This window comes from Mustela putorius, unplaced genomic scaffold (genome assembly GCF_011764305.1).
Source record: "Mustela putorius furo isolate JIRA1106 unplaced genomic scaffold, ASM1176430v1.1 tig00003845_pilon_pilon_pilon, whole genome shotgun sequence".
Classification (NCBI taxonomy): Eukaryota; Metazoa; Chordata; class Mammalia; order Carnivora; family Mustelidae; genus Mustela; species Mustela putorius.
In genome coordinates, this window is record NW_025421998.1 from 73,935,332 (window position 1) to 74,205,737 (window position 270,406).

Consider the following 270,406-nt stretch of genomic DNA (forward strand, 5'->3'; position numbering starts at 1 on the left):
CAATAACATATTAGCTAACATTAAAGACTTCAATTAACAGAGAGGAAAGATATTGACTAGGCCTCGTGCTAAGCATTTTCAGTAGACATCTCATCGAATCTTCCCAACAACCCCTTGTAATCGGTACAAGTGTAACCCATTGAGCAGGTGAAAAAACTGGCTCAGGAAAACTCAGTTGTAAAGAGTACCCAGGTAGTGAATAGCAGGATCAAGAATATAGTCCATCGGGGTGCCTGGGTGGCTCAGTCAGTGGGTTAAACCTCTGCCTTCAGCTCAGGTCATGATCCCAGAGTCCTGGGATAGAGCCCCACATCAGGCTCTCTGCTCAGCAGGGAGCCTGCTTTCCCCTCCTCTCCTCCTGCCTCTCTGCCTACTTGTGATCTCTCTCTGTCAAATAAATAAAACCTTAAAAAAAAAAAAAAATAGAGCCCATCATCATCTGGCTCCAATCCTATGCTCTAACAGCCTAGGTGCTTCCTGGTGCAGCATCTCAGGAAAGAGACTGAACTCTGGGATGCAGGAGGGAGCTGGTGTCACAAAGGAGGTGATTTTTTTTTTTTTAAGATTTTATTTGACAGAGAAAGAAAGAGGGAGAGAGCACAAGTGGTGGGTGGGGGGAGCAGCAGGCAGAGGGCAGGGAAAAGTAGGCTCCTGGCTGAGCAGGAAGACTGACATGTGGCTGGATCCCAGAACCCTGGGATCAGGAGCTGAGCTGAAGGCAGGCACGTAACCAACTGAGCCACCCAGGTGCCCCAAAGGAGGTGATATTTTAAGTGCATCTCTAAATAAGCGTTTTTCAGGCAATTGTGCCAGAGAAAGTTGGAGGGAAGTATATCACAGAAAAGTATACTATAGGCAAGTCCTGTGGAGCAGGTAGAAAGTCATGGATGAGGATAGCATATTCGCCAAAATGCTGGTGGTATGAAGAGTGCCTAGGGGGGCGTCTGGGTGGCTCAGTGAGTTAAGCCTCTCATGATCTCATGATCTCAGGGGCTTGGGATCAAGCCCCGCATCTGGCTCTCTGTTCAGTGGGGAGCCTGCTTCTCCTTCTCTCTTTGCCTGCCTCTCTGATTTCTCTGTTAAATAAATAAATAAAATCTTAAAAAAAAAAAAAAAAAAGAGTGCCTAGGATGGGAGATGGGGCTGTGTAAGTCGGTAGGACTGCCTTGAGTGCCATCTAGATTTTATCCTTTGGGGTGGTGTAGGAGTGGAGTAGATAGGGTCTTGAAGGATTTTTAAGCAGGAAAGGAGTTAGAAGATTTGTACTTTGGAAGGTAAGTCTGGCAGAGAAGTATGGAAGAAGGTGCTTTGAGCAGGGATGAGGGATGGTGGTGCTGGTGCTGGTGGTGGAGGAACTGGAGGTAGGGAGCCCACACCTTGTTCTCTGTGAGACATAACGAGGTTATGAGAAACTAAAGGCTATTGCAGGAGAATAGAGAGAAGTGACAGATCTGAGACAGGACCTTGAAGTTTTGATGCCCAATTGAATGTGGAGAGGAAAGGAGGTGAGTGAGAGGGACTCCCATCCCCGCTGGATGGGATAATGGTCAGATTTCTGAATGAGGGAGCTAGAAGTGTAGTGCTCATTCCCAGGACTCTAGGAGGAGGAGCAGTGGACGTGAGTTTTGGGTGTGATAAGCTTGGGGCAACTGTGGGCCATTTCACTGGGAAATGGTCAAGAGGAGGCTAGACCCATCTTGTCACTATTTCATGAGTGGTTCCACTCAAGAGCCGACCTTTACCTTTTATCATTATCCTGCCTATCCTATCAGTCACCAAGGCCTGTCAATTTTACCTTCTTAAATATTTCTTTCCTCCCTGCTTACATAGATCTCTAAATTGGTCATTTGGATTCATGTGTGCAGTGCCAAATAACAGTAAACTTTACCTTTGTGTTTCTAAAATGCCCTTCAAAATCAGACCTTCTTTGGCTTTATCTCTCTTGACACCATCCCACGGAGAGCCTGCCCTCCAGCCACACTGAAGCAGCCACACTTGCCAAAAGATCATGATTTCTCACTTCTGTGTCCAAGAACAAAGACCTGTCTCCAACTCCAACCAGCCCCCCTACCCCCTGGTTGCACACCAGCGGGAGACAATAATGAATAAGACGGTGCTGACCCTCCAAGAGCGCCTAGTGGATGATCAGAAAATTGTGGCTCTTCTGATTTATATTTATGTCCCTTCTTCAAGGTTCACTGACAGCAAAAAGCTAGGCTCCAGGATGTTCATTCAACTAAAGTGGGCAGTTTTACTGCAAAGAATCCGGTGGGGGTTTTTTTTTGTTTGTTTGTTTGCTTTGTTTTGTTTTGTTTTAGATTTATTTATTTGACACAGAGAGAGATCACAAGTAGGTGGAGAGAGCAGCAGGCAGAGAGAGAGGGGGAAGCAGGCTCCCTGCTGAGCAGAGATTCCCAACTCGGGCTTGATCCATGACCCTGGGATCATGACCTGAGCTGAAGGCAGAGACTTAACCCACTGAGCCACCCAGGCACCCCTCTGGTGGTTATTTAATCATAACATAAAATAGATGGTTCGTGCTGTTTAATTCTACTGGAATTAGTGAAAATGTGAGAGGAGTTCTATTATGCATGCCGTAAATATGTCCATGTAAAAAGTTAAAGGAGCTTGTTTTATTATGTTACAAGTAAGCAGATCTAAATTCATAATAAAATATTCTGCTGAATCTCAGAATTCTAAAAAATGTCTTGGCTGTAGATAGGATAACCTGCAATTACACTATATAGATAGTGAAATTATTTGTGGCCAGAAACAGACTTTCAACTTTCACTTGGTAAAGGCAACAAAAACACTTGTAATAATCTTGCTTAAAGTAGCCCATTCAGATTAAGCCAAAATTATCCCAGAGATTTAATATTAAAAATAGGCTGAGAGTTGTTTGAACTGTGATCACCTCCAAAAATGAGGGGATAAACATTCTTCTTGCTACATTTTTTTTTGGAAAATCCCTGTGCTGCTCTGAGGAAGACAAAACAAAGGTAAACAGCATGTGCAACCGAAATCTTGCTCAGCAGAGTGATTTATTTTCTGGCCTACTAACCAGTGACAGGAGCACATCTATCTTGTCCCAGTTGCCCTGGGTTTATGCATCCCTTTGAGCCGGAATTCTCAAAGCAAGGAGTGGAGTGTAGAGTTTGAAACCTTTATAGATGGATGTGTGGCATCCATCACACTGCAACTGAATTTTGGCTTGAAATTTAAGGTACACTATTCAATCGCTTTGTGCCTCGGTTTCCCTGTCTACACAATGGGGATTGTTGGAAGGGGTTAAATGTGATCATACAGAGCTTGGAACTGTGCCTGGCAAAGAGTAAACCCTCAACATATGTGAGTTATCATTACACGTCAAGAGTTCCCTTCAGCGACCCAGTCGGCTTGTCTTTCTAAATATTAGCACAATAAATATAAATGGCATCAGAACGTGAGGGGGCAGAGGCCACGTGATCCCTCCACGAAAGCCACATGTAGGGGCCTCCAGAGAGTTAGCAATAAGCCGGGAAAAGGAAAGGTAGGCGCGTCCGTGGCCCGCGCGATTTCCCGCCGCGCCCGCGTCCCGGGCGGCGGGCGGGCTCCGGGGGCGCCCGGGCCTCGGCGGCGTCGGCGTCGGCGTCGGCGGCGGCGGCGGCGGCGGCGGCGGCGGCGGCGGCGGCGGCGCGAGCGGCGCCTCTGGGCCGGTGAATCATCCCGGCAGACACCGAGAGCCGCGGCAGCAGAGAGCAGCGCTGAAAAATGGCTGAAGCGGGCACGGGCTTTCTGGAGCAGCTCAAGTCCTGCATAGTTTGGTCTTGGACTTATCTCTGGACCGTGTGGTTCTTCATCGTGCTCTTCCTGGTCTACATCCTGCGGGTGCCCTTGAAAATCAACGACAACTTGAGCACAGGTAAGGCCGGGGCCGCGGGGCCCGCGGCGCTCGCCCCTCCCCCGCCCCGGAAAGTTAGTGCAACTCGCGCGGGGCCGCGGCTGGCGGGGGCGGGAGGCCGGGCGCGCGCTCGGGGACGCGCCAGGGCCCGCGCACTGGACGCCCGCGGCCACCCGCCGAGGACGCGGCGCCTCAGGTGGCTGGGGCCGGGCTGCGGGGTCCGCGGGCCGCGTGGGGGCGGCCGGCCTTCCCGGCCCCGCCGCCCCGAGACCCTGCGGAGGTGGAGCCGCGCTGTGCACACGCCGCGAGGCGGGCCCGGCCGGCGGCTACGGCACCGCGGCCCGATGGGGCCGCCCTGCCGGGGGCCGGTCGCCGGGCGAAGAAGGGCAGGCGTCGGGAGCGAGGGAGTTCTGGCCGACTCCCCCTCGGGTGTGGGAGCGCGGACCCCGAGGTTTTCCTCAGAGTTAGACCGTGCCCTTCCTCACACCCTGTGGGCCGGGGCTTCCATCCTAAGTGCAGTCGGACCAGGCGTCTCTCCCCAGCTGGCGGCACTCGGCCGGCTGAGGGCGCCTCCGAGTCAGGGCTGCCCCGGGCTGCCCGGCGCTGAAGCCCCTCAGCCGGGGCCGCGTCCGACTCGGCCGAGTCCGACTGCCCCGGCGGTGCCTCGGGGGCCCGTATCTGAGCCCCTCGCGGCTGCGAGGGGAACGGCGTCGCTCGGATTTCCATGGGCCGAGGGCCACCTTGTTGGGGGTACGGATGACGTGTCGGGTGACCAAACGGAATGTCAGAGGGACAAAAGGAGAGACGGGAAATCGAATTCGTGATGGTTTTCAAGGATCTCTACGCTTCCCTCCACCCTCTCCCCGCCCGCAGCAGGCTCTGGTAACTAGCCCCGTCCGGTGTCTTTGAGAAAGCTCCGCAGGCTACGAAGGCAGCCCCGCATGTCTCCTCCTCACGGTCCTAAGTGCAGAAGGTAATGAGCCCAGGACCTTAATAAACTGGCAGCTGGCCGACCGAGTCCTTAAAAACAGCCACGAAGAAAATCCACACCAGCCGTAACACTCCAGAGACCATTGAGAAACACAAAGTAGATTTTGAAAAAGGGTTTACAGTTCTTCTTTGAAGTCTGGAAGTAGTTGTGGGACTCAAGTCAGACAGGTTTTTTTTTTTTTTTTTTTTTAAATTTGTAATTTTTAAGTTTCACAATACTTTCGAGGAAAATCCTTACAGTCCCGAATAGGTGTGCAATGTATATACTCCATCGGGCGTGTGATTTACATAGTCTGGGAGTCCAGGTTTGGTAACGCGTGGTCCTGTGTGGTGGTAACTGCACTAAAATAATTTTTTAGAACACTTGAGGTAATACGCTCATTTTGTTAGATACTAGTGCCTTTAAATTCTAAACTTTGGGTATCTTGATTACTCTTAACTTGAACTCCTGTTCATATTTACATTTGTTTCTTAGTGTCCCTGGGAGACAGGATTCTGCACCCTAGAATCCTGCCATTTTAAAAGGTGTTGCTCAGCCCTTAGATTTAGGCATCTCAAAGACCATGGCTTTCTGGCTGTTTTTCTTTGAGAGTGGCTGATTTTCACGTACTGTCTTCCTTGGTTTAGGCAAATATATCTCCAAGATACCTCTAGTCCCAAAGCCCTGTGATTTTAAGAAGTTATTTGAATATTTGTGGTAAGGGAATCCTATAGTTATTGATAAGCAGGTTTGATTTTTTTTCTCCCTGAAAATTTAATGTAGGATTTTAAAAAATGGGAATGTTTCTCATTTAATACACATTCAAAATTTCTATTTTGGAATACACACTTGCATACAACATTTTTAAAAAGTGGGTTAAATAATCATCCGTGTGTGTATATGTGTTCATGTGCCCATGAGTGGTCTGTGCTGAACAAGCAAGAAGCAGAAGACCTATTGGGAAACCATGTAGTTTTTAAGGAAGAAAATACTGTAGTTGGATGTTCTCCCTACAGCTTTAAATCTGGCATATCTTATAAATCCTTTTGTTAATTAGTATAGGATTGTTGCTTATTTGGGCTTATAAGAAGTAGAAAATACGAAGATGTACAAACCATCAGGGCTGGATGTCATCAGGTATAGTATGGAGGGGGTCTGAGGCTGTTTGTGCTAGTGAGTCTGGGCTTCTGTTTTCAGTGTGGTTTTATGCACATTTTAGTCATAAAGGAAGGTAAAAGGAGAAGCGTAGAGACAACTACCTCTTTGCTATTTTTTGTAGTAGTTCCTTACCATTCACTGGATGAGTGAATTTCCAAGTTGTGGTATATCCAGTGAGTTGGGATAGGAACAGTGAAATTGATCAAACATATTAGTGGGCATGTGCCTTACTTAAATTTTCAGCTTTAGATTGAGGTTGGAAACTGACATGAAACCTTTAATTCTGTGATGGGTCATATGCATGTAATCCATGGTGTTCTAGTTCGTGAACACATAAAAGGACAATTTTCTAATTAATGTCAGCTTTAAGTTTAGGATATATCCCAGACATTTTAGTTGCCCTTACCTATTTTTGGAGACACTTCTCTCAGCCATTAATGAAGCAATGTAAATGATACTTTTTTTCCTAGGCCCTCAGTTACTGTACATATACAGTGGTAGTTTTATATTCTTTAAGATTCTCTTTAGCTCTAGGATTCTGTTTCAGTGTCTTGGTATACATTTCATTGAGTGCAGAGTATAGAAATAAGCAAATAGGTGGGCTTAATATATGTGAATATATATACTTAGTGAATATATTTTTTTTCTAGTTTGTACTTGAATTCCTTTGAATACAACTTCAGATACAATGTGACTTCTGCCAGTGGCTTTCCTTCTCACTGAAAATAAAATCCAGATCTGTTCCCCTGGCTTACACAGTTTGATGATTTGATCCATTCCTACTTCTCCAATCTGAACTTCTACCATTCTTTCTTGAGGTTATTATCTTGCAAGACATTTTGTGATTCTTTATTATTCTTAAAGATTTATTTATTTGAGACAGAGGGAGGGCACAGATGGGCACAGGCTGAGGGGGTGGGCAGGGCATGGAGCCCCATGTGGCTCATCTGGCTCATCTCACAACCCTGAGGTCATGACCTGTGCGGAAATCAAGTGTTGGATGCCCAACCGACTGAGCCACTGAGGTACCCTTTTCTTTCTTATTCTTAAATATACCTCGCTTGTTCCTGCCTTGCAGCTTTACTAGCTGTGTGCTCCACCCAGAATGTTTTCCTATTTGATTTTTGCACAGTAGTCTTACTAGTCACATCTCTGCTTAAATTTGCTTCTTTTGAGAGGTTTTCGCTGATGACCCAATCTAAAATGACTATCCAGTTACTGTAATATCACCAGATTTGAATTCTCTGCACAGCATTTAGCACTGTTTGATGTAGTTCTTACTTGTTTGTTTATTGATGCATTGTCATAGTTGTACCCCATGTACTGTAAGCTCCATGGGAGTAGGGGTCTTGTTTTGTCTTACTGTATATTTCCAGGATCTTGAACAGTGACTGTTTGGGCCTAGTGCTTAGTATATATTTGCTGTATGAATGAAAAACTATCTCAGTTGGTTGTGGTGACTCAGCAGTAACACTCTTCTTTAGGAAATGATTTTGGAATCTATCATTTCTTATGAGATTGCGAATTGTGTTCACTGACTCTAAGTTATAAAGACTACCCTGAAATGTTTACTGCTGTCCCAAAATATTTACATGTTTTGATCCTTTCTTTAGGGGTAGAATATAAGGAAGGTTAGCCTTCTGGTTCATATTGTAAAGTATATGTAATATAAAGGATGTTAAGAGTAAAAAATTAATTACATTTTTGTGTAGTATAACCTGGAACTTCAAACATAGGATTTACTGAGTTAGGTACCTCATATCACCTGTAAGAAACACCAGCTATGATGAGTGAAAGGAGCATTGAATTTAGAAGATTTGAGTTTAAATCCCGGTTTGCCATCTGCTAGGTAGTGTTGGACAAATTACTTTGGAAGACTTTTTTCTCATTTATAAGATGAGGACAGTAATCTTCATTTCTTAGATTTATTTTGAACTTCAAATGAAATAACCTTTAGCACTGAACCCTGAGCATTGCTCATTAATAATATTAGCAACCATATACTGTATACCTAGTTGTCTCGTCCATTTCACTGACTCTGAACTGTGTTCATTTATTAGTTAATTCATTCATCCACTGGTTTTTTTAATTCATTCATTTGGGGAAGAGAGGCAGGTACCTGGAGATTGAAGTTGTATTATTCTTGTCAATTATGATTTGGACCTACAATCTCATGTCAGGTATATTCCTTCCAGTTTCCTCACTTGTTTTCTGTGCTGAAAAATTATCATTCTCTGATACATTGTCTTGTTTGCTAATGCTTCCTGGTATATTTTGCTCCCTATGAACAAGAGCCGTGCATGGTGCAGTCACATCTTAAAAATAGGATTGAATGTAAATCTGTTAATTCGACGTAGGAAGGGATGAGGAATCAACGCTTAATTGAGTTCTTACATGAGCCTAGCACTGCACTGCTTGCTGTGTCACTCTGGGCTTGTCCATGGAAGTCTGTGTAAACAGCTACATAAACAGCTACATGGCTCATACTCTCTTTGTACATGTAGAATAAAAACTGTCAAGATAAAATGACTGTAGTTACTATACTAGTTGTCCAATTAAAGGAAAAAGTACAGGTGAATACATTTAAGAATGTATTTTGATGGGAGAACAGCCTAATTTATGAGTGAAGATGAGAACTGGGTAGAGACCTTTGGATGGGTCTGTTCCCTTAGAATACTCAGAAGAGCTTGAGAGCAAGGGTTATGATATTTTTTTTAACTTTGTATTTCCATCATTTGCTTATCACTTAGTGAAGATACATGAAAAGGTAAATGAGTGAATATTTTTAAAGCTTTCCAAGATTAATGACACCAGTGGTACTTTTCTTTTTTTTTTCTTTTTTTTTTTTTTTTAGATTTTTTATTTATTTATTTGAGTAGATGGAGAGGCAGGCAGAGAGAGAGAGAGGGAAGCAGGCTCTCTGCTGAGCAGAGAGCCCGATGCGGGACTCGATCCCAGGACCTGAGATCATGACCTGAGCCGAAGGCAGCGGCTTAACCCACTGAGCCACCCAGGCGCCCCAGTGGTACTTTTCTTATTTCACTTCACCACCTAAGGTTTTTCCTTCCCTTGGTTCAGAGGGCTATTGCTAATACTTACCATTCAAGGCTGGACTTATTTGGCTCATAACCGAAACTCAGAGAGAGGATTTTTCTAAGGTAACTGGGGCAAAAGCTTGAAGACAAGGGAGGAAAAAGAGTGTTCTTGTGATTCAGAGGAGGTGTTTGTCCAAGGTGAAGTAATGGAAAAATTCAGAACTGGAAAACACTAAGGGGGAAAAGAGACAGCGAGGTGTAAATGTGACTAGTCAGTTGGGTCAAAACGATCAATGATTATCTAAATGTGGGGCTGCAGTGGGATTGACAGAAAGTGTGGAACTGGACAAATAAGACTATATGAGGCACAACTTTGGGCATTCTCTGAATATTGCTATGGTTGACATCAGTTGCCTTTGACTTACCAGCCTGGTGATAGAATTGGTTCCTTGACTGGAATGCAACTTCGTATGAGATAGTAAATTGAATGAGAAAGTGCTTTGTAGACTATAAACTGCCATTTAAATCCAAGGCATTACATAGGTTGTTTCTCCAGAAGTTTATATTCTATAGACTTTCATAATGACATGGCATGTTAAAATATATAATGGGATCTCATTTATCCTGGAGAATCTTTCTTAAGAATATCTAAGAGTTTGACTAAACAGAGTAATGACTTACTGGTTTGATTTTTTTTTTTTTTTTTTTTTTTTTTTTGAGTAGGGGCTTCTTCAACCCAGGGCTTGAACTCACAATCCTGAGATCAAGCCCCAAGCTGAGAACAGAGAATCAGACACTCAACTGAATGAGCTACTCAGGCACCCTTTATTGGATTGTTTTTAACCACATAGTAGTGAATGTCTGTTTGTTGTAAATATGAAACAAAATCTTCTGGCATGCTTATTGTGTTTGAGATGTCATTGTAAAGATATCTATAACAGGTTTTTATTTTCCCAGAAGAGAGAGAATACATAATGAAATTCATTTTTGGTGTTACAGTGGAGCAGGGCAGTTGCTCATGTGTTACTGTTACCAGTCCTTCAAATATAGCAGGCATTCTTGCACTACCTACTGTGCTAAAATAGGAAACTGACAGGCTCAGTTAGCTCCAATAGTATTTCATAGTAGTTGAAGCTGTGGCCATAGGAATCACTGTTTAATTCCAGTTACTAAATCACTCAGCAAAATAAGGTAACGTTTATCTGAGAGAGGATTTTTTTTCCTCTCTGAATTTTAAGAAACTGAAAGTATGCTAGCTATAAGCATACTTTGTGGAGAACCCTAATTTTGTTTCTTAAATTTTTTTTCAAGGTTTTTATTTATTTGTCAGAGAGAGAGGGTGAGAGGGCAGGGTGTACAAACTGAGGGAAAGGCAGGGAGGGAGGAGCAGGCTCCCAGCTGAGCAGGGAGCCTGATGTAGGACTGGAACCCAGGACCCTGTGATTGTCACCTGAACTGAAGGCAGGTACTTAACCGACTGAGCCACCCAGGTGCCCCTGTTTCTTAACTTTACTTGCAAATCTAATAAAGGATCTTGGTTAAGGTCAGTCTTTTTGAAAATTTGAACAAGTCTGTAGAGGACTTTGAAGAAATCTCTGAGGTTACTCACTGAGAAGGACTGTTTGTTTTGTTTTGTTGAAAAAAAGCTTAACAATTTAAAACAACACAAATAGTTGAAACACTCTGAGGCACAAAAGTCTTAAAAAAGGAAGTGGCTCTTCAGGCAGTTTGGATCTGTATTTATGTATGATCTACATTTAGAGGATTTTTTTGTTTGTTTTGTTACAAAGTCAATTGTAATACCAATATAAAGTGTTATTTGATTAGTACTAGGTAATAGTAGAATGCTTTCAGTCCTCTCTGGTAAGCTTTTCCAGTTTCTTTCTTTTGGGAATGAGAGAATGAAATTTACCTTTTTTGCCAAATTGATCTTTTTCATTTATTTGCTATGTACTATTTATCAAGTATTAATAATAGAATTAATAAAATAATGCTCTTAGGTGTGCATGTGTTACACTCACTTGACTCAACTGGTGTCCTTTCTGGGATATACATTCATATTCCTCTAGTGTCCCATAATCAGAACTGGTGTGATCTGGTTTTGTACTTTTCCCTCCAGCTTTGATGGAGAGGGAGGGGAATTCGTATCCTCTATCACTGATACCTTTTATTTAAAACAAAACAAAACAAAATAAGTAATACTTTTCTCAGTTCAGGCTTAGAGTATTTGACATTATGGTTTAGAGAGACAAGTTTTTCTTAAGTTTATTTGGCTCTTTTAACAAAGAGAATGTTTTAAATTGCACCCTTACATTTGTGAGATGAAGTGTGAGATGCTGAGTTATAATTTTTAAAGATTAGAAAGTTTATTCTCAATTTTTTTCTCTTAACTGAAAGTTGTATATGTGTTATTATCATTCAGTAAAAGTTTGAAAATCTAATATAAAAAAATCTAACGGTAAATCTAATCTGTTAGAGAAAGTCACTATCCTAAGAATAAACTTTTTTTTCTGTACATTATTTGAACAGTCATTCTCCGAGGGAAAGTACAGAAGCAATAACAATTAAGTTTGAACAAAGATATGCAGACATTAAGAAGTATCCCTAAAAATGTTTGATTTTATAAAAAGTTTTGTTTTGTTTTTGCTTACCTATAGAAAACAATGTAATAATTTCTGATAGATTTTAAAGGACAGTCAAAGGACCTATAATTCTTAAAAAACAAGCATTTTTAGGGGCGCCTGGGTGGCTCAGTTGTTAAGCATCTGCCTTTGGCTCAGGTCATGATTCCAGGATCCTGTGATAGAGCCCTACATCTGGCGCTCTGCTCAGCGGGAAGCCTGCTTCTCCCTCTCCCACTCCCCCTGCTTGTGTTCCCTCTCTTGCTGTGTCTTTCTCTGTCAAGTACATAAATAAAATCTCTAAAAAAAAGAGCATTTTAAGTTTTAACTGTGAGAATATATGGGACTGAGAAAGCAAGTAAGATACTTAGAAAAGATAAGAGCATTTACTATACAAATGGGAGGGAATCTAAATTCAAAGCTTGCATCAAAGCTGTCTAGCTGTGAAGAGAGAACCGAGATTTATTATTGCTCAGTCCAAAGGGAAAACTTAAATGATATTAGTTAAGTGTAGTGATTAGCAGACTGGGACTAGCCGGGGAAACAGATTTGTGTAACAGTGGGCACAGGTAAAGATTTTTCCCTAATGTGTCTTGAACATTATGGCTACCCATTGTTTCATGTCTAACTTATTGCTCTTTAGGAATAAACATGACTTAGAATATAAAGCCCTTTTTAATATATCTTCTATTTAGAATACTTGCAAAAACTAAAGGAGATATAAAAATATTTAGACATTAAGACAGTATTTTATTCATGGATTACACTCTGTTGCAGTCATTTATTATCTCAGTAAAACATTCTATTTCATTAAAGATATGCTATTGATATGTGAATACTGTTAATACTTAGCTTTATAGGAATCTCACTGACTAGCCAACCAGAAGATTGAAAAGTGGGGTGGGTGTGGAGGAATGGAAATATGACCAGGATGTGGGCCCTGTCTTCAAGATCCTTGGTGCAGAGAGGGAAAGAGAAACAGGCATACAAGCAACTCTCATCCAAAGTAAAATGTGTAGAGCAAAAAGGAGCAAACAAAAACTGAATATAAAGGATGAGAAAACTTGGAATTCATGTTGGTATTACTGAGCTGGACCTTGCTCTAGGAACCCCTATGCTAATGGAGCTGCATTAACAAGGAATATCTTACCACGTGGTGCCTTCAGAACACTACAAGTATGGCTGAGGGGGGATGACAAAGGGAAATAGAGAATCCATTGGGGTTAAACTGGAGTTCATTGTGAGGAATTAAAGTGGAAAAAGTTCTGATTACGATGTATTTTACCCATATAGAAAAGGATTGGAAATAATATAATAGGGTGACCCACAGCTCATATTTAAACATTATTTATGTCAGTATTTTGCCATAAGTATTCATATTGCTTTTTGTTTCTCTTTTTACTATAAATTTTATAAACTATATTTTGTAGAACACTTTTAGATTTATAATAAAAATTACGATGTTAGTATAGAGAGTTCCCATATGCCTCACATGCAATTTCTCCTATTACTAATATCTTACATTGGTATGGTCCATTTGTAACAATTAATGAATAATATTGATATATTATTATTAATCAAAGTCCATAGTTTATTCAGATTTCCCTAGTTTTTACTGAATGTCCTTTTATGGTCCAGGATTCCATCCAAGATACCATACTACAATTAGTAGTCATGTCTCTTTAGACTCCTCTTGGCTATGGCAGTTTTTCATACTTTTTTTTGTATTCAGTGACCTTGACAATTTTGAGGAGTACTGGTTAGGTAATTTATAGACTGTTGGGATTTGTTTGATATTTTTCTCATGATCTTTCTATGATTATGGGTTTTGGGGAGGAAAGCCACATAGGTAAATTGCCATGTTTATCACATATCAAGGGTACATACTATCAGTTTGACTTATCACTGTTGATGTTGACCTTGGTCACCTGGCTGAGGCAGTGTTAAGTTTGATACTGTAAAGTGCCTTCCTCAATATGTAGTCTTAGAATCAAAATCACTTGCATAGGCCATAAAAGAGTGAAGAGTTTTGCTCCCCCTTGTAGAAATGAACAAGGATCACCCAAATGAGAACAAGTAAAGGCTGTTTATTCAGTGCTTGCTATAGCCACCATCACTTGCTTTTGGCAGGGTCTCAAAGGCAAGCAGAGAAGTAGGAAAGCTCTGCAGTAGAAAAAGGAAAGGCTGCCAGTAGGCCCTGATTGGAGACTGCTAGCACAGAGAAGCCGAAGGGGGCTAACTAGAAGCAGAACGTCCTACATATTGGGTTTGGGAGGACATATTTGGCTTTTTTAGTTTGATCCTAAATTAGAAGTGGGGACAAAAATTAGAGAAACTATCACTTATTGGTCAAGTCCTGACTCTTTGGCTGAAGAGTACAGAAGTTGTGGTTTGGCTTTCAGGACTGGTGTTGCGGCTTCTGGATCAGAGTTCCATTTTTATATGTGGTCTGGTCACTGCCTTTTTGTATATTCAATCTTTCACCCACCTTGAGGTCAGAGTATTTACACCCGTAGTTGAAATTGTTCTCATTGGAGATTTGTCTGTTCTTATTCATTTATTTAATCAGTATGGACTCATGGATATTTATTTTATACTTTGGGTTATAATCCCATACTGTTTTATATCTTTTATTGCTCATATCATTGTAGTTTTGGCCACTGGAAGCTCTTTCAGATGACTCCTGTGTCCCTTTGACATACCCCTGTCATTATGGGATTTTTTTTTTTTTAAGCACTTTTCTTTATAGTGCTACAAGGTGCTCCTGGCTCATCTTGTATATTTCTTGTCCCATCTTTCTTTTTAAAAAATAAACTCTTATCAATCCTGGGAAAACTGCACCACATCCCTTTCTATTCCTTCCCTCTCAATTGGAACCACTTTCCTGAAGTTGGCATTATTTCCTTTTATTTAATGTATTCATAAACAATATATAGTAATTTTTGTGAGTTTAAAGTATTTATACAAATAAAGTAGTATAATATTTGTTTAATAGATTACACAAATAAGGTAATAAGAAGGGGATTGTACATACTTTCAGTAACTTGTTCTGTTATGTGACATAATGCTTGTGAAATTCTTACATGTTGTAGCTGTAGTTTGCTTGTTTAATTAATTAGTTAATTAATTAATTTAGTACCCGATGTGGAGTCCAGTGTGGGTCTTGAACTCATCACCCTGAGATCAAGACCTGAGCTGAGATCAAGAAGCTTAACTGACTGGGCCAGGTGCTCCTGTAGTTAATTTATTTTAACTGTATAGCATTCCATTGTATGAATGTACCATGACATACACATTATATTACAAATAGTGAATGCTGCATGGACCTCTTTGCACTTGTGTCTGATTTCCCTAGAGAAGGGATTATCAATAGTAATGTAACCGGGTAGGGAAAGTTTGGAAATTTGTGGGGGACCTTTTTAGTTATCACAATGATTGCCATTATAGTAATGCTTGATGACCTGCAATGGGTGTGTTTGCTTGTATTCCACATAATTTTTAAATATCTCCCATAAATATTCATATAGACAAAAAAATCTGTTTATCTGACTTGAGTGTTCATTCTGCATGTAATCCTAAAATATTTTTGAAATAGTTATATGCTCTTTTTAAGAATTCAGACTACGGTGTAAATTGACAAAGGATTTTACTTTGTTCAGAACTTCACCAAGAACTGTTTACCATTTTGAAAACTTATGACTGCAATAGCACTACAGTTTGTAGTGTCTGAGTCACTAATATGGCACACTTGTATCAGCCCGCATTGGTAGGTTTTGCGTTCCTGGCAAAACCAGGATGCTTTTGTAGTACAAGTGATGCTTTTGTAGTACAAGTATCTGTCTATTTCATTAAGACTCCTACAAAAGTCTTGAAAACTTTGCATTCTGAATACAATTAAACTATTTTAAAGAGGGTTGGGCTTGGGGTGAGGCAAGTGAGGTGCCTAGGTGCAGAATTAAAGGAGATATTCACTGTCAGAGTCCTGGAAGCGCAGCTCCAGCACTTGCACAACTTTGCTCCTCAAATTGCACACCCAAATCAGTGTGATTTCTAGAACTTTTGTGGCTCAGTTTTGGTTAATCATTCTTCCCATCTCTGCCATGCTCCTTTGTACCATTGTCTTCACATTGCTGCTAAGACAGGGCCGACATGCCTGCTTGGCGTGGTCTGACAGAGGTGATTTTAATCTGGAGTGCAGCTGACTAGAGCACCAAACCCTGAGTGTTAGTGGGGTTTTAATCTTGAAGGCATAGTTTTGGTAGATGGGTGGGCGATTCCAGGATTCTTTTTGATAAGCTAGTGGCTGGCAACTTGCTACATTCTTCAGTTTCAATTAATTTTATCCTATCAGGTAAGCAGGGAAAGGTGCCAAGAGCTTATCTGAGTCATTCCTTGTCTCCTTCTGGCCAGCCTCAGATTCTTTGGTAAAGCAGGTAAACTAACTGGCCATTGGCAGTCTTCAAAGAGAGAAACAATAGGTCAGGAATGCTGGGCCAGTATATGTGGAACAATGTGTCCTTTGCCGGGGAAGGGAGAGGCTGCTTCCTGATCTACAGTGTAAGCTTTTCTGATGTCTTCAGAACTCCTTTTCCCTGGAGACACCAGCTTCCACAGAATGAATGAGGATGAATCCCATTTCCAATGTCTTAGAATCCATCATCTTGAAAAGCAACAGAGGAGACCTAAAGTTGAATGGTCCAGTGGATCCTAGAAAAGGCTGTTGACTAGAACTTTGTGTGAGGATTTTTGAGTGGGGGAAATGAAATGCTTTGATATATGTCATGGAGATAATTATTGCTGGCAAAGATAAGCGCACTATGCCAGCAGGAAACAGGTCATACACTCAAATTGTTTATTGAGAAGAATTTAATAAAGGGACTAATTATGAAGATGTGGGCAGGATAATAATAAAGGATATTTTATTAGTAATAAAAGATAGTGTAATACCTTGGTGCTAGAAGCAGCAGGGAGCCATAACCATGTGTAGGTGTGAAGGGACATGGGGAAGCAGCAGTTCCTGGAACACAGATAGAGAGCAGTAGAAGAGCTGTGGTCATTGGTAGAGACATGGCCAGTCTGTGACTCTGAGTTGACTCTGTACATTGGGAACTAGGGAGAAAGGCCTGTCCCTGTCCTCCTCTCTCTTAATTCCTTTTTAGGGTCTCTGAGTGGTTGGCCCAGAAGTTAGAGGTCGGAGTGGGAAAAGTGGGAAGTAGACATGGAGGGGCAAATGGAAGATACCTAGCATAAAGCACTTTTCTCTGACTCCTTGGACCATTTTTTAAAGAAAACCTCTTTCTCAGGATTCTGTTTTCAGCACTTTTTTTTTCTTAAGCAGTACCCTCCAGTAGTCTCATACAGGTGTAAGTCAGCAGTTCTTTCCTGACCCTCTCCCAGCTTCCAGGTTTGCATTCTTAACAGCCTAACTAGCTCTCTTCATTTCCTGAATGAGCTGAAAATGGAGCTGAATTTTTCCGAAGGATCACACTGCTTTCGAAACACTTAACAGTCTTCATCTTTCCTTTCCCTTACATGTGTTAGTTGGTAGATCCTGTCAAATTGATAGTGCCTCATGCATCTCTCTTTAGTTTCTACTTCTGCCTTTATTTCAGCCTTTATAATCTTATTACAGTAGTCTCCCAATTGATCTTCCTGCCTCTAATCTCTCCTAATCTAATCTGCATACTGAAATTTGCTTTTAAATCCTTTAATGTTTTTCTGTTGCCTAGCAGATAAAATAGATACATCTAAGCCTAGTAATATTCTAGGCCCTCTTTCATTAGCTCCAGGGAGCGTTTCTAGCTTGATACTCAATACTAACCTTCATATTCCATGCTGTACTCAAAGTGTACTGTACTTCATGCAACATAATCATCTCCATGTTCATTAATTATCTTAAAAATTCCTCGCTTTTCATATAATGGAGGCCAGATGACTCATCTGCAAGTTGGATACCTCCAGTTACCTGAGTCCAAATGGTTACAAATACCCCAAATTCTAAGTGCCTCACATAACCAGTATATTCCATTATCTCCTTACTCTCCTATGTTTTCTGAGGAGCTTGACCTTTTCTTCCAGTCTTACTCCTACATCATAGTGCATCCAGGCCTGTCAGCTTGTGGACTCATAGGACTCTAGGTCTTCTCCCCGTCAATGCATGTTCCTCTGTAAGCCAAGCCCTTCTATGTGATGGCATTGGTCATAATGAACAATTGACAGTGTACATGGAGGCCTCTATGGCAGTCCTAATTAGTTTTTTTAAACTAAAATTTTTATTTAAAAGTAATCTCAAACTTACAGAGAAGTTGAAAATGTAATAATAGCCTAGTGTGAGTAGCAGCAGGGAGCCATTACTCATTTTTTTTTTTTCTTCCAGAACCATTGGAGAGTACACTGTTGATGTGATTCCCTTTACTTTAGGACGTAGTTCCTACAAACAAGGGTGTTCTCCTACCTAACCAGAAGAAGACCATAAAAACAAATTGATTTTGATAACTAATCAGTTTAATCAGAAATCAGTATAGTACAAATTAATCAATAACCAATAACTAGTTATGAGACCCTATTCAAGTCTCACCAGTGGTACCAATAATGTAATTTTATAGCAAAAGGATGTGGTTTTCAGTCATGTAATGCATTTAGTTGGAGTGCATTTATTTCAACCTTGTCTCTCTAATCTTCTTTAGTTTGGGATAGTTCTTTAGTTTTCTTTAGTTTAGTCTTTCTTTAGTTTAATTTGGGATAGTTCCTTAGTCTTACCTTGATTTTCATAACCTGAAATGATGTATTGATGAGTACATGCCAGTTATTTCTTAGGATGTCCTTCAATTTGGGTGTGCCCAGTGGTTCTTCATAATTAAGTTCAGACTATGTATGCTTCTTTGGCTGGAATGTCACAGTAGTGATGCTTTGTGTTTCTCGTTGCATCTATCAGATGTTACATGATTTTTATTTGTTATGTTAGTGATGATGCTCATTTTGATCACTTGATGAAGGTGATGTCTGTGGGGATTCAGTATTGTAATGTTATTCTTAGTTGTTTTGTAGTTAGTATTTTGTGAAGTGTCTGGAAACCATGTAAATTTTTCATCAGACTTTTAGTGTATTAATTACTTTCTTTCTTCTTTTTTATTTTTTTAAGTAGGCCCAGCATGGAGCCCAATGCAGGGCTTGAACTCATGACCCTGAGATCAAGACGTGAGTTGAGCTAAGAGACTATTAACCAACTGAGGCACCCAGGCACCCCTTAATTTAATTTCTTTATGCCAGCAGGGATTCCTGGTTTCCTGTTTTGTTCAGTGGACTATACTTTGTTGCTCTCATTATTATTTTGATGCTTAAACTGTCCCAGATTTGGCCTATGGGAGCCCCTTCAGACTGGCTCCTGTATTCTTTTGACATGTCCCTGTCATTCTTTGAGGACTTGATTACTTTCTAAGATACTCTAGTCACAACTTGTACTTTGCCTGCTCCAGTCTTGGAATCAGCAATTTCTCTAAGAAACCGTCTTTCCTTTTAGTGGAGAAACTCCTTCTGCCAAGGAGTTGTCTTCCTCACACTGCTCATCTCTGACACACACATGGGGCTGCTACCTGTTCTTATACCCTTCTTACTCTGCTCGGGCGCTGACACCCCAGGCAGGGCTGCTCTCTTGCACAGATGCTCTCTTCACCCTGTGCTGCTATCACCTCCCACTGCTGATGTGATTTCCTTTACTTTAGGACGTAGTTCCTACAAACAAGGGTGTTCTCCTACCTAACCAGAAGAAGACCATCAAAACAAATTGATTTTGATAACTAATCAGTTTAATCAGAAATGGGGTGTCACCACCCAGCATAGATACCTACCTACCTTACTTGGCCCTCCCTGTGAGTTGAGAAGTGAATTATTTAGGAAGAGAAGAGAAGAGGTGGACTCACCTTTAAGATTGTTCCCTATCCACCCTTACTTTAAAAAAAAAAAAAAAATCCTAATAATCTGTTGATTATTGCGGACTTGGAATCTCAATAGACCTGGCTTCCAAGTCTTGTCCTTTTTCGTTAAGCTATGCTATCATCTATTTGTTAAATCCTTCAATTCTTTTTTTTTTTTTTTTAAGATTTATTTATTTTGAGAAAGAGAGCTCAAGTGCACATGGAGGGAGGAGCAGAGGGAGAAGGAGAGAGAAACACAAACTGACTCATGCTGAGCTTGGAACCCAACCCAGGGCTTGATCCCATGATGGTGAGATCATGACCTGAGCCAAATCCAAGAGTCGGATTCTCAAACAACTATGCCACCCAGGCATCTCTAAATCCTTTAATTCTTTAAAATAAATTGGTCTACATCTTTATTTTTTAATTTTTTATCTTTTTTAAAAAATAATTTTAAAAATTATATCACGTTAGTCACCATACAGTACATTGTTAGTTTTTGATATAGTGTTCCATGATTCATTGTTTGCGTTTTAATACCCAGTGCTCCAGCAATACGTGTCCTCCTCAGTACCCATTATAGGGCTCAACCATTTCTCCGCCCCCCAAATTGGTCTAAATCTGTGAGGATGTAAGTACTTGAAGAATTAGACCCCATTGGAAAGAGCATGTCTTCTAGAAAGCAGAAGTTTTAATGCATGCTCCCATTTGCACATATTCATCTTAGCTGTGTGTGTGTGGTGGGGGGGACAAAGAGAAGAAAATTTTGAAAGTTAGTGCAAAGAATTTGTAAAGAGCGGTCTGTGACGAGGCCTTTTCTTTTCTTTTTTTTTTTTTTTTTTAAAGATTTTATTTATTTATTTGACAGAGAGAAATCACAAGTAGATGGAGAGGCAGGCAGAGAGAGAGAGAGAGAGAGGGAAGCAGGCTCCCTGCTGAGCAGAGAGCCCGATACGGGACTCGATCCCAGGACCCTGAGATCATGACCTGAGCCGAAGGCAGCGGCTTAACCCACTGAGCCACCCAGGCGCCCCCACAAGGCCTTTTCTTTACGCAGTTAAAAATTTCTAAGAAACTCCTTTTTGCCCCCAACCAGGTCCCAAATTTGTTATCTTTTGCCCTCCAACCAGGTCATTAAGTAGTCTCTCCCAGTGTGCCAGAAGGACCTGGTAATCTGTCATCTCTTCCACTAGACTGAAAGTTCTTCAAGGGCAGGACTGTGGACTCCGTGAGAGCAGGTTGTCTCTGCCACAGACACATTTGTGTCCCCCACTCCAGCACTGTGCTTATCTGCACAGGAGGTACTCGGTCAATACTAGTTTGCTAATTCTGCTTTGTAGTGAGGCCTGACACTAAAGTCCATGATCTTTCTAATACACTTACGTATGTTCAGGACTAAGAGGGGCTTTGTCTCCTTTCAGCTAGCAGTCTGATTAATCCCAAAGTCTAAGGGATTACTTGAGGGCTCACTAGCAGACGTATCTCCTGACCATGTTGGAGTCTGTTACGTATGATGCACAGTAAGTGCTCAGTCAGCTCACCTGTTGTAGTACTTGGTGTTCCCCAAAATCCCAGCAATAGATGAGCTGTCAATGGGGAGGAGACACCATCACTTCATGTTTGTATGATTTAAAGTATGTTACGTAGTTATCTGAGGTTCAGTTTCCTTATTTGTACCATGGGAATTTGAATAGCTTTCTTACTGAGTTGTTGGGGGTTAAAGGAGCTGTGACAACTTTGCAGGCGCGCAGTGCATGGCAGAGTAGCTGTGCTCAAGACTGGTGTTAGCTCATGTCTTTCCACTTCAAGTTTAAAAGGTTCATTCAAGAATGTTAGAATAGCTGAACCTACACTGTCTTAATAACACTTAGTCTTAAGCTTTATTTTAAAGCTAGCTTTACTTTTAATCGCCACATGGTTATTAAACATTTTAACAACATTTCTTAACAAATCTCCATGATTTAGATTTTGGTGGTTAATTTTAGATCTGTTTTTCTGGAGCACTTCCTTTACCCACTAGGTGGTGCTTGTCTATGCGTTTGTGTCGCTTTCCTTTATAAAGACGTTATTTGGAGGGAAAAACACATCTTGTTACCTTTGAGACTTACATATGGGTACTGATATTTATGCTTGACCTGTTGATTAGATATTTTAAGGATAAACTGGGAAGTAGGAGCAGGAATTACTGGGAAATTCTTTTAGATCATTCTGTTTATTCATGTAATTCTCAAGTTTAAACAGAAGACATTGATATAAAGAAGAATGAGATACCAGGAATGTGAGTAAACATGGTATTCTTATTTTTGAGATATACACAAAATTTAACCTATGCAAGTTAATGAATTAGGTAGAAATATCAGTGTAATAAAACACTTTGTAAAATACCCTCTTGATTTTTCAATATGGTTAGGAAGACTTAGCTGCTAATTCATATTCAGATATATTACTACTGACTAATCAACATCATATTTGACTCAGAGTGCATACCCTTTGAAGTATGGTGATTGTTTTAAAAATGTGAAGCATTTTCTGTATTACTTTCTGATAAAATTCAACAAACATTTATCAAGCCTGCCTCATATGAGGTACAGAGATGAGAAGACATTCCCTTTCATGAAATCAAGAGTAATTAATAGTGTTTGACTGAGGTTAGCTGCTATAAAGGAGACCGGATGGGATCAAAGGAAGGGATTCCCAGAATTTGTGGCACAGGACTGTTTTAGATGAACTTCAGGGAACATCCTCTGACAAATTTCTTATTCACTGTGCTTTCCACGAATAGCTGAACATAACTAATTTGGGACCAAATGCTTTTTTTTTTTTTTCCAAAGATTTTATTTATTTATTTGACAGAGATCACAGGTAGGTAGAGAGGCTGGCAGAGAGAGGGAGAGAGAGAGAGAGAGAGAGAGAGAAGCAGGCTCTCTGCCAAGCAGAGAGCCCGATGTGGGACTTGATCCCAGGACCCTGAGATCATGACCTGAGCCGAAGGCAGTGGCTTAACCCACTGAGCCACCCAGGCGCCCCCAAATGCTTTGATGAAAGATGATTTTAATCTTTTTAATTTCTCAGATAACATGCAGAAAACTTCTGGACATGTGTGATTAGGGCCTTTAATAATGGACTGCTTCTTCATCCTGACTATAATTGAAAGGGAGGCCAGAGGACAGGATTTAGTGGCAAACTGGGAGTCGGTGGTAGTAAAGTAGAGTTAGTAAACTGAAAGCTAGTGGTTATGTGGTGTAATGGGTTTTAGTTGCAAGGAATAGAAACTAACCATAGCCAATTGAAGGAAAAGTGAAAATTTTCAGAGTCAATTGAAAAGGTAAATTAGATTTCAGAAAAGACAAAATATCTCCAGCTACCTAAGTAGCAGGATCTGATGGATAGTTTTCTCAGATGCCACTGTCAGAATGAATGCATTCCAGCTACCTCAGTTTTTTTTAATTGCTAAATATCAGATTCTTTAGAGAGAACATCCATGTGGCCATCCCAGTTGGCATCAAATGAGATGGGGAAGTCTAGTTTCAGGGCAAGGAGGGGTAGGTTTTTGGGAAGACTAGTGTTGGTATGTTCGGTTGAGATATGTTCAGTTGACGATATTCAAACATTTAAATGGAGATGTCAGGTGGATAGCTGGATATTTGAGTCTGGAGATGGAGATAGCTTTGGACACATTTTATAAGTAGTATTAAAAGATACAAGGTTAGATAAGATTGCTAAAGGCGAGAGTATAGATAGGAAGAGAAGAAGCTCTAGATTGATTTCTGGGGCTTTCCAACTTGAAGAGGTTGGGAAGAAGAGCAAAGCAGACTGAGGATGATTAAGAACTTCTGCAGTATCAAAACAACAACAACAACAATAACAACACCCCAAACTTTTGCAGTTGAGTCTTTTACTGAGAATTGGTGTGGGCATTCTCATCCTCGGAGCCCTTTCAAATGGTCAGTCCATCCACATTCTCCAATCTTTCAACTTCCTAGCCATCAATCCTTTACTATTACTCCTTTCAGGTCCTTGATTATTCAGCAGAACATTAGCCACTGCCCAGGAATTTATGAAAGATTCCAAGTGTAGGCCTTCTTTTCTTGCAAAGTAAACAAATGTATTATTTGGAGTTCAGCCCTCCTAGAGAATTCTTCTTCATTACCCTCATAGTCACCCCAAAGAAGGGCTATAAGCTGTATATGAGCGGTAGCATGTTATGTGCAGCCATCTAAATGGGTTTGGTATTTTTGGATATTTTTCATCCTGAGACATTTAACTGGCTTCTAGGGGAGTCCCCATGAAGCCAGGATGTGTTTGAGGGATAGGAGGCCATTGGCAGAAGTGACTCACTGGGAGCAGGCATCCTGTCTTGCCCTCCTCAGGCTTTGGACTTGCTGTGGCATCATGGGCCTGGCTCTTTCAGGTTGCAGCAAGAACACTATGCCTTCTTGGATGCTCTATTCTTGTCACTGAAAATTGGCCTCTGCTTTGGGTTCTTGACTCGGCACCACCCGCTTGAAGTTTGTGTATATTATTTCCCGTAAGATTGCTCTTGGCACTCAGTTCTGCAGATTCATTACTGACCTTACTACTTGCTTAGACCTCACAGGAAGCCTGTCACCCAGGGGCTTCTCTTGTTCCTACTTCTGGAGTCAGTCTCTATCCGGTACTGGGAATCACCTACCATAACCACACTCCTCTTTTCTTATTTTCCAAAAATTTCCTAGCTAGTCCTAATACCATGAATTATTTTTCCCCTTTGCTGGTTTAGGGCTACTGGCTTTTTAAGCCCTGTTCTGCTCTGTAAAAATCCAAAGTGCTTGAGACATTTTTAGAATTCCGTAGAAGGACTCATAAGTATTTTCCTGAATTAGTCCCTATCCCAATGTTATGAGTTACTTTGATCAATCTGGTAGAGTGTTTATTTGGGTATATTGGAAGTGATATTGGTAGGAAATTACATTGCCAGTTTGTTCATTTTAATAAAATGGAATATTAATATTTAAAAAATGAGGCTGAAGGGTATTTTCAACTTCCTTTCATTAAACTGGTTCAGTTGAAACCAATATTTTAGCTACCTGCAACATTAGGTTTTTACTACATTTTTCTGAGTCTTGTAACATACCGTTGTGTGCAGATTTCATAGTTAATTTTCCTAAAGCAAACAATCTTTGTGGACAAATGTATTCTAATAATATGAGCACTAGAGGGCAGGCTCTAAAAGATAAGGTGGTAGATTTCTTCATTCCTTAGTTTCAGAAGTCTCTGTGATGACAGCTACTGAAATAATTGAGGCTAGTGATTAAAATGAATATTGTACTAATAGAATGTGTGAGGGGGGTAAGTTGTGATCTATGAAGTATACCAAAAATACTTTTAAATAATCAGTAGAAGGTAAGAATAGGCAATTCAGGTTACTTGAATTGACTGTCTGCTTGCCTCAGGGTGGGTGCACTTCCAAAATGGACTCTCAAAATGACATAGTTGGAAACTAGTGCTGTGAAAACATTCATTCATTATTTATTTATTTAGCAAATACTTACTGAAGGTCTACTATGATTTAGGCTCCCTGGAGAACACAAAAATTATTTAGATACAGCCTTTGTCTTCAAATGCACTTACTATCTAGTGTGGTACTATTCAATAAAAATGTGATATATAAGCCCACTTGAGCAACATATGAAATTTAAAATTTTTTAGAAACCACATTAAAAAGGTAAAAAGAAACATATGAAATTAATTTTGTTAACATATTTTATGTAACCCAGTATACTCAAATTCTGTCATTTCAACATGTACTGAATGTATAAAATTATTAATGAGATAATTTTAATTTTTTTTGTACTAAGAAATTCAATGTGTACTTTATACTAATAGCACATCTCAACTTGGACTGGCCACAGTTCAGGTGCTCAGTAGACACATGTAGCTAAGGCTAGCTTTTTGCAGCTCTCCTCAGCACACTCATCAGGCCATATCCTGGCAGTTGAGGTCATGGCCTCACTATCTTTATTGAATATCATTTTTAGACTGGGAAATTCATCCATTCATCAATTCATCCATTGAATTGTATAGTTCTGTCACCCCTTACTTAAAAATAGCATCTTTTTGCCCCCCAAACATATGTTTTATATATTTATATGCTAAATATAAAATATATATATATATATATATTTATTTATTTTTTTTTTTTTTAAGAAGGAAGAGGGGCAGAAGGAAAGGAAGAGAGAGAGGATCTTAAGCAAGCTCCATGCCCAGTGTGGAGCCCACACAGGGCTTGATCTCATATCCCTGAGATCATGACCTGATCTGAAATCAAGAGTCAGTTGCTTAACCGACTAAGCTATGCAGGGGCCCAGAAAAAATATATTTTAAAATACCTGTTATATTTTTGTTGACTCTGTGTCTTCCATGTGCCTTTTTGCTAAAGTGTTTTGTTTGTTGTTTTGTCACTCTTCTGTTAGAAGTTTTCTTTATGTGTCTGGTGATTCTTGACAGAAAATTGAAAACACGTGTGTGAGTATTTGTGCGTTGTCTTCAGGCGTGGGGAGGTTGGTGATAATTTAACATTTGTCTTCACTATGAGTGAGCAAGCAAAAATGAGTGATTTCTCTTTCAACTTTCTATCTCTAGTTTGGATTGGTTTCTTTCTAGTCTGGGTAAACTCATCCCTTTGACTTTTGTTCTGCATACTAACTGTGTCTGTGCCTGTGAATCTCCTTCCTCTAAGGGTTTATCTTGTTTTGTCTCATTCTGTTGTGTATACACATGGAGAAACAACCTTTAAAAAAATGCCATAATGATCTTGGCTGTTATAGTTGCACTAAAATAAGAAAGGAAGGTAGGAAATAGGTGGACAGTTCCTTCCATGTTGTATAGATTGTAGTGTAGAAGCATAGGTTGAACTGTTTGTTCTATTCACTGTCCCCTAGAAAGCTGCAGGGCTCACACCCTCACTTTTCTGGTTTCTAATCAAACATTACTTTCTCAGTTCAGCCTTTGTTGACCTTGAAAATTGGAAATCCCTTTCCATATCCATCTGCATACTCTGGCAATCCTTATGCCCTATCCTTGCTCTATTTTCTTCTTCATAGCCCTTACTACCATCTTACATACTATATACTTTATCTCCCCTGAAAAAGAGAGCAGAAATTTTTAAAATAAAACTTTAATTGACTGTAATATTCACATATAGGGAAGAGCAGAAACCATAAATTTACAGTTCAATTAACTTTTTTGACATTATACATATCTTTGTTACCATCTCCCAAATTAAGAGATAGAGCATTATCCAGCACTCCAGAAACCTTTCTCAAGTCCTTTTATATCACTAACCCTGAGCTAGATCCCCTCCTCAAAAGTTACTATTCTCTGGCCTTCTCTCACCATGTTTTGAATCTTATATAGATTGACTTGCAGAGTACATCATCTTTTCTGTCTGGTTTCCACCCCCCCCACCCCAGCTTTTTATTTCTGAGTTTCATCTATGATGTTGTTGCACTAGTTTGTTCATTCTTATTGCTGTGCAATACTTCCAATGGATTGTATGACCATAATTTATTTATCCATTCTACTATTGATACATATTTGGTAGCTTCCATATGGAGCTGTTATAAGTAATTTGTTTTTTGTTTTGACAAAACCTAAAAGGTTCCTAAGCTCTTCCATTTTCCATCCTAATACATGCTTTCTCTAAGACAATAAGCAGGGTTGATTACCTGCTTGAATTTGGGGGGAAGAGGAAATATAATCCAGTCATATTTATATCCTCCACTAACTGAGCTTCTTGATAGCAATAATCTTGATTTAATCATCTTTGAAACTTCAGTACCTTGCATGGGCATGGTAATCTAAGGACTTGCTTCTGAGGGATTACATAAACTTTTATTCTAAGAATGAATACTAGGTTGGGGAGTAGAGTTTGTTTAGAAGGATCAGGTGAAATTGAGCCCTCCCGTGTAGAAATGTTAAGCCCAACAATAGGAGGATTCTTAAATACACTGAAGATAGAAATTTGGCTAAGAAATTAGTGATACCCTTTGATTATATTTTAAAGGTATTTTTAGATAGGAAGAGTAGAGATATTAAATAAATTTTTTGCCTTAGTTAATGCTGATATCCTAACTTCCTAATTTTCTTTTTTTATTGTGGGTATATATGTATATCAAATTTACCATTTTAATCTTTGTACAGTTCTGTGGCATAAGTGCATTCACATTGTTGTGCAGTGATTGACAGCATCCATCTCCAGGACTTTTTGATCTTCCTCAACTGAAATTTTACCCATTAAACACTAAAGCTTTCCATTTCTCTTACTCCTGGCCCCTAGCAACCACCAGTCTACTTTTTTTTTTTTGTGAATTTCGCTACTCTAGGAATCTAATGTAAAAAGGATCATACAACATTTGTCCTTTTGTGACTGGTTTATTTTGCTTGGCAGAATGTCTTCAAGGTTCTAAACTTCCATTTGAAGCAAATAGATAGGAAGATGTTTTGGTCTTGATTAGTAAATATACTTAACTTTTTGGGATTCAAAGACATCTTTCTAAAAGTATCATAGATATTTAAGGACATAATTTGCCAGTGATTTTTATATATAATAAGTAATAGAATCATTGACCAAGGAAGCAAATGTAATTTTTTGGGGAATATAGTCTGATTTAAAAAAAATTATTTATTTAAAAGATTTTATTTATTTGAGATAGAGAGAGAACAAGTGAAGGGAGGGGCAGAGGGAGAAGCAGACTCCCTGTGGAGCAAGGAACCTGACATGGTACTCAGTTCCAGGCGCTTGGGGTCATGACCTGAGCTGAAGGCAGATGCTTAACTGACTGAGCCACCCAGGCATGCTAGCCTGATTTTTATAATAGAATATGTTAAATAGACCTGAGAAGGTCTATTTACCACCAAACAAGAAAATAAGAAGAAACCAATGGACATAGTGTTTTTAGATTAAGAGAAAAATTTTAGTAAGCTATTAAAATGCATTTAATGAATTCATTAAAACCTTAGAGGGACTACTTCGATATAGAAAAGACCTGTCTTAAGAACCACTATTGAAAAGGGAAATAAATATGTAGTTCTTAAGCATAATGTTTTAACAGTGGTTTCACTGTAGGGAAATTGATACTGGGAATATATATAATATCTTCTTTCCCCCTTTCAAATAAGTGATTGGAAGTAGCATAATGTACGAATCATCTTCTGTTTCCTCTTTCAAATTCACTTTTACTCTTCTATACCCTTATCTTCTGCCATGGGTGATGACTGATAAGAACTTTCTCAGTCAGATGTCCTGTCTTCTGTCTTCTGGTTGGATTTGGCCAGTGGGAAGAAGGCTGGTTGGAGATTGGAAGATCTAGAAAAAGTGAATCATCTGGCTATTTCCTTCCACCAAAACTACAGTATATTCATATATTTTTTACTCTGTATATGGTTTTCACTTTCCTGGTGTGGTAACTCTCTCTTGCTCTTTTCATCTTGGGGATTGTAATGGTCCTAGGGTACTGCACAATCATTTGTGATTACCTTATACTCTTTCCATACCACTGTAAATAATCCCTTTCTTAAACTTTCCTCAAAGTATTCTAAAATGGAGGGGCTGTCTGCTTCCTGCTAAGACCCTGACTAATATACATAGCAAGTCTAGTGAGTATTTGGAAAAGAGGAAAGAACCACCAAGAGAGGAAAGAACCCAGGAGGTCTGGATATTAGTCTTTGCTCTGTTCTTACTTGTGGAGGACTATATTCTCTTTGTGTCTTTTCTCTTTGACAAGTTAGGAATAGTAATATTAACTCACCCCATTTTGAGGTGGTTTTGTGGATTTATATTCATATACATACAAAAAATACATATTTATTTACTTAACTGAAACCATTTTGAAAAACAAGTTGCCACACGTAGAAGGTATTATGACCATTACATACGTGACCAGTATGGAATGTCAAGTGAGGGGAATAAATCCTTCCTGGTGAGGTGATATGAGTGGGTAGGAAGGTGACATAAGCCTTAAATGACAAGGGCTGGCACTTGATTAGGAGCCCATGGAAAGTAGTCCCAAGTAAGGGGAAAGGTGTTTTACAGATTGGGGTGGATCACATGGCAGATGGTAATTTCCTAATCTTTCTTTGTTTGACTGTGCTTGCTTCTTCCTCATTCCTGGTATTCAGATCCTGATGTATAACAGTACATCCAAGGGTTGCAAATTCAGATGTCTCTAATGGGGTCAGGTAGGTAAATTAAAGGAAGCAGTGAATTATATATTTTAGTCTGTTCTTGCTATATGGGAGTGTCGGTCATCAGTGGACTGTATCTTCTAACTTTTCAAGGGAAGTTAGCAATGCTATTTTTATGGAAAGTCTCCCATTTTATAAATATCAGCAACTAGTTTAAAAAGTTTTAAATACTTTTGGACCCAATAAAACACATCTGTGGGCTGGGCTAGATATGATGATCTTGAGGCAGGCAGGTTTTGGTCTTTGATATGTGGCCATCTTGGATTTCCTAACAACATTCTCAGATTAGTTTGGCGTTCTTACCCCTTCCGACTTCCATGGCAGGCTGATGTGTCTTCCTGATTGTTCTTAATTCTTTATCTTTGGCACTTAGCACGTCCAACTGTGCAGTAATGCATCTTGGAAACTGGGAAATTGAGCTTAAAAACTGCCAATTCCTATAGAAGTTGATCTGGTGTTAGATGATATAAACTTGTTAGTGCGACTTACCAAATCAGGCTTGTTTATGTAGATAAGTCTCTTCTTAACTAGGTAAAATCTTTATTATTTTTTTTCTCTGGGTCATTTGTTGTGGTTTTCTGAGTAGATACATTATTCTTTATCAATTTACAGAGATCAGAATATCATCTGGTGTGGTTCAGTTATTTTAGTGTTTTCTCATGGTGCAAAATAGTTTCTTATCAAGCTGGGTGGATAAACTTCCTAGATGACAGCTGGATGTTATTTACACTTTCCAGTACACAACTGAATGGGTGTTTAGAGGTAATTTTTTTCTCCCAGTGTATGTCCCCTAGAACATTATTTCTGGGAGATATAAAGATGTTCTATAAGGAAAGTGTTCTGTGGTGAGTAAGTTGGAGAAATACTACATACCATGTGGCCCTTTAGAAGAGTCACAATGCATATTTGCTTGGAAAAGTATAAGAAGTCTGATAGGAAGGAAACAGTAACCTTTCTTTAATTCAAATATTCATTCATTTATCTACCAAGTATTTATTGAGAGTCTGCTAGGTGGCAGGCACTGTGTTACTCTCCCAGGATATGTTGTCCTCATGGAACTTACATTATGGTGAAAAATACTATGCTGAAGGACTAAACTAACATAATATATAAATTCCTCACAGTTTGTGAGAAGTGCCAGGAAACAGCTAAACAGGTGGCTGTAATAGAAAATAACCTGGGAATATATTCAGTTTGGTTAGGTAGGGCCTCTCTAAGAAGGTGACATTTAAAATGAGGTGTAAAGGATGATAGGAACTGATTGTATGAACTACCAGGGGAAAAGTATTCCTGACAGAAGGAACAGCAAGGGTGAATGTAGCATTAACAAAATATTTTGCCCTTACTTTGTATTAATGAGCATTTGGCATGGTAATCTCTTACCCATTTTACAGATGGAAACTTGGTTTACCGTGCAATCTGTCCAAGGTCTCAGAGCCTGTCAATTCAATTCATGGCAGAACAGGGATGGAACTCAGGCATACTTGCTCTGTACTGCCTTCCAAGTTACATGAAATTAAAATCTTCTTCCTCCCACAAAAAGGTTTTATTTATTTGAGATAGGGAGGACTTAGCGGGGGTGGGGGAGAGGGGTAAGGGGATAGGAGAAGCAGACTCCTTGCGGAGTGGGGAGCCTGATGCAGGGCTCAATCTCAGGACCCTGAGATCATGTCCTGAGCTGGTACATGCTTGAAGCAACTAAGCCACCCAGGTGCCCTCCATTTCTTTAAATAGTAGGCCTATTAATAAACTTCAGTACTCTTGAGGTTTTGGAAGACTCTGGTTTGCAAGGAATATGACGGAATCACTGCCCTGGTCATGAAAGGTCAAATAGTAGAAAGGAGGAAAATGCTTTTTTGCGATTTTATCAAATGCGTTTTCAATAATTTATATACTAAACATAGAAACTTGGGGGTCCAACCCTCTGGGCCCCTTCTTGGGCAGAATTCCAAGATGTGGTAAGTGTGCAAGTGACAAACTCTGGGAGGAAGAGTACCCAGTGACAGATAAAAGAGAAAATGCACCAGCTCTGAGTTTTGAAGGAGTATATAGCATATAGGGGCAAATCTATACCTCTGTAGCGCCAAGGGTTACATAGAACCTAGTGAAGGGCTCACAGCCACTGGACAGTTCTTTTGTTAATAAAACAAAGTATGGCTGTTACTATGGAATATCTGGAGAAGAAAGAAAGACTAGGCATTTTCCAAATATTATTTCACTAATCAATATTATCTTGTAGAACAGTTTGTTTATAAGGTAGGAGAGCTGATCCATTCTGTAGATACTAATCAACTTGGTGTAATATTGAAGCTTCTGTTTCTAATGTCCATGTCTGGAATTTTGTTCCAAAGCCAAATGTTAAAAAGAGTTTGGAGACGCATAAGTGCTTTCTGTTACTGCCACCAAAGAATTCCATCTTTGCTGTGCACTGCCTTCAAAATGTCAGTGTTGTGCTTTGTCATATACTTAGAATATTTAGAGCAGTGCTATCCAGTAGAACTTTCCCTGATAATGGAAATGTTCTGTAATATAGTGTCTCTTGAGCATATGTGATGGGTACAACTGAGGAACTGAATTTTTAATTTAAATATAAATAGTCACATGTAGCTAGTGGCTACCATTGGACAGCACAAGCTTAGGAGTAACTTTAATATTTTTATAAGATTATTTATTTGACAGAGAGAGAGAGAGAGAGATCACAAGTAGGCAGAGAGGCAGGCAGGGGAGAGAGGAAGCAGGTTCCCTGCTGAGCAGAGAGCCCTATGCGGGCCTTGATCCCAGGACCCTGGGATCATGACCTGAGCCAAAGGCAGAGGCTTAAACCCCCTGAACCACCCAGGCACCCAACTTTAATATTTTTATGAGGGAGAAACAAGTGGAGCAAAAAGCAAAGTGACCTTTGAGACATTCTCAAGCAGCATGTTCTTTTAGGGGTTAGTCCTACATCTTATATCATCTTCATTATGTCTCCAGTTACTTCAGTAGCCTGTCCAAATAGTTATTGAGGGGGGTGCCTGGGTGGCTCAGTGGGTTAAAGCCTCTGCCTTCGGCTCGGGTCATGGTCTCAGGGTCCTGGGATCGAGCCCCACATCGGGCTCTCCACTCAGCGGGGAGCCTGCTTCCCTTCCTTACTCTCTGCCTGCCTCTCTGCCTACTTGTGATCTCTTGTCTGTCAAATAAATAAATAAAAATCTTTAAAAAAATAGTTATTGAGAAAATCTTCAGAGCTTTGTGTGACTTACTTAAGATGGTGGGGACATATGTTGTTAAGGTTGTGAGGGTGCTGCTGTCCCACTAGGGGCCATGTGGGAATGTGTGTGTGGGCTTTGTGTTGTCACAGTAACTGGTCAGTGCTATTGGCCTTTAATATGTTTGGAGGCCAGGAATGTTAACTACATTATTATCCTGCTTAAAATACACGTAGCACCTTCACTGAGAAATACTGTTGGATCTTTTTGATGGTAAGAGTTATATTAAATTTAGGAATCCTAGCAACCAAAGGTTTATCTCTTTTGAAAAACAGACATCTGGAACACATTTTCCAAAGCCATAAGGTTTTTTCTGTTTTGTGGCCTATGGTGTTATGAATCTAGGATTCCTTTTCAGCTCCAACTGATTTGAAGGACATCTGAATATTGATTTTGAAAAATATTGATGAAGCTAGTTGATGTTTGTTTTGAGCATCTAGATAGATGCAGTGAAACTGGCATCTATCTAGTGTGTATAAAAACCCACGGGGATGACTGGAAAGCAGTTCTGCAAATGAATGGTAGGAAACAGGAGATCTAGTTTTGGTCACCTGAACCTCACCCAGACAGTATTCACCTCTCTCTGCTTTAAAAGACAAATTAGTCAAACTACTTGTATTATGTAGAGGAATGAGTATGTTTATAGAATATATTTCCAAATTTAAAGGCCACTTTCTTTCTGATAGAAAAAGGTAGAAAAGAAACTACCAATGCTAAGTGCAGGTGAATGGTTTTACTGTTCTTTTCTGTTATGGTCCCTGGAGCACAGATCTGTTTTTCTGGAAAGGAACTTTCACTTGGTAAATGAGCTGGAACCAGAAGATTTTATGTCTGTGTGAGTTACAGAAAAGACTAGTGGTTAGTAAAGGTGATAAAATTGCAGATACCAAGTAATGATGCTTTCAGAAGCAGTCCATGTTGAGTTGTTGACAGAGCCCACAAGGCTTTAAGATTGTTCCTGAGCCAAGCTTGGGAGAAGGTACTCCTTGTGTAATTGTCATACTAACTGGAGACCATTTCTGAGACAGTCTAGTGTTATTATGCTTTTTTTGGTAATTATGGGTGATTGATAGTTGCATTAATGTGAATATAGGGGGTGTATTAAAAAAGAAAAAGTTGACCAATTTTCTTTATTTTTCCTCTCACTGCTATAGTAATGGTCCTTATCTTGTTCTAGTAAAAATATAATCTGTTGTCTCTATTTTGCCTAAAGATAAATATAATATAAATATATGGAAACCTGAAAAGATGTTATATGAATATACTTTCTTAAATATTGAAGTTTATCTAAGTAATTTTAGTTTGAGATCAAATAAGAATATCTATTTTGAGGGGAGGAGTTCAAGTTTCTAATACAATATTGTTTTTATATAGTAATTGGTTATGTTTATAAGCTTTGTTAGTTACTTTTAGTTGGTAACATGATATATTTTTAGTGCAATCTATTTTATATGGATCAGGTATAATATACAGTCTCTGCTAGCTCCCTAAAGGTTTCAGTGTCTGTGTGTGTTTGTGTGTGCTTGTACATGTGTGTTACAAGCAGAGTCCCTACTGTGAACCACTGAATGAAAAAATTGTACAAATCAAAAATAATATAAAATATAGTCTTTTTTTCTGCAATGCCAAATGCATTGTTTTTACTGAATTAGTTTTTTAGAGTGTGATTTTTTTCTGCTACTGTAGTGTACTGCAAAGCTTTTTAAAAATTATTTTTTTTTTGTTTCTTAGGAAAGAGTTCTAAATGTGTTGTCTGGAGGTCATAATTGCTATTTATTTGATTCATGTCATGTGGAGGGTGTCTTTGCAGGGTGACTGCAGTCTGTTTAGAGATCTTCCACTTTCATTTGTCTTCAAATCTGGGGTCAAGAGTCTCTTACAATGGTATGGCCATTATTTATTATCTACTTTTTAAGGTGAGAAGGCTAACTTTTATGATACCTCATTTGTAAATTCCATTTGGGTCCTTCCTTTGTTCCTTCCTTCCTTCATTCTGTTTTTTTACATTTATATGGATGAATGTTAAGTAGTGTGGATACTATATTATTAGCAGAATAACTTGATCCAGTTGTAAAATGATTGCCTTTTGGATATATAGCAGTACAATTATTTAATTGAGGAAAAAACTTGATGACCTGAAAATGATTTCCTGGACAGTGATAGAGTTCTAGGGAGTTAGCTAAAGAGTTCTTTGATCTTATTTTTGTATTAAACATTTGGCTCAGAATTTTGCCATTTTATCATGTTGCCCATGATCTCTGGAGAGAGACAATGAAATATTCAGCTTGTTGAATCTCTTAATTCAGAAATATGTTGTGTATATTGAAAAGAATTGAACAGTCTATAGGCTTTTTTTTTAAAACTCTGGAAAGATAGGCATTCCTTGTCATATCATAATTTAGAGTCCTTGATTGACTCTTTTTTATGCCTTTTAACATAGAGTCCCTCAAGATTTCATGGCAAAGATGGAGAAAATGATTGTGGTAATGTAATACATGAAGGCTTCTATCATAGTGTTCTAGTGTCTTTAACACATACTAAAGAATGCAATAAATTAATATTTATAGCTCTTGTCTTTTTCTTTGAAAACTTTCTTTTGTTGAAAATATAAAACAAGTATTCCTAGAATAGTATTATAGAATTTCCGCTATTATATTTTTTGTCGATTCACACAGAGTATTTACACTTTAGTACTGAAATGAGCTACAAAAAGAATGGCTAAGTCCTTAGGCTTAGGCATTGACTCCACGATTAAAAGCTTTTTACCTCCCACTAACTTTTCCCCTAATTCTTTGAGTAGATCTAGGGGACTTGTGCAACCAAGTTCTTGTTCTGTGCTCAGAGAGAAAAATGTGGAAGCTAACATTGAACTATCCCCCAAATGATCTAAGGAGTCTATTCACTGTTAAGAAATCTGTTTCTAAATAGGCATTTTCTAGTTGATTATCTGAAAGTAGACTTTTGATTATGGAAATAAAACTTTTTTCTTTTTTATAATTATTATTTTTTTACATTTAGTGTACTTTGTGTCAAATATTAAGGAATGTCTATGAGCCTTTATAATTATCTTGTGATGTTTTAGAGATAAGTGTGTTAGAGTAACTTAAAAATAGTATCCAACTTTAAAAATACATAAATTACAGTGAATAATTAAAAAGATGACTTATCTTTCATGGGCTATTTTAGGGAAAAGAAAACATTTACGGTACTTTAATCTTTATTTTTATGAAGACTTGATTCGAGTATAATTTGGGATATTTTATGTAAGTGGTGTATGGGAACCTAACATGTTTTATCTTTTGATTTCCTGAGATATCTTTGTAACATGGTGTTGTTTAAGTGTTTTGCTACTGTATAATGCCTGGAAGTTCACTGGCCTCTGTATTTTGTTCCTTGTCGTATCATCTATCCTCAGTGTATGCTTTTTTTTCCCCCTTAGACACACATTCCTACAATCTTTTACAATCTCAGTGAAATACTAAGATATAAGTTCTTTGAATCTAATTTCACTGAAGTAGAATTTATTTGTTAATACTTTATAATGTTGACAAAGTAACTTAAGAAACTTTCTCCATTTTATTTGACCATTATTTACTTAAGGTTTATTATAAGGACAAATTTTCAATGTTAGTAATTCACATTATGTAAATATGAAATCTGGTATTATTTTAACATTTGTACAGAGCCAGAAAATCTAAGAGCTATCGACCCTAAGTCTAGCTAGCCCTAGTTTCAACTCACTTCACCTTTAGTGATCTCCTGTGATAATGAGTCATAAGTGGTCCCTGCTTTTCCTCTGTTTTTACATTAAAATATTTCTAGTTTTCATGTTTAGATATGTGTATCAGATTTTTATGAAATGCTAAAGGACATTACTGATAAGACCCCATGAGATTTAGTTCCTTCTTTGTGTATCACACTTCCTTCCCAAGTGGTGGTGGACTGTGGAAACAATGACTAACATGCATCACTGTTTTAAGATACAGTATGCTGAATTCCCAGGCATTAATTTAAAAATAAATTATGCTCATGAAAAGTATGTAGGGCATGTTTCTGCTAAAAAAAAAAAAATCTTGGAAAAAAGTCTGAATCAGATTGAGAAGATGGAGTACCATATAAAGAATGACTCAAAGGACAGATATTTATTATACTTTTATCTTTAATTTGGTGTTTTACATATTCAAAAGCTGATGCATTTTGTTTGTTCAACTTAAATATGTAGACTAAAAGTAGAAATGTTTCAGAGATATTTTGTTATTTAAGCAAAAAAGTCAATAATTGTAATTTAATTAATAATAATATCAATTCCTGATATTTCACCATTTAAAAGGTGTTCTTCGACATGAAATATGGGTAATAGTTTGCTGAGAGGTTCACATATTTCATGTCTGAGAAAACAGGGTACAGTGTTACCTAAAGCAGGCTGAAAAAATGGATCTTGCTTTAATTCCAGCAATTTTACCATCTCATACCTTTTCCATAATTGGTTTATCAATGTGCTTTTTTAAAAGGGCATTGTCCATATATTATTGGAAATAATAAAGCTTTCAAAAGAGAAAATTTGTTACAGTCTATCATTCTCTTACCTCTTTTTCAGTTTCAGGAATACATGCTTTCCTTTCTTAGTTATTCTTGTGTTTCAGGGGTGTAGCCCCCAGTTGGTAGCAGTGTTATATAATCATCTATTCTGAATGGTTTGCACATTTTCTGAGTTTCAGGGAGTTGCTCTTTGCTGAAGTGTGTCCATTTATTCACTCAACAAACATTGCCAGGCACTAGAATTAATGAAATTTTTATTCTTTACTTTTTATAATGATTTTTAAATTCAGAATTAAAATTTCAATGAAATTTGCATAAATGCCTTTAAATGTTTCTCTACAAATTTAGAAACAGAAATCCAATTCATTCCTACCAGTCCTTTACCATTCTTTTGGCCAGTCATTCTGACCCTGATGATATGTATAGTTCCTGGTTGTAGTATCTTGTCTTCATGTACTTTATGACTAATTCTTACCTGGAAGATTTCACAGCTTTCAGCTTTTAGACTTCACATATAAAATAAAACGCCTTTTTCTGTGTGTGTGGAGTGAATATTTTTCAGAGAGAACTCATTCTCCTTTTGTAGCAGTGACAAAACAAAGTAGAAGGTGAACAGCATCAGTAATTCTACTGCCAGATATATCCATTCTATGGTTTTTTAAAAGTATTTTAAATTCTTTATTTGAAAATTTTATTGAAAAAATTTCAAATTATGGTAAAATATACATAACATACAACTTACCTCTTAACCAGTTTTTATTTAATGAATCTCTATTTTTATTTTTATTTTACTTAGGTGGGGAGGGGCAGAGGCAGAGGGAGGAAGGAGAATCTTAAGCAGTCTCCACACCCAGGCCAGAGCCAGACACAGGACTCGATCTGAGGGTCCTGAGATCATGACCTGAGCTGAAATGAACAGCTGGATGCTTAATTGACTGAGACACCTAGGCTCCCCCTGCTCAACTAGTTTTTTAAATGTACAGTTCAGGAGTTATGCTGAAGTTATGCTTTAGAACCCTTTCATCTTGCTGAAGCTATGTACTGCTCCCTGCAGCCTCTTGCAACTACCCTTCTCCTACTCTAGGTACCTCATAAAAGGAGAATCACATGGTTTTTGTTGTTCTGTGACTCTCTTATTGTTCTTAGTGTCATGTCCTCCAGGATCATCTATTGGAGCATGTGTCAAAATTTCCTTTTTTCCCACTCTGTCCTTTACCCCAAAACTCCAAAATGCTCTATTATTCCTACTGCTTTTTACATTATTTTTCAAACCTCACAGTGTTGCAGATGTCTTTCCAAAGACATCAGTGTTGATACACAATTATGTATAGGTTTGAGGGGAAAGTGAGGCTTGGAGGTGTATAACTTTCAGTTTTTAAGCAGTAGTGTCAGAGACTAATCCAGGTGTGCTTGATTCTGGAGTCAGACTCCAGTGGTTCCTGAAGACCAAGGATGTGATTATTGTGGGGAAATGAAGCAATTTTGAAGACAAATTTCTATGGCGCTAAAGGACCTGATTGTATGCCTTTGTTGCAGGAAGCTCCACAATTTGGATTTTTGGTTTATGGTTGTAGAAGGCACAAATGTCTGTCTCTAGAAACATCTTACAAGAATTATACTGTATTGTATTTTCTCTTGATTCATTCTTATCTAAGTTAAGATTGGATTATTGCTGAGACAGCTGCAATTGTCCTGATCAGAATGGTATTTCCATTGGCCTTTCGAAAACCCAGAGGTAAAAGAGCAGAGAGGAAATTATCTGCCTCTTATCTGAAGGATAATGAAAAGTAAAAAAAAATGTTGAAATTCTCAATGGGCTAGGTCAGATATGATTAGTGTAGCTCATTACAAGCATTTTAGGGCTAGAAAAGGCCACAGAAATAATCTAAAACTAATTCTTAATGTCATAAATGAGTTACTGTTGTGGAAAGGCCAAACAAAGCAGTTAAACCGTCCAGTTAGGATTGACATCTAAGTGTCTTGTTTCTTAAGAATTCTTTTTCAGCTGTTGTTGGCAAACAGTGCCGATTTTCTCATACCAAACTAGCTAGTTATTACTTGTATTTTATACTATGAGCGTACTTCAATTAGAGTTTCTTCGCTTATAGTATAATTGAGGAGATTTGGAAATCTTTACAATGGTTTCCATTTTTATAGAATTTTTGAGGCTAGACTATATGTGGGTTGGAAATGTTTTTGTTGCCCTTAAAATAGTTGATTTCTCACAAGTCAATTTAGCATTTACCACTAATTCTAATGTATAGGGAATGATCAGGGTAGTGTGAGTTATCAATACTCATGGTGTCATTAGAAGTGAAGGAGGCTGAGGTAAAAAATTTTTCTTGAATTCCCATCCCTGATGGAATCCATTACCTCTGTGAGTCTTGTTAATGGCAGAGACCTAATTGAAGATCAGAACTCTTTGAGAGAAAGGTCAGATCAACTATAGTAAAGATTATAGAACAAGGGTGGGGAAACTGTAACTGAGGGCTGCCTGTCTGTATGGATTGCAAGATAACAGTATTTCTTCTTCTTCTTTTTTTTTTTTTTTAAAGATTTTATTTATTTATTTGACAGACAGAAATCACAGGTGGTCAGAGAGGCAGGCAGAGAGAAAGGAAGAAGCAGACTCACTGCTGAGCAGAGAGCCCGATGTGGGGTTCATTCCCAGGACGCTGGGATCATGACCTGAGCCGAAGGCAGAGGCTTAACCCACTGAGCCACCCAGGCACCCCAACATAACAGTATTTCTACAAAAAATATTTTTAAATGATTGAAAAGAATTCAAAAGAAGAAAAATACTTCATGATATATGAAAATTTAAGAAATCCAATTTCACTGTATAAATAAAGTTTTATTGGAGCACAGCTGTCCTCCGTTTATGTATTGTTTATGGTTACTTTTGGAATAAAGTGGCAGAGTTGAGGAGTTGTGACAGAGACCAGAAGGTCCCACAACATCTAAAATATTTACTCTTTGGTCCTTAGGAGAAAAAGCATACTGACCCTTGTCATAAAACATCAAGAATGATTTATGTTTTGGAGTACCATGGATAATTCATGACTTTCTTTGCTTTCCAAAAACTTGAGCTGAATGCTACCATATTTCTTGAAGAATTTCTCTACTGGTTTTTTTTTTTTTTTTTTTTGCCTTCATATTAACCCACAATAGTCTATTCATGACTGTCATAACTTTCTTTGCCTATTTTCTACCAGTTTCTTGCCAGCTAGTTGAACAGACCCAAATCACACAGGAAGGTCTGTGGTTTGCCTAAAGAAACTTTCTACAGAGGGATATGTCTGGGTTGGGTACTTCTCTGTTCTAGAAACATGGATTTTGATTGTGATCTTTCCACTAGAGCTATGATTCAAATGTTTATACAATGACCTTCATTTTCATAGTGTAAAATGAACAAACATATTTATTGTTAGCTCTATATTGTGGGAGGAAAAATCTTAATCTTTCATGTTTTTCTCCTGCATTTTAAAAACTTCAGTTATGTTTCTTATGACAATTTTACATCAATATTAATTGATGTATGTTCTTTTTTATTGGTTAGTCTTAAACATTTAAACCAATGTCTCTTTTTACAGTCTTCATTCGCTAGAGTAAAATCATTCATGATTAGGTGACTATACCTCTTATAAAAGTTACTTCCTCCCCTCTTCCTAGCTATGGTTACTTGATGTCAGCTTTCTTGGGGATCACATAAGAAAGGTGGCCCTGCTGTGTTACAGGAGGTCTGAATCTTGCAGCTTCTGAGAGTTTGGTATCATGCTAGCATTGCCACTGTTCTTGTGAAGCATAACCAACAGGCGTCTATCCAGAAAGAGCACTTATCTGAAGGTTTGGAGTTTGGTAAAGTGGGTTTTCAATCAGGTTTCATAGGCCTTTAGTCATAATTCTGCTTTTGTGCTTGCTGATGATTCTTACCTTTTGTCTTGGAGATTGTATAGCACTGGTCTATGTCATGGTATTGAGTTGAGCAGTAGAGTTCCCTTCTTATTTTGTAGTGCTGTCTTGTGACTTGGTTGGTCTTTGATGGTCCCTCTGTCTTAACTTACTTAAATTTTTTTTTTTTTTTTAAAGATTTTTATTTATTTATTTGACAGAGAGAAATCACAAGTAGATGGAGAGGCAGGCAGAGAGAAGAGAGAGGGAAGCAGGCTCCCTGCTGAGCAGAGAGCCCGATGTGGGACTCGATCCCAGGACCCTGAGATCATGACCTGAGCCGAAGGCAGCGGCTTAACCCACTGAGCCACCCAGGCGCCCCTTTTTTTTTTTTTTTTTAAAGATTTTTTAACTTACTTAAATTTTTGAGGTATGGGGGTTGCTCACTCACGGGAGGAGTTGGTTTCACCTATTAGAATCTTTTTCATTCAGAGAATCCTTTTTGCACTGGGGCCTTCTCATTTTATGGGGTAGGCCATGAAGTAGCCTTGGGGCTTGAGAAACAAAGCCAGTGAAGAAGGACAGAATATGAAAAGGAAATGCTGAAGCAGATGCAGGCTGGAGTAGGTGGTAAAAAGTCTGGGAGAAAAGCAACATCTTAGGTAAAGTTTGTTCTGATTTAGAGTAAGGGGAAGTTGGGATGAGGCATAACATTAAGGCATTTTGACTCAACTCTGAGTTGTTGGTGGGGAGGTTGACAATAGAGACCAGAGGGAAAACCCCATGTTGTCATTTTGGCAACGTGGAAAAACAGGGTGAGCACTTAGAATCTACCTCTGGGGTTTTAAAATGTGCAATAAAGTGAGTTATTGAATGGCTTGGAAATATGACGTAAATATTATGCTAAGGTTATGGTTTTCAGGTTTAAGAGGGAAGAGTGAAGTGGGAGTCATGTTCTTTCTCCTTTTTTGATGGAGGGTGAAGGGCTATGGACTCACATTATCAGGAACTATTCCAGGTGGGAAAGACATGAAAGGGAGAGAGAGGAGAGCCCTAACTGTCATCCATAGAGATCTTGGCACTCCCTGTCTAGGCCATCTCAATCATGTCTTGGAAGGTGGAGTCTTCTTCAGAAGACTTTTTAAAAAAAATATTTTTAGGGACGCCTGGGTGGCTCAGTTGGTTGGGCAGCTGCCTTCGGCTCGGGTCATGATCCCAGTGTCCTGGGATCGACTCCCACGTCAGGCTCCTTGCTCAGTGGGGAGCCTGCTTCTCCCTCTGCCTCTGCCTGCCATTCTGTCTGCCTGTGCTCGCTCGCTCTCCCCCCCCCTCTCTGATAAGTAAATAAAATCTTTAAAAAATATATATATTTTTAAACTTATTCCTTTGAGAGAGATGGAGAGAGCGAGCAATAGTGCTAGCAGGGAGGAGGAGCAGAGGAAAAGGGAGAAGGAGGCTCTCTGCTGAGCAGAATGCCCACCACAGTGATTGATCCCAGGACCCCGGGACCATGACATAAGCTGAACGCTCAGATGCTTTCCTCCCGGCACTCAGTGCCTGTTGTCTTAAGAGGGGTGACTTTTACCATTAACCAGTAGGCAGGGCCTCCCAACAGTTATTTCTGTGTGTTTTGTGGTTTTTGCATTGTCTACTAATTCTAGGCTGAGTTACTGGGGGCCTGTCTAGAGAGAAACAGTGTACCTGTAAACAGTTGGTGGCTCCCTTGGAGCATCAGCCATTCAGTGTAAATGCACTGGGTTGGATAATATACTGGCTCCCTGGTTTCCCACCCTGGAGGTGGGACTGTTCCCAGAGCTCCAGCAGGGTGGGAGAGGGGATGGTGAGGATCAGAGGATGAGGACCAGTTACCTGCTGGGAGTTACTTGAGTTTTTTTGTCCATCTGTAATTGGTTTACAGTAGAATTCTAGATCATTGGTGTTGAATTAGATTTTAAGGATCTTCTAGTTTAGCCTCCTCATTTTACCAGTGAGGGGACTGGATACCTACAGAGGTTCCAGGACTTAGAGAGGAAATGAGTGGCAGTGTTGAGGCTAGGCTTTAGGTCTATTCATTCAGTAACTGTGCTTCTTCCAGCAGGGAGCATAAATGGTTAAATTATAGGAGGGATCGGAAATTGGGGTTCCTGGTTGTTGCTGAGCCAGTAAGTTGCAGTTAGTTCAGTGATCCCTCCCTGGGCCACAGGCTGGAACAGGTGACCTGAGAAGACTCCGATGACTTGTTGCTGCTTGTTGGAGAAGACTATGATGTAATTGTTGCCAAGGATGGTGTGTGTGTGTGGTGGAGGGAATGCATCTAGACATACCAGCAAGTCTCCTTTGCTCAGAGTGAAATGGGGATAGAGAAGTTTCTTGGGGAAGAAGGTAAGGGTAAAGGCCGTCTTCCTGAGTGGGCTGTGAAGTTATCAGAGGAACTTGCTCAGACCCAGGCCAGGAAAGTGGTCTATGCTGTGACATTTGGAGAACTGAAAAGTAGAGAGGGATGGCCTTGGTGGTTGCTGGGAGTGCCAGGAGTAGTTCTGGCCCTTTTATGGTTATAGCTTTCTGCACTTGAGTGCTTATTTCTGCTTAACTGGGTAGTACAGCTCTCATTTTAAGCTGTCACAGTGACTTTGAGCATTACCTCTTCTTATTCTGGTTCTGCTTAATTTTTCTATATGTTGAAATTGAACATAGATATAAAAGAATTTTTGTAAACTATGAACTAAAGTATTTGGGAAATTGCAGGATTTGTTTTATTGGAAAGAATGATCTTAGTTTTTGGAAATGTTTTTTCTTGTTTCGCTTCCATTTGTTGATCACCTGCTCTGTAGAGGCAGAGTTAAGTAAACTCTGAGTTGGGCTGCTTCTGTGTAGCTCTGGCTCTGCTCTGTTCAGTGTGTGACCCCAGTTAAGTGATTGATTTACCCTCCATGCCTCAGTTTCCTCATTTCTAAAATGAAGACAGTACCTTACAAGGATGTTGTGTGGGTTAAATAACACATGATATAAGACAATGCCCAGTACACGTTAAGTACTACTTACACATTAGCTCTGTATGTACATAAATAAAGGCATTGACGCAGGCCCTTTGTCAGCTTATGAGCCAACAGAAGCTCTGGGGGATTTAAAAACTGCCCAAGATAATTCAGCTAGTAAGTGGCTAAGGTGTGATTTGAACCTTCTATGTCAAACTCAAAGCCTGGCTTTAATGACTCTGCTGGCTTTTTGAGGCGTGGCAAATCACTTAACTGTAGATCGTAGGTTTTTAAATTTTATTTTTATTTTATTTTTTGGAGTATAGTTGACATATAATGTTATATTCGTTTCAGGTGTTCAACATAGTGATTAACCTTCTCTATATGTTTTGCTATGTGCCCCACAAGTGTAGCTACCATCTGTCACCATACAATGCTATTATAATGTCATTGACTGTATTCCTTATGCTATGCCTTTTATTCCTGTGACTTATTCATTCTATAACTGGATACCTATATCTCCCACCCCCTTCCCCTATTTTGTCCATCTCCTTCCACCTTGCCCCTGCAACCCTCCGTTTATTCTCTGTATTTACAGGTCTGAGTCAGCCTTTTGTTTTCCTTATTTATTCATTTGTTTTGTGTTTTATATTCCACATACAAGTGAAATCATATGGTATTTGTCTTGACTTATTTTACTTTTTACCATAATACCCTCTAGATCTATCCATGTTGTCATAAGTGGCACAATCTTTTCTTTTTTAAGGCTGCGTAATATTCGTGTGTGTGTGTGTGTGTGTGTGTGTTTGTATAACATGCATACCACATCTTCCTTATCCATTCTTAGGTTGCTTCCATATCTTGGCTATTGTAAATAAGGCTGCCATGAATAAGGGGTGCATATATCTTTTCCAGTTTGTGTTTTTGTTTTCTTTTGGTAAGTACCCAGTAGTTATAATCATTGGATCATATGGTATTTCTATTTTTAATTTTTTGAGAAACCTCCATATTATTTTCCACAGTGGCTATACTAATTTACATTCCCACCAGCAGTGCATGAGGGTTCCTTTTTCTCTACATTCTTAGCACTTGTTATTTTGTGTCTATTTGAGTTTAGCTTATGGATTATGGGTTTTATAGCTGTTTGCCCATCTGTCTGTCTGTCTTGTACCTTCTAATTTAGATTTTTTATTATGTTCTCATTTTGTCAATAAAATGTTTTTCCTTAAAACATCTGTAATTTCAACAGGAATTATAAAGTACAATAATAAAACAGTTGCTCTTAAAAAATGCTACTCAAAGAATTAGATAAGAACTTTAAAAAACCATGCTGAAAGTGCTAAATTGTGAAAGGCACAAAATGTCATTTCATGTGACATTTGACAATGGCTATGACTTGTAGGTTTTATGGAAATCAAGACACTCATTATTAGGCATTTTGAGTTGACCATTTTAAAACAATTATGGCATTACTGTTTTAACCATATGCACATCTTAATTACCAGGAAAAAACCATATCAACTTTTATAGCTCATGGAAAGCTTTCTAATCTCTACTCTAGATTAAGGTAAAGAGAATTAAGGCCTGAGAAGTGACAGTGCTGCTTAGCCGCAGTGGCAGTTGAGGTTGATGAGAATTAACAGCTTTTGACTGTTAGCAGAATGGTGGTGTAATGGGATCTGCTTATGGTAATGAAGCATTGACTTGATGGCTGCGTGAAATGATGCTTTCTCATTTATTTTATACAATTATTGGGGAGATCTGTTCGATGATGATAGTAAGCCCAGAATTTTTAGATTTCTGTAGGATATATACTTTCAATATTGAGTTGAAAATTAGAAGCCATATTTTATAGTATTATCAATTTGTAATTACCTTATGGAGAAAATAATTCCAAGTAGCAAAATAAAAACAAAACAAAACCACTCTAATCATCCAGTACCTTATCTTTCTTAAGTAGCTGCAATTTGGGGGAAGTATTTAATATATCTCTAAATTGGAAATTGTCCAACCATTTGTTACTCAAAAAAAATCCAATAAAGTTTTGGAGTTTATTTATATCTTGTCTCTGGGCAAGATAAAGAATTATCTCAAGATGATGTAGGCACTGTTAAAGTTTATTTAAAGTTTCAGCCAGGGAGATGCTCAAGAGCAAAACAATTGGCAATGAAGGAAAAGATGCTTCAGGGTATGTGGCAATGTGACATTAAAGATTACGTCAGATAAAGTCTGCCTCAGGAATGACCATATCTCTTTTCCATCTGACGTCTGTTTCCGGACTCAGACAAATGAGTCAAAGGTTTTAGATCCACTTTGAAGAATTGTTCTTTCATCACTTTTATTAGGTTTGTTTACAAATTAATCAAATGTGTTTGAAATGGTTCAAATGTGCATACATTCAAATGAATAGACACAATGGCAAAATTATATTCTTAAAAATTTGGACAGTTACTCCTTTCAGGTTGTATGGGTTTGTGCCGTTGAGTACTAGGATGAAGTATAGATATCTGTGCTTTTCACTTAGAGAAAGAAGAGAAATCCGCCCCACCCCTAGTTTTAAGCTAATACAGGAACGAAATGGGAGGAAATAACGGTTCTTTTCTAAGAGACTTTTCCAAGATGACTTTAAAAGAACAGGCGAAGGAGAGCAGAGCCACGTCAGTTGTGGCTTGAGTTCGAGATAAGCAGAAGTGTGTGTGTGCTTAACGTCACAATGCAGGAGGCTTTCCCCAGAGCAGTTTGCCTGTCCAGGGAGCTGTTTCATTTTGTGTCTGATACAGCTGTACTTCGGAAAATAGCTGCTTCCCTGCCTATTGCTTCATTATGGATTATACAGGTAAAATTAAATGTAAAATATTGTTCTGCCATCTAAACTTATTTAAAAGAAAATCTTTTGCATTTAAATTTTAAAATTATGTTGATTGTGTTTGTGTTTTTAAAAATATCATGTATTTGTTGTATACATGAATCATGTATCATGAATTTGTTGTATACAAATTTTGATTAGTTTAGGATAAGCACTTAAGGGAATTTGTCAGATATACCCTTGTTTTTTCTATTTAAGTTTGGGTCATACTCAAACAGACTTAAAATGCCATCCGTAATTAATTCTCATGCCTCCCCTCTGGGCCAGAAGGTTTAGAGAACAAATATCTGAGTTCAGGTTATGCCACACAGAGAATAAAATATACTCACCATCTACAGAGAGCTTCTGGTTTCTGTAAAGTATTTTTAGCATTGTGATAGTTGCTTTGTGCATGTGTGTGGCTAAGTCTTTTAGATAGAATTGCTATAATGTGGTATTTGGAGAATTACAGTTTTTACCCCCAATTTTTTGAATAGCGATATGTCTAGAAATTTTGGATGGAGAACTAACCACTTTCTTTTTTAAATTGCATAATCTTATTCCCAAATCCTAGTTTCTGAATGGTAAATTAGTACAGGTTTGGAAATAAAGTTAAGGTTAGACCAACCATGGGTGCTGGTTGCTTGGTGAGTAAGTGGGGGATTCCATGGGATCTGGTGGGCTGTGAGTGGGGTTAGGAGGTGAGGTGATGATAAGAAGTAAAAGGTATGAGTCTTTGCCAAAATATATGAGCAATCAACAATTAGTTACCTTAATTCAAAGTTGTATTACCTTAAATTTGAACTTTTAGGTAATGGTGACACTGTTTTTTGACAGATTCCTTTTAAACTAAAGAACATAGGCTTTTGGAAGATTTTCAACCAGGGCAGAGACCCACCTTTCATACCCATGTTAATGACAAAATCCCAGTGTGCATTTAGAATAAGCTGGACTTACATTCTCTATAAAGGATCCCTTTTGATGTGTGTGTAGATCTTTGACAATATGGTACCAAATTGTAAAATTTTATGAAATTGATAATTAAAAAAAACCTTTTTGTTAACATGTAATGTATTATTTGCTTCAGGGGTACAGATCTGAAATTGATAATTTAAAATGTCACTTTTAGGAGCTTATTATATAAAGGACTTTTGTAAATATTTTTTGAAGATAAAACATTTTAAAATAGTTACCTCAAATCTTTTTTTCTATAAATCCATGTTTTCCTATTTTAAGAGTCTCATGCTCTACCAACTGAGCTAGCCGGGCAGTTCATGTTTTCCTATTTTAGAGCTTCTTTAAAACAAATATAAGTGTGTGTATGTGTGTGTGTGTTTGTGTGTATATATTTTGGATTTTTTTCATAAGATTAATGTACCAGAATTTTTGTTTCACAGCTCTGAAATAAAATAGACTTACCTTTTAGAAGGTGCACTATATGTGTGCTACTCAGTAGAAGCAGAAAGGGACATATTTTATAGCCTATGCAAAGAACTAAAATTTCCAAAATCTTACAGGGAGCTTTACTATGAATATGTTTTCAGTTAGAAATTTGTACCTATTTTCGAAAGATCAAAATCATTGATTCTTCCATTTTTCTATAGTTTATATATTGCCACTAAATCAATTCTATGTTGTTTTCAGGTAATACTTTATAAACATATAGGTGGTATTCCAAAAGATGCACAACTTTAACATGCTAAGTAGACATCAAGAGGAGTACTAAGGGAACTTTAGTGTGAACAAAAGCTCCAGGGAAATTCCAGATATGACACTTCCAAATTATTTTGTGTATCTTAGAGAGAATATGTGGTTTAAGTTCTTACAATATTAATAGATAAATTAGTTAAGTCTGATGTGGTAGGAAGTTATTTTGGATGTTGTCTTCTATGGTTATTTTTATAAACATTTATATAATTGCACATATAGGTATATTTGCTCTAGTAAACTGCAAAGAGAAGAATGCATATGTTTTCAGTTCATGGGAGAGTGACTTCTTTTGTATTTGAAAAGAGAATTTTATTGTCAGCACAGTTCATGAAGCATAACCACTTTGTTCTTAACGATGTCATCATAGCACTGAAAGGGTTATCATGCAGTAGAAAACAATTCTTGATGATTCAAGAGTAGATTTTTAAATTTTTTTTCTTTATTATTATTTTTTTTAAATTTGACAGAGAGAGAGAGAATGAGAGAGGGAATGGGAGGGGCAGAGGGAGAAGCAGACTCCCTGCTGAGCAGGGAGACCAGTGTGGGACTCGATCCCAGGACCCTTGAGCTGAAAGCAGATGCTTAACTGACTGAGCTACCAGGGCCCCTGTTTATTTTTCTTGGAATGCTCTTTCTCCCACAGGGTTCCATGTCATCCATGTGGTTTCCTTTCAGTTTTTTCAGGTCTCTGTTGAAATGTCATCTTTTTAGGGTTCATTACCTGACACTTTTACCTGAATAACTCTCCCATTCAGACACTTCTTAGCCTTGAGTTCCTTTTATCTTTCTTTATAACGCATGCCACCACCTGACATATTACATATTTGTCTGTCTTACCCACTAGACTATAAGCCCCATAGAGGAGGCCAGGAAATAGTTGTTGAGTGACTTATGAATGGGGTTTCCTCTAAAAATGACTATTGACTTAGGTTTAAGATTTTTACTACTATCTTTATCAACAGAGTTCTGATCTAACAATGAAGATTTTAGCCACTAAATTATTTTGAATATTGATCTTTCCTTTCATTGCTCATTTTATCCCAAAATTAGCAGTACTCACTTTACTAATGGAAAGTAAGGTTGCAAGCAGGTATAATTAGACAGAATTGGTTATTCAAAATCACTTTAGTTTTGGAATGTATTATGTGATTTTTTTTTTTTTTTTTGGAGGGGCATGGAAGATATCAGATCAGTTTTGTTTCGTTATATTTTCCTTAGCCAACACATGAAAGTTTGTCTTCATTCTCTGAGCTCATGCCAGGTGCCTAGAGTAGAGAATTAGAGCAAAATAAGGTTTTGTAATCTATTTAGTCAAAGATGGGCCTTCCTTGATATAGATTCCAACCTTCTAAAGTATTTAGAAATACCTCAGGCCTCCAGAGGTTGTAGAAATCTTAGTAGGAGTCAGAGGTTGTCATTTGTGTTCAGTTTTGCTGGCAAGTGAGATACCTAATATTTTTTTAACATATTGACCTTGTTATAGTTCTCTAAAAAGATGACTTCTTGAAAAATATTGCAGCCTTTAGCTTACTCTCAGGGGTCAGCACCAAAAAGTAAGTATAGGCGCTCAGAAAAGTACATCTATATATGCATATATACACCTTCATGTATGAACTCAAGGAAGGAGCTACATCAGTGATTCGGCAAAGCAGTTGTTGCATATAGATTATGGCCTCTGGTGAATTACCTCTTATCCAGGATCATTTTCTCATTCTGCTTTTCCTCTGGGGTCTCTATTGGCCACATCCATCTACCATTTGTGTGCTCTTTGTGTACATCTAGTATGCTAATTATTTATTTATTTTTAAAGATTTTATTTATTCATCAGAGAGAGGGGGTGCAGAGAGCGAGCACAGGCAGACAGAATGGCAGGCAGAGGCAGAGGGAGAAGCAGGCCCCCCGCTGAGCAAGGAGCCCGACACGGGACTCGATCCCAGGACGCTGGGATCATGACCTGAGCCGAAGGCAGCCGCTCAACCAACTGAGCCACCCACGCGTCCCTAGTATGCTATTTAAAATAGACCTTATGTAAGATAATATTCTGGTTTCGACCCTTTTGCAGGGTATTGCCCTTTTGTACTTCCTACAGTTATATCTTGCAGCATTACTGATATTCTCCTCTGGTTGTTACCATGACCAATAATTTGGGAGGAATACATTTTTCTTGATTCTGAATTTTAATTCCTTAATTCCTGAACGGCATAGTCCTCTGTCATTTTTAGCTTTCTCTGGTGACCCTTTCTCTTTTGATAATATTTTTCTCCATGGAGCACTGGGTTTGGTGCATAAACAATGAATTCTGGGACACTGAAAAGAAATTTTAAAAATAAAAAATTTTAAAAAAAGAATATTTTTTCCAAATTTTCAGTTGATTTCTATTTTCCTTGTTTTAATGGAATAATTAAAATTAGTTTTCAAGAATAATTATGGAAGAGTGTTTGAGAGCACATACTTTGGAACCAGATGACCTAGGTTTGAATCCCAGCTTATCATTTAGTACTTCAATCAGCTTGACGAATTATTTCACTATCTATCAAATATGGATATTAAATGTATCTACATCTTAGGGTTTTTATAAAGAGTCAATAAGTTAATACATGAAAACTTCCAGAATTCTACCTGACACATCATGGAAATTCAGTAAATACTAGTTATTGTTATTCTTGCATACAACAAAATGTTTGTTCTTTTCTAATGTAGCATCATTGCACTTTCTTCATAATGATTTAGCATTTTTAGTAAGCAAAGGTCAAATTACCTTGAATAAGTTATGCCATATTCATACTATGGAATATTACGCAACCATTAAAAGGATGAGATGGATCTGCATATACTGACCGGAAATGCTATTAATATTTTTGATGGTAATTTGCAGTTCCACATTCATATCAGAATTTAACATTTAAAAACTATATTATATAAAAACATGTCTTTGTAAATGTAAGAAAGTATTGGGTGTATACCTTAGATGAATAGATGAAGAGGAAGTTTGAGCTCTTGAATTTCTATTTTATATGATTTTAAAAGTATGGGATTGTGGGAATACACACACGCACAGACACACGCACACACACACTCTTTTTGTGTATTTCAGTGTTTTGAAAACATTAAAGTTTATTTTTTTGCTTGTGTTGGATAGATACTCCAGTGAAAGTCTACATACTTCTAACTTTAAAAAAAATACAGATTTCTAAGAGCAAAGGCAGTGTAGGAGAGTTTTATTTATCAAGTGAGTCAAAAGACAAAATAACAATAGCTTCAATTATTTCTTTGTAGGAGTAGATTGAAAAGAAATATGTGGGTCCTGTGTGCCCAGTGACACACAGGTATACATAGGTGTGTATACCTATGTATACCTGTACCACAGCCTTAAAATGACTGAGTTACTCTGGAAAAGGACAGGAATTCTCATAAGGCAAAATAAAGAAAAATAAGGCCAAAGGAATGGGATAAGAGAAACGTATGTTAATAGCTGTGGTTTTCACATTGGAATAATAGTTGCAACATAACTAATAATGTAATTGCTAACATTTGAGAGTTCACTGTGTGCCAAGCAGTGTTCTAAGCACTTTGTTATTTTTCTGTTGGTATATGGGTATATTTGTGGGTATATTTTTATGCCCAGAATGTGTGTGCAAAAGTGTACGTATTTCCACGTAATTGCGATTGAGTGTACAGCCCTTGATCTGTCAGTTTAGCATAAACATAGGAAAAAAAACCCCAGTGAGTTCTGTAGTTATTTTTAAAGGTAGTTTACTTTTCTCATTTCTGATATTCTTAATTCCCTTGAAAAGTTTTACTTGCTGTATAAAACCAAGAACCCGATCTGCATGATATCTTTGTGGTTAGTTGCTGTAAAGCCAATATTTAAATTTCTTTGAGGTCTTTTTTGGTGCCAGGCATTACAGGATGAAGATCTAGTCAGGAGGGTGAATATATATGTGGTTCTGGGTCTTGTGCATTTTGTGACAAAGGAATTCCCCTTTGAATCGCCTGCTCCCCTGAAGCCCCTGGAGCCTCTGGCTCAAGCCGCCTGTCGGTCTGTGCAGTGTCTCTGACGTCATCGGTGTATGCATAAGCCCTGCTATTGTCTTACTGCTACAGCAGGGCTGGGGATTGCAGTGTCCGCTGTTGCTGCTGATACCTAGTCCTGCCTCCTGCATCCCAGAAGAGCCACGTTGGCTTGCCTTTCCCTATCGGATTTTCAGAAGCAGCTCTTCGGTTTTTGTGCTGTTGGAGACCTTGCTTTTCAGTCACACGGGAGAACACTGGAGCTTGTAAGAGGAGAATCTGGCAGCTGGACACAGCTTGGACTGCATTGTGTGTCTTCATGACCCCTGCTGTGTAGCGGCTCATCTTTTCACTCTCACACGTACACTCTCCTCGATTTTATTTCCTTCCCTTTTTTTTCTTTCTTTCTTCTATTTTCTTTCTTTTTTTTTTTTTTAAAGCAGCCTCTGGAGCCAGCCATGTTTGGCACTGAATCTTCATGTAAGTAAATGGATCCTACTTCTTTGCTGTTTAGAAATCTGTTTGCTGTCAAGGTTTCATTGGCTTGGACTTCATATCACTTTGCCTTAGGTCATTAACAGCCTTTGTGTTTTGGCTCTAATTACAAAGGAACTGATCCCAGGGAAGGCACTCCTCCCTATCTGGGTTATTCATCCTTAAGGCCAGGGATGTCAGTGTGGTCAAAACCAGGCCTTCGAGAGGGAGGAGGGAGGAGGAAGACAGGAATCCAGGCAGTCTCCCCATAACGTGTTAATTGATGGGATCAAGTCTGTCACTGATCTATTGTGGGTTCTATAGTGTTCCTTAAGCCTAAAGTAGAAACTGGTAGGATCTGAGATGATAGTGTTTATTAGAAAGGGAAAAAGGGTTTACAGTTTTTATCTAAAAGGAAAAAAAAAGGTGTCATTATACCCTCTTCCTCCATATTTTTACAAAAGCATAGGAGTAGACGTTATATGCAGATTTAAAGAAAAAGAAATAAGCTTTATTGTAGAGTTTTTTTTTTTTTAACAGAATGGTTTCAATATTGATATGCTGGCTAGCGTCACAATCCAACAGCATCATATCTCTCATAAAACTTATACAATGAAATTGCTTTGGTGCAGAGCAGGCCCTGCACAATGGCTGGGCTGGACAGCACTTGTAGACAGCTACAATTGGTATTTAAAAAATGATGACTAGTCTGACTAATTTGAGTATTATTTAATGTTGGATGTAGAATAATATAACTTATCCAAGCAGTCTGACAGGCTTTGCAGAATATTTTGTCATTATCCATAAGCAAAGATGACAGTTAAGTATTTCTGAAGAGACTCAACCTGCTGGCCTAGAACATTAAAAATTGGCATGATACCATCTTTGTGGGGAGAAGGGAGTTAGGGCAGGAATTCAGGAAATGCATTTCATAAGAATTTATAATCCGACCTTTTCTTTCTGATCTCAGGTGATTGGTGTACCTATTAGTGTGCAGCTGATGATTATTCTAAAATAGTTGTATTTCAAGAGAGCTTATAATCCTCAATTTTTTTGTTTCTTGGTTGGTTTTTTAAAGGGTTGATTATTTTTGTTGTTTCACATGGAAGCTTCTCATTGCTGAAATTAACCACTCTGACTAATGAAGGTCAAGATAGAATAACAATGAGACATAATGTTCCATTCAGCATATGATAATATTAAACAATATTTTTTGAATTCACTTAATGGTACATCTGGAATTATTGTCACTCAAGAAGTAGGAACAGATTATTAAGTGGCAGAGACTCTACAGTTTCATTTTAGTCATGGAATTTTGATGTAGGAGCATAGGTATGGATAGATATTTATTTACTGAAGGAAAATTAGTCTTATTACTTTGTTTAGCTGAAAATAGAAGTTGAAACTCAGTGTGGGAGTCTTTGGGCTCTTGGATTAGGGACTCTAACAGTGTCTGGCCAGGTTTACTAAGCAGATACAGCCTTTTCGATTATTAAACCTGATCTTTTAATAATGTCACCCATGTGCTGTGTGGTATGTTTGAAAACTGCTGGTTGCTTTTGGTCTCCGTGGCTACCAGCTTACTGAACAGACAGAATACCATTCAGAAGACAGAACACCCATCATGCAGATTTTTGCATTTTTTAAAACCTAATTGAGTATTAAGTTTTGCTTCTTGCTTATCACTAGAAGACCATAGCTAGGGTTGTATTGTCAGTGATAATCATTAAGTGTTGAGAAGGGACTGCCTTCTTTTGATAAGGAGGTGCCTTAAATCTATACTCAGAGTTTAGACAAGTGTATTTTCTTTCTGTTTGGAGGCATAGCTTTCTAGGCCTTTAATTTCTGCCTTTTGGCAGCTTCATAGGCTGAAACTGTCTATATTTAGAATATTCAGAAAAATAAGTCACATTTCAAGTTCTGATTAGTTCAGAAGGAATCTTCAAAACCAAGTAAGACATTCTCACTAAATTTTTATAATAAATAGTTGTTTATTTACCCTGTGTACAATGTTGTGCTAGATCCTGGAAATGTCATTTTTTTCTAACATATTCTGATTTCATTATTCTTATTCTCGATTTCTGGTTGTAGTACTTCGCTTGTATTGGATGTTTTAAATTGAAGTAAGGTTTACATAGGACAAAGTGTGTTAGTCAAAGTATGCAGCTTGGTAAATTTTTGCCTATGGTTTATACTCATGGAACCACGCCCCAGATTAAGATACAGAATATTTATATTACTCTAGAAATTTCCTTTGTGATGACCTTTTCCAGTAAAAAGGAAATCACTATTCTGACTTCTTCTGCTTATAGAGTCACATGTAAATGGCCCTTGTAAATTTTCTTTCTCTTGCTCTGCCTATAAGAGAAGGAAATGTCAATGTCCTCATTTTTCAAGTATTTTGAGTAAGTTGATTTTATGTTTCAGACCTTTGTAGTCAGGAATTTTTAGTAACTGGTGTCACGTTATAACATGTTCTATGTCACTAAAATAGTATTGCTCCATTTAAATATCAAAAGACCCTCCCCTCCAGCACACACATATAAAAACCTTAAAAACATAAAAAAATTTACCTGCAAGAGTAGACACTGTTCTTCAAAGTTAAAGACTTACATGGCTGTAGTATCAGAATTAATAAATGCTCTTACATCGTTTTAGTGAATATCTTTAACAGTGCCAGTATCAGTTTTTCTGACTTAGTAGATCTGAATCTCTTTGGTTATATAGATTGGCTACTGTCTATTTTGGGCCCACTTGGAATGCAAATATTTGATACTATATGTGGATGAATCCTTACAAAGCAGGAAGTCTAGCTTCTGTAGCTCTGTTGCCATCTTGAAGTATTTCACTGAGCTTTTCCTTTACTGAAATTTCCCATGTCTAAAAATGGGAGTAGTATGTCTGTCTGCTCTTTATCTGCTTTGAGGAAATGCAATTTTAGTTTCTGTGGTCAGAATAATTTAGGTTTAAGAAAAAAGTACTATCAGTAAAGTGTTATAGTCATTAAATGCATATTTTTGGTACTTAATTTTACTTAATGTTATTTAAAAATCAATATATTGAGTTCTACAAAAATTTGAAAATTTTATTTTTCTCTTTAAATTTTATAAAGTGACAGAAAAATTTCATCTTTTCTTTTGGTGGAATAAAGAAAACCAGTTTTGTACTGCTTTCATTTGATTACATCCTTCTTGATAAAGCCAGTTATTCTCCAAAGTATAAACACTTCAAGTACAATGAACATTTATTCAATTAGCATTTATCTCACTTAGTCCTCCTCCTGTCTCCCTCCCATGTTTAACTTTTTCAGGCCTCAAGGGTACCATTTAAGGTGTGCTGTGGTGGGAATTGTGCCCTGGTTTAACACATTAATATGGCTTCCAGAGACCCTGTGTTATTAGTCTAGTGAAGAGAGCAACATGTTACCTTTTGAAAAACAGCATGCCTCTGGGCAAATAGTTTTTTTTTTTTTTTTTTTCATTTAATCCCTCCTTCCAAAATTTTGTTATAGTTTTATAGTTGTAATAAATTCAACAGAACATCTAGTATGTCTGTGAAGGGGAAAAAGAAATAACTAACGTGCCAATAAAGCGTTAGGATTTAGTGAGCTTAGTAGTGATGGGGACATGTTGGATATGTGTGTTGAGATGTCAGTTCTCTTGAGCTCTGGTGTGGCTGGCCCTGTAGTTGTCTGGATGCCCACATCACCTCGAGTAGGTAGCTAGATGCTGGAAAGGATTTGGGATACATGTGATACCCCATGTGGTTTATCTTTGATGGACACCAGAAGAACAGCTGTTGCCCTTTGTTTTCATTACTAAGTTGGAACTGACAGCTTCTCAGTTTTAATAGTGAGCATATTTCTAAGAATAATGTAATTATCTCAAATTTTGAGCCATTGTGTGGAAGACAGTCAAAAGAATATACTCTAGAAATATTAGGTCACCAAGAAACTATACAATTAAACAGGCATCTCTTTGATAGAGCAACAAATGAGTCACACTCCTTTCTTTACATGCATTTCAGGGCCATTCTTGACAACCAGTCATATGTGAGGTTAAACTTAGATCTATTGTTTTGGTGTAATTTCTGTGAATCAGTTGAGATGTTAATAGTTACCATGTTCATTCAAAAATGCCTATTCACAACTGGACCATTTTCCCATATAAGTCCTACTTCTTATTAAATAATTGTGTCAGAGTGCTGTTTTTACTGTTAGTATGTTTGGCATTTTTGTACTATATTATTTTGTTTTCCCCTTTATTAGCTTTTGTCATATGGAACAAGATAATTTAGGAATATAGCCATTTCCCTTTCCTACAGCTTTAACTGGCTATTAGTACTTAGCTGCATTGGATTTTAGATTCTTTCCTCTTACTTAAAGCAAAAGTACAAATACTTGTGTATACACATAAATACTTACCTCTAAGTCAGCATTCAAGCAGTGGGTGTAAAAGAAAAATATTATGCTACATAACTTCAGATAAGTAGAATACCACAGACTGCTAATGTCACAAATATGGGAAAATAATTACAGATAACAGAGATTTATGTTGGGACATGGTCGTATAGGAGCCTGGGAAAGTTAAATAAAGCTAATATAACTTTTGACTTGTTTTGCTGTACCATCTTTTCTTTCCTTTCGACAATATATTTCTGATGTGAAATTTCCTTTTGGGTTTCTCGCATGTTATTGTTTGACATTGTAATTTTTAGTATCAAGAAAATATTTTAAGCTAAATAAGATAGAAAAATATTTTTCTTCTGGATATTTATATACTTACTCTGCTAGTACAGAAATGGAATAAAAATACCCACTGGTTATTTTTAAATTCTCTGATTACTTATTTTCACTTAAGTATTGGTTTCCCTAATTGTTAGTCTATCGTTTGTTCAGCAGAAATTACACATGAGTTTTCAGTGATCTCTTGTTTTCATTATCACAATGGATCAGATTCATATCCTGTATAAACCATGGGGAGTCTATGGGGAAAAATGACCATATATGGAAACTTTCCCCATAAACTCCCCATGGAGTTACACAGGATGTGAATAGGATTCATTGTTGTTATGGATTCTGAGTTGGAAAAGTCACTGCTAATGTGTATTTTTAACAATAATAATAGTCATTGCATTAAATTATGTCAAGTAGCTTTAAATTATCAATATAAGACTATATGTGAATTGCTATTTTAAAAAATTGTTTTTCAGAGAGTATAGCTATCTCACCATATTTTTTCCTAACAAATAGAAAGCATTTATTAACATGTTTATTAATATGTTAATTAGCAAATACACAAATTTTGAATTATTTACAGGTTCTCTGATGTCATAACTGCTGTGCTAGAATAGTGAATTATAAAATTTTCCTTGTGGAGATTTTGCTTGTATTAATAATGGATTTGTGTAATTGTGAACTAAAAGATGAAAATACAATTTAATACATGTTGTAGAAAGGGCAGCATCCATGTGCCAGGTTCAGTGACTAACTGTAGATACTCTGGTGCTCGATTGCCTGGATTCAGATCTTGGCTCTACTACATTCTACCAGGGTTGGCCACTTACCATCTAAGCTCTTCTGGCCCCAAATACGGCTCAACCAATTAACTCTTGATATTAGAGGATCTTGGTGTTAGGGGAATCTCCTTTTTGGAGCCAGGATGTTTGTAGCACTTATCAAGGGTTACCTGTGGAGCAGTGAGAAACACTGGTTAAAGAAAGGGAAATGTCGCTTCCTAAGACTGGGTGGAAGTTCTTTTATGCAAGTTTTTGAAGTAACTTAGTGAGAGATTTGAAGAAAGGAGACTGCATGAAACTGGATAAAACTGGTTAGAGTTGGCAAATGTCCAGGTATTTCTCATTATTGGTCACCCACATGGCAGGTATCACTAATTGATCAAGTAGTCTTGTGGGATTGGATTAAGCCACTAAAATTTGAAATGTTTTCCTCTTAAAACATTGTCTTTTAACTGTGTAACTGTTTTCTACATTAATGTGAATCATAGTCACATAAATATTGTATCCTGCAAATAATTATTGAATTAAAAAAATTAGGACTCTTAAGAGTTCTGGTAATAATAAAATATAAATAATAAGATATAAAATAAACATACCATTCTGTGAGACACATGGTTCTCAGAAATGTCAAAAGGTTAATGATTCAGAGCTACCACTGGTCTCTTTTGGATGAAATTTACACCAATTTAGACCTAACCCTAGAGTGTGGCAGGGTACCTATCATACACTAAGGACTCTTTCTTTAGAATTTGAATCTACTGTGGCTTAAGGTAATATTATTGAAAATATGTTGTGTGGGCTTTATAGGATGTTAATATTGAGTTTAATTAAATATTCTAGCTAAGAAGTGTATTACACCAAACTGGCACATATCAGAAACATCTGAGTGACACAGCAGAATAGCATATGGATTTTTATTATTAAGCCCATATTTGTTATAGGTAAACTGTTATGTACTGATACCTAGTTATATATTGATAGTTAACACTTCATTTAAGTTTGCTTATTTTTTTTAAGATTATTAAATAAAGGGGTGCCTAGGTGGGTCAGTGGGTTAAAGCCTCTGTCTTGGGCTCAAGTCATGGTCCCGGGGTCCTGGGATCGAGCCCTGCATTGGGCTCTCTGCTCAGTGGGGAGCCAGCTTCCTTCTCTCTCTCTCTGACTGCCTCTCTGCCTACTTGAGATCTGTTTCAAATAAATAAATAAAATTTCTTAAAAAAGATTATTAAATAAAAATAATGAAGTATTATCAACACCAGTTTATTTACAGTGTGAAAACTAAGGATTGTCTCCTGCCAATCCTAATATAATTTTAGGAATTGGAAAAATTGTTTTCTATTTCTTTGTGAGAGTTTCCAACTGTTAAAATTAAGGCTTATTGGCATATTTTGAGAAGTACTGAGCGTCACTGGAATGCATATAGATTAGGAAATCACAATGACTCCATTAGAGTATTATTTACCACTTATGTCCTTCATCCTTAGCTACTTCTAGAACACCTAAGGTTAGCAGGAGGCTTTGGTAGGATTTGGCTTGGTGTGATGCATGAACTTGAATCAGGATTCTGGAATTTTTCATCTGAAACTTTCCTAGATTTGTTTTAGTATAATGATGTTTCAATAATCTATTGCTGTATAACAAAGTACCCCAAAACATAGTGGCTTAATATAAGCATTTATTATTGTAGTTCACAGTTCTATGGGTTGGCTATACCCAGTGGTGGTTCTGTTGTGGGGTCTCTAATACAGTCAGATGTCCTTTGGGGCAAGTGTCATCTAAAGTCTATTTATTAATTTATTAATTTATCAGACAGAAATCACAAGTAGGCAGAGAGGCAGGCAGAGAGTGAGAAAGGGAAGCAGGCTCCCTGCTGAGCAGAGAGCCTGATTCGGGACTCAATCCCAGGACCCTAAGACCATGACCTGAGCCGAAGGCAGAGGCTTTAACCCACTGAGCCACCCAGGTGCCCCTAGTAAGTGCTTTTTGATGAGAACCCTATTTTATAGGTGCTATGAGGCCTTGAAGTTTTGTTACAGGATTTTTTGAAAAGAGAAGAGAAAATAATAGCTATTCTCCCATCATACATCAGAATTTTATTGAAATTTCATACTATTATATTTCAGAGAACTTTGAGACACTCTTGAAGTAAAGATTTTTTTTTTTTGAAGATTTTATTTATTTATTTGACAGATAGAGATCACAAGTAGGTAGAGAGGCAGGCAGAGAGACGAGGAGGAAGCAGGTTCCCTGATGAGCAGAGAGCCTGATGTGGGGCTTGATCCCAGGACCCTGGGATCATGACCCGAGCTGAAGGCAGAGGCTTTAACCCACTGAGCCACCCAGGTGCCCCAGGAGTCATCCAAAGTCTTAACCTGAGCTGGAGGTCCAGGATAGCTCTCCCACTTGATTATCAGTTGAAGTTGGCTGTTGAAGTGGGACTCAGCTGGGGGTGTAGGCAGGTAAACTTATACTTATTCTCTCCATGAGGTTCAAGTTTCTAATAGCATGGTGCTAGGTTCTCAGGGGAAGCATCCCATGATGGAGCATTCTAAGAATCCCAGGAGGAAACTGCAGGGTTTCTTATGGCCTAGTCTTGGAAGTCTCAGGAGCCACAACCACCATATTATGTTGGCCAGCCAAGTCACCAGGACAAGCCCAGATTCAAAGTGAAGGGGATTAGACTCCTCCTTTTGGTGAGAGAATGGCAAGTTTGGGTTGTAGAAGAGCAAGTAGGATGGAAAATATTTTTGTGGCCATCTTTGGAAAATATAGTTCACTACAAGTAGTTCTAAACTCTTCTATGAAGTTGGTTCCGCAGAGTGCTGGTGGGCTTCTCTAAGTCAGGGGTCTGCCAATTTTTCCTGTAGTGGACCAGATAGTAAATATTTTATATGTGTGGCCCATACAGTCTTTTTTGCAACTATTCAGCTCAGCCATTGTGCAAATAAGCAGCCATAGTCAAATGAGTGTGTCTCTCTTCTAGTAAAACTTTATTTATGAACACAGAAATGTGAATTTCATATAATTTTCACATACCAAAAAATGCTCTTCTTTTATTTTTTTGCCCCCAACCATTTAAAAATGTTAAAAAAAAATGTTATATCAAGGGCTGCAAAACCAGGTGTAGGCAGGTTTTGGCCCATACGCCTTAGTTCAATGACCTGGCTCTTAATCTGAATTTCCTTTTTAATAACTGCAAAGCTAAAAGAAAAACAGATATATTCAATATTCATAATAACTACTTTTGGGGTGCCTGGGTAGCTCAGTCGTTAAGTGTCTGTCTTTGGCTCGGATCATGATTCCAGGGTCCTGGGATTGAGCCCCACATCAGGCTCTCTGCTCAGCAGGAAGCCTGCTTCTCCCTCTCCCACTTCCTCTGCTTATGTTCCCTCTCTCACTGTGTCTCTCTCTGTCAAATGAATAAATAAAATCTTTTAAAAAAATAATAACTAATTTTGATGTATAAGTAAGACTGATAGATGAACTTATGTTCTTGGTTGATTTTATGACTAAATGTTATACATTTAAACTTATAAATGTACTCTGTTTTACATATTGGGCTCTTGCATATTAGTTTGTTTGAAAAAGATTGTGTTAAAAATGAGTGAGAAAGGGGGACCTGGGTGGCTTAGTGGGTTCTTAACCACATCTGCCTTTGGCTTAGGTCATGATCCTAGGGTCCTGGGATGGAGCCCTGTGTCCCTCCCACTGAGCAGGGAACCTTCTTTTCTCCCTCTGCTGCTGTTCCTGCTTGTGCTCTCTTGCACTCTCTCTGCCAAATAAATAAATAAATAAATAATATTTTTTTAAAAAAGAGGGAGAGAAAAAACAAAGTAGACAAAACCCTATGACAAGACTTTTAGTCTGTTATCAGAATAACATAGGTGAAAAAAGTAAGACAGGATATAGAGACTGTGATTCAATTTTACAAATATTTGTTGAATACATAGGATTAACATGTGAGAAGAAATAAGAGAGCAAAAAGCTTTTAAGAAATTTAAAGTTCAACTGGATATAGGTGGTGAGTCAGGAAGAGAAGGAGAACAGAGAGATTAATAATACTAAAATTGTATTTCTCATTCAGTTAAAACAGTGTAGATGAGATTATTTTTGATATCAGTACCCATGGATCAAAGAAAAATAGTTGGTTCGCATTGGAATTGGCATTTCATAATATGCCAAATATGACAAGGGAAAACAATTTTTTCTTTAGATAATTTTATTGAAGGACAATTTACATAGGATAAAATATATAACAGTTTGATGAATTTTGGCAAATATATACATATATGTAACCATCCTTATCATTACAATCAAGATAGAGAACATCCCTATAACCTTAGAAAGTTCCTTTGTGTCCCTTTGCAGTCAATTTCCAAATCTCTAGAATTTCATATAAATGGGAACATACAATGTATACTATTTTTGTGAATAACTTCTTTTGTTCAGCATAATGTTTTCAACTGTATTTGTGGCCATCGATAATTCATTTCTTTTTATTACTGAGTTAATAGAAATAACATAATTGGCTCAGCCATATGCCCATTGATACTGAGTTGTTACCTGTTTTGGGTTCTTATGAGTAATGCTACTATAATTGTATAATTCTCAGAGTGGACATATGTTTTATTTTCTTTTGGGTAAAGACCTAGAAAGGCAAGTGCTGAGAAGCTTCTAAACTTTTCCAAAACAATTATACTTTTTTACATTCCCATCAGCAACATGTGGGAGCTTAGTTGCTTTATATTCTTGTCAACACTTGGTATTGTCAGTGATTTTAATTTTAGCTAATTTAGTGGATGTGTAGTGATAACATTTTGTGACAATTTTAATTTGCATTTCCCTCATTCTTAAAGATGTTGAACAGCTTTTCATGTGCTTATTGGCCATTGGTCTGTTTTCATTGTTGAAGTGTCTGTTCAAGTACTTTACTCATTTTAAAAATTGGGTGTTCATCTTAGTGAGTTTTGAGGGTTCTTCATATATTTTGATACAAGTCCTTTGTTAGATATATGTATTGACACTATTTTCTTATATCTAATAGCTTTTAGTTTTATTAGTCATGTGGTTTTTAATTTTGATGAAGTCCAGGTTTTCAATTTCTTGAGTCAGATATAAGAAATGTTCGCCTACCCAAGATTGTAATGTTTTTTCCTTACCTTTTCTCCCAAAATTTCTATATGTTTTGCTTCTGTGTGTGTTATGATCTATTTTGAGTAAAGTTTCATATATAGTTTGAAATAAAGGTGGACATTCATGCTTTCCACCAAAATTCAGTTGTTTCAGTGCCATTTCTTGAAAGGACAGTCCTTTCCTCATTGAATTGGTAACTTTATAAAAAATCATTTGACCCTATATTTCTTTTCTTTGTATTTTATTCTAGAGATCTGTGTGTTTATTCTCAGAACAATAGCATAGTCTAGATTGCTATGGTTTTATCATCACTTCTGAAATCAGGTAGGGTAAGCCCTCCAGGTCTGTTCTTTATCAAAATTGCTTTGGTTATACTCGATCCTTTCGTATCCACAGAAATTTTAAAATTTGCTTGTCAGTTTCTGCAAACAGTCCTGCTGGGATTTTGATTGGAAATGTGTTTTAATCTAGAAAGCAATTTGGGAATAGTTGACTTTTTAAAAATATTGGGCTTTCCAGTTCATAAACATGCTATTTCTGTCTCTTCGTATGGTTTAATGTCACCGAACAATGTTAAAATAGTTATGAACTGGGGCACCTGAGTGGCTCAGTTAATTGAGTGTCTGCCTTCGGCTCAGGTCATGATTCTAGGGTCCTGGAATTGAGCCCCATGTTGGGCTTCCTGCTCTGCGGGAGTCTGCTTTTCCCTCTCCCTGCCACTCTCTCTCTTTCTCTGTCAAATAAATAAATAAAATCTTAAAAAATAAATAAATAAAATAGTTATAAACTTAAAAGAAGAGGTTTTTTTTTTTATTTTTCATTGATAAAAGAATGCTTATCTGGAGTAGAGTATCTTACCCACCGAATATAAGTTCCTTGAAAAAGTAGAGTAAAATGTAAAAGTGATGGTATTAGTAAAATGTCATTAATTTGAGTTAGGAGGACTTGTTTGAACTTCTGAAAACATCTTAAATAGCCTAAAAAATGAAACTTCACAAAACAAATGTTGCCATGAAGAAGTCTTTTGTGGATATGTATTAACAAGTAAGAATGGTTTATACCTAGAACACTTAAAATTATTTTCGTGTAAAATGTTTTTATAGTCCCCCAAACATTTGCTTTTTCAACAAGACAAACTATATTTCTTACTCTTGTTTTTTATATTTTAGAAAATCACTTTATTATATTTTAGAAGTAATTTCACTTTAGCTTTTGCCAAAATATTTACATTTCTTTACTTAGAAAGATCTAAGCTTAAGAATTTTTATATTTGAAAACAGGATCCCCTTCTTATGAAATTGGTCTTGTGGCCCTGTTGAGTTATTGGCCTTTTTACAAATCTGATAAGTCTTTGGATTCTTATGATTTCAGAGATTTAAACTAGCCTTTCTCCAAAAACAGATTCAGTTTGGCATTTGTCACCTTTAAAAATTAAATTGAGCTCAAATTGACTTTAATAACCTTTTCTAATTATTTGACATTAGTTCGATAATTTCCAAAAGTCTTTAACCTGTATAAAGGCAGATTTGATAGAGATTGAACTGATTTCCAATAGCATGCTATATGTATGCATTATAAATATGGATCTGTAAACATTTATCTGATGTCTAAAGCAACTAACATCAATACCCCCACCCCTGTTTCAGGTGGTTTATAAAATGGCAGTCCTGTAATAACCCCCAGTTAACTAATGTCATCTTTGAAAGCTGTGGAAATGAATATACTTTTGGGGTTTGAGTTCTTCTGTACTGACTTTTTCTCACCCTCTTCCTGTGTTGGTTCCAGGTAGACCTACTTTGTTATTTTTGGTGTAACTACATAGTACAGTGCTTAAGAAGAGGGCGTTGAGACAGACAAAAACATTATTTTACTGTGTTGCTGTGGGCATGATCTTTTTCAGCCTCAGTTTATTCATATTAAAACGGAGATAATAGATTACCTCATGGGACTGTTGTAATGCTCTAATGAAATAGGTAGGTAGGATGACAAGCCCTTAATGGCACATGATAAGTAATCTATAGTTTAATTATTTCAAAAGTTTTCTATACCAGAAACACTAGACCCTGCATGTATATTTGATATAAACTAGAGTATAATCAAGGTATAATGATAGCATCATATGGATACAAATTGAAAATAATGAGGAAAAAAATTGTTTTAAGTGGAAAACTTTTAAGTTTGGTCCCTGCCTTCTGGCAGTCTACATTCTAAGTGAACAAGAAGAATTAAATTGTAAGTCATTCATATATACTTTATTTACATTGACACTGATTTATATAAATCTTTTACACATGCATAATTTACATGTGAGCAGTCCTTTTCTTGCTTCTCTTTGCATCCATGGTCTTCTCACTTCTAGTAGTATTCTCTTGGGTTTCTGTAATAGTCACCTTAACTTGTCTCAGCTCCCCTTACTTTTTTGCCCTTTAAAAAAATTGAGATCTAACTACTATACAATAAAAGACACAGATATTAAATGTTCAATTCCATGAGTTTAGACAATTTTACTTTCACACACACCTGTAAGCACCATCCACATAGGATAGAGAGCACTTCTGTCACTTCAGAAAATTCCCTTTGCCCCTTCCAGTTTCCCTCCTTAGGAGGCAATCATTTTCTGATTTGTATATTTAGGGTTAGTTTTACATTGGACTTAGCATATAGGAATTGTGCCATTTGTATTCTTTTATGCCAAATAGCTGTTCAATACCCAGCATCTGTTCAAAACATTCTCAAGAACTCTTCAATGCTTTTTGAACTAAATATGAACTTTTTGCCCAGGGGTTTAAAGCTAACCAACATGTGGTCCCTACTGTTCTTTCCCAGCTTAACTCCTACTATTACCCTGCATGTATTATTTGCTTTTTCCTGACTGCCTTTTCTCATGACAGGCCTTCTATTTGGATCTTACCCTTATTTCCAGCTATTCAGATCTCACCTGCTATTTCACTCTAAAGTTCATCTCTTACCAGTTACTCCATGCCTTTCCCTGGTCCTCCTAATGCTATTCTCATTTTTAAAAAAGTCATCCTTTGATCATCATCATAGACATTCCTTTAACACAACAGATATTCTCAACTCTTTTTCCAAAGTCATCATTCCCCTGTTGCCCCCTCTTCCACCCTACCCTTATAGTCACTGCTCCTTAGTGAAAAACATCACACATTTCGAATACATTTTTGCACTTTTCTTTTTTTAAAGATTTTATTTTTAAGTAATCTCTTTATCTAACATGGGGCTCGAACTCACAACACCGAGATCAAGGGTTGCACACTGTACTGACTGAGCCAGCCAGGTGCCTCACCTTGTTGCACTTCATAATGCAAAGTGCATTGTTCCTGGTTTGCCTGCTTTGGAGTCTGACTTTCTGGGCTGGAATCCTTACCCTTGCAACTGTGTAACACTGGATAGGTTAACTAACTTCTCTTCACCTCAGTGTATTCTCTAAAATGAGCATATACATAGTACTATATCATGGGACTGTTTTGAGTTTTAAATCCCATAAAATGCTTATTACCTAGTAAAGGCTCAATGAATATTAACCTTTTATTAGATATTATTATATTAGAGTCTTTGATGTTATTGCCTTATCCTTCCAATTGCATTCCATTTTCTCTAGGACTTGGGAAGTTTACTCACCTTGTGGCTACCAAACTAAATATTAAAGGCAATTTGTCCATCTAATAGTTTTTTATAGGAAAGTCTATGATGTGTTGGGAAGAGCTGTTTAAAGACAGAACATTAGTGGTCCTGGTTTTATGCTTACTTCACCTAATACCTGTGCTTAATCTCATTTCTCAGTGTCTTGCTTATTAAATACTATAATGTCAGTTTCCATCTCTTTATTGAGGAAAATGTGGAATTCGTACGTTTGTAGTGGTACTATATTTTAGCTTAGCTCAAGCTTGATATTCAAGGAGAATCTTTTAAATACAAATAATATTCCCCAATTTATCTGGTTTATGTGTTCGTATTTTTGTTTGTTAACTTTTCTTAAAGTCACACACATCTGTAATTCTTTCTTATAAAGCTTTATGATACTTGATATAGATTCTGTGGCAAATTATGCATTACTTAAACTCCATTTAATTCAGTTAAACGGCATTTGATAAAGTCTTCTTGATTCTTACGTGGGGTGCACAGAATTATTGCTGTTTAAGGAGGAATAATAGGGAAACAAAAGACCCATGAGTTTCCTTTTGGATTTGTTTCCTTTAGGTTTTATACTGGCATGTTACAGAGATGTTTTTGTTTGGCTCTCTCAAGGGGAACAGACAGTATTCCCACTGTACCCAGTAATATTATCCATATTATGAAATACTTTTACTGTGTTGTTGCGGCTTCAAGGTTTCACTAAGTAAAGACTCTGTGCCTACCTTTGATTCCATGTAGAGAATTGGAGAGTTGGGTTTTTTAGGTATAATATACTTAGGTCTCTGAGTCCTTGGGTCTTCATCTGCTGGGTAGTCACCAGCTGCACACCTGACTATAGTCCATTTGTTTTTAGTATTAAATTGACCTTTTCCAGGCTCTCTTGTGGAGGAAGTTGGAGTCTGCATAACACCAGCTGTGTGTGGTATGAGAATGGAACAATAAGTCAGGGATGGAGAGTATGCCTTGCCTTTGTTTCCTGAAATTGTGCATTGATTTCTTTTGTCAGTAGAGTATTTCAAATGAATGAGAGCAACATTTTCTATTTTTAGGTTTTTTTGGGGGGGTATACCTTTTTAAAAAGCAAATCATCATCTGCAAATTCAAATTTTATTCAGTATAGCTAATTTGCTTAAAGTAAAGTACATATATAGTAGAAATATTAACTTTCTTTCAATTTCATCATTTTCAAACCCTTTTACTTCACAAGAACTTGATTATTTAAAGCTGCTTTTTAGATTTTTTCTTTTTAATAAATGAAATGTCTCCATTTTAACCACTGCTGCCAGCATGAAAATAGCTTTTTCGTAAATACTTTAAGAATTTTCTCTACTTGACAAGTTTAAGCAGGATAAAACTGGACTGTTTATAGAATTAATTTTCCCTTTCCTTTGGCATTGAATATACTCTATTTTGTAGTTTCAAAAAATTAGGGTTAGCCTTTGAGTAAATTCTTTGCAGACTAAACAATCCTCAGAGAATTTGCTAGTTCAGGATCTAATATGAACAACTAGATGATTGGGAATTTTTGAGATACAGACAAAAAAATATATAGCTTCATGCCTATTTCATAAATCATTCTGGAGGTTTCTTAGGGTTTAAGCGTTTAAAAGCCCGAGATACTGGTTTTTCTTTTTCTGACCTGGACTGCATTTGTGGAGGTCCCATGCTGGCAAGTAAAATAGTTACTTTCTATTTAAGAACTCTCTCTGGGAATTGTTTATTATGGTTTGGGAAGTTCATTCCACACATGAAGCCTTGACTTTTCTGTGTTTTATTAGACCACCTTACTCCTAAAGCACTAAAAATTCTGTTTGGCCTTTCGGGCCGTGAGCCACCTCCCTAATATTAAGTGAACAGCACTCTGTGGCAGTCACAGTTACTGTTACTGATGATTGGATGTCAGTCCAAACGATGCAGCATATTTCATCATTTGTCTTGTATGGCGCCCCCAAAAATGTCATGTCTGGAATGAGGGACAGTGTGATATTTATCATGAATCAGTAGAATCTGGATAGGAAATTACTGGGTATTTTACTCCTTTTGCTGACTGGACTTTATTTTTCTGCTTTTGAAAATCGGTAGTAGAAACAAGACTAACGTAGCAGCTGTGCTAGGTTTTGTACTTCATTTCCTTCCCAGCCCCTGTGAAAATGAGATAATCATTCAAGCTGCCTTTTCTGAGAATCCTGTTGAAACAGAAAAAGGAAGTGGGGCCAGGAGCCTTTAGGTGGCAGTTATGGCTTTTCCTGGGGCAACCATCTATTGCATTCATACGCTTTTGGGTTTGGATGCCCATTTTGTATTCTGAAATAGTAGTCACCTAATAATAAAATGCCCTGTATCAGATGGGAAAACCCCAATTGCTTGACTCTTCCAACCCAGTCTCAATTTAAAATCCTTTTCGACTGGTAGGAATGGGTGTGATACTAGTGTCAGACTTTTTTTTTTTTTTTTTTTTAATTTTTTTTTATGCCGTTGTTTAACACTTCAGCCTACAGGCCTGTTAGACTCTTACAAAATTCAGCAGGTTGCTTCGTATGAAGTTTCTTCCTCCTTCTAACCAGACTGAAAGCTCTCGGTTGGCCCCAGCACCCTGGCTGCAGGCACGCAGGGAGTATGACATGGAGAGAGCTGTCCTGCCCTAAGCAGCTGCCATGGAAGCCTCATGGGCAGTCGGAGCAATTTTGTGTGCCATGTTTTAGGAGGCAGCCTTCCCCTGAACATTGGTATTTTATGCTGGTGATCAGAAGAATTTGGTGTTTGGGAGCAAGGTCCTATGATCTTGTATTTTGTATGAAAATACACAGCATTGCCTTTTTATGTTCTACCCTTAATGTACAGTACTACCACCAAAGCTTCCTGAGGAGAGCCAATTTTAAGATGAAGAGGCAAAGATTTTATGATGCCATTTAAACTGAGCAAGACTCAGGTTAACTCAGATGTCGTGGATTAGACCTCTGATAGTCCTGTGGTAGAAGACTGATCCAGAGAAGTTAATCTTAGCCTCTGACCATCATCTTTTGAGTTGACTGGACGGTTTCTTTGAAAATCAGGATAATTGAGTGCTATAATCTTTTCAAATTCTCCTATTGGAGGTGGAAGGAATATTTTATTCAATTTTCATTATCCTATTAAAGTTATCTATTACATGTCAGCATACTGTGTTGCACTTAAGTTTTTTAAAATTGTTATGTTCCCTGGTGGTTTTGTTTGTTTGTTTTTTTACTGCTGCTGAAGTGTGAGGGAGAGATCACACGAGACTTTTAATTATATGGCAAATATCATTATCTTAAATTTCATGAAATTATTTTTAGGTAGAGTTGACTCCAATATCTGATACTAGAGTTTAGCTTATCACTGCCCAACATTTAAGTTGTCAAGTTGCTGGTAACTGGTTGCTTTGGGAAATGATTTACTATAGTGGGCTTCTGGGGGACATTAGTCTATATAGGAATGAGAATGACCCTAGACTGCATTGAAATAGTTATTTCAGATACTTGTGCTTGTTGTGTAGAGATTATGAGGAGAAAAATTTTTTGTAAAATATTTAGTGCCCTATGTTCTTTAAGGCGGGGGATGATCGTGGGAGAGAAAAGCCTGGGCTTTTACCACTGTAGTCTTAAGTGGGAAATACTTGCTAAATGCTAGGTGCTAAAAGGATAGATCTAATGCAGTAACTTTCCTGTAATTTACCTGGAGCCTTCTTCATTGCTAATGATCATTCCTAATCTACTTGGAAGATAGTTCTAATATGCCAACTAGAGGAGACCACAGCAGATGGTAGGGTTTGGCAGTTGCTATTGCTGAAAAAGACTTTCTCACTCTGGTTCCAGTATTAATCTTTGCTGGCCAGTTTTAATCCTCCTCATAAATAAGACTATCCCCTAGTGAGCTTTGATTGATACCCTAATGACATTTTTATCTCTTAGAGTTAGGGTGAGAGCTATTTTAAAACATGAAACCATTTTAATCTTTTTATATCTAAAATAACACGTGGTGGGATGCCTGGGTGGCTCAGTCAGCTAAACGCCTGCCTTCCGCTCAGGTCATGATCCCAGGGTTCTGGGATCAAGTCCCGCATCAGACTCCTTGCTCAGTCAGGAACCTGCTTCTTCTTCTGCCTCTGCCTGCCACTCCACTTGCTTGTGCTCTTTCTCTCCCTTTCTCTCTCCTCTCTCTGTGTCAAATGAATAAATAAAATCTTTTTTAAAAAGAAAAAAAAAACAACATGTGGTTTCCTTAACGTTCCAGAGTTCATTTTCACTGTAGACATTTTAAATAATACAAATAGTGAAAAAAGAGAGGGAGAAGAAAGAAAAGGCTCTGAGATTTGGAGTCAGATAGATGGGATTGAATCTTTGTTTGGCTTTTTTTTTTTTTTTAAAGATTTTATTTATTTATTTGACAGACAGAGATCACAAGTAGGCAGAGAGGCAGAGAAAGAGAGGGGAGGAAGCAGGCTCCCCGCTGAGCAGAGAGCCCCATGCGGGACTTGATCCTGGGACCCCGAGATCATGACCCGAGCCGAAGGCAGCGGCCCAACCCACTGAGCCACCCAGGCGCCCCTTTGTTTGGCTTTTTACTGGGCAAGTAATCTTTGATTAATTTGTAATCTTTCAGTTGAGGACAACACATAGCCCATGCTGAAAGGGTATATGTAAATAGCTTAAAATCGTTCTCTACAAATGCTAAGCGTTGAGTGGGTAGTTATACAAGTATAGCTACAAGTCAGCATGTATGGACTGAGCACTTACAGGGCAGTGTACTGAGAGATTTATATTTTACGTAGATGCAAAGATACAGACAGCTATGTGTGTGTGTGTGTGTAAAATCCAGTGAACATTTGCAACTCTGTCTTTAAGGCATATATCTTCAATAAGATCTCAAATCCTTCCACTTTGTGATAACTTCTCTTAATATGTTTTAACATAAAATAGTCTTTGAGTATATGTATGAAAGGATGCCATTTTGTAGATAGTACTTTGCGGTCTGCTTTTTTCTCACTTAACAATATTTTATTTTGCCACAGGTTTTTTGTTTGTTTGTTTGTTTTGTTTTTAGGATTTATATATATATTTGAGAGAGAGAGAAAGAGAGTGAGTGTGTGTATGCAAGCAGGAGGAGGGGCTAAGGGAAAGGGAGAGAGAGAATCCTCAATCCCCTCTGAGCTGGGAACCTAACTCGGGGCTTGATCCCAGGTCCCTGAGATCATGGTAGGAGCCAAAAATCCAGAGTCAGCTGCTTAACCGAGTGACCCATCCAGTTGCCCCATATTTTGCTACAGTATTTTTTAGTGGCATTTTGCCTCAATTTCAAATTTAATGGCCATAGATTATTTTCTTGTAGGTTGAAACATATTTTTAACTAATCCTTCAGTAATGATTATTTAGTATTTTTTCCCCCTATAATAGATATTCTTGTGGTTAAATCTTTGCACATAGCCATGGTTTTTACTTTAGGGTGAATTCCTAGAAATGGAATTGAAAGCCATAAGGCATCAAAAGTTTAAAATACATGGTTCCTATTTTCAGACTACCCTACTCTAGAAATGTACGTTTCTTTGGTATATATTTTAAAGTATCTTTGTGTAAATTCAGAAGTTACAAGGTCATGGAAGAATTCAATAATACCATTCACTTTCTCTCTTTTGTATAAGAAAAAGAGAGCTTTTAATTTTATTTTTTAAAAATTAATATTTTTGTGTGTGTAAAAAAATACATATTTTTAAAGCATTCCCTCCCTGTTCCACATCTGTGCAGATGCCAGGGGATGGTTGGGACATTTGGTTAGGCTGTGATCCTGGTGAGTTGGACTTGAGTTCAGTTTGGGCCGGTTGATTCTCCTCTTTATAGTCATGGACCACACTGCTTGGCTCCACAAATTGTCCTGCAAAGTTTGGAGAGTGGTGTTAAGGGTAACAATCTAACATGGTAGCTAGAAGAGCCCAGGAAGTTTCATCAGTAACATGGTTGTACATGGAAACCGATTCATTTTAAGAACTTCACACATGGTCAGTTGGTGGGTAAGTATATATTTACTCTGCACAGAAAATCCTCTCTCTGCATGGCATACTTAAACTGAACAGGTTGCTTCACTAGACTAGGGAAAGTCTCTAGGGAACAAATTGCTTCACTAGACTAGGGAAAGTCTCTAGGGAGTGGTTATAGGTAACTTTATTTTAAAGGTTAGAATCTTAATCTGCTGATTCAGTTCATTTCTTCCCGAGTGGGTCTGGTTTTGCCACTATGGAGTGCTGATAAGTACCAGTTATCTTTTGGGAAACCATCACTGGTAGAAAATGTTGCTAATATAGATACTTTCATATTTGCATTTCATAGAGTATATGTAGTAAGATAGTTGTCAAAAGGATCTACAATTAACAGAATTAATCTAGTGTCTTGAACAGTACTTTTCTCTAGTTTCATTCTATAAAACTTAGTTCATGGAATTATATACATGTACCCTGATAAACCTTATTATTCATTTTTTCCCCCATTTTTCTTCTTCCTTCTTCCCTTCACCATCTACTCCCTTCTCCCTGGATTGGGGCGGAGTTACCTTCGATAGAAGATGCTTTCTGGAATATTCAAAGATTTCTCTGGGGAAGTCCTCAAGGCTTCACTAGTGAGCAAGGAAGCCTGGGTGATATGTGTGTACACATATTAGTTGATTTTCATTTAAAGGGGTTAGAAATGTGTCATACTGAAATACAGGTTTGAATTTCTACTGCATATTCATTTATTTCTACATTGAAGATGAATGTAATTTTAACAGGTGAGGAAACAGATTGGTTATTCATTGCAGATTCTGCTGTTGCTGGAGTGTTCAACTTTTCTCCTCCAGTGAAGCTTAGAGATGTATATGTGCCAAGGATTCGTGTTACAGTCACTAAATCAGCCTGAGCTATAGAGCAGTAGTATGGATACTTTAAAAGAATTAGTATTAGAGAAAAATGAAGGCCTGCAAAACATTTGCTACTGGGAAAATTTGATTAATGCTTGGTGCTAGCCAGAATGTTCTCTTTTCCATACAGTTCCATATACATTGTTTCTCATTGCATTGTTACTCTCTCCCCATGTATATCACCTTTTAAAAAGATCCTTTTTCTCATATATAAATGCTCCTTCTGTCTGCATGCATACATATGTTCCCATTTTCCTAAAATAGCTGGATAGGCTATTTCAGCAAAGCATCTTTTGCCTTAAAGAAAAATAAGAAAGTCCTTTTCCTTAAACTGCATGACCTTGCTTTTGGTAAGCACAATAATCTCTAAAGATGTCCATGTCCTAATTTCTAGAACCTGTAGATACATTACTTTAAATGACAATGGGAAATTAAGGTATTAGATGGAATTAAGGTTGTGAATAAGGTGACTTTAAAATAGAGATTATCCTGGATTATCTAGGTGACCCCAGCATAATCACAGAGGTCCTTAAATGTGGAAGAGGAGGGGGGCATCTGGGTAGCTCAGTTGGTTAAGCGTCTGACTCTTGATTTCAGCTCAGGTCATAATCTCAGGCTCATGAGATCGAGCCCTGTGTTGGGCTTTTGCACTGACACATGGAACCTGCTTAAGACTCTCTCTCCCACTCCATCTCCCCCCACCCCTCCCGCCGTTCCCTGCTTGTGCTCGCTCGCTGTCTAATAAAAAAAAAATATGGAAAAGGAGGGCAGAAGAGGCCAGAATAATAAGGTATGAGAACAACTCAACCTGCTGTTACTGGCTTTGTAGATGGAGGAAGAGGGCTCTGAGCCAAGGAATGTGGGCGGCCGTATGCAACCTTTCAGAAATGATCTTGCATAATAAATGTATGTATATATTTTTTCTTCCTTTTATTTTACACAAGTGGGAGCTTTTTACCCATATTTTTATATTCCTTAAATTATTGCCTTTTTAACCAAGTTTTGAAAAAAGATTTAGAGACTTACCATTTATATTGATTGCATTCTTTTTAAAAAACAGCTTTTAAAAAAATTCCTTTATATGACTGTACCACGTTTTAACAGTCGTCTGTTGATGGGCTATTAAGTTATATTCAGGTTTGGCTATTGTAAATTCTCTTAATCCGTTTGGGTTCCTGTATCAAAATACTGTAGACCTGGGTGGCTTATAAACAACAGAAATTTTTTTCTCGCATTCTCAAGGCTGTAAAATCCAAGATCGAGGCACTAGCATGATTGGATTCTGGTGAGAACCAGCTTCATGGTTCATATATGCCATCTTCTTACTGTGTCTTCACATGGCAGGAGGACAAGGGAACTCTTTGGGGTCTCTTATATAAGGGCATTAATCCCATTCATGAGGGTTCTGCCCTCATGAACTAATCCCTTCCCAAAGGCCATACCTCCAAATACCATAATCTTGGGCATTAGGATTCAACATTATGAATTTTGCAAGGAGGGGATGCCAACATTCAATTTATAGCACGTCTTTTTCAGTATGTGTATTTGCAGAATAGATTGCTCAAAGTGGTATGGGCAGATGAGTTCATGAATTTAAAATTTTGATGATTGTTTCCAAATTACTCTTCAAATAGCCCATCACAGTATGTACTCTGTTTTGTAGCTTCTGCCTGGGCTAGACGGTACCTTGATTTTTAGTCATGGTAAAGTGCAAAGTGTAAGACACTAAGAGATAGAGATCAGACAGAGTGTCTCTCTCTTTATTCCCTATTAAATACAATGCTAAATATTATCTTCTGATTGGCAGGCTTGAGTTACATAGATGATCTGGGTCTTATAGCCAGGGTAGTTCCTCTGGCAGTAATGAGAGTGGGGCAGAAGTCAGAGTACCCTGTCTGACAGACTTGTGTGTGGGATGACTGTGCAGGTCTTAGGAGAAGAGCTGGAAGGCAGTATAACATCTGGCCTTGTGTTTTCCCTTATTTGGGATACTGATGGACGTAAGAACACAGTATTTATCATATGTAAGTCCTGCTTTTGTAGTTCTTTTGTTTATATCAAGGCACAAGAACTTGGTATATTTTAATTTTTTAACAGTAGATAAGCTGTTGTCTCATGAGCAGGAAAAATTGTGTAGCACTTTCAGGGGCCATGGCTATGGAGTCTATGACATTTTTCCTGAAGAGTGTTTCATAAGATGTCATCAATAATCTTGTACGAAGATTCCTGCTCACCTCACTTTCACCAGTGCTGTGTATGAACAAACTTTAAAAAATGGCTATTCTCTCACTTCCTGTGATATTAGAAAGATTACATAGTTTTCTAACCTTAAAATGCGGGTAACATTTCATAGGAAGCATTAATAATTTTAAGTAATTATCTTTGTCAATCTGATGGTTAAAAATAATATCTCATTTAACTATGTTTAATTATGAATGAGGTTGGACATTGTTAAATAATATTAAATTGGTTTTTAATTGATGTATAATTGCTTATTTTACATTAAGAAAGTTAATCTTTTTTTCTGCCATATATTTTGCAAATAAATTTTTCCAGCTTGCTATTTGCCTTTTGTCTTATTAATGGCATTCTTCTCTTATGCAGATATTTAAAATATTTATGTAGTCAGGCTTACAAACGTTTTTATTTATGGGTCTTGTTTTGTGTCTTGTCTACAAAGGCCTTCCCTTCTCTGAGATTTAAAAAAAAATTATTAAAACCTCCCATGTTTTCTCCTAAGGCTTTTACATTTTTCTTGTCTGCTTTTGAATCTTTGATCCACGAGTGGATTTTTTTCTCTTTTTGAGGAAAAGTTTGTGTAATTAAATATTAAAGTGTGATTTAGCATAATCTATAGGGCCTTTATGTTGAATATATTTTAAAGATTTTATTTATTTATTTGGCATAGAGAGAGAGCACAAGTAGGGGAGTGGGGGAGAGAGAAGCAACCGCCCCCCTGAGCAGGGAGCCTAATGTGGGGCTCAATCCCAGGACCCTGGGATTATGACCTGAGCCGAAGGCAGTTGCTTAACCAACTGAGCCACATAGGTGCCCCGAATATATTTTTAACCTGATGGTTCTACTCCTTATGTATTCTTTAATGAATGTTAGTAATTAATAATAATTCTTTTTTGGTTTTGAAGTTTTCAGTATAACTTAAGGGTGGGATAAGTAATGTTTTGAACCATCATTACAACATGCAAACCAATTTACCTTTTTGTTTTAGAGTTATCATAGTCATCCATAAAAAATTAGACATTCAAGAATGAGTTAACTTCAAATCATCACAAAACACATGCTATTAATAATCAATCTTTGGAACACCTTGCTGTTGTCTCGCTCTACTTCCTCGTGTCTGGTTATAGCAATTTGGGGGAGGAAATATATTCAGTCTTAGTAACTTTTTATTTTGACTTAAGCTTCCCAGTGGGGGAAATATGAATTATTTATGCTTTATAGTTTTAGAGTTTTTTGAAATTGGTGTTGATTAAAAATAGTGACTAATGAAGCAAATATTGGTATGTGTTGCTGGGGTTTTTGAGACTTTTCCTTTTCAATTTTCCCATCGTGGCCCAACAAAATTCTGTTCTACTTGAAGAAGTTATATGTTTAAGACAAATTAAATTTTAAGGTCACAAAATATTTTCTTGATTAAACATGTATTACTTCCGTGATAACTGCCTCATATTCCCAGGTCAACAGGACCTCTCAGAGGAAGCCAGAGAGTTTCCTGTGTTTTATTGCCTGTAGTCAATGAAGGGTTGTCATGAGTGAGTTGTAAAGGGAGCCTGACGGCACCTCCCAAGATGAAGAAGTGATCATCTACACCATCATAATATGTATATCGCTATTTATTGAAGTCACTCAGAATATTTTGCCAATTTTATTTTAGTTCTTCAGATTTTAATATTAATACTATTTTTTTTAAGTCCAATCTTGCAAATAACACCATCATACCCCTGTGACAGAGCAAATGTTATTCTCCTTCTTCACAGTTGCCGAGATTCCAATCCAGGGAGCATTAGTGCCTGTCTTGCCTAGGATGTGTTTCTTAAGTTTCTAGCCAGTTTTGCTTAATTACATTTACATTTCTTAGGGTCAAAGTGGCTTTGAGAGGACAATAGAAAATCACACTTACCTGTGAGGGCTTCAGCTCTGAAGAAAGTACGTTATCATACTCTGTCTCTAAACCACCCCTGCTTCTTGTCATTATTTAGTTTTCAGCATACATTGTTCTTTTGGAGTGCACAGCTTTGGGGTGGGTGCTTAAATGCCCACCTTTCTCCTTTCCTTCTCTCTTAGATGTCATCTTTCCTTGGCTTCATAAGGAAAAGAAATTCATGTGTCTGATAGAACTTTTCATTTTAGGGGAAGGGATTAACAGGCATGAGGGAGGTGGAAGAAAGAGAAAGAAGGATAGAGGAACCTTTCTTTCTAATAAAACAGATTAGATAAAACCATTCATTTGCTTAAAAAGTGATAAAGCCAATACCATTTGAAAGCTTGACATGTACCAGACACCCATTTAGGTGCTTTATGTTCCTAATTCATTTACTCCGAAAAGTAGGTTTTATTATCCCATTTATTCAGAAAAGTGTTTTGTTTTTAGTTTTGTTTTTTTAGGGAGGGAGGTTGGGTAGGGGCAGAGGGAGAGGGAGAGAGAGAATCTAAAGCAGGCTTCATGCCCAGTGTGGAGCCCGAGGTTTGATCTCAACAACCCCGAGTTTATGACCTGAGCCCAAATCAAGAGTTGGTTGCTCAGCAGACTGAGCCACCCAGGAACCCAATCAAGAGGTTTTAAAGAAGTTTGTCTAAGGTCACACAGTGTCAGAGCCAAGAATTGAATCCAGAACTCTATGACTCCAAAGTTAATGTTCGTTTATTCATCTATTTCTTATATCTCTAAATACCAATTATATGCAGACATCTGCCACATGTTTTCTCTAGATCTCTAGACCTAGTCTGGACCTCTCTAGTTTGGACCCTTAGTCTAGTCTAGACTTCTCTGGACTCTAGACCTTATCCTGTGGTTTACTCAGTATCTCTGCTTGGATGGCGCATAAATACATCAAACTCAAAACATACCGAGACACTGGATTTCTGGGGCCTCTGCCACCTACTACTCACTTATCTGTCTCCTCTTCGTAGCATAACTTCTCCATCCTTTCAGTTGCTCAGGGCAAAATTTCTTGAAGTCATCCACTTCATGTTCTCATCTTCATGCCTTTATGTTCTCATCTTCACATGCACTCTGTTGAGAAAACTTAACTTTACCTTCACAATTTCTGATCCCATTTTCTGCCTGGATTACTAGAAAGGTTTCTTGGCTGATAATCCTGCTTCCCAAGTCTATTCTAAACAACATTATCTTGAGAGAGAGTCTTTTCAAACAATAGTCAGACTTCTCTCTTGCTAAACTCCCCCAGTTTCTTCAACCTCAGAGTTAAAGCCTTATGGGATCTGGTCCCGTTACCTCTGATCTTACCTTCTATCACATTCCTTCTTTCTAGCCACACAGGACTTCTCATTATCCCTTTAACACAGCTGCATTAGGGTTTTTGCCCTTTATGTTCCTTCTTTCCAGAATGCTCTCCCTCCAGATAGCTGCATGGCTCACTTCCTCTTTTTTGTCAAGTTTCTGAGCAAATAGTACCTTGTCAGGGAGGCCTACCATGTCCACTCCTCTTGCTGGCACTCCTCATCTCCTTACCCTGTTTAAATTTCTTCCACTGCACTCATCACCTTCTAATAGATTATATAATTTCTTTATTACTGTGTATTGTCTGTTTTTTCTACTTTCTGATCTTCTCCCAACTGAAAGCTCCATAATGGCAGGGAGTTTTGGGGGACTGGGGTTCTGCATTGTTCATTTTGTGTTCCCAGCTATTATGTCAAGGCCTGGCACATCATTGATGGTCATTAAAATCTGTGGAATGAATGTATTTATTCACAAACGTGGATGAAACTCTGTGCTAAGAGTGAGGAATACAGGGACCTTACCTGGCTCTTAGACTTTTAACTGATTACACTCATTTGAGATTTCTACCTGTCAGTTAAAGGGAAATCAAGTTGTAGAGATATTATAATTCCCAGTGGTGAAAGGAAGCAGGTGAATTCAGCAGTTGCTTTGTATCTAATGTTTCATATAGATAGAATGGATTCATTTACACCTTAACACAACCCAAGGAGGAATATGTTATTTTGTGTGTTTTGGAGGAAGTGTTTCAGGGATATTATGGATTCTGCTTGAAGACTCAAATCCATGTCTATCTATGCCCTTCCGGCTCTGCCACACTGCCTCTATGATTGCACCCCATCACCTGTGTGGTGAGCCCTATTTCCTAAGCAAAGCATATAAGACCCTTCTGGTCTGCATTCAGCCTGTCTGATGAGCCTTGTTTTTTTTTTTTTTTTTTCCTCTGGACACTGTCAACTCCAGTTTCTCTTTGAAGTCTTGCTTTTTATCTAATAGGTCGTATGCTTACAGTTTTACAACTCTGCAAAGGGTTTTCTCACTAACTGAAATGCTTTTTCTTCCTTTTTCTGCCTGGTTAATCTATGCTTGTCCTTAGAATCCCAGCTCATGTATTACTTCCTCCATGAAGCCTGTTGGGAGGTAGCTGGTCACTGCACACTGCTTCCTGGAATGCCACCTATCACGTGGTAATTACTTATCCTTTTCACTATGTTCTAGTTAGTCCCCAGGAATGGAGCTTTTTTCTCTTCTTCATTGCTTTACCTATACCTAGGACAGGGCCTACTATATTCCATATACTAGGTGAATGTTTCTTCACTCACTCAATAGTGATTTGAGCTATAATGGGTAATGGAAGCTGGGATTTTGAGTTAAAGAAGAATAACAGTTATAATCTGAGAAAACTCTAGAAGAAACCTCAGAAATCTTCTATGGTCAAGGATTCATTTATATAGTCATTGCTTTTGGGTAGTTATTAAGTACATGGACCTAATGGGTTCAGTACCCAGCTCTGCCACTTACTTTAGGCTTAATGTTGCCAACTTACTGATTTCTCTGAACCTCCACCTGATCTATGAAGTGGGGATAACATTGATGCCTACCTATCAGTATTGCTGGGAGGATTTAATGCAGTGTGTGTAAAACTATCATATATTAAGCACTAATAAAAAGCAACAAAGTTTTCTGGAGGAGTTAATATTTTTACTACCATGGTCTTATACTTAAATTGCATTGAATAGATTGAGCAAAATACTAAACTAAGGATGTCAGTCATGAAAAAAAAGTATAAGCCCCTTGTTTTTTATGTTACCTTGTGGGTTCATCTTTCAGAATTATTTCTGATACTCATCTTTTTGATACGTAGAGCCCTTGTTTGAAGTGGTAGACTGAACATTTTAAGCATTTACATGGAAATGGATGAACGTCGTCTTCTTCTTTTTTTTAGTTTACATAAATTGAATGAAAAATTTAAGAAATAATACCACCTCTCCATTTTAAATATAGGTTGTTTAGAAGTGGTCATTATCATAGGGAAAACAGTTGGAACTTGAGAGTTGTGTGTTTCCTCAGAACAATTTAATTACAGGCATATGGTAATCTTAGTTGTTTATGAGATGAGTTAGGAAGAAGTTTTACCAAGTAGAGCATTTGATTGCAAGAATTGAAGCTCTCCCAGAATCTGTGTAGGTGGGTCTTGTGATATGGTGTCCATATGAATCTAGAGTCTTCTATGAAAATTTTAAAACCATGCAAATGTGCCTGTCCAGCTGCAATTTGATTTTATATTGATTTAGTGTGTGGCACTTTATATTCTTTGCATTATTGGAAAACTTCCTAGGCTGGCAATAATTAAAGGATTTGGGTTAAATAGATGTAATGTGAAGTCTGTGACATCTGAGAGTAGTTTTAGTGAGCTTAATACCAGGTGTTTGGAGGCTGGGGATGTTTCCCATGGTTATAAGTCTCCATGCCAAATTTTATTGCAGAAGTTGGCCTGGGAGGGTGTGCTTTGGATACAAATGCAAAATACAAAAGCAAACAATGACTTAAGAAATTGGCTTGACAATCAAGGATTTACTTTCTATGTCCCACTCTGATACAGTTCTAAAAATACTACAATTAAGGACAAAACAAAGTATTCTTTAATTCATTAAAACATAATGGGTTTAACTACTAGAGATAGAACAGTGAACAAGACGAAAATGGTTCCCACCCTCATGGAGCTTACAGTTTTATGGATAAGGCAGATGTCAAACATATATAACACATCCATATTTATCAAACAGGAGCCAACGTGAAGGATCATCAGGCTCTGACTACAGACAAGGTGGTCAGAAAAAGCCTTTCTGAGGACTTGAGAGTTAAGGTGCAGAATTCCAGAAAGGCAGCTATGTGAAGGAAGGGTCTTAAAGGCAGGGGCTCTGCATATGCAAGAGCTCTGAGGAGGGAAGGAGCACGGGTCTTGCCAGTCCAGGAGAGGGGCCAGTAGGGCTGCAATGGTGGAGCGGGAGTGGAAGCAGGAGACCTACCAGGAGGCTGTTGTGTAAGGTGGGAGGTGATGGTGACAAGGATCAGGGTGGGAGCAGTCAAGAGAGAGAGATGATGTGTTCAGGGTATATTTGCGGGGTAGAACTAGTGAGGTTGAGCTTGGCAAGGGGAGTGAAGTAGATGGAGAGATCAAGGATGCTCCCAAGTTTCTAGCTTGAGGAACTGAATGGATGTGAGTGCCATTAACCGACGTAGGACATTTTCTGAAGGAAACAGGGAAGAACACTCAACAAAGGCCAAAGGAAATATGAAGGTTGGCAACCCTTAGCAGAGTCTAGCCACCCACATGTTTTTATTCCCATTCTCTTGTTTTTTACCAAAATAAAAGCTTTTCATCTGCTGCAGACTCTTTGAACACAGTGCAGTCTCTGTGTCATCAATAATTTATGCAGAGTTCTCAAGTAAAAGCGTTAGTGTCCAAGGCCTTGTGATCCTGATCTAGTTTCCCAGAATATTTCACAGGGCAGATATGAAAGGGAAGATTTAAGAACAAAAAAAATCCCATTATTTATTTGTATGGCACAATTTAAAGGGCCATCATTCAATTTTATCCAGGATCACTCTCCTTTTTGTAGGTGTGTAATTTAACTATAGAGGTTATCATTCTCCCACGACCTGTTCTGCTAACATCTGCAATCCTCTATGTAGGAAACTAAATAGGTTGATTGGTATATTTTGCTTTCAGCTGATTTTTTTCCCCCCATAATCACCAGAAAGGTTTTTGGAGGTATAGCTGTATAACCTTCCATCTGACATTGACAGTTGCTTTTTCAGGAAATTACTCACATCTGTTCTTATTCTTTCAATAATAAATAACTTGTTATTTTATAGGTAAACTATCTTCATTGTAGATAATTTGGGAAGTACAGAAAGTTTTACAATCATTTGTGATCCCATAATGGTGAAATTTTTTTTGTCTAATCAGTGTGATGCTCCACTATCTAAGTGGAGTTTTGTATCCTCCATTTTTTTCACTTAACATTTTGTTATGACTCTTTTCTATATCTTATTAGCTATTATTCGAAGATGACATTTTAAATGGCTATGTACTATTTTATGGCACGGAGCATTTAATTATTTTCCTTTTGTTGAGCATTTAGGTTATTTGCCAGTTTTCTTAGAGAAATTTTATTTTTTTATTTTAAATTTATTTTTTAAAGATTTTATTCATTTATTTGAGAGGGAGCATGAGAGGGAGAAAGCACAAGTGGGGAGGAGAGTCCGAGGGAGAAGCAGACTCCCTGCTGAGCAGGAAGCCTGATGTGGCACTCAGTCCTGGGACTCCAGGATCATGACCTGAGCTAAAGCGAGATGCTTAACCAACTGAGCCACCTAGGTGCCCTTTTAGTTTATTTTATTTTAAAGATTATATTTATTTATTTGACACAGAGAGAGAGCAGGCACAAGCCTGCAGAGAGGCAGGCAGAGGGAAAGGCAGAAGCAGACTCCCCACTGAACAGAGATCTCTATGTGGGGCTCGATCATGACCTGGGATAATGACCTGAGCCGAGGGCAGATGCTTAATTGACTGAGCAACCCAGGCATACCTTAGAAAATTTTTAGTTGAAGGACAAAAGTCGATAGTTTTTTGCAGGACACAGTGTTCAACAAAAGAAACAGTCCTCTATTCAAATTCAAATAACTGGTAAAGCCATGGTCTTCTCCAGGCAGCTTTAGAAGACTGTATCTAGATGACAGCAATAACAGCCCTAGTCTGCTGGGCTCTCTGCTCTTACAGTACCTTTCTGTGTCCTGGGAGATGCCCAGGCTAAACATGGACTCCCCTTGCTGAGCTCTTCAGTACCATTACTCACTAGGATCTTTGCCCTGGTCCTTTGAAGCCTCTCTGTATTTCCACTTAGGTCTAGCGCCTCTGCCTCTTATCTTGAAGCACTGGCTGGAATTAGGGACAGATAGTCACACGCCTCTTACCAAAGTTCTGGGCTGCTAAATGTGCACTGCTTCCTCCCCAGCCTAGTCCTCCTCTGGGGCAGTCTCTCAGGTGTCAGCAGCTTACCTCCTCCTAGCCATCCATCCGCTTACCTGTCTACTGGGCTCCTATCAAGTTCTGGGAATTGGGCTAGATGTTGGTGATATGGTGGTAAGACAGAGACAGCTGCCCTCACAGTTTATGCTTGGTGGGAAGTAACTACACGGGAGCGAGTAGAGATTGTTGCATAGGGTTTTGGAGAGTGATGTACCCAAACAGTGTTCTAGATAGTTCTAACCTTTTGTACACATACCACACACTGAGCCCTTGGTGCATTTTTATTTTAAAATTTTAAATTTTTATTTTATTTTAAAACCTATACACACATCCCTTTAGGTATGGGCTGCATGTGTCAAAAACTATGAAATAAGACAAGAGAACACCATCAGTGGAGGAGAGGCATGGCTTGGTAATGCTGCATCTCTGCTGGCCTTTTGTGTTTTTGGAGTTGCCGGGCTACATCTTTGGGTGCTGCAGTGCAAGCCCATTATAGTCCTTTGAGGGTCAGGAACTGCTCTTCCCTGCTGTGCTTGTGACAGGAAGCACGCCCATGCTGAAGGTGGAGGTGGTGGACCTCGGCGTGAAGTCTGCCTGGAAGGTGATATTTATTCTTGTGTGTTTCTCTCCACTTCTTAAAAGTATACCATGAACACAGAGTAAAAGTGAATTTTGCCTTTGTCTGGTCATTCCTTTATCACACTGGGTCTGTGCCATAAATGTGCTATTCTTGAAGGCCGGGTACCATGTTGTATGTTTTGTTTGCTTTGGTTTCTTTGGTAATTTGGCAAATGTATATTCATAGGTAAGGAACAGAAGAGTTTCACCTGCTAACAAGTTCTATGTGAGCTTTTTCCAGCACATTAATTAATTTTAAAAAGCAACCAGTACTTTTTTTTTTTAAGATTTTATTTATTTATTTGACAGACAGAGATCACAAGTAGGCAGAGAGGCAGGCAGAGAGAGAGGAAGGGAAGCAGGCTCCCTGCTGAGCAGAGAGCCCGATGCGGGGCTTGATCCCAGGACCCCGAGATCATGACCTGAGCCGAAGGCAGAGGCTTTAACCCACTGAGCACCCAGGCACCCCAGCAACCAGTAGTTTTGATGGAAGTAACCACTATAGAATTCTCTGCTGGGCATATCAGGGAAGTGTAGCAGACAAATTCATTGGGATTTTAACAATATATCCATCTCATGATATTCCTTTGCAAAGATGAAGACATATGGGCTAGATATGAGGAAAACCAGATTAGTTAGGAAAATTAACTATTGTACTTAGTAATGATGTGGTGCAGGGAACCCTTGGACACACATTCATTGGTTCTGAGTTGACATTTTTGCTTTACCTCTTATTAGTCACGTGGCCATGGACAGTTTAATGGTAATAATCATAATTATGTATAACAGTGGTCATATTTACTTAGTAATTGCTCAGTTACTAAAAAGTAGTTCACTATACTTAGGAGTAGATTTGATTGACTTAATCCTCTGTGAGTTGTAGGTACTATTATTATTCCCCAATTTGTATGTGAAGAAACTGAGGTGCAGAGAAACTGAATGAAGAATCCTAGATCACACAGCTTGCCACTGCTGGATCTGGGCTTTGCACAGGCCATTGAGATTAAGCAATCCATGCATCAACCCCTGTGCTGTACCTAACCTACCTGAGTCCCATCTGGCCCAGTGGGGTAGTGGGAATTTATTTACTTGATAAAGTATGAGGTCCTTGGGACGCCTGGGTGGCTCAGTGGGTTAAGTCTCTGCCTTCGGCTCAGGTCATGATCTCAGGGTCCTGGGATTGAGCCCTGCATGGGGCTCTCTGCTCAGCAGGGAGCCTGCTTCCCCCCACCCCCCTGTCCCGCCTGCTGCTGTGCCTACTTATGATCTCTCTCCCTCTATCAAATAAATAAATAAAATCTTGGGGCACCAGGGTAGCTCAGTGGGTTAGGCCTCTGTCTTTGGCTTGGGTCATGATCTCCGGAACCTGGGATCAAGCCCCGCATCAGGCTCTCTGCTCAGCAGGGAGCCTGCTTCCCCTTCTCTCTCTGCCTACCTCTCTGCCTACTTGTGATCTCTCTCTCTCTGTCAAATAAATAATGTCTTAAAAATAAATAAATAAATAAATAAATAAAATCTTAAAAAAGAAAAATGAGGTCCTGTTGATGTGCCTTTTTCAGTAAATTCCAAGTCTCCACCTTTCTTTTACTCCACCTTTTTCCTGTTCAAATTGGCAGTTGAACTTTTTGTTCCAGGTTTACAAGCCAGGTGAGATGGAAATGTTGATTTGTGTTAGGTGAAAAAAGGATTTCAGTGAGTTACTGAAGAGTATATTTCTTGCTCAGAGTTGTGGGAGTTATACGATTAGATTGAGACAAAATAGAAGAAAGTGTAAATTGGAAGGACCCTTGCATATAAAAGGGATCCTTTTACATCAGAGTCACCCTGTGGGAAGATTCTGGTGGTATATTGGAGGATCCTAACTTCAGTCCTGTCCATTTCAACCATGTGTCAGTACCTGGGATGAAGAAAATAGAGGGGAGGTTTCTCATTGGTTTGTGGATGATCTAAAGCTGTAGATTTAGTTTTCATTGATTCATTATATTTTATTTTCTTTAATGATTTGAAAGGTAGCTTATTTAATATATGATGATTTTAAATTGTGCCTGGTTTAAAGCTTTTCATAAATATGCTTAGTGCTGTATTACACTAATTTATCTTGTTATGTTCATTCATTCTTTTTAAAAATTGATTCATAATTGACATATAACTTTGTATTAGATTTAGGTACACAACTCAATGATTTGATATATGCACATTCATTCTTAGTATGTCTGAAAGAGCCGTTCTTATGCCCTATATATGGTTAATAAATGGCCCAGGATAAAACGAAAACTAGAATTTTAAATTTGTTAGGCCAAGAACCTTTTTTTTTTTTTTTAAACACTCTGTTTTTCATATAGTGTTCAATTTTATGTTTTGGGTATAGTTGATTTTTTTTTTCTCGATAGTGTTGATTTGATGTGAATTTTTAAAAGTCAAGCCCTAAGCCTTAGGGAATTGTGTGATGTTTGTTTATGTGCTTTGAGTTAGGGCTTCTCCTAAGAGGAGATTGTTTGATTGAGTTATGTACTAACATGTCTGTGCTTGATTAGTTGGCTTCAAATGCCTAACCATAGCAAATAATGGCCCATTTGAAGATCTCTAACATCACTAGTTATTATGTTATTTCCGACCTGGACTAAATTGTAGTACAAGAAACTTTTTTATTGAAACTTATTTTTTTCCTCTGAACAGAAAGCTTTGAAAAAAGATAGTGATGTAGTAGAAAGAGTCAAGGCACCTGAGTTTTGTCATCATGTAGTATGTGAACATGGGCCTGTCACTTTAACTTGCTGGGATCAACAATTTGTGCTATAACTATAAAGTAAGAGGGTTAAAAATCATGATCCCTTCCTATTCTTTTTCAAGTCCTATTACCATCTGTAGAGTCTGGCAGTTATAGTAATCCTATCAAAGTGGGATGTTCTGCAGAACCCCATTTTGTTTGAGGCAGTGTCTCTGACTTCACCGTCTTAGGATAACAGCTGTTCCTTGTGTGTGGGCCACAGATTCCAGGATTTATATAAGCTGTTGTTGGAAAGCAAGCTCATTTTTCTTAAGTTTTTATTTTTAGATGCTTTATTGTTATATTTGCTTTATTGTTATATTTGCAAGTGGGTGTCAAGAGTATCGAGAATATTGACTAACTTGTGTGAGTGAGTGGTTGGAATCACATCTGCTTTTTGCTTTTTGAGAATAGATTATTCTTTAGTCTGTCAGGTTATCTGTCTAAATAAGACAGGGAAACCAATAACACATTTTGTTTTTGCAAAAGAGCAGTAATTTCCCATAAGGTTTGCATTTGTATTTTTTGTTTTTATTTCCCAGTAAAACATAAGCATTCAACTTTCTTTAGCTTTATCTGTCTTCAGAAATTAATGAAATCAATTTCCGTAAGAAGCAATTAATGTGGAAGACTTAAAATATGTTTTATTTACTATCAGTTTGTGTTACACATCTTTTTTGTTGGTTAGTGGAAACCTCTTTTTCATGAAGACACATTGTCTTATTTACTTGAAGCTAAATTTGCTTTGATTATCTTGTTCATTGTTGTGAAATTGAGTATCATAATTCTTAAGAGGAAGTCAGGTATCCAAAAAATACTTAGAATGAAGTAAGTCAATCAGAGAAAGACAATGATCATACGATCTCTCTGATATGAGGGATTTGAGAGGCAGGGTGGGGAGGTTGTGGAGGGTAAGGAGGGAAAAAAATGAAACAAGATGGGATAGGGATTTGAGAGGCAGGGTGGGGAGGTTGTGGAGGGTAAGGAGGGAAAAAAATGAAACAAGATGTTTCATAAGAGACTCTTATGAAACAAACTGAGGGCTGCTGGGGGTTGGGGGGGGTAGGGATAGGATGGCTGGGTTATGGACATTGGGAAGGGTATGTGCTATGGTGAGTGCTATGAAATGTGGAAGCCTGATGATTCGCAGACTGTAACCCTCGGGCAAATAATACATTATATGTTAACCAAAAAAATGCTCAAGAATTATAAATCCCATTTTCATTTCTGTCCTGTATTTTATGAGAAATTAGAACACAGAAAAATTTTAACTCAGCTTCTAAGTCAATTGATTGGTTATATTTATGCAACTACTGTGTGATCGGCATCAAAGAAATATCACATATAATTCCTGCTCTTGAATACATTATTATTTAAAGGGAAACAAGAAAGAGTGTTCAAGTCAAGAAGGGTTTCTTTGCCTAACATGGCTAGAATGAACAGAGATCAGGTAAAGTTTTATTTGTGTGTGTGTGTGTGTGTGTTTATGAAATTCATGCAAATTTCAGACATATAGCTCTAGATTTATTACGGAATTGAGAATTATGTCATCCCTCAGACACTTCATTCAATGGAGGTAGTGTCTCTCTGGTCAGAAGTACCATGGATTATACTTTTGACACTGAATCAAATTCTTACACACCAACTAATTGTTAGTTATATTTTATTTCTGGCTGTGGGCCTTAGGCTTCCACAAATTTTCAGAATTTCTTTGATTCTGAAATTTTAAGTTTAGTTTTGATATTTCATATCCATTTGATTAGTGTGATCAGTTGACACATGTGCAGTGGGATTATTTGGTGTGAAGGTCTGGGGTGGCAAACACTGGATGGGGTAGGATGGGTCCAGTAGAGAAAGGCCATAAGTGGGGCTAGGTGCTGGCTCTTTAGAAAAGAAGAGCATATGTGAAATGAAGGTCAAAATGAGTCTGGAGGCTGTGGAATCAGTTGAAGCAGGAAATGCAAACAAGGCAAGCAGCATTATCCGGTAGCTCACAACTGCAACACCGCTGTAATAAGGGAAAGGTTTCTAATTACAGTGCTGGAGCTGATTTCCCTCTAACTCTTTGATGATTCCAGCTGAGTGTAAAACCTTGGCTCTTTCCAGGTGTTTCGTAGCTGGAAGAGATGTTGGGCCTTCAAATATGTTCTGAAGTAAGTAAAGGCAGGGAATGAAAATAGAATTATAGAGAACTTGTTATATATAACATAAGTCTCAAAAATGAACATAAACCTTCCTCACCCTGAGAGAAACTAAAAACAGGTATTAGAAAGCCTAAGCATTCTTTCATTGGGTGTGCATCATTTTAATTTGTAAATCCAGCCCCTGGCCTTTCAAAGCTAATTTATGCATGTAATACATTAAACCCAAAATCATTCTGGGATTTTAGCGGGGGGCTTGGTGGGGCAGGGGACTTGAAAGGATGATCTAATGGAAAAATGAACATGGGAGCTTCCCAAGAAACTTTCCAAGAAGAAGAGCAATGAGTAATAATGATTAAAAAATGTAAACACAGATCTGTGGAACAATATTTGAGTCTAGAAATAGATTCAACAGTGTATAAACAATATAATAAAATATGTTTTCTCCAAAAAAAGGATTGTAGTGGGGTTGAGAAGCTGAGTAGCAACTTTTGAAAAGGTAGTTACATCAACATCTTTTACTGTATACTAATATAAATTTAAAATAAATTAGTGAACTTGATGAGTTAATTAAATCAGTGAAAAGAATTCCAATAAAAAATATATATATATTCTTAAAAAAACTAAGACAGGGATGCCTGGGTCACTCAGTTGGTTAAGTGTCTGCTTTCAGCTCAGGTCATGATCGTGGGGTCCTGGGACTGAGCCCCGCATCAGGCTTCTGCTCAGCAGGGAGCCTGCTTCTCCTCCTGCCTGCTGCTGCTCCTGCTTGTGTTCTCTCTCTCTGACAAAGGAAGAAATAAAATCTTTTAAAAAATAAAAAAAAGATTTTGTTTATTTTTATTTTTAGAGAGAGTGTGCGAAGGGAGAGGCAGAGGGGGAGGGAGAGGGAGAAAATCTCAAGCAGACTCGATGCTCATTGTAGAGACTAATGTGGTGGGGCTTGATCCTGAGAGTCTCAGGTAGGACTGGGACTTAATCTGAAACCAAGAGTCAGGTGCCCAACAAACTGAGCCACCCAGGTGCTGCTGGATTTTTTTTTTTTTTCAGTTTTAAAAGAATGGAAGAGAGTACATGGGTGGCTCAGTTGGTTAAGCGTCTGCCTTGGGCTCAGGTAATCATCTCGGGGTCCTGGGATCAAGCCTTGTGTCAGGCTCTCTGTTCAGGGGGGAGCCTGCTTTTCCCTCTTACTCTCCTGTTCTCTCCATCTCAGTCTCTCTCTCTCAAATAAATAAATCAGATCTTTAAAACAAATGAATAGAAGAAATAAAAAAATAGATTTGAAAAGTATTTAAAATATATGCCCAATGATAAAAGACTTTTCAATATGATAGCACAAAGTAGGAAGACAGATTTGTACCAATATGGCTGAAAAATAATAACTATAAAATATAAAACGATTATTCATTTTTATCCCACAAACATTGAGACTTTTATAGATGAATGGGCAAAACAAAGGGAAATGCAGTTAATGAAGTGAACATGAAAAATGTTTATCATAACTCATAATCAAAGATTTTGCTCAAGTTTCTAGTACATAGATATTTTATAATTATTGAGATCATCCCCTCCTCCTATCACAAAGAGAACATCTCATGTTGGCAGATTTTCAGTAAAATTTGCATAGCCCTATTTGAAAAATAACATCAAAACATAGGAAAAGTGAAAAAAATTTTCAGACCCTTTGGCTTAGTAATTCCATCTCTAGGAATCTATCCCAAGGAAATAGGTGTACATACCATGATTAGACCCTGTTGTTTTCCATAAATAGCAAATGATTAGGAATAACTTCAATGTTTATAGAAAAGGAACTGATATAGTATGATGCTTCATCAACATATTAAAATTCATTGAGTCATTACAATGAAAAGTATAAAGAATGAATACTTGAGAAATACATCTAAGGTGTAATATGTTGCCACAGTATGATTTTAAGAAAGAATAGTAAGTGTGTGTGAAAGCTAAATAGGCAGTAATGAAAGTACTTCCATTGAAGTGAAAGTTTATAGGATATTTTAAAATAATTACAGTAATGTTTGAAGTAATACTCCCTTCCCCACAAAAAAATAGGAAAAGGAATCTAATTCCTGCCCTTGTGAAGCACCATGAAGTTGAAAGTCCAGGACATGGAGTCTCAGGTTCTTGAGGTGAATGGGTGGTAGAGAATCAACCAGATTGACCATTTGTCTTTTTTCTTACAGGTCTAGTCTCACAATTGAGCTCTAAAGACTCCTTCACTAATGGGGGAAATAAGGAGGGAGGTTTCATAAGATTTAAGCTCATTAACCCAAGCTTTTCTACTGGCCAATTTGATGAAATTTATTTGAATTTTACTTTCTACAATGTGTGTGTGTGTGTGTGTGTGTGTTGCAGGGGAAGGGGGACAAGTGAGAGCATAGACATAACTTATGATGCTTTTTAAAAAGCCTTTATTCATTTATTTGAGAGAGAGAATGGGAGAGATTGAGAGAGAGAGAGAAATTGAGAGAACAAGTGGGGAGGTGGCAGAGGGAGAATCAGACTTCTTGCAGAGTAGGGTACCTGACTCAGGACTTGATCCCAGGACCCCGGGATCATGACCTGAGCTGAAGGCAGATGCTTAACCAACTAAGCCACCCAGGCACCCACTTAGGATGCTTTTATAAGTAGTTTGATGCAAATGACTTATCACATAAAATAGATACTCAAAGAATAACTTATATAAATGATCTGAACCTCAGATTTACTGTTAAGAAAAAATTAGATATAAATACTCTACTTTCCAGAAAACATCAGTCAGTGAGTTTGAGTTTTACTTCCTTGAAGGTACACAGGAGGAATATAAGTTGAGGTAGTACTGTAAATGGCAGATCTGTAGCCATTGCTATGCCAGAAAAGAACATAAGCAACAGTTATAGTAGTTGTTATCTGGAGAATTGAGGTGCAGGACAAATCTTAAGAATTCAAGCACATTTCAGATTGTATTCTTAGTTTGTTTTCTGTTCAAAAGGGTACCTTGTTTGTCACTGATTTGTTGGAGTATTAGTCATCATGGCCTACCATAACAAAATGTCATAGACTGCATGGCTTAAACAATAGAATTTTTTTTCTCAGTCTGAAGATTGGGTTCCAAGTTCAAAGTGAAGGGCCATTCATTTCCATGGTGAGGGCTCTCTTCCTGGTTTTCAGACAGCACCTTCTTGCTATGTCTTCAAGTGGCAGAGGTAGAGGGAGAAAGCTGTCTGATGTCTCTTCTTCTAAGGGCGCTAATCCCATCATGAAGGCTACATTTTATGACCTTATCTAAACGTATTACCCCCCAAAAGCCCCATCTTTAAATACCATCACATTGGGGGTAAAGTCTTCTGCATATGAATTTTAAAGACTATTTATTTGAGAGAGAGAGAGAAAGCAAGAGACAGATCACGAATGGAGGGGGAAGGGTAAAGGGAGAGGGAGAAGCGAACTCCCCACTGAGCAGGGAGCCGGATGCAGGACTGGATCCTAGGACCCTGGGATCATGACCTGAGCTGAAGGCCGTTGCTTAACCAGCTGAGCCCCTCAGGTTCCCTCAACATAGGAATTTTAGGGAGACACAATTCAGTCTATAGCAGATGGTAAGTAATCTGGCCAACAAGGACTCTATCGTACTTTTTTAGCCTCCAAGCAGAGAGCGCATTCTAATTACACATGTACTGCCATGGAGATCAGAATCCATATTGGTTAATTAAGGGTGGTAGCTTGTTAATTTTTTGTTCATTGTGACATGAAATTCAATCACCTTTTCATAGTAATCTATGGGATTTTTGTCACTGAGTTATCCTTCTGTTAGAATGCTAATAAGCAACAATAGCGGTTCAGTTTGTGTTTAATTATTCTTTTTCCCTTTTCTAGACATTAACCTATTATATGTATGCTAAATTTTATAGGATATGATAAATTTGTGCGATCTCCTCAAAAGATATAATTACACTAGCTTATCATAGGTGAATTCAGTTCAGATTTTTTTGTAGGGAAAAAGTGAATGTTTTTGTATTCTGTACATCAAACATTGAATAGATACCAGGACAAGAGACAAAGGAAGAAATGGCACATACATCCCAAGTTTAGCCAGCACTCCTTATAACCAACCTACGGTGTTTTTTCTGTGCTAACATAGTGGGTTAGTTCAGTCACTTCAGTTAGAGTTATTGGTGTCTTAATGCCCCACGTAGATAGAGTGGAGCACAGAACACTGGGAACTTCCTTTTCGTTTTTTACATGTTTCAGGAAGAAGAAAGGAAAAGAAAAAGTTAAGAATTCCCTTGGCTTTGACTTTGCTGAGACTTTCTAATGAATCTATCTCTAATGATATTTCAAAGTACTGGTTTTTTTTTTAATTTTAACATAGTATGATAAGACATTGTCCTATAAGTGGAAAAATACCTCAATTATATAAAAATAAAAAATAACTGGGAATAGAATCTTAAGTGTTTGTTTTTGTTCTTATTTTTGAATTTCACTCAGTTCTCTTTTGAGGTTTTAAGTAGAATTAAATAAGAAAGAAAATATGGGTGATAAGGTTCTTTTTATAATATGAGTGATGATTTTATTGTAAATGATAAAATGCAGCTCCTTTTTTTTTTTTTTTTTTTTTGCTTAAGCCTAGGACAAATATAAAAAGTTTTAAGAATGATAAAGCTTGTGTTTCCGTTCATTGTGTTTCATTCATTTGAGAGGCAATGGAAGATTTTTATTTTTATATTTGTATAAAATAATTATATCTGCTACTTTCTTGGTTTCTTTTTCTATAGAAGCATCATTTACTAAATACTAACTCAGAAAATACTTGTAAAACTTATCCTTCAGTGTCTTCTTTACCTGTGAGACATTATTTTTTTGCTAGTGTGTGCCATTTATAGCAATTTTCCATAAGTATTATTTATAATAATCTATATCACTATTTGTGTATAAGATTTAAAGTCCACTAATTTTCAGCACATTTAATCCCTATTCAGGGAGATAATTAGATTTCCTCATATTTATTTAATAATTAATATAGCTATGACAATATAATATGACATTTCTTTAAAGATGTTTTTTGTTTTGCTGCCTTGGTTTTTAATATGGTATTTTACTAAACTGTAAAACAAAATTGATCTTGTTTTGTTGAACTTAAAAATTTATGGGATGATGTATGTGGGAAAGGTTTTTTTTTTCCCTTTCTTTTTCATTATCTGGTTCAACATTCTGGTAAATAAACACATATCCCTTTGCTTTTCCTAATTAACACTTTCTTAGAACATTTTAAAGGAGAAAAGTAATGTAATTATCATAAAAAGCAAAAACATTAATGAAATATCAAGGTAATTAAAAAACTACTTTCCTATAGGCTTTTGTCAGGGGCTTGCAGAAAAGTCTCAGAAGAATTCACTTTCTTCACAGCTATTTAATTAACTTGAGAAAAGTCCCAAGTGTACCCTTAATACAAATATGCTTCACAAAAGGTGGTGGCTTTAATATATACAGGGGTGTCTTCACTAGCAGCAAGATCAACCCCAAAATGCTGTGTCTTTCAGGGGCAATTTGGTTATAATTTCTTAATTTCAGCAGAAGTTTAAACATATAGACAGGGTACTTTCTTTGTGAACTTTGCCAGAATAGCTTCTAAAATCATTCCTTATACTGGTTGCTTCATAAAAGTGTTTTATAGCTAAATGTTCACCAATTTTCTCCAAGTCATGTATTTCCTGGCCCAGGCTTCTTCAGGGAAAAGATTTCTTTAGGTAACATCTGTTCCCCAGAGGTGTGTCTGTGTGTCTGTGGGAGAGGACCTTTATCTGCAATAATTGTAGGCTTTCCTAGCAAGTGCGTGCCATGGAGCAGAAGTAGATAGATCCCGGCTGTGTTCTCTATAGGCCCGAGTGTACTGAAGAAACCTAATACATGTTCTCTAAAGCAAAGCAAAATGAAGAAGACTGGACCTTAAAGAGGAACGAATAAGTAATCACAATCTGTATTTTGTTTTTGTTTTGGGTGTATCTCTTCAATGGACTAGCACTTATAGAGCACACTGCTCTGATTGATACTCCAGAGGCACTTTCACTTATGTTGTTGGTTGTTGTTATAGTTATTGGTGTTGCTTCACATATATTATTAGTTAAGTCTTAGAGAAACCTTGTGAGGTTCAGCTATTTTTTTTTTAAAGATTTTATTTAATGATTTGAGAGAGAGAGCATGCATGCACATGCGCACATGTGGAGGGGCAGAGGGAGAGAGAGAATCTCAAACAGACTCCCCGCCACAACCTGAGATCATGACCTGAGTCGTAATCAAGAGTCAGATGTTTAATGCACTGAGCCACCAGGCACCTAGATTCAGCTGTTTTTCTAGTTATACTGATAAGGAACTGAAGTTCAGGGGAAGAATTTGCCAAGATTCCATAGCTCGTTCGGAATAAAACTAGGAATTTGAGGGTCTTTTCATTCTAGTTGGTTGGCTACCCTTCTATACAATGTTCCCCCTTCCTTTTGTGTTCTATCCAGTGCAGGCTGCATATGTAGAACAGAAAGGAAGGGATTCTGCTGAAAATCCTTGTTTTCTTTTCTGCATGACTCAGCCCAGTCAAGATTACTGTGATTCTACCACAATGTAATCCAAGTCACCATTATTTTTGCCCTGGAACACAGCAGTAGCCTTCTGACTGCGTGCTCTCCCCCTCACAGCAGCCAGTGATCTTTCTGAAATGTAATTTGGATCATGTCATTCTTCTGCCGAAAATCTTTAGTGATTTTCCATTGTACTTAAATAAAATCCAAAATGCTTATTTTGGGCTACAAGACCCAATACATTCTGGCTCTTGCTCATCTTTTCCTTGCTTGTTTAGTGTCCCCTAACCATACACAGTTCCTGGAATGCCTCGAGCTTTTTCCTTGCCTCAAAACCTTGCATTTGCACTTTTGTCTGTAGTTAAAGTTCTTTCTGACTACTTTCAACAGACTGAGCCTTCAGTTTTTAGCCCAAATGTCATTTCCTGAAAAGATACCTTCTTTAACCTCTTAATCGAAGCCCTCTTGTTTTATTCATATTCCTTTTTTCTCCTGGGTTTGTAATTTTCCTTTACATTCCCTTAATAAGTACCCTTTAGAGAGCCCTTGCAGTGTGCCCGTCACTGAGTACTGTGTTTAGCCCTGTTTATAGATGAGGGAAGTAAGATGCTGTCCCAGATTACAGTAATTTGTGAGCCTGGATTTCAATCCAGGCTTCCTCCACAAGATGTAAATTCTAGGAGGGCAGGAACCATGCCTGTGTGTTGTTACATTCCCAATGTGTGTGGAGTGTGGTAGGCTCTCAACAGTTGAACAAATGAACCCCTGGTGATGACTTGTTTTCATAAGAGAGTTATTGAAATGTAGTTAACATATGTAAAATCTACACTTTTAAAGTATGCAATTCAGTGGTTTTTACTATTTCCAGAGTTGTGCAACCATCACCATCTAATTTTAGAATGTTTGCATCACTCCTAAAAGAAACCCTGTACCCATTAACAGTCACTTCTCATTTCTCCCTTCCCTATTCCCTGGAAACCGCTAATCTACTTTCTGTCTCTGTGGATTTTCTTATTCTGGAAATTTTATGTAAATAGAATCATACAACATATGGCCTTTTGTGGCTTTTTTCACTTAGCATAATCTTTTCAAGGTCTACCCATGTGATGGCATGTGTCAGTGCTCCATTTTTTTTTTTCTGAATATGATTCTTTTATACAGATGGAAATATTGCCTGTTATATATCCATTCATCATTTGATGGGGATTTGAGTTGTTTCTACTTTTTGGCTTTATGAATAATATTGCTGTGAACAGTTGTGTGCAAATTTTTGTGAGGCTATATGTTTTCAGTTCTCATGGGTATATACGTAGGAGTGGAATTGCTGGGTCATGTGGTAAATCTGCTTAACACAGATTTTGAAGAATTGACAAACAGTGACTAAGACCTGTCAAAGAAAACCGGAGCTGAATAGTAGTTAAATAAGTAAAAGACAGACTTTATTCAGGACTATCACAGTAGGGGAAAGAGACTTTGCTATACAACTGAAGTAAATTCTGACTACAACAAGGAAAAGTGGGGATTTATAGCCAAGGAGCAGGGTAAGGATGGGGGAAAATCAGTGGTTGGAAAATTACTATGAGGGTAAGATTATCTTTGCTGAACTGACCTAACAGAATTCTTGCTGAAGGCAGGCCAGGAGGATATTACATGGGGGATGGTGGAGGGTGAGGAATTTGATCAGATATTGAGGATGATCAGATACCAAGGGTGGGGGATTCTGGCTAAACCTACTTAACAGGATTCTTGCTAAAATTGGGCAATGCAAAGGCTCACATGCAAGTCCAAAAGTCAAGGCCTACGTGGAAAGAGGATTCAGAGGGAACCTGATTAAGATTTGGTTAAAGAGAGACTTGTCAGACCCTTAACAGATAGTTCATGTGTTACCTTTCTAGTACCTTTCCTCAACTGTATCATTAAGGAAGCTAAAAATCAATTCTCTTAAATTCCCTTAAATTCTCCACAGTGCCATTTCATTCAGGATCCAAAAGATATTTATTGACATGGTGTTGGCTGGATTGGGATACAGTGTATGACTATTTTCTTAGAGCTGATAAAGCTATTTAATTTTCTATTTCATGCTTACAAATTAGTGTCTTTGTTTTGTTTTTAGAACTACATGGGAAGATTTAGCAAGTCTGATAATTTAGGCCTGTTTGGAAATCTCATTTATGGTATAAGGAATGAAAGACAACATAATGTATTATTGTAGGGCCCACAGTTTAGGACACTGGTCTCATTTAAGTAAATTACATACATGCACATTTTAAGCATAATGAATATATTTTCTTTCTTCCTTTTCATTTTTTACTCTTCTTCCCTTTTATAAAAAGCATTTCCTTTCTATGCCTCAGGGTGGGTGGTGGCTCTGATTCAGTACTAAGTTGTTTTCATTACTATTACTATTTTATCCCACTTAATGCAACATTGTTAGAATAGGTTGTTTATAAATTAACAAGCCACTGATAAGAATGATTTTAATTTTCTCATAAACTGTTTCATTCTATGTTTCTTTCTGCTTTACCATCACCTGTCTACAAGATGTCACAAATCTTTAATACAAATTCAAATTTATTCTGAGAATTTAGCAGTGCTCCTGAAAATAATAATTGGCCATCTTGGGGAGTTGGGAATCCAGAGTTGTTACTCAGTTAGAAAAATGAAGGCCTCCTCTGAGTGACTAAAGCACAGCTTCCTAAACTTCACCAAGGTTAACTGGAGCCTTTTCTGTGCGGTAAGTAACTAATTTGTGCCAGCTCCCATTGTAATGATTATAATTGCTTGGGTTACATTAATATTCATGGCACATGCCTCGCACCTTATGTGGTGCTCATTCTCTGTGTCTTTGACTAATGTACCATTTTGTCTTTCACTTTGGCATGGAGAACCATGATTTTAGAGGATGTGAAGCAGAGAGCAGCTGAGGGAAGAATGAATACCCAGAACCCAGTCCCAGGATTAACATACTGATGTAGATATTCTGAGAAGGGATCTTTTGAGTCAGGTTAAAAGGAAATGCCAAGTGGAGCTGAAGCTGACCTTGCCCTGGCACGTGATATTCATCGAGGAGGTGTTTAGCTTCACTAGGCTACATTTTGTTCTCGGGTTGCCAGCTGCCTCGAGCCAGCTGCTTAGGCACAGCTAAAATAAAGGCAAGATAATTTTCTTTATATATTTGATTTTTGAGAGTCTGCCAGTGATTTCTTTTTCTTTCTTTCTTTCTTTCTTTTTTTTTTTTGCCAGTAATTTCTAAAGCTTAGAATGTTGGCAGCAGCATATGAAAGCTGATACCTTCAAGATTTAAAAGAAAAATAGCTTATCCTTCTTGCCTCTGCAGAATGATTTTTAAAAGGCTGTACCTTCTCTCTTTGGATACTTTTTAGAGGAAAGGGGAAAACATTTTTCATTTTTATTCTTGTGTAATGTGACTAGATGTAATTGAATTTTAACAAGTACATTGCAAACACGAATGGGCAGGACAGCCATGTGAAGTTTTGTGGATATAGAATCACAGAAAGAAGTAGCTACTGGAATTAAAATGCCATCCCACAGTGGACCTTCTAAGTAGAAACTTGATGTGTAATTAAACCCTTTTCTTCTACTAACAGCTTCTCCACTGCATCCTAAACTTGATGTCTAGCAATAGACAATACCACTCTTCTTTGTATTTTTTTGGTTGATTATTATAATTGGAAGACTCCCTGACTTGTTCCTTCTCTGGAGCCTTTGGATGCTCATGAGAGAGACAGGCCTATTTGAACATCTGAAGTTACATGAACCCCTCGGTGCCTGTGGAAGTAGTTTGGTTCATGGGTTTTCAGGGCACCCCTCTCAAACCAGGCCCTACAATAGATTATAGACTTTTCCCCTTTGTGCAGTGTTTCTCATGTTTCTTTGTCAGATGCCCTAGAGACAGATAAGGGAATGGATGCTCTAGGCAGATGGGGTCACAGGCCGAAGCTCACTGCTGAAATGGAATCCCCTTGAAGTCCTTTTAGGTTAATTTTGCGTTTTGCCTTTTAGTATATCCAGATGATTTTAGTATCAAAATATTAAATTGTCATTTAATCATCAAATAAAACTGATGCTCCAGGAAGGTATTATAGCATGTTTAAGTTGGGGTTTCCTGATGTTACATGCACCCCTGTTGGGAGAATTGTGGACAAAGTGTGACTTCAGGAGAATTTTTACCTAATACTCAGTCCTTTGTTTGAAATGGACCTGGTAGATACCAAGTATTCTCAGAGCATGTAGGGGTAGAATTTGGGGTCTATTCATAGTGTTGTGAAAAGAGGTCAGATTGAAAGTACAGAAGTCTGAGTTTTAGATTTGGCTATTAATTTATGACATTGGACAGGTCCATTTTCCCATTAATGAAACGAGGGGGTGAACTATGAGAGAAAACACAGCGTTTTGCAAAATATGTTTTGTGGATTATTACTTTCTAAAGATATTTTAAGGGTGGTTGCCGGGGGCTGGGAGGAGGGGGAAATGGGGAGTTGTGGTTTAATGAGTTTAGAGTTTCAGTTTCGCAAGATGAAAAGTTCTGGAGATTGGTTGCACAACTGTGTGAACGTACTTAATGCTGCTGAACTATACACTCAAAAATAGTTAAAATGACAAATTTTGGTTATGTGTATTTTACCACAATTGGAAAAAAAGTATTCTAAGAGCTCCACCCGTAAATAAACATAAATAGTATAGTAAATTCCCCTTCTGGAGAATCACAATGCATTCAGCTTGTAGAAGCTTCTAAGACATCCTGTACTGAAAAAAAAAAATCTGTTTAACCTCCACCCAGTATTTCTCAAATTTCCCCTCCCCCAATTCAACTAACATCTCTTAATCACCTATGAAACTTAAATTTTCAAGATTCCCATTTGGGAAATGTGATTTGAGGTTTTTTTCCCAGCTCAAACATGTTATCATTGACAATTATCATTGTTATCATGATAATATAGGCTATTCCAAAGTAAGGTCTAGGTAGTGCAATTGTTGAAGATTAATTCAAGGCTTCCCAATAAGGTGGCTTGGAGCTGGGAGTTAACCCAATCAGCAAACCAGTTGGATAAAGATCTGGTAATCAGATCTGTAAAAAGCTACAACTGAGCATGAAATGTCTTGTTCTTCGCATGTCATGTTCATGTCATGTTCATGTCATGTCATGTTTCAGCCTGTGAAAGAAGCATTAGAAGCAAAATATACTAAACTATGTTCCATTTGATTTTCCTTTAAAAAATATACTAAACTATGTTCCATTTGTTTTTTCCTTGGCAACAGTGTCCATTTAAGGTAAACCAGGAGGGACGCCTGGGTGGCTCAGTTGGTTAAGGTAAACCAGGAACTGTCTTGATCTATGGTTATTACTGGCCTTTAGACCTAACTGGAAATCTCCAGTGGTGTGAGAGTGAGGGTAAGAGTTTTCTGGCAGGATAATACTCTTCCACAGTTTATTTAATACACTTAGTGACTGGCTCAACAGCCTCTTATTTTTAAAGTGAGAAAATATGTACTAATGTCTTAAGCAGAATAATTTTCATTAATGAGAGAAATTTTTTTCAACCTCTCATTTCCTAGAGGAAAAATTATCTGGGGCAGTGATATAGTTTGGGTATGGGGAAGGAAACCATATTCATACTAATGTGTTCCTAAATATGGTATAGATCTGTGTGTGAAAGCAACATTTCACTTTAAGACCTCTTAACTGAAGTCATCCTTAGGCCTTTCCCTCTACCTCATTCCCCTCAGTTGCTGTTATTCTATAATATTATATTCTGAATGGTTTGCTTAAAAATTTTAGACTGAAGGGAAAAAAAAAAAACCAAGAGAACAGGTTAGATTTGAAAATGACCTACATCATTGTTCAGTTAGTGTTTCTATCCAGCTCAACTAGAAACGAAGATTGGTTATGATCTGCATAGTAATAAATGTTTTGATTTCAGAAATGCCAAGTCTTCTCTAGATTATCTTTTTCACTTATTGCCATTTTTTCCTTAGAACAACTCTTATTTTTGCCTTTATTCACACTTTACTATTTGCTAAGAATCCTGTTGGAGAGGGTTCAAGTTTTTAAAACTAAACGTAAATTTACATCCTTACTTAGTGTCAGGAATCTCCTGTGAAATCCCATGGATAACCTCTTCCGGGTTTTGGAGGCAGAGGTTTAATTACTACCTATTGATTGGGTTTGCTTTTGCACTTCTTGGGACTTGGGCAGGCAGAGCTAGTAGTTCCTTCTAGCAGAGCAAAGTGGGTGCACAGGAGCCAGAATTGGGAGAGAGAGGCAGCCCATGTAACTGGTGCAGCTTCAGGGGTGGATGAAGGAAATGAAGAGTGTCACAGCAAGTCCAGAGTCCAGGGAGGTGCTTAGGCAGTGAGGCATGTGGTAGGCTATTGCAGAAGGGAGCTGGGGACAAAGAAAAGGGGGAGCATAGTGGCTAAAAACTGTAGGTTTACAATTATCCTAGGTGGGCTGTGCCTACCAAGGAGCACTGAGGCTGGTCTTCCGTCTTTGAAGAACAGGACTGAAGAGGGAAGGGAAATTAGCAGGTTACTGGAATGAGGCCTGGGGAGAAAAAGCCCAGAAGAAACTCCAAAATAAACAGTGGGAGAAAGCAGTAGGCTATTTAACCATACCTCCATACAGTCTGCTGTTGGGTAGCAGTTGAAGTGAATGACGTAGGTCTGGATGTTCTGAAATAGAAGACTATCCAAAATATTAAGTGGAAGTGAAAATTGTAGTATACTATATAACATGTCTTTCTCTGGGGAGAAATGTACTATCTCAGTGAAAGGAACCTGGGGATGTGGTAAGGTACAGCTTTATTCAGATGAATGATACGGACATCTCAGGCATGCTTTGTGGAGACAGTATGTGGTTTGCCTTTTAAAAGTTTCCCTTTTTCTGTCTCCCTGAGAATGTCCACGATTATCAAGTAATAACTACCTAAAGCCGCCAAACGTCGCCAGTACTCCAGAAGAGAGGCAGCCTATCATGGAGGGCCGGGTGAGAGGGCTTAGGGGCTCAGACTTTAGATCCAGGCGGCCTGGGTTTAAATCCTGCTTCTACCCCTGACTACTTGTTTGACTTTGAGTAAGTCACTTAACTCCTCTGTGCCTGTTCTACCATCTGTAAGATGGGGACAATAGTACTTATTTTACACAGTAGTTATGAGGATTAAATGAGCCAGTATTCGTAATATGTATAGGACAGTGTCTGGCCCATAATAAGCACCAAACGAATGTCCATTAAACAGATAAAACACATTTTTTGATCAGCTTCTCTTGACCAGTCAGGAACCAGTCTCTGACTTTTCCTTTGTTTCATGTAGATGTCTTTCTCTTAGGGTATTACATTTAAAAAAAAATACTGTTTCAAGCATTATGGAAAAAATATAGTTAAAATTCTTGTGAGATCACTGGATTGGATTATTTTTTACCTTAATCCTTCTGAAATTAAGGGGGAAAAAATCACACTAGTTACTTTAAACTGCTATTTTATGCATTTGTCCTCTAATGGTATAGTAAGTAATATTGTTGCCTAATTTTTTTTCTTAAGATTTATTTATTTGACAGAGAGAGACACAGGGAGAGAGGGAACACAAGCAGGGGGAATGCGAGAGGGAGAAGCAAAGCAGGCTTCCCACTGAGCCGGGAGCTCAATACAGTGCTTGATCCCAGGACCCTGGGATCATGACCTGAGCCAAAGGCAAACACTTAATGACTGAGCCACCCAGGCGCCCCACATGATTTCTTATGTGCCATTAATCTAGTATCTAGTTTGGATGGCTGGTCTTTTTTCCCTCTTGGATAATGCTTTGACAGGAAAAGTAAACCACACAAAAACTGTTTGTGGGCTCCTGCCACACCCACACCAAGAGCTAATCTGACAGAATATAATGCAGTTTGTACATTGTGAATGGCCAGGCCCAATAGGTACATGGAAAAGAAAAGTCACTAGATACCCTGTGACTTCAAATAATGAAGTAGAGTGATAGGCTTTTGTTTTAATAAGGCTTTGAGAGATTAAACGTCCTAGATCTTTGTAATGCCATTGGGTAAAGTTATGGAAACCATGACAAGATAAATAAATAATGGTGTTCTAGTTAGAATCCCTGCAAGATTTAGAAATTGGGCTTTCCCTGAGACAGCTATACTTAGCTGACATGTTTGTTTGCTGGTAAGTAGTGAAGCTGGGGTGAATAATGCTCCTTTTGTACTTGTACTCTTTTGAGTACAGATATACAATTTCATAGAATAATTTTAAATTAATTAGCACTGTGGCAGAACTACGAGATGATATCACAATATGGCTTATCGAATGGATTTAATAATTTTAAGTACAGTTAGTTTATATTTTCTAGCTCAATTCCAAGAAACTGAACACTTAAAAATTATTTCTTGGTGGACATGATACCAGTGGTTTGCTTATAGGCGAAAATAATTCTTATCCTTCCCTGAGGATTTTCAGGAATGAAAATGAAAATAATTGCTGTAAAACACATTGCAAATCTGTTCAAGTATATTCTATTCAAAAAAACATACTGACTAGTATCCTTCATGTTGCCTAAGTATGTAAGAACCCATAGTTCAAAGGTTTATAATTTTTAAACTTTTTGAATATACATTGTAATGCCCATCGAATTCATCATGGCAACAATTTTTACTTTGCTCCATGGCAGTTCTAGGTGCTCGTTATTAGTGAGTTGAGTCCTTTGTGATATGAATTGCAGTGTTTGTAGTTTTTAGCTTAAATCCTGTGCTGGATTTGTCATTGGAGATTTGTCATTTGTCTTAGAGTTGAAAAGGACTTTAGAGTCCAAATTCTTCAATTTATTAATGAGAAAAATTAGCTCATAGAGACATTAAGCTTTTGGCTCAAGAGAGAGCAAATTGGATCCCTAGATCTTTTCTGGAAAGAAGTGTTCCACTTAGCTAGTAGAGATTGAGAGGCAAAGGAAAGAACCCTAGTTGCAGTATGTTTATGTAATGGTTTTACACAACACTGACATAGAATCCAAAGCATGGTTTGTAGCTTCTTAATGTCGAGAAAGTACAACTTAGAATTTCACCAGTTTAATAGTAGAACAGAAAAAATGAGAATTTCAAGAACTATAAGCCTTCTTTTTACAACCTTAGTTTTAGGAGCATTGCTGATTAGATATATTAAGCTAGCCATCTGGCAGCACAAATTAATTGCACTTATTGGGTTATTATATAAACATTGTGACTCCAGGTTATCATGTTACTTTCATTTTTTCTAATGGAGTTATTATACTATTATCAACTTATTACCGTGCAGTAACTCACATTATTTAAGCAACACTGCTTAAAGCCCGTGGTGAAGCACTGAGATTCATGCCCATCTGGAAAAAGCTGAATGCCAAGAAGGATGCTCTGCATCAGGGTCATTCCTACTGTTATAAAGCATGAAAAAGAATGTAATAACAAAGAGTCATGGTTGTACGAATGCCTTTATGGGTGATAAAGTTTGAATTAGCATATGCAGAGAATTCTAAGACAATTAATGTCCACTGTGTTAGTTAATTGGTTGGGGTGAATTCTTTCTTCGTGTTTCATTTGCCTTATAATTAGCTGTAGCTCAGCAATTAAATCATGTCACCGGCCCACTGTGATACTGAAGGATGGTGATAGTGCGTGGGTGGGTGGCACAGCTCCATAGAGACTGTGCATATTAAATCAGAGTTGCTGGCTTCTTAAATGGTTCTCCTTCTTGGGCTTGGGAGCAGTTTTTTAACTTCTTGAATAATCTATGTGTTATCCATATACAGTTCATAAGTGCACTGAAACAAGTAATTCCGTACACAATTTTGACGAGCAAGACTGTAGCTTTGTAAACATCAAGAATTGTCCTCATGTACCATCTTTCTGAAACTAGAATTCAGATACATATAAATGTATATAACTTTTCCTATTTATTTCTCCTAGAAAACTTCCTAAGAAAGGTTTTTAAAGAAATCTTTGCTGTTGCGATTGTTGTTGCTGCTGTTAATCTGTCAGTATACCCTTAATTATCTCATTTAGCCCAAAATGTATCAAAATATTCTTTTAAAAAAATTCCGCAAAATTGCTACTTTAAAAAATGTATCATTCATTGAAGTAAAAAAATAGCATGTATTGGTTGTTTCTAAATCTATGTATACATTGATCGGTTCCCAGAATAATACATGTGTGTAGATTTCAGACTATAGAGAATGTAGAAAGTATAAAATGAAAGTCCCATGTAATCCCACCTCCAAAGACTACTATTATATGATTTCTAGTTTTATGTCATGCTTTGAAAATCTTTGCTCCCCACCCCCCGCCCTGATCAAAAAACAATAATGCATATAGTAGAAAATTTCAAGACTACAGCGAAGGAAAAAAACCTACATTGTAGTTCTACCATCCAGAGGTGAGCACTATTGGAAAGTTTGCCTTGGAACCTCCATGTATTTTTCTGTGCTTAGGAACTGTACCTATTCAGTGAGCAAATTTTTGAATAAAATGTGTCAAACTATTAAGTTATATATTCTGCTTTTTTAAAAAGATTTTATTTATTTATTAGAGAGAGAGAGCAAGCTGAGGGGGGAGGGTCAGAGAGAGAAGCTGACTCCCCACTGAGCAAAGAGCCCTTCACAGCAGGATCCCAGAACCCTGGAATCATGACGTTAGCCAAAGTCACACACTTAATTGACTGAGTCACCCATGTGCTGTCTCTCTTTTTTTTATACTAAAAGGTGGTAATCATTTTTCATGTCATTTATGATATGATTTTTAATGGCTATGTACTATTCTTTCATAATGGGTATATAGTGTTTAACCATTTTTCCTCTTGGATAGTTAGTTTTCTTTTTTTTTTTGCTTTTAAAATAATATATTTATAAATATATTTTGCCAAATATCTTGAATTCCTAGATGCATAGTAATTAAAAAAACAACAACCGATATATGCTTAATTCAGATGTACAAAACTTCAAAGATGGACAAGTGGATGAACAAGATTTCATCATTTTTAGGATGATGTTAACAACTAAATTTGAGAATGAGAAGTTTAAATCTTTTAATTTATATAGATAATATTCTAGGCTTAAACATCCTGTGTTTAGGTATTCAGACTCTTTAGTTGAGTGTATAATCACCACATTTGCACAAGGGAAGCCTTGCAAGTTATATGTTTTAATATATTATTATTTATGTCCCTGAGTTTTATATCCATTGAATGTTTGGAGCTATGTATATCATACCAGAACCTAAGTCCAAAGTGAAAAAGAGTCAAACACAGCATTTATGGGATTCTCAGTAAAAAGTATGACAAGCTTTCTTGGGTATGGTAATTTTAGGATGCTTTCGATTTCTTTCTGTTTTAGCAGACCTCACTCTAGTAGAAAATATATTAGTTATTTTGTTTCAAAATAAAAGCAAAAATAATTATAACTTGAAAACATAAAAGGATACTACCTCAAGTGTTGATTAAGGCCATAATTATGTGATTAGACTAGAACCACAGTTTTGTAGATATAATTACTGTAATAGCTCTTGTACAAAGAGCTGATATGATTTGGTACCCAACACTGCCCTAGGAGCTTCTTGCCACTCTAATGAATCCCCACTAAAGCCAGGGTAATAACATGTGTGTGGCAGGTCTGAATACTTTAATTTTAAGACATTATACAGTGCTGCCTCTTTCTGTGTAAAATATCTGGCCCTGATTTAGTCTTGACCCACAGTGAGATAAATGAACAAGGTAGAGAATAAAATAGAATACAGAATAGGATGTATTGGGATGTGCAGACATCATCCTTCATTGCTAATAATAGCCTTAAGGGAGAGTCAGTTATTTAACATGAGGTTTGTGTGGTAATGAATGGCTCGGTAATCAGCTGCCATCCTCCCTTACCCCCAACTCAGGAGGAAGTCATTGCCAGGCCTGCATGCCCTAGACTGAGACTGTGGTTTGGGGCAGCCCCTTGCTCTCAGATCCCAGAGGGCTTCCTGAACCCAACCATCGGGCCAGGCTTTGGAGCAAGCACCAGACTGCCATTTCAGAAAAGGCAGTGAGCACTGGAAACTCTAAAAGCAGATCTGAAACTTAGACATTTCTCTTTGTTGTGTCTCCCTAAATGTAGGGTCAGTTATCCAGAAGAAAGGTATGTTCCAAAAGGGAAAGAGCACAGGCTTTGGGATCAGGTAGATCTGTGTTCAAATTAAGGTTCAGCCCTTAGTAGCTGTGTGTCCTTGGGGGAGTCCTTTAACCTCATAAGTCTTAGTTTCATCCATAGAAAATGAGGGTAATCTAACTTTGCAGGGCTGTGGTGGGAATAAATGATTAAAAATATACATTAAACACCCAGAATAGTGCCTAACACATAGTAGCCCTTGGTAGATGGTCAGTAACTATTAGCCCTTCTTTCCACAGTATTTGTCTGTTGAACTGGAACAAGTATTTAAAAGTATGGCCTGATAAGACTTTTTTTCCCCCATAACAATGATGTTGGACATTTACAGATAATGATCTAAATTATACTGAAGGTATAATTTTTGCAAATTACTTACTGTATTTGCTTACTGAGTGGTCATGTTAAGTTATTTCTTTATGATTTAGTCTTTACGTCTGTCAGCATTATTTTATCTTAGCAAATTATTCCCAAGAGAAACTTAGCCTTTCTGTGTTATCATTAGCAGAGCTGTGTGTGCTAGTTTTTCTTTTTTTTTCTCTTCCCTTTTGGCAGTGCTGGGTTGGGGGTCACGGTGGTATTTTAAAAAATATTTTTTCTATATATTTTTTAGAATGTTTTGGAAAAACTACCTTGAAAATCCACTTTTTTTCTTTTAAAATGGGTTTGTTTCTTTTAAAACAGTAACATGATAATTGACCTTTCAGTGGTAATACGGTTTGTAATACAACTAGTCAGGGGTGCCTTCTGAGTTTGTGCTGTAGGATTTCTTGGCATGAGGTTGACTGACTCAGACTTAGGACTGTGGCCTCATTAACTTTGGGTTTTAACCAACTACTGATGTACCTGGAGGTAAACTGCCTGCTTTAATTAGACAGTTGTTAATTAAAAACATGTACATTTCTTCCTTCCTTTCTCTCTCACTCTGTCATTCGTTTGTTTGTTCTTTCTTTTACATTACAGATGAATGGGTCATTCACAGTGAGGCATGACAATGTCTGAAAACTATTCAAGATAGGAAGAATAGATTCAAAAGGGAGAGAAAGGCCATTTTTAGGAATTGGCAGCATTTATATTAGGGATGACAGAAGGCTTCTGGAATTTAGATGCATCTTTTAATACCTTTTAAGAAAAACTGTCTTCCTGAGATTTGAAAATACCAGTGTTCAAATTTCCGTTTACTGTCACCTATAGACCTTACTTAGAGCTACGTGTGTTTGTGATTCGCCACTTAATAATCTGCTGCCAGCCCTGGACCTGGGGAGATCATTTTAGGTGTCCTCTGGAGTACTAACCACTCATCTGATGCACATGCAAAGCCAAATCTAGCTCCTGGAATTGAAAATAATAAAGCCAGGATTTGAACAACTGGGCAGTTGGAACACCTGAATACTTAAAATATTGGTCTGTCTAGTGGTTTCCCCTGTGGCTTCTTACCTCTCTTGGTTAGGCATGTCACCCAGATAGAGACAGCCATAACACAGCTTCCAGAAGACCATGTGTTTTAGGGCTGCTTTTCCCTCAGAAGAGAAGTAAATTAGTCATTGAACTTTTAGGGAACGCAATGAAAATAAAAACCTAACTTAAAATCAGATTTGAATTTTACTACCCTATGGGTTACAGTTGCTTCTTTGGCCCAAACTATTGTCTTCCTTTGAGGCAAACTTTTCAGCTGTAAGTTAGCAGAGGGTTTCAAAACAAAGCAATTAAACTAACAGAAAGCGAAAAAATCAGGGTCAATAGAGTTGAAAACAGATTTATTTTTGTTTTGTCATTTAATCTCAACTGAAAAATAGGAATATATATATGTAACTCTCAGGTTCAAGCTTATGTCCCTTAAAGTGCTTCACTCTATAATTATTCTTTAAGATCTACATAAAAAGAAGAATCTCAGAGAAAGTAAACACATTTCCTATGATCAATCCTACGTCTTTAAAAGTTTGGTGTAAGAGTGAGTCATTAATGGATTTCTCAGGGTGGATCTTGTTGCAGTGGAATAAAGGTTTAAATTTTATTCCTAATTCACTTACTAGTTCCTATGGTGCTGTTTATATTTTCTTTTAACTTCATTCCACTTAATGATAAATTCTCTTTTTCTCTTTCCTGCCAGACTTCCTGTGGAAGTAGCCTATGCTTGCTGCCATAATTCCTTACCACTTACTGTCTGGGATCACTTGCAATTTGACTTTGGCCCCACTTTGCCAACATTCTCCAGATTCTCACACTTTATGTCATACTGTTAAGAGCCACACAGTGTTGAATTTACCTCTGCAAATCTGATATGCCCGACCTCCCACCCTGGTGGTATTATAGGAGCTCCCCTCTGAGGGAACTCTCAGAGCTGTACGTTTCCCACACCTTTTCACCATTACTAGACGGGTATCTTATCACATCACTGTTCAATGAGTATTTTCTCACTGAGGAAGTCTGATTTTCTCCACCTGGCATTTGAGCTAGCCTAATCTCCCACTGCTGCTTCTCATCCTACCATGGTACTCCAGCCCTTGCTTTTGTGTATGTGCCGCTGTCTGTGTAGCGTCTGTACCTTCCCTTCCCTTCTCTCCAATCTAATGATAAAAGATTTTCCTTCTTTTAAAGCCCAGAGGGAAGACATCCCGTTTATTAAGCTTTTCTGATTCTTTTGACTAGAAGAAATATTTTTTTCCTCTAGATTCTCTTCTGTAGCTCTCTTCTCTTGTGTTATTTGTGTGGACATCTTATTTTCCCTTCTCAAGGGGATCATCAGTCTCATTATATCATTTTATTTCCTAGCTCCACTCTCTGATTCATCTGATTCAGCGTCTTGTACTTTTCACTTTTCTTTCTTTCTTTTTTTTTTATTAAAGATTTTTATTTTATTTTATTTATTTGACAGAGAGAAATCACAAGTAGATGGAGAGGCAGGCAGAGAGAGAGGGGGAAGTAGGCTCCCCGCTGAGCAGAGAGCCTGATGCGGGACTCGATCCCAGGACCCTGAGATCATGACCTGAGCCGAAGGCAGCGGCTTAACCCACTGAGCCACCCAGGCGCCCCCAGCGTCTTGTACTTTTCTTTATAGTTAAGTACATTTTGGATAAATGAAAGGACAAGCTGGTGTTAATAAATGCAGAGCATTTGCCGAGTGATGTTTTAGAATATAGGTGCCTGTAGCTCCCTGGAGCCCGCCCTGTGTTGGTTGCAGGGGAATTGAGGCCAGTGAGAGGTTAGTAGTTCATGAGAAACAGAAAAATTCATAAAGTGGTCTTCAACCCTAAATTGAAACTTATTTTTAAAATTTTTTTTAAAGATTTTATTTATTTGACAGACAGAGCTCATAAGAAGGCAGAGAGGTGGGGGAAGCAGGCTCCCTGCTGATCAGAGAGTCCGATGTGGGACTCAATCCCAGGACCCTGAGATCATGACCTGAGCCGAAGACAGAGGCTTAACCCACTGAGCCACCCAGGCACCCGAAACGTATTTTAAATGGCTAAAATTGCAAGACTTATATAAGCCACTTTCCTGTTCTTGGTCAGGGTAGAGTTCATTATTAGCCTATTTGTAAATTAAAGTGAACAGATAATCTGAGATCTTGCCTCACTTGCCCTTGAGGGTTCCTGAAGTTTGTATGTAACCTGGCTTTGGACATTCCTTCAGGGCTTGACAGAAGCAAGAGACAAGAAGCCATGAAGAATGAACACTCTGATATAGTTTCCCAGATCACAGCTGAGAAAAGAAAGAAGGAATGTGCTTGCTCTACTCCTCAGTGGAACCAGATGCCCAGTAAAGCAGAAATAGTATACCTGTAAAGTTGCCAAGGCAACGTCAAGGGTAAAGAGAAGAGTAGACAGAATGATTTATGAGGATTTCTTGCCATTGGAATGGGTCTAAAATTATACTTCCATGTCTTCCTCACCAGGGTAAATTCCACAGGATTTATCAAGGGAATTGTAATGCATAAAATCTTGAGATGCTATCAGAGCCCAAGGAGACTGAGGTGAAGGGCAATGAGAGGAGAAGCAAAAGCAACACATGAGAAAAAGGGCTTATGGTGTGTTTTTAATCCTCTCTTGAATGATGCTGTGCCTAGATGTAAAACTGATTTTTTGGGAACATGCAGATGTTGGATATTTAATATGTGCCTAGAAAAAAGAAAGTCCATTTACTGGGGCAAAATGGAGATGCTTGATTTCATTATTAAAACATTACTCTGAGCTTCTATTTTAATATTAGTTGATTTACAAAGACAATTTATGGATGAGCATGTGGAATGACATGTTGCCATGGCAACAGAGGTTGAAGTTGCATTTATTTATGAATAGTGGGAAAAGAAGCTCTGGGGTAGATAAAATTGGCGTATCTTAACACTCTTTCTGGGCATACTGCAGTTAGCCACAGTTATCAGATATCCACACTGATTTTCACTTCCATGAATTATACATGACTGCACCAATTTTATATTGCTGCATAACAAATTTCCACAAATATAGCAGCTTAAAACAACACATATTTATTATTTCACATTTTCTATGAGGCAGGAATTACAGGCACAGCTTAGCTGGACATTTGCTCTGGGTCTTATAAAGCCATAATCAAGGTGTTGAGTCGGCTGTGATCTTACCTGAAAACTCAACTGAGGAAGAATCTGCTTCCAAGTTAACTCAGACTGTTGGCAGAAACCATTGTCAAACTGAGGGCTTCAGTTTCATATTGGCCGCTGGCATCAGCCGCTAGAGGCTGCTTATGGTCCATTGCCACATAGTCCTCTCAACGTGGTCACTCTCTTCATTACACTACAAGGACAATCTCCAGCATGTCTGCTACTGAGACAATATCTTACATATCTGTTTGCTAGAAGCAAGTCGCGTGTCCCACCCATATCCAGGGGGAGTGAGTTACATAAAGATGTAACACCAGGAGGTAGGGATCATTGTGGGTCGCTTTAGAGTTGATCCATCACAGTGTCATTGTGAGAAAAGGGCAAGTTTTTTTTTCATTTTAAAAGCTGTGCCATCTGGAAATCTGCTCAAAATTAGCATATGTATAAGATAAAACATTTTTCAGTTTTTTGTCCCTTGGTAAATGAGGAAGAGAAGTGAAATTGCAACTCTACTTTTTCGAATCTGATGGGAGGGAAAAGAGAGGTTAGCAGGGTTGGAAGAACAATGAAATGAAAGAAGAGAATATTCCCTATTCTCACATAGAAAAATGCAAGTGATGGATTAAACTATTCCTGTATGTTCCCAAACCCGCTTTGGAGGTCTGAGAAAACAGTTTGATAGAAAGTTCCTTCAAGACTAGCATGTGTCTTAATGTACTGTAGACATGGGACTCTGTGTACTTCCTGTAATTAAATCAGAAATGTTGCTTTGCATGAAATGGACAATTTTCTAGTCCATCTTGATATTGCTGTCTCAGGGCTTGGAAGGTACTGTAGCCTTCATGATTTGTTCTTTGTATTTAAAATCTTAGTAAACCATCATGCTTAGGTTATAGTTTAGGCTTTAATACAGCTTATGCCGTAAACTACATGGGGACTTGAAGAAAGCTAAGGAACGGGATTGCAGGTTTCCTCGTGGACTGTGGCTGAATTGACTGTTCCCACAGCATCTAGTAAGGCAAAGATCAGAGATTTAGGATCACATGGCTGAGTAAGGGATTCAGTAATTTCTTTGCTTTCTAAAATGGCTGCTTTCAATCTCACCCTCTTCTTTATTACCACCTCTAGCAATTAGAATTCAGTTAAAAGGGCCCTTTAACTACCTGGTGCTTCCATTTAGGTGACTTAGTTCTTGGGCTGTGGTCTATACCACAGTGGTCGGCACACAGAAGCTGGTGCTCAGTAAAGGCTGGTGTACTGCTGCTACTGCTCCTGCTGATATTAACAGTCAGCCAAGTTTCTTCTGTTTTTTTTTTTCAACTGGACCAGCATGAGGTGTAATATCACAAAAGGAAGAGTACCATAGGGCGCCTGGGTGGCTCAGTTGTTAAGCGTCTGCCTTTGGCTCCAGTCATGATCTCAGTGTCCTGGGATCGGGTCCCACATCGGGCACCATGCTCGGTGGGGAGTCTGCTTCTCCCTCTGCTCCTCCCCCCACTCATTTCTATCTCTCTCTAATAATTAAATAAAAAGGAAGAGTAACGTGAACATAAATAAAGACAGCGATAATACACATTATTTGCTGAGGTTTGCTGTGTTAGGCACCTTATCTACACTAGTGCCTTTAGTCCTCACAGCAACCCTGCAACAAAATAGATTTTATTCTTATTTATTGGGCAGTGAAACAGCCTCCAAAGTATAGATTTGGGCCTGTGTTGAGATATATGTTACCTTATTTACAAGAAAAGTAAGCAAACCAGAGTCCCCTATTCCTTAAGTACTTTTTCATTTAGGCTACAGTGTACAGCTTCCCCTTGCATGTGGTTGTTAGTGAGAAGTGTTCTGTAGATGATCTTGGAGACTAAACAGCAGTGAATACCCTTAAGTTTTAGAAATACAGTTTGGATCCATTCTAATTTATCTCCTCTGAGAATATCCATTCGCTATTTATCAGTATTCCACGTATTTGTACCTCAGGCACTTTTGAAAGTAGCTTCACGTCTTTAGTACTGATTCCCCACCAGTGCCTCAACACCCACATGTAAGTCTGTGGCACCTGTGTTGCAATTCCCTTTCCTTCCGTGGGCTCGCACCTTCAGGCCCCTGAGCTGCAGTACTTGTGTGGAATGTTCTACAGCTCTACCTCTCACGGTCCCTTCGCCCCTGCAGCTGCGGGCCACATCTGTATAACTCATGATTCATCTTCTAAGTCTCAGACAGAATGCTATTTCTTGGCAGAAATTTTTCTTGATGTCCTAATCCCTTTGGGTTCTCTGTGCTTTTGTAATTCCCTGATGTGTGCTCTTCGATACTTGCTTACCCATTTCCTTGCCTCTCTCACCCATTGGATTATGAGTCTTTCGGGGGTGGGGGACAGGCAGGACCAGTGCTTCCCAGCTTCCAGCTGGGGTCAGCCCCCAGGGAGCCTGTGCTGGAGTTTTGAGGGAATGCACATTTCCTCTGAGCCTCACAGCAGCCCTGAGAAGGTGTGAGGCTTTACTGGGCCCTACACATCACAGCTGATGTCACAAGTTACAGACCAAGGCTCCTAACCCTGTCTTTCTCTCCCAGAGGTAATGCTTTTACCTAAAATCTCTTCAGTTTTTTTCTTTGCCCAGCCTAAATAAACTTAGTTTCTTCAACTTTTCTCCCTAGGGACTTTATTTCTAACATATTCAGTGGTTAATGATTGTTATTTTATAACTTTTTAAAGTTTTTCTATTTCACATACCATATTTTAGAAAGGCATTAAAAGGAACACAGGACAATAATTTTTGGTGTTATAGAATTTACCACACTGCTAATTCCGTTCTTTCTAGCCAGTACCTCCAAGTCTTTGATGCTGCCTTAGCCTTTCCATTCCAGAGCTTCTCTGTGTGTGAGGTAGAATATGTCTGAGGAGACAAACACAGGATTATGTGTTCACCCTGTTCTGCAGAGGTCTTTTCCAGGAGTGTGGTTTGGGGATTGCTAGTGCTCTAAAGAACATGAAAGAAGGCTGTTATTGTGTTGAGAGACAGAAATGTGGCTGGCTTCTCACAGACACAGCCTCACAGGGCCATTCCACATGATTCCTGAGTAATCCCTGCTCATAGGAGTGATCCCTCACTTCCATAGCTGACCTGTTACCTCCTCTCTGCTGTGACCTAGAGAGGTTATTTAATTGTCTTTAAGAAAGGGTTGTTTGTTTGTTAAAATTAAGTAATCTCTATTCTCAACATAGTGCTTAAACTCAACCCTGAGATCAAGGGCCACATGCTCTACTGACCGAGCCAGCCAGGCACCCCTAGGTCATTTAATTTTCAGTCCAGGTACCCATCCCTCCTACCTAGTTTCTTCTCAGAGCCATGCTTTATTAAATGGGGAGACTGTACTAAGTTAGAATTGGGCATCATCAGAAGGCTCCATGATTCAGTCCCCGAGGCTGCCCTTGACCAACTTCCGGCAGTGTTCTTGGAGCAGTGACTTGTTAGGAGTGCCCTGCTAGATCAGATGAAAAGTCTTCTGATGTATCAATCTTTGTATCTAGGTTAATAGGACATTATTGAAATTTTATGAATCTGTTCCTCACAAAGCTAGATTAGCCTTTGTTTTTTAATTTATTTTGCTAACCCAGCAGGTATGGAGGAAATAGTCAAATATGTCTGTAGCAGGAAAAATCCAGTTTATGTTTCAAAGCATATACCCCACAGTTTTCTGTGGCAGTTTTTAGGTACTTTATCAGGCCCTTATATGCTTTTACAAATAATTGCTAGTGTCCCCCATTGCTGATGAAACAAGGCAAGGTATTCCTTGTTTTTAAGGCATTCTGGTCTGCAGCGTGAAACCCTCCTAATTTAATGAGGGAATCTTCCATTGGATTCTCCCTTCTTTCTCGGTGCCTACCTGCTTTTCCCCTCTGGGGCTGCCCACACCAATGATAAGATCACAGGGAACTTATCTTTAAAGGTTAGAGGTAAAAATAAGTACAGCATTAAAAACATCCAATCTTTTAGTGTGATTTATTTAGAGTTCTTCTCCCTTTGAAATGAAAGGCTTTCCTTTTGCTATTTTGTTCTTTCTTCCTTGTCAGCAATATCTGCATGCATCGTGTGATGCCATGAGCCTGAACGTTGGGGCAGGCCTGCTGGCTTTCAGGTCTTTGCCTGCCTCCAGCTGTGAAATACATGAATATTAATGTTGACCTCATGGAGCTGAAGTGAGAATTAAACTCTCTAATAGTGAAGGTGCTTTGTTATTAACTTTAAGTACATAGATAGATGGAAATGGCAAGTATTAAGTGTTGATGATTTATGCCCAGAATTGCCAAAAGCCACATCTTAGTGATTTCAGCCAGGATATTCAGAAAGGCCGTAAGGTTAATAGATTATTAAAGGCACCCCTCCCACTCTCTGAAGTGTTTCTGTTTGTGCTACTCTCATTCTATATGTGTGTCTCTCTTTCTTTTAATGACTTCCATGATCTCTCAACTCTAGTAGCTTTCTACAACTGGATATACCAGAGAAGTATCTTTTAATTTTTAATTACCGCTGCTATATAATCTTAAGTAAGTGAAGCCAAATGGGAACACTGCCTAGTATTATCTCTCTAGATAACTCACATAATTTTCTTTTTCATTGATCAATTAATTCTTGAGTTAATGATTTTCAGGAGCTGTTTCCACTCTATTGGTCTGTGCTTCTGTTGCTGGGGAGTTACAGCAGGCTCCTAAGTCACTTTTCTAATTGAGGCACATCTTTCCTTCTTTCTTTAAGAAGTGGATTTCGTAGAATTTTATACTCACTTTGTCCCAAGAAACCTACTGAAAAGTATATGATACAGAAATGAGAGTTCATAACTATAATATAAATCAAATACTCTGTTTTGGTGACTTTTAAAAAAATAATGGGGAGTGTGGGGTTATTTATAGTGTGAGGATGGAAATTTTGAGAATTTTAGGCACTTCAGAATCAGACTGGCAGTTACAAGCTCTAGGTTTGTGTGTTTCATTTTTTCCTTTAAAAAATATCTTCATTTTTCCACTAACTTGCTTGGGAAATGACAAATCAGCACATCTTTGGGATTTTAATGGCCAAGCAAACCCAACCTTAACTCAGCTGTCCCTCTTCAGTTCTAGACTGACTGTGCCTTCTGTGCCTTTCTCTGTGTCCCGAGAAGAGTCCTCATAGTCAAATTGTGACTATCCACTGAGCACATTATGTTAGTTCAGACTCTTGAGATTACAAGTGATAGCCCACAAGTCAAACAAACTCAGTTCAGAGTGGGTGCAAGGGAGGGCGGGCCAGTAGCCAGGAAGGATGGAATCCATGCGCCCTTCCACATCAGCATCTCTGCGAAGCGTCCATGGCTCAAGCTGCTTCCCTCCTCAGGCTCTACAACTGTTAGGAAAGGCTGTGATCTTTTCTCAGCATCTTGAAGCAGCCCTCTTATTCTGCTAACCTTACTCTTCTGTCTGTCCCTCCTCCTCCCTGTGCTGGTTTAGTTAATTCCTACTTATTCTCCTGGACATCTTTTCCAGCCTTCGGCCTGAGGTGCATCCCGTGTGTGTGTGTGTGTGTGTGTGTGTGTGTGTGTGTGTGTGTTTTGTTTTAAATTCAATTAGCCAACCTATAGTATATCAGTAATTTCAGATGTAGTGTTCAACACCTTTTATGTGTTTTTATAACATCCTTTGCTCAGGACTTGTCTATTCACTTTTCAACCTTTATGGTAATTGCTTGTTTACTTGTTCATTTCCCAGCTAGACTGTGGTCTTCTAGATGGTGGGAACTGTGTCTGATTCATGCTTCACTCCTTGTCCATGGTCTCTTTCATAAACAGAGAGATGTATTTGTTGAATGAGTGAACATGGGATCTATGGTCCTTCTGGTGGCTTGGTTTTCTGGGCTGAGCTCAGGACAAATGACAAAGCATTTTCCCCTAATGATACCAAAGTCCCACTTCTAACATCCTTCATTCTAAAACTAGACCAATGTGATACCTTTCCTCAAACAGACTCAGTAAAGAAATGTGAATATGCATGCAAATAGCTCTTTAGGTCACTTGTTGTTTTGGTAATAATAAAAATTTCATGTAATATTTAGGTACAAATGATAATGACTTAAAATATACTTATAAAATCTGGAAGTGAACTTTACTTAATGGATAGCCAGATCAACTGTATAGTTGATATGAACAGAGTGACAGAAGTTGGTCAGAAAGATTCTTGACTGAGCATTCGTTTTTAGTGGTTTATTTTTTACCTTTTTTTCATTGACTCCATTTGTTTTGATGAGCAGTCTAACAGTCTTTTAAGTAACGTGAAAAAACTTTTAGTAATGCATGCTAACTTTGTCAATTTGTCCTTTCTTCTTAGGGGTAATGATGGTATTAAAATCTTTAATAACTGCCAAAAATATACCCTTAAACAACGTGGGATTGAACCTCCTGTGTCCACTTACACGTAGATTTTTTTCCCAATAAATACTGTATAGCACTGGAAATGTATTTTCTTTTCCTTATGGTTTTCTTAACATTTTCTTTTCTCTTGCTTATTTTATTGTAATAATACAGCATATAATGCAAATAACATGCAAAATACGTCTTAATTGACTTTATGTTACTGGTAAGTCTTTGGGTGATAGTAGACTGTTTAGTGAAGTTTTGGGTGATGTCAAAAGTTATGGGCAGATTTTTTACTGTGTGGAGGTTTGTTGCTTCGAATACCCACACATTCAAGGATCAGCTGTACTTACTTTCTATTTGTTCTAAAGTTGAAGTATTCCTTGTTGGGTCATCAAGAACGCTAATGTGTGGGTCTCACAAAATATATAAGATCTTCTCTTTTTGACTGACAGTTTAGTAACCAGTTTTGGTTAGAATCCTCAGTGGTTATGAATCCATGAAGACCATTCACAGCAATAGTTTTGGGAGGCAGAAACTAAAAAGCTGCTTTTTTCTCTTTTATGTGGCTATTTTCTTTCAGGACATAGCTCTTGACACCTAGCATTCTGAGCCTTTGTGATGCTGAGCCATTTTAATGGGATTTTGTTAGGGTTCTAAGAATTTTTGTCATCTGAAACAAATGATTTCACCAGACAGAAAAATGGAACACTCTGTTTTATTGACATACTTATATGTTCCTTATTCTTCTCCTTCTCTCTTTTTTTCAGTGAGCATGTTTTTGAACACATTAACACCGAAGTTCTACGTGGCCCTGACAGGCACTTCCTCACTAATATCAGGGCTCATTTTGGTAAGTGGTAGAATCCTTCTTATCTGAAAGCATGCTGATTACTAACATGTTAGTATATGTACAGGAAATAATTCTGGAAGAATATATACCAGTAGCTTATGGTGATTCATCTTGCATGTGTGTATATGTTGGGTGGTTGGACAATAGAGGCCTTCCATTGCCCAGGTTGCATATATCTAAAATATTTTTTAAAAATTTAGATAGTCTTATATTACTTTTGTTGAAGGGGAAAAACAAAATATAAAGAAAATGGAAAATAAAGGAAGACAATTCTGTGTCAAATTCTAGTGTCTGAGACACTGTAAAATACATGTGAACCAGTTCAGCTAAAAATGTTTTTCATCATTCTTTTTAAAATGGATTATTGACCATAATCAAGATCAGAAATACAGCCCAGTTTCTTTATTTTTATTTATTTATTTATTTATTAGATTTTATTTACATTCAAGTTAGTTAACAAACAGTGTATTGCTAGTTTCAGGGGTAGAATTTAATGATTCAGCAGTTGCACATAACACCCAGTGCTCATTAAATCAAGTGCCCTTCTTAATGCTCATCACCCAATTACCCTTTCCTCTCCCCTCCCTTCCAGCAACCCTTAGTTTGTTCTGTATAGTTAAGAGTCTTTTATGGTTTGCCTCTTTCTCTGTTTTTGTCTTATTTTTCCTTCCCTTCCCCTCTGTTCATCAGTTTTGTTTCTTAAATTCCACATGAGTGAAATCATGGGGTATTCGTCTTTCTCTGACTGATGTATTTTGCTTAGCATAATACATTGTAGTTCCATCTGCACCATAGAAAATAGTAAGTTTTGATGGATGAATAATATTCTGTTGTAGATACATACCATATCTTCTTTATCCATTTGTCCACTGATAGACATCTAGTCTCTTTCCATAGTTTGGCTATTGTGGATAGTGCTGCTATAAACACTGGGGTACATGCTGTTTTGCCCAAGTTTTCATGTCCAAGAGACCACCAAGGAGCCAAAACCGATGCAATCACACGAGGGTTTATTTGACAAGCTTAAGCTTGGGTCCAAGTATACCCGACACAGCGGAGTAGGGACTTGGACCCCAAGCTTAGTTAAGGCAGGGGTATTTATGGGTTCCTGTTATTAAAGCAGGATGGGGGTTGCTGGAACCACATCACGGTGGGGCTTCCTATTACTAAAGCAGGGTGGGGGGTCTCTGGAACTAAAGCAGGGTGGGGATTCCTGTTACTAAAGCAGGGTGGGGGTCCTTAGAACTAAAGTAAAGTAGGGGAAAGTTCAGCCATTGGGCACAGGGTTCTGAGATGGATGCCGGAGCTAAGATGGCTGTACTTATGCTAAGGCTAAACCTGAGGTAGGATGGCCTTAATTTTTCTTGGCCTCCACACACATGCCCCTTTGAATATGTATATTTGTATCTTTGGGTAAGTACCTAGTAGTGCAATTGTTGGGTCGTCGGTTGTTTTTTTCTTAACTTTTTGAGGAACCTCCATACTTTTCTCCAGCATGGCTGCACCAGTTTGCATTCCCACCAACAGTATAAGAGGGTTCCCCTTTTATTGCGTCCTTGCCAACATTTATTGTTTACTGACTTGTTGATTTTACCCATTCTGATTGGTTTGCGGTGGTATTTCATTGTGGTTAGCCCAGTTTCTTTAAATGTATTGAGGTGGACCTGGCCATTATAAGCTTTTCTTCCCTTTATCTTCTTTTCCTCCAAAATTTACATTTCCCTATTTCTTTGACAGAGAGAGAGCACAAGCAGAGGGAATGGCAGAGGGAGAGGGAGAAGCAGGCTCCCGACTGAGCAGGGAGCTTGACGTGGGGCTCAATCCCAGGACCCTGATCATGACCTGAGCTGAAGGCAGACGCTTAACCAACTGAGCCACCCAGGCACCCCCATTTACCTATTCCTTTCTTTCAAAAATTCCAACTAGGCAAAAGCAACAATAATCATCTCTATGGCTCCATTAGTTTATGCTCTAAATAATTTTAAGTGTGATAAAGTATAACACCCAAAGTAGGTTTTTGTTTTTTTGTTTTTAATTTAAGTGACCTTACATGGGTACCATCTAATTTACTGTAATCACACTAGTATAATTAAATGACCTTTAAGGAGAAAGTTTTAATTTTTTTTTTTTTTTTTGCCTACACATAATGCTGTGATTACTAATTACTAATTTTTATAGAGATAAGAATAAAAAAGATACGACAGAGTTGATGTTAAGAGAAGAGCACTAGAAAAACACAAGTTTTAGGGGAGAAGGGCATATAAATGGAACAAATACATATACGAACCTAGAGCAGTGGAGGGTTTCAGAGGCTTGAGCTCGTAGGGTAGAGCAATGTATGTAGGGCAGAAACCTGTAAACAGCTTAAAGGAATGATGGTAATTTGGGAACATTTCTTTTTGTGGTCAAAGCATATTCAGGTTAATCTTGCTCTGCTGTATTACCTGGGTTGCTGTACCCAAGGGAGGAAATGTTTGAAGTTGATATTACTGGGACAGAAATGTGAAGAACATGAGTAAAAACCACTCCAAGATGTTTTATAAATGGAAATCTGCATAGAAAGCCCAATACTGCACAGAGACCAAGCCAAGGTGAAGGGAAGCATATTAAAACTTCTCCTTGATATCGGTTGAAATAAGGTGTGTATAGTAATTTGTACCTTATTGCCTCTTATATGCAGATCTGCATACCCATCGTCTCTAAGTGTTCTCTGTTCTGTGGGGACATGTGAAAAATAGGGATACTAGAGAGAGTTGTTCACAAAGCTTTGCTTAAGCACATGTTAGTTTGTGGCAAAGTCAGGCCTAGAACCCATGTCCTCAGGTTCCCACCTTGATATTCCTTGATGGACTGAAAATCTTCGAACTTAGAAAATGCTTTCAAATGCTTGATAAATGATTAATGAAGATGTGCTGAAAACATGGCAGCCTTTTAGCATGTATATTTTTGGGGGGAGAGGAGAAGGTATTTCAAGTCCTTACCTAATAATTATTTACATTTAAAATAACATTTTAATATTTTCTTTCTAAAATAGCTTTGAAATATTTTTTGATTAAACAAACCAAAGAAAGTGAATTTTTAGGTGTAATCTGAATAACAATTTCATGCTAAAAATTAGTAATTCACTCTGATGCAGAAAATAGCTTTTTGTTTGTGTATTCCTCCCTCAAGGGTATTTACTTAAGAATGGTTTACCCACTTAGATGGTGCTTACTGTGTGCCAGGCACTGATCTAAGCACTTTACATGCTAATTCATTTACTCTTCACAACAGTAGGAGGAGGTAATTGCCAGCCTTGTTACATTTTACTAATGGATAGGCTGAATAGGTAGCATAGGCAAGTGAGTAACAGGCCTTAGGTCACATCTCTGGCAAATAGTGAAAAGCAGGAGTTCATCCCAGGCAGGCTGTCACACATTTCATCATCTTCTGGTTAAGTTCTCAGCTGTTTTCCTAGCTTGCGGGACAAATGGTGGGTCTGGATTTTATCTTGGTGTGGGTTCGCTAGGCTATAAATTGAGTGTCAGGGTGTGGGTAATTTCCTTCTTCTCTGGTAACCTAGACCCAGCAATCCTTTTACCTTCCAACTCAGGGAGGTGAAATCCCACCTGCTTACTTTTCTTGTTCTCCAAATGAAGGGATTTCAGCAGAGCAAGACTTCCTCCGCCGGACCACCTCTCCTGTGTGTGTGTCAGGGGGTGGGCGGGGGGCAGCTGCTGAAACCAGACAGGCAGTGCGGAGCGTCTCAGGTGGCATCTGTCCTGCAGCCTTCTCAGGAGGCACCGGCTGTGCTTGATGTGAAACTCTGAGCTTCAGAAAACCCATGATGCTTGAAGATTTTGGAAGGCCTTGCTCAAAAATGCTCGGTCCCTACTGAGGGCAAAGTCGCTACGATGCAAGAATAGTTCTTGATAGCTTTAGCCTCCCGCTTGAGAGATTATGGGCATCGGTGTTGTCCTGCCTTTAAGGATTTAGCTTTGGTAGCCCTTGAAATGTACTCAGGGTTGAGGTTTCTATTCAGCCACTGTTCTTTTCTGCCAAGTGCATTCATGGAGAGGCAGCACTGAGGTAAAGGATCAGCTCCTTAGTGGTTTGTTTGCTGGCACGGAGAGACAATTACCTAACTGCTCTCCCCTGAGCGATGGACAGAGAGCCGAGCAGTGAACACTGAAAGTACAGGGATGCCTCTGGGGAAATGGTTGTTTGGGGACCTCAGGATTCCTATGCTGGAGACAGAAATTGTCATGCAGTGTGTTGTCTTAGGAGAAGAGGGGCAAATAAAAACACCCTGAAAAAGTCATCTGACTGAACAAATATACATAAAAGTAAAATGTATTTGGCAAATGCTACTGTCTTTTACACTAATGTGTTTAAAAACAGATGAGTACTAATCGATGTGTATTTTACTAGACATCACTGCTTCTTCTTAATTTTGCAGGTTGAAAGCCAGCAAAGAGTTTGGTTACACCACCTACCTTTCACTCTTCCCTTTTGGTCTCGTGCCCACATACTCATCTGGCCAGCTCTCTCCCTTGCTTAACTCCAAGCGGCCCCTCTGCCCTCTTGGCCTCTTGGCACAAGGCTTCCCATCTCAATCCAGTTCCAGCCACAGGAACTGCACCTGTCCTCACAGTCCAAACCAACCAATTTAGTCTTTTAGTTGCTTTAGCAAGGACATGTCCAGTTTGTTTAAAGTAGCCTCTCAGAATAATGTTCATTTCAGTGGAGAAGATTTCTGGGTTTTCTTTTTATTTTTGAGAGTGGGAAGGTGGTTATGTGGAGAAAATGCTCCCTTTAATTTTTTCGAAATGTTGGTAGAACGGGGAAAATGCTGTATCTTATATGGACTTTAATGCATAGATTCCCCATTAACATGGATGTATACATGCTTCTACACCTACACATTTTACATTCTACACCTACACTATTTTACACATATATTGAATATATATAAAAAGAGGCATCTAAGGTATAATTTTAAAAAGTGAGAATTAAGAACTAAAGAGGGAGGAAATTAGAATAGTAATAGTAGAAGACTTAGCTCATAGATTACATGTAAAAAATTATGTTTTTGGCAAAGTGTAGAAGAGATGAAATTAAGAATAAGTTGTATCAAAAGGTCCATTTATTGAGGCCCTACTCTATGCCAGATATTAAGCACTTTGCATATATTACTTCATTTAATTCTCTTTAAAAATTCTAAGTGGTAGATAAAGCAGTGGCTTTATGCTGCTGAGTATAAACAGACACAAGTGTTAAATAATTTGATCAAAGTTATATAGTAGAGAAGTGGTAAAATTTGAATATGGATCTCTTTGATCATGTCCTCCATCTCTTCCTGTTCAAAAGTAAGGAAGTTGGACTGGAAGATTGTTAGGGATCCTTTCAACTTTTCCGTATCCCTCTAAAGAACTTGACTTGAACTTGAGATAGCACTTTAATTGACAGATGTGTGGATCACCCTAATGATGGTGATTCTGGAGGTACCAGTCAAAAAAGACTTAGGGAAACTTGATTGGAAGGGCTCTTAGGGTGTGGGAAGCTCTATATAAATGTCAGAATGTGTTGATTTATGAAACAAGTTATCTCTTGTCTATACAATAAAGAAGGAGAGATGCTGTGGGGATCACATGGTAGGGGAGCCTGCAGATGATTAGAGGAAACTGAGGCTCATTCAGCTTTATCAGATTAGCTTCTTGGGGTCACCATAAAAATTAGTGATTTTCCACAGGAGACCAAGCAAAGTGCCAGACCAGAGAGTAGACATGTGTCTGTCAGGCTCTGACTGTAGACAGGAGTATTTGAGTGGATCAGATTAATGATTAGACATGCAGAAGTGAAGAAGGTGAGTGAGCATAGCAGATAAAGGGACAAAACTGCGCTTTGGCTTTATCAGTTTAGATTTGAGCACAATTTGAGATGTTTGAAAATCATGTCCTTGCAGTGCTGGGGAAAAGAACCCTCGGAAGCCATCCAGTTTAAACCAGTAAAGACTTAAAGATTAGGCATCCGGAAAGCTTATGACTTGCTCAGGTTACCCTGAGTAGGTAAGGGTGGAGTGAGGACTAGAAGTTAAATTTCTGCTGCCTTGGCATAGTATCATTCTGCCTCTCATAATGGTGTTGATCAAGAAAGTGGGTAGCAGTAGTATCTAACAGTTGACGTTTTTATTTTAATAGATCCATAGAAATGGGTTAGGGAGGTAAGAAAGGGGGTAGAAGGAAAGAAGGAAAAAGAAAAGAAGAGAAAAGAGAGAGAAGGATGGGCACTACACCCTTCCCTGGAGGAGACATTTTTTCTTTATCCAATTGACCATGGATACTTACCACAATTTATAATTATGTTTTATTTGTGTCATCATTTATGGCCTTTGTCCTCTGTGTAATGAAGCTTCACAGAGACTGGGACCATATCTGTTTTTTATATACAATAATATAATGCCTGGGTAGACTCTCATAAAATATTTGTTGAAAGCACAGAGATCCAGTGAGTGAATGAATGAACTGATTGTGTCAGAATGATCTGGGGAGCTTGTTTAAAGCGATGGATCCAACCACCACTCCAGACCAACTGACTCTGAATCTGAATCTCCAGGAGAGGGACCATGAGGATAGCGGCCTCATGGCATGAACTGGCAGGGCCCGAGGCCCACGGTGCAGGATGGCTTCTCCCCATGTCAGTACGATTCCTGATCTACCCCTGGGAGGGCGACCCTCCTCTTCAGGCCATACTCATTAATGCTACAGTGGTAAATCTCATCCTGTGAACATACAGACATGGAGGTGGAGATGGATCATTGACTATTGACCTTGAAGAAAACCTCACTTTTCTGTCTTCTCTCTTTTCTTAAAACTTGGGTGATAGGTGGCCAGGAAAACGGGTGAAGGGCATGAATACCAGTTCTTCACTTAGCCCCCCTCCATTGGTTAGGGGCACACGACTGAGGAGGGACTGACTAAGACCAAGGAAGTGGGAAGCTAAGACCCCTTCTATAGGGCGCCAGTATTCCTAAACAAAACATAACAGGAACCAGAAGGGAAAGACAGTCTGTCATGTGGAGTTGGGGTCAGGGTAGGGGTGAACTCTGGAAGGGTCACTAGGTGCAGAGACAAGGATGTATTTGGGAATTCTAACAAGAAACTAAAAAGATTATGAATATTATGTAATCCATGCCCACTGCCTTGATATCTCATTTAAGCATAGAAGACCCCCTTTTGCCCAAATATACCACCAGATATATTTCTAAAGACTTAGAACAGGTGTCAATTTTGCCATCTTTCTATTTGGGAGCAGACTACATGAAAGTTTCATGTTCTCTTTCTAATCTCCAACATCACTGTATCTATGCACCTGTGATATTATTACCTACTTAATCGTTAAGAAGCACTTAGCCAATTTCAGGCTGAGACATCCTTGTATTTCTTGTGGGCTTAATGGAATTGGTGTGGAATTACTAAGGTGCTGCTGTATGGGAATCTTGAAGCATTTTTAAGTATAGGGTATAGGGAAGTCCCTGATTCACAAGAAGTGTTTTGTATATGGAATATGTAGTTCAGGAAGAAGAGGACTTATTGGCTAGGGAAGAATCTAGCCATCTTCAGGAAAGACTCAGCTTTTAGGTTTGCAGGGTAGGTGGAGGGGTCTTGTTTGTTCATCCCTTTGCCAGATTTTTCTTCCTTCCCTGTGGGAGAGTAGTACTTTAGATCAGCTCCAAACCTGGATCTCTACCCCTAATGCCAGTGCTTTTTGGTCATTCTCTCTACTTCTGCCAAATAGTATGGAGGGGGTCACAAGGCATTGCTAATGGGGTACTTGACAAATTTTAAATATGATGTGGGTCCTGAGTATAGTTTTTGGTCCTTCTGTCCTGCAAGATATAGATCCAAACTACTACGTCGACTCTCACGTTTGCAATTCTATCCCTACTTTCCTTATTCTCAGAAGGCAGGCCTTACTGTCATCTCCACTGAGATTAGTGTCACCCACTTTGTCCCTTTGTTGCCTTCTTACTGGTGTAGCAGCTCATATCACACCCTATTTTCCAAAATAGAATGTTCCCCTCTATTCATCGTTCATCCTTCCTTTTCTTTGGCAAGAAGTGGTAGGTAGGGTGGATGTGCTTTCTGGGCTCTTGGCATCATGCCTCTTGGTCATTTGTACTTTTTGTATTTTTAATGTCTCTCTTTTCATTAGATTCTTTACCCTTCCACAAATTTATATGTCTATCCTTTTTTTTAAAACAACAAATAAAAAGAACAGAAGACCTTTCATTGGTCCTGCTGTTGATTTAGACTATCTTCCATTAAAGCACTGGGCCAGCCCTTGTCATCCATCCAGTCTTGTAATCATTCATCTGTGTATCCATCCAACATTAACTGAGGGCTTACTGTGACATTATTTTGTGTATCAGATAATTGAGTCCCAGAGAATCAAGAGACCCAAACAAGGTCACACAACTTGGCTATCATGAAGTGTATATGAGTTTTGAACTCGGCTAGATGGGAGGGCAACTGTTGATTTCCTAAATGCCACATTGAATGGATGATTTTTAGTTCTCGTCTTACTTGATCTGTATAATCTTTGGCGTGAAGCATGAATTGGGAAAAAAAGCACTAAAGGGATTATGCATTTAAGACTTGAGATAGTAAATTTATATTTTAATTCTATGGTTGTCAGATTAAAACCTGTTTTATTCCACTGAGGCAAAGCCCACTAAGCTACTAGCATGTCCAAGGACTAATTTTAAAATCTTGATTTGTTTATAAGAGCTTTGCTGTTTACATTGTCGGTTATGCACCAGGGAGAAGAATTCAAAGTGACATCAAATATGTGTGTGTTAAATAACACCATCTGCCCATTTGGATGTGTGCAGCTATTTAAAAATCCTGTGAGGTTCTGGCCCAAACCTGTCACGTTTCGGGATAAGGGGCAAATTATTTTGCTAACCCCAAATTAGAAGACTTAGTTTGAGGTTTAAGAAGGCTTCAGGTCATTCCCTACTTTCTTTTGCAAGTTGTTCCTTCAACAGGTATTAGAGTCTCTGCCCTAGGATACTGGGGACATTCGTATAGTACAAAGAAAGACCATGATAGATAAGAAGGCATCTGCTGCTGTGAAAAAGACAGGCCTGAGAAGACTTCACCCTTGCCCCCCAAATAGCTGCATGAATAACCCAGTCTTTACTGAGATCTGTTAATCCTGCATTAGAAATCCTCGATGGAAGGTCTGTCTCCTATTATCATGCAAATACCTCATTAATATGAATTATTTAGGATGAATTATCCAGTCCCACTTGATAAACTACTTCTGGATTGGTTTTGATGGCTGAGAAGGCAAAGGGACAGTAGAGTCGATGAAAGGCAGTAGGATATAAAGATTTGAAAAGGAAAATGATAGGCTACATCTGTCTGTGTTTCAGTATGCAACAGAGTTGCAACAAGATGTCTTGTTGCAGAGCCCTGGTGAGATCTGGGACTTTAGGCTGAGCAGCTACTTAATTTGCGGTGTGACTTTGGTCATTCCTCATTCTTTAAATGGAGATTGTGCATGGCCCTTTAATGTCCCTTTTAGTATTGACATTGTGTGATTCTTCTGCAGAAACTGAGAAATCTGGAGTTCCAAGGTATGTGCGTGTGTGTGTGTGTGTGTTGTGATGGGTATAGGCTATACCAGGAGGAAGCTGTGAGAGGTGTTGTGGTCTGTGGCATGGACTCGTGGTATCAGGGGCCACATGTACATTTTATATAACCTTGGAGCACAGCTCTTGCCTGGTGTGGAGCACTTCCTGCATGTGACTGAGTGAATGAAGTCCTGGCAGGTGCCCAGCAGCATAATATAGAAAGCAGCGCAAAAGCTTAGGGTAACAAAAGCTCTCCACCACAGTGATTGAGAGCCATTGCCAGTTCTGTGCCCATTGTTCTTGGGGTGCTTGGAGCCTTCCGTCTCTTCTAATAAAGGCGAAGCCACAGATCTCTTAAGGGCTTTGTTGAGTGGTCAGAACTGAATGGTGAGCAGTACCCTTTTTCACAGTGATTTCTCGGGCTTTCAGCTGACAACTTAGTAACAGACAAGAAGATGCTGTTCTAGCCTGAATCATAGACTAGTGACAGCGGAGGGCATCAGTATGTCAGATGTCCCGTGCAGGGAAGGTATGTACATTGTCAATATAATAAATGGTAGCTTTGCTATTACTTTTGAGAACCAAACATGCAATGGGTACTGAACTGGGGATTTTACATGGGAATTGAAACTAGGTGTTTTACATGGGTGTGAAAATGGAGGACCCTTGAAGATAAAGAATGAATATGATTTCTACTTTACAGTTGCAGAAACTGCTGTTCAAATAGGTGAAATAACTTGCCTGAGGTAACAGACTCCTTGGATTCATGGTTTGTCAGTTTACCATTCTTAGCTTTGTTGCTTCAAGGAAGATTTCTTATTCCTAGCATTCTACATGTTATAGACTAGTTCTGTCCCTTCTTAGCTTTCATACATATTCTCTTCCATGTCTGCCCACTGAAGTTACTGGAATGACTTAACATGTGAAAATTTATATAGTCAGAGGGGTAACTTTTTGGAATTAAATTAGAGTTGTCATAGAATTGGAAACATTTGATTTGATTGATGTCTCCTTTTAGTCATTCACAGATGTTCTTTTTGTCTTAAAAGGTGTTTTGTTTGTTTGTTTGGTAGAGTGGAAAAGAGAAAACATTGATTTTTAAGTAATAGCCCAAAGTCCATTCCAGAGTAGATAACAAAATCTTGTTTTTATGGAATACGTAATCATAAGCCATCAAAAAAACACAAAACAGGGTCACCTGGGTGGCTCAATGGGTTAAAGCCTCTGCCTTCAGTTCAGGTCATGATCTCAAGGTCCTGGGATCAAGCCCCACATTGGGCTCTCTGCTCAGTGGAGAGCCTGCTCCCCCCCACCCCGCCTCTTTGCCTACTTGTGATCTCTGTCAAATAAATAAAATCTTAAAAAAAAACAAACCACAAAACAAAATATTGCCATTTTCAGTGACATGGATGGAACTAGAGGGTATTATGTTAAGCGAAATAAGTCAGAGAAAGACAGTTATCATATGATCTCACTGATAATGTGGAATTTGAGGAACAAGGCAGGGGATCATAGGGGAAGAGAGGAAAAAAATGAAACACGACAAAACCAGAGAGGGAGACAAACCATAAGAGACTCTAAATCTCAAGAAACAAACTGAGAGTTGCTGGAGGGGAGGGGGTTTGGAGGGATGGGGTGCCTGGGTAATGGGCATTGGGTTGGGTATGTGCTATGGTGAGCACTGTGAATTGTGTATGATTGCGTACGTCACAGACCTCCACCCGTGAAACAAATAATATATTATATGTTAATAAAAAAAAAAAAAGAGGGGCACCTGGGTAGCTCAGTGGGTTAAAGCCTCTCCCTTTGACTCAGATCATGATCCCAGGGTCCTGGGATCGAGCCCCGAATCAGGCTCTCTGCTCAGCAGGGAGCCTGCTTCCTCTCTCTCTGCCTGCTTCTCTGCCTACTTGTGATCTTTGTCTGTCAAATAATAAATAAAATCTTTAAAAAATACATTAAAAAAAGAAATAGGTAAGCATAAAAGTAATTAATTATATGTTAGTACGACATTCTGTATTATATTATAAAAATATGGTATAGTTAATCCTATGAGACTCTGGGATATAGCTGATTCTTAAATTTCTTCTGTGTGATGATTTGTGGCTGCTTAAGGAACAAATCCCAAATAAGGCAAGGAAGAGAAGAAAGAATGTGGGAACAGTAGCTTTGAACAGTAGTGGGAAAGTGTTCCCTGGAGGGACCAAGGGGCCAGGGAAGTAGGCTTAGGGGAGGTAGCTTGTTTTCCCAGTGCTTAGAAGTCATGATTGCAGCCTAGTCATATGAGTGTTACTGCTTCTTTCCTTTTAATAATGAAAGGTACCTCTTTTCTCCTTTGTAATGCATGGTATATAATAATTGGTAAGCTGGTGAACTCGGAAACCTTAATGGTGTTCAACAGATGCTTATGTTTATAAAACACTTCTTAGCAGGTGGGACATTGCTAAGTCTCTCAGTAGTTGAGTACTATCTGTACAAGAAATGGGATGCCTTCCATTCTTTCTGTAAAACCAGCATTTCTCTAAGGAAATGCTTGTTTTTAAAATAAAAGTAAAATTTTGTTATCTTAAAATTTTTATGCAGGTATGGCTTTAATAGAATGTAAGGTGCCAAGACTTGGAATATTTCATAAGCCATACTTCTAAAACTTGCTTATTTGTAGACATTTCTGGAGTCGTCTTTCTGCCATGGTGATTTTGTTAGAATAGTAGTAAATTTGGAGGAAAACGATACTGAGCAGCTTTTAACAGTGTTCTTTTATCCATGATTGTAGTTATGGATTTTCTTTGAAAGCTAGTATCAAGTGGAGGAAACTACATTGAGAATTTAAAATGTAATTGGTGTTCTAATTTTATTAAACTCTTAATTTTTAGAATAAATTAAGCAGAATTTTTGGAGTAAAAATTAAGTATTTAAGGTGGATGTAATTAGTAAATGCAGTATATTTCTTGGGTATGTGTAGAAAAATCATGAACAGTAACAAGGACCATAATCACTCTTACTGTCTTTCTATTCTAGATATTTGAATGGTGGTATTTTCGCAAGTATGGAACATCATTCATTGAACAAGTCTCAGTAAGCCACTTGCGCCCCCTCCTGGGAGGGGTTGACAACAACTCCTCCAACAATTCTAACTCCAGCAATGGGGACTCAGATTCCAACAGGCAAAGTGTCTCAGGTACGGAAAGTCCTTCAGTTTGAACATGATTTACTTATTTTTACTAAATTATTATAACTATAAGACTGTAATACGTTGTTATTTAAATATTAGTCTCCGGAGAAAAATGCTGTTTATTTTCCCAAGGTGTTGACAGCTTCTACCAGGGAAATAGAATAGAAGCATCACAAGGAAAGGAAATATTTATTTTGTTTAATTTTATTTTCTCTCCATTTCGGTTTAGCTAAGGTTCATTTACTTAGGTCAGTATTTCTAGCCTGAGTCTCTGGCCTCCTTTTCCCTAGTTTGTCGAACTTTACTGAATGTTTCCATTCTCTTTCATGATAACAGTAGAACCTTCTGTCTAACTAGATGTAATCACGTCACCCCTTTGCTTAAAAAGCTGCCTTGGTTTCCATTCCACTGAAGATAAAGCCCAGACTCCTTCGCATAGCATAAGGTGCTTTCACCTTTCTTGCCAGTTATGGCTTCAGTTGCAGTCCTGTCCCTCTCCATTTCATTTCTTAAACATGCCATGTTTTCTCATGGCCCTTTTCCTAGAAGTCTGTCTCCCTCTCTGGTGTGTTTGCCCGTTTTTCATAACCCAGCTCCAGTGTTACTTCATGGGAAGCCTTCTCTGATAGGCTGCACAATATCTCTCCACCTTTGTCGACTTGTAGCATTTTTATCTTTAGTAACATTTATCAAATCACACTGTGATGTTTCGGCTGCTTTATGGCAGTATTTCTAGCATTTTGCAGAGTGTCTGCTCCATCATTGAAACTCAGTGAGTGAACAAATGAGTGCATGGCAAGGCCTATAATTTCTCCATTCATAAAAGAAGAGGGGAGAATATGGTCTCTTAGCTTGGTCTCTTTATCAGGTCAGTAAACATTTCCTATGTCCCTAATATGAATACAGGTTCTTTTGAATATTATGACTGAAAAAAAAAAAGCCAAAGTTCTTGTCCTCATGGAACTCTCACATCTACTGAACGAGACACAGCGGTGAGTGCTGTGATTACGTGAGGGGGACATACAATACTGTGGAGAACAAAGGAGGGATTCCTGACCCAAACTGGGGGAAGAAGTTTGCTTCTTGAAGGGGAAGGCACTAGTTCTGGTACTTCAAGGATGAAGAGGAAGAAGTTAAAGAGCTAGATTAGATCTGTTTTTTTTCTTCTTTCTTTCTCCTAGAGTAACTCAGTCTCAGTCCGCATTTCATAACCATCTCACCAGGTAATAAGCATCAGGGAGCATTGCACATACATTTTATTTCTGTTGTTGATCTGGTGCCCTTTCAGTAGACCCTTTTCCAGCCATCTGAGAGTGGCAGGGGGCACCACCAGGTACACATTTTTTTTCATCCTAAAGGGTATGAGAGATGGCACCCCTCAGGTAACAAAATTGTCTGGGACTTTGAACTTACTCATTTTGTGGAAAAACAAACAAACAAACAAACAAACAGAAAAAACAAAGAGAGAGTTGAACAACGTGAAACACTAACCACTATTCTAACAAATGTAGCACATTATTCTAAGGGGAGGGGTCTTCATCATTCAGTCATCATCACATAAGCCATGGTGGATAACTGCCCTTAGTTCGCATCTGCCGTGAAGACCTCTTGTCTGATTTGAATTACTATAGTCTTTGAGTGCTATAAAACATCGTAGGAAGTTAACAGATTAGAAATGGAAAGCAGCCTTATTTCTTCATTCTTCATTGTGAGTACATTTTTATTTTCATTAAAATTCTCTCTCTACACAATTTAAATTTCTTGATATCATTCCTTAATGCAATGAAGAGTTCTTCTTACTGTCACTATTATTTTGCTGTTTCTCTTTATGGCTAACTTGAAGTAAGCCTTATGCATTATATAAATCTTTATGCTATTCTTAGTGCTTTTATGGCAGCTTTAAAAATTTATTTATTTATTTATTAAAGATTTTATTCACTCATTTGACAGACAGAAATCACAAGTAGGCAGAGAGGCTGGCAGAGAGAGAGAGAGGAGGAAGCAGGCTCCCTGCAGAGCAGAGAGCCCGATGCGGGGCTCGATCCCAGGACCCTGGGATCATGACCTGAGCCGAAGGCAGAGGCTTTAACCCACTGAGCCACTCAGGCACCCCTTATGGCAGTTTTAAAAGGGAGAACCTCAGCCCCTTATAAAAACATATTCAAAAATAATGATCATGGAAATTCCCAGTTTCATTTGTACTGAATTTTTACCCGACTGAGTTTTTGAATATTATTATTAATTCAGTTCCACTAGTATTTGCTCTATGCATGCAGTTTTTCTGTTCATTTCGTATATAAGAGGTACAGCATTTATGATCTAGCATTTTACGATCTGATCTTATTGATAAGAATGTTCAAATAGTTACCTTTAGCAAAGGGGAAATTACCTTATCTAAGTGTATTTAGGGTTCAGTCTGCCCTCTTGACAGCTAGGTTTCTAAAATCTGGCTGACTTAGCTCAACAGACATGTGTGTGAGTATGGTTTCAGTGGGACTAGTACTATTTTCCACTTCTCTTTTCCTGTGGTAATTTTTATTTTTGAATAAGAAAAGTATTATTAAAGTATATTGTCTTTTGTCTTACTTTTAATCACTTTCTATTAAATAGTCTGGTTTCATCTAAGTAAAGGAAAAAGGAAGTCCAAAGCTGAGGGTAATTAATAGCACATTTTCCTAAAAAGAGGAATTTGCTTAACAATTCCTATTCCCTTAATAATCATACAGTGGCTGTTGCCTTAATAACAAAAGGGTGAATCTTTTGATTTTCTTTGAGAATGACAAGACAGTTCTTTGGCAAAACTTACATGAAATAAAACATGGCTAAGAAATCCCATGGATATTGGCAGAGGCAGTTTAATTGCCTATTTGAGAAAAAATAATTGAAAAACTTAAAAAAAACCCCCAAAACCCTGAAATTATTAGTTATAAACTTTGATTTATCTGAAAGCCATAGTGTAGCTCTTAAGGAGTCATTTGTTTTGGTTGAAAGTTGAAAGACCTGACCTGCTTAAGAATGATTCGGGTGGGGTTATGGGAAGTGGGAGGACTATGATTGTTACAAGGCGAACTAAGAACTATTCATACCTTGTTGTTTGTTTCTGTACAAATTGGCCTGGGTGCAGACTCTTTTAAAAACTTCTCTGGATCAGAGAAGAAATGTAGTTAACTATACAGCTTCTTAAGCTAGCCAGTTTTTAGGTTTTTAGGTTAATATTTATTGGCTTAGGTTAATATTTATGAACATTTTACTTGTTTTGCTTTTTTTGGGAGCTAACCCACCATTTTTCGTCATAAACCCTGCTGATGTATTTGCCATGTCACTGTGTTTCTCACTGCCATTTCTTAATTCAGCTCAGCTTATGAGCTGATGGTATGCAGGGATTTAAAACGTGGGCAACTTCTTCCTGTCTGAAGGGAGGGAGTTCTCAGGGACAAGTAACATTTTGAATCTGGATATGGGGACATCTGTTTGATAATTTGCCCTGTTCTTGAGTAAGTTGTCATGAAGACAAGGGTTGGCAGCATTCGCCTTCAAGATATCTGGAAAAGTTCAGGGTGCTTTATCACATGAGAAGTATCCTTGCGAAAGTCAAGTTTAAATGCTCTGAGATACCTTAGTGTTCTCTTGCAGAGAACTAGATCTTTAGATAAATTCTGCTTATAGTTACTTGCCTCTGTCTCAAATAATTTCATTTTAGTCTCACTTAATCTTAATATATATCGTATATATTTACATGGTATATATGTATACATATGTAAGAAGCAGGTAGTGTTATTATCTCTGTTATATGGTTGAGGAAGCTGAGGTACAGGTAAGTTAAGTTGTCTGCCCAAGGTCAGTCTAAGGTCACATGGCTGGTAACCTAGGTAGTCTTGCCTTGGAATCCAAAGTCTTAAGCCCCAACTAAAAAAATTAGACAAGATCCTCTGTGAGGTCTGTAAACTCAATACTAATGTAATTACTAAACTGGTAAAATAAATAATTTCATTAAAAAAACCTATACTACCATACATTATATTATTTCAGAAGTGATATTAGCCAAACTTACTTAGAAACAGCTTAGTGGTGGAGTTGCCCGTTGTCGAGAGCTTAGGCTCTGGGGTCAGACAGATGTGGCCCTAATCTTGGCCCTATCTCTTGGTTGACCTTGGTTGAATCACTTAACCTTCCTTGGCATCTTAATTTCCATACCCGGGAATAACAACAGTATCTACTTCACAGAGTACATTGAGGGATAAATGAGGTCATTCAGAAATAGCAAGTAAGAGGACAGTCATCAGGCAGTGTCCCCCAGATGTACTGACTTCTCTGTGAATATGCTGGGGAAGATGGCTCAGCTCCATGGAGATGGGGCTATGGGTTCAGTGAGGTTTACTCATTAGCTTAGTGACTCACTTTTATGTCCAGGCCTTTCAGTGCTTGCATTTCAGATAACATCGCTTAGCAGAATTGCAAATTGCTACATGTCCAGAAGCTTTGGAGTTGCTTTTTAATCATCTCAATTAGGGGAATTCAGTTGTCCTTGCTACATCTATGCATGTGTTGAAATGATTGTTTTAGCTAGTGCTTATTACATCTTTTAAAATCTTTTGCTACTAAAATTTATGTTCTAGTATAGATTTGATCTCCAGTTGAATTGTGAAAGTGCCTAAAACTGTTTTAGTCCCTGGTGAACATTTATTTAATAAACTTACTTCACAGTTTCCATAGTATTTGGTTGAGCTGATTGACTTAGGTCAGAAATAATCAGTGAGAAATGTATGAGAGATACGATAAAGATTTAACCATCTTAGCAATACTTGAAGAGAGTAGTACACGATCTTGAATAGAGCAGATCAATAAAAATGGTCTTGAAATTCATCATTTTTTAATACCTATTCTCATTCTATAGAATCTGAGGGAATAACATATTTGTTGAGTTGAAAATTATCTATATGTTCCTTTGTGCCTTTACTACTAGTTCTTTCAAAACAGTTATTTCAAAGGTTATCAAAACAGCTAAAGCTTAACTACTTAAGAAAATGGATATTGTTACTCATAATGATTGTTTAAGAATAACTTGTGTGACGGGCGCCTGGGTGGCTCAGTGGGTTCGAGCCCCACATCTGGCTCTGTGCTCTGCAGGAAGCCTGCTTCCTCCCCTCTCTCTCTGCCTACCTGCGATCTCTCTCTGTCAAATAAATAAATAAAATCTTAAAAAAAAAAGAATAACTTGTGTGAAATAGAGAATTGGGTATTCATTTTTGAGATATCAAAGCTATTAAATATATGGCAGAATCATATGTCAGACATTGACTGGCTTAGGCTTAATCTTGATTGTCATAATACATCTGGTGAAACTATTGAGGGCCCTTTTCTGGTGTACTTTGGAACTAAAACGTTTGAAAGTTTGTTTAAACGTGCCTAACATTTCCCTAGAGGAGTTTTTGAAGCTGTTTTTCTAGTGAATTTAATTGATGAAGTCATAGGATTTTTGAAATATGATGTTGCAGGGTAATGGGCTCATTGCATATAGTGGGTGGTTGTTGGTCACTCTGGACACCAGCCCTTAATCTCATTTACTATGAACAGCAGGGAAATTATATAGCTTTTCTATGCTTTACTTGTTTGTAAAAAGGGCCTATGATAGGCCCCTCACTAGCGTATGTAAGGACTATAGATGATTTGAGCTTTAAAACCTCTTATAGAAAGGCTCCACGAAAATCAGGCTTATAGCTATGACAAAAGTTGCTATTGCTGCTGTTTGTAATAATAATAATACCATTATTTTTAGATTTTAGATTCTGGGACGAGGTGGTAACTTTTTAGTATAACAAATCTTCCTAGGCTATGAATTAATAATGTATATGTTTGGAATGTTTATATATAAACACATTTATATGTTTATATGTGTATATATATGTACGTGTGTGTATATATACACACACATACACACACACACACACACATATTTATTTATTTATTTTTAATTTTAGGAAAGAAAGGTTCTCAGAGTAAATGAATTGGATGTGGAGTTAAATTTTCTTCCACGTGAATAAAAGCTCTGTGAGTTTGGATCCTCTTGGTTTTTCTGAGAATTAAGTTCTCTTTTTCTTTGAGGACTGTGACAAAGCGAAAGTCTATGGTTCCGGCAGTGTATTACTCCTTCTGTAGAGCTTCTTCAGCTGGATGCCCTTTCTATTTTTCTACCAAGACTATAAGCTCCTCTATTTTTATTTTTATTTTTATTTATTTATTTTTAAAGATTTTATTTATTTGTTTGACAGAGAGAGAGAGGGAACATAAGCAAGGGGAATGGGAGAGGGAGAAGCAGATGCCTTGCTGAGTAGGTAACCTGATGCGGGGCTCGATCCCAGGACCCAGGGTCATGACCTGAGCTCAAGGCAGATACTTAATGACTGAGCCACCCAGGCGCCCCTATTTTTATTTTTGTATTACCCAGGGTCCAGCCTCAGGACTAATACAGAATAGTGTCATTTAAACATATATAGAATGGCTATTCTATATATGGGGATAGGCATTCTAGAGGAGTGAGTGAGTACAAAAGACATGAAGTGACTGTCACTGGGATGGCAAGCTTTAGTAAGGAATGGTGAGAGGGAAGGCAGAAGACAAGATTGTGCTTGATATTAGAAGTCCTTGATAGCAGTAACCTTTTTTTTTTAATGTTCTTTGTCTATGACATAGAAACTTATGATCATCCTATTATTACAAAGGGTGGAATCTGTTCTGCAGCCTTGGCGAACTAAACAAGTACTATTCCAATATTTATTGCTTCTCTTCCTCTTGAACTACATTCTTGCATGCATGCTGAGGTCTGAATATTTCTCTCAGGATTTGTAGATAGAGACTCTTCTGTGGGCTGCTCCAAATGGAACTATAGACAGTATGTTTATTGTATTGGGGCATATTTTTAATTGGGCTGTTAATGTCAGCAAGCCCTTGATGGAGTCCATGTCAACTTCTTGGTCTTCTAAAGGGCACTGAAATTGTTGATTTTTTTTTTTTTAGAGATTTTATTTATTTTTTTGACAGAGATCACAAGTAGGCAGAGAGGCAGGCAGAGAGAGAGAGAGAGAGAGAGAGAGAGAGAAGCAGGCTCCTCACTGAGCAGAGAGCCCAAAGCGGGGCTCGATCCCAGGACCCTGAGATCATGATCTGAGCTAAAGGCAGCGGCTTAACCCACTGAGCCACCCAGGTGCCCCTGAAATTGTTCATATTAATGGAGAATGTAAATTTCCTTTTGGAAGTAAAATTTTAATTCTGACTTAAATAAAGAATTGATTCCTCAAAGACATGAGTAAGGTAAGAGACTGGACCTCGTGTGGAAAAACTTTTACCCTTTGGATATCTGAGTTGAACTTCTTGACTTAAATCTTCACATTCTAATACTTTTGGCATTTATAACCTCTGTCCCTATCACCAAACCATCAGGCAGTCTTATATTTATTGGTTATGTACTCAAGAGTAATTCCAGAGAGAGAGTGTTTTTGTAGTAGTGGTTAAGATTATGAAACAGAGTAGCAAAGAAGAAATTAACATACCTGTGACCTAATTTGAGGTAGAACTTTGAGGTGTTCATATTTGACCTCTAGTTGCTTATTTCCTTAAAAAAATATTCTGGTTTTGCACCAATTTGAAGGATACAGCTAATGAAGATGTTTCTTATGTACTTCTATATCACATATATTTTTTTTTTATCATTCAGAGTATTTTACATCTGTTATAGTTACTTAGATCCTCATTTCTAAGTTTCAGGGATAGTTAGAGAAACTGAATATAGATTACATGTATGACACTAATGTTAGCAGTGACTTTTTTTAAAAGTTCAGTTTTCTATTACAAGCCGTAAAAACATTTCAAAATGTTTGTGGCACCCCCTGCTGGCTGTATTGTGACACTTCCCTAATAAAGACGTATCTTTAGATACTGCTCAAAAATACTTGAGGTACATACATCATTTCTCTTTGCAGTCATTTTTATGTAGAAATAATTTCATTTGTATGCAGCATAAAATAGAGTTGAAATTTTAATTAGAGATCTTTTGCTTTATAATTTGTCTCTTGAAATTTGAACAGTGCTTATCCTTCTAGGCAAATAGAATAATGTATTCACTGGAGATAAAATTATTTGCCACAACCTTTTCACTAATATTTCAGATGAAATTCAGTGGGGCAGAGGCATCTCCCCACATGCTCCTGTTTTCTTGTAAATAATGCCACCATGAACATTCTTTGTACATAAATATGTGTGCATATTTGTTATTTACTAAATACTAACCTTGCAATATTCATAAAACTTGAAGAAGAGCACTTTGGATCTTAAAAGACATCCTCTGAGGAGACGGTGGGAATGATGAGGACCTCAGAGTTACAATAGCCTTAAGGACAGCAGTCCTGGTTTTTTGGCTCACAGGTGTGATTCAAGCTATGATCTGAAGTTCTTTAGTGACCCCTCTAAGGGCTTTTACATCTGGGAAAACGTAATTATTTAAGAAAAGCATAATTTTTTAGTTAGTGCTATAAGAAGTGACAGCCATTGAATTTTGCTTTCTCAGGAAAAAAAATTCAAAGATGCTGAACTAACTGAACAAATCATCATTTGTTCAAGTGAACAAAGATCATTTCCTAAATGTCGAATTAAGCTAAGTGTCAGAAAATTTAGCGACATTATTTGCAAACATTGAGCACATTTTAGGCGGACTCCAGTCCTAATTTAAAGATAAATTTATCTTCTTTAAATGAAAACATGTCTACCTGTTATATGTATACCTTTTGTTTGCTATTTTATCAGGAATGTATTGAGATTACACACAGTGTTTCTGTAGTGTTTTATGGTCTTCATTTTCATGCTGTATTCGAATAGTGCATTGCTTGTGTTTGTTTTCCCCATTGAGTGCTCAGTACTCTTGGATGGGTGGATGGGTATGGATGTTGCATATAATAGGACTGAGAATCTTAATGAGTCACCCATGGACTTTAATGTTCTTTTGATATCTGCAATAATTGTTCACTTTTTTGTGTATATGTCTTTGGATGTCTTTTGGTGGACTACACATACAGCAATGTTTTTAGTACTGTTAACTGATTTTATTTTCTATTAAATATTACTCATTCAAGGAAATGTATTCTGAATCAGTAGAAAGTGTTAATCATAGGCTGTTTAAAAAGAATTGTAGAGTATTAGTCACACTCTTACAAGACAGTCCTAAAAATTAATGATAGACTTTTCTAAGTCCTGTGGTTCTGAATTTCTGCAGTCTCTGTATAAGAAAGACGTATAATCTATTAGTACCTGCTAGAATTATAATATTGGTATAATGATTACTACATGTATCTGTATAAGCAAATAGTGTTAATGCTTTAAAACAATATATTTTCATAACATTTCTCCCTAAAAAATACCTTTATTAATTTTCTTATTACTACTTTATGGCAATGTAAGCAATCTGGTGATTGCTTATGTATATGCAATGTATGGCAATATGGTGAATTATCACAAGATCAGTATTAACAAAGACCTTAAATAAAAATCTAGGGCACTTGCATATTATAATCTAGAGCATAAGTTAGGCTTATTTAGGAGTTATTTTAAGATTTATTTTAAGAAAGTAGTTTTACTTCTACCTGTATCTGCTACCTATAATTTTAGAAGTAAATTCATAGAATTTGTTTAGACCTCTTGATGACTATTGGAGTTATGAATTAGCTGGTTTTGACCTATACCTTGATTTAGCAAATTGAGGAAGCTTAGCCTAGAAAGATTAGGGGAAACTTTCCAAATTCCTTGTATCTGAGCTATGTTTCCTGATTAACCACTCAGAGTTTTTCCATGTTCCTTTTCATGTAGAGGATAGAGAATAAAATTATCTTATCAAATGGCCAGGAAGGGTGGTTTGCTGAATTAATTAGCTTGTAGTGTCTCTGGACTCTGTGTAACATTTTCATATTTCTCTTTGTTGCAGAATGTAAAGTATGGCGAAATCCACTAAATTTATTTAGGGGTGCTGAATATAATCGGTAAGCATTTGACAGCTTGGGAGACAAATGGGTCTAGTTCAGAGAGTAAAGACAAGCAGCGAATGTTTTTGCTGGTTCATTTAGGGGTCATTGTAACCGTCTGGGTAGTGTTTTTGTTTTTGATACAGTCCTCAAATGTTTTGATTTTTCTGTTTTATAATTATTTTTGGGATTGGAATTGGGATAATATATAAAGATGTGCAGTTTTTAGAAATTTTCTATTACAGTTATTCATTTCATTATACATTGTACAATCAAAATATTTTGAAGCAGGTTTACCTAGAACGTGGTTATGAACGTGTCACAGAAGTTATGGAGGAATTCAGTTTTGCAGAGTAATTAGGCATATCAGAATTTTCAAGGCTTTTGGGAAATGTCTATTCATGATAAAATTAGGGTAAGTTTTCATTAGCTAGTGCTAGTAAAATATTTTGACAAGAATATAGAGGAAAATGTTTCCTTCTTTCCTGCTGGTATACTTCCTAAAGGGAGAACAGGATGATTAAAAAAATTTTTTTTCATTCATTAGCGAAGCTGTTTTAGTTCATGTTTTATAGTTCAGCTGCTATGCAGCTTAATATATTGTAGGTCTTGCTTTCTTCTCTCAAAGTGTCTGACCATTTATTTCCCCTTTACCAGGTATACTTGGGTGACAGGACGAGAGCCTTTGACTTACTATGACATGAATCTCTCTGCCCAAGACCACCAGACATTCTTTACTTGTGACTCAGACCACCTGCGTCCTGCAGATGCAAGTATGGACAATCTTTTAGATAGTTGCTGAGTGGAATGGCTTTTTGGTTTGAATAAGGTTATTATTTAAATAATAATGTTTATTACTGTTAGAATATCTGCTCTACAAAACCCCCAATGTATAAAATACTAAATTGGACATTGACTAGGAGAGCCCAGAATTCTGATACTTAAATAAAGGATTTATCACAATGAAATATCAGTGTAGAAACAAGTCTTCTTGACATAATTTAAAACACCATTTAGAAAAATATACTGATATTGGATTTATATATTTTGAGGAAGTATAAATCTCATATAAAGCTAATTAATCCTTGGTTTAGGTAGGATGAAAGGTCATGTCTCTTTGACGATATTATAATTAGAAATTGGGATTCAGAGAATCCAAATGATAAAGGAATATATTGTAGTGATTTCTATGTTTATTTATAGGCTCACTAGCATTAAGTTGGGGCATGGCCTTAATTATTGGAATCCATATTTGTTTTCCATCTTAGAGAAGGCTTTGTTTGGCTTGCATTTCACATTGGTTGAGGTTCAAATAATTCCACTGATATTTTTTATATTACCAAACTTAAATAAGTGAAAAAAATCTTTAAAAAGAGGAATATGTACATGCACCTAAGAAACTAACTTAGAATATACATATTTATAAAACAAATATGGAGATTGTTGTCTTTTTAAAAAGTTACTCTTTGGGGGTGCCTGGGTGCCTCAGTGGGTTAAAGCCTCTGCCTTCAGCTGGGGTCATGATCCTGGGTTCGAGCCCCGCATCGGACTCCCTGCTCAGCGGGAAGTCTGCTTCCTCCTCTCTCTCTCTCTCTGCCTGCCTCTGTGCCTACTTGTGATCTCTGTCTGTCAAAAAAAAAAAAAAAAAAGGTACTCTTTGCCATGGCAGAATATCATGTCCAATAAATATTCCAGGCATTGAGCTTTTCGTAATATATATAAAGAAAACTGCTCTGGTATATAAAAACTGTGTTTGCAGCAAACTTTGGGAACAGATAGACATGTTAAGCAAAAGGTTAAAGCACTTTTTTTTTCCTATTCCAACTCCTAATTCTTCAAATAGTTTTAAAATGTCCTAATACCCAGAGCCTATAGAATTTGGGAAAATGATCAATAGAGATTATGATGTGTCTAAGTAGAAGGAAGAGATTAGTAGCAATTTCATCTCAAAAGAGGTAAAATAATGTATGTTTCTTAACAACAAATGACACTAATGAGCAAAAGAAATATTAAATCTCTTTTAGAATGTCTTTTCTTTCTTGATTAAGAAACCTTAATCTGTGTGGTGAGCATAGTATAACATGTAGCTTGGAGAATCACTATGTTATATACTTGAAACTGCTGTTAACACTGTATGTCAACTAATACTAAAGTTAAAAAAAAAGAGAAATCTTAATCAAGATTAAATCTCTAAAATTATAGACCATGGGTTAATCTATAAGATTTAGATCTGTAATTTTATGAGCATAAGAAAGATTTGGTATCATCTACTGAAGGACAATGATAGCAAATTAGAGTATTTGTGTGACTTTGGAGATTTGGGCTGACTTTCTTGGTAAGTGAAATACTGTCTTGTACTCAAGCTGAAAGCTTTTAATTTAACTAACTATGTTGAGTCTTCCCTATTATGTATATTGATGGACATGCTTTTTTCTCTTTTTCTAAAATAGTAATGCAGAAAGCCTGGAGAGAAAGAAACCCCCAAGCTAGAATTTCTGCAGCTCATGAAGCCTTAGAGATAAACGAGTAAGTGAGAGAAAATTTTGCTTTTAAAAAAGGAAAACTCATCCTTTGCTGAATGTATTCAGTTGCTATTAGTAGGATACTTAAATTAAATTATACATTTGAACTTGAGGATTGTTTTGGGAATTATTAATTTGCAAAAAATTTTTTTGTAAAGGATATCCATGTCATGGTGGTTTTCGTCATCTTAGAAAGCAGTTTAGTGGTTTTGCTACAACCATCCTTAAACAGCTTCCAAGGGCTATTCCAGGGCTTCCAAGATCTTTAGGGGCTACCTGTGGCGTATTTTAAGGACATAAAATCAATACAGTTCTTTACATATCTAAAACATACTGACAGGGAGGTTTTTTTCAGTTGTAGAATTCTCATCTGTGCCATCACATTTTTTAGGTAAAGCTTTTGCTAGTTGGGAAAAGATAACAAAAACGTAAAGTGAAAAAAATTGCACTTTTAAAAGTATTTCAAGACAAAGATAAGAGGAAATGCTGTAGTTAGTGTTGTCAAACATGCTGTGGGTTACCAAGGAAGGCTGGGAAATATCTTCTGGAGATCTCAGAAAGTGGGAAAGATTCTTAAAATTGGAGCCATAAAATCTCCGGGTTGGCAGAGACCTTAAAGGTCATTTAGCTCAACCACTCATCTGGTGCTTGAATCACCTCGACACTCTCCCTGCCAAGTAGTCATTGTTAAACTATTTTACGATTTTTTTGAAGAAGGTTACAGAATCTTCTTTGGAGCTCTTAGAAAAAAAAAAGATTCACTTGAAAGTTGGAAATCCTGCCATTATAACCTGTTGATCTATTTGGTTTCTGATTCTGTCATACAGCATATTTATTTTCCAATTTCTTGTCATCTACAAATTTGATATGCCTGCCTTCTGTGTGTCATCCATGTTTCTGATAAAAATGTCAGGATTAGGGACAGAATTCTGTGACATGACATATACAGACTATCCTCCAGGTCCATGTCTTCATGACTCCTCATCCTTTGGTATTGTTCAACCAATTACTAAGCCGCCCAGGTTACACTGTGATTCAGCTCATATTTCTCCATTTTGATCTTAAGGATGCCAGTTGTATCTGTGGATCTTTACTGTTTAGTAAATTCTTTAGAGTAAATTAAGCTAGCACAACCTGATTTATTTATTCTTAGTGAATTTAAGCTAGCTTCTAGTGTTCACTACTTTCTTTTAAAAATGCTTGGAGACCATCCCTTTAATAATCTATTAGAATATCTTTCCAAATCACTGTTCTGTAGTTTGGGAAGTCTGCCTCCTTCCCTTTTTGAACAATTTTACTGTATTTGTCATCTCATCTTCTAGCACCTATCCATTCTTTGTGATTCCTTAACTATCCACAGAGAGCACTTCCACGGCCTGCCTGCCTACGGGGTCTGTTGGCTTCCTGGGATTTGCCCATCCCAGTACAGTAATTCATTTAGAATAGATCAGTTATTTGCTATCTTACATCTTTTTACCCATGTTAGAATTTTATTTCTTCTCCCCTTTTCAGCCTGACAGTCATGCTCCTTGATAGAGAAGCCAGGAAAACAATAGTAGTTAGAGAGTTTTGCTTTCTCTTTATTATCTGCTGCTACTAACTACAAACTTTTCTTGTTTTGATGTGGTTGTTGTGTTGTTTGTCTTTTTTTTGCTTATTTATTTTTGCGATCATTGTAGAGAAATGGGGGGTGGTAATAGGGCCTTAAACATAATTTTAAAACGGGAATAGATGGTTGTCTTTAGCATTTTGTTGTGTCTTTATTTTGCTTTGCAGGCTTCAGCTAATTTGGAGTCTTAGCTCTCCTGACATTATTCTTATTAGCTCATTCCACTCTCTTGTAGTCCTTCATGACATGCCCTCTTTCCATCTTTTTTCACATGTCCTTTAAGAATCTGACCTTGTGAGAGATCTCTGTGCAGCTGTGTTGGTTACTTAATTGTCACCCCTCTTTTCTTCCTGAGAGGTTCATTTGTGACTATGGTGATAGTTGGACATTTGGAAGCTGCTCAACCCTCTTCAACCATTTTTTTTCCTTCAGAGTTTCATGCCATGAATCATACCTCTTTTCTTTGAAGTTTTTGAAGTCCACCTTACCCTCTTGGATTACCCTGAACTCCAAAATGACATACATAGTAACTCTCTCTGAATGTTCCTATCAATTTTCATTTCACCAACTATTTTTTTCTTCTTGGTCAGAATTAGGTCCAGAGTTGAAGTTCCCCTAATTGCTTCCTCTACCATCTGGGAGATAAAATTGTTACCAAAGTAAGTCAAGAACCTGTCGGGTGCCCTACTTCTAACCAAATGAGACTTCTTCTAGCAGATATCTGGATGGTTGACACCCCCATCACCATACTTTCTTGCTTCTGTCTGTGTATTGTGTTGTGACAAGGATGCATCATCTCTATCTTCCATCGAGCTGAGCTGTCGTTCTGTACTCCCCAACCATTAGCACTTCTATTGCTCTTTCTCCTTCACTCACAAGCTCTTAGCATGTTTCTACCCCAGACTCATGACTTCCCACATAGATATATGTTTTCTTGGCTAGTAGTGCTACTCTGCCTCTCCTCCTAAGAATACTATTTGAAATATAAATAAATAAAGCAAGCAACTTGCCCCCTCACCTGTCTTGAATTCCCAGCCCACTGACTATAATCTTATAGCTAAATCCGCTGATACTGTATCCACCACTCCGTGTTATAATCTCAGTTTTCACTTCATTACCCTTGATCCATACCTATATGTCAGCATCTGAAGCCTTAAATAGTGCTTCCTGATGCCTGTCCCAGTTATTTTCTCCAGTGAATTACTGGGCAGTTTTAGCATCATTATTGTTCTTTCTAAGTCCTGTATCTGCTGCCCTCCATAGTAATTGGTTTTACGGCATTTTTTCTGGGCATTTTTTCTCCCTATTGCACCACATTCTATTTAAAGCCCCATTGGTCAGTCCTGCATGAAATTAGAAGGATTGACCAAAGAATTGACAAGACCCCTCCTCAAGGCTAAGATTAACCTGTCACCCAAACCTCCCATTGACTGTAAGTTCAGCCTCCTTTTCCTAGCTGGGCCGTTGCAGTTTATGAATGGTAAAAGTAACACTTGGTTTCACTTTCTATTATTTTCTCTCTTGTGGTCTGATGGAGGTTCTGATAAGTAGGGAAGTGACCACAAGAGAGGCAGTGGAGAAGAAGGAAAGCAGAGGGATCTGTGCAGATCAGGACCTGTATGGTCTGCTCCGGCCTCACTGTTTCCTATCACATTCCCTTTCTTTGGCAGTTGGGTTGTTCTGATATGATGGGGAAGGTTGAAACTTCCAAGAGTTCCCCTTGTTTGTTAGTTAACTGCTTATCCTTTCCGGCTTCCTAGCTTAGAGGTTGTTGAAAGGATTAAATGAGACGATATATGTTAAGTGCCTGGTACAGTGCTTCCTACATACGGAGCAGCAAGTGGTGGTAGCTGTCACTGTTAAAGGCATGAGACTGAACTGCCAAGGCTGAATCAGATTTGGAACTCTTCAGAAAAAACACTACCTGTGGGTTCTTCTAGTGTTCTTCTCTGGCCCAGAAAATCAGTGCTGACTGTAATGTGATGTTGAAGCGCTGTTTTTTTAATGCGTAATTGATCCGATTTAATGAACTTCTCATTCTAAAGATATCCTTAGACTCCAGAGAATCCGTGGTTAGTGACTAGAAGGAGACTTGTCTGTAGGATCTCTAACTTTGAGAGCTGGAAGGAGATCTTTCCCAACAGCTCTCCTCATTGCCATCGCCGGTTGACTCGGACTATGGGACTATGTACCCCCTGCCGGCTACTGTACTGAGCACTTCACATGCATCACCTTACTTAACCTTCGCAACAACACTGTCAACAAATCGGTTCCCTGTTGTGCTCCATCAGGGAGGCAGAGTAATAACTTGCCCGAAGTGACACACTAATAAGGGGCAGAGTCCATCTGTGAGCCCCACACTCCTAACACTACACATCCTACCTTTCAAGCTAAAATAGAGACATTTCTTTTGTGTCATTATTTTGTGTCGACAACTATGAACCAGGGGTGCATGAACCAGTTGGCCACTCTGCATGTTTCGGCATAACTCCTTGCCCTTCTGCATGCACTCCTCCAGCTGTGACAGTATCCTTGGATTTGTAAATGACGGTGGCTATTATCTGAATGGACAGGTGTGCGACTGCTTACATTCTCTTGGCTGAAGAGGAAGCAACCACCATTGCGGAAGCAGAAAAGCTGTTCAAGCAGGCCCTGAAGGCTGGAGATGGCTGTTATCGGCGTTCTCAGCAGCTACAGCATCACGGATCCCAGTACGAAGCCCAACACAGTAAGCTTTTCTCCAGGCTGGCACGTTGGGGGCCAGAACTGTAGCGTGATTAATCAGAACAAATATTTGGGCCAGTTCAAAATATGACTCTCCTATATGAGAATAAATGCTAGTTTTTGCCTTTCTATTATTTTTTTCCATCCCATAAGAGCACAGTACATAATTAACTTACAGCTTCATGACTGTTCATCTTCATTTACAGATTCTCTTTCCTTGTCTTTTAGATCCTTAACTCTAGAAATAAATGGTAATAACCTTTAATGGCAACCTTTTTTTCCTCCTCAGAATTCTTACATATTTCTGTTTATTAGTTGCTTCTCTGTCCCATAACATCAGGCCTATTTGGGAAATTGGACTTAAATTTATGTTAATGTAATCAAAGATTTTCTCTTACATGTCTTCTATAGCATGGGTTGAAATAGGACAATTAAGAATATCACAGTTATTCCCAGTACTTAGCTCATTGGTATTGGCTTCCAGAGATAAAAAACCATGGGTTCCTAATTATTTGTCTCTTTTATAATGGCTGCTTTTATTTAAGATAACTCTTTAAAATGAGGGCTTTCACTTTAGTACGCCAAACAGAGGGTCAGTAATATTTTGGGGGAATGGTATAAAAACAAGACAACAAAATTGTTTCTGGAATTCCTGGAGCTGCTGACTTGTCAGTTTTTTGGTTGTTCAAGTAGAAATTTGATAATCCTTTCATCGTCCATTCAGACTTCAGGTTGTTTCCTTACGGTGGAATTTCTCACCTCATTTTCCCCTCCTGCATCTTGGAGAGTAGGATTGCATCTCCTTCATTTTTGAGATTATAAAATTAAATTTTAGTGCTAAACTTGAATTTGGTGCAGAGAATGAGTATATTAGTCCTTATGACTAAGGTACAGCAAGATCTTTGATTTTTCTGTATATACATGCATATGTCCACATGACACGATAATGGATGAGGTTTTATTTGCATTTTGCAGTAAGTATGTGTGTTAATCAAGTCTCTCATATCTATCTTGCTTTTAAAAAAATTATAACAATGAATTTTGAAGGCATTTGTATAGTAATGTCTATTTTATGAACTAATGAGAATTAACACATAAAATTACATTCCTTATAATATAACTTAAGAAATCTACTTTATTTCTTTTCTTCTATAAATTAAATCCTTTCAACCTGTTGCCTAAATCTATCCAAAAAATATAATCACATCTTTAAAATAATTTGTAGGTGCTTGGCAGATTTTCAACACACATCTTGTTCTCATTGTTTAAAACTTGAAATGTTAGGACTTTGGTCTTAACATCTTTTAATAGCTGCATATTATACATGTACTTAATCTATAACAGGTGTGTCATATTTTTCTAAAGCATGGTAATTTTACTGAGGATTAAATGCATGTATGTTCTCACTGGTCTGAAAACATATCCAAAAAGACATATAATTAAATAAGGGATTAAGATGAGAAGTTGTTAATGTACTTTTTAAGAGCCATTTTAGTGACTATTATGATAACTAGTTAGCTTGTCAGTGCTTTCTCTAACACTAGGGTAGTTTTCATTTTGTTGCGTACTCTATTGTCATATCTGGAATGTGTTATACTGCTAAATATATATTGCTAAAATAGACTTCTTTGGGGACCTGGAGATGATTATGATGTCACTAGTGTTAGGGAAAGAATAATATAAAGCAGAAGTTCAAGATGAGGCTTCTCCAGACTTAATGTCAAGAAGGAAAAAAAAATAGTTCATCAGGATGCAACCTGAGATTCACCTCTTTGCATCTCCACCAAAAGCATGCAGACTTGAAGAATATGGAATTCTTGCTTGTAAACCACATTGAATGTGGGTATGTTCATTTTCCCAGCACTCTGTGGCAGATGATTTTATTTATCAAACATTCAACATCCTAACTCAAAAGCATGGATTAGGTAATCAGTCACATGATTTGACCTTTAGAAACCTAAGTACTTTTTAATTACTACACCGCATGCATTTTTACTACTAGCACAGTTGTCAGTGCTCCTGGAAGTAAGAAAAAAGCCAAAGGAGCCCTCTGTGCTCTCTGAGTTTTTCCTTTAAGGGCATGGCAAATAGACCTCTGTTTTTTTCTTGCTGCTCAGCTGAAAGCTTTTGTATTTTTAAATTTTGATATTTTATATTTCCTTCTTTAGGACGAGATACCAATGTCTTGGTCTACATCAAAAGAAGGCTAGCAATGTGTGCCAGAAGACTCGGGAGGACCAGGGAAGCAGTGAAAATGATGAGAGATGTGAGTTTAAGTTTGTGTTTGGGAACAGTAGCAATGTACTTGACTTAGAGAAGGAGGAGCCAATGAAATGGCCACAGCAGAGCGTGCCAGTGATGGCGCGCAGTGGTCCCATGGGAGCTGGAGCCTGCCAGTCTGGGATTCAGCTCGAGCTCCCAGTGTATTAGATGAGTGATCTTGGGCAAGTGACTCAACTGGTCTGCCTGCTTCCTCATCTATAAAATGGGAATAGATAACAAGAACTTTAACAATAACAATATTAAGAACAAAAGCTATTACTGCTTAGGATTGTTGTGAAGATTCAATGAGATAATACGTGGAAAGCTGTACATAGAGTGACTGGCATATTAAGGAAATTTCAGTACGTGTCCTTATTATTAAACCTCTGGAGCTGTAGCCAGAAGCCAAGAGTGAGGTCAGGCATTTTAGCTGACTGACTTTTTTTGTGTGTATTGGTGTTAGGAACATTTGAATAAACTATGGGTCTAATTGCTACTCTAAAATGTAATAATAGTATGATCTAATCTGATTGAAATAATTTCAAGCATTTTTCTAGATTCTTGAATCAGGATATTTTATTAGTAGTGGTCAATACAAGAAGAGAGGAAATAGCTGAGTTTTATTTTATTTTTTTTTAAAGATTTTATTTATTTATTTGACAGAGAGAGATCAGAGTAGACAGAGAGGCAAGCAGAGAGAGAGAGAGGGAAGCAAGCTCCCTGCTGAGCAGGGAGCCCGATGCGGGACTCGATCCCAGGACCCTGAGATCATGACCTGAGCCGAAGGCAGTGGCTTAACCCACTGAGCCACCCAGGTGCCCCAATAGCTGAGTTTTAAAAGGCAAGAGAACCTAGGGAGATTATTCAATAATCAAAACAGTAGTTTTAAGGGAAACTGGTAGAGGAACTTTTACTTCCATGTTTTTTAAACTAAGAAATACTTTTTCATAAAGAAACTGACACCAGTGGGAATTGTATTTATAAACATTTACTTTTAAAAAACAATTTCAGAAGACTTTTGCCAACATTTCATGCCCCTACTGTCTTCCTGAAGTTAGGAGAGCCAGGTAACCACTCCTTATAAAAATGAAAGAACCAAGGGACAAGATAAAAGTGGTATTTTGCCCAGTTCTCAGCATTTGGGTTTGTGAACAGGACTGTGTAAACCTAGTGAGTTTTTTGTCAGTTTAGCTTTGGAAAGTTATTCATATAAATTCCCGGTTACTCTGGCTTGGGTGGGAGGGTGCTGCACACCAGGCCCCCACCCCCTAGTTATTTCTGCAAGTTGCAGATAATGCGGAGGTCCAAGTGAGATCCGTGCCTGGGTCAGTCTCCGTTAAGCAGCAGGATAGCCCCCAGATCTGAGGAGAGGAAAAAGAGGAGGGAGATTCCAAGGTAATTCTGTTTGATTGAAGGTGATAGATGCTCTGTGGGCAAAAAAGCCACTGCAAAGGGGATATCCCAGGATTAAATTTTTTTGGTTGAGGGAATAATTTAAAGAATATTTGTTATACAGTGTAAGTGCTAATTTTTATAAAAGGAGAGTTCTATAGAGACATGGACTTGCTCTCAGACTTCTTAAGTTGCAGAAATTCCATCTTTTGATCTAGTGAAGAAACTCTACCAGTCAGTCCCTTTGTCTCTAAAAGAGCTGGGAATTTTATGACGGATGGGGTATTTATCTTAAACTGGCCCAGCCACATTCAGCCTTTAACAAGGTGTTTTAAATTTATTGCCTCTTCTTAACCTTCGTTGGCCTGGGACAGGCATGTGTAGAGGAAGGGATTTTGGTGACTGACTTTATCATGTGCTTAAGAAACTTCATAGGAGAAACAAACTGGGATGATTTCAATTCCAGTTTTTTCTGTCAGTCTCATTCTGATGATCATCAGTTTTAATATATGTGTATACAGTTTCATATGATTAAAACCAATACAGCTATGCTATGGTTTGACTTTTATTTAACACTATTTTATATTTACAATTCCATTTATCGAATTAGTCCAAATACAGATCTTGAGGGAAAATCTGGGATGCAGTTGAATAAATGCTGGGCGGAGAGTAAGAAAACCTAGATGTAAATCTCAGCTTTGCTCTTTACTAGCCCTGTGACCTAGGGCAACTTTCTTCTTTTATGGGCTTTTCATTTGTCTTCTGTAAATTGCGGTTAGTGATTCTTACCTCAAACTGTAATTGATGGAGCAGTGGGCAGAATGAAATAAAGTAATATGAACACAGGGATGCCTGAGTGGCTTAGTGGGTTAAGTCTGTCTTTGGCTCAGGTCATGATCTTAGGGTCCTGGAATCGAGCCCCGCATCAGGCTCTCTGCTCAGCGGGGAGCCCGCTTCCCCCCACCCCCACCTGCCTCTCTGCCTACTTGTGAATTCTGTCAAATAAAGAAAGAAAATCTTTAAAAAATAATAATAATATGAACACAGCTGGCATATGGTAGACATACTTACATTTTTCCCCTATTTTTACTCCATTATGTAACTATGATGTAATTTGCTTGACCATTCCCCTGATGGACATTTTGGGATATTTCTGATTTTTTTTTTTCCTTAAATGAATCAATCAGTGAGTGAAGCAATCTTTCTTTCTCTCTAAATATGTGTGTGTATGTATATATATACACATACACAGATTTATATGTGTGTGTATCTGTATTTATATTTGTGGGTTTTGGGTTACTTCCTTTAAAAAATTGAAATACCAGTACATGCTGTCTTTTGACTGAGTTTATAGATATGGGCCCTACTCTTGTAACAGTCTTGGGAAGGACACTGTTGGACATTGTGGAGATGTGATTTGAAGAGAAATATTAATAATGTTCTTTTCTTTACAAACTCCTGGCATCCGAATGGAAGGAGCAGAGCTTGAGGACCCCTATGGTCTCAGCTTGTGGGAAACAGTTGATGGTCAGGCCTGACTTCTTTCAGGTCAGGGATCATACATACATGGGAACTTCAGTGGGGGGTTTACTCCTATAATAACAGGCACATAAACCAACTTGTTGCAGAGGTCCTCTGATAAAACAGCTCACTGGATTCCAGGCAGCCTGCCGATAAAGCACTGAGGCAGAAGGATCTTAATTTCTCATTAAGACACAGCAATCCTACTCCATATGCATTGGTTGAAACTTCCCTAGGGCAGATTTTAAGGTGGAACTAGAAATGGTCGAGTCAGAATGCCTTCCATGTAGAAAGTAGACTCTTCAAGACAATTCTCTGGAAAACCCTTAAGGAAGGGAAAGATGTTAATTGGTGAGATAGCCTGAAAGAGAATGAATGGGAATTCTGGGAAGGCCAATTGTAGATGATTATTGATCTAATAAAATATTGATACTATAAGTAAATATTGATGAGGTAAGAACACATAAGCTCCTTAATGTCAAGATTCATGGCTTCTAATTTTGAAAAGCAACACATTAATATAAAAAAAACCACATTAATTATTTTGAATTCCCAAGATGTTTTACGAAAACCCTCCCTTTAATTAGCTTCCTTTTGCAGTCAAGAATATGGAGCACTTGATTGGAAGAATGTTTCGGTAGTGGGTAGAACTAAGAGAGCATGCTGGCTTTTGAATTTTACTATATGGTACTATTTATTCAAAATGAAAAGAGTTGCATTTTCTGCTTTCTTAAGTTGAAAGAAAAGTCTTTTTGCCTGTTCTTATTTTAATCTTGCCTCTTTAACATTTGATATAGGACACAATTTTTTCTTTTTAACTTTTAATATTTTGCTAACCTCAACTTTTTGTTGTTGTTGTTGTTGTTTTTTCCCCCTAGTTTTCCGGGCCCTATTTGAGTAGATTTGGAATGGAATTCACAAGGCTTACTGTTTGGTCTGGCCCGTTAGCCATACCCTGTCAGAACTGGTGTAGAGAAACTGGTTTGGATGGGATTGATTGCCCATGTGAAAGAACCTAAGAGCTCCTCTTGCCCCAGATCATTTGGTATTGCTAGGGCTCCTCTGTCTCCATTTTATTGACATTTTAGGCTATGTAAGTCTTTGTTGCGGGTTTCCTTTGCATTGTAGGGTATTTAGCAGCATCCCTGGGCTCTACCCACTAGATACCAGTAGCAACCTGCCCCCATGTTGCTCTCCATTGTGACAACTAAAAATATCTCTAGGTAACCCCTGTTGGTGGTGAGGGAGGGTCGTTCCCCATTAAAAACCACTGACTTGGCGAGTGGATCTGTTTTAGGGCATTCAGTTTTTATTCAGTCTTATTTGTTGCTAGTCTGCTCTTCTACTACTGTGAACACTGTGTTCTAAAGCATCCCTAGAACCGATCACTACCTGGGACCAGTTTGGGAGGCTGTTTGTCTTGGATGAGATTCCCTAAAGAGATGCCCTGGGGCATGAGGAGTAAATGAACTTGAAGATTTTGGTAGGGTTGTGCTTGGAGCGATGAGAGAAAGAGGAGAATGTGAAGGCCTGATGTGGGGTAGTGGTCGGCCTTGTTCCTTGTGCATACTTCCCAAGCACTATTTGCCACTTTCCCCTAGAATCTACAGTTCCTTTGAGAATTAACCATAGGCTCTCAGACTTTTTCACCTATTCCCCCTCTCTTTTGTAATTTCCTACAGACCTCTATGTCATTCTCCCTCATTCTTCTTTCACTCTTCCCGTCTCCAACACTGCCCCCTTTCAATATCCTAGCTTCTCATTTGACATAGATCATCACAACCTTCCTGAAACATTTTATTTACTTGATTTAAAGAGACCATGCTCTTTTAGTTCTCTTAAAATGTCACTGTCCATAAGCAAGTACTACCAACTAGGTAGCTTGAACAAGAGAAATGTATTCTCTCACAATCGTGAAGATCAGAAGTCTGAAATTGAGGTGTGGGCAGGGCCATATATCCTCTGAAGGTTCTAGGAAATTGTCCTTTCTTGCTGGCCATCCTTGGCATTCCTTGACTTGTAGGCATATCACTCCAATCTATGCCTTATGGGCATTCCTTCTCTTTGTTTATCTGTGTCTTTGTGGTCATATTTCCATTTTCTCATAAGGACACCAGTCATGTTGGATTTAAAATTGGATATGATCTCATCCTAATTTGATACATCCACAAAGACCCCATTTCCAAATAAAGTCACATTCATAGAAACCAGAGATTAGGACTTCAAAATTTCTTTTTGGAAGACATAGTTCAATCCACAATACAGGTCATATGTAAAAACAAAATGTAGATATTCTGTACATACTTTCATTCTCCCTAAAAATGACATGGGGAAACTGTGGATATCAAAAAAATACACCCACTTAAAATTCGAGCTTGAGGGCGCCTGGGTGGCTCAGTGGGTTGAGCCGCTGCCTTTGGCTCGGGTCATGATCTCAGGGTCCTGGGATCGAGTCCCACATAGGGCTTTCTGCTCAGCAGGGGGCCTGCTTCCCTTCCTCTCTCTCTGCCTGCCTCTCTGCCTACTTGTGATCTCTCTCTGTCAAATAAATAAATAAAATCTTTAAAAAAAAAAAATTCAAGCTTGAAACAAACCCGTGACTTTTTTATTACCATGTGTATACATTCCCAAGGGAAGTGGTAACATTCATTTTTAAATTAAAATGAGTTCCATTTAGAAAATTATTGTAAATGTTCATTATATATCCCTTTAGGTCATTAGAGGTATCCTATGGTGTGAGCATTTGACCTTTGAGGATTAATTTAACAGCATTCATAGTAAGAGGATGCCCTTTAGATGATTTGTGAAGAGTAGCACTTCTGTTGAAAGCATACTTTAGAAAATATACACCTCTGGGACTAATCAAAGCCTTTGGAGCACTAAGGACTGTTGATTTGCATTTTTGTCTACTTATGTTCATGAATAAAAACCTTCATGAAATCAATGATTTGTAAAAGAGAACTAGCATGCCATTCCTGAGATGTTTTAAAATTTCAACTTAGGGAATATTCTGCAAAAGAAATTCTATTTTTATTGCTTTGGTTAAAAAAAAACATTTCTAGGAGGAAAACTTTAAACGAATAATTTGGGAGTTAATTTCTATTCCCTTTTATCATTTTCCTCATTCTTAATTTCTAATTTTGCTCCCTTTTATTCTTTCTATTCTGTAAGACACATTATTTCCATCTTATCAGTATTCCTCTTTTTTTTTCTTAAAATTGTCATGAATTAATGATGGATAACTTGACTGATGAATAAACTTAGGAGATGTTCAGTTGATTGTTGAAAGATGTAAAGTAACATCATGTGGGGACGGTTCATGGGGAGAGTAGTATTTTAATACCTCAGGTAACCAAGTATCAGTTGAGCACAATTGCTTTCAAGCTCTTAAGATAACCAGGTGGATCATTGAACTAAAGACAAAGTATACAGTGAAATATGTTCATTCCTAGTAAGTATTCCTGTGTTGATTATTCATGTGTTTCTAGGTTCCATCTTTGCTATACTTACAAATAAAGAAAAAATGCATCTTGGAAGCAAATGCTGTCAGTAATATCGCACTGATCTTCCAAATTAGACTTTTTATGAACTCTTGCTTTTTATCATGATTTGTTTTTCTGGATTTGCTTGAAATGTTGTTTGAGTTGACTTATTTAGTAAATTATTGGCAATTAGTGATTTACACAGAAAGGAAAAGTGTTTAGTTAATTAGAGCAAAAAATGGATTTGTTAATTATTGATTTACCTACTTGAATCAGTAAGGACGAACTATTGTTCTATCAGCATTGGACTCTGTATTCACTATAGAAACAGCAGGTGGTAAGTAGTCCCTGATGCAAATGAGAATTTTGTCTAGAAATAGTGTTTTTTAATTTATTATTAGCTATTACCATTTACACAAAAGTCTTACTTGGGACATAATAAATACATGACTGATACGTTAACTGTCATTATCAGGATTTTTCAAATGCTGGGCCCACATTTTCGGTGTGGTGAATAGTAGTTATTGCTGAGGAAAGCCTTCATTATGTATGGCTGGCCCATGAGCAGTTCTAGACCTGTCAGTGCCTGTCATCTGGGAGACTGATTTTGTTGCCTCCTCCAAATTCTTCTTCTTGACCTCGTCTCCCAGGCAATTGATCTGCTTCTACTTTACAACTATGTCTCTAATAGAGTTCTCTTGGATTCCTGCTCTGCTACATTTTGCCTTCCTAGGACTCTGTCCCGGTTCTGTTCGGTGGCTCCATTCATGCCCGCTGTTTCTCTGGTTCCACATCTTCTCTCTCTCTCTTGACCCTACAGCCTTGCTTTTAGTTTTGCTATACCCAGACTGTACCAAACCATTTATCCTTTCATTCATTCAGTGAAAATGTATTGTACCTCCATTTCATGTCAGGTATCAGTGAAAAAACAAAGACCCTGACCTTATGCAGTTTACATTCTAGCAGGAAGAAGAGACAAAAAAAAACCACAATAAACACGGTAAGCATATATTTTTGTAATATATTAAAAATTGATAAATGCTGGTAGAAAACAAAGTAGAGCAGGATAAGGAAAGTTAGGAAAGCTAGTGGGCAGAGCCTGAGGAGTCACAGGTTTAATAGGATGATCTGATATGTGTCATTTTACACAGATGATCATCCATTTAAAAAGATGACATTTTACCAAAGATTGAAGGAGGTGCTTAATTTAGTCATGTGATGTGTGCTCAAAGGCTGTGAGGCAGAAGTATGCACAAGAGTCCTGGGTAGATAGAACAGAGTAGTCCCTGGGAAACGGGGTGGATTTCAGGTCATGTAGGGTTTGTGGACTGTAGTCAGCTTTTACTCTGCTGAAATGGGGAGCTTTGCAAAATTTTGAGCAGAAGCATGACAAGGCCATTTTTAGTTTTTACAGGTTGCTGTGTGGCAAGGGAGAAGCAGGGAGGTCAATTGGAAGGCTATTCTATTAATCTTGGTGAGAGACAATGATAACTTGGGCCAGAGCAGTAGCAGAGCAGGTGGTGAGAAGTGGTCAGATTATGTATGTATTTTGATATATTTTGTATATATATTTTAGATATATTTTGAATGTGGGGCCAACAGTATTTGCCAATCAATTAATATACACTGTGAGAAAAAGTCAAGGATGGTCCTAAGGATTGTGTCTTGGAAGGAGAAGAGGTTTTATTAAGATGTGGAAGTCCGCAGATAGAACAGTTTTTGAGGGAGTGGGGAGGAAGCTTAGGAAGGCTAGTTTTGAACACATTATATTTGAGAGAACACATACTCACTTTTATCTTGAATAATCATGTCTTGATCTTTTTGTGGACCATAGTAAAGTTTTGCTTTGTTGAGGTGTGGAAACCATTAAAAAGGCAAAGTAATGGGAGATCTGGGTTTGATGGAATCTCTTCTAAAATATAGTTGATGAGGAATTCCCATTATTTTACCAAGATAAAACTTAATTAATTGCAGAGAAACCATGACCTTAAAAATCTTATAAAATCTATAACGCAGTGGCTTGTATATGTTTAATTTACATGTCGGTAGATGACTGTTTTTTTTTTAAAGATTTTATTTATTTATTTGACAGGCAGAGATCTAGATGACTGTTTCTTACCATTTTCACTGAATACTATTTTTCAAGTCTATTCATTTCTGCTCTATGTACCTATGTACTATTAGTATATAGTTTGTAGTTTCTAACTACTGCATCAGATTCTACATTATACTCTTAATCAAGAGAGCACAAGCAGAGGGAGTGCAGAGGGAGAGGGAGAAGCAGACTCCGCGTTGAGCAGGGAGCCCAATGTGGGGCTCGATCCCAGGACCCGGGCTCAGACACTTTATCAACTGTGCCCCCAGGTGCCCCATTTCCAAATTTTATAATCAAGTTATCTATGACCTTTTGATGGACCCTTTGGATCTGTAAACTTTTTGCCAAATACTGTCTTTATTAATTGTAGAGTTTTGTACCTTTGGTTGGTGTGTTTTTCCCGTTTGTGTTTATTGTCATTATTATTTTGTTTAGAGTCATTTTTGCTGTTTTTCATGTTTTGTATCTATCATACTATCCCTCTTCCTTTCTTCTCTTAAACTGAATGGATCTGCTGTTTAAACATTTAAAATTTTTACTTCAGTCTTTTTTGTGGTCTCTACTTACTAAGATCTATACTTTATATTTCTTGATCAATTATTAAGCTTACCAATATCTGTTATCTTCTGCCTGATGATACACTTATCTTAGCCTATCATTGTCCCCTCTCTAGATTGACACAGCAACCAGGGAATTTTATATGCATCTCTTTCTTCTGTGAAATGTATAGGAAGGACTGATACCTGAGTGTTGGTTTGGTTGGGCTGCCTCTCTGACTAGGAGCCAGTGAAACTGTTGATTTCTAGGGTGAACAGAGAGATGATCACTAGAAACAGACATACTGGCTGACCTGGCCCAAAAGGAACAGAAACCATAGAGGGAGCAAAGCCAGCAATGCATGTGATGACCAGAGAGACCAATGAACTGGATCTTTTGGGTTTCCCTTTTTAATAATCCATGCAAAAGTATTAAATATATTTCCTTCCAGGACAGTTGTTGTCCTCCTTACTAAGAGCATATACTGTGAAGGCTTCTCCCTCTCCATGGGCCAGGGGACACTACCTTTGTGACTTAAGAGTCTACTGGTGCACAATGGTACTTTCTGAGACTGAGTCTCATTGAGTCCTTTAAATATAAGCTTAGTCTCTAGTAGGGCACCTTGCTAATACTCTCCCATTAGTAAAATTTTTATGGCTTGGATGAGTAAAAAAAAAATTCCCAAATGCCCTAGTCTTTACTCTTTGTTTTATCTTTCACATTTAGTTAATATGCACAGGTCTTGTAGGCTTTTCTGCCAAAACGTGTACACATTTGTACAAGTGCCATGAGTGCTTTGATCCTCTTTCAGGTCACTGTTATCTTTCATCTGAACTACACAGTTGGTCTCCAGGCTTCTGCTGTTGCCCTTGTAAAGTCCTTTCTCAGAAAGTAGTGTGAGACGTATTTTAAAACTCAGATCAGAACTTGTCACTTTCCTACTTAAAAGCCTGTAGTGATTTACTGTTGCATTTAGAATGAAATGCAAACCCTTTACAAGGCCTGTAAGGTCCTATATAATCTGCTCCCTGCTTACTCTTCCAGTTCCAGCTTATGCTATCTTCTTCCCTTACTCGCTAGGCTTTGGCCACATTGGGTTCTTCTTGAGTACACTGAGTTTGCTTGTTCCTTCCTTAGGGACTTTGCACAGACACTTCTCTTTGCCTGGAATACACTGCTCCAGATTCTCACTGAACTGGGTCCTGCTTATCCTTTAAGTTCATCTAGAATATCACCTTAGAAGAGCTTTCAGTGATACCCAGCTGTAGGACCACTGTGCATATTGCCCCCTCCCTGCCGGTCTCTCTCTCTCTCTCTCTCTCTCTAACACACACACACACACTCACACACAGAGATACTCACACACACTATCATTCTCAATCATATCACTTATTTTTTTATTGACCTTCCACTTCTGAAATCTTCTTTATTTGTTTACCTACCTTTATTTGTTTACCTTCTTTATTGTTTACGTTTATTGTCTACATTGCCTACCTCCATCAGAAAGTAAACTCCACAAGGGCTGGAACTTTGTTTTGTTCCGTGGTACATGATAGATTCTCATTTAGTTTTGTTGAATGAGTAGATGGATGGAGAGCTGCCTGGGTTGGGAATAGACAGGAGTACTTTCTACCTCACATCCCACGAAATGCAAAAGTAAGAGAACTTGACTGAGAATCCACAACCCCATTAAAAGCTCTTTTCCATCCTGAACAAATGCTTGTCTGATTATAGATTAGGTAGGATTTCATTTCTCTTGATCTCTCCAGTAGGTGTGAGAAGAGCTCCTCAGCCCAACTGTTCTATGGCGAGGTGTTCAGTTACTTGTGGTTACTGCCTGAGAACCCACTCTTCCTCTTTGTCTCTGCCAACTCCAAATGTGGAGCCTCTCTGAAGAAGAGCTGCAGCTTCCTCAGCTTTCTCTGCTGTGGTTTACTCAAGTCTCACTTGTAGCTTGTCTTAGGGAAATTTGTTAAAATTTCTCACTCAGGGGGCGCCTGGATGGCTCAGTGGGTTGGGCTGCTGCCTTCGGCTCAGGTCATGATCTCAGGGTCCTGAGATCGAGTCCCGCATCAGGCTCTCTGCTCAGCAGGGAGCCTGCTTCCCTCGCTCTCTCTCTCTCTGCGCCTGCCTCTCTGTCTACTTGCGATCTCTGTCTGTCAAATAAACAAATAAAATCTTAAAAAAAAAAAAAATTTCTCACTCAGTGGCTCTGCAAGCCATTCCTCCTATCCCTTTTCTTATTTTCATCACAACTATAGATTTGTTTCCTTTTGTACCACTTTCCTATCCTTTCAATAGGTTTATGGGAGGGAGAGGAGGTAGACATAATTTGTTTAGTTTTTCATCTCAGTTTGTAAGTACTTTGCCTGAGTTCTTTTACTACAGTGATTTGGGATGCAGAAAGGCTTCTTGTGTAGTCTTAGAGTTGATGTGTTGATAAATAACTCTTCTCATACATCCCTGATTTCAAAAAGGGACATTTATTTAGAGCTTTCTCTAAAGAGTAAGTGTTCATTTTATGCTGTTGCATCTGAGCATATGTAATTTCTTTTTTCAACCTTGCCTTCTTTTCCTTAGTAATAGAAGCAGTCACATCCAAATGCTCTCTGGTTTTAATTTAATGGGTCCACCTCAGTGGATTGTAGGTCCAGTTTGAGAGATTTAAGAGGTAGAGTTGAAAGAATTTGGAGATTTATTGGATAAGTTTCTTCTGTTTTTGTTTTTACCTTCAGGGTATTGGTTGTAATGTGAGGGAGAGAACATGCAGGAAAAGTCATGGATGACTTTGGAATTTCTAGCTTGGGAAACTGGAGAGGCAATGGTTACCATAATGGGGATTGAGACTGTAGTTTAAGTACTGGTTTGGGGAAGGTGGGGAAGACAGGAGGAAGACAGGTGTACTGCTACTTTTGCAGTACCTGCAGATCATCGAAATAGGTAGTGAGATATATAAACCTTGAGCTGAGGAGAGAGACCTGGGTTGGAGGAAGTTCTGGGAATGATCAGCTTGGAAGGTGATTAAAATCTCAAATGAAGATGAGGTCATCTAGGAAGGAGTGAATAAAACTTAAAGGAAAAAACAAACAAAGGATTGGAGGGAAGTGCAGAATAGGTTGACAAAAGGAGACTTAACCCGCTGCCTTCCGCTCAGGTCATGATCTCAGGATCCTGAGATCGAGTCCCGCATTGGGCTCTCTGCTCAGCAGGGAGCCTGCTTCCCTCTCTCTCTCTCTCTCCCGCCTGCCTCTCTGCCTCTTTGTGATCTCTCTGTCAAATAAATAAATAAAATCTTAAAAAAAAAAAAAAAAAAGAAGTGACCTGTGAAGTAGATAGAAAATCTAGGAGAATATTCTATTACGAAAACCATGAAGAAAGGAAAATGAATATGAGATCAGAACAATTCTTAGCATAGTCCTTGTCACACATAACATATTCAGTGAATATTTATCATGGAGAAAATACTTGTTAAATTTTACTCCAAAGAGGTAGTTGGCAATTTGACTAAACCAAGATCAGTGGGATGTAAATTCTAGAAAACAGATTGCATTGGACTGTCTCCTGATTATGACATAATGTGTCTGCTGGAGATGACTTTTTCAATAGGCTTATATATAAAAGGAAAATAAAGTGGTGATTATAACTAGAAAGGAACATGTAAGCAGTAGAAGGCCTGAGCATGTTCAGATGTTGACAGAAAAAGACTAAGAAGAAAGGGAGAAGTTGAACATATATACAAAAGAGAGGGCATCATTGATAGAATGAAGTCGTGAGGAGTGTAGAGTGTTGAATGCCAGAGGGCAGGAGGGAAGGAAGGTTCTAAAGGAGGGGTTCCATTCATGGCTGGCAGGGATTCACAGATCTGGATGCAGATGGGGATTGTAGTAGAGAGGTAAGGCTGAAGAGTGGAAGGGGTTTCTTCCTGTTGACTGGTTTTTTTAATTTAATTACATGACAGGGTGTCCTGCTGAGAGTTACCTGGGAGGAGTGTGTAGGGAGTTGTGGAATGGCGGAGAGAAGTCACCAGGGAAATTTACTAGGTTTACTAGGCAGTTTTAGCCCTGCAGAAGTTGGAAGTCATTGTATTTTAGTTCTTTCTAACGTTACAGTTGTGTTTTTCAGCCTGAAAAACACAGGGGCAGAAGTGGTAGACATCTGGTTTGCCCCAAGGTCAGATGTTGTTGGGTGAGTGAAATGGACAGATAAGGAAGTCAGAAACTTGAGGGATTGTCAAGGAAATGGTAAGATGGTAAGCCGTGGGCTCTAGGTGGGAGAGAGGAGGGAGGGAAGGATGGAAGGTAACAGGGACAATGGATTCATTGTTTCTAAAAACAAGGGTGTATTGAGGGCCTGCAAGGTGGTATAGTTCTACTTTTAGGTGCTCAGTCTGTAGTGGAGAACAAAACAGCCAACGATTGCAGCTGCCATGGAACACTTATTACTGGAGGGGGACAGGGGTGATAAGACAATCACAGACTGTGGTAAGCGCTATGAAAAAAAAAAGGCTGATGTGATAGAGGGTAACCGGGAGGGGCTGCAGAGGAAGAACTCATGCAGAGACCCCGAGACTGGAAAGAATTTGACAAGAATGAAAAGGAGTCTGGAGTGAGTGAAGGGAAGGTTGGAATGAGATGAACTTGAAAAGGCAGGCAGGAGCTTTGTCACTACTTTCCTGCAAGGCTTTGCAGGAAACAGTAAGAAGTTCTGATTTATTGTTAAATCAGTGGGAATCCATTAACTTATGTAAAACAGGAGGGATATCATCTCACTGATGTTTTTAGAAGATTACTGGGACATTGTTGAGGATGGAGGGTGAGGATGAGAACAGCAAGTCCAGGTAATCAGTTACAGTAACAATCCAGGCAAGACCTGATGAGGGGTTTAGAATTAGAGGTGGTCATGGAGAAATGGATGATTCTGAGATATATTTGGGCATAGAATCCACAGGGTTTTCCTAATACAAATTTTATTGACTCTACATGTATCTTTAAAATACATTTAGAATCCTACCACTTACAGAGTTCACAGCCATCCCTTTGGTCTAAACCATCATTATCCCACACTTGGATTATAATAACCTTCTACTGGCTTCCTGATTTCACTCTTGTCCCCTTGCGTCTACTTTCCACAGAGCAGCTAGAATGAGCCATTTAGTTAGAGCCATAAGTTAGATCATGTCATTCTTTGGTTTCGAACCTTCCATTAGTCCCATATCTCAGAAATTAAACTCTAAAAGTAGCCTACAAGGCCCTCCACAATTTGGCCCTCATTTCTGCTCCAGGTTCACTGTGCTCCAGCCTTCTCGCTATTTGTTGAACACGCCCGACTGATTCTCTGTAACCTCAGGATCTTCACACTTGCTGGAATCTTCCCCAGGAATGTTCCTTTTCCAGACACTCTTATGACTAGCTCCCTTGCCTGCTTCATTTTCTTATTAAATATCACTTCCGCATTCCCACCTTTCCTGTCCTGCCTTCACTAACCGCTGTGTTTAAAATTGCTTCTTCCTGCCATGCCACCATTCTCTAACCTCCTTCCCTGCCTTATTTACTGTTCTTAGAACTTATCACCACCTGACAGCCTCTCTATATATTTGCTTATTTTCTGTCTCCACTAGAATGTCACTTTCAGGAAAGTAAGAATTAAAAACAAAAAACAAAAAACTTTATTTATTTTTAAATTTTTTAATTAAAAAAATCTTTATCTAAATTCAGTTTAGTTAATATATATTATATTGTTAGTTTCAGGGGTAGAATTGAGTGATCCATCATTTGCATGTAATACCCAGTCCTTGTTATATATTAAGTGCCCTCCTTAATGCCTATCACCCAGTTATTCCATTCCCCCACCCACCTCCCCTCCAGCAATCCTCAGTTTGTTTCCTACAGTTCAGCATCTCTAATGGTTAGGAAAGCAAGACTTTTGTATTTATTTACGGATGTATCCCAGTAGAACAGTGCCTGTCAGATAATAGCTTCTCAATAACTAACTGAAAAATGAATTGCTGGATAGATTGGGTATGGAAAGAAAGAATTGTATACTCAGTACAGTACGGTATGAGTCCGTGGGTTTTTTAGCCTGAGCAGCTTGGTGATGGTTAGAAAGGGAGAGGACTAGGAGAGAAACAGATTTTAGGGCTTCTGTTTCTTCATGTTAAGCTTGACGTTCCTATTTTACCTGTAGGGAAAATACTGAAATACCGTTGAATATGTGTCTAGGACTCAAGGATAAGGAGTTTGATATATATATATCACACACACACACACACACACACACACACACATATATATATATATATATATACATGCATATATATATGGAGAGAGAGATCTATATATGAACTCAGGCTGTGGTATTGAGTGAGATTGTGTATGTAGAGATGTCGATAGAGAAGAAAGAAGGTTAAGATGTGAGTCTTGGTGGTTTTTAACACTGACAGGAGAGACAGAAGAGAAGCATCCAATAAAAGCACCTGGGAAGGGAGGAGGAAAGCCAGGAGAGTGTGATATAATGGAAGCTGGAAGCTAAGAGAAGAAAAACATTTCAGGGTAATAGGAGCAGCCTGAGAAAGATAAGGACAGAAAGTAAGTGAAAAGGATAAGGCACTAGTGGTCTTAGTAAAATTGAAGAGGAAGTTTCATGTGAGCAATGGTGTGAGATAACTGTAGATCAGTACATTATGGTCAGAGTTGCATATTTATATGGAACATATATGTCCAGATGTTGAGTTCTGGAGTTTGGCTATGATGTTGGGTTACCTAATGCAGTGGAGGGATAATCTTTTGCTCTGAGACAGTAAAACAGTTGAGAATCTAGCATAGTAGATGGAGCTTTTACATAGACTCTTTCTTTTTTTTTTTCACATGGACTCTTAAAAGTAAGAATATACAGCAACGTCCAGATGGGTAGGTCGGTTAAGCATTTGATTCTTTGATTTCAGCTCAGGTCATGGTCTCACAGCCTTGAGATCGAACTCTGCATTGGGCTCTGTGCTCAGTTGGGAATCTGCATGAGATTCTCTCTGTCTCTCGTTCCCTCTGCTCCTCCCCGTTCTCTCTCTCGCTCTCAAATAAATAAATAAATAAATAAATTTTGGGGTGGGGGGAGTAAGAATACGCAGCCAGGTGACCAAATCTTTAGTGTACGAGGGTGTGCTACCCGGCAGAAGACATGACAGAAGGATGGTGGCAAGTGCTGGAGCGTTATGGCATGAGCTGCGGAAGATCAGGAACTGCTACCCAAGGGCAGGGCCGAGAGTAATGGTCCAGATGTGCTTTGGAGAACTGGGAGAAGCCAGCCTTACATCCTTCTGGATAGACACGAGTTTGGTGGGGGAAATTAACAGCTTCAAGAGAAGCAGTGAACTCAGGTTTGTGTTGCATAAATGGTTCAAGGATGTGTCCGGGAATTTGTATGTCATGGACACTCAGGTTCCAGCAGGATAGGCTAGAAAGACTTGGGGAGGAAAGGAAACACCAGAAGGCAGTGTGATGACAGAGCAGTGTGGGGATTAATGTCAAAGGTTGAGGTATTAACCTTCTGCCCGTTGCTATGAAAGAATTTCTCATAATACTTAACTTTCAGCATGACCGTGCTGTGAGATGCCTGCCAGAGCAAGTATTTGTTAACTGTGCCCCAGATAACCAAATGAGTTAATCTCTTGAATAGGGTTATTTACCATTACCCATGTGAATGTGGAAGGGTGTGTGCCAAACACAGTTATTGTGGTTTTGGCATAAAAAGTCCTTTCTGACAGTAATTGTTGGCCGGTATGTTCAGTTGCTCATTGAGGCCACTCCTGGAACAGGAGAGCAATGCCATGTCATCACAGAGGGAAGGATGCTTATCGTCCTGTTTTCTGTTCCTGGGCCTGCTTCCAAGCCATTTGAAATATGCATTAAATCGTTCGATTGTTCATGATCTCCAGGCCAGGGTACAGTCCTATTTGAATCTGTTTAAGATGATGAAGAAAATGTTTCACTCAAACTGTCGCCTGTCAGTTTTGAAGAGGGTACAAATCATTCTTTCCCCCAAAACAGGATGAGGCTGATTTCTTCCCTGCCCTATCTCCAGTTTTGCCCTTGTGGAAATTTTACACACACATGATAACATAGATAATATAATGGCGCTGTCAGACCCTTGCTTTTGGAAAGGAAGATTCTAAGGTGTCTTGAAGTAAGGTAAAGAATTGCCACTGACGAGTGTAGAGGTTGAAGAAGAGAGTCTTCTTGAAGACGATTCCTAAATTCTGACCAGGCTTATGCTTGCTTTATCCTTATCTGATTAAGGATCAAATAGAAGAGGGCGTTTTTTACTGAAAATATTTTTGTCAGGATCTGTATAAATGCAAAGCCTGTCTTGTTCACTAGAAAATCAAAGGAAGATTTCTCTTCTGGAAATGAATGGAGTGTAATTTTGATGAGAAAAGTAGATAAGTATTTAGGTAACCTTCCAGCCCAGTGAGTCATTACAGAGCTGCCGTCCGGTGATTTGCATCGTGCCTGTAACTGTTATTTCTCTCCTCAGTTACCGGTGATGCGCGTATTTGCATCATGTGCTCAGTTCCACGAAGAACTAGTGACCTGGTGCTGTCACTGTCCATACAGGTCAGGTATTGATCGTGCCACTTTTTAATAGATGCAGCTTAATATTTCCCTTTAGATTAGCTCTGAAAATGACATTTTCTTATTAATCTTGGTCTAAGCCTCTCACGAGTGCATTTTATAGTGGTCTGTGTAAATAGAACTCTCAGGGGCCTCTCAGAACTCTGGTAAACAATTCCTCCTTTCCTTTCATAGCCCTTAGGATCAGTAAAAATCACTGACAAAATCATAGCCATGCAATACAGAGTGTCTTTTCTATTTTCTACTTATGCCTTTATTTGAAACTGTAATTAAATAATGTCAAACTTACAAATATAACAAAATAGTATCTGCTGTTTGAATATAATACGGGCCAAATTCTATAAACTTTAATTAAGTCAAGCTTGCATTGACCTCAGTAGGAATCTGGTTGGGGATCTCTTTTAATTACCTCTGCCTTAAAATATGTAAGAATTTTCAAGTTGCTTTTCTCACTCCTAGAACAATGCATGGATAGCTAAACTAATAAAATGTTTAAATAGACACAAATCAAACTTGAAAGCTTTAAACTGTTTTCATCCTGTAAGTCAGCTGAGAAAAAGCATACAGAGTGTAGTTCTAAATTATGTCCATAGAGTATTTCAAATCCAGTGAATTAACTCTCCCCCCCCCCTTTTTTTTCTATTTGAGCTCATAAATGTTAACCTCAGAAGTGCCTCAGATTCTTCCACTGAAATAAACTTGAACTGACAATAGCCAGATGATGTAAAATTGAAACTGAAATTCTATCCTTGGCCCATCCCATGTTCTTCCCCTTAGGTATTAGAAGAACCATAGGAGAGTTAGTGTTTTCATTGTACATGAACTGTAATATTTGGGCAAAGCGGGGCATATAAATTTCTGACTGCCAGGAGAAAGCAATTACCAGCATGGAGAAGATAGCTGGCAATAAATAAACAGAACTGTGCTAGATAGTGAGTGAGTTTAAAGATTTATTTAGAATGACTTAGCTTATAGAAAACAGGCCTTTATATTTATCATATGCCTTCCTTCAAGTTTATCAATAGAAAGGCTAATTATACCACCAAGCCATTTTTTGTACAGTATTTTAAAATAAAGAAATTGGGATATACTATATTGCCCAAGTAAGCCACAAACAAAACTAGTCACTTGTAGCAAAACAAATAGTGCTTTGAAAATGGGGTATACCTGGGTCAACATTATGTCGGGATAACAGCTCCCATTTGTCAAGCTCCCATATTGTGTCCTAGTGCCCTGTAAGCTAGGTGTTTTTCTGGTCTTGCAGATGAGAAAAATCAGCTCACTTGGTGCTAAGAAACTCCACGGTCCCTGGATGGGAACCCCAACCTCTCTCATTCCAAAGGCAGTGATGGTCTTGACTTCTGGAATGTGCCACCTCTCCCATGATGGACCCTTTCCAGCAACCCCACTGCTGTATCCAACACTTTCTCTTTTATTTTGAAAACAATGTTTTCATCCTGTAAGTCAGCTGTGCATTTTATAGTGGTCTGTGTAAATGGAATTCTCGGGGGTCTCTCAGAACTCTGGTTCTGTGGTTCTAGAGAAGAAGCAAGAGTGAATTTTATGGCGGAAGAGTTTTCTTTGAAAGTAGTCTCATCTAAGTCGACACCCCTCCCAATCCCCACGCTAAGTGTTAGAGAGGAAAGTAACTTACCTTACAATCAGTTTAACTCTGAAGCATCCCTCAAGATGAGATGCTGTTCTTCACACCACATCTGTCGGTGGACCTACTTTGGAATTCAGGTGGAGGAGAATTAAGAAGGGGGACTCTAAACTATGCTTCCTCTGAGATTGGATTATTATCTTGATATCATTATAGGATTCAAGTACCGTGTATTAAAATCATCACATTATTTTTTGAGAAAATTCTCTAAATGTTGTTTGGTCAGACGTTGACTTTCTCTTAGATGCTATCAATACTTTAAGGAACTGCAGAGTCGGAGTACCTGGGTGGCTTAGTGGGTTGAGCCTCTGCCTTCGTCTCAGGTCATGATCTCGGGGTCCTGGGATTGAACCCCGCATCAGCCTCTCTGCTCGGCAGGGAGCCTGCTTCCCCCTCTCTCTCTGCCTGCCTCTCTGCCTACTTGTGATCTCTCTCTGTGTCAAATAAATAAGTAAAATGTCTTAAAAAAAAAAAAAAGGAACTGCAGCGTCAACCCCCAAGAGGAAGAAGTGATCATGGTTCAAAAGGCAATTAGAAAATAGAAAACAAGGTCTAACTGATGAACATTGAACTATCCATGACATGATAGGAATTATATGACATGACATGAGGAATTAAAAGTGAAAAGGACAGCTAATGAACTTTCTATGTTTAAGGAAGCAACTTTAAAATATATACACGCACACATGCACATGCACACACACACACACGTATCATATACACACACACACATAAAAAGAATAATAAGAGCATCACTGCCCAGAATTAATTGAAGTCATAATAACAGTAGTTAATTAAAAATTTTGTCATCTTTATTCACCTTCTTTTCTGAAAAGCCCCCATGTGACCACCACTCAGCAATTTGCCTCCCCTGAGGCACCAGCAACCAGTTTCTTCAGTTTGTTCTCCATACATTTCCATATTGTACACCCATAAATGATATGGAGGATTATGTACATTTAAATATTAAATTATATACATTTTCTACAGAGTAATTTCTTCACTTAAAATTATTTCATATTTTTCTACATTGAGATATATTAGGCTTAATTCATTCCTTTCGCTGTTGAACAGCATTTCGTCATAGGCATATACCCGCTTGAACCATCCATTCCACTGTTTAGGACAGTACTCCCCATCCTGTGGGACTCTCAGGGTGTGCAACTGCTCAGAAACTTACATGAGCAGTTTTTAAGGAACAGATTTGGAAGCTGAAGTATTGGGTTATAGAGTTGGCCTTTTTTATTTTTGATTTTATAACAGTCTGCCAAATCAGCTGTGTGTAAGAGAGGTTTCCAAGTGTAATTTTCCAAATGTAATATCTACGTGAAACTCTTCTTATGAAGAACTTTTATATTTTTAAATGTATTCCTGTTTACCAGGAGTTCACAGACTGGAGCCTGAAGGCTAGATCTGGGCTCCTGCCTGCTTCTGTAAGTAACCGCTTGCTGCTGCCCTCATGCTCCACTGTCAGTGTCAGTGTTGAGCAGTTGCAAGAGAGACATACGGCTCACAAAGCCCAAGACGTTAACTCTTTGGCTTATTGCAGAAATAATTTGCTCGCCCCTGTCAAAAATAGCATTACCTATCAATCCGTTTACTTTTTTGTTTTCTTTTTAAGTGATCTAACATTTAGCCACAGAAACTGATAAATGAGACGATTTTAGAGTGTGATAGAAACAGTGGGGAATGGGGCTGTGAGTGCAATGCTGACATTGAATAGAGTGGTAGAGAAAGTCTGAGGGAATGCCGCATGAGCTGGGACCCAGGAGATGAGGGGCTCATGGCTCAGAGAGGTTAAGTAGTTTGTGCAACTTCACATGGGACGGGGCGGGGGTGGGAGGGAGCTCATCTGTAAACTGAGGAGGGTGTTTGGATGATCTCCATGGGCTCTTCTGGCTCTCACTTTCTTTGCTCCTGTGACTTTAGGAGGTGGCATTTGATCTGGGCTTTGGAGGGTGGGGTGATTTTGACAGGCTGCCTTGTAAATGACAGGAAAAAGGTATTCCAGGTGGTGAGAACAGTTTGAACAAAAACACAGTGGCTAGTGACTGTAGAAAGAATTCTGAGTATGGTGTACCACAGTCCGATTTGACAAGGCTAGAGTTTAATCCTGTAGAAGACAGGAGAGTCAAGATGCGTCTGGCACTGAGCTGAGGGAGGGTCTGAAAATCATACTTATGAGCTAGGGACTAATTCCTTGGAATTATAGGATTGAAAAATTTGGGGTCTTTTTTTTTTTAGCATCTCTGTCCATTGACTGGCCTTTGTCTATCTAAACAGTTCCAGTGATGAAAGACTTCTCTGAAGACTTCTCTAAGTCATCTATTCCACTTTCAGACAGCTCTAAGTATAAAATAATTTTTCATTACATTATATCATAACACAAGTTCTAATTCTAGCTTTTCCAAGGTGTAGATAAAATCATTGGAAGATTTCTGTGGCACCTGGGTGGCTCCGTGGGTTAAAACCTCTGCCTTTGGCTCAGGTCGTGATCTCAGCATTCTGGGATCGAGCCCCACATCGGGCTCTCTGCTCAGCCGGAAGCCTGCTTCCTCCAATCTCTTTCTCTGCTTGCCTCTCTGCCTACTTGTGATCTCTGTCTGTCAAATAAATAAATAAAAATCTTAAAAAAAAAATCATTGGAAGATTTCAAATGGTAGAGGAACATGTCAGGGATGTGTAACCCAAGGACTTAATGTAGGCCTTTTGCAGCACGCATATAATATGTACCCCAAAGGTAGAGATAACTTTTGAAAGCCTTTAGAAAGCATTTCTTTCATGAAATGTGTTTTGAGCATTTATGTTGGATCAGTCAGTGACCAAGAATCTGGTGATAAGCCAGAATTCCTATTCTCACACTCTTCCCAGGCTCATGGGGAAGATGGACCAGTAGACCATTGTAACAAGGACTCTGGGATTTGGGGGTGGGAGTACTTAACCTGGCAGGTAAGAGGCAAGAAATCAAAGGGCAGGTAAGTGTTCCTGGAAGTTGATGAGCTGTCCAGATTGATCAAGGAGGCAGAAAGAAGAGCACTCCAGGGATGTGGAGCATGGAGAGAGAAATGTGAATGGATGTGACACATTTAAGGAACAACAAAAAAAGTGTTTTATGGTGGCCCACAGTGTGTGGGTAGGGAAGTAGCTAAGAATGAGGCTGGCATAGTGGACTGAGACTATCACGAGTGTCTGTGTTTGCCGTGCTAAGGATTTTGTATTCTGAATTTGATGAGAAGCCAATTTTTTTTTTCCTAGATATGTGTGTGTGTGTGTTTATGTATATGTGTATATGTTTATGTGTGTGTGGGGGGTGGGTTTTTTTTTGAGAGAGAGAAAGTACTAGCAAGCATGAGTGGAGGAAGGGGCTGAGGGAAAGAGTCTTAAGCAGACTCCACACCCATCGTGGAGTTTGACATGGGGCCCAGTCTCAGGACCTTGAGATCATGACCTGAGCTGAAAACAAGAGTTGCATGCCTAACTGACTGAACTACCCAGGCACCCCACCAATATATATTTTAATAGAAGTATAAATGACATATAATATCGTATTAGTCTCAGGTGTATATTATAGTGATTCAGTAATTTTATACTGAATGAAATGATTCTCATGCTAAGTCGTTACCCTCTGTCATCGTATGAAGTTATTACAATATTATTGACTGTAGTGCCTATGCTGAACATTACATCCCCATGACTTACTTATTTTATAACTGGAAGTTTGTACCTCTTAATACCCTCACCTTTTTCTCCCACCCCCCAACCCTTCCCCACTCTGAAAGCCAACAGTTTGTTTCCTACAAGTCTATTTCTGTTTTGTTTTGCTTATTCATTTTGTTTTTTAGATTCCACATATAAATGAGATGAAAGGGTATTTGTCTTTCTCTGACTTATTTATTTCACTTAACATAATATTCTCTTAAGTCCATCTATTATGTTAGAAGTAGAGTTGCTGGATCATATAGTAGTCCTATTTTTAGTTTTTTTCCACACCATTTTCTGTAGTGGCCACACCAATATGCATGCCCACCAACAGTACATAAGGGTTCCCTTTTTCCCCATCTTCAGCAAAACATGTTGTTTCTTTGTCTTTTTGATAATAGCCAGTCTGACAGGTGGGAGGTGATATCTCATGGTGGTTTTGATTTACATTTCCCTTATGACGAGTGATGCTGAGCATCTTTTCATGTGCCTGCTGGCCGTCTGTGTATCTTCTTTGGAAAATTTCTACTCACATTCTCTGCACATTTTTAAAGTGGGTTACTTATTTTTTCTATATTAAAAGTCAGTATTTTTTTGCATTTCCTTATCTACTTTATTATTTTTAAAATTTTAATTCCAGTTTGGTTCACATACGAAGTTATATTAGTTTCAGTGTACAATATAGTGATTTAGTAATTCCGTACATCAGTCAGTGCTCATGATGTTGAGTGTACTCTTGATCCCCTTCACCTATTTCCCCCCCCATCACCCGCCTCCCTTCTGGTAATCATCAGTTTGTCCTCTGTAGCTAAGAGTCTATTTTTGGTTTGTCTCTTTTTCTCTTGGTTCATTTGTTTTGTTTTTTAAATTCCACATATGAGTGAAATCATATGGTGTGATATGAAATCATATGATATGAAACCATATGATATGGTATGACTGACTTATTTGACTTAGTATTATGCTTTCTGGATCCATCCATGGCAAGATTTCATTTTTTTTTTTTTACAGAGAAATCAATATTCTTAAAAATAGTTTTTCCTCCCCAATTTATAGAATGTACATATTTATTCCTTTCAAAAAATTCAGAACATACGGAAAATATGAAGAAATAGAAATCATCTTTAAGCTCACTAACCATAAATAGTCAATGTTAAAACAGTTTGCCATAGTTCTAACCAAGTATGATACTATGCATAGATACAGAATAAAAGTTATGATCTTATCACAAAATAGAGTTTGTATCCTGTTTTTTCTTTTGTAATGTTGTGTGCCAGCATTTCCTAGGCTTTCTTGTTAAAAATTATTTGAGAATTTAACTATTAATGATGACATATAGTAACCCAAAAGATGACTGTGTCTTTTTACTTGAATGCCTCATAATGGTTTAAATTTTAAGTTGCTTGCATTTTTCACTATCTTTTTTTTTTTAAATTTTATTTATTTATTTGACAGACAGAGATCACAAGTAGGCAGAGAGGCAGGCAGAGAGTGAGGAAGGGAAGCAAGCTCCCTGCTGAGCAGAAAGCCCGATGTGGGGCTTGATCCCAGGACCCTGGGATCATGACCTGAGCCGAAGACAGAGGCTTTAACCCACTGAGCCACCCAGGTGCCCCTGCACTATCTTTTTAAAAGACTTATTTATTCATTTGAGAGTGTGCACAAGCAGTGGGGGAGGGGCAGAAAGAGAGGGAGTGAGAATTTTAAGTAGACTGCAGGCTGAGGGGGAAGCTTGAAACTGAGCTTGATTCTATGACCCCAAGATCACAATCTGAGCTGAAATCAAGACTTGGCTGCTTTAACTAACTGAGCTACCCAGGCACCCTGCATTTTTCACTATTATAAATAATGTTGTGATAAACAGCCTTGTTTGTAAATTTGTTTTCACATCTGCCTATTTCCTTGGGGCCATGTCAGTGGTGCCTCTTAAGGAGTGTGATGGACTCAGGTATGTATATCTGAAAAGCTCTTCTTTTTTTTTTTTAAAGATTTTATTTATTTATTTGACAGAGAGAGATCACAAGTAGACAGAGAGGCAGGCAGAGAGAGAGAGAGGGAAGCAGGCTCCCTGCTGAGCAGAGAGCCTGATGCGAGCCTCGATCCCAGGACCCTGAGATCATGACCTGAGCCGAAGGCAGCGGCTTAACCCACTGAGCCACCCAGGCGCCCTGAAAAGCTCTTCTGACAGTGGTGTGAAGGGTAGATTGGAAAGAGGCAAGCAGAGCAAAGATGCTCTTTGAGCAATTTAGGCCAAATATAATGGTATAAACTAAGTTACTGGCAGCAAGTTCAGAGAAAAGAAGACATGGTAAGATTCTAAGGTGTTTGCTTGTTTGTTGTTTGTTTGTATAACAGAGCTCCCTGGGAACTTGCTGAAAGCTATTAACATTTTATACCTATTAGTTCAGGAGTTTAGGGACCTCTACGGTGGCTTTAGTTAGTAGGGCAACGAGGGTAACAGGGATCAATGGCTCTCTTCCCCAAGAGCCATCGTTACAAAAGTGGTGAGACTGAGACCCTGGACACAAGAGCAGTCCTGGATATCAGGGTACTTTTGAGAAGAGTACTGGACATAACCAGGGAGGCTACTTCCTCCTAAGTAGGAGACAGGGAATCTAGAGAAGGAGTGAGGAAGTAAGTATAGAGAAATCCAGAAGAGAATGGTGTTGAGGAAGCCAAAAGAGGCATGAGTTTCAAGGAAGATGTCATCAAACTGTCAAATGTGGCAGAGGTCAGCAAGGAAAGGACTGGAGGGTATGCATAGGAGCAATTTAAGTCACCTGTCAATGTGGGTTGAGCAGATTCTGAGGAGCCGTGCTGTGGAAACCAGATTGCAGCTATGCGGTGAGAAAAGAAGGGAGCCAAGGGAGGCGAGTGCGCATGGCTTGTTTCAAAGAGAGCTTGTGAGGGGCTGGGGAGGGCAAGGTGATATAGCTGCAGTGAGATGGGGCCGCAGGAGTTCGCTTTTCCTTGTTTATATTGAAACAAGGAAAGCTAGATTTCTAAATTATCATATGACTTTGATTAGTTCTCTGACATTTGCTATTTGTCATGTTTAAAATCTTTTGATTTTTTGGATTCTGTATTCTCTCTCCAAGCTTCCAATGAAAGCACTCCTGCCCACACTGCTCGCATCTTGCTTCAAGGTCTGCTGCAACAGGCCAAGACTCCCGTGTGTGCTCACATAGCCTCAGTGGGTCTTAGTTGGACTCCCCTTTCAGTTATTAAGCTTCAGCATGCTACTATTTGGAATTACAGTTTCAAAATTTCAGAATATGACTGATATCCTTGAAGTTTGACCTTAACCTGAAGAATTGGTTAAAAATGATAAATGTTTTAAGGCTGCAGTTTAGAGAATGTCTTTATTGTGTTGCCAAATGCTGAATGACAGGGAGCTTTAATTCTAACAAGCTCTAATTAGAAAGCGGGGAGGAATCAAAGGGTGATGTCAACCAGAATCAAACTGAACCAGAACAAGAAATACTTTTATTGGTTACAGAACATCAACAATGTGTGGTATAATCTTATTCACTTCCTTTACTAGCAATGAAAATACTGTGGGCTGTCCTAGGGGGTTCAGTCTTATTGAACACATAATCATTTTGGTAGGTGTTTTTCGCTGGTAATGTGTTATTCTTTGGAGCTGTAGAAAATTATTTATTTTGACATATGCTAAATGATTGTTGGCTTTAAAAAACAAGACAATGTGGCAAATGTTTCCAGTGTAAGAATAAGTGGATAGTCAAGGCATTGACTTGGTTTCTTACTTAACAGTGAGTTAGCCTATTTGTGAGTAGTATTTTTCTCAGCACAATTGCTTTAAATATGGTGACATCCAAAAAGAGTTACCACTTTTTAAGAGGGCGTTGTGTTACAATAGGAAACAGTTATCCATATAAAAGCACTTTTTAAGAGGACTTTGTGTTACAATAGGAAACAGTTATCCATATAAAAGATTAAATAAAGGACATATACATGTACATATACATCAGTGCATATATGCACATGCATATATACCATATATCTATATGATTTTGCTGTATAAAGAACCTGGTTATCTTTCTGTAAGATAGATTTTACTTTGAAATTCTTGGTCCTTTCTTCTTCGCTTTCCAGTGAAGTTCAGTATCATGTCTTTTTTTTTTTTTTTTTTTTTTAAGATACTTATTTTATATTAGAGAGAGAGAGAGAGAGAGCACACACATACATGAGCGGCAGGAGAGTCAGGGGGCGAAGCAGGCTTCCCACTGGGGAGCTCGATGCAGGGCTGGATCCCAGAATCCTGGGATCATGACCTGAGCTGAAAGTAGACGATCAACAGACTGAGCCACACAGGTGCCCCATATTGTTTCTTTTAACTCCCTTTGGGCCCCTCCTGCTCCCCTTCTTGTCTAGAACCTTTAGACTGTTCCTTTAATCATTCTTTCCTCATTCTAGCCAACTCTGCTTGCTTCTTGACTCCCTTCTGAATCTAATTCAGTCTGCCCAGGTTCAGCCTCATCATCTGACATGTTTGCTGCTGTCCCTGGGCTGGTGGGCACTGCTAACTAAAACTTGACAGGCATGCCAGCTGTAGCCTCTGTGAAGTCATGGCTCCAAATTTGCTAAGTCCTCACAATGGCCTTTGCAATCCTAGATTGTTTCCCAAGCAGTTCTCCTTTTTATGTCTATTCTGTGTTTTCACCCTATCTTCAAACTTCCTCCCGGTCACCTATTCCCTCAGTTTCAGAAAATGATCTTGATTCCTGTCTTTTTGAGGCCATCACTCAGGAACTCTCGAACATCCTTCCTTTCTACTGCTCTGTATCACTACCTACTCATTTTCTCAACCCTTATCACTTCTGGTTATTTTCTTGCCTTTTCTCCATGACTTTGTCACCAGGTTGCTCAAAAGAATAGTGCCTGCTTGCCTCCATTTCTGGTCTCTGGCTTTCGTCAAACTGCTCTTAACCAAGTTAAACTGTCAACGCCTATGAGATAGTGTTCAACTTCTACCTAATTTGCCCCTATCATATTTTAACATTACTGAGTGCTACATCTAAGCATCTTCCTCAGTTTTGTTTTGTTTTTTAAGATCTTATTTATTTATTTGACAGAGAGAGATCACAAGTAGGTAGAGAGGCAGGCAGAGAGAGAGAGAGGGAAGCAGGCTCCCCGATGAGCAGAAAGCCCCATGGGGGGCTCAACCCCAGGACCGTGAGATCATGACCTGAGCCGAAGGCAGACGCTTAACCCACTGAGCCACCCAGGCACCCCTCTTCCTCAGGTTTTATGAAATCCCCTCTCTTTGGATATTCTTCCACATTGGGTTCTCACAAATTCAAAGTTGCCATTTGTCCAAAATAGCAGGAAAAGATTTGAGCATTTAATTCTTTACAAAATAATAATTGGTATGAATGCTTATAATCCAGTATTTACCTCTATTGCTAAAATTGTATTATACTTTTTTATCATATAAATCTATTATAATACAGTACTTGTTATACTTTTAGAAAGTAAGAAATATATTAATTATCCTTTATTTCTTCTTTCCTAGTTAATGAAGGAGTTCCCCTTACTGAGCATGTTCAACATCCATGAAAACCTTTTAGAAGCTCTTCTAGAACTACAAGCATATGCTGATGTTCAGGCAGTCTTAGCAAAGTATGATGGTAAGTTCTTGGGTATTTTTATCTACTTGAGTATTTTTCTCTTGATGTATTTCAGCAGATCAGATCAGAAGATCAGTAGATCAGAAAGATCATTTCAAATAGTATAGGACTTTAATAACTACCCACTTACAGAATTTTTACCTACAGTTTTAGGATGGTATTTTATAAAATCATAGGGTTTTGTGGTTGGTCAGTGGGGGCCAGAGATGTCCCATGGTCTATGCCCCATGCCTCTCCTTTCCTCCCAGTGGGTTCCCCTTCTACTCTTCCTGTCAGCAAGAGTTAGGCATGCTCTGCTTTATTGCCTCCATGGTCAGAAGTCATTCAGAAACTCTGCAGGCAGCACTATCCTGTGGGGACCGCCCAGGCTGTTAGAGCTCCTGCTGTGACTCCACAGTGGATGGCTGTGACCACTACTAGCTGGTCATGTTGATCCTTGAAGCAATATAGAATAGCTAGTAGCCCTTACTACAGCCCTTGTGACAAACAGTTCAGTAAATATTTAAAGATAAAAGAATGTGCCCTTCATCCCAGGTCTTCTCCTCATTAGCAGAATACCTTCCATTTCTGTACCTGAAGGGCTTTGAAGTCCCTTCGCCATTCAGGTTACTTACCCATGAGTTTATTTCATTTTGCCTCTTCTTAATAAACCAGAAAAATAAACTGCTGCATCTTAGAGATTTCAAAACACTTGTGTGGTATTGCCTTTGTCTGTGAATTGATTATTTGATTAATTGCCAAAGAGTTATCCCCAGAATTCCCTGCCATGACCTAGCTCCTGGAATCTCTGCAGAATATTATATTATCCTGCCTTATTTCATTTGTTTGCTTCTAAAATGGGAGCGATTACTTTTTATCACATGCTCATTTTTTGCTTTGTAAGTATTCCTTCTTTAGTAAGCATCTTCAGTATATTTAAAGAACTGTTCAGGTCAAAATTTCCAGGAATTCCTCAAACTAATAGAATGAACTATTTTATTTTATTTTAAAGATTTTATTTATTTATTTGACAGAGAAAGATCACAAGTAGGCAGAGAGGCAGGCTGAGGGGGAGAGAGAGAGAGAGAGAGAGAGAGAGAGAGAAGGCTCCCTGCTGAGCAAAGAGCCAGATGTGGGGCTTGATCCCAGGACCTTGAGATCTTGACCTGAGCCGAAGGCAGCAGCTTAACCCACTGAGCCACCCAGGTGCCCCTGAACTATTTTATTTTAATGCACAGTTCTTCATAAGGAATCTCTGAAGCAGGTTGGAGTTGTTCTCCAACTATAGTTGGAGAAGCCGAGGCACTGGGAGACTTGGTTTGGTTTTGTTTTATTGTTAATTCTTGCTCAGATCGGTGGAAACTACAAGCCCTCAGCCAGTGATGCCATTACTTGGCCTGTGCGAACATAAGCACCCTGTGTAACAAGATATATGCTACCTAGTATGGAACTGATTTTAGAAAGAGAGAAAAGTATTTGTGGCGTACTTTGTAGTAAACAAAATGAAGACTGTTTGGCCTTCATGTCAGCTCACTTTTGTTCTCTGTTTATTTGTTGGAATCTCATTATTTGGCTGACCTTGGGAATCTAAGCCATAGACTACCTTCTAAGCAAAATGCTCATATACTGAGGGTCTTGTGGTGCAAAAGGAACCGAGTCCCATGCAGCTGGGTCCAGGCACACTTTTTCCGCATGCTACCCTCTAGCTGTCAATGCCGTTGCAAGGTTCTGGTGATCTCATCCCTAGTGCCAACCTAGTACACCAAAGCTGAAGAGAAAAGTTCTAACTGGTAGAGCCTTTGGTATCTCAAATCTCCTAAGGCTCCTTTCACAACAATCTCAGTTCATTACAGAAATCATCAGCTTTGTGTTATAAGACTGACTGTGAAATAGAGAAATGAACTCATTTGGAGTTTTTTGTCATCTCTGTCTATCCCATTGCATAGCCCCGGCTCCACAACAACCAAATGCTGATTTATTAGATTCTGATAACATATGTTCACATTATTTGTTACAACAGCCCGTCCCACCCTCCACTAAAACTTGGCTCACACTTTACAAAATTCCTTTGTTGCGAATAGACAAACTCACCATACCAGGGCCCTTGTGTTGAGCTTTGTTTATGTTGTGTACCTGGCAACAGAGATGATGTTCTTATTCATTATTCATGGAAAAAGAGCCTCATTAGTGGCAGGACACATACTGTTGCTGAGATGCCGTGGTAGGAGTTTTGAGTTCAGCAGTTGTCAATAGACTGTAGATGACCTAACCCGGACTGAATTCTGGAGGGTGTTTTGGTGAGGACTTGGCTCAGACCTGTGTCATTTACAGTAGAATATAACAAAGTGGCTGCTGAAGTTACTGTTCTTGTAGAATGATCTGCAACCACATAAGACTATTAAAAATATGCCTCTTGTTTCTCACCCCATACCATGAAATGGGCTCTTTCAAGTTCAGCCCTGCTGCTTCTCCTGGAGATCCAAAGGATCTTGACTGAGTTGTTGCCTCATTTTTCTGGCCCTGTGCAAGAAAGTGTGGGTGCTTTAGAGGGTTTGGAGTACAGACAGCAATTAGGGGCTCCCTGTTCCTTGCCCTACTTCAGATGTCATCAGTCTAGTGCACGAGATGTTGGAGACAGCACTTTGAATCCCGGCCTCCCCATCCCTCTTCATAAAGCCACACCCAGAACAGCACGATTATATTTTATCTTTGCAAATTGGAATGCTCTGGTTGGGCAGCTATTTCTTGGAGGGGTTATGGGCACAGCGGTCCTTCTTTATTACTTTTGCTAGGTGGCCGAATTTTTTTAAAATAGTATGTTGGGAAGTGACACAGTGGGATTTGTGCTGCTTTCTGACCTGTGCAAAAAGGATTTAGAAATATGACAAGGCACAGGGGGGAAACCAACGTGTTCAAAGGAAGGAAGAAGGTAACATGTATCCCTTTGCCTCATTCTTTTTGTTCTATACCTTTTAAAAAAATTTTTTTTAGCTTTGAGTTTTAAAAGTGGTGTTCACAAACTACTTTTACAGTGAAGCACCTGGATCCCTAGTAGGATTACCAGTGAATTGGTCATACCTCCTTATAATTTGTAGTCTAATTTTGATTTTGCCCTTGAGATAACTTCTTATATTATATTACTCCAGCCATTAGTTTGAAGTGCTGTCTTGCTATCCTCAGGACTTTTCATATTCCTTTTTTAATTTGCTAGCCCACATTATGGGTGGGCAGTTTTTATCTGGGTGGTTGGTCCTGCTTTTGGAGACCTTCACATAAGGACTAAAATACAACAGCATCAGCTAGCATTTATTGAGTTCTTATATTGTGTCATGATCAGACATGATTCTGAGCTCTACACCGATGAACTCACTTATTCTTACCACAGGCATACGAGGCAGATACTATTATTAGCCCCATTTAATAGCTGTGGTAACTGGTACAGAGATAAGCCCAAGATGTTAAAGTAAAGCCATGGAAGTGTTATACTGTGTGAGAAAAGAGAGAAACTGAGGTCTGTCTTTGTTCAATAAGATGTGAATTCCATGAGGAAAGGAAAGCCAGAATCAAAACTGAGGTGGTCTAACTCCTGGCCAGTGGTCTTAAGCCATTGTGCTTCTGTTTTTGGCAGTATTTTTTTTTTTTTACTGTTTTTATTAACAACATTCTTCTGGTTGTTGTTATTATTAGCTACAGTTTATTGAGAACCTACCATGTGCCAAGCCTGTTATATGCATTACCTGTAACCCTCGGTAACGTTGCAAGGAGGTGGTTATTTCATTTTAGCAGATGTAGAAACTGAGGCTTGTGAGTTTAAGTAACTTTCAAGACCACATTCCATGAACACTGCAGAACTGGGATTCAAATCCAGGTCTCCCTGGCTCTAAAAGCCCATGTGTTTTCCATCAGTGTAAACCTTGCTAAATGACTTGCTCTGCCTCTCTCGCTCCTTTTGGAAAAGCATGAGTTGGGTGGGCTGGAGTTGTGATGCAGAATTTCAGTGATGCCAGATTGTCTTTTAAGTTTCCTTTTTAATCATTCCTTAAGAACCTGGTATGTCTCTATTTGCTTATCTTTCTGAAACTCTATTCAAAATATGGCTTTCTATTTTCAATCACCTTGTGCCTGATTTCTTTGTCACAAAGGAGATTTGATGTAATCATGTTGATTTGAGATTTATCATCTTTTTTTTTTTTAAGTCATACATAAGCTATAAACACAGAAAGGTTTTAAAGATCATTAAGTCATCAGAACTTTCTTTTAGAACCATGGAGAAAGTTGTTACAAGCTTTGGGTTGCCTTTCAAAGGAGCTTATAGGCCACCTAGGTTGAAAACTGAAGTCTCATAGATTAGGGTGGAAATGTGGAAAAGAACTCATGCATTTATTATTCATTATCATTTGTGCATTTCAACTTCAGAAGAATGTTATAGAGCAAGTGAATGCGAGTGTGCTTGCTGTAAGATACCTTTGGGAGCGTCTCGTTTTATCCGTCTCTAGGTTGTGATCTCTGAGACTACCAGAGGCTGAACTCATGGTGGTGAAGACCACTAGCCCGGGTGCTGAGATCAAGTGCCAATTCTGCCTTTTCACCAGCCAAGTGAACTTCAGCACACTACTTAACATTCTAAGCTTCGGTTTCTTTCTCTGAAAGTGGAATCAAGGCTTAGAAAGGCTGAGTAACTTGCTCAAGATCACACAGCTGGGAATTTCTCACGAGGATTAAAGTATTTAATCCATGTTAAATGTGTAGAACAGCGTGCTTACACAATAAGCATTCCGTAACTCTCAGCCATTGTAAAGAACAAAGATCTCTCCTGAGCTTCACCACTGTTCTCAATCCATTTTCTTCAAAAGGAAAACCATATATAAAATGTCAGCTAAAATGAGAGAATAAGAATCCTGTCTCGTGCTCCACCCCCAAAAGGCAGTGTTATGAGCTGTTATTAAAATTGCTTATGGATCTAATAGGACATGTAGATAGATAGATATTTGATAAGAATGGAAATGCTTAGTTTAATCTACAAATAATTCTTAAATTTATGGAAAGCTGAAAAAAAAAATGCCAGGGATTTTCATCTGTGATCCAAAGACAAATTGTTTCAGTCTTGGGGCAATTTGCACCAATGAAAATGCAAATCCAAGCTCTTTTGGATATTTACTCCATTAGGTCATTTAGTGATTGCCCCTAATTTGGGACAGAAGTTTCCCTGTGAGGGACAAGTTGGTCTTTTATATAGTCAGGAATGTTATATAAATGCAACAACTGTATCAAGACTGTTTTTTTTTTTTTTTTTTTTTTTTTTATGGTGCCATCAAACCCATCCTGAATTAGCATTGTCATCTGCCATCTGGTAGTGTATACAGGGTATACTTTCAAGAACAGGACATGTTTCTAACACTGGGGGAAATACTTTCATCTCAGTAGATTGAAAACAGAGGTTCTAAAGAAAGCATTAGGGAATTACTCTATGTGGAGACTATTCAGAGAATAAGCTTTTTGCTGATACTGTTTTGCAGAGTCAGCATGTAGTTTCAAGTAAAAATTTCGTAAACTGTGTTCATTGCCCAAGGCCTTATAAGCTAACACAAGCTACTCAACTGTTCATCACAGTTCCCTTCAAGGGGTCACTGGATACTCTGTCTTTTTGTTAGGCTATTTTTTATTTATGTTTAAGGAATGGGCATGAATAAGAGGGATTTGCGATGCCAGGAAGACCAGTGAGTAAACTCTGTTTTCAGGCCATCAACGTCAGGCTTTGGGCGTCACACAGTCCAGACCTCCAAAACAGTGCTTTCTGTCAAGTGTATAGTTGTGAGTTTTGATGCTGCAGGTACAACAGCTTCTGAGATAAGTCTCCTACAAAATTAGGCTCCATTCAAAAAATATTTGAAATGCAGTCAGTCCCTAGGGACGGACTGTAAGCCTAGTCTAATTCCCTTCCCGGAGCTGGTTCTTATGGAAAAGATAAGGATACCAAGGCAAATGTCGAAGAACATCCTTCTATAAAAGATGGGCAAATGAATCACATCACTGCTTCAAAGAAAATTATTGTCAGCACTGATCCCATGAGCTATGGCTTTAGGCTGGTAAGCAGGAGTCACTGAGAAATGATGGTCCTTTATAGCTTTTCACTGGTGCTCTGCTGACTTAGAAACCAAGAGGTAGGTAGATCTGTCAAGTAAACTAGGCCTATGAAGTTAGCAGTTGACTGACTGTCATATACATGCAGGAGTTTAGTAATAGATGTTATTTCAATAAAGACTGTATGCATGAGAAACTTCTATTGTCTCTGATGATGGAAGGCATCTTATGAATGCATACATTTGTAATTCACATAGTTGGCACATGAGCAAACCCTTGAAATCCATATTGGCTTTAGTAATCCTTATTACCTAGTTATCATAATTTACCAAGGTAAGATCCTTTCCCAGCCAATCATTACCATCACATAAACTGCTGTGTTTGACTCCAGGGCATTAGCCATAGAAGGGCTCTCTGACATAGACCTTCCCGGGTAATCCAATCCAAAAGTTGCAAATAACATCTGGTATTTGGCTTTGTAGCATAAGATTAATTTTTCTGGGTGTAGTTGAGTCTGCGTTGCCGACCCCTCCCCCTGCCCCAAATTACTAAGGTCATGTAGTATTTCCTGATTGAATCACTGAATTCCCAGGTGGCACATCTTTTTGAAGTTTGGTGTATCAGTCCTTTTTATTTCTTCAGTGAAGTTTTTCCCTTTGGTTGAAAGAGGACCTCAGATTGGCTTTTTAAAGGTGGGACAAAGAAACCTTACATTGTCTGGAACCAAAACAAACAAACAAACAATAAGTACAGAATTCTACATTTCTATTGTTTTCTTTGTATCATATCATGTACAGAAGTAAACTGAGAAATTGTATTGAAGAAATCCACATGGAGGACTGTGTCACATAATGGGACAGTAATAACACATCTCATCCATAAACAGGTTAGGAAGAAGAAACGGGCTACGTTTTTGTTTGTTTGGTCCGTCAGTTTATGGCTCCAAAAGTGTCTTTCAAGGCCAAATGTGTTGAATCAATATAAACTTCTAGTATATCAGTGTGTTGCCTGACCAAGAAGAGGTACTTGATACTCTGTAATTTTAAATGATTACAGAGAATAATTAGATGAGTTTCTTTTCAGTATATGTGCTGCTGAAGCGAGCACAGATTAGTTTCTTTTTAAATTAATTTAGGAAGATCAAATCCATATATTGAAAATACGAACGTGGGGCGCCTGGATGGCTCAGTGGGTTAAACCTCTACCTTTGGCTCAGATCATGATCTCAGGGTCCTGGGATCGAGCCCTGCATCGGGCTCTCTCGTCTGCAGGGAACCTGCTTCCCCCTCTATTTCTGCCTGCCTCTTTGCCTACTTGTGATCTCTCTCTCTCTTTCTCTCTCTCTCTCTCTCTCTCTCTCTCTCTCTGTCAAATAAATAAATAAATAAATCTAAAAAAAAAAAAAAAAAAAGAAAATATCTAACTTGCCATGCACTCGGATTCAGAAATGAACATAATCTAGTCTGTGTTGCAAAGAAGCTTTACGGTCTGGTAGAGAAAGATGTAAAAAAAAAACCAAAAAACCCTATTACACCAAAAAACGATACAAGAAAACCCAAAAAGTCAAAACCACCCATAGTAAATTGAGGTGGGATGAATCAGTGCTCTATGACTCTGTTTGAAACATGCTGAAGCAGTGCAGAGAAAGAAACCCTTTGAGAACAAGCTCTATCTTTTCTTCTCGGACACTCCTGTGCAAGGGTAGACATTCTAAACAGCTGCTGCGAATGAATGACTTTTTAGACAGAGATGCACCATGACATGGTGTCGTCGTTTGTGAAGTGCTTTGGGACTTATCTATGCTGGCTGCTGCCCTTGAAAACACTGTTTTGGAATTACAGATAGGAAATTGACCTTGCTCATGCATAGGAACAGTAATGATCCTTTTAAAATTACATCTTGATTGTTATTATGTAGATGAACAGAAGGAAATTAGGTCAAAAAGATTATCACCGAAAAAACTATTCTATCTAAAGTTTTGCCCTATGGGTTTTCTGAGACACATCAAATTGACAGTTTTGCTCCAAATTACATAAATTTCCTCCCAAGATTATTACATTGAATTCCAACTTTGCTGTTATGAGCATTTATGACTTTTGAAAACTTAAGAGTCATTCTCCCTGAGATGACCTTTTCCTTCAGTGGCCTCATTCCCATAAAGGGTCCTAGGGAGCCAGAAGAGGTGTGGTTTGCCTTTCTTGTTTTTGGCCCCAAACCATTCTACTTCCCTTCAACCTTGTCAACTTGTACTCTTGCTTTCTTCCTGCCTCACTTGTAAACTCCGCTGCTGTCTCAAACAGACATCTGGATATCCGTATTTAGAGCACCAGTACTGCTTCATCTGTTTTGCTGGAATGCCATAAGCAACGATAAGTACAGTACACATATTGAGAAATAACAAGTTTTTTTTTACTTTTTAAAAAGATTTTATTTATTTATTTGACAGAGAGAGATCACAAGTGGCAGAGAGGCAGGCAGAGAGGGGGGGAAGCAGGCTCCCTGCTGAGCAGAGAGTCCCTTGTAGGTCCCGAACCCAGGACCCTGAGATCACGACCTGAGCCGCCCAGGTGCCCCGAGAAATAACAAGTTTCTGACTCTCTCAGTATATTCATCAATCCTGACACTTTTGGCTTTTAGAAGCTAATTGGATGTCAGTGTTTGCTTATCAAAGGGAGCTAATATCAAGTGATTCGAGATGTTAGTACATTGAGATTTCATTCAGCAAGCACAGGACCACCATATTTTAGACACAGTTTTGGTTCAAGAGTACAAAGTGACGAAGAAGGAAACACACACCACATAAGTAGGAGAGGGAAGTAAGAAAACAATTGCTGTAAAGACTGCGACAGAATTTAACCCAATATAGAAGGTACACTTGACCCAGGGGAAGGTGAGAGAAGCCTTCTTGGTAGAGGGGGCATCTCAGTTGAACCAGACAGTGAAAATACTAGAGGTGGAGCAAATGGAAAGGTTCAGGAACAGGACTGAGCAGGCGGTGTGCAATACTCCACGTATCCTGCCAAGCAGAGGGGTGGTGGAGGGCTGCACAAAGGGCCGGAGATGCACTGGGTAAATTAGGTAGAGACCGCACCTCACAGAGCTTTGGCCCTACCTCCACAAGCCATGGAGAGTCCATGAGGCAATGTCAGCAGGGGTGGCCTCCAGTCTGACCTCAAAGTGGAGAGAGTGGCACAATAGAGTCCTCCTCTGCCGTCTTTGACTTGAGGTGGTTGAGGGCTGAGCACACAGTGTGGAAGCACTAAGACGTGAGGGAGTGGAGGGCCACTGCACAATGCCAGTGTGGGCATTTCAGACTGCAAAGAAGCAGAATTCTCTCCATTAGGGAGATATCTGGTAGGTTTTCAACCAAAAAAGTATGAAAGACTTCTTAGAGTTTGGTTTTTCTTCTTTAAACAACAAATGAGAATCCCAGTGCAGAAACTTTTTTATTCCCTGGATTATCAAAACTTCCTATTTTAAGCTCTAACCACTTAATTTCATTTGCTTTCTGGTGATCTCTTAACTACAGGAAACAGGTCTATGTAGATCTAGCATAAACTTAAGGTAATCTGTCAGGGGGAGTGTAACACAGTTAGAGCCTGCCAGGACTCACACAGCCCATCAAGACCTACCTACTTCTGCTGAGTCATACAGTGACATGAGAGAGAAAATGTGGAATCATGGGAAGCAGGTGGAGTGTCCATCTAGCCTTTAAAGGTTGTGAATTTAGAGACAGTGCAGTACAGGATGTGAACACCTGTGTATGCAGATCTACAAGTCTCCTTTGCTAAAAGCAAAGCACCTGATAAACTTTTTTTTAAAAGATTTTATGTATTTATTTGACACAGAGAGAGCACAAGCAGGGGGAGCGGCAGGAGGGAGAGGGAGAAGCAGGCTCCCTGATGAGTAGAGAACCTGATGCAGGGCTCGATCCCAGAACCCTGAGATCATGACCTGAGCCAAAGGCAGATGCTTAACCACCTGAGCCACCAAGGTGCCCTGCATCTGATGAATTCTTGCCTTGTTGACAGTTCAGTTACTACTAAAGTGGGCAAAGCCTGAGAGTGATTAATATGCTGAATTTAATTTTTACCAAAATGGAAGAACCTTAAGAGAAGGAGATCATGTTATCTTATAGCTCGTTGTAGTAAAAGAAGGGAACATGAGTCATAGACAATTTCCTGAATCTAAGAACAATTGACAACAAAAAGCTTAAAGCTATAGCCTTTTTTAAGTTAGAGGAAAGATAAATATAAACCTCTAACTCGAGATTCAGCGAACAACTTTGTGCTGACACCATTTGGCATAGAAGATGCAGATATTTTTAAGTGGAAATGATTCAAAAAAGATGGGAGATTCTAAATGGTGACATTATAGTTATTCCCAATGGAAAAAAAATGTAAAGGAAACACAAATGATATATTTGTATGCTTGTATATTTTTATATTTCATATACAAAAGGTCAGAGTGATGAATCATTAAATAATCATATACAAGTGGGGTAGAAACCTGTAAGCAGGTGGTTAGGGTTGCTCAAGTCCAGAGGAAGCTAAAGTCTCCAGCCTTCGCTTGTGAAGTTGTTTTCCAAGCAAACTGGCAAAGAAAGTATAAGAGAATGACAATAAAGGAATCAGAAGCAAGCAGCACGTTGGCAGTACGGGATGGTGACAGGGACCAGGCATTGCCAGACCAGTTCTGTCACTAGTTAGATGGCTCTGAAGCATATCATTGAGCTTCTCTTATCTTGTATTTATTTCATCTGTAAAATAAAAGATTTTTCACCTTCACAGATGTGTGCTGTTGTCCAGTTCTTTGATCCATCTTGCAGAACTCCTATTTAGGGAAGATAGTAATGTGTTAATAAATGGATTAAAATATACCTTTATTCGTGGGGCGCCTGGGTGGCTCAGTGGGTTAAGCCGCTGCCTTCGGCTCAGGTCATGATCTCGGGGTCCTGGGATCGAGTCCCGCATCGGGCTCTATGCTCAGCAGGGAGCCTGCTTCCTCCTCTCTCTCTCTGCCTCTCTGCCTACTTGTGATCTCTCTCTGTCAAATAAAATCTTTAAAAAAATATATATATACCTTTATTCGTTCTTATTTACTATTTGCCCTCAATAATTTTGATTCTTTTTTTGCTTCTTTAGAATTTCAACAAATAAGTCAATCACAGTAAAATTCTAGATGATTTAGGAAAGAAAGAGGTGATTGAAGATCCAACATGGATTTACTAAGGAAGTTGTGCTAAATTAGAACAGTTGAGATAGTGGATGTGAAAATATTTGTAGTCTACACAATAGTCTTTAAATGTTTCTTGTTAATTTAAATAGTTATTTTTTTATATTTCTGGATTAGAGGAATACCATAGACGAATGTATATATTTAATTAAAATATTTGATAATGTTTTGAATGCTACCTTATTAGGTACTGTGAAATAACGTAATCATAATGCAATTGTATCATTGGTAAATAGTGTGATTTAATGGTGTAAGTGGTGTATATAATATCTATTATAACCATTAATAAGTGGTATAATTTAATGGTTTAAATTATATGATTTATATATATAATACCCATTATTACCATTGATAAATGGTTATACATACATCATTGCAGACCATGGCAAATTTAGGGTAACCTCTAGAATAGCGTTCCTGGATCCTCTCCTTGGTATTGCCATGGTCAGTATTTTTACCAATCAGACCTTATAGACAGGATAGCACAATTCAAAATCTTGTGCTCATATTTGTTTTAACTATGTGATATTGGCATATTTCTTAACCATGATATCCATCATTTTCTCCATCTATATAAGGAGGGCACGTGGTGTGATGAGCACGGGGTGTTGTGTGCAACTAATGAATCACTGAGCACTACATCAAAAACTAATGATGAACCAAATGTCGACCTATTGAATTAAAATAAAATAAAATAAGGCTAACAATAAGTCCTATCTCAGAGGGTTGCTCTGAGGATTAAGTAGAATAATGTGTATAAGTGATTAACACCAGTGCCTGGCAAGCTTAATAAGCCCTTGTTAAATGTTAGCAGTAATTTCAATGATGATAGTGATCATTTGGTGAGAAGGTATGCTTATGAATTGTATGGAACAAAGCTGTGGGTGGGAGCTTGAGTCAGAATGATGACTAATAGCCTGGAATGATATTCTGAAACCATTAAGCTTTAATGGTTCAGATTTCGTTTTGAGATTTAAAATTTAATGGAATCAAATATGAAATCCTGCTTATAGGTTCATAAATTTTCATGGCTTAAGTAAAAGAGAAAAGACTTGGTTTTGGCTGAAATCAATTTGAATAGAACCTGGGGGTTTTGTTGACCACACAATCATAGGAACAAATAAGGACTTCCAGCTGCTCAACACCAGGGCCATCCTAGCTGTTTTTGAGAGAGGTGTTATGGCTGTAGTTCCCAGACTACATTTCCCCTGAGCTCTGTACTGGTCAGATTTCAGGATTTTAGAGGATTATTTCCACGTCTAATTCTCATATTTTGAAATCATTCATGGCTTCATAACAAAAATAAACAAAAAATTCTGAAGAACGTATCAGTGGAGGAATTAGAAGTATTTATTCTGGAAAAGATTAGGTTTAGAGGAGATATTGTAACCATTTTAATATTCAAAAGGCTGACGAGGAATGATCATGTTCTGTTTTGTCATGGAAGGCAAAACTAGTAATAATTTTTAGATAAGGATTCATAGAGAGAAGAGGGGGCACAATGATAAAAGGCAACTGAAATGTTAATGAAGTTAGTTTGAAGCAGGAGAAGACAGCTTCAGTTAGCCCAGGATTATAGGTTTGTTTTAAAAATCTTTTTAACTGAGTTATAAATTAGATATAATAACTTGCACAAATCTGGAGTGTAGAGCAGGGTGACTTTTCTCTTTTATAAACACATGTGTTATCACTACCCAAGATATTAGAACTTTCCATCATCTCAGAAAGTTACCTCATGCCACCTTCTGGCCAATAACTGCCTCCTTAACCCAGAAGTAACCATTTTTCTGACCTTTATCATCAGATATTAGTTTTGCAAACTTCCTACAACCACTCTGGAGCATTGTTGACCAGTTTAAATGTATCTATTTTTGGACTCAGCAGTTTCATTTCCAATTACATATCTCAGAAAGTGATCAATAACTTTATTCATAATAGTCCCAAACTGGTAAACAACCCAAATAGCCATTAGCAAGAGAACAAACATATTGTGGTATATCCCCACAATGAAATACTACTCAGCAATAAAAAAGAATAAAGGATTGATACATGCTACAGCATGGGATGAATTTCAGAAACATCACTCTGAGTGTGAGAAGTCAGACATGGAAGAGCACATACTCTGTGATTCCAGTTACATGAAGTTTTTAGATTGTAGAAATCAAGATGGTAGATTTCATGACAATTGGATTTTGAATACCTAAGACAGTTGGAGAAGGTACTTTCCCTTTCAGAAAAGGACCTGTATGAAACAAAAGATGGCCAAAAAGTGGAAGGAAATTTAAACTAAAGCCTGGAGTTCAGCTTTGCTTAAGTGAGAAACATTTATTTAGCATTCCTTGTTTTGGGGATTATGTGATATGTCATTATTTCCTTTTTGTATTTGAATTCTTTGTTTGGTTGTTGGCGTTTGTTTTATTCTTCCTGAAATTTCTTTTTATTTTTTTCCCCTTAATTCTTTTATAAGAGCAAATATCTATGTCGTTATCTAAGAATATTTTTTCTCTTAATCATATTATATATTACATAGCATCTACTTTCTTTTTAAAATCACTGGAGCATCTAACCTCCAGCTCAGATTTGGTCCAGTTGATCTCTAGGCAGGTTTCAAAGCTGTTTTTATACTGACTTCTCTGAACATATTCCTTTGATAATAAGAACATTATTTTTTGTAGCTAACATTTTTCTCATTTTTGGATTCTTTTTCTTAGTTAAAAAAGTTTTAATACCAGTATAGTTAACATACTGTGTTATATTAATTTCAGGTATACAGTATAGTGATTCAGTGATTTTGTATATTACTCAGTGTTCATCATGATAACTGTACTTTTAATCTTCTTCACCTACCATCCCTGTGGTAACCATCAGCCTGTTCTCTAAAGTTAAGAGTCTGTAATTTGGTTTGTCTCTTTTTTTCTTTTACTTTCTTTGTTTTCTAAATTCCACATGAATGAAACCATATGGTATTTGTCTTTCTCTGACTGACTTATTTCATTTAGCATTATACTCTCTAGATCCATCTATGTTGTTGCAAATGTCAAGATTTCATTTTTTTATGGGTGAGTAATAGTCCATTTTGTGTATATACCACATCTTCTTTATTCATCTATCAGTGGACCCTTTGATTGCTTCCATAATTTGGCTATTGCAAATAGGACTGCAGTAAACATAGGGGTGCATCTATCTTTTCAAATTAGTGTTTTCATATTCTTTGAGTAAATACTCAGTAGGGGATTTACTGAATCATGTGGTAATTGTATTTTTAATTTTTTGAGGAATGTCCATACTGTTTCACAGGGGCTGTTTCATTTTGCATTCCTACCAACAAATGCATGAAGTGTCCTTTTTCTCTATATGCTTGCCAACACTTATTTCTTGTGTTTTTGACTTTAGTCATTCTGACAGGTGTGGTTTGCATTTCCCTGATGATAGAAATGTTGAGCATCATTTCATGTGTCTGTTGGCCATCCAGATGTCTTTCATCTGGAGAAATGTCTCTTCATGTCTTCTGCCCATTTTTGATTGGATTATTTGAGGTGTTTGTGTGTTGTATAAGTTCTTTATGTATTTTGGATATTAACCCTTTATCTGATACGTCATTTGCAAATAGCATCTCCAATTCAGGAAGTTGTCTTTGAGTTGTGTTGATTGTTTCCTTTGCTGTGCAGAAGTGTTTTATTTTGATGTAGTCCCAATAGTTTATTTTTTGCTTTTTGTTTCCTTCGCCTGAGGAGGCATATCTGGAAGAGTGTTGCTGTGGCCAATGTCCAAGAAATTACTACCTGTGCTATTAGGATTTTTATGGTTTCAGATCTCATGTTTAAGTCCTTAACCCATTTTGAGTTTATATTTATGCATGATGTAAGAAAGTGGTCCATTTTCATTCTTCTGCATGTAGCTGTCCGGTTTTCCCAACACCATTTGTTGAAGGGACTCTCTGGATTCTAACTCTTAGAAGGACTTTTTGGTAATAATGGTAACTGCATGGCACTTACAAAAGACAGGGATTGCATAGTTACAGCATATTCATACAAAACTGGATTTAGAATGATTTTGAAGTTTCTTCCTCAAAATAAAATTTCTGGATAAATTGTAAGCAATACTGGAAAGCAGCTGATCTTTTTTTTTTCCTGCTCAAAACTTCTGATACTACTTGTTTTCATCACTATTGTTAGCCACTCCGTTTCCTTTACCATTTTGTCCATTTCCATAGTGGTAAAAGCATAAAATCATAGCAGGCAGACAAAACTACAGAGACAGAGAACAGGTTAGTGGTCACGAGGGGTCATTTAAAAAATATCTTGTAAACAAAAACCTTATTTGAACAACAAGAAGCTTTACCTACAGGGAAACTTAGGATCAATTTCTTTAGAGTGATTCATCATTGCCAAATAGATGAATTGTTTTGACAGAATTAAAAGGAAAACATTGAAACTATCTAAATAAACAAGTTATACAAGAATTTTTTTTGCATTTTTTAAATTTTTGTTAACAATGAGAGCAAAGTAATTTACTTGAGAACAAAGAAAACAAATGAAATCAACATGCCACTAGTGGAGAATGGAGTATTTACATTTCTCCCTCTTACCATTTTATATCGGTTAAAATATATTTTTGGTTATTTATTTTTTAAGCATTACACCTGTGCACGAATACTAGGAGTAGGGGTAAAAAAAATTTTATGGGAAAAACACACTATAGTAATTGTAAAGTTGCAGAGTTCTGTTGCATTTTTCTAGTTGTGTGTATTCTGCTCATGGGCATGAGGGGACCTGGTTCTGGATTAAAGATCATCTTTGATTGGACATCATAGTATTTTGCTGGAACCGCTGCAGTTGTATGTTTTTCTGCATTTCTAATTGAGTGAATGTGTCACTTTTCTTGTTTAGGGAACCATCAAAACACAGTCTGATTTTTCTAATGTAGAAGTCAAATCCTTAACAGGTTTTCTTTAATTTATCAAGTGAGGCTGCATCCTGTTTGTTGCCAGCTCCAGATAATTATGTTCATTGTATTCAGCCTCAATTCGTGTCTTGGACTTTTCATTGGTCCCTACTTTATGGAAAACTGTTAGGTTGACCCAGAAGGAACACAGATCATACCAAGAAGAGTGGAAACAAGCCTTGGATACTTTTTAAATAAAAAGTCTGAACTTTAAAAGAAGTTCTGAACTTTTAAGTAGAATGGTATCATCTGTAATTTTTTATTACCTTCCAATAACAATCAGTGAGTGGACCCTAGTAAGCAAGATACTTGATTCTTGGATTAATTTCCCACTCTGGGAAGCAGTTAAATGTTTAGATGTTGGAAAAGCAACAAGACAAATCCATGAGTATTGACATTCTTTTTGAATTCTTAGTCATAAGCACATCATTTTACACTAGGCTTTATGGTGGTGAAATTTTGTTTGAATATAATTTATGAGATCAGGGTTTCAAAGACCTCTTTCCCTTTCAGTTCTGTGTTGGCATTTTCTGTGATTATTTGTTTTTTATCAGAGGCATTGAAATTTCCTTCAAAGAGAAATTCCTCTTGCTGGGTTTAGTGATAAATACTTATTACTGGCTTAGGGATTGTTTTTCTTTTATGAACTCATTTTCCTCTGTGGTTGTCTGTTGGCTAGTTATGGGACTTTCCTTTTCGTTCTTACTGTAATGTAATTCTTTTTTTTTTTTTTTTTAAGATTTTATTTATTTATTTGACAGACAGAGATCACAAGTAGGCAGAGAGAGAGGAAGGGAAACAGGCCCCCTGCTGAGCAGAGAGCCTGATGTGGGACTCGATCCCAGGACCCTGGGATCATGACCTGAGCCAAAGGCAGAGGCTTTAAACCACTGAGCCACCCAGGCGCCCCCCCCTACTTTTTTTTTTTTTTTTTTAAGTTTTTATTTGAATTCCGGTTAACATACACTGCTGTATTAGTTTCAGGTGAACAATATAGTGATTCAGCACTTCTGTAAATACCCTGTGCTCATCCCAACAAGTGCACTCCTTAATTCCCATCACCTATTGCCCCAGACCCCCCCCCCCACCTCCCCTCTGGTAACCATCAGTTCGTTCTCCATAGTTTAGAGTCTGTTTCTTGGCTTGTCTCTCTCTCTCTCTTCCTTTTGTTCTGTTGTTTTGTTTCTTAAATTCCACTGTAATGTAATTCTTTCGAAGTTGAAAATAGCCCAGTGAAGAGACTGGCAGAGGATTCCAGGTGGTAAGAGTTTCTCCAACCTATCGTGGATTTCGCTGCTCTGGGAATGGCATTTCTCTGTCATAGTATATTTGGTTCAGTGTTAAATAAATACTACCCTGTAAGAAATAAAGTTATAATTTAAACACAAATTTTTCTCCATAAGGGACTACCCTCTTTAAATTTATCTATTCTTAGTTGTACTCTGTTCTTTTACTTCCCTTTAAACTAATTGTCTGAATCTGTTACCCACTTCCACCTCTCCATGGTAAATTTTCTGCACAAACTGAGAGGAACTGTTTCTCAGAGAAACAAATCAGGCTTCATTTGAAAGGGGGTTTCCCTTCGGTTTGCACAAAAATTGTGAGGATTTTTAAAGATTTCACATATATATCTTTGTATATAAAATTTTTTCAGATATGTTATATATAATAAATGTGTTACCTTTTAAATAAAAAAAACTGAATATGAACCTCTTGAAATTTAATGCAAAGGAAATCTGGTTTAAATCTGACCACTAAAAATAATTTATTTAGATATATTTCTTAGAAAAGATCCGGGTCATATTTTTTTTTCACATTAGTATTTTATACCCTGTTGAGAATTTTTTATAAGTGACATAGAAGTCCTAGCTGCTTTTTATGATATCAAGGGCAATCCTGTAATATTTACATTTATATATTTATAGCTATTCTCTGCTTAATTATGCTCAATATATGAAAATCCATATCTTGAATAGAAGATGATTGCTCAAGAGTCAGTCTGGCAGATTTTTTTTTTTTTTTTAGATTTTTATTTATTTATTTTGACACGGAGAGAGAGATCACAAGCAGGCAGAGAGAGAGGGAGAAGTAGGCTCCCTGCCAAGCAGAGAGCCCGATGCGGGGCTCGATCGCAGGACCCTGAGCTCACGACCTGAGCCGAAGGCAGAGGCCCAAACCACTGAGCCACCCAGGTACCTGATCTGGTGGATTTTAAACATGAATTATTCACAAAAATATGAATTACCCTTAGTTTCACCTATTGCCCTGATACATAAGAAGTAGCTGTGTCTTGTATGCATTAAAATATTCTTAATTTATGCTTTATTGGACTTACATGATTAAAATGCTAGTAGATTAAAAATAATTGCTGTTTATTTCTGCAGACTTACAAGATTTTCTACTTTCTTTTTCTCTAACAGATATAAGCTTACCAAAGTCGGCCACAATATGCTATACAGCTGCCTTGCTCAAAGCAAGAGCTGTCTCTGACAAGTAAGTGAATAATGACTTGTGCGGTACTGTCTGACTCGACTTAAGGAGATGTGTTGCCTCTGAGGGCTTTCTCTGGAAGTTTCTCTTAGTCTTTGAGACCCCCGCTTATGAGCATGCATTTTCTAAAACCTGCTGATCTTTTCTTTCACTACTAGAAGGAGGGAATATATATCCCCAGGTATCGTAAGGGTGTATGGGTCCCTAAAGAGGGATTTATGTGAAATTCCATACCTCTGAGGTGACTTTTTTTTTTTTTTTTTTTTTTTTGCCAGACAGTAGATACCGAAAGGCCTGCTTGGGACTTACACAAAATGCCTTCCTTTTTTTTTTTTTTTTTTTTTTTTTTTTAATTTTTTATTTTTTATAAACATATATTTTTATCCCCAGGGGTACAGGTCTGTGAATCACCAGGTTTACACACTTCACAGCACTCACCAAATCACATACCCTCCCCAATGTCCATAATCCCACCCCCTTCTCCCAAACCCCCTCCCCCCGGCAACCCTCAGTTTGTTGTGAGATTAAGAGTCACTTATGGTTTGTCTCCCTCCCAATCCCATCTTGTTTCATTTATTCTTCTACCCACTTAAGCCTCCATGTTGCATCACCACTTCCTCATATCAGGGAGATCATATGATAGTTGTCTTTCTCTGCTTGACTTATTTCGCTAAGCATGATACGCTCTAGTTCCATCCATGTTGTTGCAAATGGCAAGATTTCATTTCTTTTGATGGCTTCCTTTTATTCATTTTTTGCGTATTCCTCTTCCTTCAGCCGTCCATGACCTGGTAGTAGCCCTAACAAACATGTGAGATGGCAGAGGGGTTGATCATCTTCCATTCTTTGACTCCCCAGTTCCCAACTAACTGCTGCCCCAGGGTCTGTTGGCTTTGAGTTGTCATCTCAGTGGGACCTTTGCCCATTTCATTCAGGCAGGTGACTGGCCTAGAGAATTTTCATAAACACCCGAGATGACTGGCAGGTGAAAGAGAACAGTTGGCTTAACTGTTCTTGAGTTCACAAACGCTTGTTTCCCTGATACAATCCCTCTGAAGCACTGAAAAGCAGATCCCAGGAAAAGAAAACAGCCTCTGCTATGTCAGACAGGTTTGCTGTTAAGTGTGTGTGCACTTCAAGACCGAAGTAATTTTCTTTCATTCTTTTTTATCCTGTAGATCGCCAGTACCTACTGCAACATCTTTTCTCCCTACACAGCGACTCCAGCTTGGGAGGGCAGGGCCAGGGTTGTCACAGCTTCCCCTGTGGTGTCTGCCTGCCAAGCACAGCTCTGGAGTTAGCCCTGGGTGTGAGGTGAGAAAGAGATTGCATGGTCTGGTTTTTTTCATTCACTCGGGCAGGTGTCTCGCCCGCAGTTTGGGCACGCACACCCCCTGCCGGAACGGCCCCAAGCAGGCTGGCCTGCGGTGGACGCTGCCTCGCAGCACTGACATTGGGTTGGGAGCCTCCTTGAAAATTCTCCCCAGTTCTGTTTTTAACCAAGTACGCTCTTCTGTAACCTAGTTTTCTCTTTTGCCTACACTGTCTGCCCTTGTCAGTCCTATCCCCTCCCCTGACCTAAGCAGGTACCTCCTAGAACATTTAGATTAGCTATTTAGACAGACAGACTTGACAGCCGAATTTAATTCCTGCCAAGATTAGATGCAAGCACGCTTTCTGCTTCTGCTGGGGTTTTTGTTGGCCTCGGTCTTAGGGGTCACTCAGAGGTTCCATGTAGTGGAGGTTTGGAGAGCTCATGCCATTGACTCGCTGTGGTTTTATGGGCCCTTGGTGTGTAGACGCCTTTCCGGGTTGATGCCCAAGCAGTGGTCCCAACTGGATGGTGTTTGTCTTTCTGCTTTTCAGATTCTCTCCCGAGGCTGCATCTCGGCGGGGGCTGAGCACAGCAGAGATGAATGCAGTAGAGGCCATTCATAGAGCTGTGGAATTCAATCCTCACGTGCCAAAAGTGAGTCTGTGGAATCCCCATAGGAGCTCGTTATGATGGTAGAGAAAGTGTTCAGTGACCACAATGTCATGTCTTGAATACACCCAGTAGAAAAAAATGAATTGCAGCCATTGAATGTTGAGGCCCTGTATAGTCCATGGTTATCAGCATCATTTTTAAGCAAAAGCTCTATTCAAGAGGCTTTGGGCCGATTTGGGGGCTTTATATAATTAGAGTAAATTGATAGACCTGGCTTAGGCAGGTTAGGCCAGGAAGCCTGAAATTGGCAAACCACAGAGATCCCAAGAGTGTTGATGCATTTGATAGGAATTTCACACCAGTTACAGTCTTAACTTAAACCCAACTTGGGAAATGAACCTAGTTTTGAATATAAATGGTAAAAAAAAAAAAATACTGATTAATGTGACATTCTGTGTCTTTATAAATAAATAATTGTTAATCTATTGGCAAGAAAATAGGAAGGAGAACCTCAAAGTATGAAGTAGTATTTTTCTTTTGACTTGTGAGTGCCATTTTAGGAGGTATACTTAGTAGGAAATGTTTATCTTAATTTTTAACCACATGATTGACAATACCCAGTGTTTCCCATATATTTTGTTCTTGAATTTTATTTTGAAAGGGAGTCAAATCACAATAGAGGATATTTCTGTAATCTTTTATTTAGGAGATAGATGTGTATTTATAATTTACCTGTATTTGAGTATCTGCTATGTGAGAGGCACATTGCTGAGTGCTATTTTCTGCTTCTCAATGTTACAAAGCACATTTTGACCTCTGGGAAATGATTCACACAGGGTATCTCAGGCATAGTTGTCTTTCAAATTTCTGAGGAAGAGTTTCACTGGCAAAAAATGACCAAGGAGGGCTATTTTGTTTTCTTACAGTACTGTGGCAAGAGGGTCGTGTATGTGTGCATGTGTGTCTATGTGAGTATTTGTAGAGTTACTACTTTTATTTATTTTGTTGATAATCTCAGTGACAGAGATAGGTGACCTAACATCATTTCTGAGCTTTGACTCAGGTCATGCTCATTGCCTCAAAAAACAGAAATCCGAACAATGGTGCACAGTGCCACAGCTAGGGAAGGATCCACTCTAGTTCCAGTGGATAGTGACCAACATAGTACTTGTAGACTTAGGATAAAATGTATTTCTATATTAAACATCTTTCCGGCTAAGTTAAGAATGTTCATTCCAATTTGATTAAATTTTAAAGCTAATCATGAAAATACTGTCCTGAATTACACAGTCGACTTAGGTCATCACTTACTATTTATTGAATGCCATATCCAATTCAGAGTTATTCTATGAGCATAAATAAACTCTTCTAGAAGTAGCATTGAGCAGTAGAGTCCTAGATTTGGAGACAAAAACTTGGGTTCAAGTTCTGGTTCTGTCATTTATGAGCCATGGGAGTTTGGGGCTTAGCATCTCTGAACTCTCAAGTTTTCCCTCATTTTTCAGATGAAAATAAAAATATAAATCTTGCCTTTTGTGATGAAGACCAATTGAGATAATATAGTCAGTTTTTTATTTTAAAACTTCAATATTGTATGTTCATAAAGTATTAAAATTATTGATATTGGACATGTTGGAGGCCCCTCAAGTCTGGACACCGGGTCCTAACTCTTCCAGTTATCCCAGAGCTTTGTCATCTTAGTGCACAAGGTAGGAAACTGGTACTTGCTGGTTAGATATTTAAGGAGAAGCTGTAGTATAATTTTATGATAAGGGTCTTAAATGGTTGATTGAGCCTCTAGAAGAGTATTAAAAGCCCCAACAAATAGTTTAAGGCTAACTTGGAAGAATTTGACCCAGTCAGCTAGCACTCCACCTGCAAAATAAAATTCTTTCTAAAAGTGGGAATATTTGAAATATTTGATTTCACTGTACTTGTTAACTGGAGAAAAAAATAGGGTGCATAGGTAAGCTGATTCTCTACCACTTTGCTTTGTTGGTTATTGTGCTGAGGAGAAACTTGTTTCCAGATCTTCATCTATTGACATTTCCATGGGGAAAAGGCCCTGTGAGTCACTGTTGAGAATTATGCCCAGAATTAACCACGAACCTCTGGTACATGTGTACTATTTGCAGGCTGTTATAAACATCCTTTATACATGATCTATTTTTTGGACTGCTTGCTAATACTTTAGTAAATACACACACACACACACACACACACACCATGCACATACAGGTGCCTTTTCAGGCAGAAGGTAGCCTTCTTTTTTTTTTTTTTTTTTTTTTTAAGATTTTATTTATTTATTTGACAGAGAGATCACAAGTAGGCAGAGAGAGAGAGAAGGGGAAGCAGGCTCCCCGACAAGCAGAGAGCCTGATGCGGGGGTCGATTCCAGGACCCTGAGATCATGACCTGAGCCGAAGGCAGCGGCTTAATCCACTGAGCCACCCAGGCACCCCAGAAGGTAGCCTTAATTCTAATGAGACATCAATGAAAGATAAGAACTCTTAGGCTCTTGGTGTAAGAAGGGACCTCAGAGATCATCCTCATCCTCATCCTCACCTTCCCATCCTCAGCTTGAATCTCTCCTCATAGTGATATCGTGATGATTATTTTTAATAATGGTTTTTATTGCATGTTTACTGTGTGCCAAGCACAGTGGTAAGTGAACTATGTATGCCTTCTCATTGATTTTGCATAACAACACTGGTGAGGCATATAGGATTATTACCCCTGCTCCACAGATGAGGGCGCTGCAGGTTTGGAGAGGTTAAGTGACCTTCTCTCAGTCACACAGCTAGTAAGCGACAGAGCCTGAACTGGTTCTGGGTTCTCTCACCCTTCAATATCACCCTCCATTACCCCCCCCACCCCCCCCACCCCACCCCCCGCCATCCCACCAAGTTGCAAACCAGCCTAGACTTGAAGCCTTTAAATGATGGCGGGCACGTGACTTCCCAAGGCACTCACGGACAATTCAGATTTCCTCAAGATTGTCTCCTATCTTAAACACTTCCACGACTTCACAGGAAGTCATCAGTGGTCTACCACAGGAATTTTTAGCAACAGCATGCTGTTAGAAGGAGAAAAACACCAAATAGAATAGCTGAGAACTGCCTTCTGTGAGTGTCCAGCTTAGGTCTATCTGGTATTCTATTAAGCAGAGGTGCATAGTTAATATTTCAGCATCCAGTGAAAAATATCATTATTTACTCCAGGAGGGTTACTCTTACGAACACTCTTCACCTGCAGATGTGCAAAGTAGGGAGTCTCCTACACACACACCTCAGGACCAGGAAGTAAATAAAAATAGTAAAAAGCCATGGTCCTCTGTTTTGAAGGGAGCCTTGTAAGTAGTCAGATATACCTAAAACACAAGGATTTCTGAGGCTTTAGATTATAGCAGATTATAAAGAGGAAGCAGCCCAGAGGCTCATTATAAACCGAATTGTGTGACTCCCCACCTGATGGACTGCAGCTGAGTCCCCAGCCCTACAAAGGAAGATATAAACTCTGTGAATGGTTCTTCCAGATTTTTTCTAAGATTTTATTTATTTATTTGACAGTCAGAAATCATAAGTAGGCAGAGAGGCAGGCAGAGAGAGAGGGAGAAATAGGCTCCCCGCTGAGCAGGGAGCCCGAAGTGGGGCTCGATCCCAGGACCCCGGGATCAATGATCTGAGCCGAAGGCAGAGGCTTTAACCCACAGAGCCACCCAGGCACCACCCAGATTTTTTTTTTATAATGTGACCCAGCTTGTTTATCATTTTCTCTAGCTACTTCTAACAGTCTGTTCATTGTTCCAGAAAGATTCTCCTCCTCTTCCTTCTTTGCTTCCTCTGAGGATATTGTACTCCTCCTTCACCCCCATCATTAAAAGTCACCACCAGGAAACCTGTTCCTTCCTCATCCCAGAATCGGTCTCTCGGCCCTGTGGTCTCGCGCTGCAGTGCATTGATTATGGAATCACTGTTGTCTCTTTGTGGAGGAGGACTAGTGGTTTTAGGGTCTTAATGATGCTGCTGATTTTTGAGAACTGGGGACACAGTTCAAAGAGATGAAATCTCTAAACCATTAGAGGATGTCTTCCATTTAATGGTATTAAAATAAAAGCTTTGGATTTAAAGGGAATATTCTTCATTTTTTAAAGAAAATTTCACTTAAGTTGCTGGACAAATGAAGGGCTGAGCTCATCTCTGTTCTGTGTCTTCATCTATATATTGTTATAGTTTATTGGATTTTTAGTTTTAGCTTTTTTCCTGCTTTCCCTGCATATATGCTTCCCCACCCACCCTGATCTATTCTGTTTCCTTTGCAGCACAGGAGCTTTTTATTTTGACGTAGTCCCACGTGTTTATTTTTCTTTTGGTATCTATGCTTTTGGTGTCCTACCCAAGAAATCATTAGCAATGTGGAGATTTATGTGAGAGGATGGTGCTTTTCTGTCAGTGATGCATCACTCTGCAAGGATCTGAGTTTTCACTAATGCTCCATACTCTTAGTATGCTGTGTCTACACTGCAAGTCTTTGCCTGTGAAGAGACTCCTTCTTGGCTTAGAGGTTATTTCATTAACTCCTTTAGGGTGCTAAAGACAAATTTCACTTTCTGATACCTTTCCAAAACAAGACTAATGTACTGGTTTGTTACAAGCAGCATAAGACTCCCCCCACCCCGTATTGGTGGTGTAAAAATAAATTTCTATATTAGTAAAAGGTATAAAGAAATTTTTCATAATCCTGTTATCTAATCCTATTTAAGACTCTTTCTAGCCTTATTTTCCTGTGCATTTTTAATGCTTAGGAATCAGAGTTGCATGACATATACATATTTTAAAAATATCAACAAAATATCAACATGGGGCTCTAAACTTGAACTTTGTGTTTGGGTATTGGGGGTATATTTATTCTTTTTGGAAGAGAATCATCAGATTTTCCATGGTTCTCTGACCTTAAAAAGGATATCTTCTAACCTGAAATTAAAGCCCAAGTCTTTTAACCTTGTGCCTTCAGACACTCTAAAATATTCTCAGTAACTGTTTTCTGGATGATTTACTTCCTCATTTTTTTATCATAAAAAATACAAATAATGAAATCTACCTCAACAGATTTTTAAGTATTATTAACCGTCTGTACATTGTTGTTAGAACTTTTCATCTTGCATATCTGGAACTCCATACTCACTGAACCAGGACCTCTCCATTTCTCCCTTTTCCTCCCAGCCCCAGATAACCACTTTCTACTTTCTGCTTCTGTGAGTGTGAATACTTTAGATAAGTCACATTGGTTGAATCCTTGTCCTGTGACTGGCTTATCTCATCTCGCGTAATGTCCTACAGGTTCATCCATGTCACAGCCCAGAACAGGATTCCCTTCTTTAAGGCTGAATAATATTCCATTGTGTGTGTATATCACATTTTCTTTATCCATTCATCTGTTGATGGAAATTTAGGTTGTCACCACTTTTTTGGCTATTGTGAATAATGCTGCAGTAAACATTGACATGCAGATACCTCTTCAAGATCCTGTTTTCGGGGGCGCCTGGGTGGCTCAGTGGGTTAAAGCCTCTGCCTTCGGCTCAGGTCGTGATCCCAGGGTTCTGGGATCGAGCCCCGTATCAGGCTCTCTGCTCAGCAGGAAGCCTGCTTCCTCTCTCTTTCTGCCTGCCTTTCTGCCTACTTGTGATCTCTGTCAAATAAATAAATAAAATCTTTAAAAAAAAAAAAAGATCCTGTTTTCATTTCTTTTGGATGAATGCCACGATGGCTTTGCTGGGTCATATGGCAATACAATTTTAATTTTTATTTTTTTAGACTTGATTTATTTATTTGACAGGGAGGGAGAGAGCACAAGCTTAGGGAGCAGCAGGCAGAGGGGAAGGGAGAAGCAGGCTCCTTGCTGAGCAGAGAGCCTGATGTTGGACTCGATCCCAGGACTCTGGGATCATGACCTGAGTCACCCAAACAACTGGGTCAGCCAGGCACCCCACTATTTTAATTTTTTGAGGAACTTCCATACTGTTTTCCACAGCGGCTGCACCAATTTGCATTCCCACTAACAGTGCACAAGGGTTCCAGTTTTTCCAATTTCTCACTAACACTTGTCATAGTCTTCTTCTTCTTTTTTTTTTTTTTTTTGACAATGGCTTCACACATCCTAACTTGTATGAGATGATAGCTCATTGTGGTTTTGATTTATACTTCCCTGATAATTTGTGATATTGAGTTTTTGTTTTGTTTTGTTTTGTTTTTTAGAGAGAGAGAGAGTGAGTGAGTGAGTTGGGGGAGGGAGAGAGGGAAAATCTTAAACAGGCTCCATGCCTAGTGGGGAGCCTGATGGGTGCGGCTCCATCTCCTGACCCTGAGATCATGATGTGAGCTGAAATCAAGAATCGGATGCTTAACTGACTGAGTCACCCAGGCACTGCTGAACATCTTTTCATGTACCTGTCGGCCATCTGTATGTCTCCTTTGGAGAAATGGCTATTGATTTTGTTTATTTGCTATTTGAATTGTAGGCATTTCCTATGTATCTTGGATGTTAACCCCTTATCAAGTGTATAGTTTGCAAATATTTTCTCCCATTCCATAGGTTGCTGTTTCACTCTGTTGTTGGTTTTCTATGCTGTACAGTGGCTCTTTGTTTTGATAGAGGCCCACTTATCTAATTTTACTTCTGTTACCTATTCTTTTGGTGTTCTATCCAAGAAATCATTGCCAAGACCAATATTATAAGGCATCTCCCTTCTTCTAGGGGTTTTATAGTTTTGGGTCTTTAAAAAAAAAAAGATTTTATTTATTTATTTGATAGACAGAGATCACAAGTAGGCAGAGAGGCAGGCAGAGAAAGAGGAAGGAAAGCAGGCTCCCTGCTGAGCAGAGAGTCCGATGCGGGGCTCGGTCCCAGGACCCTGAGATCATGACCTGAGCCGAAGGCAGAGGCTTTAACCCACTGAGCCACCCAGATGCCCCTGTAGTTTTGGGTCTTACATTTAAATCTTTAATGCAGGGGCACCTGGGTGGCTCAGTGGGTTAAAGCCTCTGCCTTCAGCTCAGGTCATGATCTCAGGGTCCTGGGATTGAGCCTCACATCGGGCTCTCTGCTGAGCAGGAAGCCTGCTTCCCCCCGCCCTCCCCCGCCTGCCTCTCTGCCTACTTTGATCTCTGTTTGTCAAATAAATAAATAAAATCTTTAAAAAAAATAAATCTTTAATGCATTTTGAGTTGATTTTTGTGTGTTGTTTAAGATAAAAGTCCAGTTTCATACTTGTGCATTTGGAATTCAGTTTTCTTCACATTATTTATTGAAGAGAACGATTGAATTCTTGTGTCCTCTATTATAGACATCAGGTGGTCAACTCTAATAGCAAACTTTTTGGGCATAAAGATATTTTGGTCTTTATGTTATTTTCTTAGGATAGATATACACAATGAGAATTACTGAATATCATACAGAAGTACTTCAGGGCTTTTAATGTTTATTGCCAGATGCTTACCAAAAAAAGATTGTAGTAGATTATACCATCAGCAGGTAACTCCTTCTTTTCCATTTTCTTACACCCTCACCAGTATTGAGCAGTCTGTTTAAAATAGAAAAAGGAAAGAAGGAAAATTTTTAAAAATTATGATTTTATTGGGTACAAATGGAATTCTATTCTTGAGTTTGTGTTCCTTTGCTACTGCTAGTAAGGTAGAACATTGTTAGCCATGTGTGTTTATTCTTTTCTGAATCATCAGGCCATTATGTAGACTTCCTATTCTTACCGGGAAAACATATTAACGTAAAGATAGAGCAAAACATCGTGTCCTAAGGTAGGCAGACCTGTGAGGTGTCATTAACAGGGTCCAGAAGTATTTGAAACAAGGACTCTCACTACTTCTTGTCCACGGGCCAAAGATAACCATGGGAAGGGAGAGTTGATTAGCTCCTTGCCTGTTTCCTTTTTGATAAAATGGGTATAAAAATAAAGGCTTCATAGGTCTGAGGATAAGTAAATGTAATTATATTGTGTAACTTATCCATACATAGTAGGTACTGGACATGTGTTGGGCCTTCATCATCTTTTCGCTGGTACTTTCAGCTCTATTTCTATACTTGTTGCCTGGGCTACAGCAGACACTGCCTAGAGAAATGCATTAAGAAGTACTTCTGAAACAACTTAGTGTGAAGAGGGACAACTAGAGAGTGTAACAGTGGCCCTGCATTGCCTCTGACCTTGAGTCCTCACAGGGTCCCTTTAGGCCTACAGATATGAGGGGAGGCTCTAGCACGCTCTGGCTATGGCTGTTGTCTTCCAGAATTCCCAGTTTGTAACTTTTGGCTGATTAAGAGTTACTCATTACCAACCTTTTTTTTTTCACCTCCCTGCTCTTTGCCACCAAAACAATAATGACAAGTAACTAATAATGATTTTTTTAAAGCAATAAACATTTTTTCCCTCCTCATACAATCTTATATGAAGCTTTAGTGAACAAAGCAAGTAAAAGTAGACCCACTATGATTGAAACTGGGATGAGAAAGCAAGTAACCCAGCAACCCCAAGACACCTGTGCACACAGTTGAGAAAAGAATAGAAGCCTATGACCAGTCACTACCTCTGCAGGTGAACTCCAAGCTTGTGTGGTCCCACCCATAGAACTGGAGGCTCCATACCCATTCTGCGGAGCCCCTGGGGACTGAGGGAGTCCCGAGGGCTTGAGATGTCTGAGTGCTGTGGGTGGTGACATTGAGGGGGGAAAATCACCAGCAGCAATGTGTGGAAAGCTTTCATCTTCATTTTGCCTAAAATACTGGCACTAGTAAGCCAGGGGCTCTTCCTCCCAGCCAAACAGTGGGGTACAGTGGGCAGCCCCTGAGTGTGCTGGGGGAAGGGCGCTTGCTATGCTCCTGAAGCTCTTTTTACCAGCTGGATAGCCTGGACTTGATGCAGGAATGACATGAGAATCCAGCCTAAGAGATAGGTAGTTTTTAAATTCTAAGTCTCGGAGTATGGAAAGTCATGAGGAAATAGAGAGGAAAGAATAAAAAATGTTATGACAGAAATGCATTCCCAATAAAAATTTACGCTTTTTTTTTTTTTTAAAAGCTCATCTAATGTTAATCTAGAAACTCTTATTTCATGGGAATTTTAAGAGGCTTATGGGGGAAAACATCCTGGTAATTGTATATGCTAATGGAGTATCCACAGGACCTTGTTAGGGTGATGGAAATTCTATTTCATGCAAACACTAATGCAGCCCTCCCTTTATGTCTTGGTAGAGCTGATTGACAGAGTATAAAATTGCTTTTTAATCCAATTTAGGAAACAAAACGTGTAGTGGGTTTCAGCATTTAAAAATGCTTGAAGCGTGGAAGCAGAAACTTAAAATCCTCTGGCAGATTGTCTGTGATATTGTATATCAATGGTACATTTCAGAAATATTATTTCAATATTAATTTCTTTGAATTGAGTCATATTTTGTTCCAAAGCTTTTTTGGATTAGAGTAAGGAGAATGTATTGTGGAAATATGACCCAGCGGAAAGCGAGCAGAAACCAGATTTTAGCCACATTTCTCAGGAACAGATAGTTTCTAAAAGGTCTTTTTCTTTAACAAAAAGCACTATAGCTGCTCCTATCAAGGCCACTGCCATCATGGCCGCCCTACCTTGGTCACCAGATCCTTTGGCCTCTTGTCAAACACCATCCTATTTCATCTCTTCTTAAGCCCTCTGTCCCACTGACCATTTTTTCTACCTCAGGGCCATCTTGGCTCCGAACTCCCTGCTCTCTGGGTCACTCCTGCATTTCTGGGCACTCTCCTTCTACATTGTTTCCTCCCCTGTCCATCCGTCTGGTTGGTTCTCCGGGAGTATCATTCATTACCCACCCCCTTCTTGCTTGAAGCTCTCCTGGGAGATGTCCTGTGCTCCACTGCTCTGGCTTCCTCCTCTCCCTGCACATCCAAATCCCTGTGTCCAGCTTCTCTTCTGGGCTCTAGATTTGCACACCCAGCTGCTTTCGGGCCTTCCATCCAAGCACTTCAGCTGTCCTCTGGTGTCTTATCTTAGCTAACTATCTCACATTATTCTAGTTTCCTAAACTAGAAATTTCACAGTCCCCCTTAATGCCTTTTCTTGCCATCAGATTCAGCCAGGCACCAAATCCTGGAGAAGTCCTCTTCAGTTTAATCAGCCCTCACCCAGACCATGACAGAAGCTTTCTAAGACTTTGTTAATTTCAGTATCTCATCCACTTGACTTGTACATTTCTTTCAGAACCACCAGTGGTGCCAACTCGCTTCTTAGCTGCCTGTTATAGCAGATTTCAAACCATCTTCCTAGGAGCCCTAAGAATACCTTAGACCTCTCTTGGGTATCTCCTCTAGGGTCCTTCACCAGCTTTGTTTTACATCAATTTCATGTATTCTGTTTTAAGTTGCTCTTTTTCTTTTGAAGAAATTTTTTCTGTTTCTCAAAGTTTGAAAACTGTAGAATAACTCAGAGTGGAGATCAGACTCTGGAGCATAGGATGGAAGATGTTTTACAGTTTCCTTTTCCTGCTTTCCCTTGGAGAGTAGCATAAAACCTGAGTTCCAGTGCAGTTTATGGCACATACCATTTGTGCAACTCTGGTCAAGCGACTTAACTTCCCAAAGCCTTCATTTTTTTCCATCTGCAAAATACGAGTCTGATTCCCTGACAAAGTTGTTGGAAGGAGTGCCTGAGCGAGTACTTGACACCCATTAGTGCTTGGTCAGTGCTGGGATTGCCTATCATGTTGGTACCTAAGCACCTCAAGATCATAAGCAGATTATGCCCTTTGATGTTTTGCTGCCACTGCCCAGCCTTGCAGCGGCTTTTTGCCTCCCCTCATCTTTGTGGGTAAACTAACTGAATTAATAAGACTGACTCATACTTTTTCTGCGAAACCTTCTTCAAGATAGTACCCCTCATTTGCCTCCTTAGTACTAAGTCAAGTTGACCCATGAATAATGCAGGGATTGAAAACCCCATTATAACTTTTCAACGCAGTTGAAAAACCCCATTATAACTTTTGACTCCCTAAAAACATTACTACTAATAGCCTACTACTGTTAGCCGAAAGCCTTACCGATAACATAAAGTTGAATAATACATATTTTGTATGTTATATATATTATATACTATATTCTCAAAATGAAGTAAGCTAGAGAAAAGAATGTTTAAAAAATTGTAAGAAAAGATACATTTTAATACTGTACTGCATTTATTGAAAAAAAAAAATCTGCCGGGAGCTTGGGTGGTGCAGTTATTTGAGCATCCAATTCTTGGTTTCAGATCAGGTCCTGATCTCAGGGTCATGAGATCGAGCTCCATGTTGGTCTCTGTCCATCTCTGTGCTCAGCGTGGAGTCTGCTTGATATGCATTTTCCCTCTCCGTCTGCCCCTCTTGCTCATGTTTCTCTCCCTCTCTCAAATAAATAAATCTTGAAAAAAATCTGCATGTAAGTGGATGCACACCATTCATGCCTACATCGTTCAAGGGTAAGCTGTATACACCTTTTACTAAGGCAGTCATCATGTTGGATTTTATACACACACACCCCTACTAAGATTAGGGATCATCAGGATAGAGACCTGATTGATTCATATCCTTGCCCTTGACGAGTCCTTGAGGTAAACTGTGGGTGCTGCCATGGGTGTTTCATTACAGTACACTGTGATTGCTCCCCAATCCTTCCTTGGGATGCACTGTGGACACTCCGGTGTTTTTGAATGAAGCACAGTAACTGATGAATAGATGAGTGAGCGGCAAGCAGCACTTCCCTTGGACGGAGGCCCCCTGAGTTCCGGGGGTTCCTGGTTCCTGATCACTGGGTGTGGTTTGGCAGTTCAGCTTTGCATTGTGTTTATTTCCAGATTGGTTAGTGACTCCTCAGTAGCTGGTTCTTTTCAACCTATCTGACTGTACTGTAAAATTGCTGAAGGATTTTACCTAAAAACAGATTCAGTTATTTGTGGGACATACATACCCAGAAAATACAACTTCCACAGTAATATGAACACTTCATTTTTTTGTTAGTAAAAATAGCTACTATTTCGTGGACATGTATGTGCCAGGTACTTTGTGAATACATAGTCTTCAGTAGTTAAAATTGGCAAGATGTGTATTCTTAATATTCTAACGGATGAGCAGGCTGAGGTTGAAAGAAGTTAACTTTGTCCAGGACTCAAGAGGGGAACAGTAGGGCTTGGGTTCAGACAGTGGGTCAAAATGGCAGAGGGTGTGTTAGGACGGGGGAGGCAGGGGCCATGGTACCGTGTACTTCAGTCCCCATCGCAGCGCTCCTCCAGAGAACTATGCTTACGTGGGGTATTTTTGTCCTGTTCCATCGTGTGCCTTACTGAGTACAGGGAGTAGGCAACATTGAGACTCAAAATACATACCTTGTCTTCCAAATAGAACTAATTTTATTCTCTGAAGCCTTTACTTTATTTTTAAAGTATCCATTCTGGGATTTCAGCCTCTTTCATCATACCCAGTTGTATATATACAACCATATAAAAGCCATATAAAAATTGTTGTCTCTGGTTATCTTTTTCTTTCATTTGTATGGTTTTTTTTTTTTTTATGTTTTTGTTGGGTCTAGAAAATAGGTTTGTATTACATATACATACACACACACAAGCACATATGTACATATACACAGAGAAATAGAAATGACTTACAGAAAACTTAGAAAGTACCCAAAAAAGCACAAAAGAAATTAATCTCTCATAAAATCAAATATTTAACCTTTAACATTCAATCTCTGACTTTCCAATGTATTAATGCCTATATATATTTTTTTAATTACCCAAATCATAGTCTGTATGGTACACTCATCTTTTTCTTCATTTAGTAATATGACATGAACATTTTCTCATGCTAATATTCTTCCACTACCTGATTTATTGGAAGGAACCTGATAGCCATTGTCTAATGTGCTAAAATTTACCTAAATGTATTGAATTTACCTAGATTTAGCTAAATGTGCTGAAATTAACTTGTATTTGCTCATTTTGTTTGTTCCCATGTTTTTTTCTAATGATTTTCATATGACTTCTATTGTTGGTATTTAAAAATCTGAAAATAGGGGTATGAATTAATTCCTGGACATTAATGTCTATGTGAAGGGTACCTTTGGGATCATTTTCACTCAGATTATTAGAGAATTTTAACACTTTAACAGAAGAGCACTGTCACCTGGGGTATTTGCTAATGGGCCAGCTGTCTCCTGACAGGTGACAAGCCTCTGCTTAAATACGTCCATGAGAAGGCACTGCTCTGCTCCTCTTTCTGTGTTCTGGCTCTGTATGTTCCTATGGACATAAGGATCTAGATTCTGACGAATAGATTTTGAAAGTTGTTTCTGAAACCTTTTGGAGGCCGTACATCAAGATCAATGTGATTTGAGATTCTGGAAGGAAGTTAGAGGCAGGGTAGCAGGCAAGATAGCACGGAATGCTAGCTTAGTTAATAGAAGCCAAATAATTATTACAGACAGGCAGAGAGTGTTCTCTGATTTGCGAGCTACAGTTATTCTAATTGATTTCTGCATACTTGTGGATAGGGATCTGCCCTCTTCCATTTATTTTTCTCTTGACAAGTAAGATGTGAAATGTTGTTCCATGCCTTTCTAATTTAGACATTGCACATGTTGAGAACTGATCTTGCCAGCCATTTTTAAGCCTGGCCAAAAACATAACACATTGTTTTATTAGCCTTCATCATCTGGTTAGAGCCAACATTTTGTTTGGAACTATACCGGAGCATAAATCCCCTTTATAGGCATAACCCATTTCTGCCATCAAGCAGATTCAGTAAGAAGGTAATGAGTGACCTTGGTGGGTTGGTCTGGTTAGCATCATGAGGCTGATTAGAGCAAGGATGCTCATTCTGAGACATGTCTTAGGAAGTGAGATTCACGCTCTTGAGGATCTTACGATTCAGCTTTGGGAAAAGACACACAAATAACTAATATAAGGCAATGTATGAAAGGTACACATACACAAAGATCAGAGGCATCTTAGAGGAAAAGCAGAGTATTACCTCATGGCCTGATTTTAGGGCTGTGGACGATGATGTCCTTGAGGCCATATGCAGCATATTGAGCCTGCAAGCTGAGTAAACCATCCGTTTCACACACATGTGTACTATATTCCAAGTATATCTAGATGCCCTGGTGGCCAGCAACGCTTTTAAACCTACATTCATTGTAGGTTTTTGCCATATTACGTGTTTTCAATCAATACTACACTTAAAATCCCTATCTTGGGTGTCTATAAAATTTTTTCATGTTAAAAATTATTTTAGTGGGGCGCTTGGGTGGCTCAGTGGGTTAAGCCTCTGCCTTCAGCTCAGATCATGATCTCAGGGTCTTGGGATCAAGCCCCAAGTTGAGTCGGGCGCTCTGCTTAGGAGGGAGCCTGCTTCCCCCTCTCTCTCTGCCTGCCTCTCTGCCTACTTGTGATCTCTGTGTGTCAAATAAATAAAATCTTAAAAAATAAAATAAAATAATTATTTTAGTTACTTGAATATTGGAAACTGACATTGTCTACAGCAATGCTTTTGTGATAGAATGTTTTGTGATAACAGAAATGTTTCTGCATTGTCCGGTATAGTAGTCGTTAACTACATGCCTCACTTGAGGAGTTGACTGAGAAGCTGAATCTTTTATTTTATTTGATTTCTTTTTTGTTTTATTTATTTGTTTGACAGAGAGAGATCACAAGTAGGCAGAGAGGCAGGCAGAGAGAGGGGGAAGCATTTTCAATGCAGAGCAGAGAGCCCGATGCGGGGCTCGATCCAAGGAACCTGAGACCATGACCCGAGCCAAAGGCAGAGGCTTAATCCACTGAGCCACCCAGGTGCCCATTTTATTTGATTTTAATTGATTTTAATTCAAATAGTCACATGCAGTAGAGGCTACCATATTGGATAATGCAGATCTATTATTTCTAGTCTATTACAATTATAAAATAAGTAATTTTCTACCCCCCCCCCCACATTTTCTCTGCCCCACCCCCTCTGTTTCAAGTCTATCCACAAATGTGGACCTTCCCACTTCTTCTCGGGGCCGCTATTCCTGAAGGTTCCTTAGCCAAGAGAAGAGTTATTTTACAGATGCTTAATGAAATGACTTCGAAAGACTTTCCTAGTCATAGAGATAAAAGGAATGGTAGTTTATACTTTTCTTTCAGCCACCATCTTATTCTCAGGGACTTGAAGAAGTCTCTATATCCTGGGATACATACACACTAATGGTTTTCATGTTTAGTTGTTTCAGAGTTTATACAGCATGTTCTTTCTTTAAAAATTGACTATTTGATAGGCAGCATAGCTATAAATCATTGTTAGAAACTCAAAAATAAAGTCTTACTCTAGGGCTCTTATTAGGCTAGAAAATTTCCCTTTCCTTTGTTCTCCTGATGATTATTAAGAGTAACCAAATGATCTTTCTTCTCTTACTCTGGAACAATTAATACAATTTATAGCACTTACAGGGTATATGTCTTTCCCATGACTCATTGCCTTGGAGTCTTTTAAGATCATCATGGGTGGTGGCAACATGGTATAATAGCTTCAATTAAGGTAACAAGATCATAAGAGGATAGTCAAATATCTCTGAACATAAAACTCTCCCTTATATTTATATTATAGTTGCTATTCATTATGAATGGGGTGCTGGTTAGATTACTAGGTAACTCAAAATTATAATTTTTCCCAAAAGACTTTTGTTCTGCACTGTTCTGAAACGAGGAGGAGGAAGGCAGTGACCTGTAGAATTCGAAAAGGCATATGAACAAAAAGATCTTTTGGAACTCATACTTGAGGAGTTTCCATCAAAGTAATCAACAGCTTTCATGGAACAGCCTGGAAAGAGGCCTTCTTCCCATGGAGGTCTTTCTCTCTAAGGAGGGCCCTCTGTTCCCACCCTCCCAACCCCTCCCCGGCAAGGGTGATGACTGTATCACTCTTCTCTGCTGCACTCTGGATGGGCTCTCTTACTTTTTTGAGCCCTGGGGCTCAGAGATTTTTTTCAAATAACAGAGCCAGAGTGAAGAAAGTTTCATTCGCTAAACCAAGAGGCCAGAGTGTGTCCTCCTGGTTCCTGCCAGGTGTGTGTATCCTGAGAACAGGTGTGTCAACAGGAGAGGAAGCTTAAAGGCAACTGCACTCATAGTGCCCAAAACACATAAATCTACAGTGCGATAACAGAACACTGAGAGGTGTACCATGATCTCCATTTGGTAAAGCAGGAGTCGTCCATTCTTCTTCCTCCCTCGTCGATTCTACTGATAGGTAAATCTTCAGGCAGTTGTTTCTGACATCACAATTATTAATCATCTCATATCACTTCCTTCTGCCGTATTTGTCCCATTTTCCTTAAACACATCCCTCTATCATCTGCTAATCTCCATTTTAAAGGAGATGCATGGGTTTTCGTGATGGTGGTTGGTGGTGATGGTGTATATGGATGTGTGGGTGAAGAGTGAATGACACCCAGGGAGAAGCCAGAAAGCAAAAAGAAGTTAACATTTGCAAATATAAAATACCACCCTAAATTTGCTTCCCTTTCTATTCTGTAGTAAACACTAAAGAATCCATTCTGGCCCTGTGCTCCCATCTCCTTTGTAGAAGATAGGAATGAAGAGTCATAAGCTGAGGATCCTTCAGTCTTTGGGAAAGAATCTTAAAAAACAGTATAGTTTGGGGTCTGTACTACCCCCCCCCCAGGATCTTCCTGTCCTCAGGCTGCCATGCCTCCTTCCTCCAACATCTGAACAGCTAGGGGTGGCTTTTTTTACTGGACTAGGTCCTTCTTGGTACATCTGTATAGAAAAAAATAGTGAGTCTCAAGTCTCTCTAGTATAGTGGGTTTAGTCCTATGACTTCTTAACCTTCACGTGTTCATTTTATGTATTTTCGTTTCTGGCTACAAAATTACACCAACTTACTGTGTGTCTTCTAATTTTCCGTTTTGCTGTTTGAGTCTATATGTTTCATTGACTAAAGTATCTAACTCTGAAAGCCTCTGATCATCACCTTAGGAAACCTAGTTCAAGCCTAACTATCTGTTAGCAAACTTTGGGTTGCTGGATATTTTAGTAATTGCCTTCAAACATACTAACAAGGTTGCAGGTTTGATGAAATGCTAATGAGTGGTGGCTTTAGGGAAATCAGCCTCTCTATTCTCAATATTGAATTCCAAATTACTGTGTTTTAATGCGTCTGTCTCCTGCCTTTTTTATTTCAGTACCTACTAGAAATGAAAAGCTTAATCCTCCCCCCAGAACATATCCTGAAGCGAGGGGACAGTGAAGCAATAGCATATGCGTTCTTTCATCTGGCACACTGGAAGAGGGTGGAAGGGGCTTTGAATCTTTTGCATTGTACGTGGGAAGGCAGTAAGTAATTTTCTTTCTTTGAAACTTTTTTTTTAAGAGCATGAAAAGATGCTAAAACTGTTTTTATACTGAGTGTTCATGATGAATAATGATGATTTGCATATCTATAGCTCTACTTCCCTGCAATATTCCATCACTGAGAGATGATGGTTTATTACTGAGATTCTTCAGTTCCCCAATGGTAGTAATTGTTACTGTGACGATGCCATCTCTGTACCTCAAAAAAGGAAGGTTATACAGTGGACGGTATGAATCTGGACTGTTCTGGCAGAGGAGAACTGGAAAACCCTCTTTGGAGACCTGAGCATCCCCTCAGCTTCATGGGAATCTTTGGCAGGGGGTTTGGCCAACCACTTCTGGGTGGCCTTTCTGGGAGGATTGGCTGATGAGCCACAGTTATCCTCCACTGGAACTAGGTTGGCCAAACAAATGAGCAGCAGTTTTCCTTGAGAATAAGAGCAGTGACCACAGGACCCTAGTGTTTGGTGGCAGCTGTAGCATTCATGTATTAATGGATAATGCCTACTCGATAGCTGTAGGGATAATCAGTCTGAGCATGTGCAAGGTACTGTTGTTCTGTGTAAGGAGAAAAGACTTCAGTTTCAGGTGAGATATGCTCTCTGTCCTGGAGAAGTATCTCGTCTAGTTGGGAGGAGTAGCCAGCATGACACAGCTGCTCAGTGATTTTTCAGAAGGGAAAGGTCAGTGAGGTGCTGCAGTCACGGGTAACCTTATGGATCATAGGAGATTTGAACCAAGCCCTGAAGAACTAGGACAGTGTCATAAGCAAGGACACTGTGCTAAGTGGTGGGACTGCTTAGAAGAATGTAAATTGAGGGGAAAGGCCCAAGATGACAGATTATTGGACAATATGTGCATTGACACACTGTCATTAGTTAAGCAAAACAAGTACAACATGTAGTGTGGGTGTTTTTTCCCCTTCTCACAGAGAAACAAAACAACTATTAGTCTTCTGATAATTTTTTCTTAGTTCACCCCTCCTCTGATCAACCTCACAAAGGAATGTCTTTTTAATCCCTGTCACTGTGTTTATCTTTGCTGCTTCCATTTTCATTTTGATAATCTTCTGCTCTTCCCTTTTCCTGCCCTTCCCAAACCCAGCAGGAATCCAAATGGATGCAGGAAGTTGGGGGGGCAGCCAAATGGAATGGGGTAAAAGTAAGTTGAGAGAGATGGGACTCAAGTTGATTGAAAGCTTTTTGTTTAGTTTTGAAACTATTTCTTTAGAGAATTTCTAATGAGTTTACTTAAATAATTTACTATTTATAATTTGAGGGGTGTTAACTTAGTTGATGCTTCCACTCCCACGCCATTATGTGTAATAAGCTACTCCCGGTGCCCACATTGTACTCAGGGCATGTGTGGGCATGTGTAAAGTCCCCCCACTGACTTTGTTGCATTTAAGGTGTTCTACCCAAGAAAGACAAAAGGATTTTTATTTAAACACAAGAAAAAGATCGAAGCCCAGCAAGATTGAGCATGAGAGGCCTCACCTAGGTTTAGTTGTAGGAAAAAAATTACATGGATAGATTGGCTCACCAAATAAAGACATATTTATAGATTAGCATTTTAAAAACCTAACAAAAGAAGCTTTTGTCATCAATCGGCTGGATCTGATTGATAAGAAAGTTACAGTTATATGGAAAGGAACAAAACGGGGAAGCAAGAAGTGATAGAGACACGGTGTTAGGAATGGCATAACCATAAAAAAAAATTCCATGAGGAATAATAACTAGAAATTTTGTTTGGAAATTAGTTACCCATATAATTAGATATTAGTGGCGGGGGTGGGGGGATGCCCTGGACCAACTGGGAAGGACCATGGGATTTGGACAAATGTGAAGTGACATCGTGAGCTCGTTCATCTAGCAGCGTGGTGATGTTGGGGGGATATAATTAATTACCTCAGATTAGATGGGCAGAATACTCTTTATAATGAAGAGAGGGGGTGAATTTTTAGACATAAACCAGTATAGCAAGGCAGTCAGGGACCTCAAGGAAAGGGAAATTCTGCATTTGATCCTTATAGATAAACAGAAACCACCCCAAGGTGCTGTACCTCAATTCTGGACAGGAACTGTGAGAATGCTCATTAAGCACCAAGCACCTTGGAGAGTGCATGTATAAGGGGGTAATATATGGAGGGTTTGTGTGTCTGTCATTCCATGTACTCTTCCTGACAATGTTCTGAGTTAGGCAGGAGAGAGGTGGCCGCCTCTGTTGTTTAGGAGAGGAAGGGTCATTGAGACAAGCACCTGGTTGCAAGTTTTGCCACCACTGTTGGTAGAGCCAAGTTGTAAACTCTAGTTCACTTTCTCTTGCCTCTTCTTTTCTATAATACCAGCTATTTTGACCTTTCCTGAATAGATTAAGCATAAGAAGATCGGTTATCTCTAAAACATTTGTTTGGAAGCCTTCAATTTATACTACTACTCATAGGCTCGGGTGTACTTATTCCTCTTTATAGTGTTTAGAAAGATAATCTTTCTAAAATTATATTTTTGATGGTGAATGTTGACTTAAACATTTTAAATACAAAATGGGCCATTTTATAAAAAATAAGTAAATTCTACATATAAACAAAGGAAAGACTGGAAATAAATACATCTTTAAGTAGATCTTAAGAGATTTTTTTCCCTCATGTTTGTATTTTTCAAATTTTCTCAACAAGCATACGTAGTTTTCTACAAGCACAAATATGTATGTGTATATATGCATAAATGTATATGTGTGTGTATATATATATATATAAATGATGTTTCAGTACAAAGTTTTGTAACTTTTTAAAACAAAGCTATAAATCTCTCATGCAATTTAGAAGAATTACCACTCAAACTTCAAACAGTCACGTGCAATCTTTTGACATCACTTCTAGACCTGTTTCCATTCTAAGTTGAATGGAGGCATCAGAGTTTGGATTTTAAATCAGAAGACTTGGATTACAATTCTGACTTGGCTATTGAAGTGGTATTGACTTAACTTACCTGGCTTTTGAACACTGTGAATCGCTGATGACACTGAATGCCATTGCCCCACCCCAGATTGTCCGGCTTCAAGGCGGTTTCGTTGAGATAGCTACAGTGGGTGAAGGGTGCCTTCTCCCTTCAGAGGTGCCCTGACAGCCTGTGCCTGAGCGCAACAGACTGCACTTCCTCCAGTGTACCACGTGGTGGCGCCTTTTGACATTGCCAGCCTCCTAGTTTAGGTTTTGTCCTTTATTATTTTTTTTTATTCTTTCTGAAATTTAAGACCATTCCCCAACTCCCTTCCAACTTCCCCTTTTCATTAGAAAGGAAATTCAGAGAGGAAGGTAACAGTACCTAATTTCACCAGTTCCTATGTTAAAAATTAATATTCTTTTAGTTAATTGATCTTTTGGAGATCAAAAATGTTGGTTTAGGAGTGGGGATATAGATATATTTTTCTTTGCTTTTTAATGAGTTTATTATGTTGGAGCGTTAGTCATCTTGTGGAATTAAGTGAGTCTCCCACCAATCAGGCTGAAATAATTCACATTTTTGATAAAACCCCAAAGTCCAGCTGATGCATGGCAGAGATTGTTTGGGTTTGAAACATATGGTGGTTAAAAAAAAAAAAAAAACTGAGTCCTCAACCACAAATACATCAGCATTTCAAAGGTTTCTAAAATGTTTGATTCATCACTGTCCCAGCCTCTGAAATTGCACAACATGTTCCTCAAAGTCAAGATAATCAAGAAAGGGGAAAAGTTTTAACTTAGAAGATTTAAAAATACATTCCTTAGTTCGTTATACAGCTGCCACCTTATCTGAATTACACTTATTTTAAACACTGTAGGTTCTGGTTATCCTCACACACACACACACAAACACGCACATTACTGCAAGTATGAGTTGAATATACAAAACCTATATAAATGAGCAATCTCATTTGTACTGGGTCTATTTACAACAGCGTTGCGCCTTGTGGGACTCTATTTTAAATGGCACATCTTCTGTTTTACCTATATTAAATACTGATGTGGCCTTCTCTCCCTCCTACCTCGATCTTTTCAAGGCTCGTTTTGGCTGTATTTATTTTATAAAGCAGGGTAGTCTGCTGACTGCAGCTGTGAACTTCAAGGTTTAATTTTCTAGTTCTATATATCAGAAGACAAGTATGCCATGGAGTAAATCACTTAGCCTTTCTTTGTTTCCATTTTTTTCCACCTGACCAAGTAAGACTCTTTATTTTCTTTTTGGAGATTTTTTCCCCAAAGAATTCACTAAATAATGTATAAGATTTGAAGGTGGTGTTTTTTGGGGGGGGGACTAAGACAGAGTATTTCCTTTGAGAGGAGAAAATGGCCCATTGTTGGAGCATAGGATGAAATTCCGATTCTAATTTATTCTTTTTGAACCTGATGGTAAATGTTCCTTGCTGTAAGATGTAGTCCTTCGGGCATTTCCACTAACCAGACCTTTCGTCCAAAGGGCTGGTACCTTTTGCACTGCTAAAGAGAGATTCCCCCACCCCTCACCCCGTAGTTCCAATGCTAAATTTTATAATTTGGGAGAGGGCAATGGTCTGCTAAATTTCCCGGTCGAAGCTAACTTACACTAAAAGCCAGTCTCCAGGTCTCATGCAGCGCCTCCCCATCTTCTGCCTGGTGGAGCCAGCTTGTCCCTTCCCTTTGTTCTGCCATGGTGACTCACCATAATTTGGATCCACTTGAGTTTTTAAAGGGGAAACTCTGTCTCTTCCTGATTGTGCATTAATTCACATATTCCTTTATTCAGTGAGCACATATTGAGTCCCTCCTTGGTACCAAGCATTATGTTTGAGATACAGGATGAATAGGACTCTGAAATGCTTTGAGAGAAATGTTAATATGTGTGTGTGTGTGTGTGTGTGTGTGTGTGTACACGCATACATCTGTTCATGTGTGCTCACCTATGCATATTTTAACACACGCATCTATGTAATGTGTAGTGTGCATCCAAGCAATACTGTCATGGAAGTAGGAACAGTGTTAGAGGGTCGAGGCTTGTCAACAAGTTAGTGAATCTGCTGTAAAACTCTAGAATTTCTCTTCAGAACTGGAATGGTACATCATTGGAAACTCTAGAATTTCTCTTCAGAATTGGAATGGTACATCAATGAGCCAAAGGGAAGCGATCTTTCCCAAGACCACAAATAGTGAAAGAGTGCAGATCAGTACCTTGGGCTTTTGATTTGAGAATTTTATATGATTGTGTGCAAATACCTCATGAAGATCAAATAGCCTTTATGGCCAGTTACCTACTTTAGAGCCAAGGGTGAAATTGTAAAATTTGTATTTTAATGATAATTTTCTATTCTGTCGTTTGCACCTCTAGTTATTTATAAATAAGCAGCATTTTTACTTATAAGCAAGAATATGACCTGATCGAGAGAGCCGGAACTACGGGTTTAGTAGAAAGGGAATATAGAGGGAAAACTGACTTTTATTGAGCCATCAGTCCCCATGTTTAGACACCTTTGCCACACGTGGTCTCTTTAAGGTTCTCAGGGTCTATAGTATTCTCGTTTTTAAGACAAAGAGACTGGACAAAGACTAATGACCCATCCAGTCATCTAGTTTTCAGCTGGTCAAGTTCAGGTCGTTGTTAGCTATCGCCTCCACGGCTCCTCCGTTACATACACAGCACAGGGGTGCTACCTCAGGGAGATCATTCACACAGATTTTCAGGATTCTTGGACCATCTGTTTCCTGCCATAGGCTGTGAGCTCCCATCAACGCAGGGACAATGTGTAGCTCACTCTTCTGTCCCTGGTGCCTGAGGAAGGCACTCGCAGTTTGATGATGTGGCACTGGGATTCAAATGCACTTCTTGCTGTTACAAGTAATCTGTCTAAACACAGGTCCCCGGGATCCACTTTGAAAAGGCAACATAGACAAAATATCAGATATTATCTTCTTCTATCCTTGCTATTAGTGGGTAGGCTGAGAGGTCATTAGAAATCGCTGGGAAAATCGGAAATTGGTTTATTCCTGTGTCCGTCCTTCTATCCCTGTTTTCATTCTCTTGACTTTTTCTCCAGTGTTAGTTTAGGATCTCTAGGGAGCCCAGCACTGACAGGTGTGGAGCCTAGAAAATGTATCTGGTCAGGGAGAGAGGATGCCAGTGTAATGCCTCAGGCTTTACTGCGGGGCTCCATGTGGTCATTAACCGACTCTGGTTTCATTTTGCCCCTTCCTCACCAGCGCAACAGAAGTCAAGGTAAGGGAGGTGATGGCACCCAGAGAAAAAGGCAGAAACACTGCTAGTGTCCCATGCATTCACATGGAGCAGCCCAGCTGTTTTGTTTTCTTTTTCACCAAATACATTGTATATTTTTAATTCCTCTGAAATGTATGTTCTTCCAGACAAAGATTTTTAGGAGATCTGTAGTCATTCATGAAATAGATAAAATTCATAAAATAGATGCCTTTTTTTCCATTCTCATTTGCACTGTCAAATCAGTGTGTTCCTACTTGCACTTGCAAAATTTCTGGACATTCAGCTAAAGCTGTGAGGTTCTTGTGGAGCAGTTGCATGTCTTTTCAGTGACAGGGATCAGGAGGTGGGAGGTGAAGCTGGCAAGTGCCTCTTCCTGCTCTCTCCAGCCCTCCACTGCTTATCTCCCACCCCCTGGTCCCTGCGCAGCAGGGTGGGTAAAGGATAGAATTGCCAACAGAAATTGTATTTGCTTTTGTTTAGTGAAGCCAAAAAGCTTAATCTTATTTTATGAACTCAATGTAAATGACAACTGACACGAGAAAGAGATTTTAAGAGGATCGTAAGCATCTCTACAGTCATGGAGGTTGCCTTCGGGGACTGGGGAGGACAGTGCAGGAAGACCTGTGTGTGTGTGTGTGTGTGTGTGTGTGTGTGTGTGTGTGTGTGTTTAAGTTGTATATAATCACTGTCTCCACCCCCTCCAAAAAGACCAGAACTGATTAGAAGAAAAAGACTAACTTGGTGCATGGAATTCTGTATGCGTGCCAAATACTGCTGCAAAAAAGATTTGGCTTCTGAGTGAAAAGACACCAACCAAGCATTTGATTTCTATGGTTGAACACTCTCAAGATCTTGCTCTCCTATATTTCATTTAAAAAATTGCTCCCCGAAGTGCAAACTGACTTCAATTTTGAATAAAATGTAGCATTCAAATTTATAGCCACTTTGAAAACTGAGGGTTTATTTAGATCATGTGAACCTGAACAGATTCTTAATTACAGCAGCCCTGTTGCACATAGAGAATCTGGGTTACAAAAAAAAAAAAAAAAAAAGGAACACACACACAACAAAACTTCCACGTAGGTTTTCCCTCATTTTTGGGATGCTTTCATAGCAGCCTTCGTTTATGGGAAATGGTATTAAAATCCTGCCATATTGCAGTTTAAGTTTAAACACACTGCTTCCCAGAAGAGATTTTAGTGTATCCTATAAAGGCACTAAAAGGGGTTTTGTGGGGAGGGGGGGTTGTTATATAATTTCTTCCCCCTTGTCTTGCAAACCTCTCCAGAGATACTGGTTCCTTCAGTGATCTTTGTGCGTTAACAACCTGTGCTGAGAACACCCCTTGCTCTTGTTGTAGCAGCGGGCAAAAGTCATCTTTGTTTGCATGAAAGAAAAGTCTGATTGAACTAGGGTGAGCCTTTCATTTTAAGAAGAGTTAAAGTCTGGGGTGTTTTTAATGTTTTAATCTCTGTTTAAGAGGTTTCTGTTACAAGAGGAAAATTGATAACATTTTTACCTCAGCAAACTGCCAGCAAACTGGCTCTGCTCTAATCCCGCGTTTATAGTGATTTATATTCTCCATGGCAATGTGCTGTAACCTCAGAGTGATACCACTGTGGTGTGGATTGACTGCATTCCAAATGCTGGAATCACATACATAATGTTTTTACTTTTAAATAATATTCAGACACCAGAATAAATACCATATGTGCACTGATGCTGGTTACAATGGAACCTTGTCATTTCTTGTGAGGGAGAACATTCTTTGTTTCTGATTCCTGTTTGAAATAAGTATGCAGAAGATAAATGTGTACATTGACGGCATTTTGAGAAGGCGCGGGTGATTACCCAGCTGAGGATGTAGCTCTGATTCCTTGAAATACAGCATTTAAGACTGAAGAGATTGTTGTGTGCCCCCCCCCTTTGACACACACACCAAGGCAAGGATTGTTACCTGACTTTGCCAGTGTAGGGTGCGGTTTTTCTATTTTCTATCTACAGCATGCTGTAGTTACAGGACATCTGTCGAAGGAAAATTACTGTGAACACTGCGTTCAGAGCAACAGTGAGACTAACACACTCTTCACATCATAACGGGGAGTAACACACGTGATAACACAGAGGGATGGATTGATTGGAAAACCATAATTCAGCGTGACACCTAACATTGTTTGAAGCCACAAAAGCAGAATTTAGTTGGTCTGACATCATCAACTTGCAGATAATCAACTTCTCTGGATCCATTTCTTCCCCCATGTGATATTAAAGATTAAAAAGTTTCACATAAAGTTTAGAAATACCTCCCGAGTCATGCATTTTTAGATTTTGTTTTATTTTGTTTTTGTCCATCTTGGTTGGAATTCTCATCTACCTAGACTTATTTTTTTTTAAATAGACATGGTAGAATGCCTTTCATATTTGTACATCTGTAACAGGCTTCAGCAAGTCAGTCCACATTTGCTTCTTGGGGAAGCATTTCAGTCCAGGTTTGTGTTGTTAACATCAGTTGAGCTATATTGAGTTCGTGCTCGTGACATTGTAATAATACTTCATGGATGAGGAAATCCTGGGCATTGAACCGATGGCTTCCCTATTCCTCTGCACCCCCTCCCACCCAGTTTTGTGAGTTTTGCCCAGAATATATAGTGTGAGATTAATGCATGAGTCATACATCATAATGTGTCTCTGACAGTTTATCTGGCACATAACTCACAGTTTGGGTAAGTCTCGCATCCTTGCTGGGATTCACTTGTAGAAGTGTTTACCATTATAAAAATGCTCTAAAGCCCCTTTTTGGAATTGAGACATTATGAGACAAATATTGACCCTCTAACATATTGTCTTTCATTTTCAGCTTTTCGGATGATCCCTTATCCCTTGGAAAAAGGGCATCTATTTTATCCGTACCCAATCTGTACAGAAACAGCAGACCGAGAGCTGCTTCCGTGTAAGTCTAACTTCTGTATCCCTCTCTTCATGTCTGAATCTGGGAATGGGGAGAGGTGGGAATGATAAATGTTTGTAGCATTCTTTGTCTTTTACGACTCTTCTCCCAAAGCCTGCCCTTATTTGATAGCATGTGCATATTAAAGTGAGTTACGCGATTGGGTGTGCCATCCTGCTGCTCCAGGTCTCCGCAGAGTCATCAAAGGGAAAGACCCTGGAGCCCTGACATTTATATGCGGAGGCATCGTGTGCTGGTTGGCCCGAGTGCAGCAGCCACTAGTTTGGGGTGGATGTTCGTGGACTGCTCCATTGTGCAGGGTTCTGGCTGAATGGCGCAGCCGATCCAATGCGGTCTGCACAGACTGGAGTGTGAAGCGGCGGGGGCGCTGCCTTCAGAGGGGGCTGCAGATGAGTCACGGATGGGAGGGCAGCAGCAGGACGCTGACTTCATTGCCAGAGGCAGAGCTGTGGGGCCGGGCGGGCGTGATCTCCATGATGATGCAGTGCTCTGGGCCACAGGGATTCCCTGGGAGCGTCTCATGGTTGCATGTCGTGAGCCGGTGTGGCACGTGCAGAGCATAGGTGTGGCCTCGGCGCTGTATGCAGCAGCACGAGGGGGGCCCTGCCTTCGAGAACCTTCTGAGCTAGCAGTCTGATGGCCCATGCCGCGTGTGGAAAGCATGATTCGGTTTACTGTAATACAACATTGTTTTGATAAGTCCTGCTGAATAGATTTATCAAACCATACTGTATGCAGGGATCTTGTCCACGCTCCTCATATGGCCCCTACTTAGGACATATTTTTCTCCCTCAGATAATAAGCTCCAAATTTTGGCTGCTCTCTCTTCCTTGTCCTCTCTCCTGCCACCGCCTCCCTTTGACAGGCCCCCTTAAATCCTCTCTCCTAGCCCCAGGGCATAGGGTAAGTCTGGAGCCCTGTGTGCACAGCGTTACTGAGCCCATCCAAATCTCCTGCGTGGTGGGTCTGGGTGCAGCAGGAATTACTGTCTCAGACTGAAGCAGCAGGAGTCTATCTCCCATTTGTTACCTAGGGATCTGGGAGAGCTCAGTGATGTGTTGTTCCTTGCCCGGGCTTTATTGTGAAAAAGGGTCTGGTGCCTCACACTACATTAGATTTGATTTCAGAAATTCTTGGTATGGACCCACACTTTACCTTTGGACTCCCCCTTCAGGGAGATCCTTGTTAAACTTTCTGTTTCTGGTAAGAAAGACCGTTTTCTGAAAAGCACTGTTTTAAGATGTTTTAATTGAGTCCCATTAAGTTTCCATGGGGATAGATTGACTATTAGAACAAGATTACAGCTCTCAAAAGAAACTTTATAGGAATAATCTCTGTAAAGCTGAAATTGAAAATTATGACTCTCATTTACTTAATTGAATGCAGTGGTCCAAAATCTGATCTTCCCTCACAATCTTTCGGGGGTTGGGCATTGACAGCCAGGATGGTGTGGATACAAAGAGGGCCCCCTGTTTGGAATGCACTCCACATTTGGTACAGTCAGAGTCCCCTTGTTGGACATTAGGGCCCCAGTGTGCTTCTGCCCCTCCTTTGAATCCCAGCAGGTAGCCACTGGGATTTAAGTGTGCAAGCTTGTCTCTGCTTGGTCCCTCCCGGCTCCCTCCCCACCCTGTCTCAGGCCCAGTGGATTTTTGTTTAGGGCTGTAAGTAATGCGAGCTGAACGGTCGAGGAAAGGCCTTTAGAGCTTGGATTTCCTGAAGAAAATGTAGTACTTGGATCCTTTTGGTTCGAGAGGGAGCACTGCTCCCAGGCAGTTTCACAGCCCGGGTGGCCGCTGGGGCCGGTTTCTCTGCGTGGGCCAGCCCCAGCTCCCCCGGTAAGCACCGCACTGCCCGGGGAGCTCCAGCCGTCCAGTGAGCAGGAAGCAGGGAGTCCTCTCTCTGGGCTTTGGTTCCACCTGCTTTTTGGTTTCCCCAAACCCAACACTGGAAACATTAAAGTTATAAAAGGTGCTCTAAAGGGCACCAGTTGTTTACTTTTTGCTGATGGTGGAAGTATATTTATCATCAGGAGTCTCCTACAGTGGTGTCAGGTAGCGCCCACGGCCTTGATCTCCAGCCTTTGCAGATTGACTTGGCCAGTGTGTGAGGTTCTTGCTGAATGTCTGTCAGGGTGGCTCCCTCCGCCAACATACTCAGAGTGGGCCAGGAAAAAATACAAGATAAACGAATGTGGCCTCATGATAATGATTAAAAAAATTACAGGAAGGTCAAAATCTAGAGACTTTTTTCCCCCAGTATATTTAATTCTGGATTTATCGGGTTTTGTCCGATGAACATGTATTTTATAATGGGAATAAGGTTTTTGTTCTATTTGTGTTTTCTTTTGAGAAAGCAGGATTATGTATTAGGCAGAGATGGTATTCCTTTTCCCCCACAAATGCGTAATGTCCTCAGATGGGCCCTGTCACCGGGACCTCGGGAGAAGCCGAGAGGCATGCCAGAGGCCGGCCCAGAGGGTGGCACTGGTTCTTTCAGGTGCCTCAGCCTTGGCGTTTCTGAGAGGCTTTAGCCACAGCTCTGAAGAGTCCATCCCACAGACAGAAATGCCCCGAGAAGGCGTTTCACTCGGGCACTCATACTTCCCCCTGGATCCTTTCCACAGCTTTCCATGAAGTCTCAGTTTACCCGAAGAAGGAGCTTCCCTTCTTCATTCTCTTCACTGCCGGACTGTGTTCCTTCACAGCCATGCTGGCCCTCCTGACACACCAGTTCCCGGAGCTTATGGGGGTCTTCGCAAAAGCTGTGAGTATTTGCCAAGAGGGAGCCTGAGGCCAGGGGCAAGGGAAGCCAAGGGAAAGAGCGTGAGAGGAACGAAGCAGCGTCCTGTAGGAAAGGATATGCCTGTATTGATCATTTGCTCACTGTTTAATTTTCATTTTTGTCGGTGGAATCAGAAAGTTGAAGGCCAATGAAAAAGTGTAGGTTTTTTGTTAATGCATGCCTTGCTTCATTTCATACACACACACCACACACAAAAATCCCAGAATTCAAAAAAGCATGAAGTCTAAAAGGATTAAATTTAATAATTATGGGAATCCTAGCACGTGAAAAATGTGTGGGAAGTTATTCTGTTTTCTGTAAGTTGAATCACATTATTTCTAATTTTTAGATATTGTGGGTCTTTTCCTTTAATAAAGGTGAGATTTGCATTTTCAAAGATTTAAATAAAAAGTATTTTAATGGCTTCAAACTTTGGCTTGTTTGGGGAATGAACTAAAAGTGTGTGAAGGGCTTGTAGTTAAGAAGTATATTAAGAGCTTACATGAAGAAGTATACAGACCTGACATTTAGAATATGGAAATCCAGTGAGAGCCTTTAAGGAGGGTAGAGGAGAGGAGCTTTGATAAGAAAAACGGTCTGCATTGACAAGAGACAAGTAGGACCAGTTTCCTTGTTGAAAACCCACCGTTTTACCTGCACACGCAAAGAGGCTAACTACTGATTTTGCCCCAGATGAGTTTCAAATAGAAGGAACAAGGAAAAGAGTGTTGTCTCCATGGAACGCCATTCTGATTTCAAGGCGAGTGGAGTCAGAAAGGATGATTTCTAACTTGGCTGGGTTGATTTAATCCCTTTCCAGATGATTGACATTTTCTGCTCGGCAGAGCTCAGGGACTGGAATTGCCAGAGTATTTTCATGCGTGTTGAAGATGAACTGGAAATCCCACCGGCACCTCAATCTCAACATTTCCAAAACTGAACTCATCACCCTCCTTCCCCCACCACCCAAAGCACCCCTCCTGCATTCCTGACCTCTGCCATGGCACTGCCATCCATACGGTTACTCAAGCCAGAAGCGGAGCAGCCCTCCCGAGCTCCTCTCCCTCACTGCCCACACCCTACCTGTCTCGGCCTCCACAGCGTGTTGGGTCTAACCTCCTAAGCCACTGGGCATTCAGTAAATGTCATTCGCCTCTTCTTCCCCTCTTTCTCTCCCCGTGGCCCCTCTCTCTTAGTTTAGGTCTTGTTTTTCTTGCTTGTACTCCTCTGCAAGAGTCTTAACTGGTCTCCTGGCTTCCAGGTTCATCCCTTGCCAGGCCTTTTCTCACACTGACATAAGAATGATTCTCCCAAATTGCAAGTCTGAGCATGGCGCTTCCCTGCTTGAATTTCTCCAGAGGTTTCCCACCGATTTCAGGATAAAGCCTCAGCTCTTTAGCATGGTATGCAAGGTCCTTTATGATCTAGCCTTGCTTGCCTCTTCAGCCTCATCTCTCCCAACTCTTGCACAGACTCTTGTAGTCCGTAGTGAATTACTCAGCACTCCCAGATGCACAGGCTCTTGTACAACCCAGTGCCTTTGCACATGCTATTTGCTCTGCATGGAATGCCCTTCCCCATCACCACCCCAGCTTGTCCACTCTACTAACTTCTCTTAATTCGTTTATACTCAGCTTTCTTTCTGAGCTTCTCCTAAGCTGAATTAGAGGTCTCTCCTCTTTGCTTCCACAGTATTCCATGAATACCTATATTATCACATTGATTGTACTAAAATTGTTGAAAACTTGTCTGTCCCCCTTTTAGAATGTGAGCTCCTTGAGAGCAGGGCTGTGTCTTCCTCATCTCTGTATCCCCAAAGCTTTGCACAGTGCCTTGCACATAGTAGGTTTTCAATAAATGATTCTTAAATAAATAAATGGTAGTGGTTTCTGCAGAAAGAATCAAATGTAAAAATCAGATACAGTTTAGCATTTCTCCTCTTCTTTTGTAATTATGATCATGGACTCTTAGAGTTGAAAGGGACCTTAAACAAATTGCCTTCAACAGTAATGTGATGTCATCTAGACTCTTCTTGAATACTCTCAGTGATGGGGAACTCACCTACTTAACATCAAAGCCCATTTCATTGTTGGATCACTTAGAAGTCTTCTTTACACAATAAAATCTGCCTCCCTCCTATATGCACCTGTTGTTCCTGTTCTGCCCTCCAACATTATACTCAATAAGTCTTTTCCTTCTTGCAAATTCCTATGACAGCTAGTATATCCACAGCCACCTCCAACCTCTAACTGACTAATGGTAGAACATCTCAAATTTCCTTAAGTCTTCTGTATATACCATGATTTTTAAACCCAGGATCCCCCATGCTGGATGCTCCCTAGTTTAGGGACCTCTGCTATTCATTATTATACCCTCGAGCCAACCTCTGAGTAAAAATAGTTGCCAAAATTCTGAGTAGACTAGAGTTTAACTTAGTAAAACATAAAACAGGAATATATTTACAACATTAGACAATTCTTCTTCCTTTCAATGTTCCTCTCAAACATTTTTTAAAGCAATTTTTTGGTCCAAATACGTCATTTTTCCCAGTACTTTGCATTAAACAAGCAAATAGCACTTTGTGGGAGTTTTGGCCCCACATTCATTTGGCCCCACCCCCAGAAATTCAGAATCTTGAGTGTTAGCACCCAGAAGTCTGTGTTTCTTTTTTTTTTTTTTTTTAAGATTTTATTTATTTATTTGACAGAGATCACAGGTAGGCAGAGAGGCAGCCAGAGAGAGAGAGAGAGAAGCAGGCTCCCCACTGAGCAGAGAGTCCAATGCTGGGCTTGATCCCAGGACCCTGGGATCATGACCTGAGCTGAAGGCAGAAGATTTAATCCAATGAGCCACGCAGGTGCCCCACAAGTCTGTGTTTCTATCAAGGATTCCAGCAAGTTCTGAGGCTGGGGGTTGAGGGCTGGCTTTGCTGCTGAGAACACTGGTCTGGAGCAAGCTGAGCATTTGAACAGCCACTTGTCAGGATGTGGTGCACGGCCAGAGCTGCTGAAGTGATCGCTTTCCAGCCGTCAGAGGTTTCCCCGGGCTGCACTGTGCAAGCGTCTAGGGGGCTTCTGAGTGACTTGTGGCTACCTGCCTTGTCCCTGGAGGGCTGCTGACTTCAGTGGCCTGGGGTGCCGCCTGGACTTCTGAGTGTTTAGGCGATTCGGGGCTGCCGGAGCCAAGACCACCACCAGGAATAGAAGGATGAATTGCCCGATTGGGTCTTCTCTAGAGAAGGCTCCACTGCCTCCAGAATTTCAGAGAGATGTGTTCATTATGGATCACTTACTGTTTCCAAAGCTTTGGTTCTGAGTCTAGATCAGCTGATTGAACAAGATACTGATCTCTCTTAGGGCCCCTCACAGCTTATGCTCTGCCAGGGTGTGGTTGTTCAGTCAGCCACTCGTCATCACCAAATAGAGTAGAGATGAATTGGCTTTCAAACCTCTGTCTGGAAGATCACATTCATTTTGCCCTTCCTAAAGGTGTAGCAGTTTTCGAAATGTCTCAAGAGCCTTCGCAGGGAGGGAAGATGGATGGCCTGGAGGAAACAGGCCCCATCCCTCTCCTGCCCACCCTGTCCCCAGCGTCTTCCCCAAGTTTTCACCCCGTCACTGCGGCAGGCCTTCCAAGAAGCCCCTGCAGGTCATCACCGCCACCCGACAGGCTGCCTGAAGCCATCTGCAGCGTGTGAAAATGACTTTCTCAGGCCTCTGGGAGATAATGGCCCTGGGATAATGACATGTCGAAGATGCAGAGAGATTGCAAGGCCGCCCCCCAGGCCGCAGGCAGCTGGGGAACTCTCCAGTGTGCTTATATATGTTGATCTGCAGCCTTAAGGAAGCCCACAGCCAACCGGGAGCCATTAGGAACTAGTAAAATGAGCAGCTTCAACTGGCTTTCCCCTCACTAATCTAATCTACCTCAATGGCTTAAGACTAACTCTTCCTAGAATGTTCGGTTACCAAGATAAGGTTGCTCATATAAAGAAGTTATCGTTCCAAACCCAGCCCCTCACAGAATGTGGGAAGGTCAGCATTCTGACCCCGTCGGCTTTGAAGGGCTCTGTCTTTCCTCCTCTGATCTCTCTCCTTCACGGAGACTGAGCCCCTGACTTCTGACTCTCGTCTTCACTTATAGGCCTTGACCTCTTTGAAGTCTGATATTGATTACAGTGAAATGTCAATTGTCTGATTGCAATAGGGCACCTGGAACTTATTCAGATAAGCAGAGGCATTTTGAATGTTAATGAAGCATGTTGGGAGCCCTGACCTTCTTCTAAATAATGGTGTTTTAGGAAAAGGAGGACCAGGTGATTGAAGTGTCACTCTCTCTATTTTATTAGTCTAGTTGCTTTTTCTCACCCTAAGACACTGATTGAATCACGGTGCATCTTGGACCGTATGTCTCTGCCCTCTTGACAGAAGTTATGGACATTGAGATAGATGAGCTGTTCCCGGGCTGCCTGGGGTTGCTCATTCAGACTTCACTTTTCAGGCAATAAATTTCCCAAGTCTGAAAATGAAACTGCTGTTTCTCTGTGCATTGGTTGAGTCTCTGGCCAAAAAGTTTTGACTGATTTTTAAACACGTAAAGAAGCATAAATGAATATCCTATTCTAGGTGTGTTCCACCAAACTTTTTTTTTTAAATCCCTCCTGGTGAAAGCCACTAACCTTTATCTGGTTACTGAATGAGGGGGCTTATCAGCTTCAGATGTCTCATGGCATTGTCTGCTTCTTCCCTGTGGGTGAGGGATGAGGAAGAAGGTGCGGAGAAAGGCACCGAGGAGGAAGGTAGCTGACTAATAAAAGGCACACATCTCAGGTCGGGTGCTAGAGAGAATTAGGACCTTAGGGAAAGTTTCTGGGGATTCTTTCCTCAATGCTCCCAAGGACAGAACATTCTAGATGTGAGGGCAAACCATACATCGTCGCATGTACTGGAGGTGTCAGGGACTTCCTTCTCTTGTGGAACCTTTTTGAGAAGGGTATGAAGTCCAAGCAGTCAAGGCCCTCTGTGACTTGTGGGACAGTATGGGATGGGGGACAACTGCAGACATCAAACAGGGCTGGAGACTCCCCTCTTGATTTTCAGAGACCTTGTTTTTGTTATTTTTATGCAAGTCAGATCAGTGCCCCAAACAAGCAAACGGGCCTTATTTTGAGCCAACTTTGTAAGGACCTCCCCATTCATTCTGCTTCTCAAGCTGAGGCTCCCTGATGTCCCCACGTGTAGTGAGTGAAATTGCCCAGAATACAGACTTGAAGCGATGCCTTTCCTCTAAGTGCAGTGGATCAGGCTAGTACTTCAGGAGTTCCTTACCTGCTCTTTCACAACTTTAGTGGTGCCAAAGCTGTTTCAGGTCACGTCTTTAGGATATAATAACTTCACCAGCAATACCACCTTGTTTAATGAGCCCCATCTGTCAACCCGTCTGAATTTCTGATTTATCCAGAATACCATAGCACCGAGCTCCTCTTTATAGAATGAGTATTATAGGCAAATGCTGTGTTTTATGGAGCCTTAGTGGTCTCTGAATTACAAACAAACAAAATCTCATAACTAGGATTTTATTATTTTTATTATTTTACTTTTTACAGTCTTTATTTATTTATTTGACAGAGAGTGAGAGAAGGAACATAAGCAGGGAGAGTGGGAGAGGGAGAACCAGGCTTTCCACTGAACAGGGAGTCTGATGCAGGGCTGGATCCCAGGACCCGGGATCATGACCTGAGCCGAAGGCAGACATTTAACAACTGAGCCACCCAGGCACCCCTCATAACTAGGATTTTATTAAACAAGTAAACAGTCTTCTCATAACTAGGATTTTATAAACTCTCTCATAGGCAGCTTCGGCAGTAGTTATTCATTCCTGGGTGATAAGGTGAGCATCCCATGTGGTTCTGTGCACATAACAAAGGGCAGTTTCAGAAAGTTTCCAGAAATTGCCACATATCTAACACCCACTTGATGAAAGAGCCATCCATTTGCTCAAGTACTAACATGGCTGCCTATTTCCTAATTCCAAACCCAACTTGGCCTTCAGGGTCCTCCGCAGAGTGCCTCTGGTCACCTTTGAACTATTAACTATTCTAGCTAAGCTGAATTATTTACTGCCTTCAGATCATACCAGTACTTTCCCATTTCAGTTCCAGCTGTGAGCCTGGAGGGCTCACCTGCTCATATTTCTTTCCTTACCATCCTTACCCCATCTGAATGTTTGGATACCCTAACCACCCATTGTGGTCTATTTCACTTGCCTCATCTTAAGTTTTTCTTAATCCTTTCAACAGAATGGATTTTCTTCGTTTTCTGAACCCTCCTGGTGCTTTCCTTGGCCTTCTATTTTCCATTCTATGATGGTCTATCTGGTATCATTATTTTGCTGTGTGGAAGGTCTTAGTGGTCACCTATCCCTTCCCCTTGGGCTTTGAGCTTCCTGATGGTGGGAGTTTTGTTCTAGACTCCTTTAGATCTCATCCAACACTGAGGCGCCTTACAGAGTAAATATATTTAATTGATGTAAAAGACACAACATGCTTTGTAAAGATTCCAAATCTTATACTATCTTGAGTTTCCTTGACACTAATGTCACACTTAATGGTCCAGCTATAATGTGTCACAGACCTTACAATTAGTATTCTACTGTTTTGTTTTGTTTTTTTAGGATTTTTATTTGACAGAGAGAGCAAGCACTTGCATGCACGAGCAGGTGGAGGGCCAAAGGGAGACAGGAGCCCGATAATGTGGGGCTCAATCCCCTGACCCTGGGATCATGACCTGAGCTGGAGGCAGATGCTCAACTGATTGAGCCACTCAGGTGCCCCAGTATTCTACTGGTCCTTAAAAACAACAAGGAAGGAAAGATTCTGAGAAACCTGCCTACCATACCCCTTGAATATCTGAAATCCATAGAGCATATGGAGGAACCTGTTTTAACTTTATTAAATGCCCTACTACTTTGACCTCAGAACCATGTTTCTCCCTCTGCATATATATTTACATACTACACTCTACTTCTCTGGGAAATCCTTGGTGGTGTAGACAGTGTTTTGCTGAGGACAAGGAACTAGGACAAGAGACTCCACAATGTAAGAACTGGGTATTGAACCCTAGCAAGATAATATTTTGGTTCTGAACAGAGAGAGAGGAAACTACCCAAACACCTGTCTCTCCTGCGGAGCTCTGTAAGGGGACCTCTCCTGCCAGATGCTGGGTGGTTTGTGGAATGAAGCTAATTCTTCACAAGGACATAATCAGAACAAATTTGAGATTATGTTAAATGAGTCTCAGGCGAGGTACTTGGCTTTCTTAAAAGGCACAGTTAATGAGCATTTTTCTCTACATGAAAAGCAGAAAGGAGTTTAGAAACCAAATGAAAGAGATTCCAAAGATGATCTCAGAGCAGCCCTTCTTCAACAAAGACATGTCATTCATGGACTGGCAAGTTTGCTGTCCTCCCCCAGGCTCCCATGATGCACTCCACTAAACAGGTAGTTCAGAAGTGAACATGGATGACAGAGGTGTTTGGGAAACAATAGGATCCCAAAGCAATTCACAACCATATAATGAACTTGACTTTTTAAAATTGACATTTCCCCTTTAAGTGGGTTTTATACCCAGCTAGGCAGGCAGGTGGTCTGAAGTGTCACAGTCTACGTGTCTACTTCTGTCTACTTGTCACCCAACTGTCAGTCCCTCTTGATGGCACTAGTCATCTGCATGCACAGCCAGCAGATCCTGAAGACAGATCTGAAGACCTGGGAATGGTGGACCAGCCATCAGGAGTGAAGGGGGCAGTCCACAGACACTCCCCCTTATCTCTCACAGCAGGGGCGGGTGATGGGGCTGGAATGTAGGTGCGATCATCAACCTGTGTTTCCTATAACATAAATATAAAATTATAGCCTTTGAGACTTCCATAATGCCAAGACTTGTAGGTTGGAGAGGTTCATTTTACAGTCCTGAATGAGATCTCTCCTGACTTGGTGCCTTTCTGGTTTCTTTACAGTTCCTCAGCACTTTGTTTGCCCCCTTAAACTTTGTCATGGAGAAAGTGGAAAGCATCCTCCCATCCAGCCTGTGGCACCAGCTGACACGGATCTAGGGAAGCCCACCCGTCCTTCCACTCACCTCATCCAGTGGGCTGCCACCATCTCTTCGTGCCAACTCCTCGTGGACCGCAAGAAAGCATGACTTTGAAAAAGGGAAGCCATTCCGAGATTTTAAATTGTTCATGGACTGTCTGTTCCATATTAAAAGCTGTTTTTGTTGTACAAAATTCATTGATGTTAAGTTCTATTATATTTTGCCTTCAGAAAAGAAAAAAAATCAAAAATAAACTTTTGTGTATTGCAGCAGTGTGTCTTCTTATGTCTTCCAACCTTAAAAGTATTGGTGTCCCAAATAAACCTATGGGTTTACATTTAACTTACTAAGGACCCAGCTCTTCTGATTGCCCCACAGTGGTTTTCTTTGCTAATGAAAATCATCTCAGTAGGGACTTAGAACCTGTACAGTTGGTGGTTTGGAAAATGGAATGTCTTTGGCTCAAAAGTGCCATCTTTTTCAGCCCCCTAGGCCAAAGGCACAGAAGCAGCTTCCACAAAGAATGACAGAAAGTAAGAATGAAAAAAAATATGTATGTGCTGTGAGAAGTTTTTCCAGTTCAGAGACTCTACTCATTGAATAGTTTGGTTTTGCTTTATGAAAACTTGTTGTGAGAAGAACACTTTTGATGAGAACCTACAGACACAACAGTCTTTTGTAGAACCTGACCACTTCTCAACATTGCCATTTTTAAAATGTTCTCTAATAGGGATACTTTGATTTATTTTTTTTAAAGATTTTTATTTATTTATTTGATAGAGAGAGATCACAAGAAGGCAGAGAGGCAGGCAGAGAGAGAGGGGGAAGCAGGCTCCCTGCCGAGCAGAGAGCCCGATGTGGGGCTCAGGACCCTGAGATCATGACCTGAGCTGAAGGCAGAGGCTTAAACCACTGAACCACCCAGGTGCCCCGGGATACTTTTAAAAAAGTCATTATTATATCCTGATGCTTAAATGTAAGTGTTCTTTAAGTATTTTCATGATCTGAACCAGAATGGTCATTTGTCCTTACCACCTTTGAAAGTCTACGATTCACACCTGCCGACCATCTGGCTTTACTTAAGCAAAAGAAGAAAAATAAATAACGTTGAATCCTCTATCTGAAGTGAAAAGTAGCTCTATTTAAAATCTCAATTCATTGCTTAAAAAGGGGACTCCTTTACAGTTTGTTTTCCATTTTATTTAGAATCCTGAAACTTTCCCCATGAGTGTTAAGATAGGCAGCGTGTGGGGAAGCACCAGCACCACACCTCCTTCCCAGTGGGACTTCCTGCCGGCACCCGTCCTTCATCCAAGAGCAAAGTAAGTGGGCAGGGAATGTTTAGGTGCACAAGGGCCTCTTATTCTTTTGGCAAGCTTTGCTTTTCTTTTCTTTAAAGATTGTATTTATTTATTCATAGAGAGAGAGGCAAAGGCAGAGGGAGTAGTAGGGAGCCCAATGCAGGACTCGATCCCCAAACCCTGAGATCTTGACAGGATCCAAAGGCAGATGCTTAACCCACTGAGCCACCCGGATGCTCGGCAAGTGTTTCTTTCCACTGTATTTGTGCAAAGGCCTGATGGGGAGATGCAGCTGGCTCCTGCTCTGAGGAAATTATCTTGGAAGAGGTTCCACACCAGTAGTGCTGTTCTTGGGAGCAGGGACTGTGTCTGCTTTGTTTGCCTCTTTGCTTCTTCCCCCAACAGAAATCTTGACCTGAAGTGGATATTCAAATGATCTGTTGAACAAATGATATGATTCATGATGGGCACAAATAAAACTTGGTTCACGGTTAGAGGAAAGGGGTTGCTTCCAGCAGAGAAGGACCAAGGAAGGCTTAGAATTGTAAATTTGTGCTGGAAGAAAATATAGTAATTATCTAATATAATTATTTGATTTAATAGGCAGGAAAACCAAAGTCCAAAGAGATTTCGATCTGTGTTGGGACTCTAGACTTCACTAAGCTTTAAGTGAAAGTTTCGAGAGCCTGTAGGCTATTCCAAATGGAAATGGCCTCATGTGAATTTGAAGCAGTTTCTTAGAAAGGGGAGGCAAAAGTTGGACTTGGGGTGGGGAAAGGGAGTGAGTGGGAAAGGTAAAGGAGAGAAGATGGGGACAGAATGAAGACACAGGGATAATAGAGACTGCGGAAGGAAATGAGTCCATCCATGGTCCATGAGAGGAATTAATCATACGAGGAGGAAGGAGGCTCCTCTAACCTTCTGCCAGCCTAAGAGTCACTCTTCAGACAGGCGGTGACCCCAGTTGCTCCCTTTTCTCCACGTATCTGTTCAACTAGTCTGCTCAACTCTTGAGGGCAACCGTGACTCATTCTTGCCATTCTGGTCTCTTGGGCCCGAATACCAGGGAGGTTGATGTCTTTATCACTCCTGCCTGGTTTTGCTGCCTCTGAGGACAAGCATTCAGACCTAGTTAAGGGTTTCATGCAAACTTATGGAGAGGCACATCCAGAGCAGCCAATATGGCAGAATAGTTTTTAAGATGATCATTTTTACATGATTCTTATACTTTTTGCTCAAGGTCCATGGTTCCTGTCTTCTTGTTGAGGTGTCAGCTGGAATCCAAGTTGCATTCCTGTCTTCTTTAATTTCTATGTGAGGGGACAACAACATCCATTCTGATGGGCTTTCCTCTATGAGGATCCTTCCTCCCAGCAGAACAATAAGTGTCCCTTAGCCTCAACTTATATGTGCTTATTAGGATACAATTGCAAACCCTCTAAATTAAATACTAGTAAATTGAACCTAGGAATGTATATAGGAAACAATACAATATGGGACCAAATGGGAATGATCTGTAGGGTTGTTGTTTTTTTTTTTTAAACTTCTTTTATCAGTACTTAATATCAAAGTTATTTTGCCTTTATAAAAAGAACTGGGGAGCTTTCCATATTTTTATATGGCCTGGAATAATTAAACATTGACATTACTTATTTTTCAAGAATTAGAGAAAACTCAGACATGAAACATGTGGTTTTAGTGCTTTGTTAATGATAAATCACAGTTTATATTATCTGCAGTGGTGATTGGTTCTGTGCAAATATTCCACTTCTTATGTTTAGTTGATATTTTTCTCAGAAATTATCATTTTGTCTAGGCTTTCAAATGTGTTACCGCAGAGTAACACACACCACACATATATTTACAATTATATTATTTAACTATAGTATATATTTAATATCCTCTGTATCTGTGATTATTTCTTTCTTCATTTCTAATGTTGTGTATGTTCTCCTTTTTCCCCCTTTAATGGACCTCACAAAGTTTATCTAATTTATACTTTCAAAGAAACAAGTTTTATAGTTGCTGATATATTCAACCATACTTTTTGCCTTGTATTTTTAACATTTTAAGCTTTTATCTTTGTTTGCTCTTCTTGATTTCCCTTGTTACAAGAATTATAGCTTTTCTAATTTCCTCTGGTAAATACTTGGTTTATTTTTTATTTTATTTTAAGAAAGAGGTATTTAAGTCTATAAACTTTTCCTCTAAGTGTAGCTTTCTTGTCCCTTAGAGTTTGCTGTGAAGTATTTTTTGTTCTTTTCTAGAAATTTCTGTTTGGGTTCTGGAATGATCACATTTGGGCATTCCCTAAAAATTGGTTCTCTGTTATGGTCTTCAACAAATTTATTTTTAAAGTTACTTTGTAATATCTAATGAGAACAGCAAAGAGACTCAACCACATGCCCCCACTACTAAACGCTAACACCCATGGACTACACAGTAAACGCTAACACCCATGGACTACTAAGTAAACTTTTGATCTTCCTTTCCATTATTTTTTTTTAGTTACGTCTTTCTTCAATATGAAACTTCAGGGGCTACGTTAATATGTTTAAGACATGTTTATGTTCCTTCCTCTGTGTCTCATGGTTCCTCTCCTTGCCCGATGACCATGCACTTCATCAAGCTAAAACAAATCTGTGTGCTGAGTCACCAGACTACTTGAAATTTAAAAGGGGAGGCAACCTGAAGGAACTAGTCACGCTGTTCTGGCTTTTGAGAGTCAATGATGGTGAGGTTGAACAGGAATTGGCTGCAATGAAAATGTCCAGCGGAGGTGTTGGCCCCCATCGGGAATGCTCTGGAGAGCTCCGGGAGCTTCCAGGACAGACGACCTTCAGGCAGTGTCTGTGTCGGCTCCAGAATACTGTCTAATTCTCTGGCAGGTGCACAGAAGGCAGAAAGGAAGCAGCTTGTGTCCTTCTCCAGCTTGTCTCCTGTTGTGTCGTAGCCTTGAAGCTCGTGTGTGACCAACCTTAGGAAAAATACCTTTGGAATTGAAAAACCTCAAGTGACTCCCATCAAAAGGCAAGCAAACTTCAAGTTGGTGTGTGTTTTTCCAGGGCAGGGGGCAGAGGTTACAGTTTGAGAGGGCATGGAATGAGTATAATTAATCGGGAAAAAAACCTTTTTAACCACCTACTTCCTGCTCTGAGTCCCCCAGATCATGAAAACTTCATTTCAAAGTCCTGTGTTTTGGGGCCTCTGACTGTATCATTTTCCAAGCCCGCAGGGTCCCTGAAGTGGGTGGCACACAGGAGCCACAGGACCTCAGGGCCCAGCTGCGCCAGGCCTCTGCGTGCATCTCCCTGCCACCCCTTCAGCTCGTGGGCCCACAAACCACCCCCTTATGCCCCCAGCCCCCGCCCCACACAGAACACCCAGGACAGTATCTGCAGGAAGGAGCAGGCCCCTCCAAACACTGGCTCTTTCAGGCTGCTTCTTCAATGGTTTTCTGAGGCAAAAAACTTCAAAATCTGGACTCCTCCTTGAAATAACAAAAAGAATGCAGGAAGAAAATAGGACTTAACTTCTCAAAGATATTCTGCCCCTCAAATCAAAGATGACCTCCTTCACCTCCAGTATAAATTACATCCACTTGTTCCCTCATTCCTTTAGGCAACGGACATTCACTGAGGACCTGCTGTGTGCCGGGGCTATCATCACATTCTCCCAATCGCACCTCGAAGTGCAGCTTTTCCCCTACTGATGTATCTGCAGACTTACTCGCCTGTGCTGCCCAGCGGACCACAGGGATGTGAGTTCCACATTATGGCATTCACCTTCACATCCTCGTTATCTAGAGCTAGATGTTCTATAGTCTCTGCTCTAGAACGTGGAACATGACAAAGGATGGCAGGAAGGTGGGAGGGACGGAAGAAGGCGATGCTAAACTAGAAGTGAGCATCACTGTCTTGAAGTCCAGGGGAGGAAAATTATTAAAATGAAATAAAATACATCTATTCCCTTCTTGGAACACCAGCTTAATGAGGAACTTTTGTGAAAACTTTGCCAAATTATCCCTTCATTTGGGACCCATTATTTCTTCTTACGCATGTTCCCCAAATGACCATTAGTTAGATTTATAGTGCACCAGATACCATGTCATGAACTTGATCTGCATGACCTCTTTCAGTCGTCCAAGCCACTCTGTGAAGGAGGAGCTAGCATTGCCCCTATGACGGCAGCTACCAAGTCCAGGCCTTGGGCTTGCACTCCTCACCACAGGGCAGTGGCCGCGGTGCAGCCAAGCCACGGGCTGCTGGCTCGCATCGCCGCTGCCTCCCTGCCACCCAGGCTCCTGAGCTGGACGCGGATGCCGCTCCTCAGCTGCCCTTCTGGCCTCTGGAAAGTGCCCTCGGGGCCCCTGCCTCTCAAACATGCCCGGAAGAGCCCAAGCGGGTCTCAGAAGACAAGGCGGACTCCACATTTTTCTCACACTACAGCCATATGTGTTATGGCAGCAGACAGAGAACTAATATTCCCAGATGAGATGGTAGAGGCATAAACACAAGGAAGCCGTGTGTATACTTGAAACGGAAAGAGGAACCCTGTGATAAATATAGACCAGTGTGTCCCACCATGGGTTCTGAGAAATCTTAGTCCCATCAAACATTGTTTCAGAATACCTTGCAGCTTTGAAATTCCCAGTGTCCGAAGTCCTGAGACCTCCCAACATAATGAAGCTGGCTTAACCCAGTGCTGCTCCTCCCCTTTTATAAAGAATACTTACGAATGTCCTGCAACACCTACTTTGGAAAACACTGGACAAGACAGTGTAGCAAATCAAAAGGAGGATCCCTTCCAAGTGTTTCATCCTTCCTCACCAGGCAGGGGCCTGCCAGACAGGAGATGAAGAGGAACCCAGGGGGTGTGCCACAGTGAAGTGTCGCCAGGCTCCCTAACGGGGCGGCATGCGCTCTGCAACCCCTCTTCAGTCCCCTTTGGTGCTGGCCACGGCTCTTGGCCATGCCCTGCCTCCCCCCTAAAAGGGTCCTAGGGTCCTGTAACTGTCCATGGATGCCAACACAGCTGAACAAAGTAGAGAAGTGAAGGTCTGGGGCAGTGGTCGTAATTCAAGTGTTGTATTTTCTCTCTAGCCATCTGAGAAAAACCCAGGGACAGTACCTGAGAGAGCCTGGGTTTCTAGCTGGGTTTTTAGCCACCGTGACCAGTCAGCAACTAGCACTCTCCAGGGGGCCCATAGGGCATTTTCATCAACCCTAAGGCCTGTGGGCCTTATAGCTAACAAATTATATTTTACTTGTTTGTTTGTTTTTTTTAAGATGGTTAGTGACAACTAGGCTGTTCCCTCTGCAATTAGAATCTGATGTCAGAGTGAGAAAAATCCCCTGTTTGCTGGGAACTCCCACGTCACTCATTCTGTATTAATGATATTTATTCTCCCTCGTTGTTTTATTCTTAAAAAATGGTTCCCCTGGTTGCAATGTTATGTTAAGCATATTACATGTTACTCCAAAGTCAGTTCATATATTATAGCTCGCTACACTCCTGGGTATACATTTCTGAATAGCTCTCACTCCACAGTTCCAGCTCCACATTAAATATGGGCTGCCAGGACTAGAGCCTGAGAGAGTTGTCTGTTCGTCTTTGGCTCCTTCTTTCTCCTGGAAGTTTTCTCCCCTGTCCATATCACACTCCTCAAGGAAGATACGCCCTCCAATAAGGAAAGTTTACCTGGAGAAGGTGGAAATGGTTTTCTCTCTAGAGTTTTCTGGAAAGGGAGTTAGAAACTGGCAGCTCTTTGGGACCGAGTGCTTGGTTCCTCCTGGAGAGGTCAGAGACAGTTCGGAACATGAGTGGCCACACTGATTCCAGGAGGCGATGAGGCCGCTGGAATCTGGCAAGACCACTGACAGGAAGTGACAACATCTGCCTTTCTGCCACACAAATATCAGAACGAGTTTTGTCCTCTCCAACCTTCAGGGTTTTGTCTTCTAGAGCCAGCCTGTCTCGAGCTTCTGTTGTAGCCTCATTAATAGACAATTTTAGAGATTTCCCAGGATATAATCTTTTTAGTGCCTTCGATAAAATGCACAAGGACAGCGTATTTCTGTTTCTGTTTGCTGCGGGACCCGAGCACCAAGCTCCAGTGAGCCACCATCTTTGCTTCATTCATTTGTTCGATACCTATCATGCATTGAGTTCCATCAACAAGCAAAAATTCAAAATGCTCATGGCTTGTGGCAAGGGCCACAGTCCTCTGGGGAAGATGTCCTCATGTGCCATCCCCGGGATGGGGTCCTCACCTGCACCTGATGCCACGTAACATCTGTCACTCTCTCCTCCAGTGTGGCTTTTCTAAGTGGGAAGCCAGCAGAACTGGACAGCTAGGGTATCATTCCAGGCTTACGAAATTGTCCTCAAGGGGCCACAAAGGCTCTCAAAAGGTGAACAAGTCAAGAGCCACTCTTCTCCTCCACAGCATTGCCAGCCCTGATTTCCCCACATGCCTTCTTTCAACTCTCTTAGTCACTGCCCAGCACGGTGTGACGAGCACCAGGCTCCTCTCTTCTTCGAGATAAGGGCGAATCTTCAGAGGAAGAGTGACTGCCATGGGGCCAGGGCACGAGAGCCTCTGGAGCCCACTGCCATCTCCCTCGGCAGCAAAGATGAGGACCTGAGAGCCTGGAGACGTGAGGATCAGATTGTGTCCAAAATACATCTCAATCTCTTGGCGCTGCCTCTAGCCATAAAAGGAGCTAGTCAAGAGCTATTTATCAGAAACGTTCTTGGGGGCAAAGAGAACCTGCAGGGCACTTCAGTCAGCCAAGCAGTCACTGGAGCTCAGCTCTGACGAGCCTACAGCTGTCACCGAGAAGGGTATTGGCTCTTCCAATGGCGCTGTGATTGCAGTTTCTTTTGCAAGGGCTGCAAAGAGCCCCTTCCTCTGTACTCAACTCCTTGTGTATCTTTACCCATATAGGCACAGGGTTTTGGATGCTGGAAAATGTTAGTCTCTAAAAATAGCCAAACTATAGGCAAGGAGATAATTTATTTTAAATATTTTATTTATTTATTTGAGAGAGAGTCAAGGAGCAAGAGAGAGAGAGAGAGCACAAGCAGGAGGAGGGGGAGGAGGAGGGGGAAGGGGAAGGGGAGAGGATAGGGAAGAAGCAGCAGGCAGAAGGAGAAGCAGACTCCCAACCCAAGCCGGGAGCTCCATGTGGGACTCGATCCCCAGACTCCGGGATCATGCTGAGCTGAAGATAGGCGGTTAACCAACCACCCAGGCTCCTGGCAAGTTGGTACTTTAATCACCTATTTTAGTGTCAAATGAGATTGCCCAACACTTGCTGGCCACCACAGCCAAAGACATGTCTTAAAAGGTAATCCACCTGCTTTACCTACATGATCCACATAAAAACAGTGAATGTGATTCATGACAGCTGCACCAGGTCCTAATTTCTCTGTCTTGCCCCACTTCACTTGTATCTACTGACAGCCTGAAACTCAAGGGGTCTGACAGCATCCACAGCAAGACTCACAAGTTACATTTAAATTTCAGCAAGAAATGTTTTATACACATAGATCTTCAGGACTCAAATCTTAAAAAGTACCTCTAGATTCTTTTAGTTTGGAAAGGTCTCATCAGATATTAAAAGACACATTGGATTTTCAAAAATTAGGAGCTCTACATAGCCCACAACTAATTTCCTGCCACAAAAAGAACTGGACCAAGCTTTGAGATACTTGTTTCAGTTTTATGTCTCTCTTGTGACATATCTAAATCCTGATTTGGTTTTCCCTGTCAGGTATAGGAAGCTTTTTGAAAAACTCTCCATCTGTTGACAGCATTATGATAGCACTTGGAACTTCATATTGTAATTTCTTTATCCTATCAAATTATTGACTTATTTATCTTTGTAAGCCCAATATTTTAGCGTATTGTTTGCATTGGTTGTGGTCAGTAAATGCTGAGAAGGCTGGAGGAAGGAACAGGAGAGAGAGAGGCATCTAGAGTCTTTGAAGTGTTTTCTGCCCAAGCTGTACCATGTGAGAACTTAAGTTCTCAGAGTTCATGGCTTGGCCACTGGCACTCTTTGTACAATGTAGTTTGGTAGTCTGAATTGAAATTTTTCTTTGGGTGTGTTGTGTTCCGAGCAAATTCACACTAGTCTCCTGAAAATTTTCTCCATATGTGAGAGGTCAAATTCAAGACCAGCTTACAGAAAGGTGTGAGGATGGGACTCCTGAGAAACCCCAGATCCTCTCTGTTTGTTCTCCACACCTCATCCACAGCCCTTATCCCACTGTAAACCACAGACTTCTGGAACCAGAGAACATGTAAATAGTCTGGAAGGCTAACAATGAACTATCAAAAAAGAAATTAATAAAATAGTCCCATTTACCAAAAATGATAAAATATCTAAGAATAAATTTAACCAAGGAGATTAAAGACTTGTGATTTCAAAATACAAAACATTGATGAAAAAAATTAAAGACACAACTAAATGGAAAGACATCCCATGTTCATAAATTGGAAGATTTAATATTGTTAAAATGCCCGTACTACCCAAAACAACTGACAGATTTAGTGCAATCCCTATCAAAATACCAATGGCATTTTCTCTGGAAATAGAAAAAAATCCTAAAATGCATATGGAACAACAAAGAAACCAAATACCAAATAAATTTTGAGAAAGAAGAATAAAGCTGGAAGCATCACACTTACTGGTATCAAAATATATTACAAAGCCACAGTAAAGCGGGGTGTCTGGGTGGCTCAGTTGGTGGTTAAGCTTCTGTCTTTGGCTCAGGTCATGATCTCAGAGTCCTGGGCCTGAGTCCCACATTGGGCTCCCTGCTCGGCAGGGAGTCTGCTTCTCCCTCTCCCTCTGCCCCTTCCCCGTACTTGTGCATGCTCTCTCTCAAATAAATAAATAAATAAAATCTTAAAAAAAAAAAAAACAGTGTGGCATCAGCATAAAGACATATAAACCAGTTAAACTGGATAAAGAGCCCAGAAATCAACCCATGCATACACAGTCAACTGAAATTCTACAATGTGCCAAGAATACACGATGGAAAAAGGACAGTCTCTTCAATGAATCTTGTTGAGAAAACTGGATATTCACATACAAAAGAATAAAATTGGACCCTTGTCTTAGACCATACACAATAATCAACTCTAGATGTATCAAAGATTTAAACGTAGGACTTAAAACTGAAAAACTCCTAGAAGGAAACATGGAGGGAGTCTTCATGACATCAGTCTTAGCAATGACTTCTTGGATATGACACCAAAACCATAAGCAACTGATGCAAAAATAGACAAGTGGGATGATATCAAACTGAAAAGTTTCCTGTTTGCAAGGAAACCATCAACAAAGTGAACAGACAACCTACAGAATGAGAGAAAATACTTGCAAACCATAAAGTAGATAGGGGTTAATATCCAAAATATGTAAAGAAACTTTACAAGTCAATAGGAAAATAACAAATAATTTGATTTAAAAATGGGCAGAGGATTTGCCCATTTCCCTGAAAAAGACATACAGATGGAAAACAGGTATATGAGAAAGTGTTCAATATCACTAATCATCAGGGAAACACAATTCAAAATTAATGAGACAAAAAACAAAACAAAATAAAAACCCCACAGAAATAGTATTTTAGGAGTTTATTATAAAAAAACTCAAAGATGGGGCACTTGCGTGGCTCAGTGGGTTAAGCCTCTGCCTTCGGCTCAGGTCATGGTCTCAGGGTCCTGAGATCGAGCCCGACATTGGGCTCTCTGCTCAGTAGGGAGCCTGCTTTGCCCCTTCTCTCTGCTTGCCTCTCTGCCTGTTTGTGATCTCTCTCTGTCAAATAATTAAATAAAAATCTTTAAAAAAAAACCTTAAAGATAAAAGGTTTCGATGAGGATATAGAGAAATTGGAAACCTTATACACCGTTAGTGGGAATGTAAAATGGTGCAGCTGCTATGGAAAATGGTATGGAGGCTCCCTAAAAAATTAAAAATAGAAATACTATAAGATTCAACAATTCCACTTCTGGATATTTATTTAAAAGAATTAAAAATCAGAATCTTGAAGAGATGTCTGCACTCTCAGTTACACTGTAGCATTTTCACAATAGCCTAGGTTGTCTCCACGTAAATGTCTATCAGCAGATGAATGGATAAAGAAGATGTGATCTATAGGTTTAATGAAGTTATATTCAGCCTTAAATAGGAAAGAAATTTTGGCTTATGTGTCAATACGGATGAACCCTGGGGACATTATGCTAAGTGAAGTAAGCTGGCCAGAACATGATTCCATTATATGGTATCTAAAGGAGTCCAACTCATAGAAGCAGAAAGTAGAATGGTAGTTGTCAGGGGATAGGGAAAGGGGGAAGTGTGGAGTTGTCGTTTTTAAAAGGGTATGAAGTTTTGGTTATGCAAGATGAATACATTCTAGAGATCTGCTCTACAATACAGTGCTTATAGTTAGCAGTACAGTATTGGATACCAAAAAATGTGTCAAGAGAGTAGATTTCATGTTATCTTTTCTTACCACAATGAAAAAAACAGTCCAGAAGGATTTGTGGAATGTCTCCTCCTTCCTTCTCCTGTTCTTACCCTGATAGAGAGTATGGGTATTCTTTGTAGAACAAAGAAGGAAGTTGTTCCCTTTGAACAGGGTTTCTTAACCTCATTGCTATTGACATTATGGGCCAGATAATTCTTTGTGGTGAGGGACTGTCCTGTGCTTTATAAAATATTTAGCCACATCCCCAGCCTCTACCCACCAGATGCCAATAGTAACCCCCAAACCACAATTGGGACAACCAAAAATGTGTGAGGAAATTGTCACATGTCCTCTGGGGGCCAATACTACTGCTGGTTGAAAACCACTGCCTTAGCAAGAATCCCAATAAGCTAGAACTTTACCACCCAATGTGTCCATGGTGAATGTCAGATGCAGCATTTGGTGGTGGTGTGATCTGGAAAGTCATTTTTCTCATAAGCACAGCATTCCCCACAGAGAGGGTGAATGTCCTCCATTTGGCTTTTGTAGTCTAAATTGGTAAAGACATCCAAAACACATCTTACTTTCAGTCTTTATCTAGTTTTCTATTTCCAACAAAATAAAAGGAGAAAAGTATTCTGAATTCATTTCCTAGGGCTGGTAACAAATTACTGCCAACTGGGTGGTTTAAAACAATAGAAATGAATTTTCTCTGGTTCTGGAGAAGTCTGAAATCAAGGTGTCGGCGGGGCTATGCTCTTTCTCGAGGTTCTAGGGAAAAATCCTTGCACACCTTTAACCATTTGTGGGAAAGTGGCTCTAGGTGTACCTTGGCTTGTGGCCACATTGCTCCAATATGTGCCTCCATCTTTACATGGCCTCTCCTCTGTGTGTCTTCTCCTGCGTGTCTCTTGTAAGGATGCTCGTTGTTGGATTTAGGACCCACTCGGATAATCCAGGATGCTGTCATTCAAGATCCTTAGCTGCATCTGCAAAGACTCTTTTTCTCAATAAGATCAAGCCTACAGGCTCTAGGATGCGGATATACCTTGCTGGGGGCCCCCATTCAACCCACTGCATACTCTAAAACAAAGCGCCTTTTTTAAAAACACAAAAGACTGATTTTTTATGGTAAGCTTTCGAAACAAAAATTGACAGAAAAGTTGGAAGTTTCGTCCAAAAGCCCTTTTTTGAGATTTAGTTGCTGCCATGAAGCCCCCTCAGGCTCAAATACTTCAGGGTCCTTCCCTACACACAGGGATCTTCCTCTCCATACCCACAGTGCGACTATCAAAACCAGAAAACTGACCTTGACCCAGTACATCACTCTCCACACCAAGAATGCATTCAAGGTCCTCCAATTGTCCTAATATATATTTTTTTAATAGTTTAAAGCTCTACTTCAGAATCATACACAGCATTTAGTTGTCCCTTTAGTTTTCTTCAGTCTGAGACAGATCTGCAGACTTTCTTTGAGTTCCAAATCCTTAACATTTTGTAAGATTAAGGGCCAGTTATTTGGTAGAATGTCCTTCAGTTTGGACTTGGCTGCTATTCCCTCATGATTGGATTGCCCAGGATCACTCCAAAGTAAGGCTGTGTTCTTCTCACTGTACTGGGAAACATATATTTTCCATTTGTACAATTACTGGCAATGAAGATGTCGACCGCTTGATGAAGGCGTTAATATGTATTTTGTGGGGAGGACTTTGACAGTATGTAAATATCCTATTCGTCATCAACTTTCAATTTATTAGTGGGTTTTTTGTATCTAAAGGACTGAGGAATTCCTATTTTATCAATAAGTCATAATCGATGATGATCACTATTTCTTTGGCTGTCCAAATGGTGCCACATTTGGCTCTGCGGTCTGGCAGAGACATGTCTTTTTGACATGTCCCCATCATTCTTTGGTCACTTCCTTCCTTTCTGGCATAACAAGACATTCAAAGCTTGTTTTGTACTCTTTTTTGCCCCTAAAAGGAGCTCTGGGTTCCTTTTAGTGGAAAATAGCATGTGTTTTGAGAACGAGTGTATTTGCTGGTGTGCATTTTCCAGACTGTTGTTGTGACAGTTTCTCTCTGCTGCTTCTCTCCTCATTCCTTCCACATGCCGTGGCTTTCCCACCAGCGCGTGGCTCCCTCCCTCCCCTTGCTCCGCCTCCACAGGGCCCATGCTGTTTCTCTGTTGATATTTGGAAGCACTAACTCTGGGGAACAAGCAGCCACAGGAAGGCAGCTCCGTGTCCTGAGAAAGGCTGGCCTGCTGTTGGCAGACGTGCTGGACAGCCCACTGGTCATGGTTGGAGAAACTTGACTCGGCATGGACTTCTGGATACATGACCTCAGTGAGCTTAAACATCTGAATGTGTGTGAGTCATTCCCAAGCCCCAATGGCTGACTTCCCCTTTTACCCTGTGAGGACAATTGCCTTCTTATTCTGCTTTGGTTCAGCTTTGCCCAGGATTGATTTCCTAAACTTCAAATTTTGAGGGTTGTTATCATACACTCTTACCTGACATCCTTTCTCCTCTAAGAGGGAAAATGTGAAAGGCCTGACAAACACAGCCATCCTAGTTTCTGCTCAGCCTGAGGACTTCCAGCCCAACTAGCCCATGGGGTGGGGGCCAGCTGGTTCCCTCAAGTTTGTGAATGGAAGCTGCGTGCTGACCCAGGCCAGCCTCACTCACACACATGGCCCACTGGCCTTCCAGTCTGTGTCCCAGCTCCTGCCTCCTTGACCTGCCATGACAACCAAGATGTAACCACTCAGATACTTCCATCCCCCTCCTTCGGCTCTCTGTCCCCTCCCAAACTTCTTCTAGGTCCTTTTGGCTGTGGACTTTATAAGCATTACTTTCCACACTTCCTCCATCCCTTGATTTAGTGAAGTCTTGAGCTATAAGTGACCAACACTTCTGTCCTTTATTCCAGTACCTCCTGAGTGGACTTGAACCCTATGTAGCTACCCAGAAGGGGAGACACCTGACCTCTGGACAACTAATCCAGAGGACAGCAAGAGGCCCTTGACATGCTGGGGAGAGGGCTTAGTTGCTTTCTCCCACTGAACTAGGGGAGAGAGGGAGAGACAGGCTGAGGGGAGGGTTAGGTCATGATGAGGGGCTGGAGTCAGCAGTTGTGTGGGGCCATGTGAAATTTTAACAAGTGAGGAAAGAGACTAAGAAAGAGGAAGAGGAAGCTGAACTACAGAGAGAATAAGAGAGGCCACCACATGAATGAAAAGGAGAGAGAGTAAGCTATCTTGGTCTCCACTATCTTTCTAGAAATCAACATCAGTTCCTTCAAAGCCCAGCTGCATGTTGCTTCCTCTTCAGGGATTCTGTCAGATCTCTATATTCTTAGAATAAGCTGCCCATTTTTGTGCTGTTTTGAGTGGGTTTCTGTTGGTTGCCATCAAAAGATGCTTTCTTGAACATTCTTGATGGCTGCATTGCCTTTAGTTGCTAGCTGGGGAAGACTTTCTCCCATGCCCTGGGAGAAGGGTCAGTGTCCCTCTCACCCCACAGTGCTGCTTCCCAGAGGTTTCTGCAACACTTTTAAAAACAAACTGTCTTTCTTTTTAGGTCCATGTCTAGCTGGAGGATGTACTATCCTCTTCCCTGTCATCCACTCATAACCAGACACTTTTCTAGGTTCCTAGTAAATGTCAAAAGTTCTCTTCTCTTTCCTTCTTCCCTTGCCATTCTCCGGGGCAGCTCCCACACCCACATGGGCGATTCATGTACTCGGTTATCCCTACATTCCTTACCCTATCCATTCCCCCAATAATGAAAACAACACATAAAAAACGGTATGTATCTTACAGCTGAGGAAGTACTTTCCCAGTCACAATTTCCTTTTGTTTTGACTTTTGAACTCCACTCCCGAAGCCACACCACAGACTCATCCCTTATACCTATCTCACTTCCAAAGCCTGGGTGTCTTCATTCTCCTCTAATGAAGACCATCTCATGGGCTCCATTATTTTCCTTTCATTTCTCCCAATAAGCCTTCTCTCAGGATTCATCAGAGCCTCTGTCTTAACTCTTCCTGAATCTCACAAGCTCCCAGCTCCCTTCTGTTTCCTCCCCACTCAGCCAGGACCCAAAGCTTGGCCTCTGCAGCTCTTCCAGGAACAGTGTCTCTCATCCCGGCAGACGCCACTGCGCTCACCTTGTCTGTCTTGCTTACCCCCAACACCTGCTCTCGATGCGCAGCCCCCTTTCACTCAGTGTGCCATTCTCTTCCACCATTCCTCTCTCTCCCTCTCCATTTCTCATCTCAGCTACCCCTTAAATGCCATTTTAAAATATTTTATTAATTCTACGCTAACTCCTGGTCAGTATGTCTTCTTGGTCCCAGTCCTCCTCCTCAGGCACTCACTCGCCATGCTCCAGTCCCCTCCAGGATAGGACCACACCCGTTTTTCCTCTCTTTCCTTCTCATTGGTTTAAATGAATGGTGAACTATTTCTGTAGAAACCAACCTCTTCAATCTCACTTCTCCCTGAAGCTACCATTCGCTATCTTCTCACCTCCTTCTTTAGAGTCTCTACTCAACACTTTTTTCAAGCCTCCAAATTCTGCCCCGACAGAACCTCCTTTTTCAAAGGAAAACAATGACTGCCTGATTTCTTAATTCCAATTTGACCACAAAACCCCGGGAAGTCTCCTCTTTTGGCCTTCATGACACTCTTTCTCCATATTCTCCTTGAGACTCTCTGACCCAAGTTTTCCTTTGTCACTCTTTAAATGTGGGCCTCTCCCAAAGTTCTCATCTCGGTCCTGGAAGACCTTCTTGCTTTGCTTCCCTCCTGGCACCATGTCATTCTCTCCCACAGCTTCACCCACACGCTGGTCACTTTCCCCACCCACTTTGACTCCACCCCATCTCTTCTGAGCTCCCGACCTACATTTCCAACTGCCAGTGGGACATCTCACTTCAAACTTGGCTCCCACTGAACTCTGAGTCTTTACCCTACAAGTCACCCATCTTGTGTACATGACACCAACAACCAGCCATGTACATAGAAACCTTGGAGGGTGACTTCCCACAGTTCATCAACAGCTCACGCTGCCAGGTGGCTGTGCAGTTCATGTTCGTTCTGGAATTCTGGGCTTCCCTTCCTCGCCTTGCTCAACTGCCATTACCACCTTCCTGGTTCATCTCCTTCTGAACTCCTCTCTTTTCAACCTGAAAAACAGAGATTTAACCATCCCATTTCTGCCTTGGAGATAGTTCTGGTTCCTCACTATGTACAGGGGAAGGCTCGGACTCCTTTAAAGGGCAGTTGTGAAGCCCCCATTGTCTCGTTGGCATGTTTCCCACCACATGGTCTGTGCCCCTTGCTCCTGCCACATGGGCCTCCCTGTCGTTCCCCAGACCAGCTTTTCTTTACCCCATGGCTCCACGCGGTCTTCCTTTTGTCTGGAAGATATTTCTCTTTGTTTTCTGCCAACCCGAATCGTCCCAAGAGTCAAAACTTAGGTTAACCGCCATCTTTTCTGTGAAACCTTCTTTGCTCCTCCCTGGACAGTAGTTGCTGCTCCCGTTTCCCTTAGGGGGTTACTTCCTGCACTTAGTTGACTATACCTTGCAGTATAATGAGTTAGTTTTATTTCTGTCGGTGAATTCTTCAACAACATCTGTTTATTGAGTAACATGTGTTCTTTGTTCTTGTCCTGTCATTTAATATTTACCACAGCTCTTCGATGTGGTATTAGTAGTGCCCTTGGCCAAGGAAGAAACGGGGGCTCAAATGTGTTGCATTTCTTCCTGAGGTCACACAACTGGAAAGTGGAAAAATGAGAACCTGAGCCCGGGGCTGCTTTACCCCAAAGCCCAGTCTCTTTTTGCTAGACCAGTTGTTCCCAATCTTCACTGTGCATTGAAATCACTTTGGGAATCTTTCAAAACTATTGATTTACTCAGACATCCTGACGGCATTGGTATGGAGCGCAACCCAGGCATCAGGGTGTGTGGCTTTTTCTAGTTGCCCAGGTAACCCCAACACACAGCACAGTCTGGAAGCACTGCCCTAGGCTCTCAGCATCTAGTACACAATGTGTTTAATATATGTTTGTCCTAAATATTTCCCCCGAACACTTTTCTGCCCAGCTGCACACTTTATCCCTAAATCCTAAGGTTGGCAAAAATTCAAAAACAAAAATAAGCAGAGAAAGAAATTAATTGTCTGGCTAATATGAGCCCCAAATTAATTTCCAATAGAATTTTCTAAATAAATATAAAGAAATTAGCACAGGCCAAAGTTGTTTAAACTAATTGATCCTCAATTGCCTTGCTTGGGGAGAGATACCCTCTTCCTCGGCACACTTCCGCCCCTCTTTGTCATCGCTCAGCTGCCGCCTGTTGCCACCACTCCTCTCCACAGATGGACCCCAAGGCAGAGCCTACCCTCTTTGGAAGAGAAGTTGAGACAGGGCAGGGAAAGCATGGCTAGAAGGTGTGGACCATGGCAACGATCAGGTCACACTCCCTGAGAGCCTCGTGCAGGATGTCACAGCCTTGCGCTGCCCCAGAAGCTGCTGGAAAAAAATCTCACTGGGTCGGTCACTGTCTGGACTGCAATGACTATCCTCTATGTGTAACTGAAGGTTATTTTATTCAGCCAAATTTATGAAAAAAAATTAGAAAACTGTACTTTAAAATGCTTTGTCCTATCCAAGATTTATTTATAACTTTTAGGATTAGATTCCATCAGTGAGGAAACATCACCTGATTAAACTGTGAACTTCTATCTAATTAGTAGGCTGTGCCTTCTCATCAAATCCCATTAGAGCGTCTGTTCTGCTGCAGAAAAGAAGCAAACCTTCCAGCGCCCGTGAAGGCTGCAAGGCTTTTCCGCGTTTGCTGGACTCAGGTGGTGATCGTTGCTAGCAATAATCTAGAACACATGAGAGCTATAGCCATCACTTACGTGCAAAGGTTGGCATTAAACAGTTCATTCACTGACCTTTCTGGAATCCTCCCTCCGCGCCCACGTGTCCATACAGTGTCTGACACAGCTAAATACTCTGTGGAGCCCGGTGACTCACACAGGAGGGCTCCTTCTACAGCGGCCTAAAGCCAAGTTACAGCGTCTCAGTTAAATGATAGGCCAGGGCGGTAGTTGGGAAGAGGCTGCGGGGTCTCCCGTGATGGAAGGCCCAGCGAATGGCACCTGCGGGCCCTCTGTCCCGGAGAGCAGGCGAGAGAACCAGGTGGAGGGCCTGCCTTTAGCCTTTGGACCTCAGCTTCTCGGTGGCCAGACAAGAAAGTCAGATCGGAAATTTACTTCCAAGGGCTTCCCATCTCTCCTCCGTGGTGAGTCTGGGGATCTTGGGAGTTCATGGCCTGGGGTGGCCCTGGAGGCCTTCTGGCAATGCGGTGTAGAGGCAGCTTGGAGCGGGGAAGTGTTGGGGAGGTACCAGCCAGGGGCCCACCGGGAAACGCTCGCCATCCCAGTTACGTTAACAGAGACGATTTAATAGGAAGATTTAGTCACCAAGTTCTGGAGGTCATAAGGACACTCTGAGGGATTTCGGGGCAGGAGGAACAGGAATCAGCAACTGCCCATAGAGGGTAGAGGAACAAAGAGAAAAGGTTGGAGCCCAGAGCCCGTCCAGGGGGTCCTGTCCAGGTGACGCTCGTGCCTCTTCGAGCCACAGTGAGGCTGGTTCGGGGGTGCGGGGAGAACAGCAAACTGCCAAGCTGCGGCCGCTGAAGAATGGTCGCGGGAATTACCTCCCACAGGAACGTCCGGCGGGAGGAAAGGCCTTGCGGTCTCCCCGTAGCGCCTCCTGCTGGACGAGCCGCGGAGGAGCAGCGGGCCGAGCCGAATCGGTCTGCAGCCTCAGCCGCGGGCCCCCAGCCAGACCCAGAGGGGTGGGTCTGCGACCCCGAGACCACAGTCTGGTAGCCGGTCCTGGAAGGAGTGGGAACAGGGTCGACTACAAGGCGGGACATAGTTAAGCAAAGCTCTCATGTGTTCTAGATTATTGCTAGCAACGATCACCACCTGAGTCCAGCAAACACGGAAAAGGCCCACCGTCCTCTTTGCATCGTTTTACTCATTCCCTCGTTAGTCCTCACAGTGACCTGAGGAAAGCAGTGTTGTTACTCGCCTGTGGGGAAGGTGAAGCCGAGTAGCGTGGGGTGAACAACGTCCCCACACTTACCCGGCACGTGAGGGCGGAACAGGGATCTGCCGGCTCGACCGCCCGATTGCAGAACGCGGCCCTTCTCAGGAGGCGCGGTGGTTGCTGAAAACCGGCTCCGCGCAGCCAAGCAGCCCTGAGTCGTTTGACTAGAAAGGTGGAGATAGATTTGGAAAAGTAATTTTTGGCTAACTTGTGGAGGGGCAAGGGATTTGGGCCTTTTAGGCAACAGGAACCAGGAAAAATTTGGGAATACAGCAGTGAAATGGTGGAAACTTATTTTAGAGAGATTTATTTGGACTGAGCAAGATGATTGGAAGAGAGAGGACTCTGGGCCAGCGAGGCTCGTTATGAATTCTAGTAATTTAGAAAGGAGTGATAAGGGCCTTGGTTTAGGTGGTGGCACTGAGAAAGACAAGGGATGAGTGTGGGAAAGAAAGAGTGAACAAGAATGGAGAGACACAGATATTGCATGAAAAGTAGAACTTTTCGTCAGAAAAGAAAAAGGTTTCTTTTTATCAGAAAGATAATTCTAAAGTTTTTGGGTGTAGATAATAGCAGAATAACGACACTGCCTTTTGAAACAAAATCTGGGGATTCGGAATGCCTTTCCTTTAAGAATGCGGCCTCTGCCTCCGCGCACTGCCCCATCCCCCAACAACCGTGATAGCAGAGGGGCCCCCAGTGCTCTGCTGTCTCCTCCCGGATTATCATCAGCAAAGTTGATAATTTAGAATTGAGAGGTAACTACTTATTGCATAGTCAGGGAAAATATTTGACTGGAGATGAGGAACTGGATTTTGTCAACCTGTTATTGCTGTGTATTTTACTTGTGTTTTGTTTTTTTTTTTTTTGTTTTTTTTTTGTAATATGGAACGCTTCACGAATTTGCATGTGATCCTTGTGCAGGGACTATGCTAATCTTCTCTGTATGGTTCCAGTTTTAGTATATGTGCTGCCAAAGCGAGCATGCTATGTATTTTACATTGTCCAAATTAGTTTACAGTGTGGCTAAGAGAGTTTATTGGGGTAATGGATATCAGTGGTTCTCTAACTTGTTTTCATCATAATCGTTGGTGGAAATTTTAAATAACACATCTAGATCCATCTTCAAAGTATTTGATTTCAATTCATCCAGGTAGGACAGCACCGAATTTTATTTGCCACGGTTGGGCCCTGTGGCGTGGACCCAGCAGGGGGGCGTGGTCCTGAAGGCGCAGTGGGGGGTGGTGGAGGGTGTGGTTAGGACCTCTTTTTGTTTGTTTGTTTGTTTGTTTTGGTTTTTGTTTGTTTGTTTTAGCATCTCTGGTTATCTCTTTGAATGCCCCCTGACACATTCTCTACTGACCTCACAGTTTCACTAATGCAAGTCCTAGGCCCAAGGGTTTTCAGTGCAAGAGAACTCACCCCAAAGGTTTTCCCCATTAAGGTGAGGATCTTGTAAAGTGGCTGGAGAAGAAAAGATCTTTGTTTACCAGTAAAGGCACAGCCTGGCAGGCATTTTAGATTTGCATAGCCTCAACTGGTAACACATTGAATATTTCACTTGGACTTATATAAGAAGAGTAAGAATCTGCTGCTCTCTTTTTAATTTCATGGGGGGTACTGTCGGGCTCTCTGAGAGCGAGAGACTCTGCAAATGACTGCAGTTCTTACAAGAGCGGGGTGTTATATTCCAGAGGGCCCCAATTCTCCCTGAGAGTAGGTACTAAAGTCAGCACTTAAGGCAAAGGATAACCAAAACTACCCTTGCAATTCCCTTATAAAGATAACAAAGGTAGTGGAGCTCTGCTCCCAGTTCAACACAGTTTTTCTTCTAATGCTAAAACAGATTGCTTCTTCTCTGGGTCCTTAAGGGATAGTTTGTTTGTGTTTAAAAAGGACCATTTGTACCAAGGGTCCTTTTTAGAGGACCATTAGAGAAACCAATATCTCTAATACAAATTTCCCACACAGAGGGCTGAGAAGCTCAAGTTGAGAGAGGCTCTGGCTAAGGAGCAAGGAGAACATGGGAAAGAAATGTTGAGTTGTCACAGTAGGAGGGTTTGGCCTGCTCCAGGCTACTGTATCTTACCTGCGAGCAGCGGGTGCAGGAGCTGCTCAGGTTGCTGTATCTGGGGACCATGACTATGAGGTACAAGAATGAAGACCCAAGTTCGTCTGGAGCAAACTCCCTCCATTACGAGAGCAATCATTTTTGTGGTTAGTCTTACTCTCCTTGCCTAGGAAATAGATGTAACAGAGCTTTTAAAAACGTAAAACTTAAAAAGGCTTCCGTAAATGAATTCAGGACCTTCTGCTCTTCCTCCTGACTGAAATGAGAGAAACCTGCTTTTAAGAGTGTGGCACTAACAAATGATCTGCTGGCATGAGAGGACCCCGAAAGCCCCGGGGGAGGGGTGGTTCTCATGAGAGAATCTGCTGGTGATGGACAAAAGCAAGAGTTCTCGAAAAACACATAAGTGAGACTGAAGCCCTTCTGGACCTAGCCGCTAAGATGTGCTGTCATTCTTCGAGAGCAATAGCTGAGTACGTGAGAGAAAACGAAGAGCTCTAAACTTGAAGCCCAAGCACGAGCCTTGGGTTGGGCAGGGATCTGGCCTGGCAAGGGTATCCACCTGATACTTGTTCCAGGCTTCATGATCAGTGATGACATGATGCTTGTAAAAGTCACAGGAGCAGGACTGCCTATAGACCAAGGAGACTCTCCCGTTACCCCATTTGGAAGTACTGACACACCCTGACTCAGTGAATCCCTGGGATTCTTGTATAGTTTGAAGTAGGAATCCCAAGAGAGCCCCTGGATTTGTGCTAATTAGGAATGACTAAGCAATAAACAGGGAAAATGTATAAAGCTGATAAAGATGTGGGGAAATATAATTCTTAGTAACATGTTAATACTTATGTGTTTCAAGACAACCAGCTGTCAGGGACCTTTAGACATTTGAGATCTTTTTTATCATTTATAGGAAATTGATCAGAATGTTAATTTCTGGGGCGCCTGGGTGGCTCAGTGAGCTAAAGCCTCTGCCTTCGGCTCAGGTCATGATCTCGGGGTCCTGGGATCGAACCCTGCATCGGGCTCTCTGCTCAGCGGGGAGACTACTTCCTCTTCTCTCTTTCTACCTGCCTCTCTGCCTACTTGTGATCTCTGTCAAATAAATAAATAAAATCTTAAAAAAAAAAAAAGAATGTGAATTTCAGATGTTTTCATGAGTGAGTCATTTTATGTATATATATAAATTGAATGTATTGCATATATAAATTGAAGATACTTCTTGAGCCACATGATATTTAAGGAACTATAGAAATTATTATAGAAAGTCAGAGTTTTGTTAACTTTAAGAAGTATTTAGAAAGTAATGAGTAACAGTATTCTACTCTTGCATTTTAATTAATGTGGGTTATTTTCATTAGATTAACACTAAGAGTCAATATTTTCATCTATTTGTGTCTCTCAGGAACACTTCTACAGTAATTTTCCAATTGTAATCAACTCACAAAGAGTCCTTGGCAAAGGATTAGCTTGCATACTTATAAAGAGATTCAAAGTTAGTTATTATCTTGATATGTATTGTGTTTCATCCTTGATGGGACTTTTTTTTTTTTTGAGAATGTAAATCAGAAATTGCTTGCAGAACAGTTGAATAATTCACTTATTTTATTTTAAAAGAATACTAATTTATTGAATATTTGCAAATGCCTGGTGCTCTATAGTTGAATTAAGAAGTGAGAAGTAAAAGGGTAATTGGTGCAGGGAAAAGGAGAAAAGGAGGGAAAGGAAAACCATCATAATCATCCTTGGCTGGTCATTATTGTTTATATCTAGATATTTATATTGCTATTATGAGCAATAGAATCCTATCCAGTTTCCCTACTTTTAGCCTAAGTTGTCCTGCATCCACACCTACAAATCTATCCTCCTTTTAGATTGGTTGACAAATTTTTAAAAAATTTGTAAACAATTTTTTTTAAAATTTTAACAATGCCTAAAGTTTATAATATTTCTTCCCACCTTCCTAACAATATCGGCAAATTTAAAATGCTTAGTTTTGGTCCATTCCTTTCCATCTTGATGTTGTTACCAACACTTTGTTTAACCTTGTTCTGTTACCAGAAATGAGTTTTTCCTAGTTATTTTTATATGTCCATTATTGTAAATTTCACTGCATGTATACAAATTTATTTACTCAACTTTTCCTCTTGCATTTCTTTTGGAAAGCATGTGTTCTGAAGTTCCTATAGATAAGATCTGTTCTTGGTAGATTTTGTCTGAAATGTCTTTATTTTACTCTTGTTCTTTAATGGTTCAGCCGGCTATAAAGTTATAGATTGATTTTTTCCCCCAGGGTTTTGAAAATATGATTCCAGTGCCACCTTGTTTTCCATCACTGCTCTGGAAAAGTCTACTTGTGGTCTGATTTTCTTTTCTAGGTAGCTTGTCTTTCTCCTTGGTAGCTTTTGAAATTTCTTTTTCTTCTACTCTCTGCACATTTGCAGCAACATATTTTTGTGTGGATGTATTTTGTTTTAGAACTACTTGGAGCTTTGCTTCTTCACACTAAAGATTTATATCTTTCACCCATTCTGGAAATTGCTCATCTTTCTCACTTTCTGTCGTTGTCATCTTCTTCTTCATCATCATCATCTTCTTCTTCCTCTTTTTTTTTTTTTAAGATTTTATCTATTTATTAAAGAGAGAGAGAATGCACAAGCAGGCTGAGGGACAGAGGGAGAGGGAAAATCAGACTTCAAGCTGAGCAAGGACCCCACCTTGGGGCTTGATCCCAAGACCCTGAGATCACAAGCTGAACTAAAAGCAGATGCTTAACTGACTAAACTACACCACTGGCCTATCTCTCTTCTTTCTTTCTGGAATTCCTGTCTTAAAACATATGATGCACCTATTAATTCTACTTTCTCTGTCCGTCAAATCCTTTCATATCCCATCCCCCTGCTTTTTTTAATATCTTGGGCAGAATTCTAGGTAATATCCTTAGACATATCTTCCACTTCACTAATTCTCTCTTTAGCTGTATCTACTTTTCTGTTTACCACATCCAATGAATTTTTTAATAGACACATTTAATCAGCATTATGACTAGACTATTATAGTTATCAATTAACAACATATGAACAAAAACAAAAAACTACATTAAAACCTTTCACTGGAATGCTTTTATTTTTCAGAGAACAGAAACTAAAATACCTATTATATGATTAGTCACAAATACCATCCTTATTTTTTTTTCTTGAAGCAGTTAGGCTCTGCCACTGTGATTGGCTGAGTTCACAAACCTATCATACCCCATAGCTCTTCTGTCACTTCTCTGGCTCTCCTCCTCTGTTAACTTTTTTTCTTGGCAGTAATTAAAATCTCTCCTGCTGCCATAACTACTGGTTTTGCTTAGACATCCGTAACCACCTTGGTTTTGTGGTTTAGCAAAGTACCGGCCTTTACCACCACAAGAGCCAGAGAAGTTTCCTGTCTTCATGGATCCAGACTCTGAAGATTGATTGTTATAATTCCCAAAGTTATTGCAATTTCTACCACCACCAAAACTGCTTCTGTTATTACCAAATCAATTATGGCCATCATAGCTGCCACCACCAAAGCCATAACAACCCTTGAAGTTTCCTCCATGACTGAAGTTTTCATTCCCCTACAATAACCTCCACAACCACTGCCAACATTTTAAGAACTACTTTGACCTAGATGAGACACTGGCTATTTATTGCTTAAGCAGGGCTCATACTGCTTCACAGTTCTAGCTGGCATAGTATGGTATATCTGAATGACAGTCTTATCCATGGGGTTATGGTCAGCAAAGTTTATAAAAGCAAATCCTTCCTTCTTGTCACTATCCTATTTGGCAATGATTTCAGTCACCTCAATCTTCCCATATTGCTCAAAATAATCTCTTAAATGACGTTCTTCAGTGTCTTCTTTAATGCCACTAACAGAAGGTCTTTTTCATAGGTAACTGTGTACATAGTCTTGAAAAACCTTCTCTTGGGACACCTTCTATAGTTCTATGACACTTCCATCCATCTTGTGTAACCTTGCATTCATGACTGTATATGCTTGCACCACAATGGCTTAAGTCACAAGCCCAAAGCTTCTAGAGTGCTTGGCATTTAGATTTTTCATTGTCATAAAAATCTGTGAGCATTACTCATGTTTTTCAGTCTACCACTGGTTATTTTGAAGTTCAAACCTTTAATGAAGAGCTTCTACAGTTCTTTGGTCTCTTTGAGAGATTCTGAATTATATATGGTTGTGGCCAGAGGAAAGAGTTTAACAATGCTTCCTCAGCAGAGGTCTTAGGCAGAAAATCTCTGTTTTCATATCAGTGATTATATTTTTAATTACTGGATGTTCTTTTTAGTTATTTTTCAAATATCTTTTAGGTTACTCTTTTTTCTTTAAGTATTATATATTTGTATTTATTGTTCATTATCCTTTTTAAAATCATTTCCAAACAGATTTGTTTTTATTGTCTGTGTATAGTAATTTTATTATCTGATATTCTTGGAAGTCTAAGTGTATTTTTTTTCTTCTGTGATTCTCAGTCATGGAGGCTTATTTTGTAGTATGTTTTGTAATTTTAATTTATTAATTCAGATTTGGTGAAGTAGTATATGTGAGAATCTTCTGCAGCCTGGCTGAAAATGTGACCCCCACAGAGGTTTTGTTCTTGTATCTACTAGGCATCTCAATCTAGAATTATTTTGTGTTTAGGGGGGCACCTGGTTGGCTCAGGTCATGATCTCAGGTCAGAAGGCTCACCTCTGCCTTCTGCTCAGGTCACGATCTCAGGATCCTGGGTTTGAGCCCTGCATCGGGCTCTCTGCTCACCAGGGAGCCTGCTTCCCCCTCTGTCTCTGCCTGCTGCTGTGCCTACATGTGATCTCTCTCTGTCAAATAAATAAATTTTTTTTAAAAACTTAGAACTATTTGTTTTGTTTTGTTTTGTTTTAGGCTAATTCATTGGCTAGGCAATTTTTGAAGTGTACAGGTTACATTCATTCTAACATCAAACTTAACAAAGAGAGGCTATAAATGGTCACGACTATATATTTATATTAATTTTTTCCTCCCCTAATGCCATTTCAGAAAAAAACTTGTTCCCGGTTGATTCCCTGTGCTGGTGGTCAGATTTTTCTTTAATTGACTGTATTGCCCTCTGACGATTCTGACTTCATGTGGGAAGAGATGGAATGCTGTATCTTAATATCAACTCCTCACCTCAAGAAGACCCAAGACCCTGTTTCCTGTCCTGCCTTGGCCTTTAATTTAAAACCCAATCTTCTAGGGGCACCTGGGTGGCTCCGTCAGTTATTAAGTGTCTGACTCTTCATTTTGGCTCAGGTCATGATCTCCAGGTCATGAGATCAAGCCCCTTATTGGACTCTGTGCTCACTGTAGAGTTTGCTTGAGATTCTTTCTCTTCCTCTGTCCCTTCCCCACTGCTCACAGGCTCTTGTACTCTCTCTCCTTTCTCTCATAAATAAATACCCAATCTTCTAGAGAAGCAGATTAATAAACCTCCATGGGGGGCACTAAGTCTTGAGTTTTTAGCATCCTCTTCATTTTTAATATTTGGAGATTTCCTGTATTTGAAGGTGGGAATGGGAGAATTTACTTATATATTTTAAAGGATATTTATTTTACCTATGTTAAATTTCTAAGCATTTTGCTTCAGAAGGCTTCTTTTGGGAATAGTCTTCCATATTACCAGAAAGAGAAGTTGCATTTATTTCATTTACTTTATTCAGTGCTGTTTCCCCAACACTGGGGGAAATATTTGGTAGATGGTTAATTGTGCCAGGTATTTGTTGAATAAATAATTGTTAAATTAGGGAAGGGAGCTGAATAACATTTATACATTTTAAAAGAAGAGTTTTGAAAGATAAGTTCTTAACTCCCAGGCAGCATTGGTAAGGGTGAGAATTTTAGGCCCAATTTTTGGTCGATGAAAGGAAAATGGCCTTTGGGGATGAGTTGTTTCTTCTCATGATTGTCAATATAATCTACATAGGGAACTGTTTCTGCTATAGTTGTTATAAGGAAAAATGCTTACATGTCCAAGAAATAGAGAAATTGCTTTTGGACATCATCTCACTCTATTTATTGGTCCAAAAGAATGAATCACATTCTAGGCGGGATTACACTCCCTGGATTTTATTTATTTATTTATTTTAAGGACCACCTTCTCCATGATCTCACATTTCTTAGCAGCCTTCTCACAAATTAAAATGCATATCTGGGGACTTTTTTTTTTTTTTTTTTGCCATGAATAAACATGCGTATAAATCTATTCCATACACTTCTAGAATAATTGTGATAAATGCTCCACCCTCTCCCCTGACCCGTCATTTAAGATTCCATTTAGATAAAAATTCTTTCTTGATCTCCTACACTCCTCAGATATTCATAGAAGATCTTGTCCTTGGTTCCCTTATACTCTGAAGAGAACTTTCTTCTGCTAATTTAGCCACCACCAGAAAAAAATCCCAACTGCAAGGTTGGGTAATTCAAGATCAATTAGAGGTCAGTGCCAGCAACATGTTTTACTCCAGCCCTACTGGATTGTTTCCACGTTAGAAGGCAGAGGAAAGATCACCTGTTGTTTCTAGAGACATTATCTAATAATCTAGGATTATAGGTGGTCTTTTATAGAAAGACCACCTATACTTTACGTTAAACAAAGTGAAAATACGATTAATCCTAATAGATGCTTATATCATATTTATATGCACTTTGTACCTTTAAAACTATTTTAAAATACATTATTATGTTTAATAAAACTCTGAATGTTTGTTCTTGGGCATTGTTGCTAAGGAACTTTTGACTTTCTTCCTCAGTATAAGAGGCCAAGACTATTATGAAAACTGTCTTTAAAAATTATTGACATGTTAATTCAACCTGAGTAATCAAGCATTAGGTAGGGGTTTGAGGAAAACTTAAATAAATCATGATTTATACCAGGTTTGGGTTGGTCCTTGGTATTTTTAACCATCTTCAACTGTGGGTTGAATCTCCATATAACAAGGAAAAGTAGATTTCTTCTGACCAGAAATTCCAGATTTGCTAGGAGGATTTAGAAGCCATTTTATTTTAAATAAAAGTGTTTTGTTAATTGTATAACTATAAGTCACTTATATTCTGATAGAGTTTTGTTAGATATATATCTGCATATGATTTGTTCTCTGGATTGTGTATAAATTTATTCAGAAATCATAGACAGATTTTGACAGTCTACACATCCTAATTTTTGTTTGGAAAATGTGGTCATTGAACCAGCTGAATCATTTTCAATAACTCGTTGGACAGAATACTTGTGACTGAGTTTTAATCAGAGGGTGCTCTGATATACTGGAAGGACATGGAATCAGAGTTAAAATACAAATATTTGAGTCTAGACCCTGCCTCTTCTATGTCTTTTTATGATCTTGGGCCAATTACCAAATCCCTCTGAAATTCTTCTCATCTTAAAAAAGAGGAAAACCATATCTTTATCTAAGGGTAGTTGTGAGGCCTAAATCCAAGCATGTACGTAAAAGTGTTTATAAGGTAAGAAGTGAAGAACACGTGTTCCGTGTTAGCCCTTCCCAAAGGCTCCGAGCAAGGGCACGTCTTTCTTAGTCACTGCTGTGTTTCCAGGACTGTATGTAGCAGAGCAGTTGACTCAGTAGATGCTCAGTACAGACTGATTGAATGAATAATAATTGTCCTTCCCTGAAGATGATTCAGTGTCTTGCTTATATCACAGTCTGAACCATGAAATCTCTTTTGTTTTCCCATGAATAAGATGTGGAGGTTAGAATAAATTATGTGCATTGTTCCTTCCAAATGTGACATTCCAGGATTCCATGAATCCTTATTCTCAGACTCTTGGAAGTGTCATGTAACCTCACTGCTCTGTTGAAGTCTCATATCCATATGACAGAACAACATAATTCTCAGACACCCTTTAATTGTATGTCTATAATATACAAACCAGAGGGATCATCCTGACCCGTTCAGTCAGTTCAGAAAAAAAATGAAAGAAAATCACCAGTGAATGAATGGTTACTAGCCAGAAGCATTCAAATTCATTTGTCTGTGCAGTGTACTGAGTAATTCTTACTCCAGTTACTAAGCCCTGTAGAAGAGGGAAATTTCTCATCTGTGAATCATGATTCAAATAAAATCTCCAAGGGCTGGTGTAAATACCCACAAAACACTGGTGCTTATTATTTCCTGAGAATTGCTGAGAAGATAAGGCTCTGTTTATAGTTACAGCAATATATAAGAAAATTAAACCCATACTCCCTTCTTCTCGTTGTACTCTTGGGCTGGGAATATTTGTCTTGATTAAGCATGATTCCACAATGACGACTCAGAGTTCAAGGCCTTTCATGAAGTCTTGATTACTATTGGAGAATAATAATCGAGGGGCAGATGCC

General features: G+C 39.2%; 1 protein-coding gene and 1 non-coding gene across 11 annotated transcripts; one reads left to right on the forward strand and one right to left on the reverse strand.

Moving 5' to 3' along the window:
* The first annotated feature begins 3,640 nt into the window (after positions 1 to 3,640).
* ST7 (suppression of tumorigenicity 7) lies at positions 3,641 to 240,288 on the forward strand. 10 transcript variants are annotated; one of them, XM_045062905.1, is made up of 16 exons: positions 3,644 to 3,901; positions 121,208 to 121,290; positions 133,928 to 134,087; positions 144,049 to 144,103; positions 144,743 to 144,858; positions 146,536 to 146,611; positions 148,807 to 148,875; positions 150,790 to 150,944; positions 153,109 to 153,206; positions 181,752 to 181,866; positions 200,526 to 200,598; positions 202,462 to 202,564; positions 219,782 to 219,932; positions 229,032 to 229,124; positions 231,769 to 231,908; positions 232,747 to 233,799. In XM_045062905.1, the coding sequence occupies exons 1-16, from the start codon at positions 3,751 to 3,753 to the stop codon at positions 232,864 to 232,866; spliced, it is 1,758 nt and encodes a 585-aa protein (XP_044918840.1). In that variant the 5' UTR covers positions 3,644 to 3,750; the 3' UTR covers positions 232,867 to 233,799. The 10 variants fall into 10 exon arrangements, 9 of the variants coding, with proteins under 9 accessions (XP_044918845.1, XP_044918844.1, XP_044918840.1 ...); XM_045062906.1 differs by lacking the exon at positions 232,747 to 233,799 and adding an exon at positions 239,943 to 240,288 and having other exon boundaries at positions 3,646 to 3,901; XM_004741913.3 differs by lacking the exon at positions 3,644 to 3,901 and adding an exon at positions 4,754 to 4,853.
* A 20,530-nt stretch (positions 240,289 to 260,818) lies between these two features.
* Positions 260,819 to 260,925, reverse strand: LOC123387081. Its single transcript, XR_006601444.1, has one exon. It is a non-coding gene; the product is annotated as a U6 spliceosomal RNA (small nuclear RNA).
* Between the last annotated feature and the right edge of the window lie 9,481 nt (positions 260,926 to 270,406).

Coding starts and splice junctions, on each gene's coding strand:
- ST7 (XM_045062905.1), top strand. CDS start 3,751: ATGGCTGAAGCGGGCACGGGCTTTCTGGAGCAGCTCAAGTCCTGCATA. Junction 219,933..229,031: donor GCATTGTACGTGGGAAGGCA/GTAAGTAATTTT, acceptor TTTCATTTTCAG/CTTTTCGGATGATCCCTTAT. Junction 229,125..231,768: donor AGACCGAGAGCTGCTTCCGT/GTAAGTCTAACT, acceptor TCCTTTCCACAG/CTTTCCATGAAGTCTCAGTT.